The sequence below is a fragment of the Topomyia yanbarensis genome, chromosome 1 (assembly GCF_030247195.1).
Source record: "Topomyia yanbarensis strain Yona2022 chromosome 1, ASM3024719v1, whole genome shotgun sequence".
In the NCBI taxonomy this organism is placed as follows: domain Eukaryota; kingdom Metazoa; phylum Arthropoda; class Insecta; order Diptera; family Culicidae; genus Topomyia; species Topomyia yanbarensis.
This window is the reverse complement of record NC_080670.1, coordinates 178,108,914-178,346,124: the sequence shown is the minus strand read 5'-3', so window position 1 is coordinate 178,346,124 and position 237,211 is coordinate 178,108,914. Positions and strand designations below refer to the sequence as shown.

The 237,211-nt window shown below is 38.6% G+C and overlaps 9 protein-coding genes, 1 non-coding gene and 1 pseudogene across 12 annotated transcripts; 5 read left to right on the top strand and 6 right to left on the bottom strand.

The window, feature by feature from the left end:
* The first annotated feature begins 23,736 nt into the window (after positions 1-23,736).
* On the top strand, positions 23,737-26,483 carry LOC131683084 (methionyl-tRNA formyltransferase, mitochondrial). Its single transcript, XM_058964906.1, has 5 exons — positions 23,737-25,329; positions 25,386-25,593; positions 25,661-25,801; positions 25,864-26,026; positions 26,089-26,483. The coding sequence occupies exons 1-5, from the start codon at positions 25,157-25,159 to the stop codon at positions 26,457-26,459; spliced, it is 1,056 nt and encodes a 351-aa protein (XP_058820889.1). The 5' UTR covers positions 23,737-25,156; the 3' UTR covers positions 26,460-26,483.
* Positions 26,484-27,923: 1,440 nt separating this feature from the next.
* On the bottom strand, positions 27,924-28,946 carry LOC131676434 (1-phosphatidylinositol 3-phosphate 5-kinase-like). The gene is made up of 2 exons (XM_058955503.1): positions 28,692-28,946; positions 27,924-28,632 (listed from the first exon to the last, which is right to left on the bottom strand). The coding sequence occupies exons 1-2, from the start codon at positions 28,833-28,835 to the stop codon at positions 28,432-28,434; spliced, it is 345 nt and encodes a 114-aa protein (XP_058811486.1). The 5' UTR covers positions 28,836-28,946; the 3' UTR covers positions 27,924-28,431.
* Positions 28,947-37,016: 8,070 nt separating this feature from the next.
* LOC131683075 (neuferricin homolog) lies at positions 37,017-38,053 on the top strand. Its single transcript, XM_058964900.1, has 2 exons — positions 37,017-37,370; positions 37,425-38,053. Exons 1-2 carry the CDS (start codon positions 37,079-37,081, stop codon positions 37,922-37,924), a joined length of 792 nt encoding a protein of 263 aa, XP_058820883.1. The 5' UTR covers positions 37,017-37,078; the 3' UTR covers positions 37,925-38,053.
* Positions 38,054-38,057: 4 nt separating this feature from the next.
* LOC131683061 (E3 ubiquitin-protein ligase MARCHF5-like) lies at positions 38,058-39,774 on the bottom strand. 2 transcript variants are annotated; one of them, XM_058964885.1, is made up of 3 exons: positions 39,571-39,774; positions 38,804-39,487; positions 38,058-38,735 (listed from the first exon to the last, which is right to left on the bottom strand). In XM_058964885.1, exons 2-3 carry the CDS (start codon positions 39,442-39,444, stop codon positions 38,300-38,302), a joined length of 1,077 nt encoding a protein of 358 aa, XP_058820868.1. In that variant the 5' UTR covers positions 39,445-39,487; positions 39,571-39,774; the 3' UTR covers positions 38,058-38,299. The 2 variants fall into 2 exon arrangements, with proteins under 2 accessions (XP_058820868.1, XP_058820876.1); XM_058964893.1 differs by having other exon boundaries at positions 39,587-39,774.
* A 5,212-nt stretch (positions 39,775-44,986) lies between these two features.
* On the top strand, positions 44,987-46,625 carry LOC131683053 (Golgi to ER traffic protein 4 homolog). Its single transcript, XM_058964872.1, has 2 exons — positions 44,987-45,620; positions 45,681-46,625. The coding sequence occupies exons 1-2, from the start codon at positions 45,252-45,254 to the stop codon at positions 46,341-46,343; spliced, it is 1,032 nt and encodes a 343-aa protein (XP_058820855.1). The 5' UTR covers positions 44,987-45,251; the 3' UTR covers positions 46,344-46,625.
* Positions 46,626-58,410: 11,785 nt separating this feature from the next.
* LOC131683015 (neutral and basic amino acid transport protein rBAT) lies at positions 58,411-70,820 on the bottom strand. 2 transcript variants are annotated; one of them, XM_058964853.1, is made up of 7 exons: positions 70,654-70,820; positions 70,270-70,511; positions 61,052-61,233; positions 60,555-60,907; positions 59,144-60,094; positions 58,766-58,915; positions 58,411-58,701 (listed from the first exon to the last, which is right to left on the bottom strand). In XM_058964853.1, exons 2-7 carry the CDS (start codon positions 70,439-70,441, stop codon positions 58,623-58,625), a joined length of 1,887 nt encoding a protein of 628 aa, XP_058820836.1. In that variant the 5' UTR covers positions 70,442-70,511; positions 70,654-70,820; the 3' UTR covers positions 58,411-58,622. The 2 variants fall into 2 exon arrangements, with proteins under 2 accessions (XP_058820836.1, XP_058820830.1); XM_058964847.1 differs by having other exon boundaries at positions 70,270-70,820.
* An 8,711-nt stretch (positions 70,821-79,531) lies between these two features.
* On the top strand, positions 79,532-80,553 carry LOC131683043 (uncharacterized). The gene is made up of 3 exons (XM_058964864.1): positions 79,532-79,739; positions 79,831-80,129; positions 80,196-80,553. Exons 1-3 carry the CDS (start codon positions 79,682-79,684, stop codon positions 80,283-80,285), a joined length of 447 nt encoding a protein of 148 aa, XP_058820847.1. The 5' UTR covers positions 79,532-79,681; the 3' UTR covers positions 80,286-80,553.
* A 612-nt stretch (positions 80,554-81,165) lies between these two features.
* Trnav-cac (transfer RNA valine (anticodon CAC)) lies at positions 81,166-81,238 on the bottom strand. Its single transcript has one exon. It is a non-coding gene; the product is annotated as a tRNA-Val (tRNA).
* A 7,700-nt stretch (positions 81,239-88,938) lies between these two features.
* LOC131676109 (lipase 1-like) lies at positions 88,939-90,218 on the bottom strand (annotated as a pseudogene).
* An 8,972-nt stretch (positions 90,219-99,190) lies between these two features.
* Positions 99,191-199,403, bottom strand: LOC131683031 (transcriptional regulator Kaiso). The gene is made up of 6 exons (XM_058964856.1): positions 198,350-199,403; positions 134,807-134,880; positions 114,211-115,006; positions 113,527-114,150; positions 113,279-113,456; positions 99,191-112,727 (listed from the first exon to the last, which is right to left on the bottom strand). The coding sequence occupies exons 3-6, from the start codon at positions 114,945-114,947 to the stop codon at positions 112,431-112,433; spliced, it is 1,836 nt and encodes a 611-aa protein (XP_058820839.1). The 5' UTR covers positions 114,948-115,006; positions 134,807-134,880; positions 198,350-199,403; the 3' UTR covers positions 99,191-112,430.
* On the top strand, positions 155,064-186,997 carry LOC131676108 (uncharacterized). The gene is made up of 4 exons (XM_058955233.1): positions 155,064-155,187; positions 174,002-174,163; positions 180,231-180,464; positions 186,729-186,997. The coding sequence occupies exons 1-4, from the start codon at positions 155,064-155,066 to the stop codon at positions 186,896-186,898; spliced, it is 690 nt and encodes a 229-aa protein (XP_058811216.1). The 3' UTR covers positions 186,899-186,997.
* Positions 199,404-237,211: the final 37,808 nt, after the last annotated feature.

The window sequence follows — 237,211 nt, the reverse complement described above, 5'->3', positions numbered from 1 at the left end:
TATTTGTAAAATTTACGAAAATTTGTAGAATTTACGAAAATTTGTAAAATTTACGAAAATTTGTAAAATTTACAAAAATTTGTAAAATTTACAAAAATTTGTAAAATTTACAAAAATTTGTAAAATTTACGAAAATTAGTAAATTTACAAAAATTTGTAAAATTTACGAAAATTTGTAAAATTTACGAAAATTTGTAAAATTTACAAAAATTTGTAAAATTTACGAAAATTTCGTAAGTTTACGAAAATTTCGTAAAATTGCCAAAAATTTGCAAAATTCACGAAAATTTGTAAAATTTACGAAAATTGTAAAATTCACGAAAATTTGTAAAATTTGCGAAAATTTGTAAAATTTACGAAAATTTGTAAAATTTACGAAAATTTGTAAAATTTACGAAAATTTGTAAAATTTACGAAAATTTGTAAAATTTACGAAAATTTGTAAAATTTACGAAAATTTGTAAAATTTACGAAAATTTGTAAAATTTACGAAAATTTGTAAAATTTACGAAAATTTGTAAAATTTTCTAAAATTTGTAAAATTTACGAAAATTTGTAAAATTTACGAAAATTTGTAAAATTTACGAAAATTTGTAAAATTTACAAAAATTTGTAAAATTTACGAAAATTTGTAAAATTTACGAAAATTTGTAAAATTTACAAAAATTTGTAAAATTTACGAAAATTTCGTAAGTTTACGAAAATTTCGTAAAATTGCCAAAAATTTGCAAAATTCACGAAAATTTGTAAAATTTACGAAAATATGTAAAATTTAAGATTTGTAAAATTTACGCAAATTTGTAAAATTTACGAAAATTTGTAAAATTCACGAAAATTTGTAAAATTTACGAAAATTTGTAAAATTTACGAAAATTTGTAAAATTTACAAAAATTTGAAAAATTTACGAAAATTTGTAAAATTTACAAAAATTTGTAAAATTTACGAAAATTTGTAAAATTTCCGAAATTGTAAAATTTACAAAAATTTGTAAAATTTACGAAAATTTCGTAAGTTTACGAAAATTTCGTAAAATTGCCAAAAATTTGCAAAATTCACGAAAATTTGTAAAATATACGAAAATTGTAAAATTCACGAAAATTTGTAAAATTTGCGAAAATTTGTAAAATTTACGAAAATTTGTAAAATTTACGAAAATTTGTAAAATTTACGAAAATTTGTAAAATTTACGAAAATTTGTAAAATTTACGAAAATTTGTAAAATTTACGAAAATTTGTAAAATTTACGAAAATTTGTAAAATTTACGAAAATTTGTAAAATTTACGAAAATTTGTAAAATTTACGAAAATTTGTAAAATTTTCTAAAATTTGTAAAATTTACGAAAATTTGTAAAATTTACGAAAATTTGTAAAATTTACGAAAATTCTGTAAAATTTACGAAAATTTGTAAAATTTACAAAAATTCGTAAAATTTACAAAATTTGTAAAATTTACGAAAATTTCGTAAATTTACGAAAATTTCGTAAATTTACGAAAATTTCGTAAATTTACGAAAATTTCGTAAAATTACCAAAAATTTACGAAAATTCTGTAAAATTTACGAAAAGTCGTAAAATTTACGAAAATTCGTAAAATCTACAAAAATTTGTAAAATTTACGAAAATTTGTAAAATTTACAAAAATTTGTAAAATTTACAAAAATTTGTAAAATTTACGAAAATCTGTAAAATTTACGAAAATTTGTAAAATTTACAAAAATCTAAAATTTACGAAAATTTGTAATTTTACGAATTTTCGTAAATTTCACAAATTTTACAAATTTTACGAAATTTTCGTAAATTTACGAAGTTTTCGTAAATTTTACAAATTTTTGTAAATTTTGCAAATTTTCGTAAATTTTACAAATATTTGTAAAATTTACGAAAATTTGTAAAATTTTCGAAAATTTGTAAAATTTACGAAAATTTGTAAAATTTACGAAAATTTGTAAAATTTACGAAAATTTGTAAAATTTACGAAAATTTGTAAAATTTTCGAAAATTTGTAAAATTTACGAAAATCTGTAAAATTTACGAAAATTTGTAAAATTTACAAAAATCTAAAATTTACGAAAATTTGTAATTTTACGAATTTTCGTAAATTTCACAAATTTTACAAATTTTCGTAAATTTTCGTAAATTTACGAAGTTTTCGTAAATTTTACAAATTTTTGTAAATTTTGCAAATTTTCGTAAATTTTACAAATATTTGTAAATTTTACAAATCATCGTGAATTTTACAAATTTTTGGAAATTATACGAAATTCTCGTGAATTTACGAAATTTTCGTAAATTTTTGTAAATTTTACAAATTTTGGTAAATTTTACAAATTTTCGTAAATTGTACAACATTTCGTAAATTTCACAAATTTTCGTAAATTTAACAAATTTTCTTAAATTTTACGAATTTTCGTAAATTTTGCTAACCTTTGTAAATTTTACAAATTTTTGCATATTTCACAAATTTTCGTGAATTTTATAAATTTACGAAAATTTGTAAAATTTACGAAAATTTGTAGAATTTACGAAAATTTGTAAAATTTACGAAAATTTGTAAAATTTACAAAAATTTGTAAAATTTACAAAAATTTGTAAAATTTACGAAAATTAGTAAATTTACAAAAATTTGTAAAATTTACGAAAATTTGTAAAATTTACGAAAATTTGTAAAATTTACAAAAATTTGTAAAATTTACGAAAATTTCGTAAATTCACGAAAAGTTGTGAAATTTACGAAATTTGTAAAATTTAAGCAAATTTGTAAAATTTACGAAATTTTGTAAAATTTACGAAAATTCGTAAAATTTACGAAAATTCGTAAAATTTACAAAAATTTGTAAAATTTACGAAAATTTGTAAAATTTACAAAAATTTGAAAAATTTACGAAAATTTGTAAAATTTACAAAAATTTGTAAAATTTACGAAAATTTGTAAAATTTACAAAAATTTGTAAAATTTACGAAAATTTGTAAAATTTCCGAAAATTTGTAAAATTTACAAAAATTTGTAAAATTTACGACAATTTCGTAAGTTTACGAAAATTTCGTAAAATTGCCAAAAATTTGCTAAATTCACGAAAATTTGTAAAATTTACGAAAATATGTAAAACTTAAGATTTGTAAAATTTACGAAAATTTGTAAAATTTACGAAAATTTGTAAAATTCACGAAAATTTGTAAAATTTACGAAAATTTCGTAAAATTTCCAAAAATTTGTAAAATTCACGAATATTTGTAAAATTTACGAAAATTTGCAAAATTTACAAAAATTTGTAAAATTTACGAAAACTTCGAAAATTTCGTAAAATTACCAAAAATTTACAAAAATTTGTAAAATTCACGAAAATTTGTAAAATTTACGAAAATTTGTAAAATTTACAAAAATTTGTAAAATTTACGAAAATTTGTAAAATTTTCGAAAATTTGTAAAATTTACAAAAATTTGTAAAATTTACGAAAATTTCGTAAGTTTACGAAAATTTCGTAAAATTGCCAAAAATTTGCTAAATTCACGAAAATTTGTAAAATTTACGAAAATTTGTAAAATTTACGAAAATTTGTAAAATTTACGAAAATTTGTAAAATTTACGAAAATTTCGTAAAATTTCCAAAAATTTGTAAAATTCACGAATATTTGTAAAATTTACGAAAATTTGCAAAATTTACAAAAATTTGTAAAATTTACGAAAACTTCGAAAATTTCGTAAAATTACCAAAAATTTACAAAAATTTGTAAAATTCACGAAAATTTGTAAAATTTACGAAAATTTGTAAAATTTACGAAAATTTGTAAAATTTACGAAAATTTGTAAAATTGCCAAAAATATGCTAAATTCACGAAAATTTGTAAAATTTACGAAAATATGTAAAATTCACGAAAATTTGTAAAATTTACGAAAATTTGTAAAATTTACAAAAATTTGTAAAATTTACGAAAACTTCGAAAATTTCGTAAAATTACCAAAAATTTACAAAAATTTGTAAAATTCACGAAAATTTGTAAAATTTACGAAAATTTGTAAAATTTACGAAAATTTGTAAAATTTACAAAAATTTGTAAAATTTACAAAAACGTGTAAATTTACGAAAATTTCGTAAAATTACCAAAAATTTGCAAATTTTACGAAAATTTCGTAAAATTACCAAAAATTTGTTAAATTTACAAAAATTTGCAAAAATTACAAAAATTTGTAAAATTTACAAAAACGTGTAAATTTACGAAAATTTCGTAAAATTACCAAAAATTTGCAAATTTTACGAAAATTTCGTAAAATTACCAAAAATTTGCAAATTTTCCGAAAATTTGTAAAATATACAAAAATTTGTAAAATTTACGAAGATTAGCAAAATTTACGAAAACCTGTAAAATTTACGAAAATTTGTAAAATTACCAAAAATTTGTAAAATTTACAAAAATTTGTAAAATTCACGAAAATTTGTAAAATTCACAAAAATCTGTAAAATTTACGAAAATTTGTAAAATTTACGAAAATTTGCAAAATTTACAAAAATTTGTAAAATTTACGAAAATTTCGTAAAATCACTAAAAATTTGTAAAATTTACGAAAATTTGTAAAATTTACGAAAATTTCGTAAAATTACTAAAAATTTGTTAAATTTACGAAAATTTGTAAAATTTACGAAAATTTGTAAAATTTACGAAAATTTGTAAAATTTACGAAAATTTGTAAAATTTACGAAAATTTCGTAAAATTTCCAAAAATTTGTAAAATTCACGAATATTTGTAAAATTTACGAAAATTTGCAAAATTTACAAAAATTTGTAAAATTTACGAAAACTTCGAAAATTTCGTAAAATTACCAAAAATTTACAAAAATTTGTAAAATTCACGAAAATTTGTAAAATTTACGAAAATTTGTAAAATTTACGAAAATTTGTAAAATTGCCAAAAATATGCTAAATTCACGAAAATTTGTAAAATTTACGAAATATGTAAAATTCACGAAAATTTGTAAAATTTACGAAAATTTGTAAAATTTACGAAAATTTCGTAAAATTTCCAAAAATTTGTAAAATTCACGAATATTTGTAAAATTTACGAAAATTTGCAAAATTTACAAAAATTTGTAAAATTTACGAAAACTTCGAAAATTTCGTAAAATTACCAAAAATTTACAAAAATTTGTAAAATTCACGAAAATTTGTAAAATTTACGAAAATTTGTAAAATTTACGAAAATTTAAAATTTACAAAAATTTGTAAAATTTACGAAAATTTCGTAAATTTACGAAAATTTCGTAAATTTACGAAAATTTCGTAAAATTACCAAAAATTTGTTAAATTTACAAAAATTTGCAAAAATTACAAAAATTTGTAAAATTTACAAAAACGTGTAAATTTACGAAAATTTCGTAAAATTACCAAAAATTTGCAAATTTTACGAAAATTTCGTAAAATTACCAAAAATTTGCAAATTTTCCGAAAATTTGTAAAACATACAAAAATTTGTAAAATTTACGAAGATTAGCAAAATTTACGAAAACCTGTAAAATTTACGAAAATTTGTAAAATTACCAAAAATTTGTAAAATTTACAAAAATTTGTAAAATTCACGAAAATTTGTAAAATTCACAAAAATCTGTAAAATTTACGAAAATTTGTAAAATTTACGAAAATTTGCAAAATTTACAAAAATTTGTAAAATTTACGAAAATTTCGTAAAATCACTAAAAATTTGTAAAATTTACGAAAATTTGTAAAATTTACGAAAATTTCGTAAAATTACTAAAAATTTGTTAAATTTACGAAAATTTGTAAAATTTACGAAAATTTGTAAAATTTACGAAAATTTGTAAAATTTACGAAAATTTGTAAAATTTACGAAAATTTGCAAAATATGCAAAATTTACGAAAATTTGTAAAATTCACGAAAATTTGTGAAACTTACGAAAACTTGTAAAATTTACGAAAATTTGCAAAATTACCAAAAATATGCAGAATTTTCGAAAATTTGTAAAATATACGAAAATTTGTGAAATATACAAAAATTTGTAAAATTTACGAAAACTTCGAAAATTTACGAAAATTTGTAAAATTTACGAAAATTTGTAAAATTTACGAAAATTTGTAAAATTTACGAAAATTTGTAAAATTTACGAAAATTTGTAAAATTTACGAAAATTTGTAAAATTTTCGAAAATTTGTAAAATTTTCGAAAATTTGTAAAATTTTCGAAAATTTGTAAAATATGCGAAAATTTGTAAAATATACAAAAATTTGTAAAATTTACGAAAATTTGTAAAATTTACGAAAATTTGCAAAATTACCAAAAATATGCAAAATTTTCGAAAATTTGTAAAATATACGAAAATTTGTAAAATATACAAAAATTTGTAAAATTTACGAAAACTTCGAAAATTTACGAAAATTTCGTAAAATCACCAAAATTTGTAAAATTTACGAAAATTTGTAAAATGTGCAAAAATTTGTAAAATTTGCGAAAATTTGTAAAATTTACGAAAATTTGTAAAATGTGCAAAAATTTGTAAAATTTACAAAAATTTGTAAAATTTATGAAAATTTGCAAAATTACCAAAAATATGCAAAATTTACGAAAATTTGTAAAATTCACGAAAATTTGTGAAATTTACGAAAACTTGTAAAATTTGCGAAAACTTGTAAAATTTTCGTACGTTTTCGTAAAATTTACGGAAATTGTAAAATTTGTGAAATTTACGAAAATTTGTAAAATTTAAGAAAATTTGTAAACTTTACGAAAATTTGTGAAATTTACAAAAATTTGTAAAATTTACGAAAATTTGTAAAATTCACGAAAATCCGTTAAATTTACGAAAATTTGTAAAATTTACGAAAATTTGTAAAATTTACGAAAATTTGTAAAATTTACAAAAATTTGTAAAATTTACGAAAATTTCGTAAATTTACGAAAATTTCGTAAATTTACAAAAATTTCGTAAAATTGCCAAGAATTTGTAAAATTTACAAAAATTTGTAAAATTTACGAAAATTTGTAAAATTCACGAAAATCTGTGAAATTTACGAAAATTTGTAAAATTTACGAAAATTTGTAAAATTTACGAAATTTTGTAAAATTTACAAAAATTTGTAAAATTTACGAAAACTTAGTAGATTTACGAAAATTTCTTAAAATTACCAAAAATTTGTAAAATTTACGAAAATTTGCAAAATTTACGAAAATTTGTAAAATTTACGAAAATTTGTAAAATTTACAAAAACGTGTAAATTTACGAAAATTTCGTAAAATTACCAAAAATTTGCAAATTTTCCGAAAATTTGTAAAATATACAAAAATTTGTAAAATTTACGAAGATTAGCAAAATTTACGAAAACCTGTAAAATTAGCAAAAATTTGTAAACTTTACAAAAAATTGTAAAATTCACGAAAATTTGTAAAATTCACAAAAATCTGTAAAATTTACGAAAATTTGTAAAATTTACGAAAATTTGCAAAATTTACAAAAATTTGTAAAATTTACGAAAATTTCGTAAATTTACGAAAATTTCGTAAATTTACGAAAATTTCGTAAAATTACTAAAAATTTGTAAAATTTACGAAAATTTGTAAAATTTACGAAAATTTGTAAAATTTACGAAAATTTGCAAAATTACCAAAAATATGCAAAATTTACGAAAATTCGTAAAATTCACGAAAATTTGTGAAATTTACGAAAACTTGTAAAATTTTCGTACGTTTTCGTAAAATTTACGGAAATTGTAAAATTTGTGAAATTTACGAAAATTTGTAAAATTTAAGAAAATTTGTAAACTTTACGAAAATTTGTGAAATTTACAAAAATTTGTAAAATTTACGAAAATTTGTAAAATTCACGAAAATCTGTGAAATTTACGAAAATTTGTAAAATTTACGAAAATTTCGTAAAATTACCAAAAATTTGCAAATTTTCCGAAAATTTGTAAAATATACAAAAATTTGTAAAATTTACGAAGATTAGCAAAATTTACGAAAACCTGTAAAATTTACGAAAATTTGTAAAATTAGCAAAAATTTGTAAAATTTACAAAAAATTGTAAAATTCACGAAAATTTGTAAAATTCACAAAAATCTGTAAAATTTACGAAAATTTGTAAAATTTACGAAAATTTGCAAAATTTACAAAAATTTGTAAAATTTACGAAAATTTCGTAAATTTACGAAAATTTCGTAAAATTACTAAAAATTTGTAAAATTTACGAAAATTTGTAAAATTTACGAAAATTTGTAAAATTTACGAAAATTTGCAAAATTACCAAAAATATGCAAAATTTACGAAAATTTGTAAAATTCACGAAAATTTGTGAAATTTACGAAAACTTGTAAAATTTTCGTACGTTTTCGTAAAATTTACGGAAATTGTAAAATTTGTGAAATTTACGAAAATTTGTAAAATTTAAGAAAATTTGTAAACTTTACGAAAATTTGTAAACTTTACGAAAATTTGTGAAATTTACAAAAATTTGTAAAATTTACGAAAATTTGTAAAATTCACGAAAATCTGTGAAATTTACGAAAATTTGTAAAATTTACGAAAATTTGTAAAATTTACGAAAACTTGTAAAATTTACGAAAATTTGTAAAATTTACGAAAATTTCGTAAAATTACTAAAAATTTGTAAAATTTACGAAAATTTGTAAAATTTACGAAAATTTGTAAAATTTACGAAAACTTGTAAAATTTACGAAAATTTGCAAAATATGCAAAATTTACGAAAATTTGTAAAATTCACGAAAATTTGTGAAATTTACGAAAACTTGTAAAATTTACGAAAATTTGCAAAATTACCAAAAATATGCAGAATTTTCGAAAATTTGTAAAATATACGAAAATTTGTAAAATATACAAAAATTTGTAAAATTTACGAAAACTTCGAAAATTTACGAAAATTTTACAAATTTACGAAAATTTGTAAAATTTACGAAAATTTGTAAAATTTACGAAAATTTGTAAAATTTACGAAAATTTGTAAAATTTACGAAAATTTGTAAAATTTACGAAAATTTGTAAAATTTTCGAAAATTTGTATAATTTTCGAAAATTTGTAAAATTTTCGAAAATTTGTAAAATTTTCGAAAATTTGTAAAATTTTCGAAAATTTGTAAAATATGCGAAAATTTGTAAAATATACAAAAATTTGTAAAATTTACGAAAATTTGCAAAATTACCAAAAATATGCAAAATTTTCGAAAATTTGTAAAATATACGAAAATTTGTAAAATATACAAAAATTTGTAAAATTTACGAAAACTTCGAAAATTTACGAAAATTTCGTAAAATCACCAAAATTTGTAAAATTTACGAAAATTTGTAAAATTTACGAAAATTTGTAAAATCTACGAAAATTTGTAAAATTTACGAAAATTTGTAAAATTTACGAAAATTTGTAAAATTTACGAAAACTTGTAAAATTTTCGTACGTTTACGTAAAATTCACGAAAATTGTAAAATTTGTGGAATTTACGAAAATTTGTAAAATTTAAGAAAATTTGTAAAATTTACGAAAACTTGCAAAATTCGTACGTTTTCGTAAAATTTACGAAAATTGTAAAATTTGTGAAATTTACGAAAATTTGTAAAATTTAAGAAAATTTGTAAGCTTTACAAAAATTTGTAAAATTTACGAAAATTTGTGAAATTTACGAAAATTTGTAAAATTTACGAAAACTTGCAAAATTCGTACGTTTTCGTAAAATTTACGAAAATTGTAAAATTTGTGAAATTTACGAAAATTTGTAAAATTTAAGAAAATTTGTAAACTTTACAAAAATTTGTAAAATTTACGAAAATTTGTGAAATTTACGAAATTTTGTAGAATTTACGAAAATTTGTAAAATTTATGAAAAATTGTAAAATTTACAAAAAATTGTAAAATTTACGCAAATTTGTAAAATTTACGAAAATTTGTAAAATTTACAAAAATTTGTAAAATTTACGAAAACAGTAGATTTACGAAAATTTCGTAAAATTACCAAAAATTTGTAAAATTTACAAAAACGTAAATTTACGAAAATTTCGTAATATTACCAAAAATTTGCAAATTTTCCGAAAATTTGTAAAATATACAAAAATTTGCAAAATTTACGAAGATTAGCAAAATTTACGAAAACCTGTAAAATTTACGAAAATTTGTAAAATTACCAAAAATTTGTAAAATTTACAAAAATTTGTAAAATTTACAAAAAATTTGTAAAATTCACAAAAATCTGTAAAATTTACGCAAATTTGTAAAATTTACGAAAATTTGTAAAATTTACAAAAATTTGTAAAATTTACGAAAAATTAGTAGATTTACGAAAATTTCGTAAAATTACCAAAAATTTGTAAAATTTACAAAAACGTAAATTTACGAAAATTTGCAAATTTTCCGAAAATTTGTAAAATATACAAAAATTTGTAAAATTTACGAAGATTAGCAAAATTTACGAAAACCTGTAAAATATACGAAAATTTGTAAAATTACCAAAAATTTGTAAAATTTACAAAAATTTGTAAAATTTACAAAAAATTTGTAAAATTCACAAAAATCTGTAAAATTTACGAAAATTTGTAAAATTTACGAAAATTTGCAAAAATTTGTAAAATTTACAAAAATTTGCAAAATTTAAAAAAATTTGTAAAATTTACGAAAATTTGTAAAATTCACGAAAATCTGTTAAATTTACGAAAATTTGTAAAATTTACGAAAATTTGTAAAATTTAAGAAAATTAACGAAAATTTGTAAAATCTACGAAAATTTGTAAAATTTACGAAAATTTGCAAAATATACAAAAATTTGTGAAATATACAAAAATTTGTAAAATTTACGAAAATTTTGTAAATTTACGAAAATTTCGTAAAATTACCAAAAAATTTACAAAAATTTGTAAAATTTACGAAAATTTGTAAAATTCACGAAAATCTGTTAAATTTACGAAAATTTGTAAAATTTACGAAAATTTGTAAAATTTACAAAAATTTGTAAAATTTACGAAAATTTCGTAAATTTACGAAAATTTCGTAAAATTACCAAAAATTTGTAAAATTTACAAAAATTTGCAAAAATTACAAAAATTTGTAAAATTTACAAAAACGTGTAAATTTACGAAAATTTCGTAAAATTACCAAAAATTTGCAAATTTTCCGAAAATTTGTAAAATATACAAAAATTTGTAAAATTTACGAAGATTAGCAAAATTTACGAAAACCTGTGAAATTTACGAAAATTTGTAAAATTACCAAAAATTTGTAAATTTTACAAAAATTTGTAAAATTCACGAAAATTTTGTAAAATTCACAAAAATCTGTAAAATTTACGAAAATTTGTAAAATTTACGAAAATTTGCAAAATTTACAAAAATTTGTAAAATTTACGAAAATTTCGTAAATTTACGAAAATTTCGTAAAATCAGTAAAAATTTGTAAAATTTACGAAAATTTGTAAAATTTACGAAAATTTGTAAAATGTGCAAAAATTTGTAAAATTTACAAAAATTTGTAAAATTTACGAAAATTTGCAAAATTACCAAAAATATGCAAAATTTACGAAAATTTGTAAAATTCACGAAAATTTGTGAAATTTACGAAAACTTGTAAAATTTACGAAAACTTGTAAATTTTTCGTACGTTTTCGTAAAATTTACGGAAATTGTAAAATTTGTGAAATTTACGAAAATTTGTAAAATTTAAGAAAATTTGTAAAATTTACAAAAATTTGCAAAATTTACAAAAATTTGTAAAATTTACGAAAATCTGTGAAATTTACGAAAATTTGTAAAATTTACGAAAATTTGAAAAATTACCAAAAATTTGTAAAATTTACGAAAACTAGTAGATTTACGAAAATTTCGTAAAATTACCAAAAATTTGTAAAATTACCAAAAATTTGTAAAATTTACAAAAATTTGTAAAATTTACAAAAACGTAAATTTACGAAAATTTCGTAAAATTACCAAAAATTTGTAAAATATACAAAAATTTGTAAAATTTACGAAGATTAGCAAAATTTACGAAAACCTGTAAAATTTACGAAAATTTGTGAAATTACCAAAAATTTGTAAAATTTACGAAAATTTGCAAAATTTACAAAAATTTGTAAAATTTACGATAATTTCGTAAATTTACGAAAATTTCGTAAAATTACTAAAAATTTGTAAAATTTACGAAAATTTGTAAAATGTACAAAAATTTGTAAAATTTACAAAAATTTGTAAAATTTACCAAAAATATGCAAAATTTACGAAAATTTGTAAAATTCACGAAAATTTGTGAAATTTACGAAAACTTGTAAAATTTACGAAAACTTGTAAAATTTTCGTACGTTTTCGTAAAATTTACGGAAATTGTAAAATTTGTGAAATTTACTAAAATTTGTAAAATTTAAGAAAATTTGTAAACTTTACGAAAATTTGTGAAATTTACAAAAATTTGTAGAATTTACGAAAATTTCACGAAAATCTGTGAAATTTACGAAAATTTGTAAAATTTACGAAAATTTGTAAAATTTACGAAAATTTGTAAAATTTACAAAAATTTGTAATATTTACGAAAATTTCGTAAATTTACGAAAATTTCATAAAATTGCCAAAAATTTGTAAAATTTACAAAAATTTGCAAAATTTACAAAAATTTGTAAAATTTACGAATATTTGTAAAATTCACGAAAATCTGTGAAATTTACGAAAATTTGTAAAATTTACGAAAATTTGTAAAATTTACGAAAATTTGTAAAATTTACGAAAATTTGTAAAATTTGCAAAAAATTGTAAAATTCACGAAAATTTGTAAAATTCACGAAAATTTGTAAAATTCACAAAAATCTGTAAAATTTACGAAAATTTGTAAAATTTACGAAAATTTGCAAAATTTACAAAAATTTGTAAAATTTACGAAAATTTCGTAATTTGTAAAATTTACGAAAATTTGTAAAATGTACAAAAATTTGCAAAATTTACAAAAATTTGTAAAATTTACGAAAATTTGCAAATTACCAAAAATATGCAAAATTTACGAAAATTTGTAAAATTCACGAAAATTTGTGAAATTTACGAAAACTTGTAAAATTTACGAAAACTTGTAAAATTTTCGTACGTTTTCGTAAAATTTACGGAAATTGTAAAATTTACGAAAATTTGTAAAATTTAGGAAAATTTGTAAAATTTACAAAATTTACAAAAATTTGTAAAATTTACGAAAATCTGTGAAATTTACGAAAATTTGTAAAATTTACGAAAATTTGTAAAATTTACGAAAATTTGTAAAATTTACAAAAATTTGTAATATTTACGAAAATTTCGTAAATTTACGAAAATTTCGTGAAATTGCCAAAAATTTGTAAAATTTACAAAAATTTGCAAAATTTACAAAAATTTGTAAAATTTACGAAAATTTGTAAAATTCACGAAAATCTGTGAAATTTACGAAAATTTGTAAAATTTACGAAAATTTGTAAAATTTACGAAAATTTGTAAAATTTACGATAATTTCGTAAATTTACGAAAATTACTAAAAATTTGTAAAATTTACGAAAATTTGTAAAATGTACAAAAATTTGTAAAATTTACAAAAATTTGTAAAATTTACCAAAAATATGCAAAATTTACGAAAATTTGTAAAATTCACGAAAATTTGTGAAATTTACGAAAACTTGTAAAATTTACGAAAACTTATAAAATTTTCGTACGTTTTCGTAAAATTTACGGAAATTGTAAAATTTGTGAAATTTACTAAAATTTGTAAAATTTAAGAAAATTTGTAAACTACGAAAATTTGTGAAATTTACAAAAATTTGTAGAATTTACGAAAATTTCACGAAAATCTGTGAAATTTACGAAAATTTGTAAAATTTACGAAAATTTGTAAAATTTACGAAAATTTGTAAAATTTACGAAAATTTGTAAAATTTACAAAAATTTGTAATATTTACGAAAATTTCGTAAATTTACGAAAATTTCGTAAAATTGCCAAAACTTTGTAAAATTTGCAAAATTTACAAAATTTACAAAAATTTGTAAAATTTACGAAAATTTGTAAAATTCACGAAAATCTGTGAAATTTACGAAAATTTGTAAAATTTACGAAAATTTGTAAAATTTACGAAAATTTGTAAAATTTACGAAAATTTATAAAATTTACAAAAAATTGTAAAATTCACGTAAATTTGTAAAATTCACGAAAATTTGTAAAATTCACAAAAATCTGTAAAATTTACGAAAATTTGTAAAATTTACGAAAATTTGCAAAATTTACAAAAATTTGTAAAATTTACGAAAATTTCGTAAATTTACGAAAATTTCGTAAATTTACGAAAATTTCGTAAATTTACGAAAATTTCGTAAATTTACGAAAATTTCGTAAAATTACTAAAAATTTGTAAAATTTACGAAAATTTGTAAAATTTACGAAAATTTGTAAAATGTACAAAAATTTGCAAAATTTACAAAAATTTGTAAAATTTACGAAAATTTGCAAATTACCAAAAATATGCAAAATTTACGAAAATTTGTAAAATTCACGAAAATTTGTGAAATTTACGAAAACTTGTAAAATTTACGAAAACTTGTAAAATTTTCGTACGTTTTCGTAAAATTTACGGAAATTGTAAAATTTACGAAAATTTGTAAAATTTAGGAAAATTTGTAAAATTTACAAAAATTTGCAAAATTTACAAAAATTTGTAAAATTTACGAAAATCTGTGAAATTTACGAAAATTTGTAAAATTTACGAAAATTTGTAAAATTTACAAAAATTTGTAAAATTTACAAAAACTAGTAGATTTACGAAAATTACGTAAAATTACCAAAAATTTGTAAAATTTACAAAAATTTGCAAAATTTACAAAAATTTCTAAAATTTACAAAAATTTGTAAAATTTACAAAAATTTGTAAAATTTACAAAAACGTGTAAATTTACGAAAATTTCGTAAAATTACCAAAAATTTGCAATTTTCCGAAAATTTGTAAAATATACAAAAATTTGTAAAATTTACGAAGATTAGCAAAATTTACGAAAACCTGTAAAATTTACGAAAATTTGTAAAATTACCAAAAATTTGTAAAATTTACAAAAATTTGTAAAATTCACGAAAATTTGTAAAATTCACAAAAATCTGTAAAATTTACGAAAATTTGTAAAATTTACGAAAATTTGCAAAATTTACAAAAATTTGTGAAATTTACGAAAATTTGAAAAATTACCAAAAATATGCAAAATTTACGAAAATTTGTAAAATTCACGAAAATTTGTGAAATTTACGAAAACTTGTAAAATTTACGAAAACTTGTAAAATTTTCGTACGTTTTCGTAAAATATACGGAAATTGTAAAATTTGTGAAATTTACGAAAATTTGTAAAATTTAAGAAAATTTGTAAACTACGAAAATTTGTGAAATTTACAAAAATTTGTAAAATTTACGAAAATTTGTAAAATTCACGAAAATCTGTGAAATTTACGAAAATTTGTAAAATTTACGAAAATTTGTGAAATTTACAAAAATTTGTAAAATTTAAGAAAATTTGTAAAATTTACGAAAATTTGTAAAATTCACGAAAATCTGTGAAATTTACGAAAATTTGTAAAATTTACGAAAATTTGTAAAATTTACGAAAATTTGTAAAATTTACGAAAATTTGTAAAATTTACAAAAAATTGTAAAATTCACGAAAATTTGTAAAATTCACGAAAATTTGTAAAATTCACAAAAATCTGTAAAATTTACGAAAATTTTTAAAATTTACGAAAATTTCGTAAATTTACGAAAATTTCGTAAAATTACTAAAAATTTGTAAAATTTACGAAAATTTGTAAAATTTACGAAAATTTGTAAAATGTACAAAAATTTGCAAAATTTACAAAAATTTGTAAAATTTACGAAAACTTGCAAATTACCAAAAATATGCAAAATTTACGAAAATTTGTAAAATTCACGAAAATTTGTGAAATTTACGAAAACTTGTAAAGTTTACGAAAACTTGTAAAATTTTCGTACGTTTTCGTAAAATTTACGGAAATTGTAAAATTTACGAAAATTTGTAAAATTTAGGAAAATTTGTAAAATTTACAAAAATTTGCAAAATTTACAAAAATTTGTAAAATTTACGAAAATCTGTGAAATTTACGAAAATTTGTAAAATTTACGAAAATTTGTAAAATTTACAAAAATTTGTAAAATTTACAAAAACTAGTAGATTTACGAAAATTACGTAAAATTACCAAAAATTTGTAAAATTTACAAAAATTTGCAAAATTTACAAAAATTTCTAAAATTTACAAAAATTTGTAAAATTTTCAAAAACGTATAAATTTACGAAAATTTCGTAAAATTACCAAAAATTTGCAAATTTTCCGAAAATTTGTAAAATATACAAAAATTTGTAAAATTTACGAAGATTAGCAAAATTTACGAAAACCTGTAAAATTCACGAAAATTTGTAAAATTACCAAAAATTTGTAAAATTTACAAAAATTTACGAAAACTTGTAAAATTTCCGAACGTTTTCGTAAAATTTACGGAAATTGTAAAATTTGTGAAATTTACGAAAATTTGTAAAATTTAAGAAAATTTGTAAAATTTACGAAAATTTCGTAAAATTACCAAAAATTTGTAAAATTTACAAAAATTTGCTAAATTTACAAAAATTTGTGAAATTTACAAAAACGTGTAAATTTACGAAAATTTCGTAAAATTACAAAAATTTGCAAATTTTCCGAAAATTTGTAAAATATACAAAAATTTGTAAAATTTACGAAAACCTGTAAAATTTACGAAAATTTGTGAAATTACCAAAAATTTGTAAAATTTACAAAAAATTGTAAAATTCACGAAAATTGTAAATTTACGAAAATTTCGTAAAATTACAAAAATTTGCAAATTTTCCGAAAATTTGTAAAATATACAAAAATTTGTAAAATTTACGAAAACCTGTAAAATTTACGAAAATTTGTGAAATTACCAAAAATTTGTAAAATTTACAAAAAATTGTAAAATTCACGAAAATTTGTAAAATTCACAAAAATCTGTAAAATTTACGAAAATCTGTAAAATTTACGAAAATTTCGTAAATTTACGAAAATTTCGTAAAATTACTAAAAATTTGTAAAATTCACGAAAATTTGTAAAATTTACGAAAATTTGTAAAATGTACAAAAATTTGTAAAATTTACAAAAATTTGTAAAATTTACGAAAATTACCAAAAATATGCAAAATTTACGAAAATTTGTAAAATTCACGAAAATTTGTGAAATTTACGAAAACTTGTAAAATTTACGAAAATTTGTAAAATTTACGAAAATTTGTAAAATTTACAAAAATTTGTAAAATTTACAAAAATTTGTAAAATTTACGAAAATTTGCTAAATTTACAAAAATTTGTAAAATTTACAAAAACGTGTAAATTTACGAAAATTTCGTAAAATTACAAAAATTTGCAAATTTTCCGAAAATTTGTAAAATTTACGAAAATTTCGTAAATTGACGAAAATTTCGTAAAATTACCAAAAATTTGTAAAATTTTCAAAAATTTGCTAAATTTACAAAAATTTGTAAAATTTACAAAAACGTGTAAATTTACGAAAATTTCGTAAAATTACAAAAATTTGCAAATTTTACGAAAATTTGTAAAATATACAAAAATTTGTAAAATTTACGAAGATTAGCAAAATTTACGAAAACCTGTAAAATTTACGAAAATTTGTAAAATTACCAAAAATTTGTAAAATTTACAAAAAATTGTAAAATTCACGAAAATTTGTAAAATTCACAAAAATCTGTAAAATTTACGAAAATTTGTAAAATTTACGAAAATTTGCAAAATTTACGAAAATTTGTAAAATTTACGAAAATTTCGTAAATTTACGAAAATTTCGTAAATTTACGAAAATTTCGTAAAATTACTAAAAATTTGTAAAATTTACGAAAATTTGTAAAATTTACGAAAATTTGTAAATTACCAAAAATATGCAAAATTTACGAAAATTTGTAAAATTCACGAAAATTTGTGAAATTTACGAAAACTTGTAAAATTTACGAAAACTTGTAAAATTTTCGTACGTTTTCGTAAAATTTACGGAAATTGTAAAATTTGTAAAATTTTCAAAAATTTGCTAAATTTACAAAAATTTGTAAAATTTACAAAAACGTAAATTTACGAAAATTTCGTAAAATTTCAAAAATTTGCAAATTTTCCGAAAATTTGTAAAATATACAAAAATTTGTAAAATTTACGAAGATTAGCAAAATTTACGAAAACCTGTAAAATTTACGAAAATTTGTAAAATTACCAAAAATTTGTAATTTACAAAAAATTGTAAAATTCACGAAAATTTGTAAAATTCACAAAAATCTGTAAAATTTACGAAAATTTGTAAAATTTACGAAAATTTGCAAAATTTACGAAAATTTGTAAAATTTACGAAAATTTCGTAAATTTACGAAAATTTCGTGAAATTACTAAAAATTAGACCTGTGCGCCGCCGCGCCATGCCGCCGCCGCCGGTAATTTTTAACGTACGCCGACGCCGAACGGTAGATCGGCGGCGCGCCGCCGATGCATTTTTCCCGCGCCGACAATTCGCGAGCTCTAAAATTATTGGCTCATAATTTTATACACAAATCTAGGAACATTGTCTATGGACCGAATATACGACGTTAACTGATTCATGATTTATCACATCTTGATCATTATTTGGTATTAGTGGTCGTCAATTGGATTACAAAACTAAAATAATCTTGATATTTTCTCGAATGGTTTTACACGATACTCGTTATATAATTCAAAGATCCATTCTTGCTTCGTCAACTGGTTATGATTGTGAGCATATAAGTTTCAATTCACCATTCGTGTGCGTGAAATGGTCCACAAATTAAAAAAAACTTCCACTTTCAAGATCTATGTGCCTGAAATTTACGATTATGTGCCTGATCCTAATCTTTGCACCTAATCAATTTCACTGGAACGCAGTGTATTATTCAATGATTTTTTTACCGATTCTTAATTCCTAATATGCTACACACGATTCACCAGTCGAGCTCGTGAAACTGTTCATGATGTAATTCATGAAGTAATTTATTTTCCACATAATCTTATTATACTTACGTAAAAAATTACAAGGAACTCAGACTATTATTCATGGATTATTCGCTCTGCTTTTTGGTTTTGAAATTTCTATGTGAGCTATTCTGTACAACTGCTAGCAACCAGTCTCATAGGCACGATCATTAGATACAAAGACATTACTAGGACCTGTAACTCTGTTATTCCTTTGTTAAAATTCAGAGAAATGTTCGGAATTAAATGAAACTGCGCTGAGCAAAATACATTACCTAACCACAATTCATGTCCGTGAAATAATTTAGAAAACTATAAGACACATGACTCCAACGGTAAGCTCAAGACTAAAATATCACGATAACACGACGAGAATTTACGAAAATCCTTGCACGTCGTTCAATTCTTGACTGTTTTAGTCAATAAAGTTAATACAAATCAATGTTTCATCGAGTTATGAATTAGAATCATAAAAATATTAAACATATTCAGACACAACCACCTACTAAACATTTGAGTATAATGTCATCTTTTTTTGCGTGAACTAGTTTTGTGAAAACACAAAAATTGTTTTCAATACGTGGTTTATTTATAATTGATTGAATCGTTACCTATTTTAAAAAAAATTTCTCGAAGAATAGTTGAGCAAAGTGATCTTGACTTTTCGCGACGCTGGTGCACAGATGTGGCGATGCAGAGGGTAAGATTTCTAGTCTCATAAATTAGGCATCGTATGATCTAGCCCCACTCAAGAAAGATTTTCAGTGTCAGTTGCACCAGCCCAGTACCACAGACAAATAAGACGTAACACGAGATGAATTTTCATCACTCGTAGAAAAAACGGTCGATTTCAATTACAAATCGGTGGCGTTAGTGAAGAGATTTTGACACAGAGCTAAATGCGTTACTTAGTTTCCGCACCCACCCGAAAACGTTACGGTCTTTTTAATCTAATGCAAACCAAAACAAACAATATGGGCCGGAAATGTGAAATTAATTCTTGTCGAAGTGCCCAAGGTGGGAGTTGTTCACAACCATTTCTTAAGTTACAACACGATGCCAATCGGTGACTAAGCACATAACAGGATGTTAGTAATTTAATTGATTCGGTGTATCGAATGTATGCAATGGATTAGAATTTGTTGGTCCCCGGATCTGCTGGAGAAATTGGCGGGGTGCAGGTGCTACGAAAACTAGAGATACGCTCAGGCCATTTTCAATCAGACTTGTTTAGTGATCAGTTTCAACCTAACAGGAGCTAACACGTCAAGTCGTGGAATGATTATGATTGATAGTAACTGTATATTTAGGTTTCGTCAGGGTGTAGATCTGTATGATTGCAGCACATCGAGCATACTTTGCACTCAAGATAGAAGCAGATCGTACGTTGTAAGAAAATGTAGTACCAGGGAATCGTATTCCTTATCATTGTGGCGATTTTGTACCTACAAGAAGTAAAAGTAAACACCAGCCTGGAAAATGAAGTAATGTGTCTACCTTGAAAGGTGTCCTTACACGATCATTAAAAGTGACATTTCCGCGCAGTAATGCCAATAATAACGCCTCGTGTTAGGGTACCTGATATCTGCGGGATTCTAAAAGAGCGATGGTAAACAACCCAGGGACAACTTGACAGATAGTGCTTGTTTCATATATGCACCACCGATTTGATGGTGGCGCTAGTATGCCTTCTTTGTATGAGTACCACGAACAACGAAACGAAAGTTTCCAGAGAAAAGCGCGTTTCGTTACGTATGTTATGAACGCCGTCAATGCGGCTAGAACAACATTTAGAAAAAACTTATTCCAAAATGTGAATAAAGAAAACTATTATTAGAGAATAAATTTATCCCTAACTGAAAACCGTCAGCAAAGTTACATAAATCTTATTAATATTTAGCTGGAAGTCTGTTTTTAACAACCGGCTCTTCTCCTTCCTAAACATGTTTTGGTTTCCTTGTTGTGTGAAGTTTGAAATCGTTAAATCATTGGTGCTTTTTATTTCGAGAATTGTAAATGAAAAACATTTTGGTCAATGAAAGTACATCACCATCAAGCTTAACAATTCGTTTTGAATAGAATTTGTGTTTTTATCAGAATTCTAGCAGCAAAAAAAATGATTGAAATGCTTAAATTGTTTATTTTCCACAGATATGGAAAACAATAAATGGGATGCGCCTTTTTCAAATTTTGCTCCATTCGAGCCGCCATGACATCACCAAATCACCCCCAAAATTTGCTTATGAATTCAATATATGGGAGCTGTCAATTGTCCCCGGGCTTACGGTAAAGATGACTAAATAGAAACAAAAAACAATGAAACGACAACAACGATTAATTTCCTCAAACAAAACAAAAATTGTTTTACCGTTGCTTAATTTCCCAAATATAGAACAAAAAATTATTATTATGGGTCATTGAAATACAGTCGTTACTCTGCACTCTTCAAATTTGTCCATTGCAATCATTATTTCATGCGAAATCGTAGTATGCGACATCGACAATTTTTCTATTTCGTTCTTCAAATTTTACAACTGTAAAGATAGTTCCACCTTTCATTTATTATCTTGCATTTGGCAAGAAGGGTGGTTACTATTGGAGCTTCAGTTGAAAAAAAAATTGATATGGTTGCGAGAATTACATTTTGTGCAATGTGTTCAACAGATGTCGCTAGTACATCGTGGGCGATGATTTTTTAGATTTTCTTTAAGCTGTAACGTTTGTTTGTATGTGCTGTGAAGTCTGTTACAATAGAAACCGAAAATTTGGGAAAGGAATTGTACAGTCAAGAATTTTTTTTAGTTACATTGGTGTCAATATTCGTCACGCCGATACACGTCGGCGCGCCGCCGCCGGTAGGGTCCAACGGCGTGACGCCGCCAACGCCGCCGGCCAAAAATGTCGCTTACGCCGCCGCCGATTAAAAATGCATCGGCGCACACCTCTACTAAAAACTTGTAAAATTTACGAAAATTTGTAAAATTTACGAAAATTTGTAAAATGTACAAAAATTTGTAAAATTTACAAAAATTTGTAAAATTTACGAAAATTTGCAAATTACCAAAAATATGCAAAATTTACAAAAATTTGTAAAATTTACGAAAATTTGTAAAATTCACGAAAATCTGTGAAATTTACGAAAATTTGTAAAATTTACGAAAATTTGTAAAATTTACGAAAATTTATAAAATTTACAAAAATTTGTAAAATTTACGAAAACTTAGTAGATTTACGAAAATTTCGTAAAATTACCAAAAATTTGTAAAATTTACAAAAATTTGTAAAATTTACAAAAATTTGTAAAATTTACGAAAATTTGCAAATTACCAAAAATATGCAAAATTTACGAAAATTTGTAAAATTCACGAAAATTTGTGAAATTTACGAAAACTTGTAAAATTTACGAAAACTTGTAAAATTTTCGTACGTTTTCGTAAAATTTACGGAAATTGTAAAATTTGTAAAATTTTCAAAAATTTGCTAAATTTACAAAAATTTGTAAAATTTACAAAAACGTGTAAATTTACGAAAATTTCGTAAAATTACAAAAATTTGCAAATTTTCCGAAAATTTGTAAAATATACAAAAATTTGTAAAATTTACGAAGATTAGCAAAATTTACGAAAACCTGTAAAATTTACGAAAATTTGTAAAATTACCAAAAATTTGTAAAATTTACAAAAAATTGTAAAATTCACGAAAATTTGTAAAATTCACAAAAATCTGTAAAATTTACGAAAATTTGTAAAATTTACGAAAATTTGCAAAATTTACGAAAATTTGTAAAATTTAAGAAAATTTGTAAAATTTACGAAAATTTGCAAAATTTACGTAAATTTACGAAAATTTGTAAAATCTACGAAAATTTGTAAAATTTACAGATTTGTATAATTTACGAAAACTTGTAAAATTTACGAAAATTTGCAAAATTTACAAAAAATTGTGAAATTTACGAAAATTTGTAAAATTTACGAAAATTTGTAAAATTTACAAAAATTTGTAAAATTTACGAAAATTTAAATTTTTTTATTCTTGCTGATTTTTTTCCGCGTTTAAGTCGTTAGTCACGACAAAACAAGTCTATAAATTGTTGTTTTGGTTAGATCGAAAAACATATTTTTACTAGAAAAACTCTAGAAAGAGAACTGCGGAGACTCCATTTTGGATTGATTGGATTCGCGTTTAGCTGTCAAAAAACAAATCCAATCGAACATTGCCTATCCTTATAACATTGGACGTGTTGCCATGCAATACCGGGGCATACGTTGCCAAAAATGCTGTTTTTCTCTCCGCAGTTCTCTTACTAGAGTTTTTCTAATTTTTACCAATACTTTTTTTTCTTTCTTTGGAATAAAAAAAGAAAATTGTTAATATTGTGTATTGACTTTTTTAAATATACGCAAAAGTACACAAAGAGAAGTTACACACGTAATATTAATTTATTTCAGTTTATGCTTTATTTACAATGTTGCAATGCTTCACGCTCCCACTGTCCACGTTGCTTGAAGCACGTTCGCTATCATTTTTGGCAACTATCTGAGCCAGGAAGCCAGCTTATGTTGGCTTCACTAATTTTTCAAAGAAACGTAAAAAACATTCACCCTCTTGATTCAAAGATGTCAATAAGGAGATCTTTCTCCTTATAGATTGGTTTGGTTAGAGCTAATCCGTGTCTGTCCTTCGATACATCGGCGATTAGTTCCTCAAGATGTAAGATAGACACTCGAAACTTTCCGGAAATAAGTTCAGTTAGTTCGTTGATATAGCGATATTTTCAACGAACCCAAAACTATTATTTCGATGTCTTGTTTAACGAACCGTGTTAATTTATTTGCTAGGTGTGTAGGATCTTGTACACATATATCTCCTCCGTCGCTAGCTACAAACCATTCTCCAAACTCATTATCTTCCAACTTAATTGTTTTCATCATAGCGCTGATATAACGGCTTTCTCCATTCATTGCTTTACACTTTTTCAAGACATCGTTTGTAGTGCACTTATTATTGATACAGAAAAAAGTTAACACAGAAAGGTGTTGCGTTTGATGTGAATGACCGAAAAATGGATAAATGGGTAATTTCTAAAAAGCGTGTTTACTGGTGACAAACGATTAAAAAAAATTCTTGTGTGCATTTCGTCTTCATTCAAAGGAGTACTAGTTCAGTAATCTTATCGTTGTAATGTTTGTATGCTGCTCCACCGGTTATTCTGGTTGTATATTCACTCCAGCAAACTACCACCGGGCAACCATTCTTAATCGAATATCGTTTCAATTCAACAACCATCAGACGACTTTCTTCGAGTTGTTCGGAGTTTCCTTGGTAACTTCCAGTAAAGGATGTGTATATATTTAGAGGGTTCAAATTATGTAGGGGTCCAAACCAGGTTGATTACCCTACACGGTTTAATTAAGTACCCATTTACGTATATTACGACGCCCATCTCCGACAAAACTGGAAAAACTCATTTAACAATGAGTACGAACTACATACGTCAAAAACGGGGCTTTATAAATAGGAACATGCTAAACTGAGCAACACTTTTGAAAGCTTTGGGAAACAAAATAAATCGAGAGGAATTAGCTCGGTCGGATCCAAATTCACAAACTCAGCTCTTAGTTTTCTAATATACTTTCCAAAATAGGCAAACATTTGTAGTCACCGGAATTAATACCACCGAACCACGATATCGGAACATTTCGGCAAGCTAGCGGAGCCACTGAGTGATCAGCATTAGTAGAAATATTTAGGAGTTCCAAAGATAAACTTAGTTTACGCGGTGGTCTGAAATAAAGAATAAATAACTTTTGCTCTTTTTAAAATGATGTTCTTGATTTGACGGGGTTAGTAGGAAATGCTTGGACAATTTTAAGCGTGTATCGGTGCATCTCATTCATTGGGCCATTTTTGCGTAAATTCTGTAGGGGAGAGCATTGTATCGTAATGGCTGTCAACAAACGGCCCAGCTGATATGCTCGATCATGTGCTGCCGGCAGCCCATTGTAATGATTGTGACATTAACATCTGTTGGCCTGTTAGGCTATAAACATCCGTTACTTAACATTTTTGTATACTACGATACATAATTGTAAACGTATTTTAATCGCACTATTAGCAGTTATTTTAAAGCTCGATGCAATTAGTGACTAACGTTTGTAGAAATATATTTAAATATCGAAGAAAGCTTGATTTTTTTGTTCAACCTCAATCAAGGCGCGCTTCACAAGAAAACCCACGATTGCGGATACTGTTCTTCGGAACAGATAATTTTTCGCTTCCCAGCTTAAGAACGCTAAATGAGAGCAGGTAAGCACCAATTAGCACAATCTGTTCAATAATGCTAATTCGTATTTTGACCACAGCAAACACGGTGGAATCGTCTCTTCACTGGAAGTGGTCACATCGTTCAGAGCCAAAAGAAATCCACTGAAGAAGTATGCCGAGGTGGAAAAACTTCCACTACATGATTGGCCCCTGCAAGATCCGGCGGTCATAGCAAAGAAATTCGATTTAGGAGTAGTTGTATCTTTTGGCCATTTAATCCCAGAAAATCTGATAACATCTTTTCGACTGCAAGTATTTGGAAATTTTGCCTGCTTCCATTAACAAAATCATGCTAAATCTGTTCCGTTTTCACAGAGGAATGTTAAATGTACACGCCAGTTTGCTGCCGAAGCTACGCGGAGCTGCCCCGATCGTACATGCCATTAGGAACGGTGACATTGAAACAGGTGTTACAATTATGAAGATAAAGCCATTGCATTTCGATATCGGAGAAGTAAATGTTTCGGATTGATTAGCTTTTCAATTAAGGTTATTATGTTTTTGATAAATTTCCAGATTTTGAAGCAAGAGAAAGTAGATATACCCAAAGACATGCTCATGCCCGAGCTTCATGAAAAGTTGGCGAATCTAGGTGCTGTCACGTTGTTACATTGTATAGAAAATTTAGACCACGTTTACAGGGTACAAATATCTCAGAACGACCAGGAAGCAACTTACGGTAAATTATTATTTTTAAACAATGTCACAAAGATTACGTTTAAATAAAAAAAAAAATTTCAGCTCCTAAAATCAACACCCAGTTTGCCGAAGTTCGGTGGTCAGAGATGAGCGCAAAGCAAGTGTACGATCTGTATCGATCGTTGTACTCCTACAAACAACCGACGACTCGACTCGGCAGCGGGGAACCAGTCAAATTATTTAAGCTACAATTCGACGCTGACGAGAATGATGATAGTAGTGATTGCACTTCGCCAGGACATATTAAATACTGTCGTCGGAGAAAACGGTTGCTCGTTTGCTGCAGCGATGGCCGACTGGTTAGCATTGAGCAGCTTGCTATTGGAGGGAAGAAAGTGATGAGCGCGCAAGAATTCTACAATGGCTTTCTTAGCAAACTGGCGAGCTCTGAAAGAGTGTTCACCTGTCGATAGTTTAGCTTTGTGAAAAATAAAATAATGTGGTTTTTGTCATTATTTGCGCGTGTTGCATTTTCAAATATTAGGTCTTCCTTCTAGGTACTGTCCCTAATCCAAGAGAGCATAAGACTTCGTCATGGTTGGTGCCGTAGCTTTCTTTAGCATTTCTGCAAAGGTGCTTTTATAGTACGCATGACATGTACAGAGCATATGTAAATATTCTCCTTAGCGATAGTTTTCAGCATTCCCTTCCTAATGAGACAAAGCACCCGATTCGACTCCAAATAGAATAGCTTTCCGTACTGTGGGACTGATTCTGAATACATCAATCGCCTGTAATTAGGTAATACCTTCATGAATATATTTAAGAGATGGCGCTGCTTCGGTGGTAGCTACCCAGTAAACGAAAAGGCGGCTAGCCGGATTAAGCTAGATACTGGCGATCGGTAGGTTTTGAAGCTTCTGTATCTGCTTCCCGGGACATCACTCGGGACCAGGGTGACCATATTCACAGATATTTCTGTAATGTCACAAATTTTTCACATTTTTTGTTCACAGATTCTGTTTCACATTAAATTGATTAAAATTTCACTATTTGAGATTGTTGGAAACATTGTGATTTTTCACAGATTTTTGGGAATTGTAACGCAGGTTTTCACAGATTTTTGTTCGGATGTAGTTATCAAAGATGGTAATTTTTTTTGATCGAGACACAGATTTCAATGTGGCATCATTGCTCGAGACAAGCCAGTTGCTTTAGACGTTCCACATGTGTCGTGTGAATTGTTTTGATGTTTTTATGTCTGAATAGTGCTAGTTTAGATACATCGTCTAACCAAACACCCAGTTGCTGTTAGTTACTGACGACATGAATTCGAAACACAAAAATCAAACTCAAACTCGTTTCTAGATTCTCACGCAAAATCGACATTAAACTCTGCCCAAAGTTTTATATTGATGGGGGCGCCAGGTGCGCATGATGCTCCGCTATCCGTTTTGAAAAAGGAAGCCCTCAAACCATTCATTCCTCGGTACGGCTCACGTGACGCTTCGACTTAGAGATCGGAAAGGACTTGAAAGGGAGGAGGCAGGGAGCGGGAAAGGGCATATAAGTAGTGGTGGAATCTGCTAGCATAGCATGTTTGCAATCACAGGCCTAAATAGAGGCAGATTTGTGCCGATCATTCGCTCACAAATAAGATCCCGGCCTCGCTACTTGGAGGCTTCCTAGAGGCACAATTAGCGACCATGAACCCGTTTTCGATTGAAAAAAATATTTTATATTTGTTAATTCTAGAGCTGTTTTTTTCTTAAATTGGTACTTTCAGCCATTTTATTTTCTTGGAAATGGCTTCCTGGTAAAAATTGTACAATTGATACCTTCATAGAATTTTTTGTAATCAACTCGTCATCTTTCAAGAAAAAAAATTGAATTTTGTGTTGAAACACTCGGCAACTGAGTACATATACATGCTCCAACCATATCACGTTTTGTGCAATTAAACGCTACCTCTTTAAATTTGCAAACATGCTGGTGGAAAGTTGCCAGTAAACGGCTCAATAATTGTGCAATAGATTGCAGAGTAGTCGATTTGAATTATCTCGACTCTCTTTAAAATTGTGTCTTTTCCTGTTACCTGTCATAAATCATTATTTTCTAAGTGCAATATGTCCACTTATCTCCGCAGTTTTGTTTGCCATCTTTCGCATCAGGTAATATATTTATTAAACAATATATTAAGTACACATATTGATATATATAGCTTACTGAAGTAACAATAACACTACCACAACCCATTTGTATCGAAAGACACAAAAAACATCACAGATAAGCAACTTGGTTCTCGTTTCACGACGATAATGGTCAAACGTTGTCCACGAATGAGTAATTTAGAGACAGAGTAAAAGGAAGAATGAAACCAGCACTGGTCACTATTTCACATTCCTACGTCTCAATTTCTTAAATTGGGATCCTAGAACATTCATCTCACAGTGCCGTTTCAATAACTCCTTTCGAATGGGGTCGATGGTGATGATAGCGATTGTGATGTTGAGCGGTTTGGTTGGTATCCTTTTCAGAGCTATCAGTGTTAGTGCCAACATTGTTCGAATCACCTGCCTGATTCGATTCATTGGCGGAAACTTTCGCGGACGCTTCGAAACTTCGGTTGTTGAGGTTCGCGGTTTTCTAAAACACAGAAACACGTTTCTGCATATGAGTTCAAGTTCAAATCTTGATCAACTTACTGTATCATCAACTGCGCTTGGATCCGGTCGAAATAAATCCCCACTGAGAGCGGCCCGAATTTTGGGCCGTGATTTATACTTGCCCGATCGGGACACTGAGTACGTCCTGTGAACAGATTCATGGCCACTGTCACGAAGGGTCATTTCGTTGCTATCTTCCGTTGTGTAATCCTACCGGGTGTCACTCACAGGAAAAAGCCGTTCCAGTCGAGTAGTTGGTCGTGAATTGATTGTTATTATTGCCAACCCAGCTAGCAGGGTCGATTGATAACAGAAAGCGGCGTCACGCGCTCACGTATCCCTATCGCACCGCCTATCAAGTGCACCAATACAGCAATCGCTTAGATAACCGAATGCAAAGGTCTGCTGCACAAAGTTGCTGTTCATCTTCTCGGCTCGATATGAAGGTTGCAATCTTGCTGTAGGCCGCCGGGTGGCTTGATAAGAACCACACAGTACAATTATATCGGGTGTGAAATAGGGTTATTGTTCCCTAATTCACCTTATCCCCCTTTATTCATCTCGCCCAGTTCGACGTATTATGGTAGGGTGCAAAAGAGGGCGTATCACTCGATCGCTCAAACATGTGTTCATCACAATAGTCATGCCAGTTTTCTTAACGTACTGCTTCTAGTGAATGAAGCAAAGATAGGTCGAGTCAACAAAATGATGAGACAACCCCAATAATGAGATAAATAAGGGCTGATATACCCTATTTCTTCTTTTTCTTAATATTCACGACAAAACTGCCATGTAGATTTTTTGAAATTATTTGAATATGTTTACATAACTATCGAAAGATGCATTAGGTAAGAAATTTAATGACGAGAATTAAACCGCTTGTGATAAATTGCGACGATTGAGATTTTTGGGACACTGCCAAGAATTAGTTCCAAAAATGTGCCAGCAAAAGCAAATCGACAATCATGCAAAATTTGCTAAAGTCCACAAACTGTTTCGTTAGGTCATCTTATCAGTGAACCAGTACCGTGTAGACTACAATTCCATATACAAACCAGGGACGTCTTAAGACCTCAGGGAGCCCCTTGGCGCTACGGAACTGAAAGGGCCGTATAACTGAAACGGTGTAAACTGATGTGGAGGTCATCATTATCACCGTGTCAGTAGGGGTTAACCATTAGCCTGCCCGGCATAGACCATAGATGACAGGGCGGCCAAGGTGCTTCTACCAAGTGAGTCAGATTTTGTACGCATAATAGAAAAAAATGAATTTTACCGTTTTTTATTTCACCTCAGCAGCCTGCTACTGATGGCGGCGGTTTCGTCCGACATCAAAAACGATGGCGAATAGGGATCTTTAATTTGAAAAAATTGTGCCAGTTTTTCATATGCATTGATAGCGGGGGTCCTTACGAGTACACTTATATCATTCTTAGACCTTAATTATTCTTTTCTGATTTTTAAATTTAAAACAACCAAATTAAATTCAAACAGCAAACTGACAGTTGTCCTACTAAATGACGTATCTGCAAATATCTCGTTCGCCTCATTGTTAACCGGGACAGCACCCCACACAGCATGATCTGGTACTTTGTCAATCCGCTAGCAGCCTGCCATCCCAAGTTTCATCTGCAAACTATGGTAGATCTGATAAGGCAACCTATCCCGCTTGGAAGAAAAACGGGCAGCCAGCAAAAATCCGTCAGGATTCCGGCAGCTGTCAAAATTATCAAAATGGCGCTGCCAGAATTCAGCTATACTCCTTCCAGTTATGGCAGGCAGATTCTGCTGCGAGCACTATTCAGGTTATCTTTTGTGACTGCCCCTGTTTGCTCTACATGTTATACATCGCCCGAATCCAGTTGTTTCACAGAGAACAGACGTCTATCTTCAGCATTCAACTTGTGTAAAATCTCCAACGGTTTTGAAGGTAGTTGGGATATCCAAACCAGGTGCGCTACTGTCATCATGTTTTTTATGTGGCTGAGTTCGACAGAATTGACAGCGGTTATCCTTCTACCCAGTCAAACTAGTCCGGAACCGGTTCGGACTTCCAGCATGAATTCCAACTCAAATGCATCAACCGATAGAGTCGGAATCGGTTGTTCTCTTTGAGCAAGATTCCATACTGAATCCAATCAGGATTTCGTACCGGTTCCGGAATGGATTTGACGGATAGTTGGGATAGGTTGGTGTGGCGGCGCTAGTGTTTATCGTATATTCATTCAAATGTTTACACACGTTTTTAAATATTTTTGTTCTCTGTGGTTGTTTGTTTGTCCTCATATATCGTCCCAACTGAGTAGTAAATTATCAATGTAGCTGAGGATCCGTTTGGGACAGGTATGCCATACCTCGTGAGGCGTCATAAGATGCCTTCCGAAGTATCACTCCCTTCGAAGAAATAGTATTGCACAATGGCAGAGAATAGGTTTGTTCCAGTACACGGAAGTTACACCGGCAAACAGTAGCAAAACCTAGGGGCAGATCACTCTAAGAATGTATAACAAATTTGCATCAAATTAGAAAAAATGCATTTAATTTCCATTTTTGCATCAGCTTTGCACTCCCTCGCAGAAAAGTTTGTTTAACAAACGTCCTACGTTGATCCACTTTGTTCGACGTTTTGTTAAATGTAGGGCTAGTTTTTCTGTAGGGTTTTGACGTCTTACACGCAACGCAAACCACATTGCACGCAACGCGAAATACATTATGAATTTCTGTTTTGATGGAAATAAATGCATTTAATTTCGCTGATTTTTAAAAATGCACCACAAGTGATCTGCCCCTAGAGCAAAACATAGTTGTTTCTTCTTACTCCGGATTGCTACCAGACGAAGGAAAAAGAAATGAAGGCAGTACAGGAACGATTTTCTCCGGAGTACTTCCAGTTCCGATTTTTTCATGTCTGTAGTTTCGTTTCCTACAGACCTCCGAGCAGGTGTATATTGCATACACCATTGCCTGGAAAACTGTAGGCCACATTCCTATCGCTTCTTTAATTCTTGATTCATACACTCAAAAAAAGTAAACGTTATGCCTATTGATTTTACACATAGATTTTTGCAATGAACGGAGACAAATAGACACTATTTGCTGGCACATAAACCTAATGTGTGTATTTACAAGAAATATTAATCTTACATACACATTTCATAACTATTAGGCACATAAAACCCCATTCTATAACAATATGCACATATAACTTATGTGTGTGCACACATAGTTTATACAGTTGACACATAGAAGGTATTTGTGCGCGTGATAACAATAGCATTTCTTCTTCATATGAATTTTAAGCGGTTTGGAACAAATAGAATTAACGTTTGGATTTTTTTCAGTGTACACTCACGAGCCAGCCAGCTGACCCATTTTAGAACCATCTGTATAGAATATTATTGTACCTTGAGGTACTATGGGACCCTTATATCCCATATCCGACGATCCACTATGTGGACCTCATATGAGATATCGAAGTTCGGTTTAGTCTCCATTTTATCTTAAGCTGTAGTCAAGGTAGGGTTTAGTTTCAATTCCTTCATTATACTCAAGTGACCATTTAAATCTCCATCCAATAGTGGTTCAGCACTCTCAGAGAGCCAAGTCTCGCCTCCCCCATAACATATTTATGCAAGGTGGATGAAGCATGGCTTCCATAGTTGTAGTGGGTGTTGATTTCATAGCGCCTGTGGTAGAGAAACAGGCTAGCCTTTAGTTATAGCACAGATAACAGACGTTTAGGCTAGAACAAAATTTCTTCAAAAACCTGTGTAAACTTTCATATTCATAAACGTTGGAAATCCGTGTTTCACTATTGCCATCTGCGCAACTGTTTGCTACACGTGTTTGACAGCTGCACTCTAACTGCATTGTATCGATCACTGCACCATCTACAAACGTTTGCCAAACGTGTTTCAGATGTCTGATTTATTCGGAATTTCAGTAGCGGGTATTTACACACGATTCAAATCGAGCCTAAACGTCTGTTATCTGTGGTTATAGTTTAACTTGGGTGGTCTTTTGCTTAACTTTGGGTCACCACAAATCCATCACATATGGAATAGTATCCATATGTGATATGAAGAAATATTGAGTAAACATATTACGGATAAGGCGGATAAAATTGTAACCAACCTTGTGCCGCGTGCATTGTGAAAACCATACCGCCTAAAACCACCAAAAAGTACAGTATTTTTTGACAATCTACTATCTTTTGCATACATTACCAATCTAGAATCTTTAAGAATTTTATTGGTGTAAGAAAAATTGAAAATGGTTGACAAACGGCTAAGACGCGATTATTTGAACTGAAAACTTCATTTTGTCTGTACTGACTTTCAATTACTATTTTTACAATTACTTCGGATATTCAAATTTGTTTTCCATTATTTTTTGATCACAGCTTTCTTAAAGGTATACGAGGAATAGAGTGTGTACATTAGCCGCGATCGGTCGACTGTTTTGGAGCTCCTCACTAGCCGGTCCAAAATCGTAGTTTTTCGGTACGGATTATCAAAAAAAAATTTTAAATACGAAAAACGACTCGGTGAACAGTTTTCATAAATCGGAAGTGGAATTCAGTGATTTTTTTGGAGTTTTTCATCCCGGCGTAAAGCGATTCAAAGCCACATAGCATTAGTGTCAAAAGTGCTCCCCGCAATACGGGCCGTCTATTCCCGATGCGGGGAAGAAAACAGTGTTTTAACAACGTAAATAATAATAGTGTAGATCAAAAACTCACAAAAAAGTGTTTTTCCCAGTGATAAATCTTTCCCAAAAAGTGAAAATTTTTCGGCGTCACTTGGTGAAAAAAGTGGCGATTCCAAATTATCAGCGCGTCATCCGTAGCTATCGCCCGATAGGTGTCGCACCAATTTCTTAGTTCCACATTCGGAAACCTGCAGGTCAGTTTTTCTTTTTCTTCCGACATTTTCCAAACCTTTTTCGGGTCAGGACCACGTGCGTGGCCAATGGGGCTGTTTGATGTGTAAAAAAGAAGCTGGAGATTTTGAGGATATCTGGAGAAGGGAAAAATGGATAAGCAAGTATCAGTCACTCGCGTAAGTAGGAGATGAGGAAGGAAATAGAAAAACTGGTATATTTTTCTACAGACATTCTAATTTATATATACAAAAATCAAATAAATTCACTAAATACGCGTCGATTTCTTACCTCATGTAAGGAATCGAAAGTCTTATTGTAATGTATAATCCATTTGATACAAACGGAACGGATGGAACGATGACCTCGGAACATGTCTGGCGCTGTACACGAAATGGGTCATCGGAAAGTCAATTGAGCTAACACCTACCTAAATCCTTGAACCAAGTTATTTGCATGGATATGTTAAAATACATGCAAACATCTTTTTTCTGTAAATCACTACCAGCTAGTGGGAGTTAGGATGGTTAACACACACAACACACACACACACACACACACACAGCTTTCTTAAAGGTATACCTGTCCAATGATGAAATTTGAAATCGGTGAACAAACAGCTAAGATATGGCCAGCCAAAATAGAGCTCTCATTCGTTTCTTTCTGACCTTGTTTTACTCTTTTCACTATAACTTACGGTAGATAACCCTATCATTCTATTTTTTTAGTGCAACGTATTTACAAAAGACATACCTTTCTAGTGGTGAAGACAGATTTAAAATCGATTAGGTAACAGCTGAGATATGACCGGTCAAAGTAAGCGTTCCCATTTTTTGGACCCCCTTGGTAGTCCGCGTAACTTTTTACCCCCTTGCACAGTGCACAGTGTTGTAAAACGTCGTTTTCGTGCTCAAAATTAATAGCATGTAAACCGTTAACTTTAGAAGTATAGTTTGTTCGGAGATGTTGTTGTTCTTATGATTGCGCATCCACAGAAGTATACCGTTTAGTGAATATACGAAATTTATTTTCCGAACTAATTAAGATAGAGACTTTGTGTCTTCAGCAAAGTTGTAGCAAATGTTACTACAAAAGGAAATGCTGAAGGCACCATATATCTAGCTTTAATAGTTTACAAGTTAAGGAACATATATGGAAGACTCCTTAAAATTAGTTTTTTCATGCTAACTTTTTTAGATATTCTCCTATCTTCTTAGAATCTGCCACAAAGTTATTTGCGGTATTAAAGCACATATTTTAGCTGAACATAACACATGTTTTTTGACTTTTTTCATACAAAAATCAGCAAAAAAAAATTTTAAAAGTTTTTTTACCCCAATTCTTGGTTTGATATTCAATTACAAGTATTATTTTAACTTATACCTGAATATTTTCGATTTTTTAAACGTGGGAGCAAAAATGTGATGTTTTTAGCATCATTGGAGATCCCAAACTAATATATACTCAAATAGACATGTCATAATGAATTTAATGCTTACAAAAGGATGTCATACTATTAATTACTAAATTTTACGGAAAAAATAGAAAAAATTTTTTTGCTGATTTTTGTATGGAAAAAGTCGAAAAACATGGTAAAGTAAGCTCACCCTATTCATAGGGTTCTAGAGTGCCACGCATCAAACCTTCTTAGCTTTATTGTGCATAGTTTAAACAGTGAAAAAAGTGCTTGTTCCTGCATTTTGGTTTGCTCCTCTCTTTCTTATATGTAGTTAAAGTTGGTGTAAAAAATGTAAAAATCTTCAATAACCTTGAAACGAATGAGTATTTTTACATACAGTCTTCGACAATATTATGTAGTTTTGGTACCTCAACATTTGTCTTGAACATAGTTTGCACGAAAAGTCACAATGAAAATAGTTATATTAATTAAACTAGCTTTAAGGGGGTTGCCATAGAAAACGCCTTATAACTCGATAACCTTTAGTCCTACAAGCTCAAGTTCTTCGACAAAATTCTTCACTGTGAGCATTTCTAAAACTTTGTCGAAGACACCAACTTTCTACCTCGTCAGTATAAAAAGTTTTTTTTAGTTCGATCATAGTAAGCCATGCGTAATTTCAACTGCATCGTAATGAAAAATGACGCGGTGGGCAAATCCGACCTCTAAATAGTGGGGTAAATCCGACCGCTTTTTTGCTAAGAAAATGTTTATTTATCAAATTGAAATATATTTTTATTGTCATTTTATATTATTTTTATGAAAAATGGTTCATAATTACAAACGAAAAACACAAAAACGTGATGATTATAGTATTCGTCAAGCAATTGCAGCGATGTAAATGGAAATATCATTACGGGCTACTGCTCGTGATTTTAGCATTCCAAGATTGACATTCAACTACATTTTCTTCATGTTACAATTCAATAACACAACATTCATTGATTTATAATTGAAAAACCATAAAATTTGGATAATATCTGCACTAAATCAACCAAAACCATAGGGAGTCGGGTTTACCCCACCATTTTTGAAAACAGCAAAAATGAACATTTTCGTAAAGCGCTTGTATCTCAAAATATTCCCAAGTTCCGAATAAAATTCCATGTATAGAAAGTTGCCCACACTGAAAAAAATCCAAACGTTAATTCTATTTGCTTCAAACCGCTTAAAATTCATATGAAGAAGAAATACTATTATCACGCGCACACATACCGTCTATGTGTCAACGGTGTCAACTGTATAAACTATGTATGCACACACATAAGTTATATGTGCATATTGTTATAGAATGGGGTTTTATGTGCCTAATAGTTATGAAATGTGAATGTAAGATTAATACTTCTTGTAAATACACACATTAGGTTTATGTGCCAGCAAATAGTGTCTATATATCTCCGTTAATTGCAAAAATCTATGTGTAAAGTCAATAGGCATAACGTTTACTTTTTTTTGAGTGCAGGAGTCTAACCTTTAATTTGGTATATAAAACGACTTGATCCGATGTAAAATGAGCATTTTACAGCCAAAACCATTTACTAGGTCGGATTTACCCCACCTTACCCTAGTGATAAACAAGATTCAAGTTTGATTCAATCAATGCTGCTGTTTGAAATTACCAACAAATTCATTTGTTGGCTTTTCAATAGTTTCAACAAATATTTTGTTTGAAACAACAAAATCATGATAAGTTCAACCGAACAAACAAGTTCGAAGAAACAAAACAAATCTTTAGTATTAATCAAAGAAAAGAACAACTCAAATTCAGTTGAAATCAAGCAAAGATTATTATGTGGTTTTTAACAAAGGGATCAGTTCGTTCAAACAAATTTTATTTCGTTTCAATAATGTTTCTATTTAAAATGCAAACAAGTATTTGTTGAACTAAACCAAATTCATGTTTTCGAGAATAACTGCGATCGTACAAAAGTAGAGCGCAGCAAATGACATTTCTGACGAGTTGGGGCTCGGAAAGTAACGTTTTGTAACACAGCGTGTTTTGCTTCATACAAAAATAAAAACAATCGAAGTTTTGGTCAGATCGCGCGGCTCCAAACGTTCCTGCGGTGCTAAATAGTGATGGAAAATGATCTTCGCTTATCTGAAACCTTATTTTCGCCACCTGATAGTAATCGGACTGGCGGTCCTGTTGTTTGTGATCCTTTCCCGGGAACCGGAGGATATTCAACCCCACCAACAAGTTGATCGTGACGAAGAAATTTCGTCCGACGTAAAATTATTCACCGACATTGAACTAGAACAGTACAACGGCCGTGAAGGTAGTCCTGGTCTCTATCTCGTTATCCTTGGCTATGTGTACGATGTGGCGAGCGGAGTCAAACATTACGGTCCAGGAGAGGCGTATAACATGTTTGTTGGTCAGTGCGCGTTATAACTAATGTTATAAGGAATTTTAATATGTATATTTTCAGGCCATGATGCTTCGAGATCCTTCATAAGCGGAGAGTTTGAAGCATATCATCCAGAGATGTCGGATGTTTCATCTCTTACCGATGGCGAACTAAAAAGTCTCGTCAAATGGAAATCATTCTATGATGAAACTTACGTGTACAAAGGTAAACTCATTGGACGCTACTTCGATGACCGTGGCAGACTGACCGATTATCATAAGGTAATCCTTGAACGGGCAATTAAAGCGGAACAGAAAGAGACTGAACCAAGACAGCAATATCCGTCATGCAATGTTGAGTGGAAGGAAGAGACCGGTACGCGAGTTTGGTGTACATCCCGCTCCGGAGATGGTGTGGAACGTGGATGGGTGGGGAAGCCGAGAAGGTACGCGAAAGAACCGAACCCGTACTGTGTTTGTGTGCCAGATGATGTCAGTACGTCTGATACTTCGTTGGCACCTTTTGCGGACTGTGATGTAAGTAGTGAGAGCTGTTTCGTGATGGAAACGAAAACGGTATGAGTCTGGGGGAAAGTATTAGTTTCATTCACATAACTGAGTAAGATACATTTTTCAATGCTACGAAAATGTTTAACAATAAGAAAAGTACATGACAATGCGCGGATCAAGTTTGTTTCTCAGTGCACCGTATCGATGAAATCGGTTAACTAAAAATATATTTATTTACCCAAATAATGGTGACGTTTACATATCACATTCAACAGTTTGCTTGGTATCTTATATCGTCTCAGAAAAAGTAGTCTAGTTATTTCAAAGATGCAAAATTTATGTTAAGACCGTATAAAACTACTTCCATCGCACCGGGATGCAGAAATTTAAAACTGACAATAATATAAGGTAAAGGTAAAGTATCTACATTATCAAAAGTGTCAATGCTTAGAACACATTCCGATAAACCGTTTCGGTTGATGCCTGCGCCTCATTCTGACCATGTTGTCCAGACTGATTCTGGTTTTGTTGCGACTGCTTTTGCTCCTTGTTCACACCATATTTCCGAATGTTCTCTGGTGAATAATCCAGAATACGTCGCTGCTTCTTGCGGTTGAACTGCTTTTGTTTGTAGTAAATCTTGAGGGCACCTTTGATCATCACAAAGGCAAAACCACCAACCAGCGCCCGTTGGAAATTGTTCCGAATCGAATCGAAGAAAACATTGCCCACAATGGCGGAAATGGTAGGTAACAGAAGAGCACCGCACAATAATCGGGTTCCCGAGAGAGGATCCGCCGTTATAACCGTTCCAGGCGGGAGTGCGTTTGGAGCTGTAGGAGAATTGGCACCACTGCTGTACATCGGATCATCCTCCAAGTTTCTGCAAAGGCAGTAAATTCATTGCTAACATACCGAAATAATTACAAAAAATAAATATTCGCTACTCACGATATAGGTAACAACAGACTAAGCATCGGAAACTTCCGGACGCTGAATGACTTGGTCTGTAGAAACCGCAGCACAAACTCTTCCCATCGAATCATTCTCCCGAATACAAGTCCGATGGGAATCGCAGGAAGTCCAACCAGCAATACGATTGGTTCTGCTCTTTCCATCAGTGCTATACCTTCATCATATCCGACGGTCTGTAAAACTGTAACCGCTCCATATGTAACGGCCGTCCAGTATATCGAACCAACAATGACTCCAGCGGTCAGAAATGGGCTAATCTGCTTGATCACGGTGTCAATTCCTTCTAAAACATTTGCCAGGGCTCCCATAGTCGGTAGTACAATGATGTACTCACTCTGACACTGCGGACAGCTAACCCTCTTGAACGTGTTCCCTTTCTGTTTCTCATCTACCCATCGCTGTAGGCAGCTTTGGTGTACCCATTTCGTGGCACCACGACAGTTGCACGGTTGAACCCATGGGGCCAGTTTGTCATCCTCTTCCGAGGCGAAGCAGACCCAACAGTAGCGATCATCGATAGTACTACCACCAACACCACCACCGTCATCCTGAGATGTGCTCGCAGCCACAATTGAATCCTGCACGGTTGTTGTTTCAACTGGAGCAATGGAGGTCATTGCTTTAGTGCTAGAATACCACTCGTTGATTACGGTTTTCTTTCTGATTAGAAAGGAAAATAAACCATATGATTGGGAGAGGAAAAAGGAAAGTCCTTCAGTTTTTTTTATTTCAATTATTCTTACCTTTAGTCTGACGTACTAGTTTACAAAAGGCTTTCCAATTGTTGCGTTGTAAAACACAGCTTTTGAGAAAGGTTAAACACTAGATAGTAACAAAATATTCCTTTTTTGACCGCGAATCTCCGTGATTTTATACTATTAATTCTCGATGTTGATTTTCAATTGCACGACGGACGTGTTTGTCATTTCATCAGCAGTCACGAATGTGTCATCATTAGAAAATCCGAGAGAAACCGAAAGTTGCCGATGTATGAAAGCACACCTTCTTTTCTGACACGCAAAAAAAATGTTTTGCAAATTGAACTCAATAAAAAATTCTGCGAAAAGAGAAGTATTTTCGAGAGAGTGCGGTATTACAGTTTATCTTTATCCTGTTAAACAGAACTTCTGAAAAAAACGGAATCTTGGTCATGTTTTTTATGAAACGCGACTTAGGATTTCGGTTAAATTTTGCTAAAAATTCTAATAAAAAATCCGTTCAGAAATCTAACCGCACAGAAAAAAAAATGTTGGTAAAAATAAAAGTTGTTCACTCTTAGCAAAAAACAACCAACCAAGAAATCTAACCGCACAGAAAAAAAAATGTTGGTAAAAATAAAAGTTGTTCACTCTTAGCAAAAAACAACCAACCAAGAAATCTAACCGCACAGAAAAAAAATGTTGGTAAAAATAAAAGTTTTTCAATCTTAGCAAAAACAACCAACGCGTACTCTTAGTTTGAAAATAACACTTATATTTTTATCACTATTCTTCATTAGCTTAAAAGGAAAACTTATTTTGATTATTATTCTTGATTAATTTAAAAGTTTTACTTTCACCCTAATAGTAGGCGTTGGTTATTTTTTGCTAAGAGCAGAACACTCTTACTTTTACCTATATTTTTTTCTGTGTGCGACTCCTGCGGCAAATTCGACAAAATTCTCAGGATTTTCCTGAAATTCTGCAATTTTAATGATATCCTTATCATTATCATCGTACCCAAAAATCCAGATGCTACGAATGTATTTTATGGCGTTTTCGTTTTTGACAGTGCACTACACCGACGTAGTCGGTGCTACACCCATTCAAATTTGGGTGTAATCAGTCTATCTCTTTTTTGCACTACACCAGTGCAGAGCTTAAAAAATGATATCCCAGCGTGAACTTGAAAGAAAACGAAATTCAATTCATTCCCACTGCGATGTCATTCGTTCTCCCGACGCAGCGCATTCAGGTTCGGACATATTCAGTTTCAGAAGCAAACTGTATTTTTTGTCTATGTGCAAAAGTACACAAGATATAGGGTAACCAACCTAATTTGGACCCATACATATTTTGGACTCTGTTAATGTATTTGCCTCCTACACTGCCAAGTTTCTCTGCATTTGTTTGGTTTGGTGCAGCAATTACATTCCTTGGGTTGTCTATTAAGTTTCAATATCATTAGTTCATCTCTAATTGTTTAAAATTAAACAGAATCCACAGTTTTCAAAAAGATGGGTGGGTAATGTCAGAGACATAACCGGAGTGAAGTAGAATACACTTTAGACTGGTTATACAAATGCTACAATTTTGACTATCTTCTGATAGGTTGTATTGAAAGCAGATATTTCGTTATTTCTAATGGAAATACCGAAATATCGATACACGTACATAGAAATCTAAAATATTCGAACATATTTATCTATATGGTAATCCTAAAAAGAGCATTTAATGAATGTTATTGTAAATTGAATCATTACACGAAACTGTTAACAAATCACACAAATGATAACTTTTTATTTCGTGCCATTCTACGACATGCCGACGATATTATTCACAAGGGGCTCACTTACTATCCAACGCTCTTGGCAAGCCACTTTCTGATGCTTGTAATAACAAAACTTCAATTGCATTCTTTGTTGATAAATGATGGCTCTGAAAAGGGCCTTTTGTTTGGGCAGTATTCGGAATTTAGTTGGAGCTAGTGTTTTGTGCCATCTGAGACGGCGTGCTTGGTGAACTTTTCTGACAGCTACAAACGGACGGCCGCTTCTTCTTGTATCCTTTAACAATGTTCGGAAACATTTAGATCGACGTATATGGTACGACGATACAAACAAACTGATATTGAGCAGCAGCATGCTAAGTTTTTATACCTGACTACAGCTCGTCCTTTTTTGTGTTGTCCTCAATATGTGTTCTTCGTAGCTCATCCTCTTCGTTGGTCGATACACAAACAAATTGTGTTGAACGCGTCGGAGTGCCATTTACTTAGTAGCTGTAATGGAATACCTTGCTGTTAAAGTGTTGAAATTGGAAGGAAATGCTGCCCGTGACAACAAAAAGTCGAATTATCCCACGTCTTCAGCAGCTGGTGATTTGTAAAAGTTGAACAAACTGCTCTCTGTAGTGACAATTGTTCAGGGCGGTGTCTTACCAAATATCCAAGCCGTACTGCTTCCCAAGAAGACCGAAAAGAAAGCATAAATCGAACTCCTACTTACCAAGCAAATGCTCTTGTAAAAACCGTTATTTTCAGGACGACCACATATTTTTTGATAACGAACAAAATTGAAATTGTGTTTCCAATACGGAGATTATCGAACACTCAGGGTAAAGAGAGTAATGTAATACGGCACCTGACATTTTCCTGCACACCATCAGCATTCGTAGATTAAATCGGAGATGCATTTTACACCGAATGGCGAATTTGGTGATTCCCTGGATTTTATCACGAAGAACCTTGCGATGACGCTTGGTACGGGAACGCAAACACGATACCGCTCATTGTACCGTCCGGGCGAGCATGTTGCTCGTGTGGTAAGCGAGCACCCACTGATACAACACAAGCTCGCGTGACCTGTATATATAACATTCCCGTATGTAATGAAACGCTTACATGCTCCTTTTTGACGGCTCTGCGTGAGATGTGCTTGCAAATTGCGCATTTTCATCGCTGTTTTCGAAGGATTTTCTAAAAATCCTTGTTTTGGTTTATTTATAGTAGTCGCACTAATTCCGAAAGTTTATACGAAATACGTGCACGAATTTCCGATCAGATAGTGCAAAAATATTGCGATTTCGATCAGTAGAACGAAAGATATGCGCATTTCAAACCTGAGAAAATTTCTCAACTGAATTTTTTGAAACGGGACCCCATATTGAAACGTTAGAAGTATTCTACTTCAAAATATCACCGAAAACGTTTCATGTTTCAACGATAGCCAAGAGGAACCGGTGGAAATGATACATTTTCAAATTGGATTTAAATGCACAATTATAATATTTTTTATCGATTTAATTAGTTTGTCTGATTTTGTATTATGCATGTTACGTGTTTGAAAAGGTTTCTTCGTAATGTTTTATCTAAAAAATCTTAAATAAATGGTGTCCACAATATGTCTTTAAAAATTGATATCAACTTATTTTGGACACCCCTCGATTTTCTTTCTTGGCAGCTATATGTTTATCGAGTTAGAATAATCAAAAAGTGAAAAATTTCGTAACGGTAGGTCGCCTGCTCTTTTTGGTCAAATTATTGAAAAATGCTCAAACCAATGAATGTCGAAAATCAAACGTTTGAGGAACATTTTATTGAAAACCATAATATGACCAAAGAGGAGACTTCTGAAATCCATGGCGAAGAATTTGTTGAATTCGACGAGCTATATGTTGACAAATCTAAGAGACATATCACAGCTAAATAATGATAATAAGAGTGCTTGCTGAATTCCTAGAATCTCCTTAAACACTCACACGAACAGGAACATCACGATTCAAGCGACGTAGTCCTGCTGTTTTAACATTGCGCCAAACAGTTGACATCCACAAGGCGAAAACTGAAGAAAAGTAAAGGAAGAGAAACAAAGAAAAACTGAGCTTAGAAAGAATAACAAGAAACCACGTCGTAAACAAAAGAATTAAAAATTAATATTTAGTACAAGAAGATTCCTGACGAACTTTGAACCTTGATTTAACATCCACTTGAGGATGTTACTCCATTATACTGCTACAGATGAATAGTTACACGAAATATATTATTGTTAACTCTATTGCATAACATTTAATGCTGCTTTGTTAAGTCTGCAGTAACCTAATTGTACCGAAAGTTTTTCTATTTCTCAAAATGATAGAACTAAAAAATACTTCGTGCAGTCAGCCTTCCATATAAAGATTAATGTATCATTTTTGATTGGCAGTCACTGATTTGCTTATGTTCTTCTTTCATGCATTAAATATCCTGCAAAGAGAACAAGTCAGTAGGTCAGTTTAGAAGAAAAAACTTTACTGTTTCCAAAATATATTCAGTCACATTCAGTGTGTCCAAAATATGCTTGGAACACTGTACAAATTAGTGTGGAAGGGTCCGAAATGTGAAAAATTCATGCTGTCAAGAAATGTCATTTTCGAGTTTATGTCAATGTATAAAACATCCTTTGACAGTTTTCTTTCAAGAACAGTAATTTTGGAGCAGACTCGTGCATGTATTGTATGTATTAAAAAACATAGGCAAGTAAATATTTTTTGACGATCACGCAATTTCACTTCCTCTAGGGGTCCAAAATTGGTTGGTTACCCTAGATTGCACAGTTCACCTCGATTAAAGGAGAACGAAAGAAGTCACCTTTGTTAAACTTCTCCCCTACTCGCGTAGGAATCTTGCCGGGAGCTTCCAAAATGCTGTTTCCTGATGCATGATCGTAAGAAACGTAAATTCTTTATTCAATTTTATTTTGCGTTCGACAGGCATTGAATTGGTCGTTCTTGTGTACAAAAAGAAACCTTTTGGATGCATCCGGCTGTTAAAATAACAGTGGATGTCTGCTTTAAACTGCCTGAAGATAAGTTATTCGGCATTGCTTATTTTTATAAACATCTTCGTATGGTATTTTGAAAAATGCTTTAATCCTAGTTTTAATCCAATATTAATCGAAATTCTACTGGGTCTCATAATCTACACATAAGCCTCGACAAACATATGATGTTGATAGTAAACAAAAGAGAAAAGTTTTCTCTTTCATTACCTCTATGAACTGTGTTTGGCCAGTAATGGTTTGTCCGGAATTTCCTCTCAGAGAGAATTTTGACAGATGGCTTTTTAGCCGTAATCATATGTTTGTCGGCTAGTAGAAAATGTATAAAAATCTCAGCAGCATACCCAGTTAAACTCATTCCAAAACCGGTGCGGAATCCTGAATGGAGTCAGTATGGATTCCAAATCAAATGTAACAACCGATTCTGAGTCGGAATCGGTTGTTGCATTTGATTTGGAATCCATACTGACTCCATTCAGGATTCCGAATCAAATTCCAAATGGTTTGACCGGGATAAGAGACGGAAATTAAAAATACATAAGCTCTGCATATTTTTATTTCTCAGTGTACATCACATGCAGTGTTGCCATTTTCCAACACTATTTTCAATTATTGGCATACCTTCTTCTCACAACCCCAACTGACATTTTACGCTGTCTGCTGCTTCTTCGTCATCGCAGAAACGAATAAAAAAGACCTGCGTTTCACTTTTTAGAAAATTCGTCCAAAATTTCTTAAAATATCTTCCCTATAGTGATTAAATTCATACCTGATTGTGTATGTTCAGTGTCGAACCGTACCTGCCAAGCACCGTGCGGTGAAACGGTAGCATAATCGACGCGTTCCCGAGTGTGCCTCCAGATAACAGCCCACAAAAATCGATTATTGATCTTACCCTTCAAGGCAAGAATGGCTACAAAGGCGACACCGACCGCGACGGGTACCGTCCCGGGTGCCCGCGGTGTGGCTCGTGTGCTAGCAAAACTGGAAGCTTCGATTGAGTCCGGAAACTATTACGAAGCCCATCAGATGTATCGCACACTGTACTTTCGGTATCTGTCACAGAAAAGGTACGAGGAGCTACTGGATCTTTTGTACAAGGGCGCTCTGACGTTGTTAAATCATGACCAGCATACGAGTGGGGCAGATCTTGGAATGCTTATCGTCGATACACTGGAGAAGGCTAAAATAGTGGAAGAAGCTGACAAATGGATGCAAAAAATTGCATTGTTGCTTAGTAAAATTCAACCAAGTGTAGTTGAGAGGGAAACGCTTTTGGTAAGTTAATAGATAAACAATTCAAAGGTTTAAATTAACTAATACCTATTCCTCTTGTAGGTGAAGGCCGTCAAATGGAGTGCTAGCGTATCAAACTCGCAGGTGGGGCACCCGCTGATGCACAAGCTAATCGCACAGATTATGTGGAATGAAGACAATCTGGCCCAAGCGCGACATCATTTTCTACTCTCAAAGGACGGAAACAGTTGCGGTCATATGCTGATCCAGCTCAGCCAAACCAAGGGTGTACCGTCGGAAATGGATCTATTTATAGCTCAGGTTATATTGCAACAGCTATGTCTCAAGGAAATTGCGACGGCGGCGGAAACATTCGCTACCTACACCAAGTACCACCCGAAGATTGCTTGCAGTGAACCACCGTTCATCACACCGTTGCTGAATTTCATTTTCTTTCTGCTGCAAGCGATTGAGGCTAACCAGCGTAAACTGATTGTATTTCGTACTTTATGTGAACTGTACAAGCATTCACTGGAGCGAGATCCATCCTACGAAAAATATCTGCAAAAGATTGGCGTTATATTTTTTGAAGCCAGCCAGCCGCAAAGACCACAAACCGAGGGAATAGGAGGAATCTTCGGAGACCTGCTAAGTCAATTCTTCCAGGGACTGGATGATGATCTGGATGACGAACCGGCTTCCGGCAGTGATCAGCGAACAGGAACAGCAGCAACCGGTCAAGCGGTCAAGGAGGAACTGGATTAGCTGCGAACTGCGCTATAAAATTTTGTTTTAGTTTGCTTGCTATTGGGCTTTGAGTGGTAGCGATGCTAGAGCTGAGCCGGTGACCATCGACACGACTAGTGCCGAAGGAGGAATTCATCAGACAGATTTTAATGTCCTAAAGCTTCACTAAGAGTTGTATCCACCTAACCGTCTGTCTAGTGAGTTCAGCTAATCGGATAATAAATAGTCTAATCATGAAAAGGACATATTATATGCGTTTTTTTTGTAAATAAAGACATCCTTATGTGAAAGTGACAAATATGTTTCTGTTTTTTGTCTTCTCCTAAAGTTAATGCTAGGGATGTCAGGGGCAAATGTTTATCAGGAGGAGTTTGGCCTACGTTTTGTGTCAGGCATGCTTGAGTGTCTTGGAAATAATCGAAGAATCGGTGCTTTACTTTGCCTTTACGCGATTTCACTGTGCGAAAGAGCGTTCTAATTTTTAGTTTATTTCTCAATATGGGTGAAATGGTGTATATGTTGACTCATCGAATTACCTAGTCCTCTGGTGCAGTAAAGAAGTAAGCTTCCTCGTCAGACTGCTGAGACACGTAATTAGCGGACGCTTGTTTATTATGTTAACAGTCACTTCCAATGGGCCTAAATAATCCAAAATCGTGAGGAAGGATCGATAGAAAACGTAGATCGAAAGACTGTAACATTGTTTCCAGAATCAGCTTCCTCAACCAGCAGAGTAAGCGTGTAGAGCGGACTGGACTTCTCGATCGCTGGCCATTGTCTTACCCGGGCTATCCAGACCTGGGACAGGGCATTGAGGATACGAAAAAAAAACTTAGTCAAATGTGACGCAGAATGAGAGGCTATGTGAGACGACAGATAAAATGAACCAAAACAAAGAAAACATCTATTCGTAGGTCCCTTGCCGGATTCTGACCAGAACCTTCAACCCATCCACAAAACACTTGTTACAGTTATGTTATAAAAATACTAATTTGTGGTAAATGAAATTGTGTGTGTACGTTAGTGATGAATGAAATCGGTCACCTGTTTGGCCGATGAGGCCACATGTTTAACAAGTGACATATGAGCTGTCAAAGAAAACGGAAGCAGTAGGAGAAGGAAAAGAAGACATTAGGTCTGTTCCAGTACCAGGAGAAACTGGAAGTACTCCGGAGAAAATCGTTCCTGTACTCTCTTCTTCTCTTTTTTCTTCTCCTGGTAGCAAACCGGAGTAAAAAGGGGCAAAAATTTTTTGCTCCTGTTTACTCCGGAGTGACTTCCGTGTACTGGAACAAACCTATTCAATTTTAATCCGGCCCCAAGAAGGGATAGTGGAGCTGATTGTGAGGTGATTTTGGAAATTGTGCAGACAATCGGGGATTAATGTAGAGTAATGATGGGGAAATATGCGTTAGTGTCACGGTCGGAATGGAAAAATAAAAATAGTACCCTGCAGCTAGCTAAATAGACAGACCAACTAATGCATGTCGTGTCGAACGAGACTATGCGATTGTTTATAAGAAACTTGCTTACTGTCAGGTCGAATCTATCATGGAACGCTGCGCGACGCTAGTTGCTCAAAAGATGACGTCAGACAAAAGGTAAGTATGCATACACCATTCCCTAAGCATTTATTTGAACAATGCGGGTCCTCCGAACTTTGAAAATATTGTGAAACGCATTCCGACAGGATACAGACCAAAATGTTTCCGCAAGACACACTAAATCGAGTAACCTGCATGTCAGTAAACAGTAAATATGTAAAACTGTCAAATGTAAATAGATGAATTACAAAACCTGAGTATCAATTATCTATCTTGAAACCTCTGGATGGGTTTCCAGAAGTGTACATGATGGAATCGAATATATTGTGAACAATTACCCGAGTAGTGGATGAAAGTGGTGGAGGAAGAGAACAATTCGACGTACCGACGAGCATACGCAAGCAACATCAACAACTTCAAGACCAGTCGCACCTGATTCACATCGACATGGCGGAAGTAATTTGAACACCACCACTAATAATATAGCAGAGGAATGAGCAGGCAGAATGATTAGCTACGTCATCTACTGCGGCGGAAACCGAGACCAGCACAAGAACGAAGGTGAGGACAGGCGTAGATTAAAGGTAATGCACAACCATCTATGTTGCGTCGAGAGAAGAATACTTTAATGTTAAACTATCATTCTGGATGAGGTGGAAACATTCGCCAGATCGAAAGGAATGAATGATGACACATGACATCAATCAAGCAGGAGGATGCACTTGTTTGGTACGCTCGAGATATGCTATGCGCAGGTTGAGATCTTGGACAGCGTTCAAGCGAGAGATTCGCAAGAAACTTATCCGGCGGATCCGCACATGTGGTTGGGATTGAGAGTTCATGTGGTAGCCATAAAGAAAAACCTGTTAGGAGTGAATATGGTAGCAGAGGGCTTGTATCCAAGCTACGAGTCTGTTCAGTTGCAGGAAATCAGCTCGTGGAGAAGATTCAAGATATTCCCAACATTCACATTGATATTATTCTGTTACATATGTGAGCGAAAAGTATATTCACTGCGCAGCTGGTTCTCTCGTAGGATGCAGGAGTAACGGGGAAGCGACAGAAGTGAAAAAAAATTTCGCTGCGATTTAAGAATCCCTCATCCATTCCAGAATTTCAAAACATGGATTCGATCATCACGAATCCCGGACAGAACAACTGACTACATACAGTAATCATCGTGATAAAAACAACAACGCTTGATAGTGGCGCAAGAGTCTATCAGGAAAGTATGTAAAGCTGGGCGAAGAGCTATCTTTGCGAAAAGTTATTGTAGAAGGAGGCATCAAAACAAGTGATGGACCACGAGATAGGATCAAACGTTTTACCCGACTGCCCGTAGTTTACAACAATTGAAATGCGAAAATTCAAACGCTGTTGATATCTACTATTCCGTACTCTGCGATCTTAGGAATGAACTTCTGTATAAAAAATTCGGAGTGAAAGCGATCTGTTCTACTAAGGGAACCGAATAGCAAGATACACAGTTGAGAAAAGACTAGTCAATGAAGAAGCTGACCATTGAACAACAACAGCAACTTCAATATATGGTTGCAATGTTTTCAAAAGCGAAAGAGGGGAATCTAGGCAGAACCTTCTTGTATGACCATCGAATTGATGTCGGACAGGCAGCACCGCGCAAGCAATACTACTACCCAACGTCGCCATATGTATTGAAGGGGGTGAACCAAGAGATCGACAGAATTATTTCACTGGAAGTAATCGCGGATGCGTTGTATTCACTGTGGACTAACCTTCTGGTAGCGGTGAAAAAAAGCGGAACAGTACGGCATTTGCTTGGGTGCAAGACAGCTGAACTCCGTGATGACTACTAAAGGCTATAGAGTATCTCAGAACTCCACGATTCTAAGCAATTTCGGCAGCTGCGATTACATTTCATCAATAGATTTAAAGGTTGATTTGGTTGGAATTCATTAGCAAACCAAAGGGTCAACGATCGAGGGTATAAGGGCCCGGTAACTATCGACGAAGAAAGTTGAAATTATCAAATCAAGTCAGAAGAGTGAAAGTAAAATCGAAGTAAAGAGAAGTGAAGCTGGGTATAAATTCAAGAGTGAACTGCGAGTAGAAAAGCAGAAATAAGGAATTGAATAGTTAACCGGCAAATTCAGACTTATAGCTAGTTGACCGTCCCCTAAACTAAACAATGTGAACCCTCGACCTTCCTCCAAAGCCAATCCGCCATTTTGATATCCCCAATTGTGTTCACAGGACACCATAATTTTGTGGCCTAGTAAAGCCCTACCGTGTTCGCTCATCGATTATCTACGCCAGAAACCGAGCATAACCGACCGAACGAACCAGTCTTCGAAGCTCGAGTCCGTCAACATATTCGGTAGGTTCGCGTAGAAGACCGGTAGCGAGCGACATAGCCGTAGCAGAGCCATGTGGAGTTGCGGAAGCCGAGGACGAAAAATAGTGGAATTCGTGGTGGAGTGGCAGTCACAACGAGCTAAAATGAAGAAAGAATAAGCACAGAGAACAGACGTCCATCTTCAGCATTCAACTTGTGTAAATTCCCTAACGTTTTTAAGGTAGTTGGGATATCTTCACCAGGTGCGCTACTGTCATGTTTTTTAGTGGCTGAGGTCGACTGAATTGACAGCGGTTATACATCTACCCAGTCAAATCATTCTGTAACCGGTTCGGAATTCTAAGTGGATTCAGTATGGATTTCAGTTCAAATGCATCAACCGATTGAGTCGGAATTGGTTGTTTCCATTGAGCTGGAATCCATTCAGGATTCCGAACCGGTTTCGGTATAGGTTTGACGGTTAGTTGGGATAGCTGGTGTGGCGGCGCTAGTGTTTTAAATTATATTAATTCAAATGTTTACACAAGTTTTTTTGTTCGATCATGAATGTCTGTTCTCTGTGGAATAAGTGTTGGCAGAATTGAATAAAAGAGGGGTTTGCTCGATGATACTTACCAGGTGTTTTCTTGACCGCGATTAGCCATGAGCGTATGCCGACCCTGAGACATTGGGAAAGGAAGTCTCATATTTACTGGGTAGTAGTGATACGCGAGTTACAGTTTTAACGCAACCCCTAGGGTTAACAAAATGAACTAAAAAACGGTGTCGATGGTATCCGTCGCTAGCATTTCAATCTGTGCCTAACAGACAAAAAATAAGAATTATTGCAAATACATTTAATTTAACAGAGCTTGGTAGTTTGTATTTGTTTCCATGGATGTTTATGGGCATCAATTGAGCAAGAATTCCTTTTTATTGATGACACCTGCGCTGATGAAACTGTGTTGCTCTTCAAAGTCCGGTCGCTTATACGGCGTAGATTTATGAATTGATCGCTCCAGATAGACAAGGCTTGAAGACTTATGATGGAACAAAGTCGTAGAAAAAACTAAAAGGACTCGAACAGAGGGTGGCGGTGTGGTACACAGAACATTGCTAGAATTGGTTTGGTCAGGTATTCTCGTGGTGACTTATTTTTAATGGACCCCAACATCCCTGCGTCTGCGAGATCGGTACGAGTTACAGTATGTGCATGGGTAAGTCTTGTGTAGTTGATTCGGATACGGGGCAGAATTTTTTGTTCAAGTCGACTGTTCCAGTCGGTTCATGTTATGCGTGTACCATTAATTTTCTGGAGGTGGTCTTGACTACTTATCTGATGTGATACAAAGTTGTTCTCCATTTGTTTTCGGAATTCTTTGAAAATGTCAGCGGCCGGAACTTCCTTAGTAATCAGTCTCCACACACGGCACCTTGCATGTGCCGCGAAGAACTTATCTGGGACGCAGTCAACAGAGTGGTTACGAGTATACTCTCCGAACTGCAGAGAAAGCGGCGTAGGGACTAACGAACCCAGTGAACAAATTTTCTAGCAGAGACTGCTCTGCTAGATTTATGTAGGTCTTGGTTTAGCAGCCCTGTCAGATTTCTGCGCGTATCCTGTCGGGTTAGTTGAGCTAGGGCGAACTCGGTTTCGCTCACGTTTTCTGGCAAATTTTGACAGGAACCGAGCAAAATCCTGGTATAACTCGGACATAAACTGTGCAAAGATCCTGGCAATTCCTACCTGGTAGAATTTAGCACGAATCGAGCAAAACATCTGACAAAGATGTGGCAGGAAGCGTGCAGAGATCTTGGCCGTACATTTCTGGCTGGATTCTGGATAAAAGTGAGCAGCATCGGTTGGTTTAACCGATTCTGTCAGAAATGGTTGTTGCATTTGAGCGAATTCGTTGCCAGAATTCTCGCACAAATCGCGCAAAATGCGCGCAGAAACTATGCCAGCATCAATTTCGCTTTGCTCAACTTTTGCTAACTTTCTTCTTGCCACGCTGACCGGGAAGTAGCGTCATTGGCTAGAACGCCGCCGTGGAACCACAAAACGGGTTTCGGGAGAAATTCCGTCACCGGGAAACTCCGACGGTGTAGACTAGGTCCACCGCCGGGGACCAGTTGAGTAGTACGCGACGTAGCACCAGGTTTGGGTCGTTGGAGCGCCAGCGAACCGGACGTCAGGTTTCACCGGAATCGCCGGACGGACCACGACACCTAGCGGGTAGCCCGTGAGTTGGCTAGATCAACCGCCGGGGATTAGACCAAGTAGACCGCGTCGAATAGCTAGAAGTGGGTCGTTGGGGCGCCAGTGAACCGGAAGCTACGCTCTACCCGGAATCACTGGATGGACCTCAGCCCCTACTGGCTGGCCCGTTGAGTAGGCTAGGTCCACCGCCGGGGACTAAACCGAGTAAACGAAGCGGGTAGCTTAATGGCTCACAGAAACATGCATCGGTATCGGGGAACTCTCAGTCGAAGTCGGATAATATCTGAGTTGATCTCGACAAAGCTGGAAGCTAAATGGCTCAAGGAAGCAGGTATCGGTATCGGGGGAAATTCCTCCGTCGGGGAACTCGGTGTAGGACAAGTTCACCGTTGGGCACTATCCAAGTAGATCGTGATAAGGCCAGGAGGTAAATGACTCACGGAAACATGAGCTAAATGGCTCAAGGAATCAGCACCTAAATGGCTCACGTGAACGAGAGCTAATGGCGACGTAGTAGATGGAGACAAGAAGAAGAGAAGAATGGAGAGTTAAATCAAAGCTCATATGTCGAGCCATTCCATGAACCAAGTGAGGCTACTAGGAAGAAACAATTGCGACGAAAGCACAACGATCCCCCCACGAAGTAATACTTTGACGTAGCTGCGTTGGGAAGAAGGGCATGAAAAGTAAGGATTGTTTTTAGTGGTTAGGCACGAACACAGGGCCAATGCGTCGTCTACGGGACGATCTTATTTGGTATTACCCCAGCTGATCATATTGAGTGCTACAGACGGAGGGTGTGAGGAGGATGGTAAGAGCAGACTCGATGGCCAAGTAGCAATGGTATGGAATGGTAAAAAAAGATAGACCAACCGGTTAATCCTGAATGAGTATAGGTGAACTGAAAAAACAGAAACTTCTACCTAACACAGTTCTCATCAGGTCACGGCTACTTCAGAAAGCATCCCAAAACATTCGTTCGGTAAAGTGTTTTCCATATTGTCCGAGATATGAGTGCATGGAGGAAATCCAGGACCACGTGGTGATTGACTGCTTTAGATTCGAGGAAGTGCGAAGCAAGTTTCCAAACCTGAGGATAGGGAACTTGACGTTCTACGACAGAAGAAATGCTTATAAATGATAGGACGTTGAGCTGCGATAACATGTCAAAAACCCATGTCAAATTTGACAATTGAACAGACACTAGCTAAAGATGTGAGCAGTGACATTCGTGGTCGAGGTCGTTATCCAACTATCGATTTTGAGTTGTATATCGATAGCAGAGAAGTCACATGCACTATAATTAAGATTTCTGACAGCAGATTTACAACCGTAGATGCAATGTATCGCCAAAGGATTTTGGTTTGTTTGCCTCACGAAATACCTAACCTCAACCGGTTGTTGCAGTGCAAAATGTTTTGTTTTCCTCGCGAAATAATTCACCGCCTTTTGTTTTTTAACGAGAATAGAAAGGTCAATAGAGATATTGCGTGTAAGGGTGCTTACAGAGGGGCGGCGAGAAGCTGAGCTGGTACTGCCCAGTGAGCAAATTTTCGGGCAGAGACCGCTCTGCTAGATTTCTGTAAGTCTTGGTTTGGCAGCCCTGTCAGATTTCTGCGCGTATCCTGTCGGGTTAGTTGAGCTAGGGCGAACTCGGTTTCGCTCGCGTTTTCTGGCAAATTTTGACAGGAGCCGAGCAAAACCCTGGCATAACCCGGACAAAAACTGTGCAAAGATTCTGGCAATTCCTACCTGGTAGAATTTAGCACGAATCGAGCAAAACATCTGACAAAGATGTGGCAGGAAGCGTGCAGAGATCTTGGCCGTACATTTCTGACTGGATTCTGGATAAAAGTGAACAGCATCGGTTGGTTTGACCGCTTCTGTCAGAAACGGTTGTTGCATTTTAGCGAATTCGTGCCAGAATTCTCGCACAAATCGCGCAAAATGCTCGCAGAAACTCTGCCAGCATCAATTTCGCTTTGCTCAACTTGTGCTAACTTTCTGCTTGCCACGCCGACCGGGTGGTACTGACATTAGAATGCGAGATGCGCGAAATCTTTCTGCAGCAAAATAAAGGGATGATGTCAGAGAAAAAGCGGGCACTCTGCGCAGATCCGCTCGGTTTTCACTCTGACATAATCCATTTGGTTAGCAGCAAGCGGGTTTCTCGCATTCTCATGTCAGTTCGAGTCCCAGCTCAGCTTCTCGCCGCCACTCTGTAAACAACCTAACCCGGCAGGGTAACAATTGAGTACTGGGTAGAAAATATTTATCTTGGCCTACTCCGTAGAGTGTATTTGTTTTGCAACATCATGCTAAACGTTGTTCCGTACCGTTCACATTTATTTGTGATTTTTTGTGCATTTTCGAGATTGTGAACGATTTTGTTCGTGTAGATAGGTGCAGTAAATTTTGTTGTTCAATTTTATATAACATAGGGCTGAGATAGGTCACTGCTCTCCTCTCGCTGCAAAAGTGTGCTGACTATGCTTTACCACAGCGATGGCGCTGCGGTTTTTTTTTGGTCGACTGCGGAAGGCGCACATAGAAAAGGGAGATAGTGACCACGGTAGTGAACAGACGTCGAGAAAAATCCTAGCCAAACATGTCAAATGGTCCTAAGTGCAAATGACAGTTTCTTATTGTTTACTGTCTCTTTCGCTAATAACTCGGTTGTTTATACGTTTATTCCTTAACCCTTAGCATAATATGCTGGTCGAAATCAGAGTTTTTGGATATATCCTGACACAATATTGTATAGTTTTATGATGACGCCGTAGTAATCGAAAGAGAAAGCAAACAAAGAGATACTCTCATTTGCACTTAGGACCATTTGAAAGGTTTGTCGAGAATCCATCCATTTTCGGGACAGTTTTCCGCCACTAGTTCCGGTGAGGCAAAGTGCGCGCGTTCGACGGCAAGTTATACTGTCGAAAGTGCCTGCACGTGGTACGGGCACACGTAAGTACGGCGTTTATTCGTCACAAACGGGATAGCTGACCGCTAAGCAGTACTCTTGCTTCCCCGATTAAACGCGTTGGAATCAAAGCATGACCGTTCTCACAGTGGAGGACCAATCGAACGAGCCTATCTGTCCTCCACAGTTAATCGCAAAGGAGAACGAAGCAGAGTGGTCAAACGTTCTCCCTGGGAAATGCACTGCGGTGACTTCTGGGATCGCTTGCGGCGAGCAAAGCGGGTGTACCCCATATGGCATAATGGACGTTTGGCATAACCGGTTTGGCATAAAGACGTTTGGCATAATGGACATTTGGCATAATGCTTATTGAGAGGTAGGGACATTTGGCATAATGGACGTTTGGCATAATGGACATTTGGCATAATACCTATTGGGGGGTGAAGGGACATTTGGCATAATGGACGTTTGGCATAATGGACGTTTGGCATAATGGACATTTGGCTTAATACCTATTGGGGGGGTGAAGGGATATTTGGCATAATGGACATTTGGCATAAAATGGCATGGTATTTATAGGGGAGTGAATCCAAAATTATTATAATCAACTTTTGTCATATATACGATGTTTTATTTCGTAATTTGGAATCAACTCAAAAAAATATTTTTCATTTTGTATGAATTACGCAATCTATAAGTATTTAGATGGATCATCGCAAAAAACGACTAAATATAGGCACATTTACACACATTATTCTTAATGGGTTAAAAGGGTCCTTTGGATTACGTGGTGTAAATTCAGTAAGTAAGACTTCCGTTTTTTGATAACTTGAATAAAGAGTAACATGTACGGCAGAATACAGATGTATAATTGTGTTATTTGTAAAGAAGGCTGCATCGCTATGCTTTTCATATAATACTTAATTACTATTATGCACAGAATTGTGATGCGCCCTACTTTACATTATATATGGAGCATTCCACATAAAATTTACCGCCCCAAATTTTGTTTACCATTTGTTTCGATTTGGTTGTCTAAAATATTTGACACGTATTTTTTTCTTTCAAATAGTAGTAATTTGCTTTAATTTTTTAAAATACTTTTATTTAATCTCCAATACTGCAATAACTGAAGAAGATATTAAAAATTGTTGAAAAGATGTAATGTGTGCTTTTCTCAGTTTTCGAATGAAGTTTATTAAAAATAATCATGCTGCTTATTTAATGTAATATATTGAAAAAGTTGGATGACTTTTTTCTCTTAAAATATTTTTCTTGACGCCTTTAACATTTGGGAAAGAACATTTGAGTATTTTTGGCGTTATGAATTTTTCAGTCGAACCCTGCGCGCGCGAAGCATACCACCACACTCTTCGCTAACACGCGGGTTTGGCTGCAAGAATTTCTACACGTCAGCGCGTGCGAAGCGCATGGAGGAACCTTTCGTGCGCGCAATATGTATACTATTCTGTGCATATTAATAAATAAATAGTATATGAAAAGTATAGTGATTCGCCCTTCTTTACAAAGAACGCAATTATACTTCTGTATTCTACTGTAGTACTGTACAATGTACAGTTTACATGTTACTCATTATTCAAGCTATCGAACTACGGAAATTTCACTTGCTAAATTTACATCACGTAATCCAAAGGACCCTTTTAACCTATTAAAAATATGTTCAAATGTGCCTATCTCTAATCATTTTTTCTTTGCGATCCATCTAACTACTTACAAATTGCGTGATTCATATAATATGAAAAATATTTATTTTCTGTTGATAACAAAACAAGTAACAAAATAAAACATCATATATATGACGAAAGTTGATTATGATAATTTTGGATTCACTCCCCAATATTATGCCAAATGTCCATTATGCCAAATGTCCCTTTACCCCCCAATAGGTATTATGCCAAATGTCCATTATGCCAAACGTCCGTTATGCCAAATGTCCCTTAACCCCCAATAGGTATTATGCCAAATGTCCATTATGCCAAACGTCCATTATGCCAAATGTCCCTACCTCTCAATAAGCATTATGCCAAATGTCCATTATGCCAAACGTCTTTATGCCAAACCCGTTATGCCAAACGTCCATTATGCCATATGGGGTACACCCGAGCAAAGCGATCCGGTGATAATTCGCCATCGTCGCTAGGGAGGTTCTAACAAATGAGCGTTGCTTACTTCTCTAGCTAAAACCCAAGGATCGCTGCCGGAGCAGCCAAGAAATGCAGGACAGTAGTACGTGGTCGTAGTTGTTCCGGCCAGACAGAGGAAACCACCTGGCCTTTCCGACAGCAGTAGCAGCACAGATCGACGAAAGTACACAGCGTGTAGTGGAGAAGAGATCAAATAAATTAAACGGTAAAATTAATATTTTTTTTTGTTTGTTTACGCTTTGTTTACGTACGAAGATCTGAAATTCAGTTGGAAGCACCTTTGCCGCCCTGTTAAAAAGGGGTCTGCCGGGCACATCAGAACCGAATAAGTGCATCCTACCGGTCGCCACGTGGATCAGACTAGATCCACCGCCAGAGACTAGGTGGCAGGTCGGCGGGCACCAATTAACCTGAAGCCACACCTCACTGGGAACCGCTGGACCGATTTCAAGACACCGATACAGTTCAGTCACAGATAACAGACGTTTAGGCTAGAACAAAATTTCTTCAAAAACCTGTGTAAACTTTCAAATTAATAAACGTTGGAAATCCGTGTTTCACTATTGCCATCTGCGCAACAGTTTGCTACACGTGTTTGACAGCTGCACTCTAACTGCATTGTATCGATCACTGCGCCATCTGCAAACGTTTGCCAAACGTGGTTCAGACGTCTAATTTATTCGGAATTTCAGTAGCGGGTATTTACACACGATTCAAATCGAGCCTAAACGTCTGTTATCTGTGGTTCAGTGTACCAGCAGCATCGACCTGTTGGCAAGTGCTTCAATGGTCGCGGAACAACGTTCGCCAAACCCTCACGACTATGAACAGTTTATTAAAGGAATCCGAATTGAGTCACCCGTGCAATATTCTTTGGAACTTTTCTAATATTTTCCACAAATAATATTCAAACAACACCAGTTCATGGATGCTAATATTTTATTGAATTCTACATTCAATCTATTTGTTCTGCTTAGTTTTCAGCAAAATGCAAGTAATAATATATTTATGAGTAGATATTTTAGTTTTCTGCAGAAGGTCATCGTTGCTTAATCCACAAATCAAGAACCACAATAATTCTTAACATGTAGGACATTATGGTGATTGGCCATTCCTCGAAACATCTACGTAACTTACCCTTGCTTGGGAACATAGGTAGTGATGAGGGCTGATCGACCCGAAAGTGGAACCGCATTGGAAGGAACTTTGCTCCTAATGGTAAAAAAAGAAACAAACATACAATCAACGGAATTGACTCTTGTTGCGCAACACTTACTTGACGGCAATGTCCGGTACGCGGTAATTCTCACTGCTGAGAACGACGGTTAACTCATCCGCAATACCCACCACCTGACTAAAGTCTGCCTCGACCTGCTGTTCAGCTAAATTCAGTGCGACGAAATAGCCTGGATTACCGGATTTTTGCCTGTTTATGAAAACGAAAATAAATCCATGAGATCGTGTTTCTCTAAGCAATGTTTCGTCAACAATGAGGATTAGTAGGTGTAAATAATGCTTACCATTCTCTGTTTGGGTTAGTATTCAAGTGAAGACGTTTACAGTGAGTGCATGATAAATTTGTTAGCAATAGACAAAATGAAAATGATTATTTTTATTAGCAGGTTTCGCTCAAACTGGAGCAAACAGAACTTACCGGGTATAACCAACGGAAGTTGCGTTGGCATCATTGTAAATGGCAAAAGTTCCGTGCTGATAGGACGGCGAAGCCCGATACTTTTCAAGATGTTCCATCAACACAAGACTTCCATTACCAGCGGTAAGAACATCCAGTGGGACTACCGGAACTCCCGGAAGTAGGAACATAAATACATTGTACTCAGAGGCGGCAATCTGGGACATTGAGCTCTTATCGTAAGGCCACTGTATCCACGGCTTGCCACTTTCCGCGGATGCGTACTTGTTGATCTCGCCGAAAGTTTTGCGGATATCATCACGAATCAACTTCGCAGACTCGGATCCCAACGGTTGGCGCAGAACACTTTCAACATTTCCAAACTCAGGCAGATCTACTCCTAGTTTACCGCCGACCGAGAATACTTCCGGACGAGTGATGTCCTCGCTAACTGACAAAAAGCCTTCTCCGCTGGTGGCATTCTTGACATCCATTGTCAATTCGTGCAGCAGAGCTCCCAATCCGTCCTGGTAGGTCGTATGTGCGTGCGTCCAGAATCCATAGTCTGTGTGTGAAAGAGTCTTATCTTCAACCTCGGCGTTCACGTCGTTTTTACCATCGCGGTCAACGATAAAGTGCTTCGCGTTAGCCAGTCGGAATCCTCGGACGCCCAGTTGGACCAAATGTCTCAGCGTCGTTTTGAGCTTATCCTTTGCGATGGGATCGTTCAGCTGCAAATCAATCCGATCGGCTCCGAACTGGGCGAGGACAAATTGTTGCGAAGCGACTTCCTTCCAGGCGGAACCACCACCGGTAACGGCTAGCCAGTTCGTCGGTGTTGATCCGGATTCCTTCCAAACGAAAGCTGAGCGCGAGGGAGAGCCAGGACTGGCTAGGGCGTCCTTGAACAGCTGATCGTCCTTGGTGACAAAGTTGGGGGTGAGATCCAGGATTACCTTGATGTCGTTTACGCTGTAAAAAGGAAAAGGAAACGAAACGATTAGGGGAGTTGTTTAATTGCTAATCTGTCCGAATATCAGAAAGTGGGAGCCGATAAATGGCTTTCAAAAGGAGGTAGTGAGACTGGCGATTTTCTAGAGTTAAACAAACAATTACCATGCCAATTTGATGGTAAATAATACCGATGAAACAGAACCTGTTCTCGACTGAAAAAAGATCAAGAAACCAGTTTGAAATAATGTGCGCCGTCATATGGCTAGTCTACACGAAGACATTACTAAAATCCCCCACTGCAAAGCACAGACATCTTACTCAATTGAGTGGAATTTATTCAATTAAACGCTTTCTATAGTCACAGCGAAATATCATTCCCCATACCTCCTATTGACCGCACGATCAAACTCTCAACACAAAAGAGAAACGAGAAAAAGTCGTTCGTGAAGAAACTTATACTATGTAGGATAGTACTCACTTGAACGTTCCAACCAGTTCCTTAATTTTGTTCTCCACCGAAGCCGTATTAACCAAATAAGTCTCATCCGCTGACAGCTCGTAGATGACCCCCTTCGCACCGTACCGTTTCACCGTCTCCGCTTGGTTCTTGTAGTCACGCTCGTCGATTTGCACAAGCGGTCCTTCCTGCCACCATTTCAGCGCAACTGGGGCGGCACACTTGGGCGCATCCATAATAATGTAGATGGCTCCGGCCAACATGGCGATCCAAAGACCCCAGAACAGAACGAATAGAAACCAGCGCAAACGGATCCAGAACGGATCATTAGCGAACTTCATTAGCTCTTCCTTGGTCATGCCGGAGAAGGTTTGCTGCGAGCGGGGCGCGAACAGATAATTCAACCGTTAAACATCGATTACCCGGCAGTCAACCCATGGTCAACCATTTTTATAGACAACTGCCATCGCGGGTTGGCACATTCAATTAGTACAAACATGCTAATTGCTGACACTTACCTGACGTTCCACTTCCAAATCGATCCGAGCGTCGCCATTCTGCTCGGAGATAAATTTCACTTCGACCTCCTTCTGGGCAAGTTTGTCTTTATCCGTGGCCGCATCACCGGCTCCGTTACCGTTGAGCATCCGTTCATCCTCACCATCCTTGTAGTTGCCGTTTTCGCGTACCATGGTGGCACCTGTTGAGTGAATAGAAGACCTGCTTGTTAGATGAGGGTAATATTTGGTTGGAAGCGGACCCCCGAGTTTGGTCGGTCGTTTCTCGACAAGGAGCTAATATTAAATGTGGCGAGGTGCGTGCGCTGTGTGCAAAATGACCGAACTCAATTCTGACTCTCGTTTTATAGTGTTTGTGATTTGTGTTTGGGTTTCAGAGGGAATTGGGCTATGTTTGTTGGTGTTGGTTTTGGAAACAAGTGATTTATGTTTCGGTTATCACCAATGTATCTATTTACTGATTATTGATAATGGAGTGTGTAGGTTCGGAGTTTACTGTATTATCATCGCATTGCAGACAGTAGATACTGAACACAAACACATCTTTTGTGTGTTCTGTATTCCTTAAATGTGTGTCTTGTTCAGACTGAAAAAGTTCCGAGACTAATTATCGTTCAAAATGTTCTTATGTTCATTTTCAATTTAAGAATGGTGGAAGCAGAGAAGATAAATTAAGTTAGAACGTTGTTTTCCAAAAAGTAATATAAATCTAGAGAAAATTTTCAATAGGACGTAAGTAACATTGAGAGCCTCTCTTTGTTTACTTTCTCTTTCGTTTATTACGACGTCATTACAACACTTTGCACTAATTTTCCAGTACATATCGAAAGCCGACGGTTTTTACTGGAATATTATGCAAAGAGTAGAGTAGTAAATGTTGAAATGGCCGAGTAATGAACAGAAGAGAAAGACCCCAAAGAGAATCTCTCATTGTTACTTACGTCCTATTGAAAATTTTCTCTAGAAATATTCAAACAAATCACCATTCAGTTCAAGTAGCTTGACAACATTTCACGCACGGCCTGTAACTCGGTTGCTAACCGATCATATTGTGCTGACTGCTGTAATTCTCGCATTCATTCAAATTTTTACTTGAACGCCAATTCTCTTTTAACTGATTCGACTAGCTTTCGTACTCTTCGAGAGCGTGGTGCTCCTCGTGACTCGTATCTTGACCAAATGGTTTGTAACCACCCAGTCTCCAAGGGTTGAAACGTTTTATCTAAGTATTTTCACACTGCTTTCACGTATATTGTACAAGACGTGTGACTTGTTGGATTTTAGTGTCTAACTAGCGCATACTTGGTGCTGGTTTGGCGTTATCTAACTAGTATTAAGTTGATGTGAGTTACTGACAAGGAGAATCCGAAACACTTGTGACCGGTGTTTCGTTGGTCACAATAAATCCGTGGTCACTGGGTCAGCTTAATATAGACCCCTAGAAATTTTGTTATGTTTGTAAATATTGTCAGTAAATGTCTAAAAAGTGAAATAAATATCATAGCCTCCGTGTTTACATGTTCGGTTGGTGCCCGGCAGTATATATTCATTCATTTATTTATTTATTTATTTGCTTGTTATTTATTTATTTCCCTGTTATTTCTTTATTTATTTACGTGTTATTTATTTATTTATTCCATATTGATTTATTTACACTATTTATTTACTCCATTGTTTATATTATGTGTCAAATAGTTTATTTACATTTTTTTGTTCATTTGTTTATTTGGTCAAAAGTAAAATTATACAATGTAAAGGTTATGCATGCAACCACTATGATCTAAAAATTCAAATAAACTTTTAATCGGGGCACCAACCCATACATGTTTGTAAACAATGTTTTTTCCCTGCTGCGCTATATACAAGAAGAGGTCATCGATCGAGAGTGGAGATGGTTTCCGGGGGCACGGGGGAATAAAAAGGGCTTCCCGCGTCGAAAACGAGATCAGTTAAAAAAGTTTGGTTCGAGGAGTGAAGACCCGCGGTAGCATAGTCCCTTTGTTGCACTGGGATAGTTTAGTAGAGCTTGATGTCTGAAGTAGAGAAGATCCTACGGAGGTGGAAAGTCCACACAAACTAGAGCAACGTGAAGGACAGGAATCTGAACTTCAGGAGGAGTTTGATCCGGAGTTTTACGATCCGGAAGAAGAAGAAGGGGCAGTCGGTGGACAGCAGCATACTCCGAAGCGAAGCACGCGTGGAGCTCTTCCGAAGCGGTTTGACGATTATGAGGTGAATGTAGCTATAGCAGTTGAAGGTGAACCCGAAACTTATGAAGAGGCAGTGAATAGTTCCGAGCAAGATCTGTGGAAAGCCGCTATGACTGAAGAATTTGATTCATTGATGCGGAATGAGACGTGGTCTTTGGTTCAGCTACCGGCCGGTCGCATTCCTATCGGCTGCAAATGGATCATTAAGAAAAAAGAGGACAGTTCCGGAAACGTTTCACGGTTCAAAGCACGTCTTGTAGCCCAGGGCTTTTCGCAGCGCTTCGGCGTTGATTACGACGCTGTATTCGCTCCTGTTGCTAGTCAGACAACGTTGGGGATTCTGTTGACGGTAGCTGGATACAAGAAGATGGTTGTACGTCATCTAGACGTGAAGTGAGCGTATCTCCACGGGCAACTACAGGACGAAATCTATATGCAGCAGCCCAAGGGATTCATCATTGAAGGGCAAGAGAAACTTGTTTGCCAGCTGAAACGTAGTCTGTATGGCCTAAAACAGGCTGCGAGGATTTGTAACACTATCAGTGAGTTGCTGAAGGAATTGGGTTTCAATAAGTCAAGAACGGATCCCTGCTTATACGTCAAACAGTCGTCAGGAGGAGGTCTTGTCTACCTAATGTTGTATGTCGATGACATGATCGTTGCCGGTATGACCGAAAAGGAAGTTACTGCTGTTAAAAGTGCGCTGCAGAAAAAGCTAACCCTGTCGTCGTTGGGAAAGATTGGTCACTTTCTCGGTATCCGTGTTACGAAGGACAAGAACGGTTTTTATTGTCTCGATCAAGAAACCTGTATCAAAAGAGTTGCATTGCGATTCGGTTTCGATCAAGCCAAAGGTTCCTGCGTGCCGATCGACGTTGGCTACTACAGGAGCCGGGAAGGAAGTAAAGAGCTTCCAGACAATGTCCGTTACCGAAGTCTTGCGGGAGCACTTCTCTACGTCGCAGTCAATACCCGTCTCGACGTAGCAGCGAGTGTGGTGCTATTGTGCAGGAAGATCAGTCAGCCGACAGAAGTAGACTGGGGTGAACTGAAGCTGGTAAGTACCTAATGAAGATAAGTAGCAGTAAGCTGCGGCTGTATGCAGACCGTGCTAAACAATTATGCTTGACCGGATACTGTGATGCTGATTGGAGCGGTGACATGACCGATCGCAAGTCCAATACAGGATATCTGTTCTATCTTGGTAGGGCATCAGTTAGTTGGGCCAGTCGAAAACAGTCCAGCGTTTCGCTTTCCAGCATGGAAGCGGAATATGTCGCAGTGTCTGAAGCGTGCAAAGAACTCATTTGGTTACGGCGGCTTTTGAGTGAGATGGGAATAAAACAGTCCGGTCCGTCCGTCGTTTTTGAGGACAACAGAAGCTGTATCGATATTGTCGAGGTGGAGCGTGTTTCGCGTAGGTCGAAGCCCGTATGTTCTACACGAAGGATATGTGCGAGAAAGGATTAGTGAAACTACAATTCTGTCCTTCGGAGAACATGACGGCTGACATCCTCACAAAGCCATTGGGTCCAGCGAAACAGAAAAGGTTTGCGGAAGCCATGGGGCTGATGGAAATACCGAGCTGGACCAGAGGTAGAAAAAAATATTGAGGAGGAGAGTTGACAGTCTACAAGTGGGGGCAATATATTTACCCGGCGCCACTACGCTGCAACCAGTTCAGCAGTGAGTGCAAACAAAACAAAGCAAAATCCATTCCGTGTAAAACAGTCCGAATAATAAAACACGTTTGCTAACAGTCGGTACGAGTTGTATCTTCTTTCACAGATACCGTGAGTTCCCCGAGTTGATTCCGTCTACGATCGGTGCTGGCCTGTCCACTTCGCTACCTGTTGGGTGTCCGCCGGTTTATCCCACACAAAACACTCTGCTGGGGTTGTGAATGTTTCAGTGCCAATTGAAGACTGTTTTTTCAATAGGTCCAATCTGCAAAAGAGAGCCTCTCTTTGTTTACTTTCTCTTCCGCGAATTACTCTGTCACCTTCCTGATTTCCCGTCAACTGTATGCATAATAAGCTAGTAAAAACCTTGGGTTTTCGAAACATACTGATAAATGTTTAAAAAGTTTTATGGTTTCACGGTTATAATCAAAAGAGAAAGCGAAAAAAGAGGGCTCTCATTTGCACATTGGACCTAATAAAAAAAAGTCTTCGATTCTACTTTGAAACTCCTAAGACTCAAATTATGTATGGATTTTCAATACGACGCATTAAAAGTTGGTAGTACTGGCCTCTCAAACAGGCCATTGTGATTGACTTTGAACAAACTGTTCTACCTACGATTCGCGAGGTAGAACAGTTACTGAAAATGAACATGATGCTTAAATTACCGGAAGTCCCACAAGTACAATTACACCACATGTGCAGTACAATTCCGATAAAATCTCAATAAGTTCGATGAGCGAGGCAGAACAATGTGCAACATTTCGTCGAACATAACAGCGTTAGAATCAAGATCCCCGTAAATATGGACGACGACTAAGTCGAAGTGTGGTACCACTACCTGGCACCAAAATACGGAGAGTAAGTTATGTAAGATAGTCGGAGAAACTCCTTCTCCAGTATTTTCAACGGGGTACGTGTGGTGAGACTGAAGCTGATAAAACCTATTCCTTTCTACGTGATCATCTACATGCAAACGACGACAGAAAAGGCAAACCACCCAGCAGCAGCTAATCTTTCCCGCGGCATAAAGGATTTTCACGCGCCATAGTAAGTAGCGCGCACAAGATTCGAACAACTAACAAAAATATTCTATATCTTACATACATTTTGTGAATATATGAAACACCCACGGCTCAGTAAAATTAACGCATTGAGCCGCGTCGTGCCAATTAAAATAATGAAAAAGAATCGATTTTCTAGGATTCTGCTTCCATGTTGTAAGAAGCAACTGTAAACAGGAGTTCCCAAGTCAAGGGGCACCGATACCTGAATGGCATGCGGGGTTTAAAATAAGCTAGTCGCGCACAAAGTGACATTGGTCTTATTCTTGCAGCGTCCAGCAAATCTCTGACATAGTGGGAGTTTGTAGCTTCGCAAATCGTGGGATTAAAATGATGGTCATGTCTCTAATACCCATTTCGTTATAGGCGATAATAAGCCAACGTGCAAGGTATTCTCTAGTTGCTGTACAATAAGTGCTGGCCATTAAATGTGTAGCGCTCTGATTGACAATGGTTGGAATTTCACAAATTAATGAATTAATTGCGTCAATGTGGCGCCGGTTTACACTTATCTAGCTAACATTGAGTTGGTGACGAGGAAAACCCGAAACACTAAAAAATCAAACAAGCATCAACGTGCAGCAACTATGAATATATCCCATCTTATACAGGAAGGAAACGCTTCCAAAGCTTTAGTTCAAGAACCCTGTTTCCATAAAGAAAAGCTCCACATTGAAAATCATCCAATATTTGCACGATATGGCTGGGAAGAGATGCCAGATATAACTCTCTGCTCCGACAGAATTACGCATGAGTTAGCAAAGTGACTCGTACTCAGCAACCTCGAGACCTTTGCGAAGAAGGCTTAGAGAATAGGTGTTCTGGGTATTTTCCAACGATTGTATCTCCAAGTGACTTGGGTGAGGTCGTGGACAATACAAATTCGCTCATAGTAGCAGTATACCAAGAAGTATATCCACTTTGAGTTTCTTTGGTACAATGCCGATCTTGCTAGGCTCAAAAAGTTATGTAGAAGAGCTGGGAATCACAGACGCTGAAACGGGCTGGAGGCAGGTCATCTCGCACAGCTTACTGAAATGCCCTGCGATCCTGTGCGTGAAGTGGTTGGAAAAGCCTATGCTTAAATGTCTTAAAATCAATTCGAAAAACACGTTTTTAAAAGCAATGTCAATAAAAACTCCCAAACTTTCTCGTGAATACCGTCTTAATATTGCTGGGCTCTGTAACAGGCTGTGTGTGGAGCGACAACTTGAAGAATGCGTAGTTTTTTATACCGTCGGTGCTTTTTTGGAGGGATGAGCCGATACAAGTGGCCATTGTCGTGAAATAAGATTGAACCAATCCCATCTGGTAAAAGAATTTATTTTTGCTCTGACAGTTAGGCTGCCCCAACAGCACTTAGTTCGGCAGCTTCGTAATTAGTAATTGCATGTCGAACTCAAGTCGAAGAGCTAAGCATTTCAAATGCTATCTACCTTTCATTCCGGTATTACTGGAAATAAATTGGCGGACGAATTGGCTAGAGCGGGCACTGTGACTGACTTCGATTGATCCAGAACCAGTTTTACCACTGCCGATTAGCTGGATAAAGCACAAGATTCGCATATAGTTTGATATAGTTTGCAAACTTGCGTTCAAGCAAAAGCTTCTGCCCAATGTGAGTCCGAATTGGTCAAAGAATTCGTTGCCATTTCCCAAGCCCAATTGGAGTATCCTAGACAAGGTACTGAATGGAAATTGCAAACTATTCACATCACATGGCCGCTATTCAGCGTGCTGAATATTATTCGGGTGATCTTTGTGTATCCGATTACGGAAGTTCATCTGATTTGATATGTCACTACCCTGCAGTAATGTGATTGCGTATCCGTATTTTTGGTTCTCCATATATAGACTAAACTTAATACAGGGAACAAGGATATGTTTTTGCCCTTAACCTAGTGAGGTTATAAGTTTTATCAGTAGGGTTCATTGGTCCATCGAGAGTGCAGAATCAAGGTTGTCTACGGTTTTGTGTTGTGATTGTATTGTGTTTCCATTTTCCTACCCTTTTCTATCACCTCCCTTTCCTTTCCAATCAGGAAAATGACGAGATGGCATGACAAATCTCTGAATAGTATGGGGAACGTGCCAATCAAGCCAATATATTCTAATTCCTAATTCATACCTGAGTATTCGAATAATATTAGCATTTCTAGTCAAATGACTAAAATTATTAGCACACATTAGTTGGGTTTGTTTTATATCCCAGATGCTAAGTGAATTTAGATGTGGTAAATAATCAGGGCTATTAACAAATAAACGAAAATCGAATATTTTTCAGCTGGCTAATGTCGTTTATGCTTGAGGCGAAATTGGTTAAAATTCTATAGATTTGCTAATTTTGGCAAAATAATGGACTTTACTGAAAATCAGCTAATCAAAAATTGCAAAGCTAAACTCTTATCAAATCTTGTTTTGCTGGAAAATTTTAGTAAAATTTTTTGCTGAAACAAAATACAAAAAATTGGAGTGTGTTCCACCAGCGATAATTCTAATCTAGTGTTCTTTATCTACTCGTAATCTTAACGTTAGATCACAACCTTATCTCAGTTGTTGGTCGAACTGGAAACGAACGAGCAAGCTGAAGAAGCATAAATCATCCTTATCATACTTGTGTTGAATAAGATAAGGAAGCAAAATATTTTTGGTCAAGTTGGACCCTCTGTTCTCTGTGGTTTGGTCATTTACTGTTTTTAGATAAATTTGTGAATGCGAATATAGGGGTACGTTATCGGGAAAACATTATTTTCTGTGTATTGTTGGCAGCAAATATAAATGCCAGCATGTTAATCGATACTTGTTCGATTCAATAATTTTACATATTTGAAATAATGTTTATCAACATTATACGTATATAATGTCTATTACGCAAGTTAAGATTATTGCCAATTTAGTCGTTCAAACAAGTAAAAACGCACAACCAAAAAGAACGTCCTTGAAAATCATTTGCGTCATGGTCCGTTTATTTTTTCGTCTTCTTTTTTCGCCTAAGTTTACTGAACTCAATTTTGGCTGTTCTGTAGTATAATTCAAGACACTGATATTCACAGAGTAAACCATCTTTGGCGGTTACGGTAGATGTACGAGATAAGGATGATGATAAAACAGATGAAATCAAAATATGATTTCACAGCAGTCTGATTTGGACTTGCATCATTGGCAGCCACAAGTAAAAACGTTCGTCAAAAGAAGAAAATGTCTCTTAACTTTGATAAAAAAGAATTTGTTCAAATTCAACGCAGTATTAAAATGTTCCGTTTCGTCTACTCTTGATTTTATAATAATTCTGTCAGTCTGTAATATTCATAATACTGAATTAAGATAACATTAACTATACCAGGGAGCTTTCATGTGTATTCCATTTCTCCAAAATCACATCCAGTTTTGACTAGTCTTGTTGATATTTCTAATTACCCTTATTTTAGGGTTAGGGTCGAATTCAGACAAAATATACTGTAATTTCCTCCTTTTAATCACCACTACTCATGATAACTACGAACACGAGATTAGTTCAAAAATGAAAAAAACTCATTTGGTTCCGTCCGCTTTCGAACGAATTTCGTATTTGTCATAAACAAAAAAAACAGGTTCACCCAGAGTTCATGTGTAGAATGAGATTGATTGAATCGCATTTTTATTTTTTCCTCCCAACCATGATTTGGTAAATTCTGCTCATTCTCATTTGCTGCCCGAACCAATATCTGAGAGCTGAATTATCTGGCTGAATTTAATTGCAATATGAACGATTGGATCGGTTTACCTTATGAATTTAAAAGCACTGTAGTCATTTTGATCGTTTTCTCAATCACATCTAACTATACTTCTGATTAATCCTGTATCTACCCACTTTTCCTCTGCTTTTTCGCCTTCTCAAATTCAATGTTTGCGTTCCTTCGCTTCAAAGCGACGAATAACTCCACGCATGCTGGGACGGATGTGCGATTGAGACCAGCAACTTCCATTGATAGTAAGAGCCACACGAACAAACATTATTCCGGGCATCTCGAAATTTTGCATTCACTTCATTGTTATCGCATTCCCTTTTGAACTTTCCCACAAAAACTACACCACATTCATATAGTGCGTTCGAACATGATGTCCAACTTGAACTTGATTTCGTCATCCATTTTGATTTTTTTTTCTTGCATAGTCACGCGGCGCTGATGGAATTCGATCACTTTTCTACTGATAAATGTTGCCTACTTGGATTCGGCATCAGTATTGTCAAATAGTAAAATAACAACACGCAAATTACTTACCACTTGCGTCCGGTTCGGGAATAACTGCGTTGGCCTGATCGAGCTCCGATTCCGATAGTTTTTTGTACGATTCCTTCGGTTCTAGCTCCTGCTTTGTTTTCTCGGTGGCGACTGACTGAAGTCTGGCTGCTTCGATATCTAGCTTCGTACTATTCCTATTCGCTTCATCCATAGTGTTCGTTGGTTGGTTGGTTTTGGTTCGTTCGTACAACACCTACCACAAGGGATTTAATCTCCTATACCTGTGTATCGATATGTAAGTTGTTTTTTTCTCGTTATTATTAGAACGGTGCGTATTGGGTTTGCTTGTAGCTCGGGAACCTAGCAGTGGCCGTGATGGGGTTGCTCGCTCGCTCGCTCGTGTTAGTAGTCGTGGCAGCTTGCCTTCGGTTCGGTTCGATGAAACAAATCAACCACTAGCCCGACTAGTAGTCGGCGTGCACTTCAGCAATCAAGGTGGATGCGGGTGGATCGATTTTATCAAAGCTTCACTCTTTAGTCGTCGTCGCACAGCACACAGTAGACTGACCAAGGGCTAAAGGACGAATGTTGGCGCTTTCGCAATGTGAAGTTGATAAGGGCGGGGTTGCGCAGATGACGTTTTTCGGGTAGGATGAACCACAAAATGAACTCTTTTCTTTGCTCTGATTTGGAAACGTCAGAGAAGAAAGATCGTCAGACTCAGCGGAATCCATTCCTCATTTTTGATTGTGCTGAGTAACGGATTTGGATCGAACGCTAAGTTTTTTTTCGTTCAATAACTGTATTTTTTTTTCTTTGGAATTTCGTACGTTCAATAGACAGCATGTAAAGAACAACGATCATCATTAGTTGAATGGCTCGCGTCCAAACAGGAAATGGAAAAATCTTCCGCATTTCCAAATTAACATTGTTATTTTCCTCTAAGGAGAAAAATTAGGTGAACACCAAAATTTCTCATTAGGGCGAAAATTTTTGGTGAACCAGTTTTTGTACGTGAAGGGCACAAATTCTAGCTTAATAAAGTCGTGGGTGCGTTTCGACTTCGTCTCATCAGAAACCGACACTAACTTATTGTCGGAATAGATTAGCGCTGGCTTAACGCTAAATTCTTAAAACGAAAACACTCGATTGAAACACAAAGAGTGTTTTCGTTTTAGGGATTTAGCGTGAAGCTGGCGCTAATCTATTCCGACAATAAGTTAGTATCCGTTTTTTGATGAGACGAAGCGAAACGCACCCATGACTTTAATTAACATTGTTTTTATTGTTAAAATATACTACATTTCAATTAGTAGTTCGAGGAGGTTACCCTGGCATTACCTAGCGTCCAAAAGGGGGTAAACCAAAATTCACACGCCCTTTCCTTATCTTTCGTTTTAGAGTTATGGTGTCTTTGGCAAAGTTGTTGTATGGCATCTAGCGCTTTATTTGATCATTTCATATTAGTTTGAAATTCAGTCAATAGGGCGACGCTGTTATCAACTTTTTAATGGAACTAGATAGAAAGATGGTGTCTACGACAAAGTTGTATGACAGGTTATTATAAGTATATCTTCTAAAGATACTAAATTTGTAGGTCCTATGAGTTTTGAAATATGGCGCATTTTTGAAAAAATAATCTATGAAATGCTCTATCTCGAAACATACAGGACCTACAAAGTTTGCATGTTTAGAAGATATATTTAAAATAATGGGACCCACAACTTTCTCTAAGACACCACATTTCTATCTAGCTTTATTAAAAAGTTGATGAAAGCGCCGCCCTAGCGACTAAATTTCGAATGATTCAACAAAATAAAGCGCTAGGTGCCGCGGACACCACAACTCTATAACAAAAGATAAAACTTGATACCACGTTTTTAAATTTTCCAACCACAGTGTACCGTTTTTCCCTTGATCTCTATTGCTTGATAAATTTTCAATGTAGAGACATGACACTTTCACTGGAATTTTCGAAAAATTACACTAAATAATATACATTCGAGCAAGAAATATATATTAGATAGAAAATAGCCATACATAGCAAGTATGGGAGCGGCACTCACCTTCAGAAACGACCGTTTGGGCCGAAACGTCAACGTACAATGTAATCCAACTAAAACGGTATTATATCGAGTTTACCGATATGTGAGATTCTGTAGACACTCCTTGAGGTAGATCTCCCGGTTTATAGTCCCGGTAGATACAAACGGCGCAGTTCGTTTGTCACATGAGCAGATCGCTTGCCAAACTACATACATATGTATTTACTGGTAAACTTTGAAAGTTTCTGCTTCTTTACTTCCTACGGAACATCAAACTTATGCCGGACGATAAAGAACAGTAGCTCCGGAAGCTGGCGGAAGTCCGCATTGACGTAAGTCTCATCATCCATGATGTGACAATGAGGTTTCGTCAGTATCTGAGTGTACAGTTTTCGGGCCCGTGACTTTCCCGCCGTATTTTGCCTTTCGAAACAATTTGGGGCCTTTTGCACTTTGTACGTATGCAGTCCCTTCCGGTTCTTGGCTTTCTGAACGAATAATTTCAACAAATTCAACTTTTTGGCCACATCCCTGACCGCAGCATTGGGATTCCACGCCGGCCAGTGGCAAATTGAAAACTTTACTTGTATGTCAGTTTTCAGTGTTGAAACGTCACATGAGATTTTTGGTATCCCTGGAAGCGTTGGAAGCTTCTTATTTCTTCTCAAATGTATCAAGTGCTATTTGCTTCGGCTTTGCGACAGAGCTTCCTCTTACTGATATATTTGGCGGCCTCTCAAATTGGAAATTAATTTCCACAAAGACACGTATGCTTGTAATTAATGAATCACCGGCAACACTATTCATCCAAATCTACCTGCAGAACAGGAACTTTCGCGTCTGCATATGAGGCACGATATTCAACCTCTTCACCGAGACCAACGGGGTCCCCCAGGGCGCCGTCCTCGCAGTAACTCTGTTTCTAATCAGCATGAACACTGTATTCTGGAACCTCCCCTAGGACGTCTATATTTTCGCAGACGATATCGTCATCGTCGTCGCCGGTAAGAGCATTAAGCTTACCCGACGAAAAGCCCAAAAAAGGCTGCCAGTGCTATCGAGAGATGGGCCACATCAGTGGGTTTCACTCTGTCACCAACCAAGTGCTCTATCTTCCACTGCTGCTACGGTACGCACCGAGCAACCGGAACCCCTATCACCCTGGCTAGCTCCACCATACCCTTCATAAAGGAACCCAGAATCCTCGGCGTGTCCTTCGACAGTAAGCTGACCTTCCTGCCCCATTTTCGCCACGTCAAAAGGGACTGCGAGACCCGCCTACGGCTAGTGCGATCGATTAGCTATGGCCACCCCAAATGGAACAGGACCACCGGAATCAACATCAGCAAAGCTCTAGTATGGAGCCGGATCTACTATGGGATCGAAGCCACCGGAATCCGCCGCAACAGCCTCGTTACCACCCTGGCCCCAACCTACAACCACTCCATTAGGCTAGCATCCAATCGTCTGCCAAGCACTCCCACTAACGCCGCCATCACCATCCTCCGCCAAACCCTCGGCTTCCTCGAAAAAACCACAGGCCAAGGCTGCACGTTACTCGGAATAGCGAAAGAGCTACACCGAATCTACACCGGAAAGGAGCTACCCCAAATAGCCCGACTCCACTCAGCGAGAAAAAAAAGCCCTGGTGCAAGGCCAACATCCCAGCAACAAACACCAGCCTCCACCTGGCAGGCCTCCCACCGGTCGCTGCTAGAGCCAGTTTCAGCGAACTCATCAGTACAAAATACAACAACCACCACCATATCTACACCGACGGATCCAAGACAGCCACAGGAGTCGGCATAGCCCAGTGTTCGATATTTCCCTACAGTTGCCGACCAAATGCTCCATCTTCTCCGCCGAAGCAGCTGCGGTTGCACGAAGTCTGTTTTCCAAGTCGCCAAACCAGCCAAGGGTGGCTTTCTCCGATTCCTTGTCGATAATCACCGCCATTCAAGCTGGAAACTGTCGCCATTTTTTTATTCAACCCATCGAAAGTCACAGCGACACGGAAGTCACCATCTGTTGGGTACCACCCCACTGCGGCATCCAAGGTAACGAGACAGCGGATCGACTGGCTGCCTTGGGACGATCCAGCACACGGATACCGTACCAAGAAACCCCAGCAGTAGACATAATTAAGTACTTCACCAACAACGTAGCTCAGCACTTCGCCAGATTCTGGACAGCATCCTGGGAGCATACCCAGAAGATAAAGGGGGACACAGCCAGATGGATCGACCGAGGCTCCAGAGAAGAGCAAATGGTGCTCTCTCAACTGAGGACCGATCACACTAGGGCAACTCACGCGCACACCATCACCAGAACGGACCCGCCAACATGTGAAATCTGTAACTCTAGAAAAACGGTAGAGCACCTGCTAATCAATTGTCTGGAACTCGCAGACCTCCGACGACAGTACGACCTCCTACAATCCTTGAGGGTAGTACTTGATAACGACCCAGTAAGAGAGGAGATCTTGCTGTCCTACTTAAGAGACTCTGGCCTATATGGACAAATTTAGAAGTCAGCTTACCAAACGACAGGCGTCTGGGAGACCACCACCACCCACAACCGCGGGCTCTCCACCACACTCGAACCGGGCGCTGGGGAGGTTTCTCGCGGCCCATCAGAAGGAACATCAACAAAGCGGGGCCCTCCGCCGATTCCGCCTAGGCAATCGGGGAGGTTTTCCCGCGGCCCAACAACAAGTCCATCCCACCGTGGGCCCTCTGCCATACCGTAGCCGGGTGCTGGAGAGGACTCACGATCAACCAAGAAATAGCAACACCACCATCAACAAAAATCACTGAACAGAAACTTGATACAAAACACAATGAATTGTGAATACTATTATTTGTAAATACTAGTCGGTTGTCACGGTAAAGATAGATACGTCTACCTTTATCAGGACACATGTTAGTGAACTCGGGTGATTCGTAGTTATTCTGCCTAAGCTCGACCCTCATTAACAGAAGACAAAGATTAAGCCCGTACGATATTAAGCCTGTTCTAATGACCCTGCCACTTCTGGTTTTCCGATCTGTTTACTTCACATCCTTGCTCTCACTTGAGTACTATGGCTCTAAGTTTCATAACTTTCCCTACCCAGTAATCTCTAGCTAATTGAATGTCGTTAAAATTTAAAAAAGAAAATGTGACTAACATAGTCGAAATAAAAAAGGAAAAAAGAAAAAAAATATTTGTAAAATTTATTTTTTTACGGGCGAATGACCAAATGGTTAAAACCGTGAAAACCCAAAAAAAAAATAGTAAAAAACAGCAAGCATGACGCGCGGCAGCCGATCAGGCAGACGATCCTTGTCGAAGAAGACGCAAAGCAGTGTCACCAAAGGTCTCCTATTTTGTCCCGTCCGGTGCGAGTGCCACTCAAAATCTTCGCTCAAAGAAGCAAGAGGTCCTTGAAACAGCCAATCCTGCCCTTCAGTAGATCGACGAATGCCAATTTTGAATTGATAACTACGACATCGATTTCAACTTTGTGGGCGGGCATGTAAACGCTGTAATTCTTCACAGGAGGCTTGTCACCAGTAACGTCATTTACTTGCTTTAGACAAAATATCACAATTTTGAGGTGAACTTTTGAGATATCTGTCACAGCTGAATATTTCTATGTCAGTTCTTGTGGATCCGCAAGAGCATCAAATATGGTCGAACCCAGTTCAATATGTTTGTTCTTAAATGGAAATCTTAAATGCAAATCTTGTTCGACATCCATTTTAGGATAATTTGGGTCATTTCAAGAATTTATTTATGCACAGGCCTAAAGGCAGATGGAAAGTGAAAACTGAAGAATATGAACGAAGAGACAGAAATTATTGGTATTTAATTTGAAAGAAAAGTCTAAATTGGATAGTAAAGGAATAATGTAATCATCTATCTTCAAACAATGTATGGCTGGATGCCACCTATTTTCTTAGAAACTAGAACGAAGAATATGTGAAAAAATTAATTAATAGATCATAAAAGCAATTTTATTCCACTCGCATGTGCAAAAAGATGGGTGGATGCTGTGTGGGATATAACCGGAACGCCGTGACGTAACTTGGACTGGTAATACCAATCTAATGATTTGCACCGTAATTAACACTCCACCAACCAGATCAAAGGTCCTAAAATTGTCTCCTCAGTATACTTGATATACGGTAGAGTGCCAATATTTATGGTCATCCTGAATTTTTAACCCGGACGCACCTCAAAAGTATTGGCTCCTCGAAAAAAGCCCCTATGCAAAATTTGAGCTCAATCGTAAAGCATGTCATGAAGCGTCGAGTCTGGTGTAATGTTGGAAAATTTTTGAATTGAGATGGGCCTTGAGTTTAGAAATGCAGCTTTTAATTTTTTGTATGCCATGTATGTCTTAGAAATCCATGAAATCTGATGTCAATTCGAGAATTTTTTTTATTTTTTTATTTGAAAATCCCTGTTAAAAATTAAAAAAAAATCACTAGGAGATACAAAATCCGTCATTTCATGCATTTCTAAGATATTTTGCATATCAAAAATAAATTAAAAGCTGCCTTTTAAAATCCTATCAGCTCAAATCCAAAATTTTCCATGTTCCATAAGGGCTCCACAAAAAATTCAAGATGACAATAGATTTTGACTTCTCACCATTTGCCCATAATATACAGTCTTCTGAATAGATGCTCCCTTTGCCTTCAAATACCTAGCGTCAACTGATTTCATGAATATGCAGCTCAAGATTTGTGACTGGAATTTACATGAAATGAACGACAGTCAAACGCAGAGATGCCAGGTACTTTTTTCAAATGTCTGCAATAATAATTTTAAAAGTCTGGGAAGAACAAAAAATATCAGGAAAGCTAGTGTAACCAAAAGCCTTTATATTCAAAAATTTGTAAATATCTGCAACCAAACTAAAAAATCTGCAAATATCTGCGTCATCGAAAAAATCTGCAGCTTAAATTAAATGTCTGCGAATTTGCAGACTTGTCTGCAAATCTGGCATCTCTGGTCAAACGTAAATGAAGTAGGGGGTAAGAGTGCAATTTCCATTAGGGCATCCAATTTTTTTTTGAGTTCTCAAAAGCCCCTCCTCTCATATTGTGACCAATGTCAAACAAAGCTCAGATGCCAAATTTCACATCATTTGGTCAATTCTAGACTCCCGGCCACTTCGCTTGAAATTATTGAAATTGGTACCATGGGAAAATATGGAGAAAAAATATATCAAATGCTATAACTTCTGAAGTAGCAATTAAAAAATTTACACCTCTTTTTAAAGAAAATAATCTTAGTATTTGAATGGAGATATTCCTGTTTCTACAAAAATACGGGAATGTGGGGTACTGGGTCATTTTGGCCCCAAAATACTCTATTTTTAAAAAAAAAATCTGCTCCGTGAAGCAAATCATACAAATTATGTGGTTTTTCTAATGTAAAAAATCTCACAAATCAAACGGAACCTTTTTGACCTTTGTTATAATACGAGAAGTTGGGGTTATAGGGACTTTTGTCAATCATATTACATTTTATCATTTTTTCGTACATATATCTCTATTATTCTTCAATTAACTTTCGTAAAAAGTAATTTGTTGAACGTGGAAAATTCTTAGGAATAAAATAAAAATAGATTCATTAGCAGTAAAATTCAGAAACATAAATTTTTTGACATTATTTTCACCAATCACATTTTTTTTTTATTAAATCTATGATTTGCATGACGGAGCAGAAAAAGTATTAAAAATGTGGGATTTTTGGGTTTAAACGACCCAGTAGCCCACTTTTCCGTATTTTTGAAGAAACGGAAATATCTCCATTCAAATACTAAGATTATTTTCTTTAAAAAGAGGTATAAATTGTAATTTTCTGATTGCTACTTCAAAAGTTATAGCATTTAATATATTTTTCCTCGATATTTTCTCATAGTACACATTTCAAAAACTTCAAGCAAAGTGGCCGGGAGTCTAGAATTGTCCAAATGATGTGAAATTTGGCATCTGAGCTTACTTTGACATTTTTCACAATATGAGAGAGGGGCCTTTGAGAATTCAAGAAAAATATGCAATGCCCTAATTTCCATGCAAACAATTTATTATTTGAATGTTGAACAGAAACAGAATGCCAAAGTAAACACCAAAGAGGCGCAAAACAGAGACTCCGCCAAGGGCGCCAGAAGACCGCACGATACGGCTCTGTCTATATATTCTTCACAGGTAGAAAACATATTTTCTTCATCAAAATTACCTTTCATTAGAAGACGTAACATTTAATTAGATTATTGATTCAGTTTATAAAATAAAACATTTACTTTTCGATGCATTTTGACTAATGAAAATAAAAACATTGCACTCTCGTGCCATCTGACGGTAGACATCCAGCGTTAGTGAACAACGAAAAAGCCCATAAACAGGAATGTTTATTTTACTATTTTTACTATATAATCATAGTGCTCCTAGATGGATAGAATGAAGAAAAGCACTGAGATGAAATAGGAAACATCTACCCTGTTAATCATTAACCAGAAAAACAAAGCTTTTTCGACGATCATTAGCCTGTGCAGCATAACAATGCACAACAAAGTGATAGTGAGCATAAAGCCTGCAGAAGCTTTTGAAAAGTCGGGATTTGCACCACTCACTACTCACTTTACTCATTCCGATTCAATCAGAGCTTTTACTTCATTCGGTTCATTTTCAAGAAAACAACACTAGCGTTGCCAGAATTACTAAACGTAGGTGATTCTGAGGTAGTTTATTTGTTGTTTCTTAATGAAAATTGAGTCAAAATTCAGAAAAAAATCAGCCAATTCTAGATCAACTCAAATCCATACAAGCCTCCCGTACATTCGTTTTTGGTTTGTTGATTGTGACCAATTCTTATCAGACACATTTTACCCGCGCCGCTGGTTTATTTTCAGTTAAAATGTATTGCAACAAAACAAAAAACCTTTCGCGGGTGGATAAGAGCTTTGCTTCGTCCCGGTAGAACTTAGTAAGTCCAGCAGAAAAATGAACCGCAATTCTGGCTAACCCTAGCGAAGTTACTCTCATAAACGAGCCCAATTCAGCCCACCATTCCAAATTTCCCTGCTACGGTTTTCGGACTATTTTATCTATAGCTTGTAGCACTATATTACTAACGTTAGACAATAAATGTCATTAAAATTCCATGCTTAATTTTTTTTCATTCATCAGCAAATGATAAATTAATAAATGATTGTCAAATTTGGCAACTCTGCAACGGAGGGCGTGCCTTTTGGAACTGTCATTAAAAATACACAGTGGCAATGAGCCATTCATCACCGATGTAGTTATTATTCGTGATATCAAAACAAATTTTAATCATTCTAAGCGGAATTACACGATAGTTTTTCATAGTTCCGAACAAATTAAAACAAAACTTCTACTGCACAAATAATGGATCCGCTCAAAATCGTTGCAACTCTGGTTCTAGCCTGTTCCTTGTTCAACATATGTAAGTATAGGCGCTTATGGCAAAACTTCCGACTCCTGCTCAAAAAACCTGTATTGGAATGTTGATTCGCTAATTGATTGTTGCGTTCAAGGTGCTGCCCATGAGTGCTACGTTTGCTCTAACCAGACGGGAAACACGGAAAAATGTCTCAACACAATCAAAACCTGTGCCCAGGGTGAGGAAGCTTGCCTGACGGAGATCCGATGGGGCAGTATGCCTTACTTTTCGCTTGGAGCTCTGAAGCAGTTTTACGTCTCGAAACGTTGTGCCTCGAAGGAGGTGTGCAAGAAGACCCGCAGCAAGTACATGAAATATTGTACCCACATCTGGTACGAGGATTGGTCCTGTGCGGAGTGCTGCCTGGGGGATCGATGTAACTACTATGTTATTGTAAGTGTTTTGGGCGCCCCTGTTATTTTAGGCAAACTTAATTTTATTAATTTTGTTATATTTTAGAGTGGAGCACCCCCGCACACAATGTCACTAGCCGTATTCCTGGGAACGATGATGAGCCTCTTAATAGCCCGATATCTTTACAATCTGTAATCACGTCTCAAGAATCATGTAGGACTAACAATTTAAGTGCCTTCTCGATGTAGGATATAGGTAGTTGTACCAACAATCTCGAAAAGTTAACCGCATCCGTCCAGTAAGATCGTTTTAACTTCAGGTATTTTAGTAGCAAGTAAGTAAGTCCATTTGAGACTCGACATACATTCCACATAGATTACTACCTAATGACAATGGTTCACTTTTACAGATTAAGTTAATTTTGTAATGACAATTGTGAATAAAATCACTTAATAAACTTATACGCATAATTTAATTGAAGAACAGGGTATCGTAAGCTAATAAATTACAATTACAAGATTAATTCCACAAACTTTTAAGCAAGTATGGAAATATAATACTACACCTATTAATCCTCTTAAGACAAGTGTCTTCCGTTTAATACCACTATAATTATTATTATAGGGAAAGACATCTTAAGAGAATTAATTGTGTCGCTCAAAAGTTTTGATTTTTGTAAAGAAAATGTGCTACACCTATTCTAGTAGCAGTTAAATACGAATGTATTGTACTTGTGCCCTTCGTTTTTTCAGCGTGCATGCATGATGCGCTACCATTGTTATAAAACGCGCATTAGTTGCGCAAGCCGAAAATAACATTCGTTCGAAAATGTGATCCGTCGTAATGCAGAATAAGGCAGAGAATAACAAAAATACAAGCACGATATTTCGATTTTCGACTGCAACCAGGATAATATAGTGGAATCAATGCGGAATATCAAATTTATCCAAACTTAAAATGGAATTTTTCGCCAGTGCACTGAGCCTATGCAGCAAAAAGACAATTCTAAAAATAACTTAGTTTGACGATTGGACTTAACGAAACTTAACTTGATTTATTTAGTAAAAAATAAACATGTTTCCGCCCGGGTTCGAACCGGGGACCTTCTGCGTGTGAAGCAGACGTGATAACCACTACACTACGGAAACCGACGACGTCGTGAAGCTTATTTTTTCTTGACCTTTTTGTTGGGATGACATGGATATTAAGCTGCCAGCGTTTTTCGAGTTTCCAAAAGATATTTCCCATGCTTTTCCAAAGTAAAACGGTTCTTTTGCGTCGCTTTTCGATTTGTAGCAATATTAGTTTTCTTATGGGATTGAAAGGGATCTATATGGGGGAATGCGGGTTACGGCATTTTCTGATGCAGATTATTACTGTGAGTTCATTGCTATTTTTTATTTGCTCTAACCAACGGTTCCAAATGGGTAGGGTGATAATAGAAACATGGCGAAAAAAGGGCTCATCAGCCCATATGTAACAAGCACTTTCTGTCAAATTCTCCCAGAGCTGGGCCGTTACCTAGTCCCGATTTTTGCGTGAAAATACACGAATTTCTACGATCTTAAGGGTTGATCGCAAAAATACTGTGTGTTCCGGTGATGTCTTTAGCGGATTTCTTTTTGTTTGGAGTCCTTCCGAGAACTTCATGTCGAAGCATCTCTAATGGCGCGCTTATTGTACTATCTGAAGCATAGAAGGAATTATATACCCCATCATAGAGGTTCATCCAAATTCTAATGATGTGACATCAACAACGCGTCAGAGAATCTTTATTGACACCCTTCGACACAAGTCTGGTCATACCAACCCGTAACGCGGATGACGTCATGTAAACTGTCGAATACACATTGCCAATTACTATAGCTTAATTTAATACATGTAATAAATTATACAAAACTCTTGCAGGATTGGTTTTCGATAAAAGAAATAGAAATTGTAGTTAGGTACGACGGACAAGGTTGATTGAAACAATCTTTATTAAGGGGTTACATACCTTTTTGTTTATCAAAAACATTCCCTTGAAACTTGAAATTTTAAAATCGATTATCTCGAAATGTCGTTTTTCCAAAAATGGCTTTTCCTTGATCACGATTTCCAAAAAACTTCTCAACCGATTTTCTTCTTGTTTTTTTTTTCAAGGGTTCGTAAATAATTTTTTCGCACCTTAACAATTTCTTTTATGCATGTCTTTTTGTTTCATAGATAAGAATTTTCTAATACAGGTTTCAAGTTTGTATCTTCGTCGCGAGCGGTTGACTCTCGTAGAGCTCCCTTCGAGTCGGTTAATTTTCATCATTTTCGGTACAGTTTACTGCCTGCCGGTTATCGAAAGTGTGAATAACGGTGCAATTTAACGATTATGCAAAGTGCCCTCCCCAAGGTTTGGGGGTTTGACGGTATTGCAAACATCATGAAGCATCAATTGCTTTAAGATGGGTATTGCACGCCTCGCTAGTGGTGCGTCGAGGAGACCGAGAGGGCTTATGCGCCTTTTTTATGTTATATGTTGCTTCATACTTTGCACCTGCGCATACCAACACTAAACCACTGGTCTATGCGCGGTGTCGTGGCCGACTGGCGGATCGACGTAGATTGACTTTTGCTGTGTGCCGTGTTTGAAAATATTGTTCTATTGGTGGTATTCGTGGACGGGGCTCACGGAGGGAGTCATTGTGTGTCCATTGATCGGTCGACTTCGTCATCATGCATATACCAATTAAATTAATTTAATAAAATAGAATAAGTAGAAAACTATTAGTTGTAACTTTATAATAATCGTAGTTTTTCGTACTAGTATACAACTGTTATGTGCTAGTCGTATGTCTATCTATGTATGTATTCGTCTGAGTATTTGTGACAGTTGGGTCAGGGAATGGATGCAGGACTGACGTATATGATAGAATAGTTGTTAATACTTCTGGTGATCATTTGGTTCTATTCATTCGGAAAAATCGGGTTGGATAAATTAGGGTAAAATAAATTTACCGACGCACACGAGTCATCCATTCCCGGCGAGCATAGCATGATGAAAGTCTAACAGCATGCAATTGTCGTTAATGATAAATATACAACATTTGCTGCATTTAGACGAGTTTGATTGCATGTTACATATGTTTTTCTATTCTACTTCATTAGTCTGTTTCTTTTGTACATCTATTAGTTTGATTTTTCATAATTTGTGTATACCAAAATAGTATTGTTCACTTTATACACTTCTAGTCAAGCTCTTTGCATATTTTTTTCTTTATTCTACATGTTATGATTGCTTTTATTAGTATATCTCTACTATACGCTATCTATACTCATATAGGTACAAACGCTCGTGTCCTTCGAGATAACACAAACCTGGCCACAAACGCGACCATGCAATTGCAATAATCCACACATACTTACGCCCGCGATTTCGCCTACATGAAAACACCCCGGTAGTTAAGTAAGCGTGGCATCTTTAAACTTCCAAACGCGGTCTAAACATTAACCCACCACTCGCGCGATCATGAAACGGTCACGTCCGAAAGTTTTACCAGTCTGGACTAATGCCTTCAGTTGAACCAACCAAAAAAGTGACGCTCATATACACTAAACAACACGTTCCATGGTGACATGACCTGGAACTCAAGTGATATGGGGAAACGGACTACCATCTGTACCATACACTAAAAAATAAGCTTCAGATTCACGGTCCGCGCGCAATCAAACAAAAATACACACTACGTCATTATAAAATCGAAGTTATACACGCGAAGTCACATACACGTAACAAACACGTTAATATACAAATGCTTGAGCCCTTCGCGACCATCCACGGCACCTACACCCACGATCTCGTAAACATGATGGTATCCCAGTGATACAGTGAATGTCTCACCTCCTATAAATTTTCAAACGCGGTCCCAAGCGTGAACCTAAAATCTCCCGCACTCGCACGATCATGAATCGGTCACTTCCGGATGTTTCTATCCTTGATATCAGCAGACTAGGTCCATGCCTTCAATTGGATCAATTAAAAAAAGAAAGCTTTGATATCCACTGGACACCACGTTACATGGCGACATGACCGAGGACTCTAGTGATATGGGGTAACTTACTCCCTGTCAGAATGTGAATTGTACACCGAAAACGAACTATCAGAATAAAGGTCCGCGTGACCATTCAAGAACGCACGCGTATATAGGAAATGCCACACGGTTACAAAATCCAGTCTTGTACACGCGAAGTCACATGCACGCGAGCACACGGGACAAACACGTTAACGTACGAACGCTTAAGCCCTTTGCGATTAACAACGCACACCTACGTTCGCGATCGCGCAAACTTAATAACACCCGGTAATAAGGAGAACGTTTTAGCACTCACGAAGTTTCAAATGCTGTCTCAAACACGAACCTACAAACGTCCGTTTTCGCGCGCTCATGAATCGGTCACGTCCGGAAACCATTACTCTCTGTCTGATTTTTATAGGAAAGTTGTCAAGGAAACAAAGTCTAGAAGACTGCAAAACGATCTGATGCTTGTGGATAAAGTTATTAAGCAAAAACCGATTGATGTCCTGAAGATCGATGAAAATTTCACTTTTCATAGCATCACTGCTTCTGACGGTTTTATTATATACAAAAAATTTAACTTTCTCTTATTATGTACAAAAGAAGCCTCAATTTATCCCTCAAAACCTTGCGAAGTGGCCAAATAGTATAGATAAACGATTTAGATACGTTAAGAGAGGATTAAAACAAAATTGCGTATAATTGGACAACCAACAGCAGTGGTGCTAGAAAAAATGAATACTTTATCAATCGTCAGAGCATCACTCGGTTTCTACTTAATAACTTTTTTCTCAAGCATCAGATCGTTTCGTGGTTTTCGAGACTTTTTTCTTTGTTAAATTTCCTATGCAAGCCACACAACGATTTAGTTTTCGGAAGTAATGGGTGACTCCTGGAGGAATTATTTTGTAAAAGTTAACTTTCCCATACAAAATCCCATGCAAACTTTAAACAGTGGGCGCAAAAATATAGTTTCACCGATCGAGCTAAGAATTTGCACAGTTGTTCTAGGACCCAAATGGTACCTAAAAAGTTGCTCGGAGCTGGAATCTATTTTTTGTCCCACCCTAATATCCACTAGACAACACGTTCCATGGCGACATCACCGGGCACTCTAGTGATATGGAAGATCCCACACTCTTTTAGCATCTTAGCAGTACACCAAAAAATAAAGTATTAGACACACGGTCCGCGCGCGATTATCCAAGAACACACGCGAATATGCGAAATTCACACTGTTATAAACTAGAATTTATACACGCGAAGTTACATACACGTTAGCACATGCGACATACAAACGCATACGCGATCGAACACGTTAACTACAAATGCTCGAGCTCTGCGCGATGATACACGCGATCGCGAGTCCCTACGCCCGCACATACCTGAACCGTACAATGAATATCACATTCAGAATCACGGCCCGCTACAATTGGCCTAATGCAGTGTTTTAGTGGGCGACATTGCCTGTCTCGTCTGCAAATCGTAGTATGTGATTCTGACGGGGAGCCCTTCCGAGAACCTAGCTCTACAGCTCCAGTAGGACAACTCTCGAAAAAAAAATTAACGATTATACAAAGTGAAGTGGCTTATAAAAGCATTTTTCGGCATTTTTTCGACTGACGCGAGTGGTGACAGTTTGTGAAAGTCGAATTCCGGCAAATGAAAAAAAATATTTTCCTCGCATTACGGGCCGTCGATTCTCGATGCAAGGACAATAAAAGTGCACAGAAAACATCTAGAAACACAGTGTACATTCTAAAAATAGTGAAAAATGGCTTTTCAGAGAAAAAAATTCGATCCGAAAAGTGCAAAAATGCGGCAATAGAAAAATTGACATATTAAAAAAAATTTGCGTTTCATCAGCGACTAGCGACTGCCAGGTGTCGCCCCAAAATTCTTCGGCCGAAAAATAGGTGGCAAACCAGCCGGTCGGTGCTCAGCTAATTTCGTGCGCGTCCCTTGTCATCTATTTTTATTGGGTGTTTCATCGGCGGTGCTTTCTTTGAAAATGAGCCGCCGTGGAAATTCAACTGTTTTTTTTTGTTTTCTTATTTTATTGTAAATGGGTAGAGGTTTTGATTCTTTTATATTCGGTTTTGCAAATATTTAGTCGCATGTAAATGTTGGGTGTTCGTTGATGTGATGGCTTTGTAAGGGAACACATCCGCCGATCAGCCAACTTTTCTTTGGACTGAGCAAACTGATTTCTATGTTTGTTTAGGGTTTGTTTTAGGGAAAACACAAGGCCTTATTTGAGTGGAATGATAACTTCAATCATGTATAAGGTTTAAGAATTGACAATTCCCTAGAGGGATCTGGGACCGGTTGGCAATTACTTTCAGTTATGTCAGTACGAAAAATCAGTGTTTTGCTGTCATGTTCTTTGATTAGCTTTTAATACTATCTCATGCCCCACGCGAGTCTAGGTCTAGGTCTATTGATGACATTTGGTCCTTAGACCGGCGACGACTGGGTGCTGTCGGCCGTTTGCCGATAGTGGCAGAATGAGAGGGTGCGAACGAATCTAGCCGAGAAAACAATACTCCCCTCTTACTACGAAATCATTATATATGTGCAATTTCAACTATCTACAAAAATAGTACTCGACAAAAAAACGACGCAGGCAAATACCTTCTGTATAAGATTCTGCATTTTATTTAAACTATCGCCGGGTAAAATCAGCACCGACACGATAGAAATCACGAAAAAAAAAATCGTCGCGTGATTGAATATTATTTAAAAAAATTAAAGCAGTGCTCCTTATAGCCGGCTATCCGGAGTTCAAGTAGCTTATTTTGCTAATCGTATTAATACAACAAATGATAAATTTCCCGAATTCTCGGCAGCCGGCTGCCCAGAGCAATTATTACATGGTAACGCTATTGGCACACTTACTAAAACTCTCCCTTCCTATGATCCATGTGGAGATGCAGAGGACAGCAATATGTACCGGACTAAAATTCCTTCCTTTCCCAGAAGATTTGCATTCGGACATGGCCGGCGTCGGTATTGATCAGCATGCAGGGATCAGAATAGATTGTACAACGTGGCTCATCATGTTATTCCCAAGCATGTTGTTCCAATGAACATTTTGCAACCTAATTTGGTTCTGGTCAATAACGAAGTAGCAACTACGGGCGATCTCTTATGCTTATGCATTGATTTTTTATTTGTAAGACCGAAACTACTGAAAAAACTTTTTTTAAATTGTTTCCTTCTATAAAAATAACATATCCGAGCCCATTAGACTAGTACGACTTTATAGGTTGCCTCATCAGAACTGCTATAGTTTACAACTGTAATTTGTCAGTCTATTCTCAACCACCAAAGGCATCAGTCACAATAACAGTGTGCTCTCTGCTGCTACCCAAGCCAGCGCAAACAGTTTCTTTTCTCTTGTGTGCATTGTCTGAAGAACAAAGGGAACCGTTACTATTATTCTTGTGTGGTGATCTATCAAGATGACTGAGTCTCATCAACAAAATGTGATTCTTCGGGCTAACACGGTGGCCATTGACTTCCGATCTTTCCGCGTAAGACCGAGTATTGGTGATGTGGAACATTTGCTGAAGGTGCAAATGCAGCTTCGGTTTTCGGATGTCAGCTTTATCCAGTTGGAGCACGTTAGGCACGCGGTGCTGATAACGTTCAACGAATTCGCCCCCGCGAAAAGATTCATTTCGCAAAACAACTTGAAACACGTGCTGGATTGTGACACCGCTAAAATTAAGATCCCTGTGTATATGGATAACGGAAACCTGGAAGTCAAATTACTTGATTTGACACCACGTACTTGCAAAGTGGCCATTAAAAGATTCATGTCGTATTTCGAAGAAGTGGATTCCTTTACGGAGGATACGTGGAGGAACTTCTTTCCAGGTATTTCAAATTGTGTTTTTGTGGTAAGAATGCGGGTAGACCAACCCATTCCCTCCTACCTTACCCTGCAGTACACAACAGAAAGGGGTGATACCATTATACAGCGAACTCTATGTACATATCAAGGACAAATTAACACGTGCCAGTTCTGTGAACAAAAGGCAAATTACGGACAACCCTGCCCAGAAACCGCCAAGAAAAGCTCAGCTACTAGCAATGACGGAGGGATCACGCTCGTGACCCGAAAGAGAAACAAGTTAGGAACAACACCTGATCGCGAACATCAAGGCAGTAACCCCGATGATGACCCGGACATGTGCGACGACGACAGAGTTATGAATGACCCACATGATACAGTTGACGTGGATGTAAATATTTCCCCGACACGAAAACGGATCTCCGCGCGCAATGGCAAGTCGCGCGTACGGGATCGATCTTAGCATTAATTATTTATTTTTTTATTGTTTACATCATGTAAATATGTAAAAGACCCGCGGCTCCGTGAAGCTAACGCCTTCAGCCGTGCCAAATAAACGAATTAAAAATAAAAAAACTAATTTGGGATTACAAGCTGCTAGCGGATTGCAGAAGTGCCAGATCATGCTGTGTGGTGTGCTGTCCCGGTTAACAATAAGGCGAACGAACTTGTTTGCAAATACGTCATTTAGCTGTGCTCTGTCAGTTTGTCAGTTTCAATTTGTTCTTTTAATTAAAAAATCAGAAAAGAATAATTAATTTTTATATCAATCATCGTGTTCAATATGAATAACTAATTAATTTTTTTCCAAATTAAAGATCCCTATTCGTTCAAATATTTACACAAGTTGTATATTATTGTTCGAACATGAATATTTCTTTCTGTGTATAAAATAAATATTTATCAAGCATTGTATGATGTAAAGTTTTACACAAAAAACTATTTAAAATCTCGCTTTCTGTTCCGCGAGTTCTACATTCTGCAATATCCGCTGGTACAATACCTCTCGTACGTTGTTACCCAGTATAAAGTCAATATGATTGAAAAGCCTATCTGGTACAGGATAACTTCCAACTAAATTCGGCAGTTCTAGCTCTAACTTTTGCACATTCAAATAGTTCACCACGTTATCATTATACCCGTAGTAGGTCATCACGGGTGCTGAAACCAAAGATAGATTATATCTGGGTACGCTGTAGCTTCCGTACGCTTTCTGGTTCAATGTGTAGAACCTGCTTAACCGATGATCCCTCTGGAAAATGACCCATGAAGATCTGGAACATTTGCTATTAAAACGAAATAAGCCTAATTAGCTTCGATCATTTCAACGAGAAATTAAACTTACCGAATCCAAATTATTCGGATTAGCTCCAATAGCTTCGTAGATCAGTAAGCGACAGAATGGCTCCATTGGTGGTGCACAGAGCCATTGAAAAAAGACATGCTCGTCGTCTCCGTGCGACAAAAAATCGTGCTTACCTCTAGATGTGTATCCCACAGAAATATCACCTGCCAGGTACGCGATCACTCTCAGCATGAAACTTTGTATTCGATTGACATAGACGGCCGGAGAAAGCATGTGAAGCTGTATGATCTTCTCATTGTATTCGGGACGGCAGCTCAGCGCTACGAAACTGACCAGCGTACCCTGTGAGAAACCGATGTAGTGTAGTTTGGAAGTGTTCGTTCGCTCTAGCACGTAGTCCACCAACGCCGGAACGTCGTAGAAACCAATCTCATGAAAAGTGAAGTTCCAAAAGGCCGCCTGGTCACTGTTTAGATGCTGATGCTGTCGAGAGTAGCGAGTTCCTCTTGCATTTCCCATCCAGATATCGAAGCCACGATCTGCTAACAAATACGCTAGACCATGCTTTGGACCGATCAAGACCCAATCCGAACAACTGCTGAATAAGGAATGCATCATGAAAACGGGATGTTTCCGTGGACTGTTATGATTCGGGATTCGAAACATCGATAAAAGGTAACCATCTTCAGTCGGGACTTGATGTTCTTCCATTTGGTAGCCATACTTCTGAATCAACTCAGGCTACAAGTGCAAGGTATTCTTTGTTCCGTGATACGGAAGCGGTTAAGATGATGTTGAATACTCACTACGCGCAGCTCTCTATCCTCAGCGTCGACGTTGAATGAGTTGCTGCTGCCAATGGTAGATAAAAACTGACTCAATAGGATGACTAACCACAACAGCATCGCGTTATTCATATCGAGTAACTGTACATCTGGGCTTTGTTGTGATCATTTAAGAACGATGCGTTCCTTCTGTGAACCACGTTTCAAATTGATAACAATGTCCATAGTGCTATCCTTTGGGGGACAAAGTAGATCGATGTATGATGGAAGCGACTTGTTAGTTTGAAAGTTATCGTCTAATGGTAAGATGTCATTCTATCCCATGGCTCCTCCAGTAAGCCTATTTCTATGGGTATTACTATCCAGCTTTACGTGCCATAATGGCGGCCAGTATCGTTCAGTTCGTAGTATGTTCACAGTACTTTTTGACAATATTTGTGTCATCCGTCCAGCGAGAGGAAGTCATCCTACTGTTGTGAAACGTGATGGACGTTGACTCGGTTTCGATGCCGCCCCGCTGTACATGCCTCGGTCCTAATCCGTACGACGAATTAGCTTAATCGTCGATCCGGGCACTAACGCATCCACGCACACACCTGCTTGTTGATACTCTCGACGTCAATTTGTGCGGCTTGTGCCCCGTCCAGCTACCGACGCGCAACCGTGCGTTCTATTGACAGCGCCTTACGACGGTCGTGTTAAGGTCCGATGGGAAATGTGACCAACGATTCCTCCTGTCAGTCTTTTGTGCGGTTCACACAATTGATGAAATTGAGGCACAGAGAACATATATTCATGATCGAACAAAAATATTTTAAAAAACGTGTGTAAACATTTGAATTAATATACGATAAACACTAGCGCCGCCACACCAACCTATCCTAACTATCCGTCAAATCCATTCCGGAACCGGTTTGAAATCCTGAATGGATTCAGTATGGAATCTAGTTCAAAGAAAACAACCGATTCCGACTCTATCGGTTGACGCATTTGAGCTGGAATTCATACTGGAAATCCGAATCGGTTCCGGACTAGTTTGACTGGGTAGAGGAATAACCGCTGTCAATTCAGTCGAACTCAGTCACAAAATAAACATGACGACAGTAGCGCACCTGGTTTGGATATCCCAACTACCTTCGAAACCGTTAGAGATTTTTACACAAGTTGAATGCTGAAGATGGACGTCTGTTCTCTGTGATTGATGTGTGAACAAAAAAACCCTGGGGAAACGCAATCAATATTCCGCCCAGTTTTCTCCCGCTCGTTATTTACTTCCTGTAGAAAGGTCATTTGTTCAGTATATCGTCGCCTGATGGCTTTTCAATACACTAACCTTGCCAGTGTACCACGAGACTGCTACTTGAGGAAGATAGAACATTTTCCCATACAATCAACCCGAGTTTTTGACGGAAATCCATCTGTAGCTCTTATTTTGTGCGAAAATATCACCCCTCTTCACTTGGGGTTTCTTTTCGAAACACTCTTATTTTTCTTCTTATAATTTTCAGAACACTTTTTCAAATGCACTTTAATCACACTCCACTTAAAAAACACCCGTGAAACTTTAATCGTTTACTAACTAAATTTGAAATTTTCTGCCAATGTGCAGATGACCGAAGGAAAATGTCCGAAAACTCTCATTTGTGCGTTTGAATTTTCACTACAAATTCCATTTTTTTCTCAATGTAAACAAGCGGTCAGTCGGTGCCTAGCAACAAGCGTGCGTTCCTGGCTTCCACAATCCGTCGAAAATCTGATCAGCTTGCTGATCATTCCAACCCGTGGACATATCGGACCTGCCGGTTGGTGTAACATCGTTACCGTTTGATGCTTCACGTACCGTGAATCTAGAGTGTAGCGCATTCTTGTATCAATTAATTTGCCCTTTTGGGCTGAGAATCTACTCACCATCCGTTATTTTGCTCGGGACGCTTCCTTCTTGGGTGACTCCTAGGCAAGATGGAGATAAAGGTGGGAACATTTGACACTTTTGAATGTATTAGTATTATATTTGCAAAATTAAGCATGGCGGCCGGGGCCCTTGAAGTAAACATAAACATCCTAACGAGCATCCTGATTCCTCGGCGCACGATTAAAAGTGAGAAAAGGCCGAGCTTCACCTAGGATCTACCGATTGGGACACTTTTCACCTCGAAAAAATCGATTAAATTAACTATGACGGAACCGAAACCAAATTTATGCCAACAGAAAGGCCCACTACGTTATTTTTTTGTGCTTTTCTTCTTCATATCCTCTTATTTTTCGGCTTCATCAAAGAAAAATGACAACCGCACTCACACACATAAAAAAAATGTGCAAACCGGTATCCGTCTTGACTCTTAGGCACGTTTTGCCGCTTCGACCAGCCTTGCCGACAGCTAGCAGTTGTTTTCCAGTTTGATGCTGATTTATGTGCAGTTTACCGGATAAGGAAATGAACTTATGAATGACAGTTGCGTTTTTGCCTAGTATGACATTCGAGTTACCCTTGCCGCGTATTTATATTTTCATACACGTCTAATTTTTCATAGTGGGTTTTAGGAATTCAGGTGTACACATAAAAATATCATAGTAATATTCAATACATAATGACTAACGTAACGGTTCGGTAAAGGCTGGGTAATGCGTAAGACAGAGCCTCTTCCCAGCAACTCCTATTCCTACCTCCCCGTGGTACTGGCCGGGAACTACGAGCAACCTTAGGGAAGATCGGGTAACCAACTCCGGTGAGAACTTTGCTCGTAGGCTGACAGGGAAGGGGAGTTTGCTGCTCCCTCCCTTATCGTTACACCTGGAGATCACCGCTACAGACGGAATCGCAAATCGACCACGTCCTGATCGATGGATGGCCACGGCACTTCTCCGTGGCGCTAACATCGACTCTGACTACTACCTGGTGATGGTTAAATTGCGCCCAAAACTATCCGTCATTAATCATGTACGGTACCGACGGGCGCCTCGGTCTGGAGCGACTGAAGCAACCAGATGTCGCCACTGCCTACGTGCAGCACCTCGATGCAGCTTCACCGGACGAGGGAGAGCTCGAGGTGGCCCCTCTAGAGAACTGCTGGAGAACAGTAAAAGCAGCCATCAACAACGTAGCTGAGGACATTGTCGGGTAGGTCGGAACGGAGATGACGGAACGATTGGTTCGATGAGGAGTGCAGAGCGGTTTTGGAGGAGAAGAATGCAGCGCGAGCGTGGAACGTGGAACTATACAAACAGGAGCGGAGGCAGCAGACACGCCTCTTCCGGGAGAAAAAAACACCGCCTGGAAGAAGCGGAGTGCGAGGAAATGGAACTGCTGTGCCGTTCTCGAGATACACGGAAGTTCTACCAGAAGCTCAACGCATCCCGCACAGGCTTCGTGCCGGAAGTCGAAATATGTAGGGATAAGGACGGGAGCTTGCTGACGGACAACCGTGAGGTGATCTAAAGGTGGAAGTAGCACTTCGACGAGCACCTGAACGGCGCACAGTGGCTGGAGGCTGGCCAAAACCTCAAAAATTTATTTTTGAAATATTTATATTTTATATTTTTCCCAAATTTCTCATGTATTGAATGATGTATATTCAAAATTTTATGGTCATTGGATAAGAACAAGATTTTTAACAAGAGTTTAAACGTAGCAAAGTCCGGATTTTTTAATGATTTTCATTTCCGAAACCACCATTGCTCTGTTCACTTCATATGCATGTTGCTCTTTTGATTTTGGTCCGATTTTAGCACAACTACCCTCATTGTGTAGAGGAACGAAAGTAGTTGGTTAGTGAATAAAATACATTTGGTAAATTTGCTTGGAACTATGACTTTTTAGTTTAAATATGTTTGAGGTGGTCAGATCAAAAATACTTTTTTCACTAATGTATTCTGTACAAATTTCGGAAACATTTCGGAACGGTCACATAGTATACATTCTATGGGAAATAACCTCTACTTTTCGAATTCATGGTCTCGTTCTGCGCCTAGGTGCGCAAAAAGTTTTAAGGAGATTTTGAAGCTTTGTTGCTGATATGGAGGCGCATGGTGTTTTGTGTAAAATAGTTAGACAATCTACAGTAAACCAACACGCTATACAATGGATTTAAAGTAGTGTTCTTCATTTTTATGATATTGCTGACATTGGTGAACAGTAACGGAAAATCTATCATGAAAACGGAATCATAGTTATAAGAAAGGTTCAATGACACTGTATGGAAAAATGCATTTAATATTTTACGACTTTTGACATCAAAAATGAGCTCAGCACCTCAAAATTAGCTTAAATTGTGATTTTCAGCCAATTTGGGTAACATTTGAGGTTTTGTCCGACTTTTGTTTGAAGACCCGCCACTGTGCGGCGAGGAGAATGTAGGTACAGATGACCAATGCAACGGAGGATTTAACTACGTCCGTGCAGTTGAGGACGGGAATGAACCAACTCCCACGTTGAGGGAAGTTAAAGATGCCATCCAACAGCTCAAGAACAATAAAGCAGCTGGCAAAGATGGTATCGCAGCAAGTTGTTGGGCCCAGAAAAGTTGGCCACTTATCTTCACCGGTTAGTAGTCAGGATTTGGGAAACCGAACAGCTACCGGAGGAGTCGAAAGAGGGGGTGATCTGCCCCATTTACAAGAAAGGCGACCATTTGGCGTGTGAGAACTTCCGAGCGATCACCATTTTGAATGCCGCCTACAAAGTGCTATCCCAGATCATCTTCCGTCGTCTATCACCTGAAGTAAATGAGTTCGTGGGAAGTTATCAAGCCGGCTTCATCGGTGGCCGGTCGGCAACAAACCATATCTTCGCCGTACGGCACATCCTCCAGAAATGCCGTGAATACCAAGTCCCAACGCATCACCTGTTCATCGACTTCAAGGCGGCATACGACAGTATCGACCGCGTAGAGCTATGGAAAATCATGGACGAAAACAGCTTTCCCGGGAAGCTGACTCGACTGATCAAAGCAACGATGTACAAAACAGCGGAGGGATTTCGGGTGAACTTTCCAGTCCATTCGAATCTCGACGGGGACTGAGACAAGGTGATGGACGCTCGTGTCTACTATTCAACATCGCTCTGGAAATTTACTGTAAAAACGTTAAAGTTTATTGTTTTTGTATTGTAGCATAGCACTAAAACTTACTGTAAATTATTGTAAAATTACTGTACTGTCACAGTGAAAATCATGGTTTTGTTACTGTACATTTCTATTCGGATAGTCTACAGTCGAGATTCGCTGGTTGGCCCACCTACTCCGTCCAACTTGTAACTGATGGCCGGCCTGCCCAGTCACAAAACCCTGGCGACTTTCCTTCATGTGCTGTCATTCGTTTATCGTCCACCGTACCAGCTGCAAATTCACATACAGGCAGCAAGAAGAACTCGTCATTGATTTTTGGCAGCATAATCAACACATTTCATTGAATAATTATTCCAGAGTGTATGTAAGAAGAGTGAAGACAACCGTCATGATTATCCGTCAGTGATATTCCAAACGAAAAAACGACCTGTCAAAATACATGAATTTGACTCGTTTGGAATGACACTGACAAATAATTGTTCCAATTTTGACAGTGTCGTCACTCTCGTTATATGCACTCAGAATTATTGGATTTGAATTACACGTTAAACGTGTAGTCACGACACTCCGGTTATGTCCTAGACATTACTTACCCCTCTTTTTATAGGAAGGTTGAAAAGCTTCAATAGCCTGGCCTGTAGTATTTTAGCACTGTGTGGGACTTACAACATACTTCCGTACTTAACTACTGAAAACACTCTTCTTTCCCACGGAACTACATCAAGGTATTACACGTCGTCGCATCTCTTTCTTTTGCTCACGGGTTTTCCGCAGCTGTTTCGGACCCCACTTGATCCATGAAATGGCTCGACCATAGAGCCATTTGCTCTTCTCTTGCCTTTCGTTTCCATCTATTACGTCGACATTCAGTTCTCGGGGTTGCCCAAGACTACGTACAACGGCTAGAAGCAGCACTACCCACGGGAGAGCAGCTGGGCGCAGCTACTTTTGAAGATGGCTGGAGGGACAACCGTTCCGCCATAGGAAGTACTGTTATAGCGGCACTAGGTACAGCGATTCCGAATCGAGGAAACGACTAGTTCGATGACGAATGTAAGCAGTTAATAGAGGAGGAGAATGCACCACGGGCAATGATGCTGCAGCACGGAACGAGACAGAATGTGTAGCGATACAAACAAGCACGGAAGGTCCTCCGGATAAAGAAGCGCCAACAGGAGGAACGAGATCGCGAAGCGATGGAACAACTGTACCGCGTAAACGACACACGGAAGTTCTACGAGAAGCTGAACAGTTCGCGCAAAGGCTACGTTCCACAAGCCGATATGTGCAGGGACTTAGACGGCAACCTTCTTACGAACGAGTGTGAGGTGATTGAGAGGTGGAAGCAGTACTATGACGAGCACCTCAACGGTGAAGCAGCAGAGGAAGAAGGCGGTTTGGTAACGGATCTTGGAACAGGCGCAGAAGACGATAGGCTGCCGGCCCCTGATCTCCAAGAAGTCAAGGAGGAGGTCGGGTGGCTGAAAAACAACAAAGCTGCCGGTGTAGATCAACTACCCAACGAGCTATTAAAATACGGTGGTGAAACACTGGCTAGAGCGCTGCACTGGGTAATCGCCAAAATATGGGAGGGGGAGATTCTTCCGGATGGAGGGCGTCGTTTGCCCAGTCTACAAAAAGGGTGACAAGCTGCAACTACCGCGCGATCACACTACTTAGCGTCGCCTACAAGGTCCTCTCCCAAATTCTTTGCAACCGGTTGTCACCATTTGCAAGGGAGTTCGTGGGGCACTACCAAGCGGGATTCATGGGTTCCCGCGTCACCACGAATCAAATATTCGCGATTCGGCAGGATCTGCAGAAGTGCCGCGAATACAACGTGCCCACACATCATTTGTTTCCAATCGGTGTATGACACAATTGATCAGCTATGGCAGATAATGCACGATTACGGTTTTCCGAATAAGCTAAAACGATTAGTCAAAGCGACGATGGATCGGGTGATGTGCGTTGTTCGAGTATCAGGGACACTCTCGAATCCCTTTGAAGCTCGAAGAGGGTTACGGTGAAGATGATTCGTGCTTGCCGTTCAACGTTGCGTTAGAAGATGTAATAAGGAGAGCGGGGATAGACACGAGTGACACGATCTTCAGGAAGTTTGTCCAGCTTCTTGGCTTCGCCGACGACATTGACATAATGGCACGGAACTTTGAGGCGATGTCAGAAACGTACATCAGACTGAAAGCTGAAGCCAGCAGGATTGGACTTGCCATCAACGTTTCGAAGATAAAATACATGAGAGGAAGAGGTTCTCGAGACGACAATGTAAAACGGCGACGAAATCGAGATGGTCGACGAATTCGTGTATTTGGGGTCACTGGTAACCGCCGACAATGATACCAGCAGAGAAATTCGAAGACGGATCTTGGCGGGAAATCGTGCCTACTCTGGAGGACGCTCTGGTCGAAGAAAACTCCCCGCCGCATGAAGATGATTATCTACAAGACGCTAATTAGACCAGTGGTCCTCTACGGCCACGAGACCTGGACTATGCTCGTGGAGGACCAACGCTCCCTTGGAGTTTTCGAACGAAAGGTGTTGCGTGCAGATGGAAGACGGAACGTGGCGCAGGCGAATGAACCATGAGCTGCATCAGCTGCTGAAAGAACCATCCATCGAGCATACCGCAAAAATAGGACGTTTGCGGTGGGCTGGACACGTCGTAAGAATGTCGGACGATGACCCGGTGAAGACGATTCTTGAGGGCGACAGGAACAAGAAGATGGGGCGTACAGCGAGCACAGTGAATCGACCAGATAGAGGACGACCTGCGGACACTTCGAAGACTGCGAGGCTGGCGACAAGCAGCAATGAACCGAGTGGTGTGGAGACGGCTTCTGCATACAGCAAGAGACAACAAGGCTCTAGCCTGAACGGTAAGGTAAGTATTTAGTTCTCGTTTCAGTGAACCGTTTAGCTGCTTATTTTATGAGCTTCTGTTTCCGTGAGCCATTCAGTCCCCAGCCTTATTACGATCTACTCTGATAGTGCCTGGCGGTGAACTCACCCTACTTCTACTGAGAGTTCCCCGACGTAGGCATTTCTCTCGACTCCAACACCGAAAGGCGCTGTGAGAAGGCTGCGAGGACAACTAACGCATTGGCAAGGATCATGTCGAATAACGGAGGAGCAAGAGGCTGCACGAGACGTCTCCTGGCGGGTGTCTCATCCTCAATACTGAGCCTGGGCTACTGCGCTGAACTCAAAGCGGAACTGGACGAAGTTGACAAGCGCGTTTCGCCTAATGGTTGTTCGTGTGGCGAGGAGGTATGCGTAATTGCCGGGATGATCCCTATCAGCATCACTCTGGCTGTGGACGTGGAATGCTACCAGTGAACTGCTGGTCAGAGCGGACTCGTTGGCAAAGTGGCAGCAAGAGAAAGAAAGATGATCCCACCGACTCATCCCAAATGCGTCGGCGTGAATGCATAGGAAGCATGGAGAGGTGAACTTTCATTTGACGGAAGTACCTGTATCGGTTTGGTTCGAGTATACTCTCCGAGCTGCAATGAAAGGGGCAAAGGGATCAACAAAGTAGCGCCACCGTGTAGGAAGCCGCCGTGAAACCACAAATCGGGTCTTGGGAGAAATTCCGCCGCCGGGAAACTCTCCGCCGGAGTAGGCTAGGTTCACCGCCGGGCATCAGGTGGGTAGTGTGCGATGTAGCACCGGGCTCGGTTCGTTGGGACGTAAGTGGCTTTATCGGAATCGCCGGACCGACCTCGACACTCTACTGAGTAGCTCGTGATTAGGCTAGATCCATCGTCAGTGATTAGAGCGAGTAGATGGCATCGAACAGCCAGTGAACCGGAAGCTACGCTCCATCCGGGAACGCTAGACAGACCTCGGCACCTACTGGCTAACCCGTTTAGTAGACTAGTTTCACCACCAGGCACTAGATCGAGTGAACCAATAATGTTGGTATGTCGAAAAATTTTCGACTAAACGAGAAGAGCGGGACAATAGATTTTTTCAAGTTTAAGGACTTTTTCGATTTGCAAGAAATGTTCTAGATTTTTTTTTCAATTCACCATGATTTTGTTTATTCTTGTTCGTGGGTTTGCTTGCATGAACCCACAAAGTACGCAAATTTACTTACAAATACACCATTTCACATCTGCCGGTGACTTCATTTCTTAACTACTGCTCTCCACAAAAAAGTTACTCTCCATTTAATGTTTATATTTTCCTTTATATTTGTAGTTTTTGGGAAACCATATAGGCACGTTTTCACTTCTGTTTAAATATGTGTTTTTTTTTAAATATCGCCTATCGAACGCCTATTATCTTACTCGATGCAGTTAAATTGATTTTTACTCGTCCTCCCCGAGAAGAGAAGTACATCAGTTTTTAATTATGTGCTGATTTGTTTCTGATTTTTGTCATTACTTATTTATGTTATAGTGTTATAGTGATTGCACATTCGGTTACATGTTCAACATAAGAAAAGGAAACTTCGTCTTTTCGTCGGTGTGACAATGAAAGATTCATTCGGCATATAGTTATGTCTTGATTTACTTACATATTTGTTTGTGTTTGTGATTTATTTACTAAATAGAAAAAATAAGAATACCTTGATTTGTTCATTTGCCTTTACGGTTGGTTTTATTTTATAACGATTTTTGAATGTCCACTATTTTCTGGGGATGTGTTTCCGAAACTGTCAATATGTACACGAACACAAACAGAAATAGACAACAAGTTACACCTTACGTACTAAGCAAATAGAATAGAATTATTAGTTCACCGCCTGCTTTAATGTTTAGTTAGACGAGTGTCTAAGCAGTTCATAATGCTGTCTGGAATGTTGTAAAATTTATTGGTTTTTTACATGATTCTTTTAATATTTTTTCACGGATTTCTTAGCACTGATAGTTGGGAAAGGTATACGAGAAAATCATTCATGTCATTACGAAATATCACCATGTTAAAACTACCTCACAGATCAGTCGGTTTTAGACAAAAAATCCAAACCATTAATATGAAATTATAATCCCTCTCTCCTAACCAAAATATATAAAACAACTCAAAGAAATACTATAATTTGGCTATTTGAAAAGCTTCTTCTAGTTGATTGTGTGTCTTTTGTAAACCTATGACCGGATGATGAATGGCTGACTATACAATGTACAACGTGTGTGTGTATGTGTGTCTTATAGCCTAACCTCTACGAGATGGCATTGTTTTACGCGGTGGAGACTCCTCTTTCTCTTTTCAAAAGACCGACGAACTCCGAAGGACCCGCGCGAGTTTTCCTACTAATTAATAGTGGGACACTATGAAGAAAGCACCTTTTTCCATAAAACCTAACCTAAATAATAGCCCACAAATTGATTGAAGTACGAAAGATTCTCACTAACGGGGGAAAAAACTAAAAAACTAGTGGAACAATTAAACCTATGAATAATAGGCCGAGGCCGGAACTAAAGTATAATAATTCTTCTACGGATCGGATATTCTCTCTCTCGTTGGGAACACTGTTTCATTCACAATGAAACTGACGGTTGCTTGTTTTTTTTTAAATTATTTTCTTACTAGTGAGAAGGGTGGTTCAGAAACGCTTTCATGCTGAAAATGGAGTTGCGTTTAAGGTGATTTGAAATGATAATAGGTCTGTTCCAGTACCAGGAGAAACTGGAAGTACTCCGGAGAAAAGCGTTCCTGTACTCTCTTCTTCTCTTTTTTCTTCTTCTGGTAGCAAACCGGAGTAAAAAGGAGCAAAGATTTTTTGCTCCTGTTTACTCCGGAGTGACTTCCGTGTAGTGGAACAAACCTAATGATTACCATTACACGACATGGAAAAATGCGACAATATTTGACACCATTCATTTCTACCCTCTGGTATGCTGACGCTTATGGCGGAGCAGTGTGGCTAGTCAAGACAAAATGTAGCGACTAACTGTGCCAACTACGCACTTTGATCCATGATAACAAGACGATTCAAATCTTGATTAATCAAATTAACGAATTTCTGTACCTATTGTCTAATATTACTACAGCTCCATTTTCTGGCAGCAAAAAAACGCTGAACCGTTCCTGTTTAAAACTATAAATAATATATTTCACAAAGGATCACATTCAACTTTTCCGTGTCGCTCGGAATGGTGTGTCAGTTTTGTACGAGGAAAAGAACCTAGTTCATTTTTACTGGAACTTCATTGCTGATTCTGTAACTGCATAAGACCTAATCAATTCATTTTTTCGGTTTTGTGGTTTTGGTGGTTTTTACTTTAGACGAAACTCAGTCAAGTTCTAACCTCAACCGCTATCAGAATGTATGAACTGACAGCGGCTTGGGCTCGAATTTGAGTCAGTTCTAGCCAAACATGCCAAATGGTCCTAAGTGAAAATGACAGTTTCTCTTTGTTTACTTTCTCTTTCGCTAATAACTCGTCCGTTCATACGTTTGTTCATTAATTATTAGCATAATATGCTAGTCAAAATCAGCGTTCTTCGATATATCCTGAAACAATATTGAAAAGTTTTATGCTGACGCCGTAATAATCGAAAGAGAAAGTAAACAAAGAGAGGCTCTCATTTGCACTCAGGACCATTTGACATGTTTGTCGAGAGTTTCAAAGGAAAGCAAATACGGCATTAGAAAGCGATTCTCAAGCGATTCAGTGTCGTGGGACTAGCATATACTAGCATATCAAAGAGGTGACACATTTCATATTAGACATTCAAATTCAGTAGCCGAACTGATATTCGAAATAAAATAAACTATGCATTAAAAATCTGGACAGATTTTAGCGATTTTCATTCGTTTATCCAACCATCTGGATGCATCGCTAATCGTAGCAACCCTGTTGTGCACAGAAAAAAAATTACAACGTTATTTATGAGTTGATTCGCAGTTGCCATGGCGAAAACCAGTCAAGCAACTACGCTCGGTGATTTGTTTGTACTACCAGCTCCACCTCGGAGCTAAGAAGTTGGACACAGTGAGACACCGTGTACGCCGGATACAGAGGATCCGGCATTTATTGCTTGCGGCATTAAAAAACTGGATTCTAATCGCACGGCGCACCTACTATTCTTCTATTACATTCTTCTCATAGACTGGTTAGTTCGACTGGTCTGTCTATGGAAGTGCCATCTCTATCACTTGAAATACATGTGTTTTAACAGCTCGCAGCTTTCAGTAGCAGTTTGATCACTTGCACTATGAAAATGCGGAGTCCAGGTTGGTGGGAAGTGCGCAATACAACATTCGCTACCTTCTAGAGACACAACAGGAGAGCGTCGATCGGCGAAGGTACGTGACCAGTAAAATGCAGCAGAAACTGAAGAGGAAAACCGACGGCAAGTTGGCCTCATTATTCCACGCATTAGGCCGGGTAATCGAACCGGCTAAACGGTGAAGAAGTTCCTGAATAAACTTGGACATTGTTATGCTGAAACGACAGTCGAGGCCGGTAGTGTTTGAGCAGCAGCCAGTCACCCAGAAGGTGTGGCTGAAGGAGCAGCTGAAAACATCTTTCCGTCGAAGCACGACGTCGTGATCATGATGGATCACCAACCCTCCAAACGTTTCCTCAGACCGATGGACACTTCTAGGGTGAGTCTCAAATAAATTATTTGAAGGCATTTACAATGTCTCACCCGTCACTAGCTTATTGACATTCTTACCCCTAGGTTATACCCGGTCAAACCATTCGGCATTTGAATCGGAATCCTGAATGGAGTCATTATGGATTCCAAATCAAATGTAACAACCGATTCTGAGTCGGAATCGGTTGATGCATTTGATTTGGAATCCATAATGACCCCATTCAGAAATCCGAACCGGTTCCGGAATGAGTTTAACTGGGCATATGTTTAGTCTAAAGACGCTGAATCCCTCTGGACAAAGACTCGCCATCTCTATCTTATTCTTATTATGTATCTGTAAGTGTCATTCCAATCGAGCACGAGACCTGTCAAAGCAGTCAATCCGAAGAAAATCGCTTTGAATCCTTCTGGAACGAGGGCCATTGACAGGTCTCTTGCTCGATTGAAATGACACTGACAGATACATGGTAAACAAACGATTGACGTGTCGAGTCTTTATCCAGAGGGATTGAGCGTCGTTAGTTTAGTTCTTCTGGCAACATTGTGTTTTTATTTTTATTAGAAGAGAAGACGATGACAACAACAATCATCATGAATAAGTGAAATTCATTGTCCTATCGTACAATGTACTTCGTCGTCTGTTTTGTGACCTATCCGAAACCAAAACATGTGTATCCGCTAGCGCTCTGCCCTAACTCTGTCGGCCAACAGGTTATGGGCCCAGAGCAAGTTACGAAAGGTGAGAAAAAGTGATCCCGCAAAGTGGCTTGATTTTCGCGTCGCGTATGCGCCTCTTGTGTTGTGTGAAGATGGCGGATTTGGGAAAATTTTCCTTTGGAAATTCCGCATAGAAATTTCGTTGATGGTGGAAGAGCGATAGTCGACGCAAAACCGGAGCCGGTAACGGCACAGTGGATCAAAAACGAATAAACGGTTCATGCGAAGAGCGGCTTGAGTTTGGCAGATAGCCAGTTTAGCCTTGTGAATAGGCATGCAACCGATCGTAAAATTCTTTCACTGCATTGGTAATACAGTGAAAGAATTTTGAGATCTGTTACGTGACTAAAGGGCGAACACGAAATTATTGCGACACATTCAACAGGGCATAACTTTTTCACAATTGGGTAAAAATCAACCAAATTTTGCACACTTTCTCATTGATGTGTATTGTTTACATGCAGTCAAACTCGAAGTCGTGTTTTTCGATTCAACGAAAATGGAGGTGAACCAACGCGAGTCGAGAGAACAATTTTTTTCCAAACATCTGGAATTTCTTGACCTGTCGCACCGGCAGTTGGGAAAAATGTTGAACATTCACCATTCAACCGTCTCCAGAAAGTTGAAGCGGTTGACATTGGACCACGGCAAAGGAGCTGGAAGAAAACCGGGACCGGAGAACGAAAAGACGGAGGGAAAGGTGAAGCGGATGATTCATGCAAATCCCAACGTCTCAATCCGTGATTTGGCTAAAAAGATCGGTATGTCGCAGAGCTACGTCCAGAATGCAAAGAAGAGAGCTGGACTACATACATACAAGAAGCGCCTTTTGCCGTTCTTGCAGCAGCACGACGAAGCTCCGCTATTTTGGCCAGATTTGGCATCATGCCACTATTCTAAAAGTGTCCTGGAGTGGTATGACGCCAATTCTGTCCATTTTGTTCCAAAGGACATGAATCCGCCAAATTGTCCGGAGCTGCGCCCGGTGGAGCAGTACTGGGCAATGATGAAGCGGAAACTTCGGAAGAACAAGAAGACAGTCAAAGACGAGAAGGACATGTTAAGAAAATGGAAAAAACTGAGAAACTGGTACCGGATGACACTGTAAAGACTTTGATGGAGGGCATCAAGTGAAAATGCGTTCAATTTTACACTCAAGGCTCCATCGATTAACTTTTCTTTTGATTTTTGAAGTAAATATATGTATAAAGGTACCCTAAAATTTTGGTTTGATTTAAAACATTATAAGAAAATTGGCATGACATTTTCGGTGTCGCAATAATTTCGTGTTCGCCCTTTATCATGAAAAATCGTCGAAGACACCGAGTTTCTTTGCTAAAGAAACTATGCTCGTCTAACAGGGTGTCGAATGACAGATTATTGACAGCGGGGCAAGATTTAGTAGAACCTGATGATTCTTCGTAGTTTGCCGGACTCCTACGGTGGGCTAGTACAGCCATGGAAAGTCAGCCGGATATGGACTGAACTATGGTACTGGTGAAGCCAAAGTTGTTCGATGAACATGAGTGAAGACAGGAAAAAAATGGCACTTCAAAGAGTGAAATGAACGCGATGAAGTGTTCAACGAGACAAGGGACGCAACATGGTATCGTGCAGGATCGGAAGTGTAACCACTGTGGAAAGTCGGGTCACCTAGAGCGAAGAGAGGAAGATCACATGACAGGTGACGAAAGGTTTATTTTGTCGACGCATAGGTCCGAATGTTTTCTTGGCAGAAAGAAAAGTGTCGAAAACAGCCGGATATGGCAAACCTACAGCGCTTGATATGAACAGTAAAGGAACCCCTATTATTAGGGGCCGCATTCCCACGGTTATGTCCTAGTGACTAGAAGGAAAATTTCTTTTAGTCAATAGGTCACGTGACTGAGAATAGGCCCGTGGTTCGAATCATAACTAGTCGAAATTCATTCTTGTTTACATTTTGATAGTGTTGCCAATTTTCTTTTGATTCCACCACTCAATGTGACTACACCACATAACTTTTTACGCGTGCTCTGGGTAGGTAGCCACCTCGTCCGGCAGATCCTCAGCGGCGTTGTGCCACTTCGGTTCCCAAGCCTCGATTATGCAGCCAAGCCGTATGGTACTGGAAAACATAGAAAGATATTCCTGAAGGGCATAGGATTATTACCGGAACCTTCCGAATATACAATCTGGGAAATAAATATTTACTAACAACACTCCATTTCCCCGTTGAACGCCAACAATTTCGCCACCTGGGCGCCAGTTTAACACCACAGGATGAACATCCAGCCCAGTCAAGGTGATGGAATCGACATGAAGCTTGTTGATGTTTTTTACGTTCCGTCGATGCTAAGTAACCTAGTGTCGGTAGACAAGCTGACGACGAGTGGATCCATTGCTGTTTTTAAAGAGGACGGGTACGAGATACGTGGCGCTACCGGCTTATCGACGTTAGTTGGAGAGCGTCCAGATTACCTGTACCGACTGAAGATAGCGGAAACGTCGAAGAAAGTGTCATTCACGGACTCGTGATGAGAAGTTGGGTAACCGAGTAAACATTCCCGACTGTGGCATCCGTGAGTGTTGCGAGTCTTGCCTTGAAGGGAAGCTGGAAGGAATCCGATCCCCTAAGTAGCCGACAGAACGTCATCGAAAGTGTTAGATCTGGTTCAAACTGATCTATCCGGACCAATGCGGACAACGAAGCCCAGCAGTAAGCGGTTTCCGGTGACGATGACTGTAGCCATTTAACCATCGTTTATTTGCTGGTGAAGTAGTCGGAAGCACCGGGAATAATTACTGAGTATGTTCGATTGGTGTAGAATCGTTTTAACCGAATACCACACATTTTCTACTCGGACGGCGAATGTGATTCACTAACAAGGAGCTGCGAGACCTCTTTGCCAAGGAAAGCATCAAGGTACGGTACACCACAGCGCATACACCACAGCAGAACGGTGTATCTGAGCGAAAGAATCGATCGCTGCTGGTAATGGCGACAACGATGCTCCTGATTCGTCACAAGACAAGAGAGGCGGCAAAAAACACTTAGCCATCTAAAAGTATATGATTGTCCAGACTACGTGCAGATGCCTGACTGACGTCAAGCGGAGAAAGTTTCCGGAGCACAATCCAATGACCTGGTGAAGTAAAATGGGACAATGCCGAAGTGATACAAGTCTCCAGTGAGGAACTTGTCGCATTGGCAAAGGGTTTAAAGGTGAAGAAAGCACCCGGACCAGATGAAGTCTCCAACGACGCATAGATAGTTGCAGTACAGACACTCCCAGATGTGTTCAGAAAAGGGATTCAAAAGCTTCTAAACGAGGGCTACTTTCATGGCAAATGGAAGATACAGAAGTCAATGCTACTACCTAAACCCGGTAAGCCCCACGAGGATCAACGCCGGGCCAACCAGTAACAAAAGGCGTCTTCTGGCTAACGAATCATCGTCGATACTGACGTACGAAGGCTCTGTCTGGGTAGCAGGGCTGGAGACAGCGGAATCGAGCAAAGCTGAACACTGCGTTTAGGCTCATGGCCATGCGGGTCGCGAGCGCGTACAGGACTATCTCAGTCTACGTTATCGCTGAAATGATCCCTATCGGCATCATCGTTCTAGGAAAGATAATGAATGCTATAAGCGGAAGGGAACCAGTAGAATACGGAAAACAATGAGAGCTGACTCGTTAGCCAAATGATTGAAACTCGTCGAAAAAAGGAACGTAGACTCAGACGCATACCAGTTCTCTCGACATAGGTAAATAAGAGGCGTGGTGAAAAAACCTTATATCTGTTGTAGTTCCTGTCTGGTCATGGTTGTTTCAAACAGTACCTAAATCGGTTCGGATACGCTGTGTCACCCTTTGGCCGGAGTGTTGTCCTCGTCTGTCTTAGATTCGACGCAGCGCGAAGGGAGATACCTTCGCTTAACGTAGATAATATTGTGACAGGCACATGGAATGCCGCCAGCAGAGTAGTGACACTAATACTGTCGGACCTTCAGAGAAAGTGGCGAATAGAACAGCAATCTTGCAACACCAACTAGCAAGATATGGGCGATTGGATCAAGTCGGGTATAAACCCTATGAGTGTGGCCGTGAAGGGACGTGAACCAGGTCTTTTGGCTCCTCCAGATCGGTTCACATCTCGACGGGTTCCATCGCGGCGACGGTCATATGTAGACCGGCTACGCAGCGAGAAACAAGCACTAATTTAGCAACACCAACAAGTAGTTTCACGTCGGTAAAAATCCTGCAAGGGTTGCTGTGAATGGATGCGAGTCAAGTTTCGGCATCTTCGAATGGGTTTACATCTCGACGGGTTTCAGCGTTGGCGACGGTTTTGGGGGTCGCACCGAGGGATAGCATGCTGACTCAACGTAGTCAAGGGACTCCGCGTATGTGGAGGGGCCCAGGGGCTCAAGGACAGCTGGGAGCTGATGACGGTAACACTAATTCTGTCGAATCTCCAGCGCAGCGGACATTAAGCTCACAACACCAACAAACGGTTTCACGTCGGTTAAAATATTGTGCGGAGCGATTTACGTCACGTTTGGCAGCAAAACGCAGAAGCTTCGGTTCATCTTCGTGGACTAAGGTTACCGATTTGTTGAAACAATATCTGAAAAGATCACAATAAACCGTGATGCAAGGGTTGGAATTGACAACCGTCGACAGTTCGCCTAGTAGTGAGATTCAGTGGCCTATTCCGGAGATGAAATCGAAGTAACAGATAATGTAAGAGGAATCGGCCCATGGTAGCGAAGAAACAGCGAGTGATGAAAGTGACTGAGAAGACCCGAATGAAGCTCCTCTCGCGGGGAACCCGAGCCAATTCTCTTGGGTTCAAACACCACACAACCCCATAGAGATACCATGAATAACTTCACAACCATCAAAATACCATATGATGATCTCAAATGCCCATCAATATTCTAGAATGTGGTTTTCAAACGGGATCTTCAGGTCCATGTTGATGCTATTTTCATGGGTTGAACTCATTTTAAACGCTATAAAAACATCATGCAGTGGGGGTGAATTTTTTCGTTTGCCGGGGAAGGAGGTGAGACACGACAAAGTGTCCAGTGAAGAAGGCAGATGTGATTTGATTGCTGAATTATATGGTAGGCATTGTCACGTAGTAGCCGGAAGAGTCAGCGACGTTCCAGCTAGCAGTGTCTAGTCCGGACTGAGTTTCGTGAAAGGTAGCTATGGATAGGCTAATCAAGTCATACTAGCAGCGAATGAGTTGGGTCTACAAGATGAAACAGAACTAAGCTGTTCACTAGAAAACACAAATCGTTACCCAGTGATTCACGCAGTGCTACGGCGTCGGCTGCGAAGAAGTGTTCATCCATGTGACTAAACATGCCACACTCCGATTTCCGCTGTCTATGGCTGTTAATGGTACTGGAGTATTTGGAAATTCGCATTGCATACCTTTACGTAGACATAGAGGTAGAGATTTACATGCGTCAGACACCCACGAAGTTCGTGGCAAAAAGGAGCTCGTTCGTAGACTTCGAAGAAGTATCTATGGACTTAAACAGCCTCGTCGATGTTGGAATCGGAAGCTTACCGGTGTTCAAACACAGTTGGGATTCCAAGCAAGTTCAGCTGATCCGTGTTTATTCGTGGCCACCATAAACGGTACGTGGACGATTTCCTTGTCGGATATATGAGCGAGGCCGATGTATCGTGTGTCCAGAAGTACCTGAGCCAACATCTCAAAATCGTTGAGCTTGAGAAGTTCGAAGAGAATGACCAACTACATTGACCAGCTGGTGGCCAAAGAAGGCCGCAGGGATGCGAAACCAGCAAGAACGTCCATGGTCACAGGCTATCTGAAAGATGAAGTTGAAAACATATCGTTCAAGAATGGTACAAAGTACAGGAGCGTGGTTGGCTCACTTCTCTATGTAGCGGTGTGTGCCCGACCGGACATAGCGACGAGTGGGATCGGGATTCTTGGCCGGAAGTTTAGCGCCCCCACTGAGATTGACTGGACCATTGCAAAGCAAGTGGAGCGGTATCTAAAAGACACCTGTGATTGGAAATCGCGGCTTGGAGACAAAGAAACTGTAGAGTTTGCGGCGTTCTCGGATTCGGACTAGGCAGTAGATAAGAGCACCAGAAAGTCGACGACTGGCTGTGTCGTCTTCTGTGGAGGTGGAGTAGTTTGCTGAGTAAGCTGTCGACAGAATTGTGGAATTGGGGAAGACTTTCGACAATGGAAGCTGAATACGTCGCCGTGACTGAAACGTGTCAGGAAGTTAATTGGTTGAGGCGATATCTGCACCTCCGACAAACCCAACTTCAAATCACCGTTCGGATATAAACAATGACGAGCTACATACATGACGAACACGGACTACGAGAAAAATCGGTTTGGAATTGCTGTACCCCTCCCATCACAAGCACAGCAGGACGAAAAAAATACCGGGGACCCAAGTACCCAAGCGGTGATTACAGAATCGACTTCCACCGCATTCCGTTGACGAGACTTCATCGGATACTCTGATGTCCACTAGGGTTATAAATTTGCTGAGACGATGACGGACATGATCACAATTAGCCGCGATTCAAGATTTTTAGAAATAGACGACAAATCTTCACTCAGGCCCAGCTAAACCTATTCCGCAACCCCAGGACTACACGATCAACTTTATACATCTCCTCCTATATCTTGATAAAGAACGAGTGCAGTATGGAGTTGTATGCCATCTTGTAATCGATATAGGCTATACTAAGGTTCCGTTTGTTACACACTACTTATCCAACAATGACTGCATCTAAGATGGCTTGATCTTTGCAGTCTTGTGTGTTTTTCTTGCACCCCTTCTGCCCCTTTGTCAAGATGCTACTCTATTCACAGAGGGTCTATATGTATGTGGTGGTGAAGGTGCTCATGATCTTGTGTAGACTTGCTAGATAGGTAATTGGTCTGTTCTTCGATAGGTTGGGCGTGTTGTTGTCCTTGAGGAAGAGAATTGTGGCACCACGAGCGATGAAATCCGGTAATAAGCGTGTTGAAACATATAGCCATCGTGGAATGAACAACGGTCAGCTTATTGTATCAAAAGTTTTGGACAGCGTTTGGCTAAGATGCCGCCCAATTCCTAAGGTACCATATAGCCTCGCGTATATCATTGGTTTCGACGAAGACAGCTGACATTTCGTCCTCGCACCTTAGCCACGGTAGCCTTTCGTGATGTTGTACGGGGGACTCCCAAATACTGGCCTAAAAGCTAGTAACACTGCCGATACTTCGGAAGACCTTCGACGAAATCTAAATTCTCGTTGTTGATTTGGTCATAGAAAAGTAACGCCTTAGCCATTTTGATAAGTCGTTCTATTGCTGTACTAGTGTGTCAAGTTTTTCCGTCAGCGGGTACACCCAGCATGCGAAGCACAGTAGGGGCAATGATCGCAGCCACATGACGACACAACTTCGCCGATCTTTTGCCATCTCTGTACACGATCAACTTTCCAATAGCGGCACGTTTGTTCGAGATCCAACTTTCAAGACTCCGCTACCGTGGAGGAGGTACTCGCCTTTCTCGGTGATGTTGAGGCGGGTCACCTTTAGGTGTGCTGCAGAGAATACCGGCCCTATTCTGCGCGGCGTGTGACGTGAGACGACTAATCTCACCTCACTCTACGTGACTTTTCTCACCCAATTCTGAAGAGTCACTTCGGGTGACGTGAGACGCCCATTTAACCGCAATGGGGAATCTCACCTCACCCGAGTCGACTCTCAGAATAGGGTGAGAAAAGTCACGTAAAGTGAGGTGAGATTAGTCGTCACACGCCGCGCAGAATAGGACCGTACTTCCAGGTTCTACGAAAATACTAGGTGCATTGGAAGAACGCTACCATTCTTGACATGAAGTTAACAGGTCGACTCAAAGAATACTGCAGTTCCTAGGGCGCGACATTGGGTCCGTGTCGCGATACTGTGCAACCGCTTTATCCATATTTAAGATTAATCGCGTAGTAGCTGCCAATCAAGGGATGGCTCTTCTGGCAATAATTTTCTTTTTTACTTTTTAATAACGGCTAAGAGTGAGTCATGTTTTTTTATGTTGTAATGAGCCATACAATGAAGGAAGAAAGTATAGAAAGGCATAGCATAGGGTCAAATGAGCAAGCTTAGAGTTTCCCGACGACATAACCCTTTTTCCTCTACCGCAGGAGTCAGGACCGGCTTGAGTACTATGGCTCTTAATATTAAAAAATACTTTATGTCATCCAGTCCCTTGCTAATTAAATGTCAGATGACTTCCCCTTTTAACAGTTTTTGATATCTATTAGTCGTTCCAACCTGGGATGGGACTCGTGGATACGAAAAGACTTATTGTCAAATACCGCCAGCGGAAACTGTCAAATGCAGCCATTCCGTTCAAAACACGTGAGACTGAATGAGAGCCTATGTGAGACAAAAGATGAAATAAGCAAAAACAAAACTTTCATCCGCGAGTCCCGTTCCAAGTTCCAACGCTGAATCTCTGAATAATGCCTTGTCATTAAGCCGGAGTTCCGGCTGGTGCTAGTTAGTATCGGTTGTGTCACTGGAACCGGAATACCAAGCTAGAGCGGGCCAAAACTCAGGCTCATTTTCCTATTGGACTGACCGGGAACGCAAAGGACTATGGACACCTTTACAGAACGTAAAAAGCTGGATCAACCCTTTTTCGTTTCAGTCCACTTTGTTTTTTTTTTTTTCTTATTGCTAAGTTCTTTCTCGTACAAAACCGACCACAGTTCAGATGTCCATCCATTCGGAAAACCTACGCTCAAACGCTGACGCTACTTGACACATTAGGAACAACCACTTAAACGTACCACAAGTTTGCCGAACGGAAAGACGCCCAATCTCTTAATTGCTATAAGATCGAACTTGTTTATGGCATGCTCGGTAGCGGGTCAACGAGTCTTATAGCAACGATTGTTTTTTTCCTGTTTGACCATCTTTAAACTAGAGACAAACGCTTCCGCCCGCCCTAAGTGTTCGTCGATAGCTGCGCGGCAGTCGAAGTCGAAGGTATCGCGCTAAGCGCGCCGCTACTACTTGCCGCTCCCGATGATCCCATGGATGATGAACTTGGTGAGCTTCTCTTCAGTGCCGATATGCTGATTTCCGGTTTGACCCGCAGTTGCTGTTCGACGTGGGACGACATAAACGACAGACCCGGCATCTGTTGAAGGGTTCGGTCATCATCGGAGCTGGTGTTGGTGGCGTTACCGGCACTCATAGCACCCAGGTGATCGTGGTCGGGTTGAGCCGTCACTTCCTGGAGCTACGGGAACAAAAAACAGACGCAAACAGGTATGAATATAAAAAACGGGAACATGAGCAATGCTGCCTTGACAGACTAACTAAGCTACGGTATCCTAGCTGCTATCTACCGAACGAGACTACCCGAAATCTACTACAACACAGCGCTGTTCATTACAATATCTACAATTTTTTTTTCTAAGCAACAATCCCTCTCCTCCCCTGCAAACTATCCCTGAGCGAAGTGTTCCACAGTCACGGCCAGGACGTTGCCAGGCACGACGCCGGCATCGGTACGATCGGGGATGACTGCTCCGACCGCGGTACCGTTGAAGGTGGCGTCGGAATAGTACAAATCGGCGTCAATGATACCGCTTGTTCCGGGGACGACCGGCAGCTCATGTCCAGCGCAGTCTCCTGCTGATGCTGTTGCCATCGCTGCTGATCGTCGTCCACCGGAGTCACCGAGACCGATGCAGATGTCGCCGACGCCGCCGACACCGCAGCCGACGTAGCGTTCGTGGCAGCCAATAGCTTACCGGCAACGTCCTGTTGCAGCCGGACCATACTTACTTGCTCCAGGTAGCTGCTGATAGTCGAGGGTGTAGTGTGCATTAGTTCGGCTGCTCGTGGCAGGCTGATGATGCCCCGCTGCAGCATGTTCATGATATCGGTTGTGGTCCCCACGCTGGCACCATCACTGGCCGTTGGCCACATGTTACTCATTCTTGAGGCTGCCATGAATGGGCCCCTGAAAAAATAAAAAAAAAAAATAATTAGAGCCATCTGTTGATGGACATATGAATATCTAAAAAACTCACCGATACGGATGCTTGAGGCACCCGTACGTCTCCCGGTACCTGCCGTACAGGGTACCGTAGGAAACTCCCAGCAACTTAGCCGCCTTCTTCATCTCTAACGTTTTGTTCTTGATTCCATCCATGACCCGTTTTGTGAACGGCTCTTCCCAGAACTGCGGCCGCCGTCCCTTTGTCAGATAGTCGTTCATCTTGATAACATCTTTCCACTCTTCCTGCTCTTGGGCGGTAAGGAATACGGCGTTGCTTTGATCGTTGGGACTTGGCGGTGATTGGTCATCGTACTCGAACTTGGGTCCGATGTTGGACAGATAATCCTGAGGAGTATCCGGCCGTTCAAGTTTCGGGATCAGTTTTCGAGGAATGTGGGTATCTTCATCGAAATCCATTCCTTGCATACCATCGGATAGAACGGTTCGGCTCTGCTGTTCCAGATAGGCTGCCGCAGCAGAACTCAGGGACGAAAGCTGCTGCTGCTGTTGCTGTTGCTGCTGCTGCAGTTGATGATGATCGTCTCGTATCGTTTGGTCGTTCGAACTATCATCCATCATGACCGCTACCAGTTGTGAGCTCGACGTGAACGGAGTAGAGCTACCGGCACCACCTTCAACGTGGGAGATCTTGGGCCTACGAAAAGAAAGGGGTAATAAGAAATCGTACGGGTACCGGGAGTCGCAAAGAATTTACAGTTGTTGAAAGGTGTCGTATTCCTCGTCAAGCGGAGGCCGTCCACGTTTCTTTTTATTGCTAAAGTAGTTGATTGGAGAGGCACAATTGACCGGATTCCGAGGAGAACCGGCGGTCAGCGGTGTTAACAGTGGCAGATTAGGCGAATCGGAGATCCGACTTTCCAAACTGCTCACCGTCAACGGAGTTAGCGAGGAATTACTGAGATTGTGTTGTGGTGCTAGTAACTTTTTTGTCTCCACAATTTTAATACTGTTGTTGTTGTTGTTATTGTTATTATTACTAGCTGCTGGGTTCACATTTTTGACTCTCAAACTGTTGTTATTATTCCCGCTGGTATCACTTCCAGCAGTGCTACAATTCTCCTCGTCCCGCCAACTAACCTCCGCTAGACCTTTTATCCGAAGCTCTTCCGCGGTTTTAAGCAGCGAAGCCAACGATCCGTGTTCCACGTTGATCTCACCTTTGTACATGAATTCGATCAGACATTTAATGTCCTCGAACTTGGCATCACGCATGATTATGATCGGGTCCTTCTCGGTGGTACTGCAGTTGGTTAGCAGCTGATCGAAATAGGTACTGCAGGCGCACAGGACCACCCGGTGAGCACGGATCGTTTGTCCTTCGCAGGCCAGCGTAACGTCGCAGAAGCAGCCTCGGTCCAGCAGCTGGGAGAACATGGTCTGCAGATTACTGTGGTGGTACTTCCACCGGAGACAATACTGTTGCGGTAGCATTACGGTTCCGGGTTTTCACTGAGCGTTACTCTGTTGGTCACTATGGTTGTGTGGAAAACCTGGAAGGGAAAAAAATGAAAGTTTTTGTTACTTTTCACTAGCAGTGATCGGAACGACAAAAAATCCTATCGTTACTGGTTAGATGGGAAAAAAACTGATGGAGTCGGATTGTCGTTTTTCGACCTTTTTCATTTTGGCAGTTGCAGGAGGGAACAAACCTTGCCCCGGTTTGGAAATTCAATATTATATATATAGAGAAGATTTTTTTCTGGCACTCTGCCTGTGCCCGCTTTTTCATCATCGCTGCATGCCTTTTTCTTTTCCATATTGGATTTTCCCCCTTTTTTTCGGAACACAAGTACATGATGGTACGCACGAGGCTGCCGGTCTACCGGGCGCTGATAGCCTGGGTAGCGGGAATATGACATTTTTCCCGACCGGTTCTCGTTTTTCTTTTTTTTTTGCTGTCGTTCCTTTTTTGGGTTTTCAAGCGTAGGATATTTTTTTTTCTCATTCCGCTGTCTCCAAGTCCCTGATGCGCTTCTCTTGGGCTTTGGCTGCTGACGGGTGTTTTTCTTATATAATAAAAAATTATGACAGAAAAATCGATACTTGGACGGTCTCCTCGGGAGCGGTGTTCAGTAACATTAGCGGACAATTTCAGGAATATAGGAGAAGTTTTGATTCCGTTTCAATCGGAATCGATTTTGGAGGGATTGGGAAGTGTCGTCTTTTGAACGAGTTTTCTTATTTTTTATTATAAATGTCTTTTCAAACGATTTTTTTTAAATTAGGATCTATTACTGAAACTAGTTGTTTCGGACGGCGGATGATGTTTGCCGCACACTAATTCTTTTTAGTAATCGCAATAAAATTCGGGTTCATTTGTGCGAAACAAGCTTAAAGCTGTATTATATTCTAATTAGTTCAATAAATTTTAATCTTTAGCAATATGTACTTACAAATTTAGTGTAGCAAGTAAGTTTTAGGTTATATTAAATTTAGTTTTAAGTAGTTCAATCAATTTAACTATAAGTAGAAACAAATTTAGCTTTATATGAAAAAATACGTTTATAATTAGTTACTCCACTCCGTTCTGGTTTCCATCGAGAATGATAACAGTTGTCCGCTTCCGCTTGTAGGACATCAACGAGGCAGCGCCTGACAACCTAAAACCTCGTGGTGTATTTGCGAGTGATCGAACAGGGCGCCCAGTATCCAACAGCCTCCCTCCCCCTCGTAACACTGGGTATTGGCAGTCCCGGGTTCAGTTTTATTGATTTGAGACACCTCCAACAGCGCCAGCTTCGACACTGGACGACCGCATAAGGAACCATTCATAAATTACGTAACGCTTTTAGAGGGGGAGGGGGTACGACAAGTTGTGACATAGGGGGAGGGGGTGTTAACTAGATCGTTACGTAACATGTTTTCATCGAAGAAAAAAAAATTTTTTCTTGGAATTTGTTACGTAACAGGGGAGGGGGGGATGGAAAAATTTGTGACAATTTGTTACATAGGGGGAGGGGGGAGTCAATTTTGGGCAATTTTTGCGTTACGTAATTTATGAATGGTCCCTAAGACATAAGACCATCTTGCCCTGTCAGCACATGTTGCACACGTCCCCTGATCCAACCGTTCCTTCTAACATCATCCACCACGAACACCAAGTCCCCCACTGCAATCGGTTTCACCTCGCCAATCCACTTCGTACGTCGCGTGAGTGTTGGCAGCTGCTCACGTACCCATCGATGCCAGAAAGTATCCACTTGTTGTTTAATTTGATTCCAGGAACTAGGAACTTCGAAGTGCTGCTGTTGTATTGATAGGTTCCACTACTGGCTATTTCGCTCCGCCCGAACTACCAAGAAGTAAGTTATTGGAAATGAAAGCTTCCTGTGCTTCGGAGTCCAACAAGAGGTACGTTGGCGGTCTCGAGTTGATAATTCCTGCAGCTTCGACTACCAACGTTAACAGAGCTTCGTCATCTAAGATTCGGCCCGAATAAGCCTGAGGTGCACCGTCGCTAAATTTGTAAACGTGGCTGCTAACTCTTCATTGAGTTTGCTGATCTGATACTCCAACAAACGGCTTGCTCCTTGAAAGTTAATACCGTTGTCAAAGTTGTGGACCGTTGTGGACTATGAACTAGTTCGACGTAGACTGCTCTTATGGTCAAACATGTAAACAACGCCACTCATCTCTTAGCCTGACTTTTTCCCACCTTCACGAGCAGTGGGCCAAAAAGATCAAGGCTCACGTAACTGACCGGACGGACAAGTGACGCCAGCCTTGAACCTGGAAGAGGAGCCATCATCAGAACTTTTGGACGAGTCCTTGATATTTTGCACCATTGACAATCTCTATCTATCCTTTTCACTGCGGCCCGTAGTTAGGGTACATAATATCGTTGTCGCAATTCATTAAATACGTTTTCTGAATTGGCGTGTCGATAGAAATTTAGCAGAATATGGTGCCCTTCCGGCTGACTTTATTCGACTATCGATACGAAGAATTCCGAATTCGTCGATCATTGGTGATTCATGATAGATGGAACTGCTTTTTTCGATCGGCTTTCGCTCTTCTTAGGGAACCTTCGAATTTTGGGTGAGCGTGACCAGTTCGTCGCGAAGTCTCCCACTGTACCATTCTAATTAACGCATTCTCAGCCTTTCTCAATTCGTACTGAGTAAGGTGTCCAGAAATCGGAGCCTGACCTTTTATTTTTGCAAATTCACAAGATAGCGGTAAACGTAGCTTATTGTACGCAGAATGCGATTCGGAAATCTTCCTACATCAATCACTCTAAACGGTAGTGCTATTCCACGGTGCACATGAAGGGACCACATTTCTTCCTCCATGGTTGTTGCAAGTATATGGCCCTTTGGCCACCTTTCTTCATCCTATTTGAGGAAATCTTGAAACCACGAGCCTTTCATGTCAAATTGGAGTCCCTTTCCCCACTTCGTTGCGGCATCCGCCGGGTTGAGCTTGGATGGTACCCACCGCTATTCGTTCACTTCTGTAGAATCAAGGATTTCGCCGATACGGAAAGCAACAAATTGCTTGTAACGACGATGATCTGCTCGGATCCACGCAAGAACTGTGCTGGAATCGGACCAAAAAACGAATCTCGAAATGGGAATATTACGTCCTTCAACAATATAACGCTTCAAGGGAGGGCACTCCATGGACGGCCGCCTGCAGCTCTAGGAGCAGGATCGACATCGGTTTTAGTGGTGCGATCTTTGTTCTTTACACTCTGCTTTACCTTCGGTGTTAATCGTCCGTAAATAGGCCATAGCATACGCCTCTTCGTTGGCATCGGCAAAGATATGCAGTTCGGTGTGCTGATATCGATTAATGGAAGCATCTCGGAAATAACAGCGACGAATTTCGAGGTTATATATGTTTTTGAGTTGGCTAATCCAATTTTGCCAACGATCGTTGGTTTGATCGTTTACTTGATCATCCCCGTTAATTCCTGATCTCCAATTATTCTGGAGCAGAATTTTGCCGTGGATAGTTAACATAGCCAGCAAACCGAGGGGATCAAAAAACTCCTCAAGCACCTAAGCACTTGTCTTTTCGTATGGCGAGCACAACACAATATCATCACCTGTAACTCGTCTTTCAATATGGTCGAAAATCGGAGTATCTCATCACCTGGAACCCGTAGAAGTCCCAAAACCTCGTTCCAAACCTTCTGTGTTTTCCGGATTCAGGTTGTTTCTGATCCGAGTGTGTTCAAAACTGCTTCCAGTTGCAAATGTCAAACCCACCTGCGGCGTGGATCATTTTGACTTGGCAAGACACCTCCTTTGGCTCCTCCTCCCTCTGGAAACTGTCGAGAAAATCGTCCACGTAGTGGTTCATAATAATCCTTTCTGCAGCCCTCGGCGAGCAAGCTGAGCCGAATGTCGCAACATCCATTAAAAATACCTCCGGATTGTGGGACGGATCGCTTTGCCACAGAAACCTCTGCGCATGACGGTCCTCCTTACGTATAGAGAGCTAGCTAATACCCATCGCGCGTTGCTACGACTTTCAAAGAAATAGAAGGAAAACACAATTTGTTCCGAAGCGCCATCTGGCGGGCAGATAATCCCCAACAATAGCACACAAACACGCTCCATAACAAATGCCTACTATGTATAAATTTTGACGGCAATCGGTTAAGCAGCCTTTTGGGAGTCTACGGGAAATTGACGAAAGCACAGCGGTTAATGACTCTGACTGATCAGGACCTTTGAGAAGCATTGTGTTGAGCGAAACTCCATTCACTTTCGCAGACGCATCCGAGATCATGCGCACCTTGTTCGGTTTCTTCTGGTTTATCACCGCTCCTAAAGGTAAATACCAAAACCCTCTAGGATCAACTTTCCTCAATTCCCCCTCGGTGGCGCGATTCGCATATCCCTTTTCTATATAGTTCGAAATCTGAGCGCGAAGATTTTCTCGCAGTGTTGGATCCCGCTCCATGCGTCGCTCTAAACATTCGAGTCGTTTAACCGTCATTCTGTATGTGTCGGGAAACTCGAGAAAATCATAACGCCACAGAAATCCCGTTTCGAATTTGCCACCGGTTTTCTTTGTAGTGCATCCTAGGATGTCAAGGGCTCTTTGTTCTCTTTGTTCTTCCGCCGACACAAGCATGGACTCTTGTTTAGTTCCTGCATCTTGTTGCATGTTGTGCAACGATTCATCATTCGAACACTCGCAAGCATGAAAGTTCAACGAATGTTTTGTACATGGTGCACGGAGTGGACGAGTTTAATGCAATAGAGGATGGTGACGAAACTGGCACCTACTCTACATCGAATTGAATCTCTACACGATCCCTGTCCATGTGAATTCAGGCAGATACGACAAATGCCTCGATTCTGGACGAACGCCATCTTTCCTCTACCCTACTCGACTTAAATACATCACAATCCTTCAAGCGATGGTTGAGGCGGATGCATACCAAGCAAGGCTTATCAATATTTGCGCTAGCCCCGGGTGAAACATCGGCATCAGCATGCGAGTGAACTGCTCCCTTCTTTACCTTTAACTAATTTTTGCTCTGGACTGCACCCACCACTGTAGAGTGTGACGGCACTGGCCGATCGTACAATACCCAACGTAAATTCCCCAAAGGTTTTTAAATCCACTTCGGGAAATCGTTGCAAGTGCGACGCCCACTCCATCCTCACATGCGCTGGTAACTTGTCCACCAGTTCAACGAGCAAAGAAGGGCTCGAAAGATGAGCACGGGCTTTGAACCGCCATTCCAGAGTCGATGAGCGATTCTAGTTCTCCGTGGTGACGATTGACGTGAAGAACACCTTCAACAGCAACTGCTGGGTGGCTATCGCCGTAGCGCTGCACAGAATACGGGTACCGGACTATTTGTGCAAGGTTCTACAAAGGTAAATTAAGAACCGAGTCGAACAGGTGGCGGGCAGAGGTCGATTAGGGTCACAGCGAGAGTACATTACGGCTTCATACTCGGCTCAACGCTCTGGAATATAATGTACAACGGAGTGTTAACACTGCAACTGCCCAGGGGAATCGAGATCGTCGGTTTTGCAGATGACGTTGCCCTGCCGATAACCGGTGAGACCCTCGAGGAAGTGGAGCCTGGATGGCTAATGTCAAGCAGCAGCTGGCTCATCACAAGATGGAGGTAGTGCTGACCAGAAACGATAAAAAAAATCCAGCGTGTCATGATCAGCATCGGCGGACACTCGAATTCATCGATATGCATGATATGATGCCGACGATCGGTTAAATTACAACCGCCATGTCGACTACGGATCATGTCAAACATCGGTGGAGCAAGATGTAGCACGAGAACTCTCCTGGCGTCTTGTCTCGATACTAAGGTATGGCGTTCCGGCCTGGACTGCTGCGTTGAACTCAAAGCGGAACCGGACAAAGTGGACAAGTACGTTTCGCCTAATAGCGGTTCGTGTACAGAACGATATCGTCACAACCGGCAATATGTCATTGCCGGGATGATTCCCATCTGCATCACTCTGGGTGAGGACGTGAAATGTTACCAGCGGAGGAATACAGGAAATGCATGGAGATTGGTCAGTGCGGACTAGTTGGCTAATTAGCAGCAAGAGTGGAACACCACGGAGAAGAGAAGGTGGACCCACCAACTCATCCCAACTGTGTCGAAATACGAAGCATGGAGAGGTGCACTTTCATTTGACGCAGTTTTTGTCCGGGCACGGATGCTTCCGAAAGTACCTGCAACGGTTTGGACATGCTTCGTCACCCCCTTGCTCGGAGTGTGTCTAGGTTGCGGCCAACAAAGTAGTGACGAGTATATACTCCGAGCTGCAGAGGAAGCATCGAAGGGACCAACGAAGCAGCGCCGCTGACAAGAAGGCCGCCGTGAAACAACAAATCGGGTTCGGAAAAAAAATTCGCCACCGGGAAACGCTCCGCCGGAGTAAACTAGATCCACCGCCGGGGACCAGTTGAGTAATACGCGACGCAGAACCGAGCTCAGGTCATCGAGGCGCCAGCGAACAGGACGTCAGGCTCCAGCAGAATCGCTGGACCGACCTCGATATTCTACCGGGTTGCTCTGGAGTAAGCTAGATCCGCCGCCGAAGGCTAGACCGAGTAGACAGCGTCAAATAGCCAGCAGTGGGTCGTTAGGGCGACGGGTTGAGCCGGAAGCTACACTCTACCCGGAATCGCTAGATAGATCTTGGCATCTATTGGCTGGCCCGTTAAGTAGGCTAGGCCCATAGCCGGAACTACATCGAGTAGATCGGGATGAAGCGGAGAGCTAAATGGCTCACGAAACCAAGCCTCGGTATTGGAATAAATCCACGACCGAGGAAGTCACAGTATTTACGGTAGATTCTAATTGGCTCCCGAAACAGACATCGGTACTGAGAGAAATTCTACCACCGGGGAACTCTTTGTCGGAGTAGGGTGAGTTTACCACCGGAAACTATCCGAGTCGATCGTGATAAGGCTGGAAGCTGAATGATTCACGGAATCAAGATCTGAATGGAACATGAAATCTGCAACTAATCGGCTCACTGAGACGGGAGCTAAATGGCCTTGTAACCTTGAAGTAGTTCCGTGGGGAAGAAGGGAAAGAATGTTTTTAGTGGTTGGTCGTGAGTCGCACTCAGTGCCGATACACTACACGCCAGGTAAAGCCTTTTAAACCTTATTATAAAAGCTGTCTTGCACCTTCAATTCGGGACATATTGTCCTACGATCCCGTGAGATATGATGTTATCCTTAACTTCCTAGGAAAATTCGTCGAACTATATGACAACATCTGATTAGAAGCCCCATAAAACCCTACCAGCTTTGGGGTGCTGTAGAGGTCGCCCGAGGCCCAACAACGCACAAGAGCTAAACAAACGGGATCACAATGTAGCTCAACCTATCACATAACCGCAGGAACAACACGAAATCCGATTAAGGCGAATGGCCTCAAAACTTCACAAAGACCTGAAGCCCCTGTCAAACCACTATACGGCGCAGCAAGCTAGCCCAAAACCCACGTGCTGAGAAGGTTGCACATAGCCCAACAACTCAACAAATGTGACGGCAATGCCACGCTAAAGCAGGCCCTCCGTCAGTACCAATTCGAACTGGGATGTTTCCTGCGGCCCAACCCCCTTAAAACACCCACCCGAAGGCCCGCACCCCTCTCGGACGGAGTACTTGGAAAACCCTCGCAACCACAGTTAACCCACCTTGCAACTCTAGAAACACCACGGAATCCGATAAAGGCGAACGATCTTATGTCTACACGACGACAATCAATATGAAGTCCCCATCAAACCGCACCACAGACGACGCAGCAAACAAGCCCAAAACTCAACGAGGGCCCTCTGCTATATCCCCACAAGGTACACCAACTCAACGAATGTAACAAAATTGCCATGCTATAACGGGCCCTGTACCAGTTCAATGGAACTCATCAGCGGAACCCCATCCCACTTGGATGGAGTAAGGTGGAGATTGCCGTAACTCAACCCAGTCCTCGGGAGGATCCAACGAACCGCAACAATCAATACAAAAAAAACCTGTTTTAATCCACCTAGCGGTGTAATTGTGCCTTTCTCATTTCTCTAAACTATGGCACGGAGGCTTTTTATGTTCAACATAATTGTGGAAATGTCCATTACATTCTTAGTACACTTTGCACTTATACACAATGGCATGCCAGCCACGAATTTGATGAGCTACGTGTCGATGGTGAAACACTTGAAACAAAAAAATATCATACTCCATTAGCCTAATCAGCATTAGATCAATGTTATCTGCTTGCTAACTCATTTTGTCATGCGGGGGTGGGTATGTGAAGAGGGCGAAAGTCCCATGAACGAACGACTCCCCAGCGTAAATTGGTATGCTTTGTGATATAGTGGTGGTTTAAAGATGATGGGGTTGAAAGGGAGGGGTATGAGGGCTGGATGGGGTGGTGGCCTGAGGGGTGATTTAAGGAGATTTTTAAAGGAGGGGAGCGAACAGTAGAGGGGGGGGGGTGTAACCACTCTCCGTAATCCATCAACTACGCCCCTGTTAAAATCCAGAAACCTCTTGCGAGTCGAAAACAAAATTTGGCCGGGACGAACTGAGTCGAATGGGATATGACACTCGGCCCTCCGGGCCGGGATTAGGTTGACGTTTTTCAGAGTGATTGCATAACCTTTCTATATGAGAAAGGCAAAACCACAATACATTAGTTTTCCCTTGAAAAACTCTAGAAAGAGAACTGCGGTGACTCCATTTTGAATCGATTGGATTCGAGTTTTGCTGTCAAAAAAAGAATCCAATCGAACACTGCCTATAATCACTCAAAAACGGCAAGTTGCTGGCTAACGGGGGGCTATTTGCCAACTCGGATGCGCTAATTGCCCTTCAATTTGCCAGCAATTTGCTGGCAATTAGGGGCTATTTCAGATGCAATATTTGGGCGATTCGCCGCCGTCATTTTTTTTTGTCGCCCTTAAATCGCCCCCAAATCGCCCAGGAAAAAATGGCTTGGCTAAATGAAGGCACTAGACAAACAAAATACAAGCGAGAACACGCCAATTGTTTAAAAAACTATTTTAAGCTTAAGCCAAACATGAACCGCCATATTTGAAAAACGCAAAAAACGACCAAGTTCATTTCAGCCGCCAGAAAGTTTGTCTAAGAGTTGAAATTGCCTTTAAATCGCATTCACAAATTGCATTTGTTCCTAGGGGCAATTAGCACGGGCGAGTTGAGTCAAACGTCAAACTGTTTAAATCGCCTGACCATGTTCGTCCGCTTTTTTTGACCGGGTACTTATAACATTGGACGTGATGCCATACAACGCTGGGGCAGACGTTGCCAAAAATGCTGTTTTTTTTCTCCACAGGTTCCAGGATGAATTTAACTGGAAAGTTTGCGTTGAATCATGTCAAATGAAATAATTAAAAAAAAGGTTCACCGGTTAAGGATTCGCCCTGTCTAAAAACATATCACCTTTTAGTATTCTCTCGGGGCCAGGATGAGAGTACCTGCTTCCTGCATTTTCTTCTGTAGTTTTTTTTTCCAACGACAAGTCCCGAAAACACTAGAGCATAATATATAAAAATATATTCTCGAGAAAAGCTTTCACGTTTTCCTTTTTGTTTTTGAATCCGAACTATGTGATGTTGGGTGCAGCACAAGGGACTATGTTCATAGGAAAGGAGAAGCAGCAATGATGATTAATGTTTCGGTGATATGTTATGTACTTTTTTCTCTGCTTCTGACAATTCTTTCCGTCGGATATTTGATAGAAGTTTTTGCGTCGAGTTTCCAAAATCGATAGAGTAGGATAGACAGTTTTGGAAGCTTCAACATTTGGCGAATAAAATATTTAAATATAGATTACGACATCGAGTAGTTATGGTTTTGTGAAGTTATAACAGCAATCGGTTAGAGATGTGAGCAGATGCATTTACACTACTAACATCTCTTTTGGTCAGTTTATCACATTTGTCAGACGTTCCATCTAGCGATTCAAATTCGATAGTTGAACGGTCGGTCAACCAGCGATTCACTCTAAATGTATCTGTTTACATCACATATTACTGCGTTCTCAGCTGAATTGTTAAAGATAATTTGATAATATGACCAGTTAAAAAGTGTCCATCAAACTACAGTCGTGACTCGCTGGTTGGTTACTTTTTATCTTTTTGCAGTTCGATCTCCGCTAGTTGAACCATTGTCCAACTAAAAAGCATCTGAATGTCAAAATCCCATGTCAAATTCACATTGACAATCAAACCACAGAGAACAGACATGCATGATCGAACAAAAATATTTAAAAAATGTGTGTAAACATTTGAATCAATATACGATAAACACTAGCGCCGCCATACCAACCTATCCCAACTATCCGTCAAATCCATTCCAGAACCGGTTCGAAATCCTGAATGGATTCCGTATGGAATCTTGCTCAAAGAAAACAGCCGATTCCGACTCTATCGGTTGATGCATTTCAGTTAGAATTCATACTGTAAGTCCGAACCGGTTCCGGACTAGTTTGATTGGGTAGAGGAATAACCGCTGTCAATGCTGTCGAACTCAGCCACAAAAACATGACGACAGTAGCGCTCCTGATATCCCAACTACCTTCGAAACCGTTAGAGATTTTTACACAAGTTGAATGCTGAAGATGGACGTCTGTTCTCTGTGATCAAACTGACAACAAATAGAGATGTGAACATATGCATTTACGCGCGAATAAATAAATTCGTTAGTTAGAGCAAGCGTCCCAATCAGCGAATCACTGAACATCTTGCCATATAATAACTATACATTTCCAAAAATGCTGTTATTCTTCCCACTGATCTCTTGCTCCGAGTTTTTCTAATATAATCTTTTTATACAGCACCAATTTACAACTCAAATTTCCGACTGGAGCACACAAAATTCGGTTTTTATTCTATAAAACTTCGAACACCACCGGTTCACCGCCTCTTCAGAACTATTTTCGAGCAGTAAAGCTGCTTTTTCCATTCGTGCTGCTGCCGGCCGGTGGGACCGAAGCGGAGCCCCACTCGGTCCCGCTCCTCAATTTGTCTATTACCGTCCTCCTTGTCCGCGGAACGCGGGTCGCGTCCTTCGCTTTTAATTTTAATTTCGTTTTTTTTTTTCACTCGCTATTGACGCTTTCTTGCAGGTCATTTTTCGATTCGAGTTTTTTTTTCTAACAAAACAATCTCTATACAATCGGTAGTGGTGGTATAGAGGTAGCAAACAAAAAACACAAAAATAATACTATAGGGGAGAAAAAACGAACATTGCCGCGGCAAAAACGGACGGGCGCGCGGACCACGAATTTCATGGAACCAAATTAAAACGAGTAATGGTTATTTTTTGGGCCGCTGCTTTGCAATGAAAGGCAGTGTGCTTTTTTTGTTGTCGATTCGAGTTCTCGGTCTCCGAGACTTCAACGGAAGAGTGGAGAGTATTCTTTGCTGGGTTGGCTGGATTGTTGTTGAAGTTTTATGAAATTCGGTTTTCGGACGCTTTTGGTAAGCCCGAATCAAAATAAAATTATCACGGAACGAAGGGAACGTCACTTTGACAGTAATTTTAGGACATTCGAAAAATTTCCTATAAAACGAGTTATTCCCAAAGCCTCAATTCAATTTCGCTTGAATTTCAACCAATTTGATGTAACTGGCAACTCTGCATATTCTACGTTCGAAACGAATAATAATTCTGGCAACAAAAATTGTTTTTGTTTTGATTTGTTGCTTTTGTTTCTGGTAAACTTAATCGTTCTACTTAGTAATCATATTCATTTTCGATGACCATTATTTTTTGATGTGTACTTTCTTTAAATGCTATTGTTAATTTCTCTTCGTGTTCCCAAGTAGTGCTTCTAGTGGACTAGGACTGCCTTCTGCCAGATTCTGAGGAGACGAATTCGAAACGCAAACCCCTTGACATAATATAATATATAATTTTGTATTCATATCTGTTCTCGGAATGTTTGAATCAAACTATGTTGTAATCTTCTGCCGTTTTCGCTTGATCTCGAAAATGAGTTAGATTCTAACCTGACCCGCTGTCAGTACAAGTATTTTGAAAACAGTTGGAGTTAGAATAGGACTCAGTTTTACTTCAACCAAAAACGATATAAACACTCGTCGACAATCCATCTTTTCAAATTAATAGAAAATAGTTTCTTGGTCTAATTATCTAAGAAATTAGATGAAAGTTCAAATATTTGAATTGTCATAAATGGCTCTTCGTAGTGACCCCTCACGAAACAAAACAAAAATACGACCCCTTTACCGGATGAACCCCAGTTTTTTTCTTCCCCTAAATCGAATTCCCTGTATTTACGTATGTGTGCACGTGTTTACGTGGGAGGTTCACTCGTCCTTCTTCTGATGAATTTCTCCATCCCGAGATATTACTTGGGCGCTTTTTCTATCTTTTTTTTCCATTTTGCGACCCACACCCAAAGTACGGGTTTAGTGGCGTGGGGAATAAAATTTCTCGAAAAAAGGCGAGACTCGTTAGTCCGTAGAAAATAATGGTACATTTTTTTTTCTTCTTTGCTCCACCGGCCACCACCGGCAGAACTGTGGGGAAGCTGAAAATGCGATAAGAGGGAAAAACATACATAAAACTGCTGAGGAAGGTCTGTATAAATTACTTGTTTTTGCACTCTCTCTCGCGCGTCACCCTGTCTCTCTCTCCCTCCTTGGGTCAGAATGAGAGGCGGAAAAATCGACGGAAAATCAATAAAATTGTTAAGAAACCTGAAGCATGCAGTAGGTGGAGTGAAGATGGGTGCTTACAGGGATATTCCACCAGTGGCAGTTTCGGAAGAATAATTTTGCTCGCGTAGCTGGACCCCTCGCCCCTAAGGGAAAGATTTGATTTTTTTTTTTAAACTTATGCTAATCATGTTTTAATGCTTGAGACCAAAATCTAGTACGATTGTATTTATTTTTCACGTAGCCTTATTTTTGTGTTGTATCCAAAAGCTCTAAAAATGTAGGAAAGTAATGCTACTCATATTTATAGACACAGAATGAAAATCCACCAATGTCAACTGCCCATGTCTTCAATATTCAAGGAGGCTACTGAAACCGTCGAACGAAGAAACGGTGCTTTCAGCAAAATGCAAGCTTTTATTGGTGTAACAACAAATCATAGTAGGCTCTGGCACAATGTAAATGATAACACTAAACTGCTAAACGTTATTCGCTGGTTTGATCACCACCTCTGTCCAACTAACGAACTGGAACTGCTAGTGGGAAGCTGGTCCGTCTTTTGACCACTCGGGGCCCCTGGGCACTACTGTACGATGGGGCACCTATAGTTGAACAGAGTTCTTCGTATACTTCACGTTTCGTTCTATTTTCGTAAACAGTGCGCTCGGCCATGTATAACTGCGTGAATATTGCAACTTCTATTACATATGTCAAAAGATGCCAATCTTCATTGACAGATGGGCGAACATTACTAGTTCAGAAATCTAACGCTGAAGTATAAGACTTTTTGAAACATTTCATGCGGACAAAATACGGGAACAATTCATATTTATCTATTTCGATTTTTGTTGGTTTATACTATCTTCAGATTTTTAGGTTTACCCACTCTTAATGCTATTCTAGAAAATATTGCACCACAAGTCTTTCTATGAACAATGCAGAATAACCATATATTTAGTTGAAATACAGTTTGACGTGAAATGTTCATATTCTGTAAATTAGGTGAAATATCTTTATGAAATTTGAGAAATTTTGGTGAGTTTTTTGTCTATAAATTATCATAACCAGAAAATTTAGCCAAGCAAACTTTAGAGAATCCAGCGCACATCGCATGAATTCTAAATCATCCCATCGCAAAACGCAACCAAGAACTGGGGGCAGTGAAGGTGAACGCCACAGTTTCAAGAGTTCCAGATAGTTAGCGATAGATTCAATATCGTTGAAAAATATAAACAATAATTCGGAATTGGTCGGGATTTTTTTGGTCTAGCAATCAATCGGTAGTTGCGGCAAACGAGGTCAGATTTTTGCAACAACCGGGATTATGAACCAGGGCAAGAGAAATCACGGATATTTCTGTGTAAAAGTTTATGAGCACCATTCAAAACTGTTTTCACAAACTAAATCTTTTTCCTAATTTGGATAACGAATGAATTTTGGCCACGATTTCTACGAAGTGCAATAATTTCAGAGACAACCTTTTGCTGTAGAACTAAAGCATACCTAATATATTAGAAATATACATGATATAAGCTGCATCAATACCACTCAGTTTGATGTGTTTTACTTAGGACTAAACTAACTGAAATCAGAAGTGCATGTACCGAGGATTCGTTTGACCATGCATTATAATAAGGCTGATACAACACTATGACAACCTACGAAAACCAAGTAACAATATGCCAATAAAACTCAATTGTTAAAATTATGCATTGGTCACGATTTCAACTCGAAGATGTCTTTGAACGAATCTATCAATTTTTAGTAATCTGCATTTTTAAACTATTGGGCTTACTAAAGTGTTATTTTTAACATATTGCACGTGAGCAGTACCACGTTTCTGATGTGATGAAACTGGATATAATGTGGCTTCAGAAGAGCCATATTTTGTCTTTCAATAAGCATTCCACTTCACGAATAGAAGGTATTGAAATCAATCAATATTGTTGGCGAATCCCTTTCAAATCATTTAGAACAGTGGTTTTCAACCGGGTGTGATTTCGCCCCCAGGGGTAAATTAAGCAATTTTAGGGGGTGAATTATGCGGAACAAATTTTAACATTTTAAATATATTTATCTTTATACATTTTTTCAGTGTGTCGAGAATTGAAATACTGACACTTGACAGTGCTCTGGAACAGGTTTCTGATTGTAAAATTATGATTTTCATACAATTGAAAATCATTTTTTGACAGGGTAATGATGGTAAACAATTTTCAGAAAGGGGTACATCATGGGAATCAATATTCGGAAAGGGGTACGTGGAACGAAAAAGGTTCAAAGCCACTGATTTAGAATCGGGAGGATTTTTTTCAAGCCTCGCGTTTCTTGCTGCAGGATAAGGAGTCAAGTAGGTATATATCACCGTGCCTCATAGATATTCTGTGCATTTGACATTATTCTGGTTTAACCGAATCGGTATATTCATCCAAGAATGCTTATCGAAATATTTTTTGAAACAAGTAAAGATTGGGCCGCGTTTTTCTTTTGAAGTTTTCGCCTATCCTCATCGCGGGGCCCCTAAAATCCCGGGGCCCCTAGCCTGGGCCCAGTGTGCCCATGCGTAAAGACGGTACTGATGAGAAGGACGGACAGATGTCAAATCTGACCTAGTAAAATACTTCAGTCGTGTTTCGCTGGTTGGGCCAAAGCCTCTGTTCAACTAACGAATTTGATTCGCTAGTTGGACCGACTGACAGACGTCAAAAACTCTCCAAAAGAGATGTTAGCATTGTAAAGGCTAGTTTGCAGTTCGGGAAATGGGTCACGGGATTTGTGCCGAAATTTGATGAGGGAAAATTACCCGCCGAAATCTCTCCAAAATGTCAAACCAAAAGTTGTGTTGCTTCTAAAAAACGGTATCAAAACAGTACCAAATTTTAAACCTAATAATTTAATTTATTATTATAATAATTTTTCCAGTCGGAAATAATTTATGATGATGAAGGGCGGGCATAGCGTAGTTGGTAAATCGGCTGCCTTGTACGCAGCTCACCTGAGTTCGATTTCCAACTCCGCACACAGGATTAGAATTTTTTCCAAGGAGATTTTTCTAACCCAAAAAGAGACGAATGACCGCTATAATCAAAAAAATTATGATGAATTTTTTGTTTTAAGAACCCCTGATGTTTTCCGAGGTTGGGTTTACACTTCATGAAAACTGTCATTTTTGTGTAAACTCGTTTTTAGAATAGAAATCCCAGTCACCATTTAAAATATAGCAGAGGAGGGGGGGGGGGAGCAAATCCCGCGGCACGGAAAAACGCTGTAGAAAATAATCCATTGAGTATGTTCCAAATACTACAAAATAACAATATAGTTCACTAATGTTGCATTGAAACTCAATCATAGCATTAACAAAGCAATCCAATAATTCTATATCAGCATCATAAAATGGCTGACATAAGTCGTACATGCTTTAAGGATCATTAAAGCATGTATACTTCACGTTTGCATTTAGTGCCCCTATGTAGCAAATATAAAGCCGATTTAATACTATCATAATGCTGTGGGTTTATTCAGTTAAGAAAAACGTTAGTTTGTGTCAAAACAGGAAGTCGCGACATTTTTTTTTAGTTTTTAGGCTCGATCAAAAATTGAGCATGAAGTCGAAAATTTAGAAATCTGTGGTAGTCTGTACATTATAACAGAAAACTGTTGAAATCTGTGCAGTACATTGAACATCTACGAAAGAGATTAATCTGTGCACCTGGCATCTCTGCCGCATGGCCGCATTTGACATTTCACTCTACGGTGCACGCTAAACGCAGCATGATTGTTTATTGAGATTAAAATCCTTTCTCGCCTGAAGATGGCGTTACCTTTATGTCCTTTATGATTATGATTCACAGGAGTGAACAATATTGTGAATATTTAACATTTGGTATTTTCTCTTGAAAATTTGGGTAAAAGTAGTTAAGAGTGCATTGTTTACACTGTATTTTTATCGCATTTTTTTATTGAAAAAAAATGGCATCACCCGAAAAGCAACGTCGCGAATTGAGTTTCCGCAAGCACCTGGAAAATCGTCAACTCTCTTATCGGGACATCGGAAAACAAATCGGAATCGTGCAGTCAACGGCAAGGCGTGTGAATAAACGCTACTACCAAACTCTGAGCATCGAATGGAAGGAGAAATCACAGAGAACAGACATCCATGATCGAACAAAAATATTTAAAAAACATGTGTAAACATTTGAATTAATGTACGATAAACACTAGCGCCGCCACACCAACCTATCCCAACTATCCGTCAAATCCATTCCGGAACCGGTTCGAAATCCTGAATGGATTCAGTATGGAATCTTGCTCAAAGAAAACAACCGTTTCCGACTCTATCGGTTGATGCATTTGAGCTGGAATTCATGCTAGAAGTCAGAACCGGTTCCGGACTAGTTTGACTGGGTAGAGGAATAACCGCTGTCAATTCAGTCGAACTCAGCCACAAAAAACATGACAGTAGCGCACCTGGTTTGGATATCCTAACTACCTTCGAAACCGTTAGAGATTTTACACAAGTTGAATGCTGAAGATGGACGTCTGTTCTCTGTGGAGAAATGCTGTAAGAATGGATGTTCGATTAGTGATCAGGATCACAAGCGTCCAGTCGAAGCGTTTAAGCGGAATCCCAGTGCTTCGGTCAGGGATGGTGCCAAAAAGTTGAATCTGTCCAAGTCTTTCGTACTGGGAGGGACTGCATATATACAAAGTGCAAAAGGCTCCAAATCGTGACGAACGCCAAAATTCGGTGGAAAAGTCACGGGCCCGGAAACTGTACACCCAGATGCTGACGAAGCATCATTGTATCATCATGGATGATGAGACTTATGTCAAGGCGGACTTTCGAGACTACTGTTCTTCGCCGCCTAGCACAAGTTTGATGCTTCGGGGGAAATAAGGAAGCAGTAACTTTCAAAGTTTGCCAATAAATACATGATTTGGCAAGCAATCTGATCATATGGCAAACGGAATGCGCCGTTCGTGACTACCGAAACTGTAAACGGGGAGATTAACCTCAAGGAGTGTCTACAGAAGCAGCTGCTTTCTCTGTTGAAGCAACACAAAGACCCTACGAACTTCTGGCCGGATCTTGCTTCGTGCCACTCGTTCAAATGTTGTCCTGGAGTGGTACGAAGCTAACGGGGTCACTTTTGTACCCAAGGACATGTACCCCCTTCCAACGCACCGAAACTAAGGCCCATCAAAAAATACTGGACAATTATGAAGCAGGCACCACGAAAGCATCCCAAGAAGGTCAAATCTGAGGAAGATTCGAAGAAAAAGTGGGTTTGCGTACATAAGAAGCTGCAGCCAGATGTTATACAGAACCTAATGAGAAGTGTTAAGCGTACGATGCGAGTGTACGGTTATGGGGTTGAAGTCGAATGAAATAAATATGCCAAAAACTTACTAATGGGGTATATTTTATTGCCTGAAAGTTTGAAAAGGATCGGTCCACTGGGTCATTTTCCACCGCGTTTTTTTCCGCGATGCAATTTGATGTGGGACACCCTTTAGCCTTAAATGTTCTGTTCACATCTCTAATTTTTGTCAGATTGATTGTCAAAGTACAGTCCTTGGCGGGAGGCCCTACATGCTTAATTTTTTCTCATTTTTTTGCATATTTTGCTGACATCTCAACAGCTGAGATCTCAGTAAACATTTTTTTTGCTGAAATCTCAGTCAAATGACGTTTGATAGATGAGACTTGGAAAATATTTCACCGAAAATCAGTAAAGAAATCTCACTTTACTGTGATATCAGTTTATACTACACGGCTGTGGTATTTGCTGACTACACGGCTGTTGGGAAATAATCGAGCCGAATTGAGTGTGTAAAATCTTGATCTTGCTTTATGAAATAAATCGGGATAGGAGTATCATTTCCCGGTACACAAAATTATTGTTTGGAGGTGGAACTGAAAAAGAAAGCGAAAGTAGACAGCAAAGAGGTACATAACTGAGACTCTACCAAATGTGCTTGATTTGATAGAAACAAACAGGAATGCCATTATGCCAGATTTATCAGGCAAAGCCAGAGGTTTTGGTAGCTTCCAGACAAAAAGACAAATCTTTCATTCTGTCAGATTTTTAAGTTTTGGAAGCTGCTACATACACATTTTGAAAATTTTGGTAATGATGTCCCAAATTTTACAAAAATCGATTAATGCACATTCTATGAAAACTAAAATGTATGCCAAATATCGATGACTTTGAGGTCGCTGTCAAGCGCCAGATTTTACCAGACATTTTTAGTTGTACTGCTAGATTTTCTTTGAAAAACAATGACAACCCTGAAATCAAGAAGAACGGAAATGTGGTCATAGGTAGTAAAACATGCCACCCTTTTAAAGCTGTAGCAAAGATCGTAGAATAAACTAGATCATTTATCATCGAGAAGACCGATGCCGTACCACAAACATTGAAGTCTCCTTGATACCGGGAGCTCCGCCGGTTCCCGACCTATATCCAATTAATAGTGCACTAAGTTGAATGTCTGGTTGAAATATTACATGACCTTTTTGGTGTTCCTGGAAGTGTTGAAAACTCCTTCTTCTTAAATGTCTCAGAGCAGGTATTGTTTGCTTCTGATTTGTAGTAGAGTTTCCTTTTGCTGGTATATTTTGCGGCCTTTCAACAGTGTACAATAATTATTGTTACAAAGAGTGATTTGCTTGTAATTAGTGCAATACTGCATACATGACGCGCGGCACAAAAAACCGATCATCCAGACGATCCTTGTCGAAGAAGACGCAGTACTTTGAAGGTACACACAATTTTGTCCCGTTCGGTGCGATTGTTATTCAAATCCTCGCTAACGGGAGCAAGGCATCCTTTACAAAGTCAATCCCGTCCTTCGGTAGATCCACACATGCCAAGTTAGAATCGATAAGTACACCATCGATCTTAACTTTGTGAGCGGGCATGTAAAAGCTTTAGTTCCTCATAAAAGTAACGTCTTTTGTTTGCTTCAGACAAAGTATCACAATTCTGAACTTATCTAGGGTTTGTGGTTTCCTGAGTGATTTTTACTAGTCATCTCTTTGTTGGAAACCCCGTGGAAATGAGACAAGAGAAATTCCGCTCAAAATGACCCGAATTGACGTGTCGTTAGGATGTTTTCTGTTGTACTTACTTTTCGGTTGCATACAGATGGTTGAAATTGTTTCGTACTAAGTGTTAGTCACGTCATAGGTAAACAGATATTGTCTGTAATAAAAAGAAAAAGAAAATGATTATTATATAGTCAACATAAATCAAATATTAAAGCTATTGAATCAACTAGAGAACCTCGTGAAGTTTTAAATAGCAAGACACTAGATCTGGTGTTCTTTTGAACCGACTGTTGGCATACACTGTGGAGTTTCTACACCTTTTTATAAATAGTCGACCCCAGCAATTTAAGGAGCGCAAAAACGACACTCTCCAATACAATTCATGTTTTTTATTCAACCCGATTCGAGAAACGTGAATTGCAGCAAAAAAAAGCTCTTCCAAAGCAGCAGCGAAGCAGGAATGTAGAGATAAATTATTTTCTTTTTAAATATTTCAAATTTTCTAGCAGCAAACAAAAAAAACCAAAGAAACGACATGCGCGCAAGACGGGAAAATAGTGGAATGGAATGAAACACCACTCGTCCTCGTTGCCGGGGTCGCTGCGAAGGCAAAAAAGCTCGTCTAAAGATAATTTGAACTTTTTTTTCGCTCTCGGGTCCTACCCGGTCTTTCCATACGGCCGGTCGCCCGCTCCTCTCGCTAGATCTGTCGTCAAGTTGATAGTTATTTTCATTGCACTTTTTTTCTGTTCGCGAGATCCGACGGATTTTAATGTCTTCACATGGCTCGACGACGAAGGGTCTCTAATCTAGAGGCGAAAAGAAAATGCGAAACAGGTTCAATTTATAAAGCAAAACTTTTAGTACGTCGATTCCATCTCGAAATGCAACAGAAGCTGGCGACTTCTCGCCCAATCGAAGCACCCCTTGGCAACAAGAAAATCGTTTCATGCAAAGTAGAAAAAAAAGTCGTATAAAAATGAAAAATCATCTTTTCCTAGGAGTTTTTTTTATTTCGTTTCAGTGCCCCCACGTTCTGCCCACCAGCGGTAATCCCGTCTCAACGGGTTACTTTTCGATTCGCTTCGTTTTTCCCTTCTCCCATTTTTATACATAATAGCTGCTAGTATATATTTTAAATAATAAAAAATATCTTGCCTCCTACCCCGTGTGTTCATGTCCCGGATCGAACCGACGATGCTGCTGCTGCTGATGACTGTTTTTTTCTGTATTCAATTTTTTTACAGCTCTTGGTGCTGTCTTCGTCCCTTGCGTCTGTTTTTTTTCTCTTGCGATTGCGATTGCGATTGCAATCGATCAGGGCTTTCGATGGAAAACTACACAAAGTTACAGTTAAAATCAGAACATTTTTTGTTTCGCCTCTGTCAGGCGAATTCCGCTGGTTGTTGCTCCATCTAGTGACCCGCGCCGGGGTTAGCAAAAAGTGCTATATTTACAACAGAATTTTCCTGTCAAACTTAACCCGAATTTTTCATACATGCATTTATACATATTGGTAGCTCTTCAATTTAAAATAGCATTTTATTAGTTTGCTACATTACACAGATACTATTTGCTGCTTGAACACTGTTTAGCTGGACCTCCGCTAGTTGGATCATTGTTCAAATAAAAGTATCTGAATGTCAAAAGTTCATGTCAAATTTACTTTGAAAATCAAACTGACAACTGTTAGAGATGTGAACAGAAGCATTTACACTATTAACGTCTCCTTTAGAGACCCTTTTGACATCTGTCAGCCGTTACAACTAGCGATTCAAATTGATTAATTGACCATAAGACAAAGCAAGAAGACGTCACATGAGTAAAAATGCTCGAAAAAATGACAGTTCAGCGAGCTTGTTTACATGGTGATAGAATTCGAACCAAGGTTCTTGAATATTCGCGTCTATTCCACTTACAGCTAAATTATTGAACCCCTAACCATAAATATACGGCCTTCGGATTAAGTTTAGGAAAAGAACCCTCCAAATCAAAACGCTCGCCCTACTTTCCGCTACCGGGTGTGACCTCTAGTTTTAAAAGTAAATTTCCTGAAAATCATCCCTCGCCCGGTGTACATCCACCTCTTCCTCCAGGTCCTCCGCTTCCATAAATCAACATTCCAAATCTAAAACGCCGTAAAGTTCTAATGACAGGGATCATCTTCTGTCTGACCCCGAAAATCATGCGGGCCAAGCCCGACGAAAAAACCACACTATACTGACGCCAGCCAGCCAGATCGAAGTAGGCTCGCTCTATAAATAAACGGTTTACTTCCAAATCCAAATCCCCGGTCGCCGAAGAGGTCGAAGCACATTAAGACCTAATTGCCACCTACCGGCAGCCCCGCGGTTTTAAACTAAAACAAAATATAGCACCAGGACGGGACGGGAAAAAATAAAATACAGCCTAAACCCAAATCGGCACACCGACTAAAGGTCCGCGCTGGTATTCTTGGTTTGAGCTACCGTACTTTGGGGTCGGGGTTTTTTTTTCTAGGTGTTAAATTATACGGTATGCTGACAGGGTTTAAAAGCACTGTGGTGAGGACTCTTGGTTTTACCCGGGTTCGATTCGATTTTTAATTTCAAACTGTATACGCGTTAATCGATTCATTCCGTCCGTGAAAACATTGCGCTACTGGGAAAGCGCGACGCTGATCGAAAATGGCGCTTTACTGCTACTGTCATAATGACAGTTCAGTCGTTCCCTCCTCCTAGGGCGGCGGCGACGGTCGCGAATATTTTGTTTGACCTACAATAAAACTTGCATTGACGCACGTTAATACTCGGCGATTGGTTCGGAATAGAAAAAGAAGTAAATTTATTATTGTTATTACATTTTCCCTCCGCTGATGCGTTCCATCTCTTCGGTGGAATGAGTCAGCAAAACGCATTGCTTGGCGCGTCACTTCTCCCGGATCAATTTCTTTTTCGGTCGACGCGGGGCGAAGACGATGAAAACGATTCGATTCCACCAACCCGGGAAAGGGTTGCTCTGGTGAACAAACTATTCCAGTAGATATACGGTAAGACATGTTGGATTTAGAGAATGGAAAATTTTGATCTACCCCTACCGCGTTTGTATGCAGTTTTACTCATTTGCATGTTCAGTAGAAGTTGAGAACAAAGTCATCATCGTGGAATATTTATTGCGATGAACGGAGGTCGCAACTACAGAGAGAGTTCGGTTTTTTATGCTAGTGGTTAGTAGTAAAATATGAAAATGAAACTTTGACTCATCTACACGGGAAAGCCCTACTTGGAAATTCTAAAATAAAATGTGTTAGAATGAAGCTATCAAACGGGCAACAAGGTTGGCTCTCTTCGTAGAAAAGATTTAGTTATTATATTCATAGGTAGGCGGACACAAAAGCTGGAAAACTGGCAACTCTTATTTCAGGAAGAAACACTGGCATCCCATGCAAATATTCAAACTCTAGCCTAATAGTTACATTGTTGACGTCGTCAGTAAGAACTTTACATGTACGAATAGCAAAACGAATTCGAAGATATGGCGTGGTTTCATACTTATGCGAATATCTCTTGGTTTTATAGTAAAAAAAAGTTTGTTTTTGTTTCTCTACCCTCGATAACACAAGGAAGAGTAAAATAATTATCACCATAATCACAATACCTTTTCCATATACAGTCGTGATTCGCTGATTTTTAACTGGACTGCTTTTTAGTTGGACCTCCGCTAGTTGGACCATTGTCCAACTAAAAATCATCTGAACGTCAAAATTTCACGCCAAATTTAATTTGACAATCAATCTGACAATATTTAGAGATGTGAACAGATGCATTTACACTGCCAACATCTCCTTTGGAGAGTTTTTGACATTTGTCAGTCGGTCCAACTAGCGAATCAAATTCGTTAGTTGGACAAGGCTGTAGCCCAACCAGCGAATCACGACTGTACATCCTAAGAGAACATGTTTTGTTACGTCATGTTCAATTGGCTTCACTCAGTGTCTTCGTCTAACTATGAATATAGTAACTATAAAAAAAACTGTTTCGAATATGAGCTGTCAGTTCGTAGAAATCTACTGAAAATTATTAAACGTCAGTAAACTTAGAAAGTAGTTAGAAATGAGAAACTATTCAACGCTTCTTTCACTTCTGGACCAGCCATCTCTATCCTCAGCACCTTCATCTCGTCAGGGAAGCCGCCCAATTGTGCTAATCCTCAGAGATATGCTTCCATTATCTAGTACTCCTCAAACACAGACTCAACACGCTACTGTCCGAGGATGCTCCCTCGAGAAAACCGATATGGATCCGCAAATAACAATTTGCTCCATTATTTTCATGTCGTGAAAAAGGAACCATACTCAAAATTCCTTGTAAACATTTGGTGTAATTTTACCTTGCTATGGTCATCGCTCTCCCGACAAAGAACATACGACATCTTGGCCTCGAAACAATGACTCGTCTTTAAATCACTCCAGAAGTACAGCTGCTTCACCTCAAACAACAGCATTTTGCCAACGGAAGAACTTGCAAGTCTGGCTCCCAACGCTGCTCCTTGCAGCTTCAGGGTGAGGAATCGAGAGATCATTCTGCCATCACCAGCGAACACATCGAACCATTAACCGTCTCACTCCGAGAGTACACCGCCGCCTCGTATTCATCTTCGCTTGCATTTACGAAAACGTGAAGTTGGACGCTACTGGAATTCATAGTACGCGCGCCTAATCTCGAAAAATGCAGTCAGTTTCAACCTACGTAAGCCTTGCAATCTACTGGTTCCTCTTCACAGAACCTTCTCCAGTGATTTACAGTTCCTACAACCTCTCAATTTAGAATTTTCCGTAAAAGGTGAGAAGATACAGCAGACCTAGCGAATCGATGAAACTGATGACGCAGCCCATAACGATCCTCGTCGTTGGCAGCCGCTTGACTGACATATATGGCACAAGATCATACGTTAGTGCGATGGAAATCTAGAGCTGTCGCTTGCAGGGCTTCCTAGTACTCACTGAAGACCTGTTTCCTTGTTATCACTGAAACACATACGCACTGATATATTTGCTGCTCTCCCATTGCCTGAATAAACTCTTCGAAGTTCGACACCTAGTTTCACTGTTCGAATCCCCTTTGAAATGAAGGTAGCGAACATCTTACACCCGTCATACTGATTCATCGATGATGTCTGCCTTCGGAGTAATCGTTGACGTGAAGGGTTACGCGATTTTTCAGCTTCTTTCTGAAACTGCCTTGCAAACGCTTTTAAATTCGCGTTTTTCGTGTATCATGCGCAGATGGTGAGCCGACGGTCACTACGTCGATCACGTTGACCAAAAGCGATGGGCTTTTGAACATTGGGACATAAATCCCAACAGGCACTTATCCGCCTCATCTGATGGTACATCTTTGTATATCTGCACCTAATCCGACAACTCGTTCACGGAATCTATCGACTACCGTCGGTAGTTCGGTTAACATATCCGGACCCTCCAAAAGCTTCGACTTCCACGATACTCCTTTAGCTTCTGCTCTGGTATTCCACACCAGCCGATGCATCTCCTTTCTCGGATTATATACGATGTTCAACGGCAAGTACTTGACTTCACTACTGTCTCAGCAATCATACCATGACCTTTTTCGTGTAGTTCGGGATTCTCATTCATGCGCTTCTCCAAACACTGTAATTGCCATAGGATAGCTGCCGGTTAAATTTAGGCTTCCTCTTTCCACATCAGAATCGTTTCGAAATGATCGCCTATCCTCACAGTTGTACTCTTAAATATCTCGTCTATTTTTTTCCGATTCAGGAAGCAAAGCTATGGAAATTCTTGATCGTATTCAATACGGTGCTGCATTCGTGGTGTTCAACCAATCCCACCCCCGAGTGGTTTACGTCCGTCGACGGCGATCCAACCTAACCGATATCGTTTCTTCCGGTCAACCAATTCGTGATTCGATTGACGCATATAAGGCGTGTATAGTCACGCTCCCGATCTGAGCTCATATGTTGTGGAAGTTTCAAAATTTTCACCGTGTTTGCGTCGTTTAGCGAAAAACGTGTCCTCAAATTTCTTGCCAACATGCAAAGGCCTACTTTTTGAGAGATCTTCTCAAATCGTGAAACTCCGAACGTCTACGTCACACGAAGCAGTTGAATCACACCCGAACTCCTAGAGTACTCATCAGCGATTTCTCAGCGTCGTAGATGTGGTATAGATTCTCACATCGTGGGCCGGCTAATTTCGGTGGTTGAATAGAGCTCCGCAGCAGGAACAGGTGTCTACCGCTGCAGAAGCCATTGACAGTCAATGAACTCATCCTCCCTAAGAATTCCAGCAACCCTTTTTGTAGTTTAGCGCCTACACCAACTTTGTAATCAATGTGACGTCCCCAGATTCGTCCATCATGTTTCGGCGGTGACAAGCCCGTTGATGGATAAATCATTTTGCGATAGGTGAGTAAAATGTTGCTTAACTCCAGGTTTAGCTAAGACTTATAGCACCTTAATGCCTTCAACTCCCACTTGATGGTCTGAACGTATCACTCAGCTTGAGCATTCGTTGCCGGATGATACGGTGCACCCATTTTGTGCACTATACTATTAATCTTCAGAGATTGTTCATACATTTCATAATTCATAATTTTCTGAAAAAAAAAATCGCGGCGCGTATGAACCTGCCTGCAGTAATTGGATCATTAAATGAAGAATAAAATTTTTATTTTATGTCATAAAACGATAGAGCTCATCTTTCTAAATATAACAATATATAGGATTAATCTTTGAAACATCAGAAGGATTTTAAATTATTTTCAAAGAAAATGTAAACATGTCCTCGTTTGACACTATCGATCTTCCTTGACAGGGAATTTGGCCACACGGGTTAGCATTTTTGACAGTTATTCAAGAAAAAGGTATTGGTTGTGACACTAAGCACTTGCTATTCTTCTATTAAATTCTTCTTGGTTAGTTTGACTGGAATGTCTATAAAAGTACCATCTCTACCACTTGAAATACATTTGTTTTGACAGCTCGCAGTTTTCAGTAGAAGTTTAATCACTCGCACTTTGAAAGTGCGGAGTCCAGGTTAGTGGGAAGTGCGCAATAGTTCAATGGAAGGTGTGGTCATAATAATTCAATTAAAAAAAAAATTTTTATTTTTTATATTGCGTACAAAAAAGTGAAAAAAAGTTCGATTACGTATCTTTAACGTTAGCTGCATTTGACAAAAATCGAAAACAGCATATGGCTTAACGACCCAATTTATCTACATATCTGGATCTCCGACCTCTTACTGAACGCGTCCACGTAGACGAAGAAATATGTATATATGAATGTACCTGCAAAAATGACAGGGACTCTGAAACAATTTACTAGGCCGATTTTAGGAATTCTGCTTCTTCACCCGACGTACACAATGCACTTGATGGACACTCCACCTCTCATCTTCTGCCAACTTGCCAGAACATGCAGTATACGTTCCTGTTTTATAAAGTAATTACAAAGAGTGTATATATTCTTCCGAAGTAGGGCATCCTGATGCTGCTGTCATTGAAAATCGATCCCCCTTGCAGGTGGATGCTAATTCAGAGACCTGGCTGAATAATGAAATCATCTCGCTTCAGCTGTTCGGCTCAAGCGTATACGGCTTATCGCAACGACCGAGACCCAACCAATGCGGGGAAAACGTGATTGGGGTGTACTCATCGCTGTTTCTAATCAACTACTGTCTCAACGAAAGTTGGGCTAGTGTATGCGATCCAGAACAACTTTTGGTGAACATAACTATTCATGCTACTAGAATCTGTGTGGATGTTATCTATCTTCCGCTGATCATGTAATTATTATACAGAAGCACATTCTCTTGATCCTCGCTCGACTCATTGGTTTTTTGAAGATTACAACCAACCTGGACTTCATTGGAGAAACACTCATTCAAGCAATACTGTTCCCGGCCATTCGAATCAGTCTTCTCGAAATCTATCGTTGCCTTACTTGATGGGAGGTCTTTACTTATTATGCTGCAAATGTCTGCGGTAACAATTAGTACCCTAGATCTTGTGTTCGTGAATGAGTAAGCTTCAATGAACTGCAATGTCTCGGAGGCGTACGAACCCTTAGTTGACATTAATTTCCATCACCCTCCTCTTCTAGTTACTTATTCCTGCCCACAATGAATAGTATTTGACGAGTTTACCGAAGACAGAGAGTTCGATTTTTCGAAAGCCGGCTTCTTTTGGCTTTTCAGAGCGGTATAGATTGAGTGTCTTTTCAGAATCATGCAGCTGATGTTGACGTTGCAGTAGAAAGATTTTCTTCTGTTTTGAAACAGTTTTTCGGTGTGTATGTTCTGCCGTTCCGATTACGACCGAAACCACTGCGGTTTAATCGACGATTACGTGAACTAAAGCGTTTAAGAGCTGCTTCACTCCGACATTATATCAATCGGCGGGACCCCATGTTAATGCGAATGTTCAAAATCGCGCAGAATACAAATCGTATAACTGTTACCTCCATTCCAGGTATGTGCTACGGACCAGAGCACAGTGGTCCCAAAGAGCAAAAAAGGGGGTTTTTTAGATTGCGTCAAAACGGTTGACTTTAGTAATATGGTATCTTTGAGAAAGTTTCTTGGAGTAGAACTCCCCTTCTTTCTGTCTTATCAGATTAATGATTAATCCCCCTAATAGTGAGTTACGAAATTTATTTTCTCCAATAATTCAGATAGACAAATACTTACTTCAGCAAAGTTGTAGAGAAACTCGTTACAAACATTTTACCCGAAGATTTCAACTCTCTGTCTTTTAAGGTTTTTGCGATATGGGACATTATTTGTAAAAAGCCCCTTAAAAACAGTTTTTTCATCATAAGTTTTCTTCTAGATTTTTTTCCATTATATAAATGTTCTAGAACATTGTTTGGACTATTAAACTACATTACTTTTCCGAAGACGGAAACTTGCTATCGCTAGTATGTGTGAAGATATTCACGTTTTTTGATTGAAAATAGCTCGTTTTTTTCAATGCCGAAAACTTTTAAACGGGCAAACCACTTTGTAAACAAATTAAAGTACAAGAAAAGCACAACAAATGCTGGAAAAATCAGTTCTCCCCAAGGCGGCTCTCTATGGAAATACTAGAGCCTAAGTTTGTCCATACTAGAGCTGTTCCGGCATTAAATACATCACCATATATTAAAGGCTTAAAGTCGTAATAATTAGCCTTTCTTACTTTTGTAAGCACGTCTTGAGTAAATACCCAAGCAACCAAAAGTTGATATAAAGGAACTACAAAAGCTTCTCGTTTTAAGTAATTTTGCAATACCTTTTATGTTCTAATAGCGGGTTAAGCAGTTCTACTAAAGTTTGAGCAGCTTGAAAGTTTGCTAAGAACTTTTTGTGAATTTTAAAGTGTGATTTTTAAGTATTATCCGAACTTGTGTTTGCTTGAGTCAAAAGTTACAGTTGTTCAAAAACTCAATGCATACGCCTGACACCGAAAACTGACAATTCTCTTGCGCCTACTTCATAACAATGGCGCAAGTGCATTCAAACGGCGAGTAATCAATTGCATTTGATGACGGAATGAGACAAACTTCAGCTCAAGTATTTCCATAGAGGGCCGCCTTGGGGAGATCTGATTTTTCCAGCATTTGTTGTGCTTTTCTTGTACTTTAATTTGTTTGCAAAGTGGTTTGCCCGTTTTTGCCCGTTTAAAAGTTATCGGCATTAGAAAAAGAGCTATTTTCAATCAAAAAATGTGAATATCTCCACACATACTAGCGATAGCAAGTTTCCGTCTACGGTAAAGTAATGCAGTTTAATAGTCCAAACAATGTTCTAGAACATTTATATAATGGAAAAAATCTAGAAGAAAACTTATGATGAAAAAACTGTTTTTAAGAGGCCTTTCGCAAATAATGTCCCATATCTCAAAAACCTTAAAAGACAGAGAGTTGAAGTCTTCGGGTAAAATGTTTGTAACGAGTTTCTCTACAACTTTGCTGAAGTAAGTATTTGTCTATCTGAATTATTGAAGAAAATAAATTTCGTAACTCACTTTTAGGGAGATTAATCATCAATCCGATAAGACAGAAAGAAGGGCAGTTCTACTCCAAGGAACTTTTTCAAAGACACCATATTACTAAAGTCAACCGTTTTGACGCAATCTAAAAAACCCCCTTTTTTGCTCTTTGGGACCACTGTGCAGAGCCTAAAAAATGACATTTCTGCGTGAACTTGAAAGAAAACGAAATTCAATTCATGCCCGCTGCGATGAATGAAATATTTGGTTCGTTTCCCTCGTCATTCGTTCGATTTTGAAATTTCGTGCTACGGACACAAACTGACCGTTAACGGAATGCTTCATCCTACTATCATGTGCTTTTCGAATGAATCATTAAGTACACCAAGCGGCATCTGCTACTTATTCGCGAATCACCTCTCAAGTGTATTCGAAACTGTTTCGGTCAGCTCAAATCAGGTGGAATACAGCTTTCGCAATGTTGCCTGCGATATCATGAATCTACGAAAAATCAGTTTTTCTGAGAACGTTCTTTCTAGCATACGAAAGTTGAAGTTCTTGATATCAGTGTTTACCAACACTGCCATTAAGCTATGAAGCAATGTTTGTAAACACGGCTCACAGTAAAAGACAATTTATGCCGACTTGCTGGACGACTTCGTCTGCGTGCATTAGGTTGAGCACGCTGACAAGTCGACATAACTTTGGCTTTTACTGTGAGCCGTTTTTACCAACACTGCCATTTAGCTGTGAATCAATGCTAATAAACATGGCTCATAGTAAAAGTCAAATTTATGTCGACTTTGTCAGCGTATGCAGCCTAATACGCTAATTACCGAACTAAATTGAGTGTGTACATCTCAACCGAGCAGCACGGATTTTTTCCTGGTAGATCTACAACTACGAATTCAACTCAGTTCACCTCCCATCGCATTAAAAACATCGAAAAGGGTGCACAAGTCGACACCGTGTATAATGACCTAAAAGCGGCATTCGATTATTTCGATCATTTACTGCTTCTAGCAAAGATTGAACGACTGGGAGCGTTACCCAATTTCATTGAATGGCTCAAATCATATTTCAGAAACCGTCCCCTATCCGTGAATTTAGGAAACAGTGAGTCATATAGCTTATCATTCATATCATTAAGGAGTGTTACAAGGGAGCAATCTTGGTCCTTTGTTGTTCATTCTATTTTTTAATGACGTCTGCATTGTTATCCCGACGGGTTGTAAACTTGTCTACACAAACGATCTGAAGCTGTTTCTCATTATACGGTCCATAGCTGATTATATAGAGCTGCAGAAACAACTAGATGCATTCTGTAATTGGTACAGTTGTAACTTGTTGACTGCTCTGTGATTTCGTTCAGACGCAAGAAAAACTCAATTTGATGGAATTAAACGATAAATGGAGAATCGCTCGAGAGAATGTTGGTTGTTCAGAGTCACTGACGTGTGGATTAACAAGATAGAAGCTGTGTAAGCCTGGTTTGTCCGTTTTTCTTTGAGACTTACTGTGGCATGATCCTGAGGAGCTTCCAGCTTATATTGATCGGCGTCGTCTGTTAAACATGAATCCACTGGTTAAAAGACGGATATGTCCAGTGCTGGTTTTGTTGGAAAGCTTTTAGTCAGTCAAATTGATATTCGCACCCTTTTGTTTGTATTGGGTTTCTATAGAGTTCTATGCAAATCATTTCACTCACACTACTTGGGGGTTTGTTTTCCTCCAGCTATCTTATGTAAACCTGTCAGTCAATTTAATAATTTTAAACTGCTTGCCTAAAGTATTTATGATGGTGTTTAAATGCTCTAAGAAATTTATTCCAGAGACGTACAATACCAGTTGGCCGAGAGTCCAGCATGCAAATAATCCGACCGAAAAGCTATTTTCGATTTGTTTTCCTCCACCTGTCAGAACATTATGACAGGTGGAGGAAAACAAATCGTTGAACACGCTAATACAGTTACAGATTGTCAAGTACTCTATGTGCACATTTGCTACATTTAAGGGGGGGGGGGATGGTTTCAGCGTGAAAAAATCGCTTTTTCGCGATTTTTTAGAACTTTGCGTGAAGCAAATTTATAAAAACTTTTGTACATTATAGTGTATCATTTCAATAACGTGCTGTATTTGTTCTATGCAAAATATCGACAAACGAATCAGTGACGGAGCTTTTTGTACAACGTCTCTGGAAAACATGATTTGCGGTGTTACCTGCCATTCAAAAACTACTTAACGGATTTCTTTCAAATTTTGCATACACTTTCTATGTTAAAAATACCTAACCCATACGTTGAGTTTTTGAGACATTTTTTCATTTAAGGGGGTGGTTACTCATAAAAAGACGGATTTTTTCGTGAAAAATAGTATTTTTTTATTTAAAATGAGTAAAAAACCCCTAATTGAAAATTTATCTCAAAAACTCAACGTAGGGGTTGGGTATTTTTAACATAGAAAGTGTATGCAAAGTTTGGAAGAAATCGGTTAAGTAGTTTTGGAATGGCAGGTAACACCGCAAATCATGTTTTTCCAGAGACGTTCTAAAAAAGCTTAATCACCAAGTCGTTTGTCGATATTTTTACATAGAAAAATTAAAGCATTTTATTGAAATGATATACTATAATCACAGACTAACAGACATAACACTATGAGGGAATTCCCTCAAAAACATCGATCCGACAATTTTCCCAGAACACTAGCTCCACCTTTTATTCACAGTCCCAAACACTCATTTACTGGTGGGTTACCCCTCAGGTTTGGGAGCAATTTTTTACTAGTGGTCTATCCCCCATATGCTTGTTCATATGTCAGTGGCGCCAAAATTTCAAATGTGGCCACAGTCTCAACTACAAATATATTTAAAATGACCGTTCTAAAAAAAAAATTCGCGAAAGAAAGTGTCTTTTTCACGCTGAAACCATTACGTTATTGTTTTTGGTTTATATCTCGAGCAGCTATAGATGTACGGTTATCAAACTTTGACAGTGTATGTTTACTATGACGGACTTCCGGCTGGTATTACCCTGTTCTAGAAATTGTCAGCAGTTTTCGATATAAGCAAGGGGTGCATTTTGCCCCGGGGTTGTGTTTTACCCCATCTTCCCCTACCATAAAAATGTAGGGAGCCAAAAACTGAAATCAGATTAAATTGAGTTAAGAGAAAAAAAAACAATAAAATGAAACCAACAACTTCTGCTGCACTCCTCGCGAAACGGGGATTTTTGCTTTCGACAATCTGGTCCGAAATTTGGGATTTTTTACGATGGCTCTCAGCTAACTTTTGCAGGAAACAAGTGACGCCATGAGTTTTACTTCCATTTGGGTGGGGATTTTTGCTAGCACGATTCACAGGTCCGTCGTCTTGGCGTAAAAATTTGGACTGCGTGCAGGTTGAGCCCCAATAGGGTAGCGGAAATACATCTCGGTAGTGAAGTTATATTTAGGTAAAAACTATCTTCTCTCGACTAAGAAAAAAATTGTTTAAAACCACATTTGCGCGCGAATGGCACGAAAGCTACAACTAAATTAGTTATGGAATTCGCGTTTCGACTTCGTCTCATCAGAATTCGCCACTAACTTAGTGGCATGACTAAGCTAGTGCCGGATTAATGCTAGGTCCAAAAACTAAGGCTGATGAGAATGAATGAAATTCGAAATTGTGATGTTCTAGAGTAAAGATTTGCAAGTTTTAGAAAATATCTTCAGAAAGTTTCAAAATATTTCAGTCGAGTCTGGATAACCCCAGTAACCATCCAATTTGGTAATGCCAGACAAAGCTTCTGTCCGCTTACGTCAAATCACAATATTTTTTTTTTATTTTCGGGTCACGTACCAAGTCGCAAAAAATAATGTGGAATGCCAGCGCAATGATTAACAATAAGCAATAAGAAACAACAAATGGTTGAAATTTAACAAAAAAAAACATACGAGGTTAATAGCTATATCTGAAGCCAACGAGCAAAACAAAAAACCGCACACATAAAACCCCGTCCCCTGTCCATACTTATTTTGAATATTGCCGGAGTGAGAGAGTTGAATAAAAAAATGTATGTCTTGTCTCTCTTCGAAGTACCAAGCAGTCAAATTACTTACGAAAGACCACTACTACCCGAAAGAGGTCCAGCATTCGAAGAAAAACGGCAGTGGCAGTCAGAGAAAAGAAAAAAAAACGACAGCCCGTCGACGTTCAAGAAATTGGTTTTTGGTTCACGAGCGACTCATTGTGAAGGTCGATCATCCACCTAAAGCCGAAAAAACGAGCGAGTGAGAGAGAGAGAAAAAGATCAACAGAGATGCAGAATTCCTCCTGCATTCGGCACTGCTCCGTTCGGGCGCGCTCGCTCTGACCAATCCAATCCAAAGATGGAGAAAAGGTTAAAACGATTTTTTGATTATGATTAATTTCATTTAATACAAGGCAGAGCCATGTGCGTCCGCAACAACAAAAAAAAATCGATTCGAAATTGAGCGAAGCCGGAATTACGCATGACTTTGAGTTTTTGTTCGGACTGTTTTTTTTTCGTTCCTCCTTACGTTTGCTTGAATTTAGGTCTAGAGGTCTCAGTCCATCGCAGTAAACTGTCAAATGAAGGAATGAAAAAAAAAGTTGGAAAATCAAGCGTAGCAGTTCAATTATCACTTTTTTTCTACAACGGCATGGCTTGCTATTTGTGAATAGCGTTTTGACAAAGCATTTCTGTTTTCGAAAGAGTTGTACAATGTCGTTAGATGGAACGAAAATGTTGGGAACATAATTCGATACTCTTCGACAGGTTTTTTTAGTATCAGCTGAAGAAGGTAATTTTCTGGGTGCAATTATTTGAAGAGGACTTAGTCGAATCATCAATAATATTCATCCTGTACAGCGCAGATTCAGAGGTTTAGTCGACTGACAGTTGCAAAAAAACTGTCTAAAAGGGATGGTAGTAGTGCAGAATGCGTCTGCTCGCATCTTTCACTATTGTCTGTGTGATTGTCAAAGTTAGTTTGACATGAGATGTTGACTGCTTCGTTTATACAGTCATAATTCGCTGGTTGGACATGTTTTAACCGGACCACTTTTTAGTTGGACCTCCGCTAGTTGGACCATTGTCCAATTAAAAAGCATCTGAATGTCAAAATCTTATGTCAAATTTACTTTGACAATCAATCTGACAATTATTAGAGATGTGAACAGATGCGATTACACTACTAACGTCTCCTTTGGAGAGTTTTTGACTCCACGTCAAATCGATAGTTGGATTGATTGACAGATGCCAAACATTAACCAAAGGAGATTAATAGTATAAACGCATCTATTCACATCTCTAGTTGGGCAATAATCTACTTAAAAAGTGTCCAACCAGCGAATTACAAGTGCAATAACAAATATTATGGTTATTACTGTTCTATTTGTTGGATATTCTGTCAACAGATTTACAATAGAAGACGAGGGGAACGATAGTCCGTAATTTGATGATGAAATGAACTTATATTTTATAATTCTGAACAGATTGATAAAAATTGGCATCCGTTAGTTAAGGATATATAAGAATATTAGGAATAGATTCGCATTACCAACACCACTTGAGAATGGTTTAGAACGACCGAAAATGGTTTGAGATGTGCCATGAAAAAATGAATTGCGAGCAATTCAAGTTTTGACAGTTTTAGTCATCTTTCTCTTCTTCTATTTTAGTTATTTTCCGACGGCCTATTTTCACTAAGAGGCCAAATACCGACGCTAGAGAGGTGACTTCCACTATCTGGACTAGATATCGACCCATCTACTCATGGACCGGAGACCAACGGCTTTACTTTAGGAAGGTGTGACCAGCTTTTTGTCACTTCAAAAAAATCTCAACGACCTCGGCTGGGCTTGAACCCAGACCAAAAGGGGTGAGTAGCAGTCACGCTTACTACTCAACCATCGGCGCCGTTAGTTTTAGTCATTGGTGAAATAAAAATAAAATTGGAAAGGACAAATCAAAACAAAAGCATAAATTTTGTTGCCAGAATTATTGAAAGCGTCGAACCTAAAATTCGCAATGTTGCCAGTTACATCAAGTTGGTCGGAGTTCGAGCAAAATTGCATTGATATTGGATAAATTTGTTCTAATTTCTTCGATTTTTTAGCAATACTCGATTTGTTGAAAAACTAAATAAATTTTCTAAAATTATCGGAAAAATACGAATTCTTGCGAAACTGAACGGATTATAACAATTATTCTGAAGTGACACTCTACTTAATAAATGTTCTTAATACGAATGCTTTTCAACAAAGAAATGATAAAATGTCACTGTTCCTGAGAAAAAAAATATAGAAAAGAATCAATTATCACACACATCACAGAGAAACAGACATAAAATTGTCTTTATTTTTGCAGCTCGCGAAAGATTACTGAAAATAAATTTAATGGATGATATACAATATGTGTACCAGAACTGTCAATTGGGTCGTTAATCCATAAGCTGTTTTTGTTTTTTCCGATGCAGCTAATGTTAAAGATACGTAAATCGACCTTTATAACCTTTTTTGTACGCAAAAAAAACACAAAAATTATTTTTTTTAAATTGAATTATTACTACCAGACCTATCCCTATCCGTTTGCTGGGATAACTGTCAAAAATGTGGCCAAACTCACCGTCAAGGAAGATCGATAGTGTCAAACGAGGACGCGTTTACATTCTTTTTAGAAAATCAATTAAAAATCCTTTCAAAGCTTTAAAGATTGATCCTATATGATTGTAATGTCACAATCCATATGAGCTCTATCGGTTTATGAAATAAAAAGAGAATTTTATTCATTCAATGACCCATTTAAGATTTAAAGTAAATATATATGATCAAACGAGTCCATTTTAAAAATAGTAGAAAACAGTTTTCGTCAAAACCACATAGCACAAATTCTCTAGCTTCCCCATCGTCTATTTTCCTGTTTGTAATGTCACACTCCATGTTTGTGAAGGTTTTCACTTCCAACTTTACACACCAACTACATAATCCAGCATAGTCTGGGTAAAAAAAATGCCCAGTTAAGCTCATGCTGCCATTAAAGTAAACCAAGAAGGGCATAGAAAATTCAAAAAAAAAATCCCATCTCCGCTCCGCTTGCCCAACTACCACCACCTTCCGCCTAGATTGTAAAGTTTACTCCTACCACTCAAATCAGGCAAATGTCCGTGGAAAAATACACTAAAACGTGGATGTGCTGCGAAATAAAATAAAAACATTGAAACGAACTTGTTGAGCAAAAACAACTATTTCAGTGCCGGAATATATCGCCTGGTGGCGTTACCAGCGCACACCGCGCACCCTCTCTCTCGGTGTGACGTTTCCCGTTGGCAGCCACCACAGAACACATAGATGCTTTTTGTCTCCGGTTAGCATGTATACTGGAGAAATACATAGAAAACTTTTTTTCCTAGTTCTGAGTTCTCTTCGGGATCTTTTTTCCCGTGCTTACTTTTTGCGAGTTCGTTTCCACCAAATGGAACTATACTTTCCATGTCCTCATTTTTTTTCCTAACCTCCTCCCCCCCTCTCGCTGCTCAGGCAGTCTCCTTGCATTTCTTGCAAAGGGGGTGTACCACCGCCCGATCCTTCCCGGCGTGGTGTTTTTTTCTTCTTCTCACCGCGCTAGCCCCAGCCATGTGTTGGATTCAACGCTGTCTGAGTGCATAAAATAAATTTAATAAATAATCTAGTGAGCACAGCAAAAAGAAGCGAGGAAAGCTCTTCCAACCCGTATTCAAGCGCACGCTGGTCTGACCTGTTGTAAAAAAGTTCCATTTACGTATAGTTTAATCATTTTTTTTTCAGCGCCTGCTCTTTCGCTTTATTTCTCTGTGTAACTCTTTTCTTTCCTTCTCTGGCGCGGCAGTATTTTTCAATTACAATGAATTATTTATTTCTGCGTCTTGTGCTTTCCTAGCCCGCTTCCCCTAACCTTCCGACCTACTGTTGAATACCCTTCGGAAAGCTCTTTTTGCGTTACTTCCAATTTCAACTTTGTTTTTTTTTCGTGCCTCCCTTTCCAACCAGCAGAAACTATACTTCAATAGCGCGAGCGCAACTCAACGCTCTCTCGCGGTTGTGTGGTGAAGCATACACTTACCTAATAGATTGTTTTGTTTACAACTTTAACCGCTGGTTGTCTGTACGCTCAGTACCTCTCGCGCGGTATTCATCGTCATGTTCATCATCATCATCAACATCAACATCAGCTGTCGGTACCTCTACAGAGCTAGAGCTTAATTCTGTCCGCTTTTTTTCCCGCTGTCCGCATTTTATTTGCTGCCTTCACCTCCACCATCACCACTCTCTCTCTACACTCGCGCAAAAGCAACAACTTTTAATACTTTTTGCAGTTTTCATTGCCATCGTTTGGCGGTTTTGCCTAGATCCTATGTGCGCTGCGCTAGCTTTTCTAAGGTTGTTGTAAATAATGTTCAGTTTCAATGCATGTTTTCTGGTGAGTTCGAGGGAGCATAGATTATTTTGCTTTAAAGCGGGATGGCGGCTTGAATGATTCATTTTTAATACTATATTGGTTATTCTTGGAAGTTTCCGTGCTGGAAACGTTGTTGTTGAGTCAACCGAGATTAGATTAGAGTAACCAATGTGTATGGGCATTTTTATTAGGGTAATTCCATGGAAAAATTATTTACAACAAATTTTGATGATGATTAAAATTTAACAATATATGTGGCTAACCCGTAAATTAATTATTCTAGAGGCGTTTCGAGTTCCTCTCATCAGAATCCGACAATAACTTAGTGACAGGACAAAGCTAGCGCTAGATTAACGCTAGCTCCAAAAATGATAAAACTATTTGTGTTTCCGAGTAAACCCCTAGTCCTGCATGATGGGTCGCAAGGAAAGGAGTTTTGATAAAGCTGATGAGAATTATTGGAGCCGAGACTTGGTTTGGCTTAGCAAACCAATGCAATATACACTATGCTATATTTCTGCTTGGTGAAGCAACTAAGCATACCCTAATAAACATCTTATGATCCAAGAGCCTAACGACCTGTTCAGAGTATAATCCAAACAATATGTGGAATCGTTGGACTATATGGGTTAAAGTTTGTGTATAATTTTTTTATTAGGGTAGTGCATATTACATAATGCTAAGCCAAACCAAGAAACGCCTCTCCAATAACTAATTTTCGCGTGAATGTAGTTTAAAAAAAAGAGAAAATCTAGTTTTTACCCAAATTTCCTCCGCTAAGGAAAACTATAGCATAATGCAACACGTAAAACTTCTGAGAGATATTTTTCATGTGAATGCAAACCCACACAGGCTTTTGTTTGTCACTATCGGCCTTACTTGACAACCGTTGCCGTCACAAGGGTTAATTTCTTTGTTAGTAAACCTAACGACGCTGAGTCCCTCTGGATAAAGATTCACCAGCTCTATGGTTAATTTACCATTTACCTGTCAGTGTCATTCCAACCGAACACCATTTTCTTTGGATTGTATGTCTTTGACAGGTCTCCTGCTCGATTGGAATGACACTGACGGATTGTAACCCGCCAGGGTAACAATTTAGCACTGGGTGGAAATATACCCTTTTTTGCGTATACACTCCGTAGAGTGTATTGTTTACGTAACGTTATGCTCACCGCTGTTCGATACCGTTCACATTTAGATAGTAAATTTTTGTATAGTTTCGCATTTGTGAACGGATTTGTGCGTACAGATAGATGTAGAAAATTTTGTTTTATGTTTGTGTATTAATATCATAGGGCTTAGGTAGGCTACTGCTCTCCTCTTGCGAAAATACGTGTTTACTGGTTATTCTGCTCATCGTTGACAGTTATGCGACAAGGCGATTTGTTATGGTAGAGTGCGGAAGGCGGCCATCGTGAAAGAGTAGAAAGTGACGGACCACGGTTGAGAACAGACGTTTGAAGAATAATCTTTTTCTCGGGACAGTTTCCCGCCACTGTAACTGTGAGAGTTTAGTGCGCGTGTGCGACAGTAAAAATACCTGTCGAAAAGTGCCGGCCCGTGGTCCGGGTACTCAATAAAGAGTGGTGCTGGTGCGCCGAAGTGGGATAGCTAAATGCCAAGGTGTTTTCGCTTCCCCGGCTAATCGTCAAAGATCCTGAGCATCCGCCCCTCTCGCTGTAGAGGATAAGCCAAACGAGCCTTGCTCTCCTCTACAGCTAACAGTCAAGGAGAGGGAACCAGGTAGGACAACGGTTCTGCCTGGGAAGAACACTGTGGTGTCTACCGGGATTCATTGCGGGGAGCAAGTGACGATATTTCGTCACTGTCGCTAGCGAGGTTCCAACAAAGTAGCAAAGCTCACCTCCCTAGCTAATTGTTAAGGATAGCTGCCGGAGCAGCCTAAGATGCGACCGAAGGAGAACGCGGCCGTTGTTGACCCGGTCGGTCGGAAAATACCGCTCGTCGCCAGTAACAGCAGCTCGAGTATCAGCGTGCAGAGAAGTGACGGGAGAGTGGGAGGACAATACGGTAAAATTTAGTTTATTTGTTTCCCCATTTTTGTTTGTTTACATACGAAATTCCGGTAGAAGCACCTAGGCCGCCTTTGAAAGAAGGATCCGCCGGACAAACAAGAACCCGAGTAGTGGGCGAACCCATACTTACATTTACTTACAAGATAAATGGTAAACAAACCACAGAGATGGCGAGTCTTTATCCGGAGGGATTCGGCGTCTTTAAGGCTCTGCTGAGAAAGTCTCGGAAAGCGGCCATCTTGGGAAACGAAAAAAAGCAGTTTTATTGCGCATTGTCAGTAGAATCTTCATGAAAATCAATCAGTAGTATTCTAACCATTCCCCAAATGCGTTGATTGATTTTCATGAAGATTGTATATAGAGTATAGCGATAACAACTGATTTTTTCGTTTTCAAAGATGGCCGCTTTTTGAGGCTTTCTCAGTTGAGCCTTAAGTTAACCTAGAGTCTGTGTATTATTAGAGTCTCGTACAAAGGAATGCGCAACGCTGTATAAAATGATGATAATTTCTTAGTTTCTGGCAACCAACGTTTTTGCTGAAACTTTGAGTGACTTCCCACTGAGACGTCCAAAAAATTGTTTCAAAATCGTTCAACACGGGTCCAACGATGGACGTTCGTTGAACGGTTATTTGGACGTTGTCCAAATTGGTCCAACGAACGTCCTTCATTGGACGATTTTGAAACCAACCGTTCTTAGAGGGTTCAACCGGGTTACACAGTAAATTCATAATTTTTTTTTGCGAAACTACGACATTTTGGAGCCTCGCTGCAGCGATGTCCCGATGGTTTGATTCATACCTAGTGAATTGATCGCTCCTATTGAATCTAGGTGATACTAGATCTAGAATTCTAGATTCACAAATTTATCTCCAGGCAGTTATATGGACCTATTGCTTTTCGCGATCTTTTTCAACTATGTCTGATATACAGAATTCTTAATGCAGAGGACTTGAAATTTTTACTGAACATACAGTTTCGTCTCAGCTTTTTAGAGTTACAAGATCTAATCCACCAACAGAGCTGTAGCGTGGATTTCTGACGCCCTTGGCAGAGTCTTAATTTGGCGCGCATTTGATGCTTTCACTTTCTGTAGTACGCCGGCGGTAAAACATGTTGATGAGTTATGTTCTATCAATGACCATGCGGTAGACTAGGATTCTTCACTTTTTTTCGATCATGTTCGTATGAGCCTGCCTCGTCCTAGTTTTCCGTTCTAAGTTTATAACTGATTCGCTCTAAAACACCTATTCGTCTTTCAATTTCATTGCTTTCGTTTCTGTTAGTCTTAAATTTTTCCGAAAATAGCCAACAAAATCGATACAAAACATTGAGAAAATAACATAAAACAATTTCACCTGCTCTCAATTAATTAGGGTCTTTTTCCGTCATCAGTGACATCGTTGCATCAACTAGTCATTAACAGATGGCGCTACGGGGAACGGGTGGGAGCATTTTTGGCGGCTAGATTCACGCGCGTGCTTTGCAAAGTTATCACAATTTGACAATAAAATCACTACTTAAAATTTCTCTATTCTCATAATATTCGCACCTATTAACACTCTACAGAAGAAATGACTATGATAATGATCGACTTCGATTTTTCGTCAAACACATTATATACTATGCGGTAACTTTGGAAAATATCGGACAAACAGAAAGACACATCCGAGTCTGGGACGGAACTTGCCGATAGATGTGTTCTTTTACTTTTTTTCTGTTCATTCTATCGTTTGTCTCACATATCCTATCTCACATAGTTCAAATGAACTGGCTGCATTTGACAGTACCCCTTGGCTGCATTTGATGTTCGATTTTTTGCTATTCGCATGTCTCTTCTCAAGTCCGATCAAGACGGATACAGAGGTGAGCTCATTTCTATGTGTGAGTGTGGTTGTCATTTTTCTTCAATGAAGCCAATAATACTATAATAAGAGACTACGAAGAAGAAAAGCATAAACAAATGACGTTGTGGGCTTTTCTGTTGCCAGTGTTGCTTCGGTTCGGTCATAATTATATTTTATCGGTAGTTTCGAGATAAAAAGTGTCCCAAAGTGTTCGAGTTGGAAGATCCAAGGCAAAACTCGGCCTTTTCTCCGTTTTCATCGTGCGCCAAAGAATCAGGATGCTCGTCCGGATGTTTATGTTTACTTTCACTAATACATCACAGAGAACAGACATCCATGATCGAACAAAAATATTTAAAAAACGTGTGTAAACATTTGAATTAATATACGATAAACACTAGCGACGCCACACCAACCTATCCAAACTATCCGTCCAATCCATTCCGGAACCGGTTCGAAATCCTGAATGGATTCAGTATGGAATCTTGCTCAAAGAAAACAAGCGATTCCGACTCTATCGATTGATGCATTTGAGCTGGAATTTATGCTGGAAGTCCGAATCGGTTCCGGACTAGTTTGACTGGGTAGAGGAATAACCGCTGTCAATTCAGTCGAACTCAGCCACAAAAAAAAACATGACGACAGTAGCGCACGTGGTTTGGATATTCCAACTACCTTCGAAACCGTTAGAGATTTTACACAATGCTCCCACCTTTCTTTATCTTCATCTTGGCGTCCGAGCGGTTCGGCAGTGCTGCAACTTTATTGTTTGTGGCACTAAAAACTGGATTCTAACAGCACTGCGCACTTACTATTCTTCTATTAAATTCTTCTCATAGACTGGTTAGTTCGACTGGTCTGTCTATGAAAGTACCATCTCTATCACTTGAAATACATGTGTTTTGACAGCTCGCAGTTTTCAGTAGCAGTTTGATCACTCGCACTTTGAAAGTGCGAAGTCCAGGTTGGTGGGAAGTGCGCAATATTGTCAGGAAATCTTCCGTAAAATTATTACACAAAAAATCAAAATTATCATTACAGTCGTGATTCGTTGGTTAGGCACTTTTTAACTGGACCGCTTTTTATGTGGACCTCCGCTGAAAGCATTCTTATGTCAAAATATCGTGTCAAATGCACTTTGACCATCAAGATGATAATAATTAGAGATGTGAGCAGATGCATTTTCGGTCCAACTAGCGAATCAAATTCGTTAGTTGGCCAGAGGGTGTGGCGCAACCAACGAATCACGACTGTAGTTGTTTCTCCAACATAGACACCGAAGTTTTGCGAAATTTAAATATATAAGTTCACTGCAGATTTGTCTGCATTATCATGCGAAGCCAGGTGTTTGAAGGTGACTGATGGACCATTTTTACGGGAGAATGTCAGTTTACGCTAGGTATTTGTCTGTCGCTCATTTCATGTAAATTTCAGTCGAAGATTAGCGACTGAAATTTACATGAAATGAGCGACAGTCAAATACCTAGCGTAAACTGACATTCTCCCGTAAAAATGGTCCATCAGTCGCCTTCAAACACCTGGCTTCGAATGATATTGCAGACGAATCTGCAGTGAACTTATCTCTTCAAACTGTATATTCGTGATATCAGTTGACACTAGGTATTTAAGGGCGGCTAGATTTCGAAACGACTGGCGCAGAAATATTCTCAGCCGTGGCAATGGCTCTCGAAAGTTCGCCCAAGTAAGCTCAGAATTGTGATATCCTGTCTAAATCAAGCAAATGACATCACTCACGACCGCATCTCCGTGTCCGTCCACATAGTGGAAATCGACGGTGTGGTCACCGATTCGAGTTGGCCATGCTGTAACGTATTTTACAATTTTAGGTAGTCTGTCAGCAAAACCTAGTTGGTTTAAGTTTAACGTGTGCTGAAATATTTTCTTTTTTTTTTGGTGAAGGGGTTGGCCGTTTTAAGGACCCCTTTCTCCACTAAATAAAGATTTTGTATGGAAATCGCACAGAACGTCACAAGATTGTGTGTCTCTTCAAACTCGTATCGGGTGACCTGCTTAGCTACTGGCTATGACCACATGAAACAGTGAAAACGAATTGATAAAGTATGCACTAGTTTTCGCTATTTTTTAAATTTGAAATCTTTGCAGTTGAAATTTTTGTATCGTGGTTTAGTTTAGTTTAGTTTTGTCACACTTTAGAAGGTTGAAGAAAAAATATTTTTGTTCTAGTCGATTTCACGCACACGTTCACTGAGGGCACAGACTAACAGACATAACGCTCGAAAACAATGCTTCACCCGCTTTAACGGTCTTTTAAATATACTTGTAGCTGGGACTGTGGCCACATTTGCAATTTTGGCGCCACTGACATATGAACAAACATGTGGAGGATAGACCACTAGTGAAAAATTATTCCCAGATTTTAGGGGTAACCCACCAGCAAATAAGTGTTTGGAAGCGTAACAAATAGGTGGAGCTAGTGTTCCGGTAAAATTGCCGAATCGATGTTTTTTGAGGGAATTTCCTCATCGTGTTATGTCTGTTAGTCTGTGGTGAAGGTTTAAATCCACCCTAAGCTGGAAGGAATGATACCCAATAAATTTCACCCCGAAAATGAGCCGAAGTTCTGGTTGGATCTAGTTAGTATTCCAGTTCCAATGACACAACCGTTTCTAATTAGAATCGGTTGTGTCACTGATGCCAGAATGCTAGCTAGATTCTGTAGTAGTAGTAGTAGTAGTGTATCTTCTCACAACGTTCAATATTATCACAGATAACGCACATTTAAGCTCGATTCGAAATGTGTAAATACCCGCTACTGAAGTTCCGAATAAATTGGACGTCTGAAACACGTTTGGCAAACGTTGGTAGGTGGCGCAGTAATCGATGCCATGCAGCTGTCAAACACGTGTAACGAACAGTTGCGTAAATGGCGATAGTGATTTTCAACGGTTATCAATTTGAAAGTTTACAGGTTTTTAAAGAAGTTTTGTTCTAACCCAAATGTCTGTTATCTGTGCTATTATTGTATTAAAATATAGAATATCAATCAGCAAAACCCAATCACCCCAGCTCGTAATTTGTAGCCGGTAGCTTTTACGATTACTTTGTTGCACCATTGACGAACCGACTAAGTATTGAACATTTAGACCTAACACTTAGCTCGATACAACGTCCCAAACTAGCTGAGCGAAGGTTCTGCCGAAAACGGAAACTAGTACGAGAGCTGATTACAACAATAATAAGCCGTGCTCGACCGACATTCAACAAGAGGTTTGTTTTGTTTTGTTTTTATTTCGGGACGCACCGTATCTCCCCGCATTCATTTCGCTTCCCCTTGCCAACCGCTCTCATTAGTCCGAACGTGTAATAGTAGTGGTAGTAGTAGTAGTACTCTTCAGACACATTAAAAGGAGTAACCGGCAGCAACAACCAGTTGATGATTAATCAGATCGAACGCTCGCCGCATCACACACACCCTACGTGGGCAACTCGTCGGAAAGTTTGGCTTCCGCCCTGCATACTGCGTGACTGACACCCTCCGACCGAAAGTCACGTGCTGCTTAAAAATTCATCCTACGGCCGGTTCTTTGGTGCGTGGTTGAGTGAATTCTCTCTGTCTCTCTCTCTTATCGGCTTTTCGGCTTGTATATTGCAGGTGGTGAATTTTTGGCAGTCGCTTTGGTGATTACATACCACGCGGAATGGAAGGAGACAGAGAGAGGGAAATCATATGTTCTGCTCATTGGAATATGAATCAGCTGATTTCGGAGAATATTGTCGATTGTGTCTGCAGAATATGGTGGTTTTTGGATGGGATTTTTCCATGTGGTACCAATCCGAATTAAATAAATGTTGTGTACCCAGTATCGGGTATAATTTAGTACAACAGTAAATTATGCCGAAAATAAGGTTACGCTTATTTAGCGTACTTCTACAGAAATAAAAATAACTGGATTTGAGACGTCAGTCTCTCATTTTCAGTGCGTGTACAAGTTTAACACATTACCATTATTAGATAATTTTAATCCTTTATAAATAAGAATCCCTTTTCTCCTTTCGCGGTCCGCTTGATACAAAAGTGTTTTCGGTTCCAGGTTCTGATGCATCTTGTGAAACTGTTCTTGCCTTTACTGGATCACCTCCCGGACGAACGAATCATACAGTAAATTTTGAATTTCTACAATGGAATGGAGTATTTTCCCAACGCTCATTCGAAAAGACAGAAAAAGACTACTAAACTTTTCGCAATAGATCACCATATAGTGCCAAATGCGATGATTTAATAGTCTGTTCTAAATAGGTTTGTTCCAGTACACGGAACTTGGTCCAGAGCAAACAGAAGCAAAAAATACTTGCTTTATTATACTCCGGTTTGCTACTAGATGAAAAAAGAGAAGAGAATACAGGAACGTTTTCCTCCCTGTTTGCTCCGGAGTACTTCCAGTTTCTCCTGGTACTGAAACAAACCTAATAATCCTAGTCATTATCACTTTTATGAGCAGTGAAAAATCTTTGGATTCTGAAACTCCAAGCGGGACCATTCGGAGAATGGACAGCCAGCAGAATTCTGTCAGTATTCCGGCAGCTATCAAAAATATCAAAATGACGCTTCTAGAATTCAGCTATACCCGCTTGGAAGAAAAACGGGCAGCCAGCAAAAATCCGTCAGTATTCCGGCAGCTGTCAAAATTATCAAAATGGCGCTGCCAGAATTCAGCTATACTCCTTCCAGTTATGGCAGGCAGATTCGCCTCACCGATACTGTTTTGTTTATCGTTCTTTCATTTTCGCCATATTTACATTTTTCCAAAAAGTATAGTTTTGGCAGATGAAAAAATAGGGAGAAACAAAGATTTTGGTTTCAAACATGGTAAGTAATATAGATTTCATGCCTCCAGACATGTGTTTATTACACTAAGGTTTTTTTACACGGTTTTTTTGCACGGTTTTTTTACACGGCTTTTTTACACGGTTTTCGCAATTAGCACGGTTTTTTTTGCACGGTTTTCGCAATTAACACGGTTTTTCGCAAAAATATTCTAAGTCCTTTTAAAGGCAAAAGACTTAGACGATTTCTCAGCAAGTTTTTTTGCACGGATTTCGCAAAAATGTCCTAAGTCCTTTTAAAGGCAAAAGACTTAGACGATTTTTGATCAAGTTTTTTGCGCGGATTTTGCTTTTATTCAAAGACTAAAGATTTTTGAAAAAGTGGAAAAGGGTTCCTTCTAGCACGTCAACAATTTGGTTGCTTTTGGAACAGTATTAACGAGTAGACTGAGTAGTCTGAGGCCATTTTGAAAACCAAGATGACGACTTCCGGTTCAAATAAATTCTCTAAACCCCATCAACATGGGTATTTTTGGAACGGGATTGATGAGTGTACGTCAGATATCGATGTTTAAGGCCATTTTGAAAACTAAGTTGGTGACTTGCGGTTCAATGGAATTCTCTAAAACCCCATCAACATGGGTATTTTTGGAACGATCAGTTTATTTTTTTCGTGCATTTTATTTATGTCATTCATTTAACTTATTTTATTCACTGTTTTCATTCTATGCATCTATTCGTTTTTATTCCAGTTCATACATGTTATTCAGTTTCTTCATTTTATTAATTTGACTATTTTTCAGTTTTATTGATTTCATTGAAATTATTTGACACAATTTATTTTTTTCTATAAATTTATAACTTTTTAACATCGCTTAATTTTATTTAATTCATTTTGTCCTGCATTTTACCAATTCTATTCGTTTTGTTTATTTGATTCCTTTGTTTTCATCTTATTCAATTCATTAATTTTTTGTTTTATTAATTTTATTCAATTCATGCATTCCAATCATTATATTCATTTTATCCATTTCATTTGTTTGATTCATTGTATTCACTGGATTCATTAAATTCATTCGATCCACTTGATTCATTTGATTCATTTGATTCATTTGATTCATTTCATTCATTTGATTCATTTGATTCATTTGATTTTTCATTTCATGATAATTTATTTTATACAATTTGTTAGTTTGAGTCAATTTATTTTATTCCATTAGTTTTATAACTATTTTTAAATATTGCCTAATTTTCCATTTAATGAGCTAATCTAATTTGATTTATGTATTTAATTAATTTTATTTATATTAATCTTTATATACATTTTATGAATTTGAAAGCCTTTTTTTCGTTTTTCGCTCCTTTTTTTTGTTTTGTTTGTTTTATTGATTTTTGATAGTTTATTCAGTTTATTCGAAGTTTTATTCGTGCAGACAAGAAACTGTTGTGTGCCTACTTCGCGTAAATTCGTCAAACTAATAAATGCTCCAACAGTGATATGTGTAAGAAATGTCTCATCTCACTGCTAGGTGGATTAAGTTGGTTTTTCTTTTCTAAGCGCCGTTGGAACGGTTCCAGTGGTGGTGGTTTTCGTAATAACTTTCGCCATTTTCAAATATTTGTTACGTTTTGCTTGAATTTCTTTAGTGTTTATGCATAAAAGTAAGATTTCAGTCATAATTTAGACCCAAGAATTTGACTTAATCAGACCGGGCTAAATCCAATCCATTAGAATTGATAAAATAATTATTATTTGGCTTAAGAAACAATGGTTTATGGGCCAGACATCGCCCTAATCCCATTTCGAAAATTCTCATAGGGTTTTTTTATTATTATCCACAAAATCGGAAATCGTCATCTTTGGTTTCAAAATGCCATCTGACTTCGATCTCTGGCATCTACGTGCCAATCCCATTCCGAAAGCACTAATATTGACTGAATTATTGAGAATTCCGCTGAACCTGAAGTCGCCATCTTGATTTTCAAAAGGAATCCAGTCGTTATCCCTCATTCTGTAATTTTCTAAGTTTTTTACTTTCAAAAGAATATAGATTGTTTCCGCCAAAACCGTGTTTATTGCGCATTTTGTAGTTGCATTAACACTGTTTTTTTACACGGAGTCCGCAATTATCGCGGTGATTTGCACTTTTTATACGGTATGTATCACCCGTGTAAAAAAAACCTAGTGTATATGTATTATCGGTAAGTTGAAATCTTGGATCTTAAGATGGCTTCAGATGTAGACATCTGGAAACTGCTTAGTCATCCGGTTCCAAACAGAGTTAAAAATATTCAAATTCATTGAATGAAAATTGATCATATTCAGCCGCATTCATTTTCAATATTCAGTGACGCTGCTGAAAACGTCAAACGAACAAACCGCCCATTCATCCATGCACATTTTCATTCGTCTCCGATTATTACACGAAGCGACCGTACAGTAACGAATCAAACGCATCAAAGTAGGCCCTGGCACAATGTAAGCGATGATGATTGTTGTTTCATATGCTTTACCGGCATTTGAAAACATTTTCCTAGATAATTAGTGAAATGAATATATTGTACGATATTCAACTGAATGAATAAGGATGGATATTTGAATGAATATAATTTCTATTCACCACGAGTCGCATCAGGTTCATTTTCAGCCGTCAAAAAAGAGCTTCGATTATTTTTAACTCTGGTTCCAAAACATTCCATATTGTCTGAGCTATATAAAATTTTCCTATGCCGGAAGTAGTCATCATGTATTACAAAATATTTTCGGGCATTAATCTCTATTATACACTCATCAAGCCCGTTCCGACAATACCCATATTGATTGGGTCCTAATCCTGTTCTGAAAACACCCATATCCTTGAAGTGCCGACTTCAATCTTCAAGATTCGTCTACATTGTTCAAAAATCTTTTAAGTTTTTTGTACATATTTAAAAAGACTTAGAATGAATGCAGAAACCGTGGTATGTAATTGCGAAATCCGCGCAAACAAAATTCGTTCAAAGTCTTTTGCATTCAATGTAACGCAGTATTTTTTTTACACGGTTTTTGAAATTAACGCGTTTTTTTGCACGGATTCCGGAATTACCGTGGTTTTTTTTACACGGATTTCGCAATTAAGGCGGTTTTTTTACACGTTTTTTTACACGGCACGTATCCCCCGTGTAAAAAAACCTTAGTGTATAAATTCACATAATTTTTTTAAAAAAAATGCAAGCAAAACCGGAAGCGGTACAAAACCGGTCCTGCCGGTGTGTGCCTGGCAGAAATCCGGCAGAAAAAACCGTTAATAACCGTAAGGCGAAAAATTCTGCCAGAAACGGTTGTTGCATTTGAGCCGGCTGGCTGGGCAGCGCTCTGACCCCCAGAAATTCTGCCAAACTTTTTATTTCGCTGCCGGCTATCTGGGGGGAATTCTGCCAGGCACATCCGAGCGGATACTCCTGCCAATTATGCCAAGCAGATTCGCCTGACAGGTTCTCCTTTGTTAGTCTTTGTTTAATTTTCGCCGCATTTGAAACAAACTTCCAAGAAGAATTGTTTTGGCAGGTTAAAAATATAAGATGAAACAAAGATTTTGTTTTAAAGCACTGTAAGTAATGTTGATTTCATGTCTCCAATTAGGGAAGACATGTTTTTATTATAAATATGTTTATAATTTGAAAAAAATTGAGGGAAAATACAAGATAAGCCCGAAGCGGTACAGAACCGGTCCTGCCGGTTCGTGCCTGTCATAAATCTGGCTGGAAAGACCGTTAATAACCGTAAGGCAAAAAAATCTACCAGAAACGGTTGTTGCATTTGAGCCAACAGGCTGGCAGAGTTCTGCCAGCCAGACATCCAGAAATTTTATTTCGCTGCCGGCTATCTGGAGGGAAATCTGCCAGGCACGTCCAAGAGTTTGATCCATGGGTACCCAGTAAGTCGAGCCGAAAAATAAGCCGGAATTCTGGCTGGTTCTAGTAGCTATTTCTTGAGGCAATCGATTACAATTAGAATCAATGTCACTGGAGCCGGAATACTAATTTGATCTAGCCTGAATTCTGGACCATTTACGGGCTAAACTTTACTGGGAAGGATCGCAACCCGCTCGGACGTGCCTGGTAGTCCCCCCCCCCCAGGTTGCGAAATAATACGTCTAGCAAAATTTCTGTTTTTATTCTTATATTTTTTCTCTTTTTTTATTTTAGAGATACTTATAACAAAACATTACGGCTAGATGATGGTCTATCGTGCCTGCTGTTCAACGTTGCGTTAGATGTAATAAAGGGAGCGGGGATAGACACACACGAGTGGCACGATCTTCAGGAAGTCCGTCCAGCTTCTTGGTTTCGCCGACGACATTGACATAATGGCACGGAACTTTGAAGGGATGTCGGAAACGTACATCGGACTGAAAGCTGAAGCCAGCAGGATTGGACTTGCCATCAACGTTACGAAGATAAAATACATGAGAGGAAGAGGTTCTAGAGACGACAATGTGAACCTCCCATCCCGAGTTCGGATTGACGTCGACGAAATCGAGATGGTCGACGAATTCGTGTATTTGGGCTCACTGGTACCCGCCGACAATGATACCAGCAGAGAAATTCAGAAACGGATCTTGGCGGGAAATCGTGCCTGCTTTGAACTCCAAGAGGACGCTCCGATCGAACAAAACTCGCCGCCGCACGAAGTTGATTATCTACAACATGCTGATTAGATCGGTGGTCCACTGCGGCCACGAGACCTGGACTATGCTCGTGGAGGACCAACGCGCCCTTGGAGTTTTCGAACGAAAGGTGTTGCGTACCATCTATGGTGGCGTGCAGATGGAAGACGGAACGTGGCGCAGGCGAAATAAACAATGAGTTGCATCAGCTGCTGGAAGAACCATCCATCGCGCATACCGCAAAAATAGGACGTTCGCGGTGGGCTGGACACGTCGTAAGAATGTCGGACGACGACCCGGCGAAGATGGTTCGTGTGGGCGAGCCTACAGGAACAAGAAGACGGAGCGCACAGCGAGCACGGTGGCTCGACCAGATAGAGGACGACCTGCGGACCCTTCGAAGACTGCGAGGCTGGCGACAAGCAGCAATGGACCGAATGGAGTGGAGACGGATTCTGCATACAGCAAGAGACAACAAGGCTCTAGCCATGTGTTTAGTAATTGGAGACATGAAATTCATATTACTTACTGTGTTTAAATCAAATTCTATTGTCTCCTTGTTATTTTTCCAGCTGTCAAAACTACCTTTCTTGAAAATTTAACATCTAAAAAGTAAACAAGGCGAAATTTAAACAAAGAAAAACTAGAAAACTCCAGCAAAGTAATTTTAAAAGCGGGCAAACGCTCACGGGCCCAATCACCAAATTTGCTGGCAGGAACAGCTCTGTCAGATTTCTGCGCGCATCCTGTCGGGTTAGTTGAACCAGGGCGAACTCGGTTTCGCTCGCGTTTTCTGGCAAATTGTGACAGGAACCGAGCACAACCCTGGCATAACTCGGAAATAAACCATGCAAAGATCCTGGCAATTCCTACCTGGTAGAATTTAGCACGAATCGAGCAAAACATCTGACAAAGATGTGGCAGGAAGCGTGCAGAGATCTTGGCCGTACATTTCTGGCTGGATTCTGGATAAAAGTGAACAGCATCGGTTGGTTTAACCGCTTCTGTCAGAAACGGTTGTTGCATTTGAGCGAATTCGTTGCCAGAATTCTCGCACAAATCGCGCAAAATGCTCGCAGAAACTCTGCCAGCATCAATTTCGCTTTGCTCAACTTTTGCTAACTTTCTGCTTGCCACGCTGACCGGGGAAGCTCTTTGGCTCAATGATCCGAAGCGGTGCAAAGCCGCTGATGATCAACCGGGCGAGGAGATTACCGACCCGACGTCAGAAGCAGCGGCCCCTCGCAAGCAAACCTGTAATCCACCCGTTTGCCGGAATTACCCAAATATAGGGTCTATAAACTGGTTTAAGCCCGACGAAGCGGCCAAGCATCATTCTAAAGGGAATTTTGACTAAAAATCGATATTGTCAGATCGGTTTTTCAACTCACGATTAATTGATGTTGTCAGACATCTAATTGGAATCGGATCGGATGAAAACAATCGTTTTTTCGAGGTAAAGATATCGATTTTGAAACAATCGCTTCGACATCGCCCATTCTTATTCCTAATTTGCTGACTAAACGGGTCTACAAAAATTACCAAGCTGAATTTTGTGGGCAGATTTGGACCCTTCAATTCAGAATTTTGTTTTGATTTTCCTATTACACCAACATTCGGTTGGGTAGTCTGTCAAAACAAAAGATCCAGATTCGCCAACGGAATTATAGTCGGATGAGTACGATTTTCTCTTCAAAGCATATTAAACCGCTTTTTCGCCTTCGACGCTTTTATACATTTAAATTTTCCTTGGAACTTCATTATAAGTGATTACAGCTTCGCAGTCATTTCCAAATGTGTGTGTGTGTGTTCGAATTCAGCAGCTGATGACCTCTTTTGCGTGTTTTCCTCACCATCTTCTCTTTCTCTCTCGAATGCTATCATCGAATCTCATCTAATGCGGCAGCAATAATAGCGAAAGAAACGGGCGCAAAAAAAACTCAGAACAAAAACGGACAACGAAAAAAAAACTATCATCCAATCATCAACCTTAACCGCCCGAGATGAGTTCTCGTCTCCAGTAGTTTTTCCGCCTTCCACTTTGATTGCCACCATTAGAGTGCTGCTAGCGTGCGGTGCGAACGGGGGTTGGGCTGAGACTGAGAAGCAGGGACAGAGTGAGAGAGAGAGCAAAAAAATAGAAATAGCAAACGAACACGAAGGAGCCCAAATGGAAACTCAGTTTGGTGCAGCAAAAAGTGCACATACATTCATATGTATGGTGAATGCAGTGCAGTGGTAGGGAAGGGGGAGGGGGCAGAATTGCATTCAATATGCGGATTGCCGGTGGAAGAAGGACAGCAAAAGGGGAAGTACTGTATTTAATAGCTGAAAAAAGCACAACTTGAATGCCTTCTCGTGAAGCGCGTTTGTGCAAGGAATAGAGTGCAGTGTTGCCACGAAACTTTTTGTAAATGAAAATTGTGTATGACGTGGATCATAGATTTCGATTGTCCACTTTACAGTAAATTAGCCTAGCTTCACATTGTGCCCACCTCTTAAAAGTGTTATTTTCCCACTTGGAAGAAAAACGGGCAGCCAGCAAAAATCAGAATTCAGCTATACTCCTTCTAGTTATGGCAGGCAGATTCGCCTCACCGGTTCTGTTTTGTTTATCGTTATTTCATTTTCGCCATATTTATATTTTTCCAAGAAGGATAGTTTTGGCAGATGAAAAAATAGGAAGAAACAAAGATTTTGGTTTCAAACAAGGTAAGTAATATGGATTCCATGTCTCCAGACATGTTTTTATTATAAATTTACATAAAATTAAAAAAAAAAATTAAGAAAAAATACAAGCAAAACCTGAAGCGGTGCAAAACTAGTCCTGCCGGTGCGTGCCTGGCAGAAATCCGGCAGAAAAAACCGTTAATAACCGTAAGGCGAAAAATTCTGCCAGAAACGGTTGTTGCATTTGAGCCGGCCGGCTGGGCAGCGCTCTGACCCCCAGAAATTCTGCCAGACTTTATTTCGCTGCCGGCTATCTGGGGGGAATCCTGCCAGGCACGTCCGAGCGGGTTACAGTGCACAAGGGGCGAAATCGCTCGTACTTCCTAGCAAAATTCTGACAGGACCTGAGTAAAACCCTGACAGAACTGTGCATAAACCCTTACAATATCTGTATGTCAAAAAAACGAGTAAAATATCTGACAAAATTTTGACAGCATTCGAACAAAGTCCCTGGACATATATTCCTGGCCAAATTCTGATTGATTGGATTTATTGAAAGCGGCGTTAACCTAATCGGTCATTCGCCGCACTGGTAGTATTCTGGCTAAAATGACCCAGTTAAGGTTCTAATTAGTATTCCGACTCCAGTGAGAAAACCGATTCTAATTAGAATGGGTTGTCTCACTGGAGCCGGAATACGAAGTAGAACCAGCTAGCATTTTTGTCGATTTTCCGGCTTAGCTTAACTGCTGGCACCCAGTTAAACCCATGCCGGGACCGGTTCGAAATTCTGAATGTACTCAAGCATACATTTAAGCTCAAGTAAACCAACCGATTCCGACTCGATCGGTTATTACATTCGAGCAGGAATCTATACTGAATCCATTCAGTATTCCGAACCGGTTCCGGAATGATTTGACTGGACAGTATGGCTGAAATCTGAATCGAAATTTTTGACAGCTGTCAGAATTTTGACGGATTTCTTCCGTTTGACATTTTCCATCAAGCGAGTTTTGTTTGTCAGAATTTTAAATAACAGTAACCGATTAAGTTGGAATCGGTTTTTGCATTGCTTAGCTTGAATTCACAATTCTGGATAATTTAACCGAGTAGTTCCAACGACGAGGGGCCACCAAATGAGACTTGAATCAACGTTACTAACCTTTATCAGCCCGCTATCACATTACCAAAACGCATCCGACGCGCATTCAAATGCAGCAGCCAGCTCGGTAACAAGGAAACTGTAACCATAGAAAAGCCAAACTCCAAAAGGCACACCGCGTGGATATGCAGTTCTCGCGCTCGCGTCTTGCCTATGCAGTATAGGTATAGATAGTACCGTGTTCCGCTTTGTTGTGCATTTTCCCCTTCTACTACTTTTCTAAAGCGAGAAATAATAAAGGTGGTATGCAATTGCAACGCCGTTCGCCGATTCTAGCGTATGCCTTTGCGGTAATGGTCCGAACAGGGTGGTGGGTGAGGCTGAGGCCGGGGGAAGGAGGGATGCCAACGAGAAATAAAAACTTTACCTAGAAAAGAATAATTTTCATAAACAAGCAGGCTAGCGCGAGAAGAATTGTGGTCTCGGTGGGGAGGGGTCCATTCGACGGGGGCGTCACATGGCAAAACGGGGGGTCCAATGGGGAAGAGAAAAACAAAATTACATTGATTTTTTTCTCTCGTTTTCACAGCTTTTTCCATCTTTTCTTTGCATGCGCACACGGTGCCGGGGGAGCCTCGGACGGTGGTGGAGGCGGCGGTTCTAGGTTAACCTTCAGAATAAATAGGTTTTTTTTCGCGTTACTTGGTGCTGTGAGTGTAGGCTAGCGATCGGAACGGTTTGGGGACGGCGGGGCGGTGTGGGTTGGGGTATCTCACCGAACAAATCCGCTGATTTAAAGGCTAAGAATAAATAATCGTGTTTTGTGCAATAAACGGGGAACACACGCTCTGAAAGGTGGCTTTTCCAGCTCTCTTTCCCGCTGCCTGGTCTATGGCCTATGGGGGTACGAGGTTGCTCGAAATGGCAAGGCAAAAATGTGCGCTGGGAACTGGGATGCTGCCCGTTGTTGTTGTTGCTGAGACTGTGTCGTTTTTTTTGCGAAACGGTCGCTAACTGGTTTTTGCTAGTTTCGTTCGAATTCTGAACGATGTAAAATTACCTTTGTTGACTCAGAGATACACTCGCGAGAGCTGAGAGTTTTCCGCGAAACTAGTTGATTTGAAAATGCTTAGAAGTTGCTTGTTAGTGGTACTGAAACGGAAATTGTTGTTAACCGGTAAATGCCTACTATTTATCTGTGGAAAATTGTATCTGAGAACTTGAATTAAAAAATAAAACAATCTTTCAGTGCTTCGGACTCGTCTCATCAGTAACTAACACTGACTTAATGCTAGTTAGATAAGTTCAAACCAGCACTAAATTGGCGGTAGCTAGCCATTGAAATCCAAAAAGTTACACGTCTTGCGTGAACGCTAAACAACTGGCTGGTAGCGAGTGATGTCTCGATAGTAAGCACAGAGGTTCTGTTTGCCGATGAGGAATGGGAACCGAAACCGTCTTTTGGTATAAGAACCAAACGCCTGGTACTATGCAAAATTCCCGAACGAGAAAAATGACAGATAAGACAAACTTTTTGTACATAAGGACACAAAACCTAACTGTTTTTAGTATTTCGGATTCTCCTCGTTAGTAACTAACAGCAACTTTGGTTGTTATACCAAAAGACGGTTTCGGTTCCCATTCCTCGTCGGCAAACAGAACCTCTATGCTATCAAGACATCACTCGGTACCAGCTAGTTGTTTAGCGATCACGCAAGAAGTGTGACTTTTTGAATATTAGTGTCTACTTAGTGCCAGTGCTGGTTTTGGATTTATCTAACTAGCATTAAGTTGGTGTTAGTTACTGATCAGGAGAATATGTTATAATATGTTAGGCTTTGTGCCTGTATGCACAAAAATTTGGCGTTATCCAACGTTTTTCCCATTTGGGATTTTGCATAACAATCTTTCATTCACAGACGAATTCTGTACGAACGCGGTCACATAGTTATTGAAAATTCTTCAATTTTTGCTGATTTTAATGTACAAACTACCAAGTTAGTTTACATAGCCCGTATCTGCTAACACCCTTGTTCTTTAATATGATATCGTCAGCAACATGTCCTAAATAAAAACAAAAATTGTACAGTTCTGCCCATTGATATAAAAAATGATTGAATTATCATCATCCACAGAACTTCAAATCTAACATTTTCTTTTTTATTCCACTGCGGGTTTATATTCCAATTGAGACCTTCAATATTTATGATCTATTAAGCGAGAGTGAATCTAAGAGTGTAACTTTTTTACTAAGCTCCCGATTTTCCCAGGCACAGGCTAGGTTTGAGAGCACCATGTTGCAATGGCTTCTACGACTGGTTAAGATTTGGACTAACGCATATTTTTGGCTGAATCTTCACTCTTCAGTGGAACAACGAGAGAAACAAGTTTTTTACAATACCCATAATATTCAGTATCACAGTAAAAAATGGAACAGATGCATAAATTACGAGCTGAACATTGACCGGCCGATAAAACACAGCAAAATACAGTTGGCTGGACATGCAGCGCGAATGCCTGAAGAGCGACCAACTACAGTTATGCGCAGCAGATAACCTGGAAGAGGTCGTCGACCTCCGGGCAGACACCGCACTCGCTGGATGTGTGCATTCGAGGAATATGAGCACGCGGAGGGGGTTCAGTATGGTTACCATCGCTGGTAGGAGTTTGACCCGGAGATTTATACTGACCCAAGGGAGAAACATGAGCATGCGCTGAAACCGGACATGATTTTGAATCATAGCGATTGCTCGAAAATATTTTGAAATATTGTGAATTTACCCGATAGCTTGTGCTAGCGGCTACTTGTGCAGGGTTAGAAAGTAAGCGTTCAAATACAGGGGATATGCGAATCGTGTATACGGTTTCGCACTCTAAGGGGTATTGAATCATTCCAATTCACATATATGTCTGTAGAAAAAGCAATACTTTAAAAATGCCAAAAATGATGAAAACATGTTTGAAATCTTGAAAAAAAATCTTGGTAAAAGTAAGAGTGATCCGCTCTTAGCAAAAAACAACCAACGCCTACTATTAGGTTGAAAGTAAAACTTTTAAATTAATCAAGAATAATAATCAAAATAAAAGTTTTCCTTTTAAGCTAATGAAGAATAGTAATTGAAATAAAAGTTTTATTGTCAAACTAAGAGTATGCGTTGGTTGTTTTTAGCTAACAGTGAAAAACTCTTATTTTTACCAATATTTCTGTGTACGTAACATATAATTTATTTCCTAGAAAATAATGCTTTTATTTATCATGCTTCTTGTAATTGCGAGTATTGTGATCCTCCGTGCTGAGTCATTTGTTTCGCGTAACAACATGCAGCACACTGCCGAATGCGGCAATGTTAAATGTAGCACCCCCGTATACATCGAAAGTGACACTATAGAAGTTCGCGTACATGATTTAGCTCCGCGTACTCATGACTGCGTTTAAAAAATACATGCAGAAATTCGAAGAAGTAGACTCTGTTACAAACGTTACTTGGAGGAGCATTTCTAACGGTGTTCGTGTGGTGAGAATGCTTGTGACTAAGCCAATTCCCTCATATATAACCATAACGGTGTTACCACACGATGATGTTCCCATTAGCGGGACAACACTGGTCACGCACCAAGGGCAAATTCCTACGTGCCAACTCTGCACGAAAACGCTACACCTAGAAAAACTCTGCGCAGAAAGTATCAAGCACCAATTTAACCAATCCAACCAAAACCGCGTCTGATGTCTCTAAGCAACCAGCAACAACAATAACAACAACAATGAAGCGAATGCCAAAGAAGACGAACACACAATAACGTCCCATAAGAGTAGGGCACAAACTAGAACAACCGCCCGTGAACAGCATGAAAGTAGCACAGATGAGGACATGGACGAGTACGATTACGTGAAAGAAGGTAGACCAAATGAACCCCAAGATGCGGCTAACAACGCAGCAAACACTTCACCGACAAGAAAAAGAATCTCAACCCGCAGCAGCAAACTGCGTCAACAAGATGCAACAAATAAAAAATAAATATTGTTATATGTTGTTTTTATTTTTACCTATTGTAAAATATTAAGAGGTCCGGCTAAGTTATGCTAATGAGTTGAGAAAAAAAAAGTCAGAATAAGTGTGCCATTTCCAGGTACACACTAAATTTTTGCTAGTAAGTCAAACGGAAAAAGAGAGCCTATGTTGTCACAATAAATGGCGTCGTTCTCTAATCTAAAGTGGATGGAAGACAATATGGTCGGTGTTAAATCAGACCGGACTAAGTCCCGAAAAACATCAAAAAACGAGATAATGATAGCATTGGATACAGGATTTCTTCAGCTACATTTGACTTTTACCAGATTTGAAATATGCTTAGCTTTAGCTTAGCTGACCGCCCGTGAGTTTCCCGTGATTGATCAAAGCCTGTTGAAATTGCATAATGAACCAATTGTATGATACTTGGGGGTAGTTCATCATACTCAACGTGCAACCTGAAGAGACTAAGATTATAGTATGATCAATAACGTAGATATCCACGCCCATGCAGGTCAATTTAGGGATGGGAAGGAATGTTAGTTCAACACTTGTGACTATTATGACCGAGGTATTCTCTGCATAATCCACAAGTGTCGCAGGATAGGATTGGTGTTAGTAGGTAGGGAGATGAATCAGGATATATCTTGGTAGACATTGTGATTTAGCTAAGTACTCACGCGCTTTGTCTTTTCATTTTAGAAGTTTTCAGGTTTGCGACCTCCAGTAGAAATATGAATCCATTCAAATAGGCATTTTAAAAACTATTCTTCCGTGGGGCGTTATGAAAGGATGAAGCCGCGTGGAATATGATAGAGGTCCATTCATCTATAGACCATATGATCGAAAAAAATATATACGAAGTCGCTCGCGATCAATTTCCGAGAATTCGAAACGAACAATTTCAACTCCGAACAGTCGGCCATCGGGAGTAATGCTACTTATTAACACTTCAATAATCATTTTCAAAGTTTGCAGTACAAAGAAAGCGTACAAATGTGTAAAAGATATCCCAAATGAATGTGAAAAAATTCACTGAGAAATGTTAATGACAAGTTGGCATCTCCACTCTCCCTATCAGACACGTTCCCATAATTGGGCTAAATACCAATTGCAAACGACATGTTTATTATGCGTAACAAATATAATAAACACTACGACAGGCGATCCCGCGGTGATCCAGAAGAAGAATGGATGGTAGAACAGCAATACTAGCAAATACCGACTACCATATGAGCGGTGCAAATTCGAATGGGTGACGTAGAGTACTGCACTGGATGATTTTGAAGAAAGGACTTTTATCATTGTTTAGGAAAGCAAAAGTATTATAAAGCTAGTGTCAGGCCTTCATGAAATCTCAAGAAGTCACTTTTGGAGGTATTCGTAAATGTAGTTTATCGGTAGACGGTTCTAAATATAATAAAAAAATACCTAATTTTAAACATCTACAGATCGCTTGCAACATAAAAAACTTGTTGTGCAATTCGACAGCTCTATCTTAGGCCAATTCAATAAATTTCCTATATGAAAGTTTACTTTTTTTTGAAAAAGCTTTGGAAGTTAAACCGTGGCCTGGAAGTGCCGGTATATTAACATATGCTGTTACTTAGTGTAGAATTGGATTCTGTCCTTTACGGCTATTATACAACCGCCAGAAGAAACTTAAAACGTTGGTACACAATCGAGAATAGCGAATCAGAAAAGTTGACTATATGTCAGTGATTCACTAAATACAGAATGGATAAAGGTTATGATGTAAAGCCTTAATGTCTGTCCAGGTTAAATCTTCGGTACGGAGCAATATCTCGACCTAGGAACTCCTAGCATGTTGTTAGTCGCCTCCTACGACATGGGAGCAGTTCCCTGAGGTTCTATTCTTGGCTGAAATAGTGCAAAAAGATTTCAGCCCGCCGGACGCCACAGGGCTTTTTTACCAGATTTGAAATGTGTATCAAAAATCAAGAATTATGACAAAAGATATTTTCCAATTACCAGTGAAGGATGCTGCGATTCAAACTTTAAACTCGTTTTTTCTCGAAATCAATAAATTGTGGTGATAGCCTCGCTATTATTGCTACAATGACCCATTTGCTTGTATTTAGTGCAAAACGTGACGCGCGGTACAAGCAGCCAAACAGAAAGACGAACCTTGTCGAAGAAGACGTAATTAGGTAAAGAGGTTCCGTCAAAGGTCACTCGATACCAGTTTGAATGGAACATACAATTTTATCCTGTCATGTGTGATTGCCATTTAAAATCTTCAATCACTGAAGTAAATAGTCAACCCTGAACTTCCATAGATCCACGCCTGAGCAGCTCGATCCCATGGCAACACCTTTGATCTCAACTATTTGAGTGGGCATGTAAACGCGGTAGTCTGTCAGAAAATGCTAGCCGTCAGTAATGTTATTTTCTTTTTCTAGACAGGATATCACACTATTGAACTTATCTGCGCTACCTTTCCAGATATCGGTCACGGCTGTATATTCCTTAAATTAAATCTAAATTAAAAGTTTCAGCTTTGCGAATGGAATTCACATAAAATTGGCAACAGCCTAACACGAACGAGCTTCTGTCGAATCTTTTGGAAAACGAATTTTTTTCGGTGTCCTTTGCAAGTTTCAAATCATCGGAATAAAAGCAACGGTTGGTGTAGAAATAAATATTCCAATAAATTCTTCGGGTTTTTGTATGATAGAGATGGATTGAATTCCCTAACAAAGCGCCTCTCTCCCCACTTCTAGCGTCAACTGGCAATTGTGCCCTAATTTATCTTAGCAACTGTATTCATCCTTCCCATTTGAACATATTAGTTTGAGCAGTCTCTGCTATCTTTATTCGACGAACTCGCTTAAATGGTAGATTTGCTACTTAGTTTTATCCAGCTTCGTTTGTTTTGAGCCGTTTTGACCTTTAAATTTGGAGATAAACAAATCGTTTACACGGTAAATTTGAACAAACGACTTCTTGGACGGAAATCAGTGTAAAAATGAGATCTTAGTGTGCGTATTATAAACGTCAGATATATTACAATTAGGTTCTTTACGGACGCAGTTAACCTCACTTTTCTTGACAGTTCACTTGTACTGTTTACTTGGACTTTTGTGGACGACTAGATTCGCTCGAAGCAATTCGCAAGAAACTTTCTAAGTCCATATACAAGCGAACTGTCAAAAATGAACACTTGAGTTCATTTGTGACGTCAGCGTAAAGTATTCAATTGAGTTCTACAAGATGATGACACGAATGAACTCATGATTAATGCAGTTCATGGTTGACAATTCTCGGTGGTTTGTTTACTTTGTCAGTTGCATGAGTTCGAGTGCAACGAGTGCTCATCTGTTACATTCGAACTCACTAACTCCCATGGAAACAAACCACCAAGAATTGCCAAACAAAGTTCATCCGGCTCCGTTTGTTGGGTTATGTCTACTGGTACAAAACCTAATACACTCCACACCATTTTTACAGTAAACGGCAACCCACATATCCTCAAAAACGGACTGAGTAATGAAATCCTACTCGAATGCCATATTTTGACAGTACTCAATCTGCTCGATTGACCCGATTGGCACTGGCGTTTTTTATTGACGTTTAATATTCGCCCGAGCTAAGTATGTATGAGTGTGTTTTAACCGAGGTGCGATTATTGCTAGTTGAGTTGTGGGAGATGCGCAAAACGCCATTTTGTTATTTTTTGACAACATTTTGTAATCTCGATTGTGATGTTAGTCCGGTCGTCTCGTCGAGTGAAAACGTTGTTGGAAACCGGACAATGGTAAGTTTCGAAAGTTGTTAATTTATCAACCTTTTCCTTTCTGATGCTGTTTTCGTAGGATTAGTCGGTGTTGGTGTAAAGCGAACAGGACTATTGACTACACAAACCTCTACTACATGGAAGTATCGAGGTGAAACCGACATAGATTTTTCATTAGGGCTTAAATCGCAAATGTAAACAAACTGCGTTTTCGCTATTACGACATTATGCAACAAAAATACTACAAGATTGAGGTGAAAATTAGTTAAAATGGTTTTTAGTTCGATGTATAATTAAAGAAAACAAAACGGCGAAACATGCATTTTCTTCGAGATTTCGACTTAGGCCCTTCTTCTCATATGGAATATAAAGGCCAAACTTACATTTTTAGACAGAAGCGGGCGTACGGTTATTATTCACAAATAAAAGAATAAACGGCGGCTCTATTATATAAATGATAAGGAATATCTACTACGATCATGTCTACTCGATAGTTGTTGCACATAAACATTCGAATATTTCGATATTTTCATGAAATTTGAAGAAAAGATTCACGCGCCCTTTCATTTACATTGGGTTTCTATGCGCCCATTTGCTGAGCCCTATTAAATGTATACTGTCAAGCTCGCTCATTTACCCAGCCCTACCCAGCAAGACAGAGTCAGTTTAGCCCATTTACCGCGCCCTTCTGAAAATTATGTACACGGTTTAGCCCTTCCGCAAATGGTGGTTGCAGAAGGGCGAAATCATGACTGGGATGCAAATTGGGCGTAAGCATTTTTTTAGTTTCAACCTACTAAGAGCACATAGGAATTAAATTCTTTGTTATATTGTCATAAGGTTTAACGAAAAATGCTTCCGGAAAAACACGGTCATAAAGTAATTTATACCTACAATAAAAACTACATTTAGAAAAGCTTCGCCGAATATTGAAACTGATTTTTCTCCATTTGAGTACATTGCAACTTAGGCCCTAATGAAAGATCTGTGTCGAAACCAGGTATCTGCTACGCCGCCATGATTTCTATGCCAACATCTAAAAAGTCGCGTTAGGGTCGATTCACAAGAAACAGAATCAATTTCCATTTGCAGGAGTGAAGCAAAGACGATGTTTTAAATATAAAGACACGCGGAGAGAAAAACAGTGAATTTGGCTGTACGGTTTACCAAGTCTACTAGTTTTGGAAACCAGGAGTTTTGTGTAAACAGCGAGTGACTTGTTGTTTTAATGAATGCTTGGCGAATTTCTTTTGAGAAATATTTCGCAAAATACGAAATGACGAATATCACAACACAGTCGTGATTGGCTAGTTGAACACTTTTTAACTGGACCGCTTTTTAGTTGGACTTCCGCTAGTTGGACCATTGTCCAACTAAAAAGCATCTGAATGTCAAAATTTTATGTCAAATTTACTTTGACAATCAATTTGACAATTATTAGAGATGTGAATAGATGCAATTACACGACTAACGTCTCCTTTGGAGAGTTTTTGACATCTGTCAGTCGGTCCAACTAACGAATCAAATTCGTTGGTTGGACAGAGGTGTGGCCCAACCAGCGAATCACGACTGTAATAGGGAAAAACTAGTCGATAAGTATATGATATTCAGACTTTGCATCTACCAGTTATATAAATTGAGGGACTAGACAATCGATTAATGGCTTTGTGATGCTAAACATGTGCTTAAATTTACTCGTACTTTATTTGCATCATAAATGTTATTTCGCATGTATGTATATAACGTTTACACTCTTCGTATGTAAACATAATTACATGCATTTCTTATTTCAATCTCCATATTTGTTTACATTGCTCGTTTGGAACCGCTGTTTTGGGTTCGATTGGAACTTTTGGCTTCAGTCTTCGCGCATCTCTATACAATCATCTCTGGGATGAAGAATTAAATACTTTACGCTAATGTCACAAATGAACTCGGGTACTCATTTTGTTTACATGGACTTTCATCGGAAAATTCTTTACGATTTGCTTTGAGCGAATCTACTCGTTCTCAAAATTTTCATGTTCATGTAAACAGTACTAGTGGGCTGTCAAGAAAAGTGAAGTTAACTACATAAGTAAAGAACCTAATTGAAAAAGATCCCATCGATTATTTATTGTTTTTGTATCAGATCAGAGACGGCGTTGAAAATTTGACATAATCGAACATCGATAAATTATTCAAATCATTACCTTAGCAACACAAACGATCAGCAAAATCCACAATCACCATCAACAACAATTTGAGACCCCCAAATTGACGACCATCTGTCGTTTTGGAAAGCCAAATAAATCGGCCTTTAAGAAAAACAAATTAGCAACCGCTTCCGTAACCTTCAGAACTCGTGCCGACTTTCGGTTTGCTCTATGCGGGATCGTCGCTTGTTATCTATCGCCAGCTTCCATCCAACCAACTATCACCACCGGCAGGGGTAAGTTAAAACAAAATGAAAGACGAACATTTTGCCACTCAGTTTACTGGTTGCCACTCGGCTCCAGCACAGCCCCACCGCTCTAGCTCACCAATGCCATTTAACGGCCACAGCACTAACAGATCTTGAAGTACATACCAGCAAAAAAATCACATCAAAAAATTTCAAACCAATTCGCCTCACTTTTAGAGTTTAGTCATTGAAATAAATTATGTGTAGTTGTGTGTCTGTCAGTACGGGTAAACTGCGCGCGTCACTTTTTGCCTCCCTCTCAAACAAATGGTTGGCTCCTTTTGGTAACCGTGCTTTTTTTTGCCCTCCATCCATTTTACCACCCCTCCCGCCCTGGTGGTGGCAGCTGAGTCACTCGAACCATCACCGTCGCCACATAAAGTTGGTTTTGTTTTCTTGCTGACCCAGAAAACACGAACCTTTTTGTTCCTTTTTTTTATTTGAGCTATTGAAAAAAATTCTCGGCCTCGGCTAAGGCTCATGTTTTTATAGAGAATTGCAACCCGTTAAATATTTAGCTGCCTACTGCCTACTTTGAATGTGCGTCGCCGTTGCTGGCCTCGGGTGGCCTTCCCCGTTTTATAGGAGGTAGAGTGCCTATGCACAAAAACGGATTCGAGCGATTGAAAAAGTCTCCGCTTGTAAAGTTGCGAAACCGAGCCTACAACTATGGCGATAGTTCAGTGAAGTTCGACAAAATTTGGTGGTGCCGGGTACTGATGAAACAGAGTGGGAACGCATTCCGTGACTTACTGTGTTATAGGAATGGCAACCTTCATGCGCAATAAGTTTTAACCTAATTTTCTACCAAAGAAGTTATTGATACAGTATCATATTAATAGTATTAGAAAGTAAAAGTCGGTTAAAAACCTCAACGGTAAAATCGGGAGATCTTCCGACGAAAGATGATATTGTATAAACAATGTTCCTCTACACAAGCATGCGTCAAACCTATTAGTGTGGCGAGATGGATCAACTATAGTCTTAGCTGGCAACAACCCAAAAAAACCTATTAGTGGTAGTGAACAGAGACAGCCTATAAAATGTAGAACACTCCAGTTAGACTGTGGCCAAGAGGCCATGACGTATCCAAACGAACATGGAATTTGACGTATACAAATACGTCAAATTTCATTTTCGTTTGGTTACGTCATGGCCACACTCTAACTAGAGTGCTCTAATAAAATGTGGTATTGATGACGTAGACGCTACCATTCGCCCTTAGAAACTGTCACACATACGAGTACAGAGGAAGTTTTCGTTTTGACGCATGCTAGGACCAACTATATAAGGACCTTGTTGTATAAATACATTCTGCACCAAAAGTCGGCATTGAAACTACTTAGTAAAAATCGGAAATTTTTTCCACGCTTACACTATTCTTGAGTCGGTAACAACAATCCAATGAAGTTTATAGCCGACTTTTACACTTCTTGCACAGATACTGGGGATAAAATCTCTTTAGGAATCTGTGCAAACTCTCAAATTGTTACTCTGATACGAATCGGAACCGAATGTTTGAAATCAGTGTTTCACTATTGCCAACTACGCAGATGTTTGCTATAGAGCACTCTAGTTAGAGTGTGGCCAAGAGGTCATGACGTATCCAAACGAACATGAAATTTGACTATTTCTATTGTGTATACGTCAAATTCCATGTTCGTTTGGATACGTCATGGCCTCTTGGCCACACTCTAACTAGAGTGCTCTCATTTGCTACACATCTTTGACAACTACACTCCAACTGCATTTCATCGATCAATGCGCCACCTACAAACATCGAGTGCCCTTTTGGCGAAGTTTCATGCGTGCATTGAAAACCATTCTATAGAAATATTATGAAACCACGTAAGAGGGACAGAATCTCCTAGAGCATTGGAAAATTACACACAGAATGCACCTCAGTGCCGTATTGGAATTCTACTTAGGGGCCGTACACAAATGACGTAGCTTTTTTAAGGCGATTTTTTACCCCTCCCTCCCCCCTCGTAGCATTTGGTCACAAAATTCTAACCTCCCCCTCGTTAATAACGTAGCATTTACCTACCCCCTTCCCCCTCGTCCCATGCAAAGCGGTCGGGGGATGAAAAAAATTACACATCTTTTTCAATTATTTTAAATACATGTCCTTTCAAAATGTTTGACGATTTTTATCAACATTTTCATTATAACAGCAAATTGCGCGCAAAATAAGCCCATTTCATGACAAATATAGTGTTGATAGTTTCGTTTTGAATTTTATATGTCAAGGGGAGCATGAAGAGAAGTTCTCACAATCCTGCAGCTGCCAATGATTCTAAGAAGCAAACGTTCATCCAAATCACTAAATTTTGTTTGGTTGAATCCGAAGTAAAAATTTAATGCAGCTTCCAATATAAGTCTACTAGCAAGTTAAATCCGCATAGAAAATCTTTTCGTATTTTTGCGAACTTGTAATTCCGCGAATCGTAAAATTTACCTCATGAAAAACCGCATCAAACGTAACTTGTTTGAATTTAAATTTATTTCTCTTGGTAATGGAGGATCATTAAATTGTTTTCTCTAAACAATGGGTTTTAAACTTAATGCTACGTCGCACAACTTCTGACCCTACCCTCCCCCTCGTCACACTTCGTCACAAATTTGGTACACCCTCCCTACCCCCCAAAATGCTACGTCATTTATGCATGGCCCCTTACTGAAACTGTCGTATCAAAAAAACAATACTGGAAATATTGAAACATTGCAAAAAATAACGATTAAATTGTCGCAACAAAAATTCATTTGGCAGCAACTTTCAGTGTGAAACGATTTTCTGTCTAATTCAACCAAGAATAAAAAAAACTAGGTCACATCTCCCTCGAGTGGAACCACGCTCACTACTGCTAGTGACATCATAAATTCCATCCATTCATCCATTCCACTGGGAACACCAACTTCCGTCTGCTCTCGTTCACTCTTATAGCAGGTGACAGTGATCAATCCATCGGTATACTAAATATTTTAGCTGAATCGATAATTGTCATAATTGACCAAAAAAAGATTTTCAGTCACTTAGCGGTACAATGCGATCTGCTTTTAGGTTATACGCCCTGTGATGCTTTGTTTACGTGTTGACAGAACTTCCATCTAGTTGAAGACCAACGCAGGCGTGCGTTACACAAATAATTAAGAGATGACGGTTCTCGAGCTGCACTATAAGTCGTCTTTAATCAGATACGATTGTTGCGAAAATGTACCGTGTCAGACAAATCAATAACTATGCTATATTTCTCCTTAGTGGAGAATATTTGCGCGTGAAAAACATCAAACCTATAGCTAAATTAGTTATGGAATTTGCGTTTCGACTTCGTCTCATCAGAATTTGACACTAACATAGTGACAGGATAAGTTTCGATTTCATTAATTCTCAGCAGTTTCATCAGAACTCCTTTCCTTGCGGGACATCACGCAGGACTAGGGGTTTACTCAGAAACACAAATAGTGTTTTCGTTTTTTTTGGAGCTAGCATCAATCCGGCGCTAGCTTAGTCCTGTCACTAAGCTAGTGTTGGATTCTGATGAGACGAAGTCGCAAACGCAAATTCCACAACTAACTCAAATCATAAGACAATTGCGGTATTGAAGGTCCTCTTCTTTGTGTCACCCTAACATAATACGTAACAACAATCGGTTTCTTATTTCTTCTTCGAATCTCTATTCTTTTCGCAATGACTTTCAGTGACCATTTCCTTAGATAGACCGTTTTCAACGTCAATTTTGATGGCTTCGATATTTGAAACATAGAAAGCCTGCTCCGTATTTTCTGGGGAATCTCCGGAATTCTTTATTTGAAAAATATTCCCAGATCACCTTGATTTGGGTTTCCGGACAACGAGAAAGCGCTGATTCCATGGTGGGTACTTTAGAAGGTGACCTTTATGAAAGACCAATTTGCTTCAAAGATTTTTTTAGTATTAGGGTAGAGTGAGGTCAAGTAGGTCAGTTTTCTTTGGTGAGCTCCTGCGATGATATTTTTGCACTGTTTTCTGAAACACGCACGCGATGGAAAGGTTACACATCTGGAAACGTTTTGGTAATAATGATTTTTTTCCTGGCCAAATACTTTTCAAGCCTAATCCAATAAGCCGAAGGTACTTTCTTTCGATGTTTTTAAAATCTGGGGGTACGGTAGATCACTATATTCGAGGTTACCTAAAACAATGCGCACGCTTAGAAAATCAGCGGTTTAACTATTATTTGAAGAGTATGAGCATTGCAGATTATTTAAAAATTAATAAACCAAATAACAAATGTAATCATCGATTGACGTCATTCAGATAAGAAAATGAGGAAGTGACAAATGACGTGAAAAATCATGAAACCGCGGAACATGTTTTTTCAGCAGCTGTGTTTGGCTTTATACTTGTACTTCGGTGTCCTCGTCGTCGCCAGAGTGTGGAATTGAAGTTGTGCATTCCTGCTTACGTGATAGCTTAGGTGTGCGACGAATAAGTTTGCGCATTGCAGTATTTTTTGGATTCCTTTTCCTTCTATTTTTTGATCATGTTTTTACGATTATCTTCTTCAACAACACCTTAAATTATTAGATTGTTAACTCACGCGAAATATCTAACGCGCTTGCATTGATGACAGGCACTTTCCACGTAATGTTTCGAACGGAACCTTGAATCGTTTAGAGGCTGATCGAATGCTGGCGCCATCTTGAACAGATGCAATGGCGTTCTTTATGTCCCCTATCCTTTGCTTTGGCGTTTTTCGCACGCCATTAAGCATAATTTTACTGTCAAAATAAATACAATTTAACATTATAAGTGACATATCGTGTTCCGAAGCGTATGTTTCATGTTGATGTCCGTATTTTTTTCAAAATCAAAAATATCGAAAAAACAACACAAAACTCGTGTTCTGCTTTATTTTTTACGTAAGAAAAAACACTTGACTTTTTGTTACATTGACTAAATGTACTAAGAACGAAAGACAATGCGTTTTTGATCTACGGTAAAAGTCGAAATGACAGTCGTCAACGATGTTCTCTGCCGCGTGTCTAATTCACGCAAAACGAGCGATCTTTGCAATAACATAGCAAAGATAATGTCCTATACCTAATGTACCCCCATACTTATTTGACCCCATTCTGCTCTACTCACTAGAGGAATTAGAGGTGTCGATGAAACCTTGATTCAAGGGGATGAATGTGGGTCATGATTTTATTCGTCTGACGTCTCGTGAACTTGTGGGGACCAGGGATGTCATACCTGGTAAACTGCATTTTTTCGGTATATTTACATTTTCACAAGCCGTACAGCCCGCTACGCATCACTACAGCTCTTGCCAGAACGGTAGCCAAACCGAGTACATTTTCCCGTAGAGCAGTAGAATACATTTTTGTTTTGGGATGATCCATAAATGACGTAGGATTTTTTGAGTGATTTTTAACACCCCTCCCCCCTGCCCCATCGTAGCATTTCGTCACAAACCTATAAATACCCCCTGGCAATTACGTAGCTTGACGGTAACTCTGCCCCCCTTGTCCCCGTAAATTTTTAAAAAAAATCTATTCTATTCCCCTTTAAAAAAGCTACGTAGCATGACATGACCCCCTACCCCCCTGTCGTCACACTTCATCACAAAATACAAAACTCCCCCCTCCCCCATATAATGCTACGTCATTTATGGATGATCCCTTTGCTGCTGTACTCCGACTGCTCGGTGAGAGTGTGGCGTAGTAAAGTTTGTTCTCTCGCTTTGTACACTTTTCTCTGCGTAGTCAAAGGGAGACCCGCACACTAAAGCGATGATGCCGGTCGTGGCGTAAACGAACCGGATTTATTGCCGCCGTTTGTGATTGAAAATATTCAATAGATTAAAAATATTAAAAAGTGTAAAATAAGGAAAGAGAAACTGTACCGCTCGCGTCTGGTGGCTGTACTGGGGGCAGTATTTCTTTGTCATGTTACTGCTTTGCTTACAGACTGCCGTACAGCGCTGGACGTCCTGCAATAGCGAACGACAGCAGCGTCAAAAGAGAAATGAGAATGTAGGCAGAAAAATTACAGCCGCAGAAAAGGTAGGCATTTTGCATCCTTGGTGGAGACAGCTATCACGACATCGAACATATTGTCTGGGCGTGCATCAAGTATAGTTTTACCAGGTCTTGACTGATTGATTCCTTTCGGGCACGAGAAAGGCCACCTTGCTTACTGACATGTTGTAGATATTTCCTCTATGTACCTTTTTTGATGTTTAAGATCTCTTTTCTTTCTCATTTCAGAAGCTCCCTATCCCATATCGTCAGAGACAGATGCCAACTGTTGCAAAACCTGTCCTAACAGCGAAGCGAGCGATCCGGCCACGGGATTGTCTGGAAAGCTAATGTTGCACAACTGGAACTATGATGTTGGCTGCGGTCTGGAAACCTGGTTCAAAATGATTCCCTTCTAATCAACGGAGAACAGGTTGGTTCGTGCTCCGGTTCATGATGTGCTGACAGTGGTCTTCCGTTTGCCGTGAGGCTGCAGGTTTCTTTTCTTTTTCTCTTCCCACTCAGTCAGTCGCTTTCTTCCAAGTCACTGATACGGTCTCTGATACCAGGTACTTTGCAAGAGGGCTTTAGACTCCGCTCTAAACTTTTCAAATATAATATGGAGAAAAAGCATGTATTTCAGCGACTCCTAACAAATTTTTATCTCGTTTGGTTTGAACAAATTGATGCGAAAATTTTAAAGAAGATTGTCATTTCTAAGCACTAAAACGACGATTATGATTCCCAGTGTACTCTCTTCTTTTCGTTGGAGCTAGCGCAAAGCGAACGACAAAAAAGCAGTTACATTTATATGATGTTCCTTGTGTGAAGAACAAAAGAACCTGTTGTCGAGATGAGTGAGTCGCAGAAACAAGAAGTTCTACTCCGACCAAATACGGTGTCTATTGACTTCCGGCTTTTTTGCATACGATCGAACATTTGGTGAAGGTGAGAATAGAGCTTACGCTTGCGATAGTCTCACTTGCACAGTGGCCATTAAAAATCATGTCGCAATTCGGAGAAATAGAATCAATTACGAAGAGCACATGTAAGACTTCTCGGTCTCCTACTTAAATATGTAGGATAGAAAAGAAGGGTGGGTAATGTCTCTGACATAACCGGAGTGTCGTGACTACACCACAGACTAACAGACATAACAAGGGAATTCGCTCAAAATATATCGATCCGACAATTTTCCCAGAACACTAGCTCCACCTTTTATTCACACAACACTCATTTACTGGTGGGTTACCCCTCAGGTTTGGGAACATTTTTTCACTAGTGGTCTATCCCCCATATGCTTGTTCATATATCAGTGACGCCATAATTTCAAATCTGGCCACAGTCCCAACTACAAATATATTTAAATGACCGTTAAAGCGGGCGAAGCTTTGTTTTTGAGTGTTATGTCTGTTAGTCTGTGACTACACTTCGGACATGTTATTTCAAATCTAATTATATTCAACGGAATCATTAAATTTGAAATAAGATGTTTGAATGGGAAATTTAAAAATTATTCTTTATGAAAATTATGGTGAGTCGGAAAAGTACCTTTGATGTTTGTGCTGAATTCAAAGATCGTTGGATGCTGTCAGCATGACATGATTGGTTATCCAGTCTTAATTTTACCATGTGTTGTGCATTACAAATTTCAAATTAAACCAATGGATCAAACAAATGAAGTATCGATTGCAGACACTTTATATCACAGACTTGCGGAGAGAAAAACAGTCAAGCTAGCAACCATGAATGTAAACTGGCATCACGGAAGCATGGGCTTCCTCTTGTACTTCCCCTCTCAAAACCATCATGCTCGTTTGGCTGCACTTTTTGACACTTCGCTAGTCTGTGTATAAAGTGTCTGTAGTATTGATCTAAGATATGAAAAGAACGTAATATATTTTCTACTTTCTACATTGCGTTAAAAGTTGTTATAAATGTTCGAAGTGTAGTTACGAAACTTCGGTTATATCACAGACATTACCCACTCATCTTTTTTCGTATGTATGCTTCTTTCCACCCATTGGAAATAAAAATAATGGTTGGCGTATGAAAAGATTTTCAAATGTAATTCTTTTAAGTGGTTTGATAGCACTGACAAGGGCTAATTTGCCTGCCAAAGAAAACATTATCTGGGCATGAGATTTTTGTTCTAATTGGCTCTGGTTACTAGCACGGATCTGCACAAACTAATTTGCGGAGACGAATTCTTTTTGTTCAAGATTTGCAGCTCGGTGCATGAAATTAACGGGAACCAATCACGAATGATCTTCGGTCAGATAATTTAAAATCGGTTTTCCCGCGTGCGTGTGTTTGTATGTATATGTGTGCTACATTCCACCCGTCGGAAATAAAAATGATGGCCTCTACTAGTAGCACGTAACGACACAAACTGATTCATCCACCAGCCGTGTTTAGTTCACAAATATACCCTTCTCGGCATTGTGTACAGTCCTCCGTTCGCCCCAAGCAGCCAAATACGAATGAGAGTAGAAACAAATTTGTAACGGACCTATAGTTAAAACTTGTCATCATTTAAGTGTCCGGTTGGTGCTCCATATTGACGGCTCTGGCCGAGATGAGGTGGAAAATTTCATCTTTTCGGAGTAGTTTTTGAAAGATTTTTCAAAACACAGTTTTATCGTTATTAATGCATGCTATACATACTCCAAAATTCAATACTACATTAATGAACATTCTTTCGACAAAATGGCGAAGAAATTGGTTAATTCCACGCAATGCAACGAAAGGTATACACTCTTATTCTTGTTTATGACGAATGCGAGATTCGTTCGAAAGCGATTCGAACGAAAAGTAAGCCCATTTGATTTTGCTGTCGTAAACCGGAATACAAATTACTTTTGTTACTATGTTTTTAATTGCCGCAAGGTTCTACTGTATCGATTTTGTTGGCTATTTTCGGCAAATTTGAGACTAAGAGAAACGAAAGCAATGAAATTGAAAGACGGATAGGTATTCTAGAGCGAATCAGTTATAAACTTAGAACGGAAAACTAGAACTAGGCAGGCTCATATGGGCATGATCGAAAGGAAATGTGAAGAATTTTTTGCCTTCTGCATAGTAGGAGTTGGGCGTTCCACCCAAGTCTACCGCATGGTCTATGGTAGAACATAACTCATCATCATGTTGCCGGCGTCGGCGGTAAAACATGATGATGAGTTATGTTCTACCATAGACCATGCGGTAGACTTGGGTGGAACGCCCAACTCCTACTATGCAGAAGGCAAAAAATTCTTCACATTTCCTTTCGATCATGCCCATATGAGCCTGCCTAGTTCCAGTTTTCCGTTCTAAGTTTATAACTGATTCGCTCTAGAATACCTATCCGTCTTTCAATTTCATTGCTTTCGTTTCTCTTAGTCTCAAATTTGCCGAAAATAGCCAACAAAATCGATACACAAATTACTTTTGAACGAATCTCGCATTCGTCGTAAACAAGAATAAGGATGATAAACGTTCCAAACCTTACACGACTTTTCTTCGTAAAATGTTGCGAAAAGGCCCCTATATTGAAAGCTAAGTCGTTAGTCGCGAAAAAACAATATACCATACCACAGACAAATTCCTGCACATAATAGGAATATCACTGTTTTGTGAAAGGTCTGCATATTACGGACTACCTTGCTCAGAAACTTCCAATGAAAGCTCATCTATGTAAAAAAAATCTCCAACTGCAGTCCTGAACCACAAACAGTTTGAAAATTTGTTACTTTTGTTCAGGTAATGTTGACAAAAGTTGCATCAACCACTTCAAAATGAACAGCCAGTACCAAGTATCAGTGTGGAAGTTCATACTTGTAATCCGTAAAGGCAAGATTTTTTTTTTCGACGACCGGGCCTTAAAAGTGAATATTTTCAGTCCATCTCGGTCAGAGCCGTTAATATGGTGCACCAACCTGACACTAAAATGATGAAAAGTTTTGAATATATGTCCGCTATAGATTTTTTTCATTATCATTCGTATTGAGCTGTTTGAAGCGAACAGAGCATCTCCTCGAAGGACTACACAATACCGGATGGTGGAGGAAAGACGATACACTCGTTTTGGTTATGCCGAACGGAACGGAAAGGCAGATAGCACGAAAACGAGCGAGAGAGCGATAGTAGTGCGTATTCGCGGGACTACGCAAAAATGCGCTCGGTCAGTTTTTCTCATCGTTCGTTTAACCGTCGTTGTACTACCAGCATTGGCAGGAACTGCCGCCTTGCGGAAATTCGCTGCTATCAGAAGTCAACGCAGCGAATAATTCGCTAGCCGCCGTTTCGGCGTATGGTCCATGATATTGCGTAGGACTTCAAAACCGATCTGCTCTTCCAGAGCTCAGCCGTAATGGCCTTTTAATAGGTCGTTTTCAAATTTTAAGTGTTTACAAAAATAAACAAATAAAGAGGCGAATGACGCTCAAACTTCTCCAATCGAAATAAAAAAAAAAACAAAAGAAGACATGTCACGCCGTGAAAATTTAAATCTGCTCGATATCGAGAGGAGTTCCGCAAGAACACAAAGTGACTGGTATCCAAGCTAAGCCCACCCAGTCCTGTGCTAAGTTGAATCTGTGGTTGAAATGATAACCCACTTGAGTTTTTTTGGTGTTCCTGGAAGCACTAGAAACTCCTCGTCGGATCTAGAATCGCTAAGATCAGAGGTTGTTTTTAGGCTTCGTATCAGTGCTTCCTCGAGCTGCCTATAGTTTTTCGGTGCAGTAACAAGGGGATGTCAGAGTCACATTCTTCTTGAGCCAAGCGTTCATCATATTTTGTCGTAGTGAATGGTACATCTCTCTTCAGTTTTTCTGCAAAAGAATGCATTAGCATTTTGTGTGCTTGACTGCTTTTAATCAGCACTCGAAAAATATTTAAAAGCGTCTTTTTGGTAAACAGCTTTTTGAACAGCATCAGAGCAGTAAAAAGAATTTCAATGGCAGTTCAGTAATGTTGTAGTATATTTTGCCAAAAGCGGTTCTTAAATAGCATTTAAAACTAGTAGGTGATCGCGCCGTCGATCTCTACTGTGTAGGCGGGTATGTAGACACGGTAGTTATTTATAAAATAAGTTTCGTCAGTTACGTTATTCGCTTCCTTTAGATAGGATATCACAATGCTAAGTTTATTTGAGCGCACTTCCGTGTGCGACTGTACATTTCAGCGTCAGCTCATTAGAATAGGTCTTATTCAGGCTAGTTCATTCATGCACGGTCAAGGGACAACAACGTTATCGTTTTTTTTATTTTTTAGTGATAATTATTCAAAAACACAGTTTACCCGAGCAAATGAAAAGTCCACAATGCCCCCAAGCTCATGGTCCAAACTCACCCCCGCTGAGTTGTGTTTTAATAGTGTTTAGGATGGGTTCAACCCATGAAAATGTCATCACCAGGGTCCGGTAGATCCCATTTAAAAACCATATTCTTGTGTATTAATGGGTTTTTGAGACCATTTCATGGTGTTTTGAGGGTTGTAAAATTTGGCGCGGACCGTTGTATGGTGTTCGAACCCTTGAGAATTTGCTGGTATACCGCTTACGTTTTAGATTACTTTTTATTTTCTTTCGTCCATCAGTTTTGATTCCCAACAACATTCAGTCTACAGTTTGTGTCAGTGGAATGTTATTCATCTTCTGTTGTATTGTTGTATTAGTCAGGATAAGTGTACCAATTCAATCTCCCTTCTCAACTCGCACAGAGCAGAAGCACAAAAAGCAAGCAAACCTATCGCTTGTTCTTTATTCAGTGCACGAACATGTTGCCTCTACCTACCGTGTGAAATAGTGATGAGTGTCAATACACAACAAAAGCAAGCCGCACTCTCCGGACTAACTGTGTTGCTATTGACTTTTTAAAATTCAATATTCGGTAAGTGAAGCAATTGTTAAAAGTGCAAATGAAGCTCAATCTGACAAAAATTGACACCCTTCAACAACAGAATATTTTGCATAAAGTGCTAATTATGTTCACGGACAATACCCAAGCAAAGTGATTTGTTTCACGGAACAATACGCAACACACCGCTGAATGCGGTAACATTAAGGTTGAACAGAGAATTCGCAAACGAAAAAAGCAGTTTTTTTCCACACCGTATGTCAGATCTTCATAAAAATCAATCAGCGTATGTAGAATATTGTTACAGTACTGCTGATTGATTTTTATGATGATCTGACATACGGTGTGGAAAAAACTGCTTTTTTCGTTGGCGAATTTTACGCTTTCTCTGTCCAACCTTAAAATCAGCATCATCGTATATATTGACAATGACTCTATAGAAGTTCGCTTACATGACTTATCTCCGCGCATCCGATTAAAAAATACATGCCAAGATACGGAGGATTCCGTCACAGCTGATACTTGGAGGAACTTCTTTCCGGGTGTTCCAAATTGTGTGCGTGTGGCGAGAATGCCTCAAACTAAACCAATCCCCTCATACGTGACCATTATATGCAGATCAACCGAAAATAGTAGTTTTAATCAGAGAACTTAGGGCAGATTCCTTACACGTACACACTGACTTATTGTTAGGGAAAAAATCAAATGCAATGTAAACAATGTGCTACTCTAATCAATTTGTCGGCGAATATAAAAGTGGATTGCGAGAAAGATGATCAACGATGGTCCTGATATTTACCCTGCGACGAGTTCTGGTCTAATTCTGGGAATAGAACTTGCGGACTCACCAGCTGTTTGTGGACATTAAGGCGGCGTACGATTCAGTGAAACGAAACGAGCTGTAGCAAATAAAGCTTGAACATAGTGTTTTCTGACAAAACCGATTAAGCTGATTTCGTATGAACGCTGGTTGGGTTAAAATCAAGCGTCAAGATAGCTCGTAGGGGTTGGTTAGATGTATTGAAATAAGGCGATGTACTCTCTAACCTATTGTAGGTGCGATACGTAGATCAGATGTGCAAAGGAACGGAACCATCATCACGAGATCCCACGTGCTTCATGGCATCGCGGACGACTTCGACATCATTGGCGTTGATAGCAAAGTAGTGGAAGAGGCATGTTGGAAGCAGCGAGAATCAGACTGTTTATAAATTCTGAGAAAACAAAGTACATGGTTGCTGCTAGATAACGAGGCAGTTCGAACGGCGTTACTTCCAAGGTGGAAATCGACGGGATACGGTACGAGGATATCGACGAATTCACATATTTTGGAACGCTAGTCACATGTGATAACGATGTTAGCCGCGAGGTAAAGAAGCGTGTTGCAGCTGCGAGTGAGGACACTGACAATACTTGCTCCATACAAATCTCTGATTTTTTTTCTTTTTTTTTTGGAAACCTTACCACTGCGACCGCTATTCAGGTTATTTTTTGTGGCTGTCCCTGTTTGCTCTACATGTTACAAATTGCCCGAATCCAATGTAGTTGGAAGCGAGTTGTTTGTTTGTCCACATGTGTCGTCTCAACCGGGTAGTACATTATTAATGTAGCTGAGGATCCATTTGGGACAGGTATGCCATATCTCGTAAGGCGTTATAAGATGCCTTCCGAAGTATCGCTCCCGTCGAAGAAATAGTACTGCACACTGGCAGAGAATATGTTCCGAGCTCTCAGGCTCGTAGTTACAAAATCGACAAATGTCATCTTGACTTTTTGCCAATTTTTTTCAGATGATACTTAGCAGGACAATGTCCCGTAAATAAACCACGCCTGGCCACTTCGTCGGTCACTTCGTTACCATCGATTCCTTGGTATCCAGATACCCAGAATATCATAACTTCATTCCGAGTTGCCAGTTGTTGTACAAATCTCTGATACTCCTTGTTGTTCTGCACGGCCATGAGGCATCGATATTGGAAGAATAAGACTATCGAGTCCTCGGTGTGTTTGCGATAAGAACTTTGTATCCAACACTCAGCGGCACATAGAAAATGGAGAATGCCGTAGACCCATGAATCAGGATCTTATCCAAGTAAACAAATATGCTGACTTTGGAAGGCCGACAAAATACAGCAGCGGCTGGGCATGTAACGAGAATGCCGTGAGCGAAACCAGCTAAAGTTATTTAATCGTGCAATTGAAGTACATGCACGAACGGCGAGCGTTTAAAAAGACTGAAGACTGGCGGCCAAAAATCAGGGAACTTGAAAATCGAAAGAAATTAGGTCATGATTCGGTATACCAGGATTATTCAGCCACTATGATGATGATGATGATGTATTCAAGCAAGAATTTAAGACAAGTCCTAGAAAAAGTTAAACCGAAACGGCAACAGTTTTTATAACTTATGATACCTAATTGACGCACACAGAAACCATTTGTCAAACGAGCACAACTCATTTAGTGAACAAAAAGATAACATCTTGAAAAAAAAAATGTAACTTCCAGCGATAACAAAGAATGTTAAGTTCAAACAAAGGGAAACCCACGGTCACACTGATCACACATTGGAAAATTCGGAAATCAAATATCCCAATAATACCATTATAATGCTGAGCAGGACAAAAGAGCAAAACAGAGAGATAGTGGTCAGTGAGCAGTATGTATGACAAAAAAAACAGCAAGCGCTGCTCACATGACTCAGGGCTGAAATGAAAATCACATGCATGTATGCAATCATCATCGCCGTCGCCAGTCTGTCGACGCTTTACTAGCAACCCTTCGCACTTTTCGCTTTACATTTGCTCCGATTGGCTATAATTGGGTCATTAAATAAGGAATAAAATTTTAAATGATGCATTAGCCCTTAAAACTTCAGAACGATTGTCAATTGATGTTTCTCGAAAACGTAAACACATTCCTGTTTGACACCATCGATCTAACTTGACAGCGACTTTGGCCACATGGGTTAGCAACTTTGAAAACTTTCCCAGCAAAAGGATCAGGGTCAATGTGGTTGATTTGAAGGAGTGTCTCTATTAATTAAGCAATTCATGAGACGTTTCTGATTAGCTGATTATTTCTTGTTTACTTCTTCTGACCTTACTCCGAGGGGTGCGACGTCCGACAACATCGTTGATTCGGTCCAACATCAAACGAATCGGACTAACGAAAGATGCTTGTCGGACGAGTTTTTCTGTTCGCAGGAGCAAACTTGTTGACAGAATCCACCGCTGAATTGTCAAACAAACGTCTAATGGATTGCCTAATTTCAGAAATTAAGTTTTTGCGTCAAAACGAATAAAAAATCACGTATCTTCAACGTCAGCTGCATCGGACGAATCTGGTGACTGACAACACGGAAAACAGTACAGGGTTATTGTTGTTTACGGGAAAAAATTCCCAGCGAAATATCCGATTGAAAGCTCTTAGTCAACGCCAATTTTCAAGAGACTGGAATTTTGTTTACAAACTTAGATACAACAACACACTGTCTTTTCAATGCGATAAATTAATGTGGTTTTTGTTTGAAGCGAAACTGAGACAGTTCCCAACCCCAACTGCTGTCAAAATGTATGAACTGACAGCGGTTGGGGTTAGAACCTGATTCAGTTTCGGGTTCAAACGAAATGGCCATAAGATTTTGTTCGAGATTTTGTTTTCCCGATTTTCTTATTGTTTATGACTTATTAATTATGACATTTTTCGTTTATTTCATGCTGTCAGTTGTCACACATACAGTTGTGATTCGTTAGTTGGGCCACAACCAACTAACGAATTTGATTCACTAGTTGCAATGAATGACCTATGTCAAAAACTGGTAAAAGGAGATGTTAGTAGTTCAAATGCCTATCTGTCTGTTGTCAGTTTGACTGTCAAAGTAAATTTATTTATTTATTTATTTATTTCAAGTCGTCAATCAGATGTAGACCGGTTTCTTACAATAATTATTAAACTAACTTAACACTAGTTGAAATTTTGGTTTACTTTAAACTGCTGCTTAAGTTTTGTTTTCGACATAGTGAAGTCAATGCTTTCGCAATGTTTGTTGTAAATATTCATCATTTGGTTTAAAGGGCCAAACTTGGCATAATTAGTGCGATGGCGAATTGTACAAAAGATGCTGCGGTTACGTAGTTGTCGAGAAGGAGCATAAAAATTTAGTTTCGATAAAAGTTCGATTGAATCAATACGATGTGATACAATGTCGTTTACAAATGATACCATAGAAAATTCACGACGATCTTTCAAGGTTTGAATGTCAATTAGCATGCACCGTGCTTCATAAGATGGCAAATGTAGTCCAGTCCAACCTAGTTTACGAAGAGCGAACATCAAAAACTGCTTTTGTACTGATTCTATCCGGTTTGCATGCGTTGCTGAAAAAGGCGACCAAACTATGCTACAATATTCTAGTGTTGAACGCACATAGGCTACATATAATGTTTTTATTGTGTAGGGATCTTGGAAATTATAGCTGAAGCGTTTAATAAAACCTAGTGTGCTGTTTGCTTTGTTAATTATTGTGTTATAATGATCTATGAATGTTATTTTGGAATCTATAATAACTCCTAGATCTCTTATTCTGTCACACTTTTCTACTTGTTGATTTCCCAATAAGATTCTATTGTTCTGTATATTTCACATAAAAGTTTTGACATTCAGGAGGTTTTCAGTGGTCCAACTAGTAGAAGTTTAACTCAAAGCGGTTCAGTAGTGTCCATAATAAAGTTTAAGTAAGTTTCCAGTACCACCGCTGCCTCACAAATTCGTTTGTTTGGCAAGGTTGGAATCGAATAACCGACAAAGAGAGGTCTCTTGATTCCATCAGCTACTGATGAAAACGAAAGATCATAATGATATTTAGAATCGCAGCTTAGCGCACGGCGCTACTTAACACGCAAATTGTTTACAAAACAACAACCGTTTAAGACAGCCAATAATGTTATGGGGTTTTTACTTAATGCGAAACTAACTCATGCTCTAGCACTGGAAACTACTGATCTGACAGCAGTGAGGGTTAGAGCTGACTCTGTTTCGGGGTCAAGAGAAAACGGCATTAGATTCTATGCGTTTTGAACAGACTTATCCAGAGATATTTTTTTTTTGGTCAGTATTTTTATCAATATGCGAGTTCTTTTGTCGTTTCTACGAATTTTTAGATTTTGGTGAAGCACAAAAATGCTTTTAAAAACTAACTCCAAGTGTAAGAAATATTTTCATTTTCCTAAAAAGGCAAGGCCACCTCAGTTTGAATAACTCCTATCTGATTTGTTCACAAACCCTAAACTTCACCAATAGAATGAAGCTGTGCTTTCTATTATTTTCAATAAATGTTCCGTAGACCCACTCACAGAAATGCCGAAAAGTCCGACTGTATATGTAGTGCAGAACTTTTGGGTGACTCGTTGAAAGTTAAATCCCAAATATTCAAAAAAAAACCCACACAATCTCTTTATCGCCACCCCTTCCAAAGGCGGAAGTATGAGACGCTAGAAAGGTTGACCTGAAACACACCCAGAACGCCAAACCCCACCGAGCAGCAAAGCTGAGGGACTTGAGGAAGGAAACAGCAGCAGCAACAGCAGCAGAAGCATGGAAAGCAAAGAAAAACGACTCAAATTACTCAGAAAAAGTGGGGAAAAATCGATACTTTGGAAACTCTCCGGTCTGTACGACACAAGCATGTGGTCGAGGTCCCGTTGGGGTTTACCGACGAAATGTGGAATTTTCCGTTCTGTGATGAAATTGTATTTTTTTGCAATGTTGCCGAACATTTGAATAAAAGTTGGGGTCCACTTATCACGAAATGTGTCTTTATTTTTCCTCCCTTTTCCATCACCGACTTCAATGCAAAGCGGCTTTCCAACTAACCGTCGTATCCGCCTGTTGCCTCCCAACCCAATTCAATGAAACCAAAACAAAACAAAATATCGTCCAACGCCGCAAGTCAACACAGCGGCCATTGTGTACCAAAACTCAACACACCCGCTAATTGCTCTTTAAGCCTGCTAAGGTTCATCGACTTACCCGAAAAAAAAATCCGTCTCCACCAGTCCGTCCTTTGTTGGTATGCTCTCTTTGTGTCTCTCGCTCTATCTATCTCCCCGACGACTTTGCGCACAGCCCAGCTTATCAGTGACGCGATGACGTCGTTTTTCTATTTATTGTTGGTTCCGAATTGGACCGACGATGATACCGAGGGGCGTCCCGATCTGTTCCAGTTTTTCCCCTTGCACTTGTTCTGTTATCAGTGTTTTTTTTGTACACAAATCGGTATCACTGCGATGGATCGTCGATATTTGCCAGTTTGTTTCTTTATTTGTGTTGTTGCAAAGTTGCTTTATTGACGTTTTACTTCCAACAGTTTCAACCCCCAGTCACTGGCTGTCGATTATTTCCGAGAACTGAAAACACTCAACTGTTTTCGCTTCGCACCAAAAACCAGACGCTTTTTGCCGTTTCCCCTTTTCAATGCAAATGACTCGTGGAAAATACTTCGATTTTTTATCACTTACCAACTGTTACACTCGTCAGCGCGAACGAATACGAGCACAATGTTTTTTTTTCTTCAACTCGCTCTTTCCGTGAAACAATGGGATTTTTTTCAGCATTCACTTGCTCAATTCTCACACTTCAGCCGACCGACCTTACAGCAACTGCAGTACACACGGAATTACAATACTACTCCCCCGTCGCTTTCGCAGAGCGAGAGGACCTTGATGAGGGGGCGGTGATTCACACGTGTTCCAAACAGACACTTGTCGCTTGCTCTCGAGCAAAAAAAAACAATCAAAAATCGCTATCAGCAGAAACTAAACTTGATAGCCCAACACGGCCACTCACAATTTACGCCGAAGCAGATAAAATCCAATGACTAAAAACAAATTCTCACTAATACGGTGAACGACGACGACGGCGCGAGGCAAATAAACACAAAACACAATTCCCGGAAAAGCTGCTGAACACTGACTGAACCGCGATTCTAATCCGTTCAATGTTGAATTTGCTGTAGTTATTCTTTTTTTTTTGTCTTCCAACCTTGTACACGATCACGTACAAAACGTTCCGTTCTCGTTGCAGGCTGTTTTCGAAATGAGATGACGAAATGAACTCGCTGCCCAACGACGACGACGACACGAGAGCCCGATTTTGCGTTCTTTCCGCTCCATCTGATGTTCTTTTTTGTTAGGGGCCACTCTTGCATCTCTTTCTTCACACTTTTTGCGTGTGTAACCATTGCCGCTGCCGCTCGCTGGTGTGAGTGTACAGTTTTTTGTTATTGTTTGCTTCTCGCTCGCTCTTGTGACGCGGGATTGGAAGCATTCGTGAGAGCAACAGTACGAGAGCGAACAAAAAACGTGCGTTTTTGCTGCTCACTGCAGTTTATACTTTTGTTGCTTCATTCGATCGAAGAGCGAGAGCATGCTTTCGGATCGTTGATTGTAGTGGTGGCAATGGGGGAAGTGATAACAAAAAATGAATGAGCGTTATGTACTTATGCGGAGCGAACGAGGAAAGGTGCATGAATGAACGTGGATGGCGCGCCATGAACGTATTAATTTATTTACTTGCATGCAGCGGGTTTATGCCATTGCATTTGCGAGAGCGATTACTGTACACTCTAAACAACCGACGCCCAACAAATGAGTTATTTTAAAATCTGTGATGTAGTTTTATTAGAATGGCTCAAAAGTGTGGACCTATGCGGGCATAAGCGGTATAAGGATACAGTCGAGTATACTAATTACGGGGTTGATGATTAAAAGCAATTTTCAATTGATGGAAATAGAAATGTGCTTCCAACAAAATAAGTAATTTCCACCATTATAAATATCTTCCGTTCATGTCATTCTCGACATTCCTAAATCGCGGTAAATTTATCCAAAGAAAAATGTTTGAATATAATGAATTATGAAGGGGGTTATTTTGAATGTTTTCTTAAATTCTTCTGTTGTAGGGCCGATTTCTTAACCCTCGCTTAATTTTTAAACCAGGGGTGACATTGCGCATCTCGAAACGAAAGGTTTATTGTAGGCAAGCTTGTATGAAAAAATCGATTCGAAACGGTTGCATAATGTGGCCACAGGTTCATCAGTACATTTAAACCTGGCTTAAGCGCTAGGCGAGGGTGAAGAAATCGGGCCGATTTGATAGTTGATAGAATCAATACACGATTAGGTTGCCAATGTTTTTAAATGTTTCTTTCTAATAATGAGCTCGAATTCGTGAGATAGCATTTGTCAATTTATGCATAACCTATAATTATGCAGCAGAATTGGCAACGCTGGAACTACAGCAACTTCCGGTTGAATTTTCGAAGTTTTGTTGAACAGCAGTAACGACATATTTTTGTTTTGTTTATTTTGTTGTATTTTTATAATGTTCGTTTGATAATTGTCCAACATGGAGATGAGACAAAAAAGTCGATATTTGCTTTGTAAATAAAAGGCATTTTCTGCATACACAATTCTATGACATCCTAGCTGCAATGATAGTTGGACAAGACTGACCAAAACTTGACGGGATCGTCTTCTTAAAAGTCCCCTCTAGAGTTGGTCATTTATCGTTGATGCAGTGATGAAAACCCTGGTTTTCCTTCTGATACCTTGGCAATGAACAACTTACGAGCGCATTTATATACATAAACCAATCTAAACTAACCCGCAGCATTAGCATCGGACAGCAAAATACATGTATTATACTTGGTAAGAACGTGCTCATACAGTTTAATTGAAAGGCTCTTGGCAACCAGATTTTGTTTCAATGTTCTGTTGGTATGGAAGAATTTCGCGCTAAATCGTATTCAGAGTTGGCTGCACCCTCTCAGATTTTGATGAAACTTTCTGTACAGCCACTTTGCATACTTTGTTTTTCCAAAAATCATCTAGACTGTCTTTTGAAAGTATCTTGCTTATATACCCACCCGGGAAGTAGAAATTGATGGTGTAGTCTCCAATAGAGGCCTTAATAGCGAAGTATGGGGTTCGATCCTTCAAGAACCCTTCGGCCAATGAAAATTCTGGTTAGCAAGCAATTGCGCTCAGGAAAAATCAAGGAGTATATGAAAACAACTTATTTTCCATCAGCGTTATTTCTAACCTTTCGCCGAATCTGCTCTTCCAAACATTGATCTTTTGGACGGGGCTAGTTTATTTGTTCGCCTTGAACTGCCATCGTTGCAGACAATTAGGCCTACAGCAACTTATTGTAGAGACAAGGCACACTGTGGGAAATGCGGATAGAATCATGAAAAGTTTTCCTAAAAAAACCATATGTCCCTATATTTCAGTCGCTACATTTTCCCCCAGGTTTTACACAATGCATTTACACTACGATTAAAGGTCAGACGAAACGAGTACCCGACCACGCGAACAACCGTGAACAGTCTCCTATTTCGTGGTGAGCAGAGATTGGTTTGAATTGTATGCGAAAGGGAAACGTCTGACCGCCGGAATTTTCCCCAATATACGCTTCAAATTCAAATGAAAAACTCGATAAAAGCTGGAAAACGCGATTATTGGCACCGGTCCGTCGATTGATTAACGTACGGATCATCAGACAAACAATGTTTCGTCTGGAGGCTAAGGCCTACGTTGTGTATTCAATTCATCCTGTGATTGGAATACACGGAACGTTCGTCATATGATGACAGCTATGCATCACTTTTATTCTAATTATTATGACAGTAGTGCTGAGTGATCATAAGGCTGTACTGCCAACATTTTCCCCACAGAACTGATGGTTTTTTTATTTACCTATCAACGACCATGCCCACATCGTTACAGTTACAGGAGGCTTTCTCTTTGATGGAATCGTTCCCTCATGGAGGTTGAGTACTTTATCTGAAAAATCATAGCAGATTACCTTAGTTTGAGTTCTTTCGCAGTGCTCCATTCCGGGTAATGAGAAGGCGAACACTTGGATTAGAATAATAAGAAGATGGACATTTGGGCATTAGAAGGTGATATTTATGAAAGATCGCGTAGCTTCAACGAGTTTCTTATCAGAGGACTCTCAAAAATTGGCAAATTTCGTGGAGCGATGAAAGTTCAGGATCCCAAAGGTATCAACAAACCTTGATCCAAGAGAATGGATGAGGGTCGTGACTTCATTCGGGTGATATCTCGGGTCATGTACAATCATTATACGTACAGTGCCCATCTTCGGCGTATTGGGATCGTGGAGAGCAGTCTCTGCGCTTATGGTGGCGGTTATCGCGATATTAATCATGTTGTCTGGTCGCGCGCTAAGTGTTCTAGTACCAGATCTCCGTTAAACGAATCCCTTCGGTCTCGTTCCAGTCCAGTCCGAGATGCTATATAAATTCGTTACTGATACTTTTTGCATGTATCAGGCAACTAGCAGTTGGGAAATTGGATTCTGAGATGATTTTGACTTTCATTGGTTTAGTTTTCGATAAAAATACACTGAAAAAAAAATTCAGTTTGGACAAGGAAAAGTTTTTTTTAAATAACTTTTTTTCCTTGAAAGTGTCCAACTTGAATTTTTGACGGTAGATAGAGAACATAATTCCCTATCTTGGAACAAAATTTCATCCAAATCAAAGATAGGGTTTTTTTTGGAAATCGACTATCAATTTTTTAAATCAATTTTTTTCAGTGTAGGAGTCGATGAAATTTTTTTTTGCATTTTTATTCAAAAACTTGACTGATTTTGTGAAAATCACTCCTACAACAATTTTTTTTGTAGGATTTGGCATTCTTAGACTATAGCCATTTGAAGAAAATTGGTAAAAAATGCTATATTTCACTCTAAGGAGGAAAATTGGGTGAACACCAAAATTTCTCACTAGGGCGATTTTTTTTTTTTTGGTAAAACCAATCTCTGCACTCGAAGGGCACAAATCCTTACTTATTACATGGGTGCATTTCGGGTTCGCCTCATCAGAAACCGATACTAACTTTTTGTCGGAATAGAATAGCGCCCGCTTGTGCCCCTGAAAGTGCAAAGACTGGTTTTACCAAAAAAAAATTTGCTCTAGTGAGAAATTTTGGTGTTTACCCAATTTTTCTTCTTAGGGTGAAATCACAGAGACAGTATGAATTCCAGCTCAAATGCATGAACCGATAGAGTCGGAATCGGTTGTTTTCTTTGAGCAAGATTCCATGCTGAATCCATTCAGGATTTCGAACCGGTTCCGGAATGGATTTGACGGATAGTTGGGATAGGGTAGTGTGGCGGCGCTAGTATTTATCGTATATTAATTCAAATGTTTACACACGTTTTTTAAATATTTTTGTTCGATCATGGATGTCTGTTCTCTGTGGTGAAATATAGCACAGTGCTTTCGCATAGGCCTGCTAAGCCAAGACAAGTTTCGGCTTCACTGTGTCTCATCGGCATAAACAGACCTTCTTCTCGGACGGGACATCACGTTTGATCAGTCGTTCAATTGAAACACAAAGTGTGTTTTAGTTTTTAGGGATTTGCGTCAAGCCGATAAACAAAAGAGAACCGGTAAGGCGAATCTGCCTGTGCCATTTCGATAATTTTGACAACTGCCGGAATCCTGACGGAATTTTGCGGGGGCGGAAGGTCTGGCTGACAGAACTCGGCGACAATGCCGGCAGAAATGCTATAACCGTTTTTAGCCTAAACGTTTATTAATGCACTATGCTATGTTTCTCCTTAGTGGAGAACAATTTAGAAAGAATCTCTTTTCATCCATTAAGGAGACGTGCGACTTTTTGTATTTAGTGTCTAACTGGCGCCAAGACTAATGAGGAAAATCCGAAACATAAAAATCTATCTATACCGATCTTTCCCTCAACCTTTTTCAATTAAGGTTCCAATTTAATATTTTCACATCATTTCACACGATTTTCTAATTTGGTTAACTTGGCGAAATTTTAAACATGCAAGAATTGGTTAAACTGAAGAGCGTCAAATGTATCACCTATGATCGGCAGAAAGCATAGTAGGATCCCTGGTGTTGCTTCAAGCGAGAATTAGAGTGGATCACAGTGAAAGTCAGCTACCGGCTGGGTGCATCAATTAATTTCAAACTATTCATATTATTCTATGTAATCCAATGTATTTTGAATTTTCATAAGAAACGTTACATGTTGGCGTCAAGTAACTTAAGTTGTTGTAATGGTACAAATACTGCTTTGCCCAAATAATTTCAACTAAGATACAGTCAAAATTTTATAATCAAGTTAGCAACAGAATGTTGACATTTCCACTCTTCCTATTTTAAATCATTTCAATCAGGTGTCCTGGTGGTCTCCCGTAGTTCCCATACATTGTTATGTTGTTAATGGTAAATGCAATATGTTTGAAAATTATCAAAATTGTAATACATACTCATGCACTTTAATGATAGCAATACCAAAACTGCATCCTCTGCCGAGCACTACAATGTTTGATAATTTCATGATACAGTCGAAAATAATTCCGTTGGCATAGAGTAGAGTCGAGAAGTTCACGACCAGTAATTTCGCATTTCAAGTTCCAAATGTTTCAATTGTATTCCCTGGTGATTTTAATTTCCAATCCTGTTTTGATAGGTTTAGGATTAGGATAAGTTTACATCATGCTTGGCACTAAGTACTGAAAATGCTTAGTGTAGATTAAGGCTACTGGAAAGCGTTTTATTTACTAGGGTTTATTGGTCATAAATCAGTTCTTCAGTTTTACCTTCCCATCTCATATCCGCGTGCATGAAGTTAACGCGTATTCCCATATCCTGTAACTTCTGTTTGTCGAAAGAATAATGGAAAAGAAGAAAAAGTAACCGATTGTCACCGCGTCACTCTCATCGCCGTCGTTTCTTCAAGTCACAATCTGGTGGTGAATCAAGACATAAAACCGTCTAATCACACCCACTGGCGACTTTGTAGAGTAATTGTATACAACATCGTAGACAAATTCCCTACTCTAATAATCAATCGAGGCTGTCTGTTCATTTTTAGCCGAAACGCTAGTGATGTGACCATCAAGACAACCTTACTTGAGACACCAGTTTGGTCTTGCCAAATCGTAACGCGGGTGGCGTCATCAAAACTGTCCAATAAGAGTTGACAACAGCTTAAAGTAACTTCTGACGTTGCTTCAAATTGATATGATTCAAGACTAACATCCTCCATTCAACCATAAGCTAAACGCGCTGTTTTCCATCCACTAATAGGTTTTTTTTTTCTAAATATAAACTAAAATGTTAAACATTTTCCAAATAAGTAATAAGCATAACTGATATTTAATAAAAAAAATAATATGTCAATCTAAATATTAATTTGCAAGAATGTTCAATATAAAGCCATCCACCAACCGAGTCTTGACCCTAATACGCATACAGGACCAGGGAGAATAGACGAAAAGGAATAAAAAAAAACTCCAACAGAACGACAAACGTATAGAAAAGGACAAAGCAATTCGAAAAGTGGCGCCGGAACTGAAAGACTCACCGCCCTAACTAATTGGCTTGCGTGCGCCGAGGATAAGCTTTTGGCTTTCGGTTCTCGGGTGCCGCCGATCGATCCTCTAAGTAGAGGTCAATTTTTCAGGTCGATCTTTTACAGCAGCCTAGAGGTCATCGATGCGGTCGGAATAGACCAAGGCGTGAAAAGGTGGTGGTGAATAGATGCTAGAAGGAAAGGAAGGTAGAAGAGTACATACCTGTTTGCTTTTGTGAAAATGTTCGGACAGGACACACGCGTTTGGATTTTTGAACCATTTAAGGGGCGGTTTATTGTTTTATGTCAAATACAGTAAATGGAGGAGGTAATAATAAGATACAGATTAACTTTTTTTGGCATCTACAGGATTTCGGTACCATTGGGATCGGGACGCTCTATCTCCAAGAAAGACCCGCCATGATTGTTTACTATTTCTTTGCCAGTGTCATTCCAATCGAGCACAAGACCTGTCAAAAGCTGTCAATCCATGGAAAATATCTTCGAATCCTTCTCTAACGTGACAGGTCTCGTGTTCGATTGGAATGGCATTGACAGATAAATGGTAAACAAACTATAGAGATGGCGAGTCTTTATACCAGAGGGATTCAACACCTTTAAATTGGTCCACAACATGGCGTCTTACATATTGGTTCTGAAATCAAATAGAGTTTTCTGCAGTATACAGAACCTGCCCTGAAATCATTCTATACACTAAGAATCGGCTGTAAAATCTGTAGAAACAAAAGATCAACGGAATAATATTACCAAAACTTTGCTTCTAGATACTGCACAGTACTGTAACCATATTAGATTCCACGTACAAAAAATCCGAGATAGAATCATGGTTAGCACCGAAAACTACCGACAGCTTGACATTATAACTATGCTTAAGGATACCAATTTAAAGATATGGCAAGCATTTAGAGCTTTAATGAAATGCTCGAAATTTTATTGTCGTCTATTTAAAATTTACTATTCCTTATATTCCCCTTTCCAACCAAACCATCGCTACAGTTTAAAATCCGTTCAGTACTCTGCGTCGGAAGCGACAATAATTTTTCAGCCCGACCCCATTCCGCACACCTTTTCTGTTAGATAGAATGCATCCTTTATGATCTTCTAATAGATGCCATAAATTAAAACTGTAAGCAATTTTCGGCTGTACTGCAACCGGATCGGGTCATCATTTCCGCGTTTGCTTGATTAAGGATTCTGCCAATGTTCGTAAAGGTCTTCTTTTGGTATCTTTGATTAGGGTTTCTTTTTTTCAAAAAAGGACGAAATTTCCGGTTCAAAGATTGTTGTCCCGACATCGAGACACAAACGGTTTTTGGAATTTTTTTTGAAGGTCGCGCACATTGCATGGGTTGCAAATGGTAAAGGCAGAGGGGATTATGATTTTGTTCTGCTTACCCTCTTCGTCAATTTTCGGTATTCGATGAAAGGATTTTGTTGCGTGGTGAGAATTTAATCCTTTTTACTTGCAATGAAAACAAAACGTGTCACAGCTGTGAGATTCGTACTGCTTTGGCAGCAGTTTTATGAAGAAGTGTTACGATCGAGTCATAGTTTGCGCACAGGGTAAAATGAGACTATTTGAAGACACAAAATAATCAGTTGAATATCTATAGCGCAAACATCTTTTGGTAAGGTTGTCTTTGGATTGTCTTGGACGCTTTCTAACGACGATTTATAAGATTGACCATTTTTCAACAAAAAAGCATCTAAAGAGTTTCAAAATCTTATTTTAAACTTAATTTGACAAAATGACAACAGTAAGAGATGTGAACAGACACATTTACATTGCTAACATCTCCTCGGGTTTGTTTTTGACATCTGTTTTTGACATTTGCCTACCGACTAAATTGGCTTGGGTCGGCACAATCGGCCGACTATGCTACCAATTAATTAGTCGATTGTTGCATTGACTCTTATGGGGATTTAACATGGACGTCTGCCGAAGCGACAACATATTAAAATATATGACCGATGAAATCTGTTGAAATCGGTCTATTTAGACCAATTAAATCGTTCGATAAGTTGGTAGTTTAAAACTGGAACCAGATTCACACAGATTAGATCTGACGATTAATAAGATGACGAAAATTGCTCACCGACGAAACACAACTTAGTCGGTTAACTAATCTGTCAACCTCGAAGCACCCGATTGATTTCGTCGGTCGACTGGGAAATTTATGAACTGTCAAATTTTCTATGGGGCAACCAGCGAATCATGACTAGAGCACTCTATAGATAGAGTGTGGACATAATGAATGTGACGTATCAGAACGAGCAAAGATCTGATGTATTTCTATTGTGAATTGCTCGTTTGGAAACATCGAATTGGTTCTTCTTCATCATGGCTTGTACTCTGACTAGATTTAGAGATTAGAGTGTGGTACCCAACAAAAATCCCATCTTTTGACACTCAAACTAGCAAAAGCCCAAAAAAATCGGACTGGAGTTCTACTCTGTAAGAGTCGGATAAAAAAAAACCTTCAGTATAAAAACCTTCAAAATATATCAGATTCATACAAAATAGTTTTTTTATCCGACTTTTAATCTTGAAAGCCACGATATTCGGTTCGTATAATGGAGGTTCATCCTTCCCAAGTTTTGCGTTTGAGAACTTTTCATGCGATTCTTATGTTGAAGGATCTCAGTCCGATAGTTACCCTGTCAAAAAAAATGCGGACGAACATGGTCAGGCGATTTAAAAAGTTTGACGTTTGACTCAACTCGCCTGTACTAATTGGCCCTAGAAACAAATGCAATTTGCGAATGCGATTTAAAGGCAATTTCAATACTCAGACAAATTTTCTGGCGGCTGAAATGGACTTGGTTGTTTTTGCGTTTTTCAAACATGGCGGTTTATGTTTGGCTTAAGCTTAAAATAATTTTTTTTAACGATTGGCGTGTTCTCGCTTATATTTTGTTTGTCTAGTGCACTTCATTTAGCCAACGAATGTGGGAAATTGTGGAATCGTGTGTAAATACAGTGGAACAAGATATCTGACCTAAAATCTTAATAAAAGTAAGATTGTGGTAAGTTTTGGTGTGCAATTCCAATTTCACCATTGATTCTTCCTAAAGTTCCTAGTGTAGTGATAAGTTTATGTGAGTAGACAATGAATCCGAAAATAAATATTATTTGTAATTTTCATGTTAGGCAATTAAGGGCGATTAAATGGCGCGTTTCGTGGGCGATTTAAGGGCGGGTTGGGCGGCAAAAAAATGACGGCGGCAAATCACCCAAATGTTGCATTTGAAATAGCCCCCTAATTGCCAGCAATTTGCTGGCAAATTGATGAGGGGCAATTAGCGCATCCGAGTTGGCAAATAGCCCCCCGTTAGCCAGCAAATTGCCCTTTTTGACTGGGGTATAACAACAACAAACTAACCTGTTTTAATGCACCTAGCGGTGCAATTGTGCCTTTCTCATTTATCTAAAATATGATTTATTACCTGGTTAGTTCAATATAACATTGTGGAAATTTCTATTCCATTCTTATCACACTTGATAAGCAAAAATATAATATTTATATAGCTTAATCAGCGCGAGTTCAATGCTGTCTTCATGTTAACTTCATGGGGGAATGGGGAAGGGATATAATTAGTGGGAGGGGGAGGATGCGTCGGGAATCATCTAACTTATTTTAGTATACGGGGTGGATGAAGGAAATGCAGGAGGAAGGTTGGTCTGGGAGGGAGGGGGGTTTGGTGTGAGAAGGAGGGGAGGGTTGAGGGGTAGGAGGTGGTTTAACACCGAACTTTAAAATATACCTTCCATTTGAATTAGTGAAAATTGGTTCAGTCATCACCGAAGTGGCTTTAGATCTGAAATATACCCGGAACACAGGACTTCCAGCATTATCGATGGTGGATAATATATTCCAATAATCTTTGATTCGCCATCAGTGATCTAGGCCTGAGAATCGAAGTAATTTGTTGTTCATTTCCATAGATTTTAAACTTATGAGGTATTGCGATTGTACTGGTTCATATGAGAAATTAATATGTGACTGCAATAACCAACCTGTAACTCCAGAACCAAAAGTATTACATATTTCATTTGAAATTAAGTTTGTAAAAATTGTTTAAGAGTTTGCTGGAAAATAGGTGTGACATTAGGTCGGGAACTCGATAGGTGTGACATTAGGTCGGTCGAGTTCCCCGGAGGGGGGCATCAAGATCCGTCATGGGTGACCAATGTGGTCAAAACTACTTTGATTTGTCATCAATGATCTAGACCCGCAAATCCAAGTAATGTTGAACTTATTTGAATATGTATTACATCATTCGGACATCATAGGGTTACCAGTTTATATGGGAATTTGCTGTGTGACCGCACTCTTCATCTCGTAACTCCGGAACCGGAAGTCCGATCAACTAAAAATTCAATAGCGTCTTATGGGAGCATTATACCGTTTATTTGAAACTAAACTAAGAAACTGTGTAAAACGGTTCAGTCATCTCTGAAAAAAATTGAGTGACATTATTTGACACACACATACATACACCCAGATATTTTGCGATCTCGGCGAACTGAATCGAATGGGATATGACTCATTTTTTTTTCAGAAAATGGCTTCATCAAACCTTACTAAATACCTATGATATGGAAAAACGGTGCACTTCATCAATATAGTGGATTCAAGATACAAAATTTTGCCTGCATAAAATAAATTAACAAGAATCCATTTTCATTAATAAAAAAAATAGCAACACTGTTCGAAAGATTTCGGCAGGGTGAAAGTGGGCGAAAAGAAGAATGTCGAAGGAAAAATAAGAAGCCGATTGTCACATCTTGTCTTAGGTTTTGAGACTAAACTTACGTTTCCCTTAAGCATACATTTGTACATAAGGTGCACACAGATTTCAAAAAATATTATCCTGTTCTCGTCAGATCTCATATTTATTTTCTAGGCACATACACTTTTATACCTAAATTACGATACACGAAAGTCTCAACAGCCTTGGACGAAACTACACTACTGATCCAAAAAACAAAAACACTACAGTCGTGATTCGCTAATTGGACCTCAAATGTTCACATCTCTAATTGTTGTCAGTTTGATTATCAAAACTAATTTGACGTGAGATATTGACATTAAAATGCGTTTTAGTTGGACAATGGTCCAACTAGCGGAGGTCCAACTACAAAGCGGTCCACTTAAAAAGTGACCAACCAGCGAATCACGACTGTATTTGTGTTTCTGAGCTAGCGTCAATCCGGTGCTAGTTTAGACCCGTCACTCATTTAGTGTCGGATTCTGATGAGACGATGTCGAAACGCTAATTCCATAACTAATTTAGTTATAGGTTTTGTGTTCGTCACGCGCAAAGAAGGTTTTAAACAATTTTCTTCTTTTTTATTTCGATTATAGAGGTTTTAACCATATGGTCATTTGCCTCTTTGCCGGTAATCAACATCTCTTTAGAAAAATCTCTAACCCTATGTGCAGGGCTGGGAATCGAACCCAGATGAGCTGCGTACAAGGCAATCGATTTACCAATTACGCAATTTTCTCCTTAATGAAGACAAAATAGTTTTCACCTAAATTTTTCTCCATTATGGAGAAATATAACATAGAATTTGATTCGCTAGTTGTAACGACTGACAGATATCAAAAACTAGTAAAAGGGGTGGTTAGTAATTTTAAAGCATCTGTATTTGTTGTCACTTCGATTGACAAAGTGAATTTGAAATGAAATTTTGAGACTTAGATGCTTTTTAGTTGGACAATGGTTTAACTAACGAAGGTCCAACTAAAAAAGCGGTTCCCTTAAAAAGTGTCCAACCAGCGAATCTCGACCACAGACTAACAGACATAACACTCAAAAACAAAGCTTCGCCCGATTTAACGGTCATTTTAAATATATTTATAGTTGGGACTGTGGCCACATTTGAAATTATGGCCCCACTGACATATGAACAAGCATATGGGGGATAGATCACTAGTGAAAAATTGTTCCCAAACCTGAGGGGTAACCCACCGGTAAATGAGTGTTTGGGACTGTGAATAAAAGGTGGAGCTAGTGTTCTGGGAAAATTGTCGGATCGATGTTTTTTGAGGGAATTCCCTCATAATGTTATGTCTGTTTATCCGTGTCTCAACTCTTAAGCCGCTTGGGAGTCCATAAATCATATACATACAAACATTGACTATATATATATATATATATATATATATATATATATATATATATATATATATATATATATATATATATATATATATATATATATATATATATATATATATATATATATATATATATATATATATATATATATATATATATATATATATATATATATATATATATATATATATATATATATATATATATATATATATATATATATATATATATATATATATATATATATATATATATATATATATATATATATATATATATATAGATTTGGCGACCAAGCCGCCTTCCATGATATGGATGAGACGAAGTCGAAACGCAAATTCCTCAAATTACTAACAATGTAGTGATATCGCGGTAGGTTATTAACTTTTGCAGTGAAACGCCAATAAAGCGGCAAATTTTAACAGTTCATCACGAATAACATCGTTTCGCAACAGCATGCAGTCCAGAATCCTGCTGGTGGACATCCGGCTGTGTTTGCGTAATGACGCCTGGTAGGAACAGTAGCAACATCTTTTTGTTGAAAAAAAATGTGCCAAAAGGGGTACAGCGAAAGAGGGACTCCGAAAAAACGGTCACCAACCGACGAAGGCAACAACAGCAGCAGGATGATATCCCTCTCACGTAATAAGGGTTAAAATGTGTTCGTTTTTCAATTTCGGTAAGATTTCAAAACGGGCTTCCCCGCAAACTGAGCAGAGGGAGGACGGGTGCTGATGATCACAGCGGATGAAAAGCGCGCTTGAAAAATAAAAAAAAAAGTTGAATCCTTTTAGCTCTTGTTACCTTTGCTAACCCGTAAAAGGGATGATGCCTGTGTTGTTTTTAATGGGAAAAAGGGTTTTTCATTTTTCAAGATTTTGTTACCAGTTTTTTGTCAGAGTTTTATTTTATCGATTTTCTACATCAGCTGCCCGGGAGTTGGTTCGGTGATCACTATAGGCATATGGAAGATGATTGCGGCTGTCGATTCAAGGAGATCGTTATCCAGCAGCAACATTTGTGCTTTGGATCAACGGTTACTTGCCTCGGATGGGTAAGGATATTGATTGTAGACAAAAATCCTCACCTGGGTAGTAAACATTTTGACAAGATTGATCAAACAACAATTGAAATAAAATAAATCGGCAAAAAAGATGTAACATTTTCTGATATTAAATTCATAGGGAGCACGATGAAAAGGATTATAAATTCAATAAAATTGACAAAAAATACGGATTCGCTGGTTAGTTTCTAACTGGACCTCATTTTAGTTGGATCTCTGCTATCCAGTTAAACTCATTCCGGAACCGGTTCGGATTTCTGAATGGAGTCGTTATGGATTCCAAATCAAATGCATCAACCGATTTCCGACTCAGAATCGGTTGTTGCATTTGATTTGGAATCCATAACGACTCCATTCAGAAATCCGAATCAAATTCCGAATGGTTTGACCGGGTTGGACCGAAAATGCATCTGCTCACATCTCTAATTAAAGTCAGTTTGATGATCAAAGTGAATTTGACACGAGATTTTGACATTATGATTTTTTTTTAGTTGGGCAATGGTCCAAATACACGGAAAAAATCCGTTCATAAATTCATGAACAAAAGGTCACGATTTCGTGAACTGAACGATTTACGAAAACCGTGACCAAGCTCCTGAATTTATTAATAATAAACCTCGTATTCATGAAATTATTTGTGTTTTCTAAAACTAGTTCGCCTCGAATACATACATGGCCTTACATTAGAATGTTTGGTTGGGTTACTGTTGTCGTTCAGTGGATATGTTTATTTTTTGTTGTGATTCTAGTTCATGATTTGGGAATGCACAATCGACAGTCAAACGTTGTTCATGATTTCATGAGCTTATTCGGATTCCTGTGAATTCTCATGACGTTAGCGGGATTAAAGTTCAAGATTTTAGTCGCGATGTTCGCAATTTCTATTCATATTATCGTGATATTTTAGTCATGAGTAGAGTGATTCATGATCACGATTTTAGATATTTTTGTCCCGAATTATGTGATTTGTGTTCATGCTTTCGGGATCTTAGTCACAATTTTTGTAACTTCTGTTCATGTTATCGTGATATTTGAGTCATGAATAGAGCAATTCATGTTCATGATCTCAAGATCTTAGTCACGATTTTCGTAATTTATGCGTAATACATAATATTTTATTTTAGAGCTTACCTTCAAAGTAATGTAAAGTAATTAATGTTCATGACATCAGCAGTTTTACCATGGTAGTCGTAAATTCTTTTCGCCTTATGGTGATCTGTTATTTTTTGGTTACTAACGATTTTTTTACTCGGAATAACGCCACAATATGAACTGGATCATTAAAATAAGAGTCATTCGCGATATCTGGTTTTGTGAACTATGTTACGCACACTATTTTGGGATACCAGTGCAGTTTTCGTTTTCCGTCCGGACATCACAATGAACCTTATCAGATGAATAACGATGTTCGAGGTTCTAATAGTTTTGTTTTATATCTACTGCTCGTACCTATTACTGGTCGTTAGCAGCTGGGTATTTCATGAAAAAGTACATGGATGGAACAAAAATGATTCTACGAATAATACTTCAAATTTTGTGAAAGAGTTCACGTAAAAATTTCATTACTATGTTGCATGAAATTGTAAATGATTAGGGATATCTTCTTAATATCAAAAGCACGCAAATAGATACTAGATAGATCGTAAATCATGCACTAGGAATCATGAATCTGTTCACGAATACATGAATAATATTACGTGAACTATTTCACAAGCACGGATATTCGATCGTGACTAATATTTTAGAAATCATGAATACATGAATAATATTTTATAATCACGAATACATGAATAATAATTTATGATTTCATGAACTATTTCACGAAAACGAATGGTAAGTTGTGACTATTATACTAGGTATCATGAAGCGGTTCACGAATACATGAATAATATTTCATCATTTCGTGAACTATTTCATGAGCACGGATATTGGATTGTAACTAATATATTACGAATCATGAACTAGTTCACGAATGTTTGAATAATATTTGATGATTTTGTGAACCATTTCACTAGCACGGATATTGGATCGTGCCTAATACGTTAGGGATCATGAATTAGTTCACGAGGATTGAATGAATAAAATTCCGAATTTCATGAAATAGTTCACGAAAAAATAGCCGGAATATTTTGATTTTGTGAACTAATGTTCCTATATCTATGAAAAAATCATGAGTCAACTTTTGGTTTTATGAATAACGTTAATAAAGTTGTGAACTAGTTCTTGGCGGAAGCCGTGACCGAAGTTCACAAAGCAAAAATAAATATTTCCACTAATGAAAGCGTTATGCGGGCGTTACTGAAGGAAAATTGAACAAAATTATTAAAAAAACATGATTTTTGTTCATGGTGCTGTTTACGTAATGTAAAAACGTTATTATTCCAGAATTCATGGCACATTATTCACGATTTTGTGAACATTTTTTTTCCGTGTAGCGGAGGTCCAACTAAAAAAGCACTGAGAACTGACATACAAGTAAAGTTTTCAACTTGTGTAAGAAATAAAACTGTCGCTTTGAAATAACAACAGCGCTTCGATCGGCCAGCAATCGCTATACGGGACTTGTGTGAAAACTTGGATACAATGGTGACTCACGCATGCGAACCTGTATGCGATGGTGATTTTCAACGTATTTTCATTTAAATGTTTACACAGGTTTTTCGGGAAAGTTTGTTCCAGCTTATATGGCTGTTCTCTGTGTAAAAAGTGACCATCAGCGAATCACGACTGTACTATATCACAGATGGGTTACCTCTCAGGTTTGGGAGCAATTTTTCACTAGTGGTCTATCCCCCATTTTCTTGTTTATATGACATTAGCGCCATAATTTCAAATGTGGGCACAGTCCCAACTACAAATATATTAAAAATGACCGTTAAAACGGGCGAAGCTTTGTTTTTAAGTGTTATGTCTGTTAGTCTGTGCTTATATATTCATTTACCCGTTTGTAACATCTGTCAGTCATTCCAACTAGCGAATTGTACTCGTTAGTTGGACAGAAGCAGTGGGCCAACCAGTGAATCACGACTCTATTGCAATTTTATTCGATCAGTTTTTGATATTTGTCAATCATTCCAACTAATAGCTATAGCGAGTCTAATCCGTTAAACGAATCATTACTAAACATGTTGATAAAATTCTGCCAACGATTTTTCGACGAATCCTTGGTAAAATATGCCGAAAATTTGGAAAGATTCATATTTTATTAAATCGCAAATTCAATAGGGGGTCCCCTGAGAAATGTCAAAATCTGGACAAATTGACTTTGACTTTTAAGCAAACAATAGCTAGAGATGTGAGCAATTGCATTCTACACTACAGTCGTGATTCGCTGGTTGGGCCACACCTCTGTCCAACTAACGAATTTGATTCGTTAGTTGGACCGACTGACAGATGTCAAAAACTCTCCAAAAGGAGACGTTAGTAGTGTAGTTGCATCTATTCACATCTCTCATAATTGTCAGATTGATTGTCAAAGTAAATTTGACATGAGATTTTGGCGTTCAGATGCTTTTTAGTTGGACAATGGTCCAACTAACGGAGGTCCAACTAAAAAGCGGTCCAATTAAAAAAAGTTCAACCAGCGAATCACGACTGTACTATCATCCTCTTCTGGCAGTTTTTGACATCTATTCGTAAATAATAATTATTATAATGAAGCCCAACAACGAGTTTTTCCGAGGTAAGCTGATGGAAAAATTATCGAAAATGTGGTTGACCAAACTATTTCTTAAAAAAAACTGGTCAACACTAAAACACCATCAGCTGCTCGAATAACCTAATCAGCAACCCTTCGAGCCTTGTACGCACAATTGTAACGGAAATTCGATACGTTCCTAATGAATCTTTACCCTTTTTTGCAAAAAGTAGCAACCCATCATCGCAGCAAGCGGTTTTCGTGGGAAACTTTCTTCCGAACGTTCAATATTTTCGGCAATTTCGATCGCTTTATAGCACCAATATCAATTTCTCAGATTTCAATCCGTTCACTATTAATCTTGTAGAGAAAAAGGATATTTCCGAAAAAACATCCTCGTCAGCATCGAAGCTGTACAAACATCATTTTTTACCATTCCGAGTTTGATTCTTCATTAATAACACAGGTAAACAAAAGATTTTCTTCGAAAAAAAACTCAAATATTTCTTCCCCCTTAGACCCGAAAACGGATATAAACTCCTCACAGTGCACGTAAGAATCCGAAACGGGACGGAAAAGTTTAACCCCATTACTTTCAATTTCTCAACCTTTCTGGTCGGATCGCGACCGAGGGGCAGCTGACTATTTTTTTCCAAAAATCTACACCGAACTCCCGTCCACGGGAAATGAATCTTACCGAACAAACAAAAAAAAACCAAATAGATTTTATAGGGTTAAACCCGAGAGGCCTGATGGTTTGCGCGTCTGCTTTTTCATTAATCTTCTACGGTGTACGTCTCCGCTCCCCTCCCTCCTCCGAGGAACCCATCGATCCGGACATCAACGTCATCAGTTGCGTAACCTTAAACCCTTAAAATCGAACGACCGGGAACGAAGACTGCTGAGGTGCCTTGCATTTGAACTTTGGGCAAGGTCGATTCCGATTACGACACGCACACAGAAACCCGGAGGTGCCCGGGAAGGTTTTCAAGGGTGAAGCATATTTTGATGAATCGTAATCGAGCGTTTAGGAGAAGATTTAATTTTTTATGTTCATCTTTTCGTCTTCGGCATCGCCAGCCAGCCAGCCAGAAGCAGGATCAAGTGGGTTTCGTTCGATTTGTGTTTTTTTGTTGTTGTTTCGACGATCTTTCAATTTCGAAAAAGGTTTAGGGGGAAAGGAGTTCAACAGTGCTTTTGAAATGTACTTTCTCACAGTAATTTCTTCGAGAAATCACACACATCCGAGATGCTATCGTCCAGCTGATGGAAGATTGATTTTTTTCATTGATTTTTTAACACTTGGGAGGGATGAAATTTGAAACTTTCGTTGACATTTCCGTTGATGAAGTTGCGAGTGATAAATTGACCGCGGTGATTGATGATATCGCGAATTTGAGTGATATTTTCATGGGAAAAGTTGGTCCAACGGTTTCTGTTTGATGACGCTTTGAGAACGTTTTTGAAAAATTTTTAGACTCGCATTTCAAATACTTGAAATCAATGTTTAATGGATTTTATTAGATAGGGTAAAAAGCATACATGGTCCACAATCGGTGGAAAGCATATGAGTTGGCATCAGGATCTTTGTTTCGTTCCCAATAACCGAAATAAACTAAGAATAGTGAAATACATCTCTTTGAGCTCAACGAAAACTCGAACCGAATTCCTCAATTATCGCTATATCATTTGAATCAATGCATAGTTGGAAAATTTTCTTCAAAAATCATGCTCGTTTTTTCCCAATTCCCCTTTTCGTGGGAGTCTACTTAGATCCCAAACTAAACTTCAAGCACCACACTGAGTACACCATTTCTAAGGCTGCTAGGATTCATTTTTAGAGTCACTATGAAATTTACCAACATAGGGTGATGAGCCCATGTTTGCCATGTTTCTATTATCACGCTACCCATTTGAAGCCGTTGGTTAGAGCAGTCTCTGCCATCTTTGTTCAACGCATTGAGTCAAATGGTAGCGCAACAATAGGAGCCCTTGATTCGAGTTTTCATTGCGCTCTAGCACGAGAATTTCACTGTTTCCAGCGCATTTGTGTTATTATATTGGTTCTTAACAACTGTTTTCCTTGTGGGCCAATGTAGTCTAAGAAGCTTATTATCAAAATAAGTTTCCACGCATTGAAGCTATTCAGCACAAATTTGTTCGTTTTGCACTTTGTCTACTGCACCATGGAGGGACCCCTACCGAGCTACACCGATCGCTGTAAGCTTGTTGTCCTGGATCTCCTATCTGTACGCCGGATTGTTTCAAAGGTAGTTTTCATTGCCAATTTACTGCAATCTCGAATCGACTGCTCCCAACTCCTATAATTTTTGGACATCGACATTCGTCGTCGTAGTCTTTGAACCCATCCTTTCTTTCGCATGCCGGTAGCCAGAACAAATTATGGTTATAACTAATACAGTCGTGATTCGCTGGTTGGACTTTTTTTTAATTGGACCGCTTTTTAGTTGGACCTCCGCTAGTTGGACCATTGTCCATCTAAAAAGCATCTGAATGTCAAAATCTGATGTCAAATTTACTTTGACAATCAATCTGACAATTATGAGAGATGTGAATAGATGCAACTACACTACTTTGGAGAGTTTTTGACATCTGTCAGTCGGTCCAACTAACGAATCAAATTCGTTAGTTGGACAGAGGTGTGGCCCAACCAGCGAATCACTAGTCACGACTGTACACATTCCATCTCAAAATTTAAAATACAAAAGTTGATTTTTTAGACTGTTTAGTATTTATCTTCTTTACAATATTTTACTACAGGCAATGGGTTTTTTTTACCAATGATTTTAGGGGTTAGCATAGCGTAGTTGGAAAATCGATTGGTTCGATTCCCAACCCCGCACACAAGGCTAGTTTTTTCAAGAGATTTTCTGCACTAAAAAAAGGCGAATGACCCTAATGTTAAAACCTCTATAATCGAAATATTTTCTGCATTCAATGTAAGTGTTGGAACACAGAAACTATTTGTCATAGATTCTGTGATAGTGTTCTGATCGGTTTCCTCCACGTACATTTGATATTTAAATAGCAGTGCGTATTTATGGAACCAAACTATATTTAGTTTAGTATCAAAGTCTAGTTCGAGCATTCCGAGACTCATTTCTTTCTTCGCATCATGCTTTTTAAAAAATCCAGAAAAATTGTCTTCTGTTTAACATTTTTCATGTCAAGGTCACAACGAACTGAAATTTCTTGCCATGCAGGAAGGTTCTTAGAAATTATATGAGTTTCTGTAGAAGATTAGACACTCGAATGCGATCGAAATCAACTTACGAAATTCTAACAGACTGTTATGTTGCTTAATCATTGGATTCAAAATGATTAGGTTTCGAATTTAAATATCCACGACCATTCAATTCCGGAATTATGAAATTTGATTAGGATCTGCTGAGTCGAAAGACCTGAAACATGTGCTGAATTGCATAGCATAGCACGAACACCTGCACAAATCGTAATTGAGAATTGAGCATATCCATTGTCATATCAAACTTCGCAACAATCTACAATAACGTAGACCCGCTCAACTCCACACAAATGACCACGTCCTTACAAGCGTTTTTATTTCATAATAGTCCATAATAGTCCTACACGCAGCGAAATTTCACATGATTATAAACCAACAAAATTCATTTTTGATATCAATCGACAGTCTATTTTTGATTCAAAACTCTTTGATTGTTCAATATACAATATTTTGTTATTGAACTAACAATATTATGTTCATTCCAACCAAATTTTATTTAATTTTGGTTTTGACTAGTAGTAAATCAGTGTGTATTGAAAATGTTTGTCCGTGTTTGCGGTGGTATTTTTCATTTCTTAATGAAAATTACAATTTATTAATAAAAACAAAAAGTACAAATTTTGGAATATCGATTTTAACAAATTTCCCAGCCCAGTTACACCAAACTCAACACTGAGGTAAGTGGTAATATTAAAATAATTAATAACATTGGCAGTAACATAACCTTTGACACTTTCAGAACAACCTCAAAATGCAGAAAATTAATAACTGGCAAATGGTCCTACAAAGTTTTTAAATTCACAGTACATTTAAAAATAAAGCAATAAAATTATTAAATTTTATTTTATTAACAAACATCAACAGTACATATTTTCTTCTATATTTGTTGTATTTTCAACTGAATCATATTGTTGGACCAATCGTGTTCACAATATTAAATCAATAATATTGGCTATCGTTTCAACAATAATATTGTTGATTCAACCGATGATGTGATTGAAATCTAGAAACGTCAAAACCAGAATTTATTGTAGAAATAACAATATTACGGATTGAATCAAGTATTGAATATTATTAGCCCTGAGATAATAATAATTATTATTGAGTTTAAACCAGAATATTGTTATATCTACAATTCATTTTTCTGCGTGTACTTACGGAAAACGCTCGGAACCGAGCCAGTTTTCATAGATGACGGAGATATAGAAAGGCGAAAAAAGGGAGCTGGGGATTATATAATTCTGCATATATTTAGTATAATTAGTAGTGTTATTCAAAGAGAAAACGCAAAGAAACTATTAGAAACGATCTCACCAACATCCAAAATGTGAAATTCGTCCTTGCTTAAAGGCTTTTGATGCCACTTCTTAGGGATGAACGTTGTCGAATCTTGATGATCTGTCGCTTGAGACAATATTGTTCCGGCAACAAATGTGGGGTTCGAAATTCTTCAAATTAATGATTTCATACTGGGATTCACCCCACCATCCCATGATCTTCCATTTCTGAAGCTGATCGCCTGCCGAATTGTTCCACAGTTCTTCCCGAAAGACACTTCCACTATTTTCGCGAATCAACACTTAAACGTTTTCAGAATTTTACTTATGAAACTGGTTTTTATTATGGAAAACTTCTAAAATAGCAACAAAATGACGCAGGAAAAAAATAACGCGAGAAAAAATACGAACTGTCCCGAATTACACCCCGCCTACTATCTAGCACAAAACTTCTGTCAGAAAATCAGACCTGAAACATGTACTGAATATGCTTCATATTTGAATCTTCGAATAAATCGGATGTATTCTATACTTCAAATTCACAAAAATAACTGTACGTATTAACAGAGTTCTATACAAATCGACGTGAAATACAAACGCGTTTCGAGTACTACTCATCAGTAAATGACACCGACCACCGTATTAGCACCACTTAGACCCCAAGTCCAAAAAACCATAAGTGAGGCAGAAGAAACAAGCACAGAATCTGGTTTGCTTCATCCAAAACTCGACCCTATTACCTTTACGGTAATAAGAAAAAATGCTCTAATAGCAAGACGTTTAATAATAAAACGGTCCCAACAAAAAATTCCCCAAACGGCGATACCAACACATTCAAATCTTCTCTGCGTCTCACTCATGTTCCATCAATTCTTATACCACAGAGTACAGACGTCCATCTTCAGCATTCAACTTGTGTAAAATCTCTAACGGTTTCGAAGGTAGTTTGGATATCTAAACCAGGTGCGCTACTGTCGTCATGTTTTTTGTGGCTGAGTGCGACAGAATTGACAGCGGTTATTCCTCTACCCAGTCAAACTAGTCCGGAGCCGATTTGGACTTCCAGCATGAATTCCAGCTCAAATGCGTCAACCGATAGAGTCGGAATCGGTTGTTTTCTTTGAGCCAGATTCCATGCAGAATCCATCCTGGATTTCGAACCGGTTCCGGAATCGATTTGACGGATAGTTGGGATAGGTTGGTGTGGCGGCGCTAGTGTTTTTAGTATATTAATTCAAATGTTTACACACGTTTTTTAAATATTTTTGTTCGATCATGGATGTCTGTTCTCTGTGCTTATACAATAAATATTAACGCGTCAGATTGTCTGTAAGAGTGTAGCACTTCGCTTCTCATTGTATTGCGCATCAAGTGAAACGAACACAATGAGCTTGAGCTTGTGCGACTACCCCTGGCTGCTACTCCGTTATCGATCGGGACTCGCTGAACTTGCACAGGGAATGAGTAGATAATTATGCTTGGGAGTAGCGAAACATCTTTCAATGTGATTCAACTCCTGGTGATCCTAAAGTATTTTTTGATCAATACCAGCGCCGACCAGGCCCGAACGTAGATCGCGGAAGGAAAGGGAAGGAATTGTTAGTTCAATACTTGCTTTTGCTAGAGGCCGTATATAGTAAGTATCACGGGAGGAGGATATTTTTGTTAGTAAGTACAGAAGTTGGATTCTACTTCTTCTTTACCGACACCAGAGAGGTGTCTCCACTATCTGGACTAGGAATTCGATCCATCAACTCATGGATCGGGGGAACCAACGGCTTTACTTCCCTTCCGAAGGAAAACGTGACCACAGATTTTTTCACATCAGAAGAATCTCAACGACCTTGGCTGGAATTGAACCCAGGCTAACTGGAATGAGTGGCGGCCACGGTTACCACTCAACCACCGGCGCCATCGGCGCATCAAGCGAAACGAACACAATGTGGATAAAGACGAGTTTCGATTTTCTCTACACAACACATTCCGTATATGAAAATTGGGTAACTCCAAAGCACAGTCAGAAAAAACCGACTCGGAATAGTGGTGGAGTATTTCGGTTGGTGTTAAATAGAAATTTATTTTCTATCACGGACGTCAACAGAGACTGCACAAAACAAGTGCTTCCCGTCATGTACGGGAAGCAAGACCTACGATTTGGATCCACGTATCCGAACCGAGGGTCCGAATCCAGACACTTGTTTGGATCTAAGCATCAAGTCCTGGGCCTGGTTCAGGTCCAGACCTGGTAAGAGGATGTGGTAGATCCGGATACTGGTCCAAATCTTGGTATTGGTCCAGATCCGGGAACTGGTCCGGATTCGGGAATTGATCCGGATCCGAGAGGTCCTGAGGATTTGGGAACTGGTTCTGATCCGGGAACTAAACCGGTTCGGGAACTGTGCCGGATCCGGAAACATACTATAATTTTTATTTCGATATTCAACCTATCCAGTAAAAAAATCTCGGTTGGTTTCAGCCAATATTGGGGCAGATTCCAGCCTGAATTCCGGGCAGAGATCCGCTAGAAGATAGGGAGGTAGGAATCTCTCATTGATAACTGCAAAGCGTTATTTGTATAACGGTACTGTCTTGTGTTTTGTATTGTCAGATCAGATAGGAAGGACGCAATCTTACCGCGTAATCACCATTGAAATATCTAGGAATAGTTTTTTCCATGTATTCTTTGAAACGATTCCACTTTTCTGTACAGTGACACTTTTAAAGACCGTATCGTATCGCAAGTTCGAGGTGCCATATTGTGTAGTCGAATCTCGATTTTGCCATTATCCATAAACACGAGGATATTAAATTTGATTCATTGTTTGTCACGTTGACGCTTGTACGTCGCGTGTGCTAGCGTGTCACTTCGCATGTATAAATGCGATTTTAAAACCGGGTGTCCATTCGCATATTCGCGTGTGTTCTTGAATGATCACGTGAACCGTGAATCTAATACTTAATTTTCAGTGTATAGTTCAGATGCTAGAAGATAGTGAGTTCTTTATCATTAAAGTACTCGGTCATATCGCCATGGAACGTGTTGTCTAGTGGATATGAGCGTCATTTTTTCTGATTGGTCCAACTGAAGGAATGGACTTAGGCTGTTTGAGACGAGAGAAAGAACTTCCGGACGTAACCAATTCATGATTGCGCCAACACAAGCGTTTGTAGGGTCATTCCTGAGACCGCGTCTGTATATTTATTAGTGCTAAAATGTTCACTTAGTAACCGGGATGTTATCCCATTTGCAATATCGTAAGCGTAGGTATGCGTGAATGATTGCGAAAGGCTCAAGCGTTTGTATGTTAACGTGTATTTTTGAATGATAAAAATGACCCCGGGCAAAATACACCTCTTGCTTATTTCTAGAAAAAGGTAACACCAGTCGAAAGTGCGCTGTAGTAAATATACACTGTCAAAGTTTAATAATCGTACATCAATCTTCTCATGTAATTATTGTGGCTCGTGCAACAAGGATTTTCAGCTCTTACAAGTGCTGTTTTACTATTGTATCAGTGCATTCCAGTTCTATTAATACCGTTGTTCATTATTCTGTTGCACTATATATGAAAAATCTGCTAAATAGTTCACTTTTTGCTAAATTTATATCTCTGCTCCATCGGGGGCAAAATGCACTCTTCTTTGATTTTGCTGATTTTTTAATCGAAAACAGAAAAATCATTCTGAAAAACTACTGATTACACAACCTAAGGCTATTTAATGGCACACCTTTGTGAAATCCCGTCAGAAAACAGAACTACTTTGCTTGTTCATCGAGAATTCTGCCCTTTTATTGCGGTGCATCCTGCCCCGTTGTTGTAGTGCATTTTTCCCTTGCAAAGGTGGCGGTTTGCTCCGCTTATTTTTCAAAAGGTAATTTTAAATTATTTTGAAGAATTGAATATTTTTCATGTTTTTGAATATTCTGCAACGCGTTATGGTTGTGATTACTGAGTAAAATGTTGGCTAAACGATATCATTAATTAAATTCTCCCAATTGATGTTCTACAGCTGAGTTCGTCGCTGTTGTGCTATCTTATGACAAGCGCCATTTATCACATTTCGAGAAAAACGATTTTTAAAGTTTGAGATTGAATATCTTGTGATATATAAACGGTAGAAACAATTGAGAGAAGACAATTGATGTTTCTATCTATTCTGTATTAATCTCTCAAATATTACGAAGATCGGTGGAGTACATTGGGAGTTTTTACTAAAAATGTAAACAAAAGTCGCACTCGAACGTGTCATAGGTGCGTATTGATGACAAAATTTGTATGGCGTGTCATAATCGCGCATGAAAAATTTTCCATAGAAAAAAAGCATCAATTAAAAACTTTTGTTATCTGTTGATATAAAGGATGAGGAGGTTTTATGCCTGCTGGAGAGAGTTAAAGCCAAATTCAGCTCCAGCCGGCATTTCCCTGCTCCCAAATAAATAAATAAATAAATCCCTACTTATTTTGCGCGCTGTGCTTTTCATCTTAAAAAGAAAAAAAACTAAGTTGCTGATTCAAATCAAATAAACAAAAAAGTGTCAGTCAGCAAGGCATAACAAAGCACAGAATAGAACGATCATGCATTGTCCTCAAAGGCCCAATATTTTTATTTGTTTATTTGGCCTTCCGTCCCTCCAGGTGAGATGATAACCATTCAAAATTAAGTGCTGACCATAAGCTGTCAATTAGCACCTTCGCCGGTTTGGACCCTAATTTAGTTATCCTAAAATCGAACGGAAATTTCAATACATTTCCCTATCGGTCGCCTTCTTTTGCTTGCGAGATAATTTCCTAATGATACATTTAACCTTCTTCCACACGCATCGCCCGAAACGAAAAACTCCTCTGTGCAGATCAGACTCTTCCCCTCGCTGCAAGTTTTAAACTCAGTCACCCTAATGATCATTTTTTTTGAGCTGATTTTTTTTCGAAATGTTAAAAAAAGAAGAACCAAGTATCAAATATCCTGCCGAGTTCAAATGATGATAATAGTAATGAGTTATTTGCTGGTGCCCTTTAACTGCACACAGTCAGTCTCGGGAAAGGGTCTTTAAATTTTGAAAAAGAAAAAAAACGGTATCGTCCCGAAGGTCATCGTGAGAAAGTTTTTTAAATTACCCCAATTTGAAAATTGAACTCAACAAAAAAAATGACAAACGACAAACGCACACTTCACGCAATGCAGTGTGTGCGGCTAGGGGATGGCAAATGATTCATCGGGGTCGGTCGAGGGATTTTTTAAGACAGTCGAAGCCTGATGGTTTTGCGAAAATGCGTACCACGAAATATCGGAGGAAGGAAGGAAGGAAACGCTGCGGGTTTCCCCTTGCATTTTTTGCAGTTGGATTTAAATTTGTTGATCGGAAATTTAGGGAAAAAGCTTTTTTTAGCAAAAGTGGTAGCGGTTCTCTGGTCCGATCGAATGGTGTCTTTCGACTATTCTTGTCAGTTTTTTTCTAGTTTATCAGGGGGAATCGGAGGTAATGATGCTGATGGCCTGCTGCGGGGTATTTATTTTAGCCGATATTTGTGCAGTTTTTAAAATCCGTCGAAATTTTAAAGAGCTCTCGTCGGTTCTTTTGGTAAGGGTTGTGAAAAAGTGTGAGAGAATTGATTTTATTTTTTACGCGAAAGCGATTCGAGAGATTGATGATATTTGAACGGTTTGAAAAATGATGTTGAAAATAATCCTTTTTCGTAACGGCTCGCACAGCTGGAGTTAGTTTCATGAGAGATATTACGTCAAATATGTAAAGCAAAATTTCAAACGGTTTATTCAGGCAGTGTCGAAGAAAATATCGGAACTTAGAAAGAATATAGAAGTAGAGTGTTGTTAATAGAAGCGGGACATGATTTTTTTTTAATTGTTAACTCTGATTTCTAGCATGGCTTTGTCTAGAAATGCTCGATTCTTTCAAACTTATTGGTTCACATGTGCGTCATGTACCCCGCGGTGAAAGAACGACACCAAGTAGACGGTATGTTCCCATCTGGTTAACTAATTGGCTGAAGTCCTATCTAGACAATAGATTCGCTTATGTGAAATTTGCAAACCTTAACTCGACTGTTTTCAAATTACCGACTGCGTTCCCGCAAGGCAGTCATCTCGGGCCTTTTATGCACATTTCATTCAATAACGACCTCTACGAGCGAATCCAGTCTGGAAAGCTGTTATATGCCGACAACCTGAAGATCGTCCGAAAAATAAAAGCTTCTCTAGACTGTGTAGTTCTTCAAGCTGCTATCGACTTAGTTCAAGATTGTTGTAAACTCAATGGAATGAAGTTGAACACAAATAAGTGCAAAGTGATTGGCTTTAGTCGATGTAGCTCAATTTCTCGTTTCGACTATAAAATGGATGGCTGCAGCCTGTAAAGGGTGTTGTCAAATAAAGACCTTTTTGTTTTTTTTGACTGCAAACTGAAATTCAACGACCATATTTCCACAATAACTGCCGAAGCTTTTGCGATACTCGCTTTCTTACGAAGAAGCAAAAAACCTTTATCTTCAGATTTCAGTGATGCACTCAAAACGTCACACGAAAAAAAAATATTCCGAAAATCGTGAATAAAGTGCCAAGAATTCCGGAACAATCATGTTTTTATGTTACGAAAACAGGACCATGAAAAAATTTGTGTTTTATAATGATGTTCCATTTCCATTCAGTAACGCCTATATAACGCTTTTATTAGTGGAAATATTTGTTTTGTTTTGTGGATTTCAGTCACTGTTTCCGCCATACTACCACCAAATCGACTTTCTGTACGTGAACTAGTTCAGAACTTTATGAACATTATTCATAAAACTATCGTGATTTCGCTTTTGGAACATTATTCAGAGTCCGGCTAGGCGACGTGAACTGATTCATGATTTGTGACATCTTGAACATGATCTGGTAGTTCACAAAAGCAAAACACATTTTCTTGTGAACTATTTCACGAAACCCGGAATATTATTTATAAATCGTTTCAATCATCGTGAACTAGTTCATGATGATCCCTAATATACTAGTCACGATTCAATATCCGTGCTTGTGAAATAGTTCACAAACACCCTTATTCTTGTTTACGACGAATGCGAGATTCTTTCGAAAGCGGTTTGATTTTGCTGTCGTAAACGAGAATACAAATCTCGCATTCGTCGTAAACAAGACTAAGGGTGAAAATCATAAATAATAGTCATGAATTACCATTCGAACTCGTGCAATAGTTCACAAAATCGAAAAATGTGGTTCATGATTCCTAGTGACTGACCATTCGTGAAATAGTTCGCAAAATCATAAAATCTTATTCCTGGAAACGTGAACTGATTCATGATTCCTAGTACAATAGCCACACCTGACCATGTGTGCCCGTGAAAATCATTAAATATTATTCATGGATTCGCGAACTGATACATGATTCGTAATACATGATTCACGATCCAACTTGAGTGCTTGTGATATTAAGAAAACATCAGTAATCATTTTTAATTTCATGCATCTCTGCAAATTCACAAAATTTGGGTTTTTTCATGAAATATTATTTAGTTATGTCCAACATCCAGCGACTAGCAATAGGTGCGAGCAGCAGATATAAGTTATTAGGACCTCTAACAGCGTCCTTCGTTTGATAAGGTTCGATGTGATGTCTGGAACAGAAAACGAAAACCGCGCTGTGAGCTTGAGCTTGTGCGACCACCCCTGACTACTACTCCGTTATCGATCTGGACTGAAGTTGCACAGAGAATAAGTAAATAATTATGGGAGTAGCGAATCATTTTTCAATGTGCAACTCCTGGTAATTCTAAAGTATTGATCAACACCGGCGCCGGCCAGGCCCGAACGTAGATCGCGGAAGGAAAGGGAAGGAATGGTTAGTCCGATACTTGCTTTTGCTAGAGGCCGTATATACTACTGCGCACTCCACAAGTATCACAGGAGAAGGGTATTTTTGTTAGTACGAGTATAGAAGTTGGATCACTTCTTCTTTACCGACGCCAGAGAGGTGACTTCACTATCTGGACTAGATATCGATCCAGCAATTTCATAGACCGGGGACCAACGGCTTTACTTCCCTTCCGAAGGAAGACGTGACCACAGATTTTTTCACCTCAGAAAAATCTCAACGACCTCGGCTGGAATGGAGTCCTGGCAAATTGGAATTAGTGGCGGTCACGCTTACCACTCAATCACCGCCGCAAAAAAAACGAAAACCGCACTGTGCACCAAAAATATATTATAGCGCCACAAATCGTGTTCGTCATGCAGTGCACAAAACAAGGTACCGGCTTTCATCCTCACAGATAGCCTCAGCACAATTAAGGCACTACGCTCATTAAAGCTTGATAATCACGCTCCGTTCTTTTTGAAGAAGATACGAGAATACTTAACTAAATTAACAAATAAATCTTATCAAATTACCTTAGTGTGGATTCCCGCTCATTGCTCCATACCGGGTAATGAGAGAGCGGATAATTTCGCCATAATAGGGGCACTGGACGGTGACTAGACTTATTGCCTTCAATGAATTTTATAGCGCTGCTCGTCAGAGGACGCTTACTAGTTGGCAAACATCTTGGGACAAAAGATATCTGGGACGGTGGTTGCACTCAATTATACCTGAAGTATCAACGAAGGCATAGTCCAAAGGGTTGGATGTAAGCCGAAACTTCGTGTAATGTCTAGGCTCATGTCCAACCAGTATATGTTGAATGCGCAGCTCCGCCGTATTGGGATCGCAGAAGATAATCAATGTGCTTGCGGAGAGGGTTACGAAGACATTGAACATGTTGTTTGGTCTTGCATTGAGATATTCACAGTGAAGCCAGCTCCCAATTAACCCATTCATGCTAATGTTGCTTGTGGATAACAACGTTTTTAAACAGCTATAACTTTTGATTGAGACGAGATTTGCTCACAAAAACAAGTAAGGCTCATTAATGTGTTTATTGCCTTTAATTTGAGTATTAACAGTTACAAGGATCAGCTCTAGAACTGAAGTTATTGTAATTAGTCTGATTGGATTCCGATGGAGCAGTGCTGCCAGGGACAGTTTACGTTGACGACGGAAAATGATTTTATCATATATCTTCGTTATGGTGCAATATTATTGAAAACTGATAAAACTTATCAATTTAGACTGTCGTTGGCTACGTTTTTCACGTAATTGGACTATTGTAATTATTCTAGGAGAATGATCATTAGAAGGTAAAAATTGACCAGCTTCTAGCACGGCCATGGAAGCACCTATCTTTATGAAAATAGGCTTTTCGTGTTTCTTGATCCAACCGTTTTCAAGGAAAAATAGTTTTGAAACCCTACATGCACTAGAAAAAAGTTGGGCATGAAAGGGTTAATAGACTCCTTACGAGCCCGAAGAAAACCTATGTTCCTGTTCGTGATATCCTCGCTTTTCGAGATCTTACATACATGGGCCATATTTATCATTTCCTGAAAACAATAAATATTCAAATATAATTATCCCCACTATGCTCCTAGTTTTTTTTATCCCTTGTTACCCACAAACAATTTAGATTTCTTCGCAGTTAGTTAAGTTAGTTCAAACAATATAAATAAAGGAAAGAAACAAACTATCGACAGGTTTACAATGAAATTCAAGAAAAACGAACATTAATAAAAATATTTAAAATTATGCTTATCCTCAGTATTAGTATTAGGAAGTGAATTTTTATTGTAACGTGATAATCTTAAGAACTTTTGAAACATGTTATGTAAAAAAGAAACCCCGACGTAAAAAATATTTTGCAAATGCCGTGTTAAATAAACATTTTATGAAAAAAAAACAAGGTACCGTAAACCGGGGTGACATTGATCACTTTTCGAAGTAATCATTGCATATTTTTAGACGCAACACATTTTTTTCAAGTTTAATATTTTTAAACAATGTACTAATGTAAGGAGAACAAGATTGGATGGTTTTACCTAAAACTGTACGCTTACAGACATTTTTCCAAAAAATGATTTCAAGTTGATGTCCGTTTTCGTATTCCGGGGTGACTTTGATAACTTGCATATTCACCCACATTAAGATATTGATGTCAATGTTTTTCATTCAAATGTTTGCTTAAACTAATTCTGGAAAGACACTCATTGTTAAAAAGATGTTAATTGGTATTATACAAAGCATTCAATGTACTGTAAAATTCGAGTAACCAAAATTCGTATAATTTGTGTCCAACTAGAATAAAACATTCTGAAAACCTTTAAAACTGCTAAAATTGTTTTATTTCACTACTTTATCAATGTACAAAATGTTTCATCCATTTTAACACGTTGGAATATTGAACAATAAAAAAGTTGCGAGTTTTAGCTTAAATTTTTTTGAAATAATTGCCAACTAGTTTCACAAAAAAATGTATTTAAAATAAACAAACTCTTAAAAGTAAATTTGGTACATCCCACTCTAAAGGAAAATAAAATCTCGCTTGTAATTTGTTACTCTTGCTCAAATCTGAGATTTATTTGTTTTATAAAAAAATAGACACTTTATGAAGCTTCGTAAAAATAAGGTAAAGTTAAATTTCGGTTTTTTGTAGTTTTTGTACCCAAAAACCGAACAAAATACTCAAAAAGTATAACAAACCAGTATTTCGTAAGTTTAGAGTAAAAATCATTTCAAACTAAAATGATTCGGTAGACTATTCTGCTTTAATAAGCGATCTACGAAAAAAGTTTCGAGTGATCAAAGTCACCCCGGTTTACGGTACCGCGAATCAGTTACGCTTTCACGCAGAAAAACAATTTTTAATTTTAAATAATACGAGGGTAGAAACAGAAACTTTCTCGAGTTGTTCAGTGTTCAACAAAAAAGTAGGTAAAATAATTGTTGAAATAACTCTGAAGAATTTTTTGGATCAAGCATGACCGTAAAACAGTTGAATCAGAAAAAAATATTTTGTTGGTCTACAAAATACCTACAATCGGAACGTCATGTAACTTTGTTGATTCAATAAATTAGTTTTTTTGTTTGAAATGCAATAAACATTTGAATCAATCCATGAGACTTTGAAACGGAAAAACCATTTTGTTAGTGTACCTTTCATTGATTTAAACTTAATAAATACTTGAATCAAAGCATTTCGAATATAAAAGCAAAACCAATTTTGTTTACAAAAAGTATTATTTCAGGGTGTTATCCCAATTTACTTTTTTTGCAGGTCATATGGTATGAATCATCGACCCTTGGTATTACAGACACTTTATACACAGACTAGCGAAGTGTCAAAATGTGCAGCCAAACGGACTGTCAAAAAGTGCAGCCAAACGAGCATGATGGTTTTGAGAGGGGAAGTACAAGAGGTATGTTATATAAAGTGTCTGTACTTGGTACGTTCGGATAAACGTCAACAAAGGGGCCGTACACAAATGACGTAGCTTTTTTTGGCTGTTTTGGCCTCCCTCCCCCTCGTAGCATTTGCTCACAAAATTCTAACCTCCTCCTTGTTAATGACGTAGCATTTCCCATCCCCTCCCCACTCCGTGGCAGTTGTTTTACAATTCTTTTGAATGCATGTTCTTTCAAAAAGTTTGACGGCTTTTATAAACATTTTCATTAGAACAGCAAATTGCGCACAAAATAAACCCATTTCGTTAGAAATTTAGTGTTGATAGTTTTGTTTTGAATTTTATATGTCATGGAGCATGGAGTTCACAATCCTACAGCTACCAATGATTCTAAGAAGAATTCGTTCAACTAAATTACTATATTGGTTTGGTTGAATGCGAAGGAAAAAATCATTCAGTTACCAAACTAAGTCTACTAGTTAGCAAGATTAGCTAACTAAAGTACCATACTAAATCTTCTCGTTTTCTTGTGAGTTTGCAATTCCGCAAATCGATAAACTTACCACTTGAAAAATCGCGTGATAAGTAACTTATATGAATTTATTTCTCTTAGGAATTGAGGAACATTAAATTATTTTCTCTAATCAATGGGTTTTGAAGCCCGTCAAATATTTCAACTTGATGCTACGTCGCACAGCTTCTGACCCTACCCCCCCCCCCCCCCCCTCCTAACCCCGCAAAATGCTATGCCATTTATGCATGACCCCAAACATAACAATCGAAAACAATTTCTTCTCCAAGACATGATGATATGCCACGGTTTGGATTAGCGATTCCATTTCATCTAGGGAATTGACGAATTGCATGGATCTTTTTCGCAAGAGTTTTCGTATCTCCTGCTTAATGTTCACTGACAAAGAAATAATCCACATTCCTCTGTATAAACGGCATTGGATAATTTTAGAAAAGCCGACTATAATAGCATTATTGACTTCCTGTCGAATATCCACTGGACTGAAATTCTCGACAATGATGATGTCAACGTTGCAGTGCAGACCATCTCCAATGTTATGAGCTATGCTATCGATCGCTATGTAGCCAAAAGAAGTGGCCTTCAATATAAGCACCCAGCGTGGCACACTGCCGAGCTGAGACGGTTAAAAGCGACTAAAAGAGCCGCTCTGAAGAAGTACTCCAAGTTTGGGGGCTACGAGCTGCGACAACACTACGTTCATGTTAACCAAGTCTATAAAAAGACATCGAAGCGTTGCCATGCCGATTACTTGCGAAACGTGCAACGTAAGTTGAAGTCCGAACCTAAAACATTCTGGAGCAAAGAAAGGAATCCGAACTGCCTACAACGATGAGCTATGGAGGACGTATGAGCTCTAGTTTACAGGAGATTTGCAAACTATTCTCTGAAAAGTTCGCGAGTGTTTTCTCCAACGAGGAACTGACACCGACCCAGGTTTCACGCGCGGCTCTCAATGTACCTCAATCATACCAGTCTTTGAACTCTATCAATATCGACAATTATATGGTACAACTGGCGATTAGTAAAATGAAGGCTTCAACCTCGGCAGGCCCAGAAGGTATACCAACTATTATTCTAAAAAAATGCTCTGCCGGTTTAATTGAACCTCTTTGTCATCTGTTTCAATTGTCGCTAACAACCGGAGTATTTCCCGAACTCTGGAAATTCTCCTTCATGTTTCCAGTTCACAAAAAAGGTGATAAAAAGGTAGTTGACAACTACCGTGGTATTACAACGCTAAGTGCAGTTCCTAAGCTGTTTGAAATGGCTGTGTTGGAACCCATCTCCAGCCACTGCAAACAGTAGACAGCAGACAGCATGGATTTATGTCGAAACGTTCAACATCTACGAATCTTCTGTCCTTCTCAACATATGTGCCAGATGCCATGTCGGACAGCCTTCAAACTGACGTTATCTACACGGACCTTTCAGCTGCTTTTGACAAGATTAATCACGCTATTGCAGTGGCAAAGTTGGATAGACTTGGCTTTGGTACTAATATTCTCCGTTGGATGCAATCGTATCTCAGTAATCGTTGTCTGGCAGTCAAGATAGGTGATTGTGTATCCAAAGAGTTCTTCGCTTCATCTGATATTCCACAAGGCAGCCATCTCGGTCCATTGATTTTTCTTCTGTATTTCAACGACGTCAACTTTTGTTTAAAAGGACCACGGTTGTCTTTCGCCGACGACCTCAAGTTATACCATAGAATCCGGAATACTGATGATGCAGCTTTCCTTCAATGCCAACTGGTAACCTTTGCGGAATGGTGCGAGATCAACCGAATGACCCTAAACCCCAAGAAATGTACGGTCATTACGTTCTAGAGGAAAAAACGCCAATTCGATTCGATTACTGTCTAGCTGAATCCACTATTGACAGAGCGAATTGTGTTAAAGATCTCGGATTTTTTGCTCGATGAACAACTGACGTTTAAACAGCATATCAGCTATATTGTCGCAAAGACATCACGCTGTTTGGGGTTCATAATGAGAATATCTAAGCACTTTTCAGATATTTACTGCTTGAAATCTCTCTACTGCTCGCTCGTTCGATCAACTCTAAAATATTGTTCAGTTGTGTGGAACCCTCATTACCTTAACGGTGTCCATCGAATTGAGACAGTACAGCGCAGATTTGTTCGGTTTGCCCTCCGTCGATTGCCTTGGAGCAACCCTCACCAGCTGCCAAGTTACGAAAGCCGGGGTTTATTGTTTATTGGACTCGATACATTGCAAGTGCGGCGGGATCTATTCCGTGCTATGACGATTTCGGATATTTTGCAAGATCAAATTTACTGCTCCGAGCTTCTCAGTGCGATAAATATGAACGCTCGCCCTCGCGCCCTTCGCAATAATTTATTTCTCCGATTACCTCTTCGCCGGACTAACTATGGAGTAAACGTTGCCATCATTGGTTTGCAGCGGACCTTCAACAGAGTGTCATCCGAGTTCGATCTTCACATTCCACGTAGCAGATTACAATTTGACTTTTTAACCCTTGTCAAGGCAAGCTAAAATCCTAACATTAAAGAGCAAGCCGGGCCTCTCAGGCCCGTCTAAATTCAAGCTCCTTTTTGCCGTTCTCATATAGAAAGGTTATGCAATCGGTCGAAATTTCGACTTTTTAACCGAGACCCGCAGAGCCAAATCTCTTATACCATTCGACTCAGTTCGTCGAGATCGTAAAATGTCTGTATGTGTGTGTATGTATGGATGTATGTATGTGGCAAACAATCTCATCGATTTTTCTCTGAGGTGGCTGGACCGATTTGTACAAATTTAGTCTCAAATGAAAGGTGCAGCCTTCCCATCGGTCGCTATTGATTTTTTTTATTGATCCGACTTTCGGTTCTGGAGTTACGTGTTGAAGAGTACAATCACACAGCAAATTTCCATAGAAACTGATACCACCATGATGTCCAAATGATGCAATATATATTAAAATATGAGCAACATTATTTGGATTTGTATGTTTAGATCATTAATGACCCACCGAAGGCACTTCGACCACATTGACCAGCTATGGCGGTTCTTGATGCCCCGGGGGATCTTACCGAGTTCCTAAGATAATGTCATACCTATTTCTCAGCGAATTCTTTACCGATTTTTACAAACTTGGTTTCAAATGAAAGGTACAGCATTCGCATTAGCTGCTGTTGAATTTCTAATTGATCCGACTTCCGGTTCTGGAATTACAGGATGACGAGTACGAACACGCAGCAAATCCCGATTTCAGCGTATAAGGCGATGGATGTAAAAAGGTCAATTTTTTTTCCAAAAGGTGAGTACTCGGAAGATTACGTCGACTGTCGATTGGTTCTGAGCTCCATTTCGTTTGAACACGACCAATAAATGTTTCTGGGTTGCTAATAATTTCTTCTGATGCATAATCGGAGTACTTATTCATATTTTTCTGATTCAGATTCATCGTCGGAAGCAATATCATTCACATCTTCTTCCTCGCTTTGCAAATCAGTTTCGGAATCGTCTGCTGTTGAATTTGCTCGAATTTCTTCCATTATTTCAGATTCTTTGAGACGATTGAAAACATGGGCATATCGTCTTATAACCATTTCAATTTTTTGTTGCTTTTAGATCTTACAATTTGAATAATTACGACAACTATAACACAAAGAATAGACAACAAAAATAGACAATAACGACAGAGTTAGGTTATGTTGTATCCAAATAATTGTCAAGTAGACCACAGTGGGTGAAATAAAAGTATTTACCCAAAAAATATGACACACGTCATTATCGTATGCTATTTTTACATTTCTTATAAAATAAATGTATAGAATTCGCTCAAACTTTCAAGATTTTTTTCTTATAAGAAAAGGTAAAGAGATAAAATCAATCAAAACATGAAAAAAAATTCCTGCTAATATGAAGATGAACTCATCAAAATGTTTTTTTCAGATAAATATTAATGTATAAAACCCGTGGTATTCCTAGTAAATATTGCATGCACACTGGGCCTGACAGGCCCGGCTTGCCTTTTTGTGCATGTAAAAAATTCAAACATAGCTGCGCATCACTCCATAGATGAAAATTTCACAATTCTTTACTTTTGTTATAGATTTCAAAGCTAGTTATCAAAATTTCCATGCCCAAGCTTATACTGCATACACATTTTTTTGTAACTAAAAAATTGTAACGTGCCGGGCCTCTGAGACCCGGTTGCCTTTTTGAGGGTTAAATAGATTAAGAAATTATCATTAGGACCACACTGTGTCTGTTGATATTAATTATAAATAAAATAA

What these genes read in the sequence shown, in the direction of transcription:
- LOC131683084 (XM_058964906.1), top strand. Translation starts at nt 25,157, where the DNA reads ATGCAATTAGTGACTAACGTTTGTAGAAATATATTTAAATATCGAAGA. An exon ending in AGAACGCTAAATGAGAGCAG is followed by an intron (nt 25,330 to 25,385) that starts GTAAGCACCAAT and finishes TTTTGACCACAG; the next exon opens with CAAACACGGTGGAATCGTCT. An exon ending in CGACCAGGAAGCAACTTACG is followed by an intron (nt 26,027 to 26,088) that starts GTAAATTATTAT and finishes AAAAAATTTCAG; the next exon opens with CTCCTAAAATCAACACCCAG.
- LOC131683031 (XM_058964856.1), bottom strand. Translation starts at nt 114,947, where the DNA reads ATGCTACCGCAACAGTATTGTCTCCGGTGGAAGTACCACCACAGTAAT. An exon ending in TACGACACCTTTCAACAACT is followed by an intron (nt 114,151 to 114,210) that starts GTAAATTCTTTG and finishes TTCTTTTCGTAG; the next exon opens with GCCCAAGATCTCCCACGTTG. An exon ending in TGCCTCAAGCATCCGTATCG is followed by an intron (nt 113,457 to 113,526) that starts GTGAGTTTTTTA and finishes TTATTTTTTCAG; the next exon opens with GGGCCCATTCATGGCAGCCT.
- LOC131683061 (XM_058964885.1), bottom strand. Translation starts at nt 39,444, where the DNA reads ATGACCTCCATTGCTCCAGTTGAAACAACAACCGTGCAGGATTCAATT. An exon ending in AGTCTGTTGTTACCTATATC is followed by an intron (nt 38,736 to 38,803) that starts GTGAGTAGCGAA and finishes CTGCCTTTGCAG; the next exon opens with AAACTTGGAGGATGATCCGA.
- LOC131676108 (XM_058955233.1), top strand. Translation starts at nt 155,064, where the DNA reads ATGCGACCGAAGGAGAACGCGGCCGTTGTTGACCCGGTCGGTCGGAAA. An exon ending in GAGAGTGGGAGGACAATACG is followed by an intron (nt 155,188 to 174,001) that starts GTAAAATTTAGT and finishes GATGTCTCTAAG; the next exon opens with CAACCAGCAACAACAATAAC. An exon ending in GTACGATTACGTGAAAGAAG is followed by an intron (nt 174,164 to 180,230) that starts GTAGACCAAATG and finishes TCATTACCTTAG; the next exon opens with CAACACAAACGATCAGCAAA.
- LOC131683015 (XM_058964847.1), bottom strand. Translation starts at nt 70,441, where the DNA reads ATGGATGAAGCGAATAGGAATAGTACGAAGCTAGATATCGAAGCAGCC. An exon ending in TCCCGAACCGGACGCAAGTG is followed by an intron (nt 61,234 to 70,269) that starts GTAAGTAATTTG and finishes TTCACTCAACAG; the next exon opens with GTGCCACCATGGTACGCGAA. An exon ending in ATTTGGAAGTGGAACGTCAG is followed by an intron (nt 60,908 to 61,051) that starts GTAAGTGTCAGC and finishes CCCCGCTCGCAG; the next exon opens with CAAACCTTCTCCGGCATGAC.
- LOC131676434 (XM_058955503.1), bottom strand. Translation starts at nt 28,835, where the DNA reads ATGACCCTTCGTGACAGTGGCCATGAATCTGTTCACAGGACGTACTCA. An exon ending in CAAGCGCAGTTGATGATACA is followed by an intron (nt 28,633 to 28,691) that starts GTAAGTTGATCA and finishes TCTGTGTTTTAG; the next exon opens with AAAACCGCGAACCTCAACAA.
- LOC131683053 (XM_058964872.1), top strand. Translation starts at nt 45,252, where the DNA reads ATGGCTACAAAGGCGACACCGACCGCGACGGGTACCGTCCCGGGTGCC. An exon ending in TTGAGAGGGAAACGCTTTTG is followed by an intron (nt 45,621 to 45,680) that starts GTAAGTTAATAG and finishes TTCCTCTTGTAG; the next exon opens with GTGAAGGCCGTCAAATGGAG.
- LOC131683075 (XM_058964900.1), top strand. Translation starts at nt 37,079, where the DNA reads ATGATCTTCGCTTATCTGAAACCTTATTTTCGCCACCTGATAGTAATC. An exon ending in GGCGTATAACATGTTTGTTG is followed by an intron (nt 37,371 to 37,424) that starts GTCAGTGCGCGT and finishes GTATATTTTCAG; the next exon opens with GCCATGATGCTTCGAGATCC.
- LOC131683043 (XM_058964864.1), top strand. Translation starts at nt 79,682, where the DNA reads ATGGATCCGCTCAAAATCGTTGCAACTCTGGTTCTAGCCTGTTCCTTG. An exon ending in CTGTTCCTTGTTCAACATAT is followed by an intron (nt 79,740 to 79,830) that starts GTAAGTATAGGC and finishes GTTGCGTTCAAG; the next exon opens with GTGCTGCCCATGAGTGCTAC. An exon ending in GATGTAACTACTATGTTATT is followed by an intron (nt 80,130 to 80,195) that starts GTAAGTGTTTTG and finishes GTTATATTTTAG; the next exon opens with AGTGGAGCACCCCCGCACAC.